The following is a 288358-nucleotide window of genomic DNA, read 5'->3' on the forward strand; positions in this document are numbered from 1 at the left end:
AAATCATTTTAAATTGTTTTGAATCATTTCAAATCATTTTTCTTAATCACGGAAATTATTACTGTTAACACATACGACATTTCACGGACGTGTGTCTTTTTGTCATGTTGTGATAAATTTATATCAAAATTCGTAAAGACTTCAAAAATAATTGTGATAATAATGTAAAAGACGGTAGTATATGAGAAATAAACTAATAATTCCAGTAAACAGAAGAAATTTTTCAGTAAATATCCTGTTTAAATATTCCAATAAAATCTTATAAAAGTTTTTCCACCAAAATTGATAAAAAATTTGGTACTTTTTAAAAGAATTTATAAGATATTTTCAGTGAAATTTCAGTAAAATAATTTGATTTACAATCATTTATTGGTCGAGATTATTTGCCTGGGTTTCACTAGTATAGGAGAAAGGGGGTAGGGTAGGCAAAACGAGGTACCCCAAAAATTTTATAAAAAAAAAAAAATTTTATATTTTAAATGGTTTTTAAATATTCCAAAATCACTTTTGTAAATATAATTGAGCGTTATTTTCAATTTTTTTTGTTAAACTTTTTCAAAAATCAATTGTCAGTTGAAAAATATTAATGAATTTTGTTTTATGATAAAAACTATTAAAAATTTGTTTTTCTTCTTTTGTATCCAATAATCATGCAAAATATAATTTTTCTTCATATAAATTATTTGCAAAAAAGTTTAACTCAATCAAATTCTTTTAAAATCCAAAAATTTTTTTTTTAACGGTAACTGAAAATTTTTTCTATTTACTTTGAATATCATTAAAAAAAAAAAAAGATTTTGTGTATTTGAGTCCTCGAAAACTTGGTATTTCCTTAATTACCCCATTTTGCCCCTCCCTCCCCTACTTCTATAACAATAAAAATTTTTTATTTTTTTTATTACAAAATGTATAACGACAAGCCCACTCTAGATATAGTTGATCTGTTAGACAACTTAAAGAGGTTCTACGACCCCTCAGGAAGAGATCCTTATCCTTTTAAAGTTGGACGTGCCGTCTGGCATGTTGTGTTAAGGGGAGGGATAGTTGGCGCGTGCCATTACGCATACACATATTATGGTCAATAATTTCTTTATTTTATTATAGTTAAAAATTTTTACTTAATTCATCATTTTTTATTTTTTATTTATCTCGATACATATTATTTGAATTATTATTATTAATTTAACTCGAAGCTATTTTTCAATTAACATTTCGTTACATAAGAGAAGCATAACAATTATTACAATAAAGATTTGATTAGACCTCGATCGTTATTGCAAATTTCCATCATTTACTTAGTCAAATTTTATGAGTGTGAATATAGCAGACATCAGACAAATTTAAAATTATTAATGAAGGGAGTAAATAATTAATAAAATGAAATTGCAAAAAAATGCGCATTTAAAAAAATTAGAAATTAATAAGTGCATTTTTTTTAAATATTATTTTTTTTAATTATTTGCTCCATTCATTAATAATTTTAAATTTGTCTGTCGGCTACATTCACACATCAAATTTTCCTATATTTTCAATAACATATTTTTTTAGTTGTATTTTTTTTTAAATTCCATTCTCATTCAAAATCTCGCTATTTAATTGATTATACTATTCGAACCCCTTATAAATCAATGATCTTTTTGCAGTATACGTCCTTGTGCGTGAAATTTTCCGTTTGTTATTATATCTAATCTGATATTGTCCTACATTAAATTCAAAATCTCTTTGTAAATATTGTGGATATAGATTATGTTTTATTTTATGAATAAATAAACATGAATTGTACAATAATTTTTGTCTAATGGACAAAATGGACAATTATTATTATATATTTTATAACTATTGTATTGTGATTAAATTTTATAGCATTGAAATCAAGTGGATTGATGCTGATCAGAGTGAAAAATAATTTTGTGGTCAAGATAACTTAACGGGCAGGACAAATGACCCGGAAAGACAGCTGCAAATTTTCATTTAGTTTCAAATAAAAGTACACTGTACTATTAGTCTGGCTATTTCTACTGCCACTGCTACTGCTATACACTCTTTTATTCTGATGTACACAATCCTGACAGTATATTTATATATATAATGCAGTAGATAAATCGACAAATAGACGGTCGATATATTTCCACAAATAAAAACTAATGGAACATTACTCACATAATTCAGTTACGGTCAAAATAAATAATAAGAAATTTATCAGTTTTTGTTAACTCATATTATATTACTTGGACTCTTATTCTCGTGTGTAGAAATATTTTTATATTCAAACGTCACGTAATGTTGCATTCAATAATAACAATAATGTAATGAATGACACTGTGACGTGTACGATAAAACTTATACAAGTTAATCGATGGAATATTTTAATTGTACCTACTGCTCGATGATTTATTACGTCCATTATATTTGTAATAAATATATGAAATGTATTTAAAGGTAAAGGTGTCAATTTATGGCTTTTACAAATAGAGATATTCAAGAACTATTAGTTTAAAAAATTTTACGTGGATAAAATACATATTTTCTTGATAATAAATTCGAGTTTTATTGTCGCTATGATATATTGACAAGTGAGATGTCAGTTGTCTATTACAAGTGGGCAGAGATATTAGTAATAGTATTTTTCTCTATTACCCACAATAGTAGACTATAAAAGTAATTCAAAAATAAAAAATTAGCGGAGTAAATTTGGAGTTAATGCGAAGCAGATGACTGTTCATTTACTTAATCCCCTCGAAGTGAAATTTACTCCAGAGGGGAGTTTATTTTAATATTGAAAATCTGTTTCGGAGTGAAATTCACTCCTAAAAGATGTTCATTATAATATGAAAACTCCGAATCGGAGTGAATGCAGATTGAAATAAAATCCGTAATCACTCCGAATTCACTCCCAGTTTTTTACCGTGTACACGAAGAGAATTTTATAGTAAAAGTTATCATCTAGTTATAGTAAAATTGTTAAACTGAATTCAATAGTAGTGAATATCATTTAAATTATTGAATAAACATCTGAATTATTGATGATAATCCGAAATTATAACTTTTATTATCTTAACTAATTATAACTATTATCAACATCGTAATTCTTAATAACAGTCTGAAGCTTGTCTACATGTAATTTTTTCTTTGTTTAACTGTGATGAATTTCACTTAATACTTGGATGATTGCTATTTTGATAATCATACTCAAACATTTAAAGTTATCAATAATAGCTCCAATATTTGGAAAGTTTTAGTATACTCGGACTTAAACGATTGTATTGTTACCTATTTTAATTATTTAAAGGACGAAATTTACATAGTTAAAATATGGATATAAATAAAGGATTTAAATTTATATACAGTGTCAACTCTATATAACGACACTCCATTTAACGTCAAACTCCGTATAACGTCAAAATTTCTCGACTTTGGTTGGTTTACATTGTTGTCTATACAATAATACACTCCATATAGCATCACGCTCACTCTAATTAACGACCACAATAAGGCATTACTAATAACTAGGAAGTACTGACTAAGTTGCCAAAATCAATGGAAATGTAGTTGTGTATGTTTTCTTTTACTGACATACCGAAAATTCTAAGAAATGCAGTCGTATGTTTGTTGTGTGAATGAACTTACACATGTTTACCTCAACTACTCGGCTTTCGTTAGTTACACGTTATCATAATCTCTCAGTTGCCTAAAAACCCTCAAACTACAAGAATGGCGAGTAAAAGAAAATCTTTGTGTGTTGACGAAAAAGTTTCATTAATACGTGCTATAGAAGCTGGTGAAACAATTAGTGATGTTGGGAGACGGTTTGGATTTAGTCGCTCCACCGTGTCTACCATATGGAAAAATAAAGAAAAAATTCTGCATGCCGAAGAAGATGGACGATCTGCCAAAAAATTGAAGAAACCTCAATATGAAGACCTTGATCAAGCAATGATAACATGGTTTCATAGGCAACGTCAAAATAATATTCCTATCTCGGGACCAATCATGAAAGTTAAAGCAGAACATTTTGCTGAAGAACTAGGATTAAGTGCTTTCAAAGCATTAAAAATTTATCTGAAAATTTACAAACCTACATAGAAGTTGACGACAGTCTGGTTACAACAGTTTCATTGAAAGATGAAGAAATTTTAAATTCTGTGAAAAACACCGAGGAACAGCAGGTGGATGAAGATGAAGATGAGAAAGACGACCCTGAGCCTCCACCAAGCATCAACGAAGCACTTAATGCAGCAAAATTGTTGGAAAAATATTTTTTATTCAATGAAGTTGATGTGACAGTATCTTATGATATGAGTAAAATTTATAATAAATTACAGTTAAAATATTGGTGCAACAAAAAATATCAGACTAAAATAACCGACTATACGCAATAAGCGTTGCTATTCGTATTGTATTGTTGTTATTTGTATAATATTATTTGTATAATACACTTGTACATGTTAGAACGTTAAAATAATGCATTTTTTTCTTTCTTTCCATTTAACGACCACTCTCTATAACGTCGAAAAATGCACGGTCCCTTAAGTGACGTTATATAGAGTTTACACTGTATATAAATTTATCCTATTTATTGTTTCAGAATTTTTACAAACGTGAATGGTAACAGTTACCATCTTCGATTGTAAAAATTATAATCTTTAATAGTTACAATTAGCATCTTCGATGTAGTTGTCACCACCATAAATTGTAACTGTTATCATTCTCAATAATAAAACTAATTATTTTACTACTGCACGCAGATAATTTTTGAGTAAAAATTATCCATAAAGTTTGGTACTGTAAGGACATCTAGCCAGTAACTAAATTTTTACTGTTGTTAGTAGAAATGCACTTCATTATCATGCTATCGACTAGTATATTTTACAATGTGCATGGGAAAAATTGACATATTAACCACATGTCCTCAGTATCAAACTTTTCGGGTAATTTTTACTAAAAACTTCTCTGCATGCGAAAAATTTTGCTACCATTTGAAATAGTTGAAATTAAAAATTTAGTATCGTAAAGAGCATAATAAGATTTTCTTCATATATTTTTTACATAGTAAAAAATATTGTGTAATTGTGTCGAAAACGGTTTGTGTTAAAAATTGTAGTGTGTTAAACTAACACAAAGTTTGTGTCACTTTCTTTTGTAACATAAAAAATGTGTTATACACTTTTTATTAACACATTTTGTGTGTTACTGTGGAATTCTTTGCGCCCTCTTGTGGCGATATTTCAACATAATCTTTTTGTTAAAAAGGGGTTACACAAAATTTGTGTCAAAATTTCAACACAAATTTCGTGTCAACCGTTTTTAACACACAAACTGTGTTGATTTTACACAATATTTTTTACTGTGTACTGTCGCTATGATATATTGACCAGTGAGATGTCAGATGTCTATTACAAGTGGGCAGAGATGTTAGTAATAGTAATATAATAGTAGAAGTATAAGCAAAAGTAGCAGCGGTTTAAAAAGGCCCACGCGGCTCGCGGGGACCCGCAACGACAACAAGTTGCAACCACCTGGCGGCGTTGATGACGGCCACCCAGTACCTCCAGGTGCTCTCGAAAACCCCCTGTTTGCCTGCTGTCTATTCACACGTCTAAGAGAAAGAGAGAGAAAGGAAAAAATAATAACCAGACAAAAAAATTGTTAGTGTAAGTACGATGGAGGAAGAAAGTAGTAAGTTCCACTTGGACGCATTACGTTGCCTGTTATTCTAGTATATTATTACTCTAAAAAATTTTTATACAAAAAGTTATCTCTTTATCTTTCAGGAAAATTTAAGGATATTGATGACTGTTGAATTTTTTGTGAAATGGTTTTTTTTTTCTATTTTTTCCATGATGATAAATTATCGGTAAAGTTATCGTATCATCTTATAAGTGAAAAAAGTATACGAAGAGTCGAGCAACTCAGTGAATATACTATACGAGTTTAAACATAAACTTTTAAACTTGCGAAAGTTGTTAACAATAAAAATTGAATTGCAGATAGTAAAGGTGTTCGGTTTTCTTTAAAAAGAAAAAAAATTTTTAACTCATGTGAATAAAAGAAGCAGATGATGATGATGATGATGATGATGATGATGATGAGAAAATGGAAAAAGAAAAAGAAGTAGAAGTAGAAGAGTTTATTATAAGAATGTATAAGAAATGGAGACAATAAAGTATAAGATGTAGTGGCCGAGTACGAATAAGAGGATGAGGAGCAGGGAGGAAGGGTTCTCGGCAGGTCGCAGAGCTTCAGACACAGAGCATCGATTCGCCAGGACGATGGCTTTAAGGGGAATCGCGGGGTGTCGCGTGAAGCCGCCGTCGCGACGCCGTTGTTGGCGCTGCTGTTGCTGCTACTCCACCACCAACCACCACCACCGCCACCACCACGATCATCACCACTATTACCACCAGCAACAGCAGCACCACCACCACACTACTGCTACTACTATTGCTACTACTCCTACTATTACTACTACTACTACTACTACTGCTACTACTTCTACTAGCACCTTGGCCGTTTCTGGTGGCACGAATGCGACGCGCGTGCGGCAAAAGGTCCGGCGCTGACGGCCGGCGCCCGTGTACGACGTGCGTGTGTGCCGCGCTGCTGGCGAGCCCTCAGCTCAGTAGTCAGAGCGCCGCGCCAGTCTTCAACGAACTCCCCGTCGACTATCAGCCAATGCCGCTTCGGGCCGCGTTAATTTCGAGCTACCGGGACACTAACGTGCCGACTCGTGTCGTCGGCTTTACCTACTTAAATTATTACTATTACTATTGTCAACTTTTGTGGAATATTATTATAATTTATACACAATTGTCATCCTCATTGCAACAACTAAACAATTATAATCATAATTACATTAACAATAACGATAAATTAAATAGCGATAGTTGTCAATCACTTACGAGATCCCGTCAAATAGTAAAGCAAAGACGTCTGCAAAAACTACTACTGCATTTAGCTTACGAAGAGTGGAAACGACGGAAGTGCAGTGCCACCGGCGTTAAATAGTCGGTGTTATTTAAACGTGAACTATATTTTAAACACGTTTTGTAATATAAATATATAATATTTACGCGCTATATATATATATTTATATTTTTCAGTTTTATTTTTTTTAAATTAAAAATGTTTTAATATTAAAACACATTACACTACTGTATGTACGTACCCTCTATCACACGTTTGACACAGTTGAGTCTGCGCTGTGAGAGGTTCGCGAGCGGGGGTTGAAAACTCCAGGTGACCGCGTGGACAGACACAAGGCAATCGGAGTGAATAGTAGTGATATTAATTCACAATAAATATGATAAATAATTTTCAATAAATATTTATTTTAATTTTAAACAGTGAAGTGAATTATTTAGTAAAATTAGTTTTTTTATTTTTTGAAATAAAGGAAAAAGTTTGCTACCAAGATATAAATATATTAAGTGACTTGGTTTTATTAATATTTTTTTTAAATTTTATTTTACCTTCATTGAGGTGGTTCGCAGTTCGTGGCCCGGTTAGAGGGTTTCTCTCGGTCGCGGCCTCCCTACTCTACGTCGGATCTCCTTCACGTCAACTAAGGGACGTCTGTCTTACTGTCGGTTCGCGACAGGGCTAATCACGCGCACAAGTGCATATTAATATATATATATATATATGCATAAATATTAAATATATATAAATTATATTAATTTAAAGTGATAATAATATAATTGAAAAATAAGTGATTGGAGTATTTCTGACTGGACTTCTGTCTTTTATCCAGCGATCGTTACGTGATCGCAGGGAGGAAAAGACAGGGATAAATAATAATAAAGGCACGTTAAAAGTGTGCCAGTTAGTCGTGGTGATGCCTCGTAGATCGGTACAGGAGCAGTTAGCTGGTAAGGAAGCAGGCGGTGTTGATCGGAAACGCTGACGAGACCAGTTCCCGCTGGGCCCGGTCCAGGCCATGATCGGCCCGCCTACCCAGAGGGCACGCACCCACCAGCGTCGAACTCGTCATCGTCAACCGGTAACGCCGGTTGACAATAAAGATCAACTATACGTTACGTCATTGTCGTCAATTACCACTCCATTGTCATTACCATCGACGACACCTTTGCTGTCTTCAACATCACCTTTTGAGTCGGGATTTTGTGGTGTTCAGCGAATTCGGTTTGATGCCACTGACCGAGATACTGTTTGGCGGCTACCAACCCCCGATGACGATCAACGAGACAAGGACGCTGCTGATGTGCAGTTTATTAATTCAAAATTAAATAAAACCAACAGTAGATTAAGAAAGTGCAGTAATAATAATAATAATAATAATAATAATTATAATAATAGTAATAATAGTAGTAATAGTAATAATATTAAAAGTAAAGATAAAAATTATAATATTGATAATAATACAAGAACTACAGTACTGCAACAAGCAAGACGACAACGCGGAAGGGCGCGGAATCACGGCATCGTCTTCCTTCTTTTTGCCATCGCCGTAACCTTCCTTGCACTTTTCTTCCCACCAGGTACCGTTATGTTTTTTTTAAATAATTATTATTTAAAATCTGATATCTATATCGCATTCAAAAATACTAAGGAGTGATAATAATAATAATTATTATTATTGTCTGGAGATTGATATAAATTTAGTAACTTTAACCAGCAGTACTGGTCTAATATAAAAAAGTATATATTGGCAATTGTACCGCCTGTGCGTGTCTTTTGCTCGGCTTGTTCTTTTATCGCACTTCTTCACTCTCAACATCCATATATTTAATATACATATATTTAGTGGTACGAGAAGTCGGTGTAACGGACGCAGTCTCGTCGCCGACAAAATATCGTAGCGTGTGTCTCGCAGACACTTTCGAGCCGCGCCCACGTAGTCAACGATGTTATTTATCCCTACGTCTGCCGATGCCGGGTGCCAAGAGTGTATTTTTTCGCGCGCTACCTATACTCGGATGGACCGTTTCACTCTTTTCACTCATGTCACTTACACACTATATCTCTATTTTATTTATTCTTATTCGCTTCTCTTATACTGCGTCTGGTCTCATCTGTGTTTTCTGATACTGAACTCACTGAGATGAGACAAGATCTACACGTCAGATAAACCAGCAGAGACATTGCTGAGAAAAAATATATACATATGCATATTTTACACAGCATCCAACCGGTATCTTGGTTACCGTATTGTTGTCCTTGTCATCAGCTCCTACACAGAAAAAAAAATTTCCACTGAACGTGAATATTCTTGATTAAAGAAATTTTTTTTTACAACTTCAATTTTCTCGAATAAAGTAGAAATCTCTGGCCAAGACAACTTCTCGGCAGAAGAAAATCTTCACTTGGTTCCCGAAAACGTTTGACTTCAAAAATATTTTCTTTTAATTATTAATTAATGAAATAAAACAAAAGTATGTTGCACCGAAATAAATAAAGTTGCAAAACACAATAGTCGAGATGATGATGATTAGAAAATTGGCCACCGCAAATCAGTTGAATGGATTCTGCCGAGTGTATCTTTAAGGTCAGGCCCGATTTATTGATCGAATTTATTGGGTCAATTGATCTGACAACTGATTCTTAGAACTATACCATCAGTAAGTTACTCAATAGAAGGTCTTTTTAATGCCGCTAACTGTCGCGAAAAAATGCAAATGTCTATTGTTATATTGTAACCTATGTCAAGGCTACTCTGTTGTTATTATTTATTTTTTATATCTATCTGCTATGAATTTTATTGATGATAAATCCAATGATTTTTTATTGGTAAAACTGAAACTCAGATAAGTTTTTTATAAAGTATTTATAATTTTATTTGTTAAAAGTGGTTGGCCATTACACACTCGCGATGCGATCAGAGGACGAGACACATAACATTAAAATGTATTTATAATTGTTTATTTCCCTGTCTGGTGTGAGAAATAAAAAGTAAGAGTCGTCGTAGAGCAAAAGATATTTTTTAGTCGCAAGCATCGTCATATATATACTGTTCGTATTCATATATTTAAGACCTCCCAACGCGAATGTATATCAACGCCGAATCTGTGTGATCAACGGGACGAAGAGCGGTGATGGCCGTAGCTCTCCCCAATTCTATGCTACTCTTAAATTTAGACATTATACTAAGTCTTCTCTTCACTTCTTATACTAAGATCCACTAAAATTCGTTTTTCATGGTTTACGTTACGTTCGTATTATTTTTTTCATCATTATAAATTTTATTATTTATTATTTTAACCAATTAATCTTTTCATCATTAGCTTTGAGGACTTTGTTTTTTTAAATATTTATCAATCACCGTTATTACTTTTTATATAAGTTTTTATTAACCCGGGTCAAAAATAAAACTTTATTTAGACTTGGTTTACCAAGCCGAAATTTCGAGCCGTTTTTCACGAGACAAACTCGACTTTTTTTAACGGAAGTATGAAATTCATTGAGTTTTCGCTGAGGTTTAGACTTAGCTGGCTTACTTAGTCAGGATTTAAGACGAAAAAGTCGAAATCAAGTCGAAATTGACTTGGTTTAGACTTATTTGACTTAAATTTCAAGACGGAAAAGTCAAAATCAAGTCAATTTTGACTTATTTGACTTAAATTAAAAGGCGAAAAAGTCAAAACTAAGATGAAACATGAAAAACACATTTTACACTAAAAAATACTGCTTGCTGTTGACTTGATTGATCAAGTCTAAAGTAAAGCGAATCAATTTTTTTTTCTATTTGGTTCAGCAAATCGAAACCCAGGTCAGAAATAAAACTTGATTTAGACTTTGGTTACCAAGTAGAAATTTCGAGCCGTTTTTCACAAGATAAATTCAACTCTTTTTTACGAAAATTTGAAATAGATTGAGTTTTCGCCTTGGTTTAGACTTAACTGACTTACTCGCACCTCAAATCGAAGTGTTTTAATTTAAAACACCTGAGTATTTAATTGCCATTTAAATACATTGCAGTCACTTTCTAAACTTCGCAAGTGTGTAGAAAGTGAGTACAATGTATCTGAATGGCAATGAAATACTTAGGTGTTTAAAATTTAAACACTTCGATTTAAAGTGTAGTGACAATTTAAGACAAAGAAATCAAGTCGAAATTGACTTGTTTTAAACTCATTCGACTCGAATTATAAGCCGAAAAAGTTAAAACTAAAGTGAAACATGAAAAACCATTTTACACTAAAAAATCCTGCTTGCTATTGACTTGAATGATCAAGTCTAAAGTAAGGCAAATCAATTTTTTTTCGAATTGGTTCAGCATCAAAAATAACGTGGATGACTGTCTTGCTCGAAGTGAAGACGAATTGAAACTAAGATGAAAAAAGTTCTAAAAATTGACAAAAATTTAATTTTAGTCAAAAAACTCAAGATCTTCTCGGAAAATCGATAACTTCTAAAAAAATAAGATGAAGCGAGCCTGAATCAAGTTTTATTTTTGATCCGGGAAGTGATCAAAGTCTTACATACTTTGGTATTTATATATTGTGGATAAAATTTTCCAGTCTTAATTTCAAATCGTTCAGTTACATTTCATACTTTTTTATTTTAACTTTTTTTATGTTAATAATATAAGAATATTTTAGCGTCTCTAGGGGTTACTTTAGCTTCGGCTGTTCAATGTCCGTCTTTTTAGGGAGGAATGACGTGTGCCCTGGTCTCCCTTTGGATTCATACTCCCCAAACTAGCACGCACCATCGAATGTATTTCCGTCACGGTCTTCGAATAATATATTTCGTGCAAACTACAATAATATCAATGTATACGTATTTGTAAATGTATATATTTATGGATGTATCAAGAAATATATATATACATACATTTGTATATATTCTTCATGCATATATGCTTTCTTAGATTTTTTTGTCGTTTTTTTTTATAAAAACCCCGTGAAATTTAACAGATTTTATCCTCAAGGGGATTACCGCACCCTTGTTATCCTTTGTTAAAAATTTATTCAGTTTTATTTTTTCTCACATTTTTCTTTTTCTAACTTATACTTTAAGTTTATTTGACAATAAAATTCGAAAAAAGGATCATTTGACCGTACTAAGAATGAATTTTATATTTTAATGCTAGAATAAATTAATTCTTATAAAAAAAATATTTAAGTATATATTTAACCTTGTAGTTGTGGTAAATGAATTGAGAGGCGCCGGGATAGAAGTGCATTTTTAAAATATTTATAAAAAAAAAAAAAAAAAAAAATTCTTTGTCTGCTGGCGCCTCTTCGAGATCATTCGATCAAAATGAATTTAAACCCTTCATTCTATCACAGCGGGGCTCTTTTTTAAATCCTTCGCGTTTGATTTTTTTTTTAATTCTAAGAAAGAAATCTAAAGCGAATAAAAAAAATGTATAAAAAATAAGTACGTATTCAAATGTGATTCAAAAAAAAACTGAGGGATTTTTTTTTTTATTTATACAAAGAATGTTAAATAGATTTTTCGAATGCGTCCTATTGAATTGTTTTATCAAAAGAAATATAAACCGTGTGCGTGAAAATTCAAATCAAGAATTTGTATCGCGACATGTGTGATGACACCAAAATACGGGTTAATAATGGTGTTAAAATTTACTGATATAAAACAATTAAATTTTACAATACTGAAATTTTTACACTTTTGCGTTTGAAAAATTTTTTATCACTCATATTGTAATTTTTAGTTTTGTTTTGTGCCCATAATTTTAAGAGGCTGCTTTGCTGTCTATTACATAACAAAAAAAAAATTAAGGTAAATTTACTATGAGGTAAAAGAAACTAGAAAAAGTCCAAAAATTTAGTGATTTCTCTTTTTACTTCAATTAAAAATTTATTCGATGGTAAAAATTACTGATTAACATAAATTTAATTATCGTGAGTTCATCCTGCAAAAAAATTTCAAAATGAACGCAGATTAAATCTGAAGTAGATGTGGATTGGATGGATTTTTTTTTTATTCAACTTCCGTAGAGTGAAATCCACTCCGAAAAGATTGACTTCGAGTGACGGAGACGAAGTAGATTTGGATTGAAATAAAATCCATATTTACTCCAAATTCACTCTCGATTTTTTATAGTACAGCACAAAAGAACGGATTATATTTTTCTTCTGGATATATATAGAGACACGAAATTATAAACGAGTAAATTGTATGCATATCATCAATTGTTTGTTGTAAATTTACTCGAAAAATTTTAGCGTATCTTGAAAAATATAACGTAGACCCTGAAACGTAAATCGTGACTCATAGAAGTAAAAGTCAATCTTCTGGCATGCCGAGGGTTAAACTTTATATTACGGTATCGACCACCTTTTTGTCAATGGAAAAGTTTATCATGGCGGTGAAAGACAAAAAGGAAATGAAGATAAGAGATGCTCATTCATATGGAAAAAGCAAAAGATATAAGTATATATACATATATGTACGATAATATAAATGGTTACATTGTATAATGTATACATACATGATAAGAAAAATTCAAATATTCAATCTGTGAATATTTATCCAAGATAAAGATATTGAATCAATGCGATGTGAAAAGACCAGTACGTTTTAAATTAATTAACGTGTGATATTTCATTTATTTATTTTAAATTTATTAGCCTATTAATTGTAACAAATTTATTGCAGATATAAATTTATATATATTTTACTCATTAACTGTAAATTCTCATAAATTAAATCTTGCGTCATCCGTTATTCTGGTTATTATAAGGCGGGAACACCATATATGTTATTGCATGATGTTAAATTATATCTTATGTTAATAGATATATTTTTAATTAAATGTAACTAACATTCAAATTTAAAAAAAATTATTTTTATTTTACGAATATAGAAAACTAGTTTTAAAAATTTTATTTTTTATCATAAGAATAAAAGTTCATTATATATATCTTTAATTTTTTATTCATTACCCGCGAAATCAGGAATTTTGAAAATTTATAAATAATTTCATTAAATTCAAAATATATATTTTGGATATTCAAAATAATTTTTTAAAATTACTATTGAGTTTTTAAATTTGATAACAATTTTATTTACAGTGGAGGCAATTATTTATTTTGTTTTTGAAATTTATGTTTCATTCAAAAACATTTTAATTAATATTAAATAAAAAAGTCTCCGTCAGTACGCTCCAAATTTTCAAAATAAAAAACTTAAAATTGTTCACTTAAAATATGAGTTTAATAATTTTTCATATCTGAAAAAATTTTCATATTGTTTTTCATAAATTTTAGATTTATCAATAATAAATTGACTAAAAATTGTATTAATGACCAATTTCATTTTTATCAAGAGTGCAAGTTCATCTTTTTCAAAATAATTTTATTTTTCCACAGAAAATTTTTATAACAGATTTAAACTTTGAAAATAAATATCTTTGTCTGAAAATACGATGTCACGCTTAAATAACCGCGACAAAATAACCAACGAAACACACTCAAAAACCATGATAAAAAGGCGGTTATTTTGTCTTTGGTTGAACTGTTACGCAACCGAAAATACATCCAAATACATGACTTAGAAATTGAAAGATCTTTCAAAAAGAGAGCATACATTTTTTTTTAAATTTAGAGCAAGTATTTGCCATCAATATTTTAACTCCATTTCTCATCAGAAAACTTTTCAAAAATGAGGAAAATTATTGTGACCCTAATTTCGAGTTACAAAAAATTCAAAACGACCTAAAATCTGACATACATTTCGTTACCTAATAGAGTCAACTAAAAATATTTCATCAAATAATAAATAAAAAATAAAATCCACACCTAAAAAGTACAACATTCACATCATTATTTCTTTATTTACCTAAGCTTCATCTTTAACAACTGACCATTATTAAGTATCTCATATTAGTAACACCCCATAAATCACGATACTTATTTTTCTATATATATATAATCATAAGAAAACCAGGTAGCGATTTTTTTATTTCTCTTTCTGAAAGATAAAAAATAAAAAATAAAAATATGTACCTGCGGTTATGTCTAGCAGTCTACTACATATATATCTATCTATCAGTCTACATCGTCTACAGTGGGTAGATTCTCAGACAAGAGTATTTTTCCAAGCCACTGAGGATATATGAATCGAGTGGAGTAGGTGAAGATATATAGTGTAGTAGAAAGAGCGAAAGTGAGTAGGGTATAAGGCTGTAGGCTGCAAGGTATGAGTAGGGAAGAAAACCCATAAGAATAGTATAGTGCACAGTGATGCTCGTGTATTAGGTATGACAGCTGCTGTCACGGCTGGTGCTTCGACCATGTGCTCGGCCGTGCGCGCACACGTCTCGGCTATTTTTTTTTTCTTTTTTTTCCTTTATTTTGTTATTTTGTTCACCAACACTACACCCTCATTTGGTGTATACTCAACATTCACCTTCCACTTACTCTCGTTCTTCATTATATTACTATACTTGTCTCATAAACCTCAACATGTAACATCTTGCGTTAGTTATTCCCTCTCTTTCTTTTCATTAGTCTTAAAGGTACTTGTTAGCGACCACTTGCGGCTCAAGTGCCTCTTCCTGTATTCCTTGGGGGTACCTTTGAGGCCTGCCTCAACCCTTGGCGCTAAATTACACGCGAAAAGCCTCAACATTTTTTTTTTTTTAATACTAAATATTATAGTCTGAAAATGTCTGTTGGTCTGTTTACTTTATATATAATTAGGGGTGAGGGACATTTTCATTTTACCAGATAAAATTGTTGCCATATTATTGAGAGTAAAAGTGTAACGAAAGATTTTAATTTTTATATTTTCTTTACGGAAAAAAAAGATTGACAACACGGAAAAAAAATAACTTTAAAAATGAGTATTTGAAATTATAACCCGAAACCCGGGTGTCAATATGGGGAATTTTAACATTCAAATATTAAATTTTTTAATACGTGTCGTCAATTTTCTAAGTATCAGTTACGATTTTTGAAGTTCAAATAGTAATTTTTCTTACATAGACAATAAATTTTCATACTTATCTTGTAATTATTCACGTTTGAATCATAAACGAAAAAATTTATATAGTTCATTTTTTTCCGTGAATAATTGTAGTTCAACTTCTAATTATTTATGTTATGTTCAATAACTAATGTCGTTTCAATCAGTAAAATTATGATTTGAATGTTTAAACTGCTATAATTAACAGTTAATCGTTGAAATATACTGCGACTATTTAAAATTACTACTTAAACCTTAAAAAACTACAAGACACTTGTCAAAAAAATGCATCTGTTATTAATTTCTTACGTTCTACTCCATAATATTTATTAAGATTCGGTCTAGGCGCACTGTTGATGAAAATCTGAGTATTATTTACTAATATTTTTTTTCCGTGTTGACACTCTTTTTTAAATAAAGAAAATGGTATTTTGTTTAAAAATATTTTATTACGATTTGTAAAAAATATTGGGGTAAGTTGGTCACCCCCGATAGTTTAGCTATTTTTTAATTTCTACTAAGAAAAATTTTTTCTTACAATAGTGGCCCATTTTACCTCAGAGTCGATTTTTTCTAGTTTCCAATAAAAAAATTTAAATAGTAAATATTTGAAAATAATTTTTTTCCATTGAAAATTTTAAAATAACCGCATGCTCAAGCTGATCAATTTTCCTCATACTGTAAAAAAATTTGTGGAGTAAATGCGGATTAAATCTGAAGTAAATATGGAGCAGATAATTTTTTAAATATTTAATCCTCGGAGTGAAATTTATTCCGAAGGGAAATTAATTTTAACATTAAAACTCCAATTCGGAGTTAATGCGAATGATTAAAATTTATATCACTCTGCTAAAAAAAATCCCTATTTACGAAATATGCGCAGTAATTTCCCTTAAACTCGGAATTCCGAGTGACAGAGTGAATTCGGATGAAAATAAAATCCATTTTCAATCCGAATTCTTGTTTACAAAAAAAAAATTTTTGTTGTTAAAAAAATGGTGTCTCATTTTGCCCCAGGTTCTACTACTATATATAAATATAAGTGTGTGAATATTTATATTTCGAGCCACGAATAGTGTGTTTAGATTGAAACATGATGGCAATTTGTATTCAATATGAATTACTTTTATACGAGAGATATTTGAGTCTTTACTTATGTCATTGCTAAGTAGGTTGGCTGTGTCTTAACACGAGTGACAATAATCCGTACCACGTGAATATATGTTTTACACTATATTGTACGTGCTTCATAATAATTTAACGAAAAACCTTTCATATTTATTTATTATTTATTATTACAAGTGAATTTATAAATATTTCATAAAGTTCAGATTTACTATTTTATTTTTCAAACATAATTTCGCAATAAACTTTTTGTTTCATCACCTAAAAGTATCATAAAATAAAATTGTTTAAATGATAAATAAATATCAATCAACACCCCGATCGTTAGCTTAAAAAAATATGTAATTTAATTACTAAAAAGCTTTTTTAACTCATAGTCATAATAAATGAATATCAAAGCAATTTATATAACAGCTGAGTATATTAAAGAGTGTCTTATCTACTTGACTTATTAAAGTGCCTAATAACTTATGCATTAAGTTATCCACCACCTCATCATCATCATTTTAGTTAAATTAGCTGTCAGTAAAAAAAAAAATTAAAAATTAATAAAAATATAAGCATTTAGTTTTTGAGCAATCGGCAGTCAGGGCATTTGAAATCGACCGTAGGTACAAAAAATCGGTGGTAAAATGGACTTATTTTAACACTGGTGCGGTGTTATAATAAACTCACACACAGTCAAAAATTTTCGTGTGAAAATGGCCTCTGAGAACTGCCCATACAAAGTCGCCGAGCTTCGAAATTTTCCCATAGATCGGCCGATGCCTGGTTTGCAATGATTGGCCAATAAATGGCTAACTATACTAGCCCATGCATGGTGAATCAATGGCAGCCGTCTGTTTGCTTATAAAAACGGCGCACAATTAACCGCCGTTCGTTGGCCAACGGTTTAATCGAGTGCTCTTGATACCAAGCTTTGGCCGATGATTGATTGCCACGATTGGCCAATGTTTGGCATACTGTTATCATTCGATATTTAGCCGATCTTCGGCCGATGCTTGAAAATTGGCAACCATTGACGACCCAGTAATGGGCCGATTCTTTTTTTTTTGTATGGGTTTACACGGCCGTGTAGTGTGAAATAACGGTTTAAAAAATCCTCGATGTAAATAATTCAACCGTGGAATTTTAACGCGGTGTGATCTACTTTTTTTTACACCATTCCGTGTCTCGTTATAATTTTGATTAATGAGCAGCAAATCTTTGAACGTTTTTAACATCTAAATTAACAACAGAATTGATTTTATTGAGATATTTAATAGTATTTTGAACATTTCCTTGTTTTTCTTAATGATTGACCGTGAAAAAATTTTTAATTTGCACCGCCTTCATTTGACAATATTTGGTGTAATTTTCATACCAAAATTTTTACAACGACTAATTTACACTACACCGAGTCAAAAAGTTTTTACAGTGCACCGGTGTAGTGATGCTATTTAGCAGTGTGTTATCTAACCGATGTTAAAATGGTGTATATGCGGAGTCCAGCTCCGATTGAAATATGAGGGTGTGAGCATAAATGTTTCAAGATCTACAAAATAATGTTCTGTGTAAAAATGGTCCCCGAGGACTTTGCATGGTGTCCTTAGTGTGAAACATCAAGTGTACTCTTAACAGGGTGTGAGTGTTGTCCTTTACACCGTTCGGTGTTATTAGCTTAGAATTCATATATTGTTTGATAGTCACTTTTATCAAACTAAACAAATTGCATGAATTTGTGGTTACTTATCAAATTAAATATGTAGGAACAATATTGTAATTATTTTTAATGTGGTAATAACTGACTTAAAGATGATAAATCAATCATGGATAATTTAATTTTATTTTTCTCGTTAATTTAGTTTGCAAAAAGACTCGAATCATAAAAATCTGTTCCCCAGATTTTATGCAATAACATTAACATGTAATTGTGGACAAATATTCTTTAGATTTCTCCGTAAATTAGTAAATCTGTCGTATCTTCAAGTTTTGAAACAACAAAATTTTTTCGTATTTGAAATCCAATTTGACTTCTGATACTTCAAAAATAAAACTACTTTCTTTTAACCCCGGGAAAATTATAACATCGCTACCGTTAATATTTTAACACCGTTTTCGGGGCCACATTTAACACCGATAACCTTATCACCGGGCTAGCGTGGACATACACCATTTTTTTTACAATATATATTTTTGAATGAATTCACAAGTCCATGTAGGTTGGCCATTCGTCAGACTGTCGTAAGCAAGGTAGCGGGTCGATTCACATCACAGATATCATCTCAATCTGAACTTCCTTATTGTGAACCCACCCCGAGTCAACTCTTATCGTCACTAATACTAATAAATCAGTACTTCAACTATAAACAGAAAAATATAACATAACTCAATATAGCTATATAGTATTTGTAGGTTTAGCCAGTATACGGCCCTGTCCCTCGTCCTTCGATTTGTCTTGTAACCGTGTGGTGGTTCAACTTAGAATAGTGCTCGTGCCAGTGCGCGAACATTCGTGCTGGTTATATATTTGTGTTTGTAGTATTCGCAATGGTAGTAGAATCGTATCAGTACAATATCAGTAGTAGTTGTAGCAGTTGTTGTTGTTATTGTAGTCGTAGTGAGTATGAGATGTCGGTGGTAGTTACATTGCGGCATAGTGGAGGTGGAGGGCACCCCGATTGGTTGCTCGGGGGTTGCATAATGCAGCGACCACCGAGTTCGTATAGTCAGGCTGCCTGCCAGGGCGTTGACTTTGCTTCGCTTCGCGCGATATACAACTAAACCGATGCGATTTGACTCTGCGCGAGTAGAGCAATACTACTGTTATTTTAAAGTTTCCTATATATACATACATATATATATATATATATATATATATATATATATATAGTAACTATTTTCTTAAACATTATAGTTTACAGTTAAGAATACTGCCGTGTATTACGTATTACATGTTACGTTATTCTACTGATAAATTTATCGATGACAATCAATAGTATATATTACTAAGTAGCTGTGACATTAGAAAAAGTTAAAGTCGATTGTTGAAGAATTGGTGACTTGTAAGCTAATCGATTGGACGGGATTATTGATGGGTGCTTTTTAATATGTTGAGCTGATAATAGGGCCGTCGTTAACCCCGTTGGAGAAAAGGAAGTTGGAGTAGAGTTTAAGAGGGCTGGTATTGTGAATTGAGAATGAATTTAAGGAAATTAGAGGAAGGGAAGGGAAAGAAATGTAATATAAGGGTCTGATATAGCGACATTGGAATAGGCACGTAGGCAAGGTAGACTTGGATGACCTCCTACTCTCTTGCCACCCCCTCGACGTCTCTCCGTTCCGGGGTCTTCTCGGGGGTTCATCGATCGCCCCCAATCACCCACCTCTGCCATCTTGCAACCCTGTCCTTTTAAAACTCTGACAATTCACATACACAAGTGGATGATAGTACACATGTTATTTTCGGTTGACTGGCTGCTGTTTATTGTTATGTTGTCGTTCTCTTTTATTTTGTAAGATTATATGTGTCATTGGAAAATAGGGAGAAATAAGTCAACGATTTATTTCACGATAATTATATATGACTGATGCTGATTAGATAAGATTTAATAGTCTGTTTAAATGAAAGGGTACATGCATTTTCTAGGTCGTATGACGCAGCAGGGAAGGTCAGGATTGGTTCAAGTCCAACCAACCGATTCTATAATTAGAAAATTTCCGTGGCAGCCACAGCACAACTGGGGTCTAGAGTCAGTGCCAAGTTTTGGATCTCTTCTCATTTCTTATTATGAGTGGTTGCTGTTGTGTCGTTGCATACAATACTCATTTTACTTTGCTCATATTGCTACTGTTACCATCTGGGGAAAATTTATCGAGAATATGTTGAAATTTTTATTATGAGTATCTGCTAAGTGAAAATGTATGATGGCTTTATTGAGATCAAGTATCGAGTTTAATATTTGCTTGGTTTTTTATATTTTAATATTGTCGTGGATTGTCGTGTTTTGCTGAAATTATAATTATTTTCTGTGTTATTAAATAGTTCATGCCACTGACGCTTTGTTTTAAATTTTTCGCAATCGTTTAATATGACACCGGAGAAGTTAAAATTTGTAACAGTTTGGCTTTCACTGTTAATAAAGGACGACTATGTATCTTGGTGCCAACTCGTACATTGGTCTCTTTTTACCCATAAATTATTCGCAAATTGTAATCTCTTTGTCACACAAAATTAAAATGAGACATTGACTAAGTTTGTGAATTAGATATTTATACACGTGTCATTATTGTTGCGTTTCACGAGTTCAACGACAAGTTTTATTAATAAATTTTTAACTTTGTATTCTCGTGAATTATTGTGTCCATTTTAAATGATTATTTAATATACTTTTTTTATATTTATTTATATTAATTTCGGTTGCTAAAAACTTAAATATTTGCCGACTAGTTTATCGACAGTCGAGTATTAGCTGATTTTTAAATTTTCGGTGGTAAACGCTAACGAATTAATACGCGAAACCGGAAATAGAAAAAATATATTTGTTCTATAAAAAATTAAAAATATATAAGAGTAGAAGATTATTTGGATTTACACAGAAATGAATTCTGTCCCAATGAAAAAAGATTTTATACAATTGTATAGAATTATATATCAATTATATATGGACTATATATAATTATATATAGACTATATATAATTGGATAGAAAAAATGGCCCGATCCAATTGTATACAATTTGTATAGAAATTGTATACAATTCTTTACAAATTGTATACAATTCTATATAATTATATACAATTCTATATATTGCAATTATATAGAATTGTATATAATTATATAGACTTGTATACAATTTGTATAGAATTGTATACAATTTCTATACAGTTGTATACAATTGGATCGGGCCATTTTTTGTATATAATTTTATACAATTGTATAAAATCTTTTTTCATCGGGGTATTTGACTTCGATCTCTATAAATCATATTTTTTCATTAATAATATATATTTAGACTTATATAGATCTAGCTAAATAAACTCTAAAAAAATGAGAAAATTAGAAAAATTCAAAATTTTAGATTTTAAAAAAAGATTTTGAAACCTAGCAATTTAAGATCTACATGAATCTGAGTAGATCGATAAAATAATTTATACACTGAAAAAATAGCTCATAGAAATATTGCATTTTCTACACGGAGAGAAATGTCATGTAAATATTCCTATGCAGCATATAGGGGTTAGATTACTCTATAGTTTGTGTCACGACACTCTTATGTGACTGCTTGTACAAACTATAGAGTGATGTAACCATTACTATGCTGCATAGGAATATTTACTATACACTTCTCTCTGTGTACTTACAAGAAATTATGCTTTTGGAAATTTTCAATCGAATATATTTTTAGTGCAATAATTTAAAGATTTCACTCAAAACCATTTTCTTAATCAAAGACCCGCACGGAAAAAGTACATATCCGTATATATTCGGGCAAATCTGAATATATACCGCATATATGAGACATATATTCAGTTTTCCCGTATATATCCCGGATATATACTTTTTTCGTACGGGGAAGTATTGGCTTACTTCGAAATGTGATGATCTTTTTTTTTTGACACAGCGTAAATAATTTAAATTTTCTTCTGTCAAATAAAATTATTCTCCAATTAGATATTAAGTCAATAATGTAATAATTTTTACTGATTAACTACCGAAGAAAATATTTATTTATCACAAGTAATTTTTTTTATCAGTAGAATTTCAAAATTTGAAAAAATTTAAATCTGCATTGACTACATCAGATCTCTTTACATCTAAATTATTTTTTTTGAGTATGAAACAACGCAATGAATTGAATAAATATTTCATTAATTAAAACACTCGCTCCTGAATTAATTCTTTAATTCAATAAATTATTTGCCATCTTGCTCCAAATTTTAAGAATTTTATTTTTAAATACAATAATATATATACTTTGTTTAGTCAGTAAACAAATTTTCAAATTATATATTATTGTTAGAATATTTATTATGTGAGTGACGCATGATTTTCTATTTTAATTTGATCTAATAGCCCGGTAAAAACATTTTCGTCATTGGTTAATACGTACATTATATTTTATGTTGTCACGTAAAACAGTGATTTGGCAAGTTTCCGAGCCAATAAGTCTACTCGTTGAAGTTCAAATACTCTGTTGTCAAAGGGGAATTGAATAAGAGAAAAAAATTTAAGTTGTAATCATTACTTTTTATTTTACGTTTCTTTGTTAATTCAATTTTATTTGAAAATCAGTTTAACTCAGCTTTCAATTTTACGCTTTACTTTTATTATTTTTCTTACTTTAGATCATTCCTTTTTTTCTTTTTTCAATTTACATTCAGCGATGTAATTGTTAAATTGCTTTGATTCATGTCACGAAAACATTTTCAGTGTTCGTGATTTAGAATGAAAGCAACAAATTTGATCATTGAGTTTAATGATATATTTGTTCATCAAATTGCAGTTATAATCTATTTTATACTCAATATATATATAGCTGTCGAGTATCCGATGAAACTATTAATATATTGCAGACACTTTATAATGTAATTGTGAAAGTTTTATAACTTGTCGTTATTACGGTTGTTGTTATTACATATACTTGTAAATCATCCTCTATATATTTCGTAGTGTGAACTGTAAAACTTTTGTATTTCATCAGAAGTGTTATCTCACGTTGAATTATTTCATAACTTGATGATACTAAAGTTCAATATTTGGTTGAAATATAGAAAAATATAACGCGGAAGTTTGATGTATATATTTTTATATCAATACTAATATTAATATTAGAGATCAGTAAACTTGCCCGAGTTAAAATTTAAGGCATAGTTTGAACCTAAATGAGAATTGAAAACCTACATTAGACTTTTTAGGACATATTCATTGTAAAAATTTGAAATAGACCTACTTACCCATACAAAAGAAAAGAATCGGCCCATTACTGGGTCGTGAATGGCTGACAATTTTCAAGCATCGGCCGAAGATCGGCTAAATATCGGATGATAACGGTATGCCAAGCATGGTAGTCGCAAGCATTGGCCAATCGTGGCAATCAATCATCGGCCAAAGCTTGGAATCAAGAGCACTCGATCAAACCGTTGGCCAACGAACGGCGGTTAATTGTGCGCCGTTTTTATAAGCAAAGATGCACGGGCCAGTACAGTTAGCCATTTATTAACCTATCATTGCAAACCAGGCATTGGCTGATCTATGGGAAAATTTCGAAGCTCGGCGACTTTGTATGGGTAGACTTACAAAGGCTTGAATTGAACCTACTTAGACTTATGGAGGCATGAATTAGACCTACACACACATCAATCGTGAAACGAACGATTATTTTTCGAAGTGTATTATAGTTTTTTTTTTATTAACCATAAATATGGATATATTTAAGTATTTCTGTACTTAGTATTTATATTTTATTTAAATTACTAAATCCATTTGTATTCAGACGAAAAAATGCATGATTATTCTAAGTTATTTGTATTATTTTTCATAATAAATTCTCCTTGCATTCATTTTAAGAAAATAAAAATAAATTTTAGTTGCCATTAAAAAAAAAAAAATATTGTTTTTTGCCAAAAATAAGGCATCTTTGAATAAATGCAAAAATTTTTTTTTACATAGTTTCAAGAAAGTTCACTATAATAATTTACATATTATTCGAAGTAGGTACTGTATCTGGACTAGAGTATAAGGGTGGAAATGAAAAGAAATTTTCAAAAAAAAATTGCCCGGAAACCTTAAATTTTACAATCATTTTCGGTCAATCCTTCGTCACAACCCCGATTGCTAGGCTCTCTCTTATTAGTAAATTTTATCTGTATTGAAACCCCTTCATAGAGACTAAATTTGCAAGTACAAAAGTACCAAGCATTCAAAAAAATTTTTGAACTTGTATCACAAGTTCCTAAAAGTAACTATTTAAAGTCTTTTCACTCGTTTTCACTTTGTATATAGGGGAGGGTGGGGCAGAGCGGCCCCCCTAAGCCAATTATTATTTTTTGTGGCTTTCAACCATATGATCACTTTACTTTTGTCCTATTTCGAACAAATTTATGGACATTTTGCCAAAATTCTGAAAAATTTTTTTTTTTTTGTGGGGCAGAGCGGCCCCCCTTCAAAAAGTGATAAAAAAATTTTTTTTTCGTTTTTTTTTTTTTAAATTGTTTTCATCATTAAGAATGTATTTCTTACTCTTGACAACTATTTTTGGTTTTATATTACTCGAAAAAAATTTTTTAAAGCGTAAAAAATCGTTCACTCTCGATTACCTTAATTACTAATTGTTATTTAATAAAAAAAAAAATAAATTCTATAATTTTATTTTATTTCAAAAATTTATCAACTAAAAAAAAAAATTTAATTTTTATAAATTTTTAGTGACCAAATTTGCCTCTTACATAAAGAAACGGCCGAAAAATGTGAAAAAATAATTTTTTCGGAAGTTTCGGCTGGTCCATTTTGCCCCAGGTGTTATGCGTAGGGCTAGAAATGTGGAATTATAATAATTTTTTTTTAATTTGACGATAAAAATACGAAAAAATCACTTTTTCAAAATTTTGGGCTTGTCCATTTTGCCCCAAATGTCATGCGTAGGGGTAAAAATGCGCAAACATATCGGATTTATAGTAATTAGTCGAAAAAAAAAAAATTTTTTTTTTGGTCAAAATTTCAGGGGGGTCGCTCTGCCCCACCCTCCCCTATTCAAATTTTTATATTAAATACCTAGTAGAAAAGATAATTTGAATATTATTGGAAAACATTTCTATAGCATACAGAATTTATTTAAATCACTCACTCATAAATTTAACTTTGCAGACTCTATTTGAAAATACAGAAAATGTTTTCCGGTTAATCTTTAGATTGACGTGAAAGCCACCCGTCAATTTAAATTAAAGTCAATTTTATTTATTCACACCTGCCTAGTAAGTCAATTATAATTAATCAATCACTCAAATATATATACATATATATGTATATCTCATAATTATTTATTTATTCCCTAATTACTATCGATTATACTGTAACTCAATGAAAAAAAATGAAATTAAATTGAAAAAAAAAAACTTTTATTTATCACACCGTAATTAATCATTTATAATTACATTTTAAGGACTTAGTAACATTGAAACGACTTTAAAATAAAAATATTACGAGTCTCATAAAAATCCAGAAGATAGTAAATAGTAAAATTGTTATCGGTGTAGATGTATTTTGGTTTTAAAATTTAAAACTATTGTATATACGTATACTTTTAACACTTACGGTACATTTAGTACTTACATAAGCCCTTAGTATACGATAGAAATTTCCGCCTCTCCCTCACTTCATGGATAACACCCACCGTAGAGTTTTACGATTGCATCGTAAACGTCACTACGGGTAAAATTGATAGTCCACTACGTTATATTTCTGTAAGCCAAAAGCTGTACTTTGGCAACTTTTCTATCGAGACTTAATATTTTTACCACACTATTCAACCCTTTACGTTTCTATGCACATTTTTTAAAATAATAGCTAGAGTTATACGTAAACGCGCTAAAAAATGTCATTTAATAATAGTTTTATGTCTAATCAAGTCTATAAATTTGAAAGATATAGTAGGGGAGAGGGGGGCAGAGTGGGCCCCTTAAGGAAAATAATTATAATATTATTCATTTTTTTTACGCGTTTACTTCTTTTTAGACCCTTGATACTTATTTTCACTTCATTATGCTGCGTCCATTAAAATTGAAAAATCAAAAATTAGGGGCAAAGTGGGCCCTCCAAAAAATTTGGGATTTGATATTTTTTATTCTTTACACGTGTGATATTTGCAAATAACTATAAAACAATTGTATTTTGATGACATAAGCCATTCTAATAGTCTTCTGTGATATAACTTTATAATAAATTATATTTAATGAACAGTTGATTCGTTTATTTGAGAAACCCCATAAGTCATGTTTTTTACGAAATTAGGTTTTTTGCATTTTTGGGTTCTTTGAATGTCCCTCCATAGAAATCAATCAAAATATGCATCAAATCAGCGTTTAAAAAAAAAATAAACGGGGTGACAGCAATTTCATTTAATTGAGAAACCCCATAAGTCAATGACTCAAATAAACATATGCAGTTTTAGTTTTACAGAAATCATTTTTTTTTTTTTTTTTATTTAAAATTCGCGCTTTTTTGGGAAATTAATTTCAAATGTTGTTTTATTGTTGACTGTTGTATGACTAATTAAAATGTTTAAATTAATTATAATTTTTTGTAATTTCTGAGTTTCAAAGTTCAAATACATATTTAATACTTCATTTTATCAGTCTAATAAATGATTTGAGTGGAAACATTTAAAAAAACAATAATTTTATAACTTTTTTTTCCGTTTGGTTGAGAAACCCCATAAGTCAATCAACTTTAAATAATTTTTTTAAGTAGTTTCTGTTAAAAAATTAAATTTTTCTTGTTGGAATCTTTTTCAGAGACGCTAACATTATTGTATTCAATTATTTATTTATTATTTTAATGTCAAGTTTCTCCAAAAAAATGTTTTTTGTGTTTCCTGAAAAATTTTGTTTTCTTGACTTAGGGGGTTTCTCAATAAACGATTCAATTATGGTGGTCGATTTTAGCCCTCATTATATAAGAAATTTCGATAAGCTTATTATCCGTCCGAATTTATTGGCGTATAGAAATTTTGAGGGGCCCACTTTGCCACCATATTTTTTGAAGTTTTGAAAATTTTAAGGGGCCTACTTTGCTCCCAGGGGCCCACTTTGCCCCCTCCTCCCCTACATATAAATGTTTTAGTAAGGAATTTTTAACAACTTTTCAAAAAATATGAATAATTGATAACGGGTAGTGATAAACATTTAAAACTATGATTCAAAAAATGTTTTTTGATAAAATTCGATTTTAAGCCTTGTAAATAATTAATTACCGTAGTATCGATTAACTAATTTATATTTACTAGTTTTTTCTACAAGCAATCACGTGATGCGATTAAAATAAAATATTCAACATTAGTAGTATTGAAGAAGTTTTCTAGTAGATTATTGATAGACTAATCATGAGTAAATAATTTTGTATTGAGATCGGATTGTTAATAAATAAAATTATGATCGATCGTTGGAAAGGCTAAGGACAAGTTATTGATTGTCATGGTCTAGATAACGCTGTCGATATTCAAATTATATGATATACAAATGTATATAGTATAATGTTTATATAAAATTTATAAACGAAAATGCATTTCTCTGAATCATAATAATTATATAATTCACGGTTTTAACTTTATTTTCTTCACTTCAGATTTATTTTTTGATTAATTTTTTTTTCACTAAATTATTTGAAAAATTTGAATAAACTTTCCTTTGGAGAGTTTATTTGTTTAATATTTGTTGACATTTAGAATAAATCCGCTACTTAATGTTTTCAACACTTGCTTCAATAATTTTCCCAGCAGGATACTGCTCTTATTAGTCATAAAAGCCGCCTGGCCAATAAAATTATCGTGATTGAATGATACGTTGGTATATAGATTTTATCATTTTTCAAAGCGGAGTGTAATGATAATCTATTTTTTATCATTTATAATCTATAAAATTTACTATTGACTTTTGTTATGTTTAAGAAGTATTTTTGTAATTTTTAATGTTACATAATACAGTCGGACCTCGTTATAAGACTGATTCGGGGCTGTAGGGGGAAAAATTCTTAAAATTGAAGTTCCCCCACTATTGTGCTTAATAATGTTTGCGCCCAAGCCTCGCTATAAGACTATCGTCGTTTTGCGTTTTGGTTATGCATTCGGTTAAACTCTGTTCTATTATACAGTAAATCTCTTTCATGTATAATTATAAATAAACAGAACTTTGTCGTTCTTTTCTCTTAATTAATTATGTGAAACCACGAATTTTTAAGTATTCGTTATGTAAATAAATTACTCAATCTACAATCTATATGTATGTACATTTTGTCTCAATTTTAGTCGTACTGTTCGTTAGTCTTATAGCGAGATTTCAGCGCGAAATTTTCATTTCTGTTAGCAGGGGAAGTGTTCCGAGCGAATTTTAACATTTTGAGGGGGAGAGTCTTATAACACGTCGTCTTATATAGGGGAGGGGGTGGGGGCAAAAAGGGCTACTTAAGGAAATAACAAGTTTTCGAGGACTAAAATACGCTAAATCTTTTTGTTTTTAATGGCATTCAAGGTAAATAGACAAAATTTTTAGCTGCCGTTGCCAAATCAAATTTTTATTTATGGCGGGCAAAACGGGGTACCCTTAAAAAAAGTTGAAATAAAAAAATTTCTGAAAGTTGATTAAATTTCATTAAATTAAATTTTTTATATGTTATATACATAAAGAAAAATCACATTTCACATCATTGGTGGATACGAAGGCAAAAAAAAAAATTTTTTTGTGGAGCAGAGAGGCCCCCCTTCAAAAAATTATAATTTTTTTTTTAAATTGTTTTCATCATTAAGAATGTATTTCTTTCTCTTGACAACTATTTTTGGTTTTATATTACTTAAAAAAATATTTTTTAGGTGTAATAAATCGTTTCCCCTCGATTAGCTTAATTACTAATTGTTATTTATTAAAAATAACAATTCTATATTTCTTATTTTTTATTATTTTGAACCCAAAAAACGTGTTTTTTGATTTTTTAGATTACAGATTATTTAGCATTATTTAAAAATTCTATCAATTAAAAAATAAAATATTATCTTCGAATATTTTTAGTGACTACATTTGCCCCGACTGTAGAAAATCAGCCGAAAAATGAATTAATACATTAAATTTTTTTTAATTTGACGATAAAAATTTGAAAAAATCAATTTTTCATAATTTTCGGCTGGCCCATTTTGCCTCAGGTGTCATGCGTAGGGCTAAAAATGCGCAAATGTATCGGATTTATAGTAATTAGACGAAAAAAAAATAAAAATTTTTTTTTATGAACTTTTGAGGGTACCCCGTTTTGCCTACCCTACCCCCTTTTGCCCCTCCCTCCCCTGTAACAAGGTCGATTGATAAAAAATGGGATAATTAGATTTTTTTTTTTATTCTAAATATGTGTACATTTTTGACATCAAAGATTTGCCGGAATTATTTTTTTATAATCCTTATCAATGGTAACATGTTCCCTGCAATAAGTAATGCGTACACATATGCCACTCACAGCATGGATAACCTTGTTGCGGATGACACTAAAAACAAAGAAAGTTATTATTGTACCAAATTAAAAGTTTTTATCAATTATTTGTCAATAATCTCATAATTTTTTTCAACAAAACCAAAAAAAATTCTGATGCGAGTCATGTCAAATATTTTTACTGGAAATTCAATATTAGAAAAATAAAAATAAAAAAATAAAGTTTAGAATTTTGAAATTTTAAAAAATAATGGTGTTTTGAAACTCGAGACAAATAAATCATATTTTCTAGTAATTTTCGGTTTTGATTTTCCAAGTTTTTGTCTCCAACCCGCTTACGAATGATGTTGATAGTGCATTTCTTAGATAGCCATCAATTTTTGATAAAAAATATATCTTTTGAAATTATTGAAAATAATTTTATGAATTTTATTGGTTTTACTGATTATACGATAAAAACTTACCCATTGGCCTTCGCATCCATAAGCAAAAGTTTCCGAAACTCCGATAATAAATAAAATTGATAGCAACAAAAATATTTTTGACATTTTGGTATTTTATCGATTTTATCTGGAAGAATAACATATTAATTACTTTACGCAAATTTTCTCATTATATTAGTATTCAGTTTACATAAAAGATGGTTCAAAAATTTTATCTACACACAGATAAATTTTTAGTAAAAATTATCAAAAAAGTTTGGTATTGTAAGGACATCTAGTAAACATCTGAATTTTTACCACTGACATTGTAAAATGTAATGCTCGATAGCATGTAGAGGAAGGGCGGGCAAAACGGGACCGCTAAGGAAATAATAGATTTTTGTGCATTCTAATATCTTGAATCTTCTTTTTTCGACTTCGATTCAAAGTAAATCAACTGAATTCCGGTTGCTTATAAAAAAAAATTTAATTCTATCTGGGCAAAACAAATCACTCCCATAAACAACATACTTATTGTTTTTATTTCAAGAAAATGAATATCATATATATGTTTACATTTACTCTATAAGTAAAAAAACGATTTGCAATACAGTTGGTAAATATAGACATAAAAAATAATTTTAAAAACAAAACTTGACGGAAAAAAATTTGGAAAAAAAAATTGTTTTTAATTTTGGGACACTTAGAATCGTGGAAAATGATAATAAGAGTCACAAATGATGGATAGAACATTTTTTGAAGAAAAATTTATTACCAAATTTTCGGGACGGTCTATTTTGTCCGCACTTCCCCTATATAAAGTACTATATCTACTTACAACATAATAGAAATTGAGTTACTGGCTAGATGTCCTTACAGTACTAAACTTCTTGGGTAATATTTGATAAAAATGATCCGAATGTACACACAAAAAAAAAAAAAAAACTCGACTGAAGGTAAATATTCTTGATTCAAGAAAATTTTTTTGGAGACCTAAACTTTCTCAGATAAACTAGAAATCTTCTCTAACCAAGACGAATTCTCTTGGCTCAAGAAAATCTTGACTTGGTTCCCGAAAACGTTTGTCTTCAAAAATATTTTCTTGACTCAAGATATCTGTTTTTTCTGTATAGAAAACTTAATTTGTTATAAATCTGCTTATATTTTATCTCTATAATTTATCTACTACACTGTAGCTAAAATTTAAATTTTAATCCTAAAATATTTAAGTATACGTAATTTGATCCAAATTCAAATAATTGTTAGTTGAAATAATAATTTCAATCAAACTATCAAGGATAATTTGACGAGATATAACTAGATCTGAGCTATAAGACCTTTTAATTACTTCGGTCTGATTAGATCTGAAAAAATATATACACGATTAAAAATAAAATTTTGATAATATTTGTTACTTACCGTTGGCGAATAATAGCAAACGATTGAAAGTATTTATCGAATAGTTTTTTATATTCACCGCGTATTTATACTCCTCGACATTTATCGTCTAAATTTAATTAATTATTAATTTTTCTTGTTATCGATAATTTATATACTGGAATGTTGAACAATTATACACATATTACCAAACAAATAACTCATCAAGCCCAATATGTAATCAGTATCACCAAGGCTAACAAAATAATAATCTTCAGTAATTTATTGCAAATAAATAATCATACCCGGAGTGATAAAGATTTTCTATTATTCAATACAAGTATATATGGGGCATTCTACGCAAAATCGACCACTTTTGACCCCGATCCCTTTCGATTTGGCAAATTTTGTAATTTTGGAAAAATTTGATAATTTTTTTCCTTTTCTACCCCATTAAAATTATTTTTCAGGAAATTTTCAAATTTTTTTACCCAACCCATAAAAAGTAATGAGTTTAAAAAAAAAAGGCTTTTATTTTTTCAAAAATCTACAACTTCTTCAAAATTTGACTAATTGGGACGTTTTTTTTTTCAAAATTTTTGTCTTTGAATGTACTTTCCAGAAAAAAATACAAAAAATTTTAAGATGATAAACTCCTCGAAATTTTTGCCTTTTTTTAGAAAAACCGTTGTTTTCTCAAAGTTCGCCATTTTTTATTTTTTTTTTATTTTCTCGAAAAAAACTTGATTTTTCAGTGGAATTTGATGATAATCTATTTTTTATCATTTAATTTTTTAAATTTACTATTCAGTTTTATTTGTGCATAATAAGTATTTTTATTATTTTTAATGTTATATAATAATGATATTACTTATATTAAAATTATTGCTGATGAATAATTATAAAAAATGGAATATTTAGTTATTATTATTATTTTGTTTTCATTCAAATTTTTGTACGAACGCATGTACCCTGACTGAAGTAAGAAGAACAGTCGTGCCACCCACAGCATCGGCATCCCGCGGAAGGATGACACTAAATACATAGAAAATTATTATTTTACCAATGTAGAAATTCTTATTAAGTATTTGACAAAAGTCTTATAATTTTTTTCAACAATACCAAAAAAAATTTGAATGAATCATGTCGAATGTTTTTACTGTAAATTAAATATTTGAAAAAAAAAAAAAAACTATAACAATAAAAGTTCGAATTTCGAAATTTAAAAAATTTTGGTATTATAAGGATATTTAGTGAACATCTAAATTTTTATCATTGACATTGTTAAATGTAATACTCAATAGTATGTAGAGGAAAGGCGGGTAAAACGGGACCGTTAAGGAAAATAATAGATTATATACGTAACAATTAACAGTACTTTTTTCGTGAGTTAAATAGTATATTGTGTGACAAGGGATGAAACAAGACGATTTCAGAACAGGGTCAAGTTGGCTGACATCACCCGCAGTCTGAAATCGTGTTTCATCCTGAGTCAAAAAGCATATGTTACATGATAACCTGCATCGGAACTTCAAGTTTCAGCGTCAGCAGCCAGTAAGAAACGAGTTAATTTCAAGCCGATGATGCAAAGAACTGATAGAGAATGTGGAATCCGTGATTTACAGTCACTTACTAAATAGTAAATAAGACAAAAATATTAATTTCACTCATTTTTTAGTAATTTTATATGGTTAATCAAAACTTTCACTAAAAAAATGAAATGAGTAAACTGAAGTGACGAGTAAACAAATGAAAGTAATTAGTCGTACTGTTTGTTAGTCTTATAGCGAGATTTCAGCGCAAAATTTTCATTGAGTTGTTAGTGGGGGAAGCGTTCTGAGCGAGTTTGAACAAATTGGTGAAAGAGTTTTATAACGCGTAGTCTTATAACGAGGTCCAGCTGTAATAATATTATATTAAAACCACTGGTGATTAATATTGATAACAAATGGGATAATGAGATTTTTTTTTTTTTTCTTTATTCAAAGTAAATGTACTCTTTTGACATTACATATTTGCTGGAATCATTTTTTTATGATCCTTATCAATAATAACATGTACCCTGAAAAAAATAACTCGTACACGTATGCCACTCACAGCAATAATGTTCTTGTTGCGGATGACACTAAAAGAAAAGAGAGTTATTATTGTACCAATTTAAAAGTTTTTATCAATTATTTGTCGATAATCTTATAATTTTTTTCTTGATCCCCGACCCGAAAGTACGGACTTTCTGGCTGCTTCTTGCTCCAGAAAGAACGACTTTTGTGGCTTACACGAATTACAGCGCGCTCTAGTGGACTACGTTTATTTTCTGGCTCAGTCTTGTAACTATATTCATATGCGCGCTTGTTCAGTATACTCACACTATGAGTTATACACTATAAAGTGTATAGTATACAGTGCCGGCGTACTGACAGCTCAACATAACCAACAACATAACCAACACTGATCATTTTAAATCGTGATAATTATTATAATTTTTAAGAGTTAATGGCTTTCAACGATTATAACCGTATGAAAATTTTATTAATTAATTAAAAAAAATTAAAACTTCAATTGAAAAGAGGAGAACGTAGTTGTAATTTCACCGAGGTATATAATTTAAAAAAAATTACTTGCAATTGATATCAATCAGAAGTTAAACGAAATTTGTTGAATAAATTTTAGCCTATAAAATTTGAAAATTGGAATTATAAAATTGACATGAAGATTATACTGAAATTTATTTTACAAATTTCGTTCAGCTTCCTATTGAAATCAACTGTAAATAATATTTTTTTAAATCTATATCTTAGCGAAATTACAACTACGTATTCCCTTTTTTACTTAAGGTTCTAATTTTTTTTAATTAATTAATATAATTTTGTTACGGTTATGACAATTGAAAATTTTTAAAAATTGGGGGACACTATCTGAGCTCCAGGATGGCCTGCAGGGTCAACTATTTTTCAGATTTTTTTTTTTTTAGCCCGCCCCGACCAGCAAAACCTCGGCTTCGCCTCGGCTTTGCAAAAGTCGGGCGGGCCGCCCCCTCCCCCCACCTTTGTCCAAATTTCCGTACTTTCGGTTGGAGATCAAGAAAAATAGTATACAACCCACACGGAAAAAAATAAATAGAACTGGTTACCATGTCAGATAGTAGTCAGTGCCATCTGTAGAAAAAAAAAATAGAGATAGCAGTGGGTCCTATCTACGTAGTACTGGCTACTCTCTACATTGTTCTCAGCGCTATGTCAGATGTTGCTCACTACTATCCTACATAGTACACTCTTACATATTGCTCAGTTCTATGTACATAGCAGCCAGTCGTATGTCAGATAGCATTGGTTACTTTTTAAACATATTACCCACTGCTATCTGCAGATAGCGCCTGCGTCTATGTCAAGATATTGCTGGTTACTGTGTAACATAGTAGAGAGTTCTATGTAAGATAGCAATGAGTACTATCTGAGATTTTTTTTCCGTAAGGACTTGAATAATTTTTTTTAGGGATGGCGCTGGTATTTATTATTGACAACGAACAAATAAAATTATTATCAAAACTAAATTAATTATGACTTATTCAACTACGTTTACGTATTTAAATATATAATTATTAATTATATATGATATTGTTTTTTATTTGTTTATATTTATTTATGTTACGTATTAAAAAATATAATTACATCATATGAGTTCGTTAATTGCTGAATACTTAAATTTTAAATTTTATTTTATAAAATAAGTTTTTTTCATTCATGATAATAAATTTATTATAACAACAATTATTATACAATTACAATTATTAATTATAATTAATAAACACTTGAATTTTGAATTTTATTTTATAAATTAAGGTTTTTTAATTTACGGTAGTAAATTTATAATAATAATAATTATTATTATAATTTATTTATTATTATAATTATTATAATAATTAATAATTATATATTTAAATACGTAAACGTAGTTGAATAAGTCATAATTAATTTAGTTTTGATAATAATTTTATTTGTTCGTTGTCAATAATAAATACCAGCGCCATCCCTAAAAAAAATTATTCAAGTCCTTACGGAAAAAAAATCTCAGATAGTACTCATTGCTATCTTACATAGAACTCTCTACTATGTTACACAGTAACCAGCAATATCTTGACATAGACGCAGGCGCTATCTGCAGATAGCAGTGGGTAATATGTTTAAAAAGTAACCAATGCTATCTGACATACGACTGGCTGCTATGTACATAGAACTGAGCAATATGTAAGAGTGTACTATGTAGGATAGTAGTGAGCAACATCTGACATAGCGCTGAGAACAATGTAGAGAGTAGCCAGTACTACGTAGATAGGACCCACTGCTATCTCTATTTTTTTTTTCTACAGATGGCACTGACTACTATCTGACATGGTAGCCAGTTCTATTTATTTTTTTCCGTGCACGGCCAAAAAGTTGGATGCTCTGACGCAAGGAATATAGATGCCTTGGCTTCGCCTCGGCATCTATATTCCATGCGCCAGGAAATCCAACTTTCTGGCCTAGGGTAGTAATATACTATTTCAACAAAACCAAGAAAATTTTGATTCAAATTAAGTCGAATATTTTTTACTAGAAATTAAATATTAGAAAAATAAAAATAAAAAAATGTAGTTTAGAATTTTAAAATTTAAAAAATGATGGTGTTTTGAAACTCAAAACGAAAAAATCATAATTTCTGGTAATTTTTGGTTTTAATTTTTCAAGTCTCGGTCTTCGACCCGCCTACGGATTACGTCTGTAGTGCATTTTTTAAATAGCTATCAAATTTCGATGAAAAATATATCTTTTGAAATTTTGAAAATAATTTTATAAATTTTATTGGTTTTACTAATTATACGATAAAAACTTACCCATGCGCCTACACATCCATAGGCAAAAGTTTCTGAAACTCCGATAAGAAATAAAATTGATAGCAACAAAAATATTTTTGACATTTTGGTATTTTATCGATTTTATCTGTAACAATAAAATAATAATTATAATACGCTTTCGCGCATGAACTGTACAAAAATTTATTAATTATTATGTGAAAATATTTCAAACTTACCAGTATACTGCAAGAGTTTTGTCTTGAAAATGATAATTTTAGTGTCATATTGACGGGTTTATATAGTCATTTCAAATTTTGTGGATGTGTGTGTGTAATATGTATATAACTAAAATAATTATTTTATTATAGATGTGTGGTAAAGTTTAAACGAATAAATTTTGTTCTGAACGTTATTATCTATGACTTCGTTGCTTTGACAAAAAAACAATCGTTAATCAACAATAACTTGATAAAAATGCCGTCGAAAACAAGGAGACCTTGTGGTTTAGCGTTAGAAATATTTATTGAAAGCTAAGTAAAATATTTTTTAAAGTGAAAAAAAATTTTATTGAATACCTAATTTCGAATTAATATTATTTCTATGATTATATAAATTAAATTTATATAGGGGAAGGGGGGGCAAAATGGGCCCCTTAAGAAAAAAATTTTCAAATCCTCAGTTTTTTTTACTTGTATTACTTTTTTACTCCCTCTCTAAGTATTTGACGTTAATTTGTTCTGTCCATTAAAAATAAAAAATTTAAAAATGTGGGGCAAAATGGGCCCCCTCAAAAAATTTTTATAATGCGAGTTTTTCAGCTTGTTTCACTTTTTTTCCCTTCGGCTGAGTTTTTGGTGTTATTTTGCTGTGTCTATGAAAATTAAAAAATCCTGAAAAGTTGGGAAAACGGGCCCCCAACAAAACTCAATGTATGTTTGTCGCTTGTTTTGTGTTTTGAAACTTTTTGCTGTGTGTTTAGTATAAAAAAGAGTTGATAGTGAAAATTTGGACCTAAAAATAACTTAATTTCATTACTTGATTGCTTATATTTTAATTATTTTCGATTATATAGAATAAATTGTTTTTGAAAAAAATAATAGTTAGTAATGCTGTTGAACTCGTGACCTAGTTTGCCTCTTATCATAATTCTTTAATCATATCTGTTAAAAAAATTTTAGGAACGCGTTTGGCTAAAAAATATTCGTAGGTTTTCAAAGTCTAGGCAGCCCATTTTACCCCCTCCCCCCAACACTTTTCATGTTAAAAATTTTGAGGGGACCATTTTGCCTCAGTGGCCCATTTTGCCTCAATGTCCCATTTTGCCCTTTTCCCGCCCCAAACACTTTTCATGTTAAAAACTTTGGGGGCCCATTTTGCCCCCGAATATTACGAGGCATCCAAAATTTTAGGGGGCCCATTTTGCCCCCCCCCCCTTCCCCTATTTAATTTTTCAATAGATGACTCATGTCTGCATGTCTAGTAAAATATATTTTTTGTTAGCTTATCTTCTATTTTATTTATCCAAACATCTTTGTTAGGATACGTTAGTGGGTTAGGAAATGTTAAAACACGTTAGTGGATATACACTGTAAAAAATCACCGGGGTAAGTCCAAGCGGTGTAGATGTTAAAATTATCGGTGTTAAATTTACCCCCGATAGCGGTGTAAAAATAACGCCGCCACCGGTGTAAATATTCTAGACCGGTGTTAAAATAACGCCACCACCGGTGTAGATATTCTTTTCCGGTGTTAAAATATTTAACTTTGTGAATATTTTTACTTACTCGATCACTATACTTGTTAAAAAATGATATTTTTTATTAATTTTCATAAAGAACTGACATTTTTTGTGTTTTACAATCTTTAAAGTTAATACTCCAAGCGGACGCAATTTACCCCGCTTTTACACCGGCATTACTCCGCTTTAACACCGGTATTTTTAACACCGGTGTATTACTCCTCTTACACCGGGCGGAGTTAAAACGAGTCCATTTTTAACACCGCTCTTTTTACAGTGTAGATTTTATTATTTTTCAACGTGGAATTTAATAATAATCTATTTTTTATCATTCAATCTTTCAAATTTACTAATAATTGCACAACTCGAATGCGAAGCGGAGAGGTAGTGCTCCATTGTCATCAAATAAAAAAATTTCGATCCGCTCACTTTAAATCACTTCCACCAGCTTCATATTACATTTATATAATAAAAAAAGTATATTAATAGCAAGAGAAGATTTCATTCGCAGTTTTCGTGAGTTAAATAGTATATTGTGTGACAAGAGATGAAACAAGACGATTTCAGAACAGGGTCAAGTTGGCTGACATCACCCGCAGTCTGAAATCGTGTTTCATCCTGAGTCACACACCGTATGTTACATGATATAGTCATCCCGACGAAAGTTTGGGATTTTTTCCCCACCACGGTTTCTTCCCCCACCCATTAAATGTTGGTTTTGGTGGCTTTGCACATGCGCACATTTGAATGGTACATGCGCTCATTTTGATATTATGGTGGTGGGGGAAAGAAGTGGTGGGAAAAAATCCCAAGCTTTTATCGGGACGACTATAAACTGCATCGAAACTGCAAGTTTCAGTCAGCAGCCAGTAAGAAACGAGTTAATTTTAAGCCGATGATGCAAAGAACTGTTAGAGATGAGGAATCTGTGATTTACAGTCACTTATTAGATAGTAAATAAGACAAAAATATTACTTCCACTCATTTCTTAGTAATTTTATTTGGTTAATTAAAACTGTCACTTAAAAAATGAAATGAGTAAACTGAAGTGACAAGTAAACAAATGAGAGTAAATAGTCGTACTGCTCGTTAGTCTTATGGCGAGATTTCGGCGAAAAATTTTGATTGAGTTGTTAGTGAGGGAAGCGTTCCGAGCGAATTTTAGCAAATTGAGGGGGAGAGTCTTATAACGCGTAGTCTTATAGCAAGGTCCAGCTGTAATGATATTAGATTAAAACCACTGGTGATTAATATTGATAAAAAATGGGATAATTAGATTGGTTTTTTTTTTATTCAAAGTACATTTTTTACATCAAATATTTGTCGGAATGGTTTCTTATATTCACGACCATTTATAAAAACATGAACCCTGAGTCCAGTAAGACGAACACTTATACGAATAACAGCAATAATGTCTGTTTAGCGGATGACACTAAAAGAAAAGAGAGTTATTATTGTACCAATTTAAAAGTTTTTATCAATTATTTGTCAATAATCTTATAATTTTTTTCAACGAATCCAAAAAAATTTTGATTCAAATTATGTCAAATATTTTTACTGGAAATTAAATATAAGAAAAATAAAAATAAAATTTTGAATTTTGAAATTTACAAAATGATGGTGTTTTGAAACTCGAGTCGAAAAGATCATAATTTCTAGTAATTTTTGGTTTTAATTTTCCAAGTCTCTGTCTTCAACCCGCTTACGGATTACGTCTGTAGTGAATTTTTTAGATAGCCATCAATTTTCGATGAAAATTATATCTTTTGAAATTTTTGAAAATAATTTTATGAATTTTATTGGTTTTACTGATGATACGATAAAAACTTACCCATTTGCCTTCGCATCCACCGGCAAAAGTTTCTGAAACTCCGATAAGAAACAAAATTGATAGCAACAAAAATATTTTTGACATTTTGGTATTTTATCGATTTTATCTGTAACAATAAAATAATAATTACTTTACTTAAAGTTTTTCGTTTTATTAATTTTCAGTTTACATCAAAGATGGATCAAAAATTTTTTCTTCACGCAGATAAAGTTTTAGTAAAAATTATCAAAAAAGTTTGGTATTGTAAGGACATTTAGTAAACATCTAAATTTTTACCACTGACATTGTAAAATGTAATGCTCGATAGCATGTAGTGGAAGGGCGGGCAAAACGGGACCGCTAAGGAAATAATAGATTTTTGCGCATCCTAATATGCTGAATCTTCTTTTTTGGACTTCTATTTAAAAGTAAATTAACTGAATTCCCGGTTGCTATAAAAAAAATTTAATTCTATGTGGGCAAAACAAACCACTCCCAAAAACAAAATTTTTTTTTTATTTCAAGAAAATGAATATCATATAGATGATTATATTTACTCTATAAGTAAAGAAACGATTTGCAATACAGTTGGTAAATATACACGGAAAAAAATTTACTGTTGCTGCCACAGGAGGCAGCTGCAGGACAATCCTGTTGCTGCAACAGGATTTTTTCCTGTTGCTGCAACATGACTGCCCCTTGTTGCAGCAACAGTAAATTTTTAACTTCCCGCTAAGAAAATTGTAAATTTTCAAAAATTCGGGAAGTTATTGGTTTCGGTCCGATTTACGAAAATCGAATTTCCATCAGATGTCGACGTTTCGAGGTCCTAGGAAGCTATCCTGACTAATTTCACGATGATGTCCGAGTGTATGTATGTGTGTACGTACGTACGTATGTATGTATGTAAATATTCATAACTCTTGAACGGATGAACCGATTTTGATCGTTAAGGTGTCATTCGACGCGGCTTGTTAATGTCTTGAAGCCGTAAAAATTTGAACTTAATCGGTAGGGTGCGTTCAGAGATATTTCAAAAATAAAATTTTTTCGAAAATGTTTTATTTGGATAACTTTTAATTTGCTCGATGGATTGATTCCAAAATCTAATCAGCTCTAAAACTCTATAAGCCGCGTCGAATGCCACCTCAACCATCAAAATCGGTTTATTCGTTCAAGAGAAACCGTTGACGAAATAATTCAAAAAAAATTTTTTCCTTGGTTTTTTTGAAATTTCTCAAAAACGGCTAAATAAATCAATTTCAAAATTTGATCAGCTTCAGAACTTGATAAAACGCGTCGATTGCCACCTCAACCATCAAAATCGGTTAATTCGTTCGCGAGATATCGTGGGAGAAGGAAATGCTAAAAAATGGTTTTTTACAAAACAATGGCATACAAAAGTATTTGCGAGCTCGAAGAGCTCGAAAATGTATTTACAATAATGTTTTCGAGCTCAACGAGCTCGAAAACAGCGGGAAGTTTTGGGGCTGGCCCGCAGGGTCAACTGACAGACCGATTTTTTTCCATGTAGACATAAAAAATAATTTTAAAAACAAAACTTGATGAAAAAAAATTTGAAAAAAAAAATTGTTTTCAATTTTGAGACACTTAGAATTGTGAAAAATGATAATAAGAGTCGCATATGATGGTTAGAACATTTTTGGAAAAAAAATTTTTCACCAAATTTCGAATCGGTCTATTTTGTCCGCACTTCCCTTATATAAAGTGCCATATCTACTTACAACATAAACGGAGAGAAATGTATCGTAAATATTCCTATTGCAATAAAAAAGTTTAGTAAATATTACATTGCTATCTAGTACTAAGTCCACGAAAAAAATAAGCATCTAAAATTTTACTATATTGTATGGTGAGATTTACGTTACGGATAGAAAGGACTCCTGTGTTGTCAAGAGATTGTTTTCAAGTAAAGTTTATTTTACTTTATGTAGATTTACCTTCCCTGTATGAGAGTAGTTTCCTAAACAGCACGGTAAGAATTACTGTGCTGAGTAGCTGCTATCTCTCTGCAGTGACGCCAGCGCTGCTAAGCAGTCATAAGTCGTAGCTATGGCAGTGAATTACTCAAGACAAATCTTCGACGATACCCCCCACTTTTTGAAAATTTTTAATGATCATGAATTTTTATAACTATTTTAGAAACTTCATTTATTAATTTAAAAAAAAATTCGAGCAATAATTAAAAAAATAAAAACGTAATTATAAATTCGCCGGGATATATATTTCGAAAAAATTACTTATAGTTTTTTTACGTTATCTGTTTAGCAAAATTCGTTAAATTAGTTTTGGTAAAATTATTTTTCATTTTTATTCCATCAAAAAATTTTTTTTTCAAATTTTGACGAGCACATTCTTGTAGATAATTTAATTTCCTATAAAAAGTATCTGATATTATATATACGTCAAATGAATGAGTAAAAAGTTACAGGGCTTGAAATGTCAACGAAAAGTTAAGTTTAAAAAATATTAAATTTTTTAACTTAACTGTCAACGAAAAAGTAAACTTCATTTTTCGTTGACATTTAAAGACCTGTAACTTTTTCTTATCCATTCAACGTCTATAAGATTTTAAATATTTTTTGTAGGAAATTAAATTTCCTACAAGAACTTGCTTCTCAAAATGTGAAAAAAAAAATTTTGATAGAACAAAAATGAAAAAAATTTGGCAAATCCAAAAGTGCACGACTCGTAATGCTCATTTATTATGAAATAATAAATAACAATAAAAAAAAATGGCGGGAAGTGCAAATAAATTTAAAATATATACAATTCTCTTTCATTAAAACTTGTTATGTTTTTTTTTTTTTTTTTTTCATTATATTAGTATTTTTTTATAATTATAAAATAACTTATTCAAAATATCTCGATTAATATAAAAAAAAAAATATATGTAAATAAAAATAAAAAAATAAAAAAAAATTGAATTGAAAAAATTCAGGCCTACCAATTAGCAAAAAAAACAGCTGTTTTAGGACGGTAATGCGCAAGCGCCCCTGGTGGAACAAATGTACGTACAATGTATAGATATATCACCATCCATGTTAATTTTACATAGATATATATAGATATAGTTATACAGCCTTTTTTGTTCTTTTATTAATTGTAATTAAACGACACTGAGTTACCTAGTCATTCGCAATAGGGGACCTACAATTATTTCAAAGAATTTTTTTAAAAAAAATTTGATTCAATTACTGCATTTTTTCGCAAGTTATCGTGTATACGGGATTCGTACTTGACGGACAGGAAATTTTTTAAAACTATTTTTGATGTTTTTTCCGTTTTTATTCAACTAAATAAATTTTTGAAAAGTATGGAATTAATCTCCATTAAATTTTCTTCAAAATAGTATGCAAACCATCTTAATTCCGTAAACTAACAAGGGTATAATAATTGATTAGTTACCGAAGTGAGGCAAAAAAAAATTTTTCGATCGTAAAGCACGAACGAGTCGTGCAATAATAAAAAATAATTTAACACTGATGAAACTGAATTTTTGTTGATCTTTGAAGCCCCGTCACTTTTTCCCAGTTTGTTTGACGTACATAATGTATAAGCACCTTTTGTAGAGAATTTAATTCCTTATGAAATTATACTAGGCGGAATTGAAAAAAAAAATTTTTTTTCATAGTCTTAATAACAAAAAACTAAAATGAAAAATTTTCGCGTGTAATTTAAATGGGAAAGGAGACCCCTCTTTGTGATAGCTCAATTTTAAAGATATATGGCTGAAACTCGGTGAGGATTTTTTTTATAATATAAAGTAACTTTTGAGCCTGTAAGACGTTAAAAAAAAAAATATTTGTTTTTTTTGGGACACCCTAATGCTTATACTTATCTCTATAATTTCTCTATTACACTGTAGCTAAAATTCAAATTTCAATGCTAAAATATTTTAGTCTACGTGATTTTTTTCAAATTCGAATAATTTGTAATTGAAATGATAATTTCAATCAAACTATCAAGGATGCGTTGAAAATCTACTCAAATAATTTTATAGGAAATTAAATTGCAATAGTATATTACACACGTAGGGCAGTGAAGTAAGAAATGTCTCAGATCACATGTTTTCTTATTTACTGCCCAATATAAAGGAGTGTATACTATTTTTCTCCTCGACGGAGGTGGAATGCGGCAACTTCGTTTTGCACAGCGGGACGAAAGTTGACGCTTTCCGCCCAGAGGCGAAAAAATGAATATAAAATATATCACTAACACCGGACAGAAACAATTGTGTTCCCAAGGGAAGAAACGCGCATGTTTCTGCTCGCTGTATGCAGGCATTTGCAAATTACGAATTCGCTATAGCAGTTGTTTGCAACATCGGATTGAAATTAGCTTGTTTCGACTCTCTGTAGAGACACTGAAACCTTAAGTTTCGATGCATCATAAAAATAATTATATTTTAAACTAATAAAATAACGAATCGACTTAATGTTAGGTTCAAATTGTTCGATAATGAATTCGCGTCCCTAATGCCAAAAAGGCATATGCTGTATATAGATCTACCATAAACCTAAAAAGGCATATCAATTTTTTTTTTGCTCAATCGCTTAGAAATGATTTGAAATGAATATTTTGATAATAAAAAAAATGAAAACCAAAAAGGCCTATAAATATCCATAAACCTTTTTGCTTTTAGGCACAATGATCATTAATGCCAAAAAGGCATATTAAAAAAAAGTATATTACCATGAAGTTAAACCCGTGAATTCAAATTTAAATATATTAAGGGAAAAAATTAAAGTAAAAAAAAATTTCGAAATTTTTCAGTGAGTTTTGAGTAGCTGTATTTATGTGGATAATGGTGGTATCGTGAATTTAAAAAAAAAAAAAAAACAATTTGAAGCTCGACGATTCTAATTTTCAGATTTTTCGGGGAAAACTTTTTAGGAGCCACTTATCGCTTTAGAATCACGAAATTGATCCAAAAACAAAATTTTAAATATTAATGCCAAAATGGCCTATAACAGCAAGCACATGCCTTTTTGGCATAAATTTTATCTTTCATTTTTTAGTTAATGCTAAGAAGGCGCATAAATAAAAAATCATTAAAATATTAAATTCATTTATTTTTTGTTGATGAATATTTAATTGAACCAATTCGTTGATTTTTTATTTATACGCCTTTTTAGCATTAGCTAAAAAATTAAAAATAAAATTTGGCATTCGAATGCCAAAAGGCATATAATATTTGTATGCCTTTTTGGTATGAGGGACGCGAATTCTCTACATGCTAGTATATAATTTGACCTATTTTGGTGTGATTAAAAGAGTGTAGTAATATTTTTGGGTGAGTGATATTTTCAAAAATAAAAATCGTTTGTAAAGCACCATCAGCGCTTTCGCGAATGAGCTGTACAAAAATTTATTAATTATTATGTGAAAATATTTCAAACTTACCAGTGTACTGCAAGAGTTTTGTCTTGAAAATGATAATTTTAGTGTCATGTCGACGGGTTTATATAGTCATTTCAAATTTTGTGTGTATGTGTGTGTGTAATGTGTATATAATTAAAATAATAATTTCATAGATGTGTGGTAAAGTTTAAACGTACCAATTTTTTCCTGGATGTAATTATTTATGACTTTGTGACGTTACTAAAATAATAATTGTAAGTAAAAAATAACTTGATAAACATTCCGTCGAAAACAAGTAGACCTTGCAATTTAACGTTACAAATATTTATTGCAAGCTAAATAAAATATTATTTAAAGTGAAATAAGAATTCTATTAAATACCTAATTTCGAATTAATAGTATTTCTATGATTACATTATGATACTGAAGTTAGCCGACATCTAATAATTTTTGGATTTTCTTTCAGATGGTAAATTGTAAAAAAAAAAATCTGAGCGTCGGTTGACCCTACGGGCCAGCCCCAAAACTTCCCGCTGTTTTCGAGCTCAAGGAGCTTGAAAACATCACAGAGAATACATTTTCAAGCTCTTCGAGCTCGAAAATGCTATTACATGGAATCATTTTTTTATGAGCTTTTCAAGCTCTAACAAGTTACGTTTTATGCTAGAATTTGAAAAGTTACGAATCGAGAATCATTAATGAAGAAGCGGCTTTTAAATTTTTATTATCGATTATGTTCTCTCAAATAAATGTGTTCAGGCAGAAATCAATGTCAGTCATCAAAATCAAGATTTGAATGAGTTTTGACTTAGGTCAGAGCAATAATATATGGAATATCCGAGAAAAACATTAAAGACTGTGTTTTTCAATTTTTTGCTGACAATATGTTTAAAACTAAGGAACAAGGTATATAACATTATCTGATGATCGAAAGAGACTATAAAGAGAAAGAGTTGGTATGATTTCAGACACATTTTAACACATTATATTTTGATTCATCTGGAAAAAATACCATAAAATGTTATTTTTTAACTTTTCAGCGCCGATATCTTTTGAACTAATCAACCGATTTTGACGTTTGAGGTGGCAATCGGCGCGTTTTTTTGAATTCTAGAGCTGATTAAATTTTAATATTGATCGGATGAGTCACTTCAAAGATAATCGAAAAAAACCGTTTTCTATCATTTCTTTCGCCATCGATATCTCTCGAACAAATAAACCGATTGAGATGGTTGAGGTGGCATTCGACGCGGCTTATAAAGTTCTAGAGCTGATTAGATTTTGAAATCGATCGTTCGAGTCGTTTTTGAGAAATCACTAAAAAACTAGAAAAAAAATTTTTTTTTTTTTCGTAATTCGCCAATATTTTCGAGTCTGCTTGATCAAATGATCTGAAATTTTCAGGAAAGTTGGGGGCCAACAAGCTCCTTCGATTGCCACCTCAACCATCCAAATCGATTCATTAGTTAAAAAGTTACAAAGAGTTTACACACACACACACACACACACACACACACATACATACATACACTCGGACATCATTCTGAAAATAGTCAGAATAGCTTCCTAGGACCTCAAAACGTCGACATCTGATGAAAACTCGACTTTCGAAAATCGGGGTGAAAACAATAACTTCCCAATTTTTCGAAATTCGTCGATTTTCTTAGCGGGAAGTTAAAAAAATTAAAAAACCTGCACCAGCAGTATTTTAAATTTTCTACATGTGCATATTTTTATTTTTTATTTTTTTGTAATTGATTTGTTGAAAAAAAAAATCCAAAAATTTTAAATTGTCTGCTAACTTCAGGATCATGATTACATTAATTAAATTTATATATTTAATTTTTCACTAGATGACTCATGTCTGCATGTCTAATAAAATATATTTTTTCTTAAAATATTTAAGTCTATGTAATTTTTTCCAAATTCGAATAATTGGTAATTGAAATAATAATTTCAATCAAAACATCAAGGATACGTTGAAAATATACTCGAATAATTTTATAGAAAATTAAATTGCCAAAAAAATTATTCCTAATTGCTTTCATTTTATCTTTAACTGTTCAGACGAAATTTTAATTTCAAACTTAAAAACTTTATTGACTAAACATATTGTTAAATTTTTCTCGATGATGGACCAAAGATGTACCGAAACAATTTTATAGAGCAAAAACTTTTCTACAAATGAAGATATTCACTAATTCTCAAATAAACTCAATAGTTTTTACGTTACTTCAAACGTAAATTTTATCGAAAGGAAACTAATGGAACAATTTGAGGAACCATTCCTATCAAATATATATACAATATTTATATATTACATGATGGGTCTTTATACTTATGAGAAAGTTTTTTATAATTATGAAAAAATTTTCTATAATGTAGAGAAACCATTATCGTGTGTCTGTAGAAACCATTTTTATATTATAGCAGGAAAGTCCTATAAGTGCATAGCAACTTTCCCTATAATTAGCTTACCGCACTGACTAAAATAAAATTATAAAAATTATTAAGCAAAATTAAAGCAAAAATTACTCACGATATAAATAATGGGATAAAGTACTCGTCAGTCGTCAGATGCAGAATCAATTATGAAATATTTAATAATTAATCATGATATTTATAATAATCTCATTCTTACGCTTATGCGAATACACAATTTTCGTTCATAAAAAATTTTATTTAATACCTAATTTCGAATTGATATCATTGCTATGATTATATAAATTTTATATATTTATTTAATTTTTCACTACACATGACTCATAAAATATATTTTTCGTTAGCTTATCTTCTATTTTATTAATCCAAATATTTCTGTCAGGATACGTTAGTGGGTTTGGAAACGTTAAAACACGTTAGTGGATATGGATTTTATCATTTTTCAAAGTGAAATTTATTAATAATCTATTTTTTATCATTTAATATTTCAAATTTACTAATAATTTTTATTTATGTTTAAGAAGTATTTTTATAATTTTTAATGTTACATAATTTGCAGTAATATTATATTAAAATCACTGGTGATTAATATTAATAAAAATGGGATAGGTAGATATTTTTTTTTTTAGATGTACATTTTTGACATCAAATATTTGCCGGAATCAGTTTATTGACTTCCTGATCCATAATAGCATGTACCCTGAAACAAGTAAGATGTTCACAAATACCCAGGGCAGCATGGGTAACCTGGATGAGGATGACACTGAACAAAACAAAGAAAGTAATTATTTTACCAATTCACAAGTTTTTATCAATTGTTTGACAAAAGTCTTATAATTTTTTTCAATAAAACCGAAGAAATTTTGAATAAATTTTGTCAAATATTTTTACTGGAAATTAAATATGTGAAAAAAAAAAACTATAACAATGAAGTTTAGAATTTCGAAATTTAAAAAATTTTGGTGTCTTAAAACTCGAGACACAAAAATTATTATTTTTGGTAAATTTTTGTTTTGTTTCAAAGTCTCTATCTTCAAACCGCTCATGGTTTACTTGCATAGTGCTTTTTTTAGATAGCAACCAATTTTCGATGAAAAAATATATCTTTTGAAATTGTTGAAAGCAATTTTTATGAATTTTATTGGTTTTACTAATCATACGATAAAAACTTACCCAATTCCCTTCGCATCCACCGGCAAAAATTCCTGAAATTCCGATATGAAATAAAATTGATAGTAATAAAAATATTTTTGACATTTTGGTATTTTATTGATTTTATCTGTAACAATAAAATAATAGCTACTTTGCTTGACTATTCCCGTTATACTAATATTCAGTATTTATGAGGAATAGTTTAAACATTTTTCGTACATGCAGATAATTTTTCAGTAAAAATTATCTTAAAAGTTTGGTACTGTAAGGACATCTAGTAAATATCTAAATATTTACCATTAACATTGTAGAATAAAATACTCGATAGCATGTAGAGAAAGAGCGGGCAAAATGGGTCTACTAAGGAAATAATAGTTTTTCGTTTTTGGACTTTTATTTAAAGTAAATAAATTTAATTCTCGGTTGCTATAAAAAAAATCGGTCTATAAGTTGACCCTGCGGGCCAGCCCCAAAACTTCCCGAGCTCAACGAGCTCGAAACCCGTGTAAAAAAATTTTTATTCATAATGAATTTAGATATAAATTTCATGACGAAACTCAGATCGTGACACAAACATGACTTTCATCATGAATTTGTATCAACAATTTTAATCACGACAAAATTATGACTCAGTCAAATTTTTATCCAAGTGATCCGAAGTTCATTCACTGAATTAATTTTACAATCGAAACTGATTTACGTTAATAGACTACTTGATAGAAGAAATTTATTGGTAATTTCTGAGTCGATTTTGCAGTGTTTAATACAGTAAAAATTCAGTCGTTTCTATCGAAGTCATTCTAAGTTCAATTCAAAGACGTAATAAATTTTGAGAAGTGATACGGATTTACTAGACGAAAAATTGTGGGAGCAAATTCGTAATGAAAGTCATATTTGTGTCACGATCTGAGTTTCGTAATGAAATTCAGATCTAAATTCATTAGGAACAAAATTTTTTTTTACACGGGAAACATTATTGTGAATACATTTTCGAGCTCTTCGAGCTCGCAAATACTTTTGTATGCCATTGTTTTGTAAAAAACCATTTTTTAGCATTTCTTTCTCCCACGATATCTCGCGAACGAATTAACCGATTTTGATGGTTGAGGCGGCAATCGACGTGTTTTATCAAGTTCTAAAGCTGATCAAATTTTGAAATCGATTTATCGAGTCGTTTTTGAGAAATTTCGAAAAAATCAATAAAAAATTTTTTTTGAATTCTTTCGTCAACGGTTTCTCTTGAACGAATGAACCGTTTTTGATGGTTGAGGTGGCATTCGACGCGGCTTAGAAAGTTTTAGAGCTGATTAGATTTTGGAATCAATCCATCGAGCAAATTAAAAGTTATCCAAATAAAACGTTTTCGAAAAAATTTTATTTTTGAAATATCTCTGAACGCACTCTACCGATTAAGTTCAAATTTTTACGGCTTCAAGATATTAACAAGCCGCGTCGAATGACACCTCAAAGATCAAAATCGGTTCATCCGTTAAAGAGTTATGAATATTTACATACATACATACATACGTACGTACGTACACACATACATACACTCGGACATCATCGTGAAATTAGTCAGGATAGCTTCCTAGAACCTCAAAACGTCAAAATCTGATAGAAATTCGGTTTTTGCAAATCAGACCGAAACCAATAACTTCCCGAATTTTTGAAAATTTTCAATTTTCTTAGCGGGAAGTTAAAAATCGGTCTATCGGTTGACCCTGCGGGCCAGCCTCAAAACTTCCCGCTATATTCGAGCTCCGTGAGCTTGAAAACATTGTTGTGACTACGTTTTCGAGCTCTACGAGCTCGAAAAAATTTTAGGATGCCGTTGTTTTCGAAAAAAAAAGGTTTTTACCATTTTTTCTCCAATGATATCTCTCAAACGAATTGACCGATTGAGACGGTTAAGGTGGCAATCGACACGTTTTATCAAGTTCTAAAGCTGATCAAGTTTTGACATTGATTTATCGAGTCGTTTTTGAGAAATTAAAAAAAAATTAAAAAAAATTTTTTTTTTTAATTCTTTCGTTACCGGTTTCTCTCAAACGAATTGACTGATTTTGATGGTTGAGTTGGCAATCGACGCGTTTTATCAAGTTCGAAAGCTGCTCAAATTTTGAAATTGATTTATCCAGTCGTTTTTGAGAAATTTCAAAAAAATTAAAAAAAAATTTTATTGTTCTTGGTGGGCAAAACAAACTACTCAAAAAAATGAACATTATGTAGATGTTCATAAATAATGACGGATAGAACAATTTTGGAAAAAAAAATTTTTACCAAATTTTCGGAGTGGTCTATTTTGTCCTCACTTCCCCTATATAAAGTGCCTTATATAGGTGAAGTTACTGGCTAGATGTCCTCATAGTACTAAACTTTTCGGCTAATTTTTGCTAAAAAGTTATCCAAGTGTAGAAAACTCAATTTGTTATAAAAATAGGAACTATTTTTATGTTATAGCAAGAAAGTCCCATAAGTGCATAGAAACTTTCCCTATAATTTTCTAATTACGCTGACTAAAATAAAATTGTAAATTTTATTGACCAAAATTAAAAAAAAAATTACTTACGGTATAAATATTGGGATAAAGTACTCGTCAGTCGTCGGATGCAGAATCAAATATGAAATATTTAATAATTAATCACGATATTTATCATAATCTCGTCCTAACGCTTCTGTGATTGCACAATTTTCGTTCATAGTGTAAGTTTAAATACATGAATAATAATGATATTTCAAATTACAATATTAGATAACAATTGATCTTATGAAATTTAAATATGAAAATATTTAAACAAAATACAGCATTCATTTTTTTAAGGGTGTATATAGTACACTCAAATATGTCTTTATTTTTAATATCAACGACCAATCATAATTTTGTCAATCACTATCAATAAATTTTGTATATTTATTTTTTTACGCTGCTCCATGCATTTGTGATATTACAATTGTAATATTCTTACTGTTAGAATAATATATGCTGATAAAAGCCGCCGCACTCTTAACCTTGTTGAGGATGACACTGATAACCATTCAATGTATTCACTTATTCTTATTGTATAATTATTTATGCGTACTTTATTCAGGGATATGTGAAGATAATTAAACAAGATTTTCCTCAAACCCGCTGATTTACAAACCTCCCTGAGTGACGAAAAATACTTTAAACCAATTAAGAAACTCCTATCAGAACTGAAAATAGACAAATTAATCTAATGCCTATATATAAATATGTACTTTAGTTATCAAAATGTAATTGTGTAATAGCTAAGGGCCTGAGTAGCCGATGTGACTTTAAATAAATAATTTAAAAAAAAAACGATTTTTCTCTTTTTTGATCGTTGATAATGATGACAAAATAATAATTTAATTAAATATTATTATTAATAATTGATAAGACTAGATAAGATATTATGTGTTTCACAAGGAGAAAAAAATTAACGGAACAGTTTCAATAAATTATTGGAATCATTCTTATAATAAATAGAAACCATTCCTAATATTTATTATGGAAAAAATATTTTTATAATTTTAGGAGTAGGTCTTAATGTATAAAAATTATTTCTCATGAACACCAAATTTATATTAGTATGGGATAGAAAACTGTTTTTTTTTCTCTCCGTGCATAAGCATTAAAGTCAAAAGTTTTTATTATTCCTTTATAATAGACATGTTTAATTTTGAATATTTTTTATCATCTTCAATTTTTAAAAAATAAATTTATTGGGAAATTTTGAAGATTTTTTTTGCCCGAAATTTTTTTTTAAATCTATTCTTAAAGAAAAATAAAATTTTTATTAAATACCTAATTTCGAATTGATATTATTTCTACAATTATATAAATTAAATATATATATATATATATTTAATTTTTCGCTAGATGACTCATGTCTGCATGCCTAGTAAAATATATTTTTTGTTAGCTTATCTCCTATTTTATTTATCCAAACATCTCTTTCCTTTATTTTCTTTCGTTAATTCATAGTCTCGGTACATCAACAAGATAGAATATGTTAGGGTACATAATATGTATGTTATATAGATATATTTACCGTATTATAACGCGATGAAGGTCGTAATTTTCAGACAATTTAAACGTAAATGAGATCTGATTGTCGACAGGTGTCCCCCCTGTTGTGCATGCATCATGTTGTACATTATACCCATATTTTATTTCATCCCTATGCTACGTAAATTTCTACATCTTGTTTCATCTTAAAAATCTATGGATGTTTCTCATAGAGAAGATTGCTCGAGTGATGACATGACCTCACATTATTCGGTTGACTTACGGTTACCAGATGAAAATATAAACTACACATGAAATGGTGAGAAATTTTTTTTTACCACTTTCAACTTACTACAAATCCACACTATAATTCTTAAGGTACTTATATAAAAAAATATTATTTATGTACAAAAAAATTTTATTTGTAAAAGTATAACATGTTAACACATGTTTTTTTAACCCATTTGTTTCATATATACTTCATATATTTGATAAAAAAAAAAATTCATAAATATATATATATATATAATAGCAGATCCCACCCGCTTCGCGGGGTAATAAAAAATTATACTTTATATTAATGGGAAAATTTTTTAAAAATAGTTGAATAATTTTTCCTAATTTTCTTCAAAAACTACATTTGAAAACGAAAATTTTGAAAAAAAGAAAAACGTCCTGATAAGTCACTTTTTGAAAAAGTTATAGCTTATTGAAAGAAAAAGCCTTTTTTTAAAATTCATAATTTTTTTTGGTTGGGTAAAAAAATTTGACAAAATTCTGAGAAATGTTTTTGATCGAGTAAAAAAGGAGACAAAATTTTCAGCCTAATCGAAAGGGGTCGGGTTCGAAAAGGGTCGATACAATGAAATTTGAAAAAATTTAGTTTTTATCATCAAAATGATAATGATAAATAGCTAAAAACCTTCTTTGAAATACGCAAAAGTTTATGGTGCAAATTTCGTGTCAAAATATTCAGTAGTTTCTGCGTGATAGGCGTTCGAAAAAAATACCTATAATTTTATAGAAATGGATATATATATATATTATAGTCGATCAAAAATAGTCAGAACAAGCTTTATTTTTCAAAATTCACGTTCAAATACAAATAACTACAAATAATTTTAGAATTTTTAACAATTCGAAGGCAATTCAAAGGAAATAAAATGATCTACAAAAAAAGTTATACGACATTTTGTGTTATGTTCCGTAGTTTTGCCTGAAAAGTAAAAAAGTATTGAAATTTACTATGAATTTAATTTTGACCTCGAATAACTTCTGAAAAGTCATAATTATCACGAAATTAGAAGAAACCTTTTTTGTAGAGCATTCAATATCTTATGAAATTATGTTACGTATTATCTAGTGAAATTCAATGTTATCGAGTTATAAAATTTCTAGCATGCTCAAATTTTTTTTACCATGTTATTCTCATGGAAAATAAAAAATTACGATGAGGAACATCTCAATAATAATAGGAGCTCAAATATTAACAGACGTTTTTTTCACCTAACTGAAATGTTTGAACCTGTGTGAAATTTTTTTTTTTTTTTAAACACCCTCATATGTCTATGTCGTTTTATGGATTTATTTTGTTATACGTAGTTTTTAATTCTTTTCATTTGATATTAGAAATGAAGAACCGGACAAAGTGTTAATGTATGAAAATAATGATATTGATCGAGTGTAAAAAAGTAGTCGATTGTAGAGAGTACCAAGTTTTTAAAATTAAAAAAAAATCTACTTAAATGAATTTTTCACTTTAAATCTGACAAACATAAATAAATCTTACTGGAGGAGATTACAATAGTTAAAAATCCATAAATGTAATAAATTATGAAAACATTTTAATTTCCGTAAGTTAAATAAGTGAAATAAATTATCGATGTGTCGACAGGGAAACGGAAAAGCATGAATTTAAGAACCCTGATTCGAAGCGTTGTTATCTCAGGGTAAAACCGTTATCGACTGGCTAGGAAATCCGAAATAAAAGTACTAGCGAAAAAGATAAAAAGAGACGGAAGAGAAGAATGAAAGATAAGACTTGTCTGAAGAAAATACACATTCACTTTGAATGGTATGACCTACTTAAATGCGCCTATTCTACCCTTTTCTCATCCCTTCTATTCTAAAGTTCAAAACCAATTTCTCACTTCTACCCCCAACTATTTTTATGTTCTTTGTCTTTTTGATCCTTGTCTTTTTTTTACTTCTCCACTTTCATTAATATTTTTTTTATATTTATACTCTTTTATGCATACATTTTTATTTTTTATATTTTTTTCCATTTAGTCTTTTAAAGTAAAAAAATAAAAATAAAAATTTACAGCAAAATATTAATATAAACTCTCGATTTCGTTTACATACGCCCTAAATAACGAGGATGCCATGACATAATTTGACCCCCTGGTTTATTGAAGCAGGTGGTACACGCAGGTAGATTTACAAATGATATAATTTACCACCTGGCGCAAGTTCGGTATTGTATGTAATAATGATAAAAAAGAGGACGTACTCGTGTGAACATCATTGAATATATAAATAATATTTGTTTAATATTTAACTATATTTATTCTTCAAATGTCATTCGACTTTAAAATATATCCTAAACGTTTTAATGAATTTGTTTCTTATATATATGTGATTATTTTATCATCTCAAGATTAACGTATGCACCCAATTCAATATTATTTGGAAATGGCAATTGATTATGCCAAAAAAAATTTTATTAAGTTATTCGAGTCAAATACGTATACTCTATTTAAACTTTGAGGATAAAATTTGTATCTCCCTTGTGATTTAAAATTTTTCAAATAATTCGGAAATTTACGATTAATTCAAATATTTGGATTTATTCGAAAATTCAAATAATTTGATTCGATACGAACGGTCCGTGTTAACATCCCATGAAAAAAAATTGTTAAAATAAGGTTGAAAAATGGTGACTATTTTGAACTTCAAAGCGTGACATAATGATGAACTTTTATGAAACTTTTGAAAATTCAAAAAAAAACAAATCAATGATTGACTCAATATTATTAAAATACGGTAGAAAAAAAGTTCAGAAATAGTTTAAAATCAGCTTTTTCTGACCGTATTTTGCACGAAAAAAAATGGAGAGTCGAAAAAAGTTTACAGAAGAGTCTAAAGTTGGTCATTTATACACAGTTAGAAATTTTGTGTTAAATTCAACACAAATCGTCTGTTGCAAACGGTCTACACATATTTTTGGTTAATTCAACACGTGTACATTGCGTTTGTGTTGATCTTTAACACAAATTTTATGTTAAATAAAATCGAACACATAAAGTCTGATCTTTTGACAGAAAATTTGTGTACATTTAACAGAACATTTGTGTAAATTTAACACATTTTTCGTGTTAAAATCAACTAATAAACACAAGCACATAACCTAACCAACTCAAGTATACTGATCTACCCTTAGTAGAACTTATGTCAATTTAGCGAACAATTGAACCATGTCTAAAAGATATGAAAGCTATCTAAATTTAATTGTAAAATGTATATATTTAATTGTAAATAAATTATAATCCACATTTCCCTGCAGACAATGCTGCTACAATTCTTTGCTTGGTTATAGTAATGAAAAATTGCGCGGAAACGTTTAGTCAAACGACACAAATTTTGTGTTAATTTTCGAATAACACAAGAAATGTGTTAAATTCTAGATTTTCTAATCATTTAACATAAGAAATCTGTTAAAGTAAAATAACACAAACGGTTTGTGTTGAATTAACAGATTTCTGTGTTAAAAATCAACACAAAATATCATTTTTACCTCCATACATGGAAAGAAATGTATGGCACTTATCACCGTACTCTTATACACTATCGAATTGAGTACCATAAGAATGGCGTATATCACCAAGGGTATGGTGATAAACGCAATACATTTATTTCCGTGTACCATGAGATGAAAATATGAAGTTCCAATTTACACTATCGTACAGTTTAAGAATCAACTTACAGTATTAATAATTAAATAAAGTACTTGTAAGTAATTAAACACAGAACTGAGTTGAAAATAATTAACAAAAAAATTTTTTATCAACTTCATATTGATGTATGCATAATATATCCCTTGGCAATGACAATTGATTATGCAAAAAAATCGATTGAGAAAAAAAACGATTTCAGAATAAATAGTCTTAGAAATGAAATCTCAAGTCCACGAGAGATCAATTGATCTCAGTTAAAGCTCAATAAAATGTAACTAGTAATTCCCAGTATACAGCCAGTCAGTGGCGGCTTTTCTCAGAAGATCTCGGAATTTGGCGAGTCGCCAATAAACGTTCGTTAGATCGGATATCCCGGTCTGGAAGCAATAATCATGCTCGAAAGCGTCGAGGTCAAAGGCGAATGCCGAAAAGAGAAGAGATGAAAAGAGAAGAGTAGACCAATATGACGGAGCAAGTCTATATATCCTATAGCCAAAACTTAGATTTTAACTATCCGTTATTTTACAACTCCTCAAAAAATTAACATCTGGGCAACGAGCCAGCTTTAACTATTCTCGAAAAAACCTCACATGGAGATTATAGATACGTCCCTTCCCTTTTAATTTTTAATCTTTCAATAAGCTCATTTTATATATAAGTTCATAAACTCATATAAAATATTACTTTCTTATTCATTGTAGAGCCTACTGTTTAGACTAAATAGTTTACACTTTTAATTATTACCATCGAGGATTATATAATTCAAGAATCTTTTTGAAGCTCTAGCACACACTGCAATCTTACAGCGTATTTTAAACCCAAGTCTTAAGTATAAGCTTTCAAATGATAGCTTGGATTGAAAAATTCAGTTGCCCTGAAGATGACTCGATACCAGAATTCGGCCTCGACTTTAAATCCCGATTAACAAACCACTCAACTGAGATTTTTAAAAAATTCAAAAGCAAATTTTTGGTTCTGACGTTTACTCAATGTTATCGTTTGTTACTGATTCAAAATCTATTGCATCCAGATGTAGATTTTACTTGACAAAATTGCACCTGACATTGACATTTGGTATGCGGTCAGTTGATCAATTGTCCAAAACACTCAAAATTTTTATAAATTTATTTCAACATAATCGAGTCCATTTGAAAGAAAAAAGGATATTTATGCATAACTAAAATATTTATTTTATTTTTCACAGTACTCTTATATCCCCGTAGAAAAAAAATTTTAAAGAAAAGTTTGATAAAGGGTTGATTATTCTAAACTTCGAAACAAAACACAACGATGAACTTTTTTTGAAGGTTTTTTAAACTTTTGAAAATTCAAAGGAAAAATCAATGATTGACTTGATACTATAGAAATATGCTAAAAAAAGGTGCCGCGACCGGTTACCCTCGGACAAAATAACCTCGACAAAATAACCCCGACAAAATAGCCTAGAACAAAATAACCTGGAACAAAATAACCTGGAACGAAATAACCTGGAACAAAATAACCTGAAAAAAAAATAACTTTGTTATAAAATAACCTAAACAACAATAACCTGAAAAATTCACATCAATCTATAACGATGAAATTCGTACTTGAAGGTTGTTGTTGTTCAGGTTATTTTATAACAAAGTTATTTTTTTTCAGGTTATTTTGTTCTAGGTTCTTTTGTCGAGGTTATTTTTTCCGAGGGCAATTTGTGACGGAACCCTAAAAAGAAGGTTCAAAAATAGTTAAAAATCAGTTTATTCTGACTCTATTTTGCACTGAAAAAAATGATAAAATTTATCATTTTTGATGGAATGTCAAACAAGTTTACAAAAAAGTATAAAAATATTCATTTATATTATTTAGTAAATTATTTCCTTCTTTGAATTTTCAGAAGTTTAAAAATCGTTTAAAAGAAGTTTGTCGTTGTGTCACATTTTGATGTTTAGAATAGTCATAGTTTATTTTTTACACGGGTCAAAAATAGACTTTTTGGACATTATAGTTATAGTCCGACCATCTGTCGCTAGCAATTAAACTACAAAGTTAAATAATTGACGTATTAATGAGAGCAAAAATTAAATAATAAATTTATTACTAAAAATTCTACACGTTTTATATTCCGCAAGTTGTTAATTTCCGTCAGTAGATTAAAATCTCTTTAAGTTTATCACCGAAAGTTTCATTTGTTTCCTAGCTTAGCGGTTTCAGGGTAACTTGTAAATTAGTTCTTTGATCGATCAGGCTATTTTCGACTCTGGGTCCTCAGATTGGAGTGTTTTTTATTTTACTTTATTATTTTTTTTTTTTTACTCAAGTCGTATAACGCCCAACAGTCTTGGTTGGGTGTCACGCGACGGCTAGACGCTCGACAATTTAAATCTAGCCCAAGTTACGAGCGTAAAAAAATAACTTGATACTAATAAATTTTTTTTTATTGTTTTAAATAAAATTTTTCATTCATGAAATTGGACACATTTTAATATGATGGCTACGGCTAAACTTTTATTATATATATATATTACATTTTCCACTTTATATAATTGATATAGATTTTTTAATGATATATCATTATCATGATGGCATAGGCTTGTCTCAGGGTCAATGAAGTACTTGAGAGTTTTAGTGATAAAAAAAAGTTTATAAAAAGTTCAAGAGTATAATCGTGATGATAAAGAATATTGAGAATGAGATTTTAATTAAATAATGAACTTGTGGAGCTCAGTGTTTCACACTTTTGTTAAATTCATCTTAGGCTTTCAGGTTTTTTATTTTTTTTTCTATCCTTCTTTTTTTGTCGCTTTAATACTTTCTGTAGGGTGCTTGTGATTTTTTTTCTCTTTTTCCACCTCCTCGTTTTTTTTCTACTCCTTGACACTTTTGCTCGTTCACGTTTTCTCATTCTCTGTGCCTCCTACTCTTTGCTTTCATAAAATTGATTTTTTCCGCTTAAAGGGGATCTTACCAAGTTCTGCTGGAGCATCAGTCGATTTCCACGGGGATCTTGTTGTATTACTGATAAAGATCTCAGTAAATAGAACGGAAAAAAAATAAGAATAAAATTTTAGTGATGAGAGGATGAAAAGAAAATAAGTAAAAAAAAATAAATAAAGAAAACATGGTCGAGGGTGATGTCCGAAGAATGTCACGAAGCAATCTAGGGTGATTCAAGTATGGTTGGATTCGTGATAAGTGGAGTAAGATTTACTGCGATTTTTTTTTTCTGATATTTTTTGTCATTAAATGATATCTAAGGGATTGAAAAAATATCTAATTGTTTTGCTGATAATAAATTATATTTATATCATATTACTTAACAATATTACACTGTAAAAAGAGCGGTGTTAAACATGGACAAAGGTGTAGGCGGTGTTAAAATACCGGTGTTATATCAGTGTAAAACAAAAATTCACGTATATAAATAAGAAAAAAAAATGTATTACACCAAATTTTACACCCACCATTTCAATCACCAATAACTTAATAAATTAATAAAAATATTGTTTATCTGCAGTGGTGCAGTGTTCGAATAAGTAAAAATATTCACAAAGTATTTATTTTAACACCACTTTCGATGTTGAAATTTAACACCAAAAATTTTAACACCTACACCGCCTGGACTTACCCCAGTTTTTTTTACAGTGTAATAATAATGATAAAATTAAAAATAAATATGTGACAAGAATATAAAAAAATAAAACTAAAAATATATCAGTAGTAAATAGTTGATATTTAGTTTGATCTACTTTTTTGTTCCTGATATGAAACTTTTGAACGAGTTACAAAAACACATTTATACATCATCGCATACTTGAAAATGCGACAAAAAGATAAAAGTTAAAAGTGTTGTCAGAATTGAATTGAAACAGTGAAAAAATGAGTAAAATAGAAGAAGGTATGGAATGTATTATGTAAGAGAATAAATAAAAGTTAAGTGAAAAGAGGCGTGTGTTGAAAAAAGATACTGAATATTTCTGATAGTATAAGTATAGAGTTGAAGTTGATCCAGTTGCTTTAGACTTAAAAGTTAAGAAAAGCATTACATTGTATTCTCGTACATTATCTGTCTATCTAGTCATAAAGTGTACTGAGGGAAAGAGGTAAAAGCTAAAGAGAGATAGACAATGAGGGTTTTAAGGGTATGTCTGTTTTATACATGTATGTAGATATATATATATATAGTAGGAGAGTGGTGGATATCCGGGTTTTCGCCGAGTTCACTGGCGCAATGCGGGGTAGCCAGACAACATGGCGCACCTCTTTCCCCTCACCTTCGATTTACTCACTCTTTCCCACTCACAACCCTCTTACTCTTTTCACCCTTATCTTCACCCTTCTCCTTATCCTGTCTCGCTTTTTTACTGACTCTCTTTTTCCCTCTAGAGTCAGGTTGCGCGAGGCCACGTGGGAATTATGCGTAACATTGCTGGCGTGCCACCGATAGTAAATTTTCACAAGGTTCTTTCTTTTACATTTTTACTAATTTTTTTTTTTATAGATATATATATAGTCTTTTCGACTTAATAATAAATTCAGATGTACTTCCGGTTTCGTGTCGGTAACGTTCATTCATTGCTGTAATATACTATAAATATATTGCTCTTAAAATATTTTTTTATGTTGGTCATACACAAATTGACTTGAAAAAAAGTACAAGTTTGGAAAAAAAAATATTTCAAGGTGATTACTGATATTTAATAACAGCAAAAGTAATACATTTTTGCTTGAAAAATTAGTTTTTGTAATTACAAAAATTAACTGATAAAAATAAAAAAGGTCGGTAATGAATTTAATTACCCAATAATAATCTGTATAAGCTATTAAATCGATAAGTATATTCTTCATTATATATAAGTATGAAAAAGTTGGTTGAATAATATATTCATACATTAATAAATATTCTAGAATGAATAAACTGATTAAATAATTAATTAATCGATAGAAATTAAAAATTCTCGGTCAAATAATCTCTTGATATCATGTTTTTTTTCTTTGTCGAAAATAATTATTTTTAATTATACATAGAGTTTTATTTTATATAAAACAAAATGACAATAAAAAATTTAGACAACGAATCCGATTTATTTTTACACGGAATTATATACGGGAAAAATTCGGCTAAAAAGTTGAAAATAATTAGAGAATGAATAAGTACACAGACATAAAGGATTTCTTAGCTCAAGAAAATTTTTTGTTGCCCCAAGAACCATTTTCTTTCTCAATTCATACATTGAAAAAAAAAATTTTTGGCACAAGAAAAATTTCACAGTACGAAATGAAAACAAAAATTTTCTTGGGACTAGAAAAAGTTTTTTGGTGGAAGAAATTTTTTCTCTGCTCAAGAAAATTTTCATTTTCAATTCATAATGCAAAAAATTTCTTGGGGCGAGTAAAAATTTTTTGTCCTAAGAAATATTTTTTTCTGTGTAATAAAAAAATTTTCTTGGGACGAGTAAATAAATACACAGTAAAAAATATTGTGTATCTGTGTTAAAAACGGTCCGTGTTAAAATTTTTGTGTTGATTATTTTGTGTCAAATCAACACAATTCTTTGTGTTACTTTAAAATTTTTAATCGATTTACTTTTCAACACTTTAAAAGTGTTACTCAGTATAAAAATCGATATTATCAACATTTATTAAGTGTTACTTTAACATCAACACAAAAAAAGTGTTGAAATTTTAACACAAATTTTGTGTTAAAATTCAACACAAATAGTCTGTGTTGAAAAATAACACAAAAATTGTGTGGACCGTTTCTAACACACAGATTGTGTTGATTTTAACACAATATTTTTTACTGTGTACTTGAAATTCAAAATGTATTTCAAGACTCGCGAATAAATAAATTTATAACTTATGAACGTGAATTTAAATAATTTCGTTCTTAAATATTTTCAAATGAAATATTGCTGCTTGATGAAACTTAATGGACGTGGCAAATTCCAATATAACTTCAATATAATTTTCGTCAATCGAAACCACCCAAGTAGAATGAAGATTTATACTGCTACGTCAGCTATCGAATTCTCTTATTATATTCTGATGGCTAAAAATAAACGATCGCGAATCATAAATAAAAAATTATATGAATAACAGTTTTATAATAATAATGTATTAATGTTCAAATTGAAAATAAGCAATTAATATTTATGAAATATAACGCATAGATAAAAGTTCTATCAAGAAAGTGGCCTCCGAAGTAAACGGATTGGGTGCAACAGGAAGCAGTAAATCCTTCGTCGAAGGTGTTCTATCTGTTCTTGACACTCTTGGTCTTGACTTTTACCAAAAATAGATCTTTAGACGCTTGTCGTTAAAATGTTAATTTAAATCCAGCAATTTTCGCACCCTTATAATTGTTTTTTATTATCGGAATAAAGTATAACTAATTATAATTAATATTCCCGTCGTATTTATAATCATACTCGTATACAATCCCCAATTAAAATCCATTTTACTCCGGCAATAATTTTTGCCGTCATTGCTATAAAGCATAGCCAATAAAATCCGCATAAAATTTATTATTTTTTTATTTTTCAATATTCTTTTATTAATAACCGTCTTTTTATATCGTTATTAATATTTACCGTACCGCCAAGTTCGAGGGCAATTGCAAATTCGCCGAAGTAGTTGGCCAGTGAACTGCGCGATTTGTCTCAGCTATTGAGCGTTAATGGCCGTGGTAATGGTATATATGACCACCGCGATGATGATGACAAAGACCACCAAGAATATTTTTTATATACATAACACTTTATCCAATCAGAAATATATATTGCCAATTGCGTTGCAAATTCATACATTAATATTGCCGCAGAAAAAATTGATATGTCATACGATACATTTATTTTTTATATCACTTTTAATACCTTTATAAATAGTATTTATAAAACTATAAAATCGTTTCTTTTATAAATTCATTTTGACTTTTAATTATTCATTTAAAATTTAATCTTTTCTTTTTTTTATGAAATTCAAGTCGAAAAAAAACAAGTTCACAAAAAAAAGAAATCTTCTGTATTTTATATAAAAATCTTTTAAATCTAAAATGAAATTTTTTTTTTTATGAGGTCACGAATTTTATTTCAAAATCAAAATTTTGAATTTTTATTATAATTTTATAATTTTCTTTTTTTTAGCTTTGATTTACATGGATCTCAAAAGATCTATATAGATCCAAGTAAAATGCCGGACTTAGATCTCCATAGATTGTAAATATTTTATCTCGAAGTGCATCAATATTCACTATCACTAATTATAGATAAAAGTTAATCCTGAGTAGATAATTTAATTCCGTAAATAAAGTTTTTCATTTATTTGATTTAAAAGTATAAATAAATTGAGTAATTGTGTTAGTATCAGAAATAGAACTCAAAATAATTGTTGTTCAAATACAAAAGACATGACTAAAAAATGATGTACATATTGTGGCATTTGATTGCCGATACGATCGAACATGGTTCATCCATTTAACTGATACTGACGATAGCAACTCAAGCGTTTGAATAATCTACAATTATCCAATTGAATTATTGAATCACGTTCCGAGCGACGAACAAACTTTTCCATCATTTATGTAACACAACAAAATTATTTTATTTTTTCAAGATCTTATACTCATAACAATTGTATTTAATAATCGTTATATTTTATAATCATTTATCATTAATTATTAAAATATGAATACCACGAATAGTTAATTGTCAATTTTCATTCACTAAAAAATATGATCGGAAATAAAACCGTCTGCGGAATAAAATTTTTTGAATCATTAATTATTTTTTTTTTGATTCATTTCTAATTTTGATATCGAAACATTTTTAAAATTACACGGAAAAAAATTTACTGTTGCTGCAACAGAAAAAAATCCTGTGCCTGCAACAGGATTTCCGCACAAAAAAATATATAAATAACATATGTCCCATATAGTCGATACATTGATGCATATATGTCACATATATAATTTTTCGTGTGGGTTTTATCACGTTGCTGCAACATGACCGATTTGTTGCAGCTGCAGGAGAATCCTGTTGCTGCAACTGGATTTTTTCCTGTTGCAGCAACAGTAAATTTTTTTCCGTGTACTTTCGTCGCTAAAATTAAATCTTTTTATGAATTACAAAAATAAAACAGGAAAATGAACTGAAGAAAATTTATTCAAATTGAAAGATTATAGGTCAGATGTAATAGAACAATAAAAAGTTTCTTTGTTGTTCAGTGATAGGCTATAAACCTACGGGTTACGGTGTACCATCTTGGCTCATAAATACTTTATTTACCATACAATGATGATAGTTTTGTGACTATATTTATCAAGTCATAATAGAAGCTGTATGTATAGAAAGGGCCAACTGTCCTCGATGGGACAGAGAATAGAATGTCGGGGGTGGTTTGTTCCCCTGGGATATTCTGGCACGCGGCCACAAAGGGCACAAAAGACTGGGAAATGGTGAGCGAATTGCTCATTATCGAATGCGGTACCCAAGTTCCTCGGGGATTCAAACACACCCGTTCGACGAATAGGGAAAGAAAAGAAACCGCCCTAAGATTTCGTTGAATTGCGAATTAAGGGTGACAGCCGTAGAATTACAGGAAAATTGTCTTTTCCTCTTTCATCTCTATTCACACTTTTCATCCATTTTTCATCGTTTTAATGGATTCACTATTCCGTACATTAATCGTGCGGATACTTAAGTAACCATAAAAGGATTTTTGAATTTAAATAGCCGTATTATACATTTTTTTCATAAAATATTACAATATTTATTATTTTTATTCTCAGTGTGATTATGAAAATAAGGATTCTTTAGCATTATAGATAAATAACGGATTGTTGAGGGGTAGGAAAATGTTGGGATCATCAAATGTGCATAGGGGCTTTATGTGTACTTTATTGTCCCTCGAGAACTTTCGGGTTTGCCGCCTTCTGACTGTTACATTCATCGTCACACACGGGGGTTATTTAAACCGGAGAAAATAAACATCAGGCAGAGCTTAGTTACGCAGCAGTGATTCGTAAGAAATTTGTTCGAAACATTTTGAGGGTTATCGTTAAAGGACTTACTTATCAGACCTTTTTATCTATTTGTTCTACATTGAAATACTTTTTTCATCTCATAATGATAGATTGATAGCTTTTATTTATTAAACACGATTAAAATGAAGGTGGGACTTTTTTTTCAGCGTTATACGAAACTATTATTATTAAATGTCAATTTTTTGACACATTATTTTTAGACAAGCATTGACGTTGTATTTTTTTTTTTGTTATAAATAAAATTGTAGTACAAAAATAAAAATTTATACTGAGACAACTCTCCCACACATGTGCCGCTTCTATTAGAAATATTTAAATCACATTTTCTTTCAGTGATTCTAGTCATAACTTTTTTTATATTAATGTATATTTATGGTATTATTATCTAAAAATAAGATTTCTTCAATCTATTTACTGTAATGTATGTTTTAATATGATGGATCAAAATTGAGTTCTTATTGTTAAATATTTTTGGAAGTGTCTCGCCCCCTTAAAAATACCAGAAGCAACATATGGTTTTTTTTCTGAATTTAAAAAAAGTTATTTTTTGTTAATATTTAAGAAACTAGAACAATATGTTCTAATACAAACAATAACAAAAGTTTACAATTTTTAGATAATTTTGAATTTTTTTATAAACAGGGGGGGGGGGAGCAAAAGGGGGTAGGATATGCAAAACGGTGTACCCCTGAAATTTTATTTTAAAAAAATTTTATATTTTAAATGGTTTTTAAATATTCCAAAATCACTTTTGTAAATATAATTGAGCGTTATTTTGAATATTTTTTGTTAAACTTTTTCAAAACTCAATTGTCAGTTGAAAAATATTAATGACGTTTATTTTATGATACAAACTATTAAAAATTTGTTTTTCTTCTTTTGTATCCAATAATCATGTAAAATATCATTTTTTCTCATGTAAATTACTTGCAAAAAAATTGAACTTAATGAAATTCATTTAAAATCCAGAATTTTTTTTTTTTGACTTTTTTTAGGGGGTACCTCATTTTGACCGCAGAAATGAAATATTTTTCAACGGTAACTGAAAATTTTTTTTCTATTTACTTTGAATTTCATTAAAACAGAAATAATATAGTGTATTTGAGTCCTCGAAAATTGGGTATTTTAAGTACCCCCTTTTGCCCCTCCCTCCCCTAAATATTTTAATAGAAAATTTTTGGATTTAATTTACGATTTTTGAATTTTCTTTCTATACTTAGAAAATTAAAAAAAAAATCGAAAATATTTACGCTTCTCGGTATGATTCAAATAATTTTGTATAAAAATTTTGAGCAACACAGTGTGCAAATTACACCAAGTAAAGAGTTTTTCTCCATTATCTTAACTTAAAAAAACTTCGCTCGATACTTACATCAGTTCACTGATAGAAATATTTCTTAGCATTTGAAGAGTTTTTAGTATTTAAGAAACGATTCCTTAATATTTATGAAATTATGTCTTAAGAAATCATTTCTTAAATACTAAGAAATCTTTTTAAATGCTACAAAATTCTTTTATCAATATTATTTTTTACATTTTACTTTACTATCAATGTATTGCAATAATAAATATATTTTTGTGATAAAAATATTTGAGTTTCTTACTCATTTTCAGTTCGTTGAGTATCAGTAGCTCTTTGTAATTCGTAAAAGCAGAAACAGTACTTTAATATACGTTTCAGGGGACAAAAAAATTCACCCTAACATCACTTTTGTCTGTCCCTAAAACGTTTGATTGTAAGTGGTGCGTTTAAAGAGCACTTGAACCCTCATATTTTCGAGTCTTAAACAAAGGAAGATAAATCAGTATTTAGACAAAACGTACAAAACTAAGAGAAACTTGTATTATATACTGATGTGACTTATTATCCAGATGAATAAATAATTCAGCAAAGTGTTAATTTGTTACAAACTTTAAGACTGTAGTGACTAAAAACATTATCAGACTTCTGTTTCTCTGAGCAATTATTCTTTGTGACATTTATTTAACCATCTGCAATAATATTAACGTCTCTTCCTTGAAGTAATGAGCTGAGATACGTTTTTCCCGTTAGTCTGTCATTCATTTCATTTTATCTATCGGATCATTACCACGACATTGTTGATATAAAATTTTTTACGGCTCTTTACTCTTTTTCATTTAACTATTTTTATCTTTCTTTTGTCAAGTATTTACGATTTGTACTTATTTACGTACTTTGAACTGGCGCCAAAGTGTCCAGACATTCATCCCCCGATCAAATCAATTTCACACTAAACTAGATTACGTTGACAATATATTTTTTATATTATTTATGAAACTTTTTCTTTAAAGTTAATAGTGAATTAATCAGCGGCTTTGAGAAGCATTCAAACGCGTCGATATTTCATCTTTGACTTACCTTTCATAATGTCAAAGTACTTTCGATTATCGATAAGTTATAAATAATTTTTGCTCTACTATCCATTTTAATTTTTTATTTAATAATCGTTTTATATCTTTTCGAATATTTTACATTTCCGTGTGAAAAGTAAAAAAATTCCGGAAATATTTAAAAATTTTTGCATGAAGAAATTTTGAATTCGAGACAATTTAGAAATTCGAGTTAAAGTTTTTTTAAATAAAATTACAAAAATAATTATTGATTCGGAATTTATTACTTTCTATCCTTTTCAAAAACGAATAAAAACTTTGAAAATTAATTTTTTAAGAATAAATTCAAAAATAGATCACACAAGAGTTTAAATACTAAATCAATAATTGTTATTTTTATCACTGAATTTTTCGAAGATCATAAAGTTCGAACTTATTGTTGAAATAGATCGTGAAATTTCAACTTAATGTCATAAATTTTTTGAAACGAATTTTTTTTTACACGAGTTATTTATAAATTTTAATTTTAAATATCCAAGTACTTTTATTTAGAATTTTTCTAATTATCTCAGTTAACAAATCATAAATTCAATAATTTCTGGTGGTAAGTTTGTGGCATGATGAATAGAATAGACTGCAAGAGACGGTATATGTATCATTAAGATTCGTCAATTGTATTTGATGGTGGGTAAAAGACTGTGTCCTGACAGGTCATGCATCCACTACAGACTACAGAACAACGACAGTACCATTCGAGTCAGTTGAGATTTAATTTGCATATTCATTGGATATTGTCCACTTGGAGGTAATTTCCGCGCCTGCCAGTGACATTAGCATTAGCTCGAGTAATAATATTTCCATATATTGTGCTGAGCCTTGTGTTGTTTTGATATGCAATGCCTGGGGTATATTGTTCAGAAACACTCGACCAATATTTGTCATGGTGCATTTTAACTCTTTCCATTCAGCCATTAATTAAATTTTTCTGAATTATTTTACACATATTTAAATTTCGCGCGAAAATACTAAATTTTTCATACCAACTTTTTGGATATTTTGAAATTAAATACTGATTTTTTTTATCAATTAAAGACAACAATTCTTTGATAAACTCAAAAAATTTAATTACATTAATTTCTTATTGATAAAAAAAAATTAAAATAAAACAAATTTGATAAAAAATTAAATTTTTGACTTCAAACCCTGATTGTCTGAATTAAAAATAATTAAAAAATTTTGAACGCCTATTTTATATACTGTAACAAATTGGGAGTGATTACGGATTTTAATTAAATCCGAATATACTCCGTCATTCGAAGTTTTAAACAAAATCACTCCGTATATAGAGTGAAAAGGGAGTTTGTTTTTTAAACGGAGTGATTTGAACTTCATTTCAATCTGCATTCACTCCAATTAAACTCTTTTAGGAGTGAATTTCACTTCGAACCGGAGTTTAAATATTTAAATAGACTCCCCTTCTAAGTGAATTTTACTCCGCGAAAATTAAATAAATAATCAATCATTCGCTCCGGATTTAATTCACATTCACTCCGCAAATTTTTCAGTGTAGAAATTTTAAAAATTATTAAATCTATTAATCTTCTAGTCGAAAATATAAATTAAGATATTAGTCCAATAAAAAATCAATATTTTCTAAGATTTGATTCGAGATTTTATGGGAATTCAATGCTACGTAAACTTCAATAATTAATATCTCAGAAAATATCAATCTTAGTGATTTGGTGCTCAGAACCTTTTTTGTAGGAAATTAAATTTCCTGCAAAATTGTCTTCTACATTTTTTCTGTAGTTCTTGTTGTTTATGAGAAAATGAGAGAAAACACGAGAATTCTATGAAAAAATTCGGTTTAGCGGTCCGTACTACCCCACCCGTATAAGTTACCACTTCGCGACAATGGGCTTTTTTGTAGAGCATTTAATTCTGAAAAAATCCCGACTTTGGGCGAGATGATATCATAAAATTCCGCGGAGTTATAGAAGTTTAAAAAAATAAAAACCCAAGTTTACGTGTATTTTAAATGGGAAATTTCACCTGCTCTGGGAAAGTACTTTATATTAATATTAAGGGCTCAAACTCTCAGGGAATTTTTTTCGGGGGTATTTCCAACAAAATTTCGGGATGGGAGTAAAAAAAAAAATTGTCGCAAAAAAAAGCAGTCTAATATATAACATACATATACTATTAAACTATTGTATTTTTATGTCGTTTGTTCAACCACTATATATATACTATTATGTAAAATTATGTATTTTGGGTGGCCGCATGGAGTTACGATTCTATGGCCAATTGTATAAAAAAATAATAATAATAATAATAAATTAACATAATAATTAACAATTACTATTTATTTTCGTTCTATTTTATACTCCAATAGATATAATTTAATTAGTGGATATATTTGTACATTAAATGGTAACCCGAATTAAAACCATTGGCATGGAAATTCCGAAATAACAATACTCGACTTGCATAGATACTATTAGTACGCTTTAGCAACAAACAATTTCGAATTTAGTGAAAAAAACAATAATAATAATAATTAAAGCTGCATATTCGTGTGTGAAATTGCTTGGTCATCATTGCGGAATAACAAGAAAATAAAAAAAAAGTATTTTATATGTACAGAGAATGTATGTAAAAATAAAAATAGTATAAAACTAAAATTACATTAGGGTCACACGTCACTCGTCACTCGATTTTACTCTTTGACCAATAAAAATTCATAGCGTGCTCAATGTCTCTTTAGGTCGTTGTGCGTTATTCAATATTTTTTTTATTTTTCTTACAAGTTGAATCACCTTTTATTTCAATGATTTCCACTATTCATATTTGTTATCGTGACTCTACCAACCGTACTTGCGTGTTATTGCATAATTATTATTGATCTGCGTAAATATTTTCATGTTACATTATTTTTAAAATAATCTAACAGACAGTAATAATAAAAAAATTTTTAAAATGACTCAGAGAATATAAATAATAAGTATCATTATTCAATGATTTGTTTAAATATTTATTTTCCCGATCTTTTGTATGTTTATTTTATTGATATTACAAAAAAAACCTTGAATTTTATAAAGAATTCTGGATATTTATTAAAAAAAAAAAATTCGTGACATAGACGGAATTATTTCACGTGTTCACAAAGTTCCCTGTTTCAATAATACGTTTTTTATCGTGAATTCCAATGAAGTAATGTACTTGAATTATAAAATAGTACTCGTACTAGTGAACGGAGATAAAGAGAGAAAGAAAAAAAAATTAAATGAGTTAAAAAAAAAAAAACTGGTGAATAAAGAATAAAGCACTGATAGTTTATTTATTATTCAAGTGTTTTTTTTTTAAACGATGACTTTTAAACGGCTGGTGAGAATGATAAAAGACTATCACGATCGCGTGATCACAAATTATATTTGTAAACCGATTGTTGAATATGATTTCTAGGAACGCAATTGTCTTTGATACATATTTTTGTAGCTATTTATATGAAAGTGATAAAAATCTACCTATATTGATATATTTTTATATTATGTTTATTTTAACCTGATTACTTAATGAACTTTTCATCCGGTAATAAATCGTTTAAAAAATTACTTTATTATTTTTTTATGAATTTTTTTAAATATTTACACTGGAAAAAATTCGCGGATCGAACGCGGATTAAAGCCGGAGTGAATGCGGAGCGGAAATAAAATCCAGACGACGGAAATCACCCCACTGACAAGACAAACTCCCTATTTATTACATGTGCAAAGTGATTTTTTTTTAAGAACTTCGAAACTTCGAGTGACGGAGTGAATTCGGATTTAAACAAAAGCTCAGATATGATCCTGAAGTGAGCAGACAATTGACAACTTTCGAATTTTGTTTTCAACCATTTAATTTAAAAAAAAACAACTAAAAATATGCACATGTAGAAAATTAAATAAACTATAGGTGCAATTTTAAAAAATATTTTTATTTTGTAATTTATCGTTTTTAAAAAAATCCAAAAATTTTTAGAAGTCGGCTAACTTCAGTATCATTATTCAGTTAAAAAATTATGTAAAAGATATGGATTTATTATTTTATTTTATTTTTTTTTTTATAACTCCGATAAGGATGTATTGAGAGAATAAAAGAAAGGGAAATGAGGTGAAAGCATGACGACGTGCGAAAAGCACCCTGTCGAGTAACATCTCGCGATTGCACATTGCGATACAAAAGCTCCATGATTGAGGAAGAGATTAGCCTTGAGGCAGCTTTTGTGGCCTTGCTACTCTTCACTCGTTAGAACGGTTTTTGTCTCATTTTACCAGCCAGTAGTATCCGATTGTACTGTAAAATTGTAGTGGAATTGCTTTTTCTCTCTACTGGAGCTCTTGATACATCTATAGGTATATATATATTCTTAACTTTCCCTTACATTACGAAAAGAATAAAAAGGAAAAGCCAACTGACAAGCAATTTACTGACGAACTGGCGTCGTGGCTGAACCATCAACAGTCATGATTTTTTATATGGATGTGATGCTTTAACAAGGACGCGAAACTCGTCTCAGACAACTATATATTGTTCCAATCAATCTCTTATTGTCGAAAATTATTACCATTTATTGTTACATATTGTATGCAATGTTAATGAGTAAACATAAACACATAGAGTACGTGAATATACAAAGTCAAAGTCGACGACCGGTCGATCGAGTTAGCTTCGACCTTGACCCTGACTACTCGACTCATACTGGTACACAACCGTCTATCATTATACCTACAGGAATCCAAGTAGTTCCCAGCGTTTACTTTTTCATAACTTTTACTCTACCTCTCATTTTATTTATTCAATTCAATAAATTTATTATGCAAAAATACTTAAGTCCCTAATTGCTTTTATTTATTAACCCGTCTTGAGAACCGAAACTCTGTTTAAGGAATAAAGAAAATTAATGAGTAATTGACGTAGAAAAATTTATGAGATTTACCCACGTGTTGAAAATTTTTTAAGTACTAAAGATTTTAATATCCGATCATTGTAATTAAAATAAATATTTAAATTAAAAAATTCTTTTTTTTCTGGGCAGTAGAAAATTTTTTTTAAATATCAGCATAAATATTTACTAATAAACTTTGACATTAAAATAACTTATTGCTTAATAATTCTATATGTATGTGAAAGTTTGTCAAAAACTTTTTTTAAAATCATGAAATATTTTTTATTTCAGAGAAAATAATTAAAATATTTAATAAATAATAATTTACTGGACACTAGGTAAAATATATAATTTTGTACTTGACGTAAAATTAAATACAAAATAATACGAATGCTGTATAATATTTTTTTGTCAGATAAGGTAAAAGTCCCTATATCCGCTCAGTACCATGAGTCGCTCACTTTAACTGTTTAAGGCGTTTTTCTATAATTTTTATTTTTAAAAATTACAACTAAAAATATTATTATTGATAAATAATTATTTGTGAATCTAAATATATTAACATATGACGTATCAAGTTATTTTATAATAGATTATAAATTTAAATTAAATGACTATTTCAAAATCGCGCTCAGCCGGGCATTTTTACTTTAACGTTCATTCGTTAGATTAAATTTAAGTTACGTCAAATTTTTTAAGAATTGTTATAAGTATATTTTATTAAATACATTTTCAAAATTCATGAAATTTTATATTATGAAAGAATAAAGTAGTATAATTTATAAATTATTTGTCCAAATCAATAATCTTATCATAGTTTAATTGATATTGTCTTTGAGCGACTATAGGGCCATGTGTTGGTCGAGTAATGGTACATCACAACTTTTAGTGAGCGACTATGGGTACACTCAAGGACCTTGTTTTAAAAATTAATAATAATGAATTATCAACATTATTCTTCAAACTTAAATTTTATTTTAATACTCGAAACTTCAAAAAATAACTATAAAAAAAATCTGGTTTTTCATTTTATTCATTAATTTATATTGAGTGATTTAATCTCACTCCAATGAAAAGTGAGCGGGTATAGGTGCTTTTATCTTATATATTTAATATTAGAACAATGTGAAAAAAAAAAAAAAAAAAAAATAGTATGTAATAAATAAAAATTTATACGATAGAGTGTTTGATTAAATGATGAAGAATAATAATATATTTCATGTATTATTTCGACAATATGATATATCTTTAAGACGCACTTTGCACGTGTCGAAACCGCAATTTGAGGTAGGGAGAAACATGGAAGCTTTGTCGTAGGGTATTGATCGATAGCATTCGGGTGTGAACCCTCGTACTACCTTTAACGAAAAGTGGAATAGAAACTTATTCTCATAATATTCGAGAGCGTTAAAGTTGAGGGTGAAAAATGCATTTGCGAGATATCTACTCTTCTTGATATGACAAATAGACGATGACACGTCAGACTACAGTGTACAAGTCCCCAAACTCATCGAGATACGCCAATTAAATTACACGAGAATAAAACCCATAACTATATATTTTTATTTCTTTGTCATCAGCTCTTTATCCTATTCAATTTTCAGATCATCATTATATATATAGTTAACTAATTATACATATTTGGTTACAGTTTATCTACTTATTACACTGTAAAAAATCGGAAGTGAATCCGGATTTTATTTCAATCCGAATTCACTCCGTCACTCGGAGTTCCAGAGTTTAAAAAAATAATCACTCCGCATAAGGAGTAAATAGGGATTTTTTTTTGGGCGCAGTGATTTCGGAGTGACGCGAATTTTATTTCAATCTGCATTCACTCCGGTCCGGAGTTTTAATACTTAAATAAATTAATATTTAATAGAAACAGCTGTTAATTAGAAACATAATTATTTAAATAAATAATTCATTCAGATGTTAATAATTAAACTTAAAATATTATGTTTTTAATTTATAAAATGTTTTAGTAACTCACTAAATTATAATTTCATATATACACTGTAAAAAGAACGGTGTTAAAATGAAATTACACCGCTGTAGGAGGCGTAATTCGGCGGTGTTAAAATACCGGTGTAAAAGCGGGGTAAACTGCGTCCGCTCAGAGTATTAACATTTGGAAGCTAATAAAATGCAAAAAATATTTTAATACACACACACGTACACACATATGCACACATTCTCAAAGTAAAATATTTCAACACCGGTAAAAAATATTTACACTGACGGCGGCGTTATTTTCACACCACTTTCGGGGTTAAAATTTAACACCGCCAATTTTAACACCTACACCGCTTGGACTTACCCCGATGATTTTTTACAGTGTATAATACATAGTGGAAATGTAAAATTATTGAATAGCTATAGTGACACAGTTTTTATGGGAATATTTTATATTTCGGTACAATATGAAATATTATCTCGTGGTACGATTGATGTAAATCATACGACAGTTTGTGACTCAGTGGAATTATATTTTTTCAAAATTTATGATCAGCTGCTTATAATTTTTAAAAATCATTTTGCGTGAATATATGGAAAGGGAGCTCGTAATTATTTCCGTACTCAATATAAATGTCAAAATATCATAAGCTCACTATTTATTAGTAATTTTTTTTATAATTAATATTTTCCGAAACTTCCCTTCGAAGTGAAATTCACTCCGAAGAAATTAAATAAATAAAAAATCATTCACTCCGCGTTCAGTCCGCAAATTTTTCACAGATTACTATTATTATTATTATTGTATTAAATAGTTAAAAGTAAGTAGTTATAATAAGTAATTTGAGAGTAGCATAAAAATGTTAAATTGTGCAATGAGCAATAAGTGGACAAGACCCACGTACACGGTTCGATAGCCCCGTCGTCGCGACGCCCGGCAGTCTGCCATCATCCTGTTCCTCTTCCGTTTCATCCCGCATCTTCTTCTCTATACTTTTCTCGTCGACGCCGGGCGCGACGTTGTGTAAGCACAGACGCATGACGTAACGCTGACGAAGGATGATACCGACTTAGAAAAAGAGTAGCATATCACTTGAAAGCATTAGTTGGAGTAGTAAGTAGTAGTAGTAGTAGTAGTAGTAGTAGTAGTAGTAGTAGTAGCAAAGCAGATGTAGTAAAGTATTGATAGCTGGCATAGTTGTGGTTGTAATAATTATAGCAGTTGTGGTGAATGTATATATAGTAAGCAGTAGTAGTATAGTAATCGTATCTACCCTGTCATTAATTTACCAGACGATTTACTTCAGTTACAACGCGTAGCTAAAGCTCGGCTTTGTCGCCCAACGAATGAGACATCCGTAAGGTACCGATGAAATACGAGGGCTCAAAAGGGCTTCTCTTTTCTCTTTTTCTATTCCCTTGTTCTTATTATTCTTATTCTGTTGTTGCTGCTACTGCTGTTTCCCTTTCGCTACACATGGTCTGAACTTAATTGGCACAAGAAAAATTTACAGAAAAGAAAACGTATGGAGTTGAAACTGCAATGTTGCTTTCAAGTATAATTTAATTAACAGAATTACGAATTTAATATTTTTATTTAGTTTAAACTTTAATGAGACATTTGATAGTTTTATTTTCATATATTTGGAAATCTATTTTATGGAGAATGAAGTAGATGCAAATAATGGATAATTTTTTTTTTAAACCTGAGAAATGAACTTATGCGCTTCTGTTTTTTAAATCAATACGAGAAATAGAGTATAGACACTAAAACTTTTTTTTCATGTCCTTCGGCGGGTGCACTTCGACACTTAAATGTAGTTGTAACTGCCTCGACTTCACGTGTACGACCTCGTGAACGGCCAATGCCACGGTAGAGTTCGCTGCTTCTTCCCGTGAACATCGTTTAAGTTGTCACTCATTTATTACAATATGTTATTTAAAAAAACATTGTTCAGATACTTTACAAGTGTCAAAAAAAGTAATAATTATATTGTTATACAATTAAAAATAATTCAACAGGAATAACAATTACCCTAATCTATTTTTTTTACTTCCAATAATATTTATATTAAATAAATATTGTATGATTGGACAATTATTTAAATTAACACTCAATAGTCACACTTCTGACATGAGAATCATAAAGGTCACAAGGGGTTTATAGGCCCCAGTCGAAATTTAGAGCCCATTTTGAACCTTCTAAAGTAGGGTCTATTTCGGACTTGGAGGTTCAAAATAGAGTCTGTTTTCATGTTAAATTAGGTCCGATTTTGGTCCCTGAAGTGCTACAAATTTCCGTTTTCCACACTTTAGGGTTCAATATAGGATCTGATGAAAATTAAAATTAGGTCCTATTTTGAACTTTGGGCCCTATTTTATGGTAATAATAATAATATTCATATTATTAATATCATTGGCATTATTAATATTATGATTAATAATAATCTATTGTTACTCTGGATTTTATTTGCATTTACAATGGTTAAAATAATTTCAATTAAAATTATCAAAATATATAGCAAATGCTGTTAATAGTTCAATTTTTTATAATAAATTAATAATAATATAGGAATAATCATAATAATAATAATTATTAATTTTATATAAATTTCGTTGCATGTCAAAAAAATAATGCTTGCAATAAATTTTAAAAAATCTTTAATTTTTTATATCATCATAAATAATTTAATTATAATGAATCGAAATTTATTACGGGACTAATATTGTCGGACTTGAAGGTTCAAAATCGGACCTCTCAGTGAATGTTCGGACCTCTGGGTTCAAAGTCGGAGCTAGAGGACTACAAGGCTCTCAATCGGATCTATTTCGGGCTAGAAGGGCCTATATAGGCTCTAAATTTCGACTCGGGCCGGACCCTAGAGTCTTTGTTCAGTTGTAGAAATTAAAGTTATGACAAAAAAAAGGAGTGAATTCAAAGTGATTACGGATTTTATTTCAATCCAAATTTACTCCGTTACTCGGAGTTCCGAAGTTTTTAAAAAAATCACCCTTCATACGGAGTAAATAGGGAGTTTTTTTTCAGCGAAGTGATTTCAGAGTGATCTTTTTAATTTTATCTAAGTCCGCATTCGCTCTGATTCGGAGTTTAATATTAAAATGAACTCTTTTTAGGAGTAAATTTCACTCCAAGGTGACTAAATAAACGTTTTTGGCAAATATCTCTATAAATATTGAGTTATCAAAAAAATTGCCAGAGATCTATTTTGCAGAACATAAAATTCTTTACAAAAAAGGTCTCTTATACTTTTTTTTACCACTAAATATTTACTGAGATATTTTGAGTTTAAACTTCCAAGGATTAGATCTAGTGAAGCATTGACTGGAATCTTGTGGATTCCATATGACTATTAAATATTAATATGAACATATATTTTAACGATTTGCAATAAAAAATTCAGCATTAATAATGAATATTTATTATTGCAGTTATGGGAGCGACGAGCGACAGTATAGAGGAGGAAACGACGAGTCCAGCATCCGCTGCAGTGACTGAAACGACGACAGTGACCGTAGTTAAAACGAGAATCGGAAATGATATAGGGGGTAGTATAGACCTTTTGGCAGCTTTGCAACTGCACAATACGACACGCCAAGGCGTGACACAAGTACCCGGCCTCGTTAGACTGAAACCTGCATATTATCTCGAGGGTAAGTGTACCATTTTTTACATATATTTACTATCCCTATTTTTATTTGCATTGGTCATCGCTATAATTTTTATTACCCTCAAAATATAGACCCCAAGACACTCAGGTGCTTAGAAACTAATAACTATTGTCTATAAATTCTAAAAACTTCCCCATTCACGCAACACATTTCGCAGAATATATAAAAAAACTCCGGAGGTTGTCTAATTATTTTTAACTCCGCCCAATTACTGGCTTACGATCATCAGGAGGATCGCGTGTTTCATTATGGGGTGTAATGTTCGACATGGGTATCAAAAAAATAATATCGTCTCAAGAGGGATTAGTAAAAAAAAGTCTCAAGGTCATTAGCCGTTACTTCAAAGGTTAATAAACTTTTGGCTGAACGTCGTATCGAGGCCTTTTTATTTAATATACTATTCATTAACTAATAATTCAAGGAAAGCTAAATTTGTATATTGTGTTATAAATATAGAAGAGACTGAACGCAAAATGTGATAGAAAAAAATGTATGGATGCTGCTGAACTCTATCTATTTTGACCTGTAAAGATTTTGTTGTGACTTCATAGTTCTGATTTATTTTTAATTAAAAATTTATAGACGAAGCCCCCACTTTAACATATGTACCCGGCTTTGATGATTTTGCCGTCTTATGAATGAAATTTGATATATTTTATGTATTAAAATACAGTAAATCATCAGAAAATAAATGAAAAAATAAATAAAATTTTTTTTTGAAAATTTTAATTGATAAAAGCTTTTAAAAAAGTTAAGACATTTCAAAATATTTAAATCTATTAAAAAACTTGATGTTATAAATAGAATTGATAGAAATTTAAATTTTTATTAATAGAAAGTTTAAATAAGAAAAATTCCCGAGTCAAAAAACGAATTCTAGTTTAGTCCTCAAAAGCCTCAATTCTTTTGATGTTTTATTTGCCGCCCAGAAAGTAACTCTACTTTAGTACTCAAAATCACCAATGAGAACTATGAGGTCTAAATGCGAATAATTTATTGATTTTAAATTATAATTAAGACCTGAAAATCCTCAATGAATGAAAAGTTACATTTCGAATTTTGAAAATTTTAGATAGAAGAAAAGAGGGGAGAGAATACTTCGAATGAGACTTTTGAGATTCATATGCGGATAAAATTATTCCTGTATGTTTTGAGTATTTTGAGGCTCTAATCCAGATCATGTTATTCCAGTTTAGTCCTCAAAGTGCACTGAGAAAAGAATTGATAAAATATTAATAAAATTTATCAATATTTGATAAACGGTTTACTACTTAGATTGTTTCCAAGTCGGTCATTATCAAATATTAATACACAGTTAATTAAATATTAATAAACAGTTTATCAATTATTGATCGGCGGTTTATCAAATATTAATAAATATGAACTGATCTATAGTTTACGATTCTACATATATATTATATACTATCATGATATGTAAGCAGTTTTTTTGTTTAATATAGGTTAGGTGGAATTTAGCAAGTCCCACTTCTTTAATAATTTTTCCATAATCTTTTTATTTTTTTTTTAATTATTTTAACAAGCATAAAAACAATTTGTTAGTTGTAACGCGTATATAAGGCAATATGTTAGGTTAGAGGGTACAACGCCACCACACTCATTAATACTATATACAAATCTCACATATCAATAGTTGATAAAAATTTATAAAATATTAATAAACTTCTATTAAATATTGATCAGCGACCTATCAAATGTTAATATCAATATATTAATATTTAGTCGATGGAAAAGTCGATATTTGATATGTGTAAGATAATATTTAATAAATACAATCGAATATTTGATATATATAATTTATCAAATATTAGTAAATTTTTCTCTCAGTGTGGTAAAATTGGTTGTAATTACTACTTTGAGGACTAAACTAAGATAACTTTCTATACTGTTGTCAATCTTCAAATTCTAAATTTATCCTAAAAAATCTCATTGAGAACTTTGAGACTTAAATTCGCATTTGTTTTCTGACTCAGGTTTAATTAAATTTTTTTTTCGAAAAATAACTAATTTAACTTCAGTTTTCAATATATTATTTTTTTCATTTTAAAGTTATTAAAAGGATTTTGTCAGCATTTCGAGTGGAAAGTTCGAGGGGTAGTATTCAGTGAACCGAAATTTCAATTGCCAGCTTTTGGGGATTTCGATGAAAATAAATGAAAGTATTATCGTAATACCCATCGTATATATATATACATATATATGTGTATAGATGGAAAAGGGTGTAAAAGCTCACACCATATCGTCGCCTTCTGCTGAAAATTGTAGGCTTTATGACCCTCCGAAATATTGTTTGAACGTGTGCTTCATTGTCCCATTGAAAACAATAAAATAAACCGCACATATAGATTGAAACATTTGGGAAGATTTATTGAACCTGTCACTTGTTTTCAATTACAGATTTAAAATATCATTTATCTTTTTTTTTTTTATATTTTACGTTCATTCGTATAATTATTATTATTTTTTCAATTTAGGTGTGTTCACTATCGTCGAATATAGTAAATATATGTATTTGAAACAATATAAATCATAGGATTATAGGGTTGAACGAGTAAAATGGGCACCTAAAAAATTCGTATACACCAGAGAAATTTTTGTAAAAATTACCCAAAAAGTTTGATACTGTGAGGACATGTGGAAAATATGTCAATTTTTCCCATGCACATCGTAAAATATACTACTCGATAGCTTGTAAATGAAGTGCAATTTTTACTAATAACTAGGGCCAGGATTTTTGAGTTAATTTAAAAATAATTAATAATTAGGGATGTGAAATTTTTTATATTACGGGGAAAATATTGGTCTTATGAAAAAAAGTTTTCAAACAAAAGGTGTAGGAAATTTAATTTTCTAAAAAAAATGTCTCTTATAATTTTTTCTTAAGACTAATAAGAAACCCGTAATTTCAAAATTAAAATTTTCATAATTAACAAAATTTTGAATCATTCATTATGAATCTTAATTTTTGAATTACGATGAAAATATTGATCGTATAAGAAAATCATAAGAGATATTTTTTTAATAAAATTAAATTTTCTACAACTTTTGTTCGAAAACTTTTTTACTAAGACCGATATTTTCCCCGTAATATCAAAAATTTGAACCATTCATTTAAAAAATAAGACAAAAATCTTGTCCCTATACTAATAACATGTATGTTATTTACTATAGTTACTATAGTAAAAGTTACTGGCTAGATGTCCTTACAGTACCAAACTTTATGGGTAATTTTTACTGAAGAAATCTCTGCGTGTAATTTTTTTCTTTTTAAAATCTGTCGTATATTATTTTTCAAATATTTGCTTGTTTGTCTCTACAAATTGTCGTTATTATTAAACTTAATTTAATGAAATAAGTCTGATAATTTATTAACATTTTCGTCGGTGATACTGCAATACCACGTAACTAAACTTTGCTACTGCAATATCGCCGACGATTTATTGATGCAGTAAGGATTTGCAGCTTTAAGTAACAATTCATGAATCGAAACTTGATTAATATAAAAATGTTCTTTGTACTCAAATATATCAATACATTTAGAAAAAAAATTTTCAAACGAAGATTTAATTTTTTTTAAACTTAATAAAATTTCCGTGCATAAATAATTTTGAAAGCTAAGGTAAATGCCCTAGTACCCGATCACTCCATGTATTTGTATATATATATATATATATATATGTTTACTGGATTTTCTAAACATAGATATCCAAATACATGAGTGATCGGGTACTAGGTCTCTTACTTTAGTCACAAAAATTAATTTGAAGAAATGGACAACAAAAAAATATTTATTTCACCTCTAGCTTCGCTGTAATAAAACTCAAAAAATAAAATTTTTAATAAATTATCGACGAAAATTGTAAATGCACATCAATAAAAATATAAATTTTCTCTCCTAAGTATTTAGTCTTAAGGAAAAGAAGACTTATAACAAAGGGTGACCATGTGAACTGAAGAGTAAAAATTTTTATTAACGCGTAACTTGACGTCTGGCACGCGTCATTTCTCCATAGAATAATGCCCATAGACCCAAGTAAAAGTAATTGAGTATAAAGCTTGGGTATCTTGTTCATCCTTTCTCTCTTAATTTATTTTTCTACCCTACAGTTACACTCGATTCCTTATTCATGCATCGATACAATTATAAAAAAAAAAGTAAAAGGAGTAAATGATAGTAAGAAATAAGGAGTCTCGACTTATCTTCAGCCGTCTATGAATGTTACAAGTTCGCAGTCGATAAAGAGAGTAGTTACCAGCAACGGTATTGAGTTACCATGATAGCGGCATGTGTGAAACGAGATACGTGCATCACATCATAAATGAGGGGTAGTTTAAAATTGACTTTCAAGAGAACCCGCGAAGCCAAACTACAACTGAGCATCAAATGGGCTATTACAACTTAAAATTTTTTTTTTTTTCATGCACTTTTACTCAATAGAATCCATTGGGTGTCAATGATACCCTTACTACAATTACAACTACTACTACAATTACTATCATTATTACTATTAGGCGTTATTGAGCAGTTGCAGGTGCTCATTGAATATACAGAGCGTGTCCCACTTGCGAAACATGAGACACGTCGTGTAACAAAGACGATATTACATATAAAATTATAGTAATGATATCACGCTGTTGATAATAATGGGGATAGTTTACATTATATGCTATCAAATTTCTTACCCAATGGGTTTATTTACATTTCATTTATTTCAACCCTTTTAATTCAGGAATTAGAGATAATTTATTTAGAGAATTAAAGTTTTTAAATTTTAAAAAACCGGGAGTGAATGTGGATTTTATTTTAATTTAAATTGACTCCGTTACTCGGAGTACTAGAGAATTAAAATAATCACCCCCATACGGAGTAAATACACTAAAAAATTTCGGTGTAAAAATGGACCCGGAGAACTTTACACGGCCGTGTAGAGTGAAATAACGGTGTAAAATTCTCTCGGTGTGAATTTTCCATCCGTGTAATTTCAAGACGGTGTAATTTACCTTTTTTACACCATTCCATGTTACTCGTTGTAATTTTGATTAATGAGCAACTTAATCAATAACTACATTAATTTTATTTGGATATTAAACAGTATTTTGAAAATTTAAATATTTTTATGATTCATTTTCTTAACGCAAAATTATCATTGTTTATACATTTACACGTTTGGCGGTGTAAAAATTTTAAATTCACACCGCCTAAATTTAACACCGACTGTGGAGTAATTTTCACACCAAAATTTTTACACAGAAACATTTACACTACACCGGGTGCAAAAAATTTTTTACAGTGTAGAGATTTTTTTTAGCGTAGTGATTTCAGAGTGATTTGGATTTTAAGTCCGTATTCACTCCGATTCGTAGTTTAAATATTGAAATAAACTCTCCTTCGGAGTAAATTTTACTCCAGGAGGATTAAATAAGTATGCAGTCATCTGCTCTGCATTCACTCCGGATTTAATCCACGTTCACTGCGCAAATTTTTTACAGTGTAGTAACTACTGATTAGTAGTAATGGAAATTATTATAGCGATGTATGAAAATAAATATATAGTTTTTAATGTGGAATTTTGAATATTTTACCAGGTGAGGAGAGAGATCTTCAAGTAAGTCAATCAAGTTTTGAAAGAGCGGCATCTTTACTCCGGCGGGTTCCGGAGTTTACTGTTGCCGCGTCTTTGAAACAAGAAGAGGCTAATTCGGGAACAATAATAGCCTTTTCTCATGGTAATAATAGGTATGTTAATTTTAATAATAAATTTTTTAAATTAAATGATCAAACTCGCAATCGAAAAATTGAATTACTTTTAAAAAATTCGATAAATAATATTTCTTATATAAAAAAAATAAATTTAATTGTCGATTTAAATAAAACTAAAAATTGCAGATACTTGGAGCTGCAAAGCAGTGGAAGAAAAGATGAATTGCGTCTTCATTACGTGTCCCGTCGTGACGGTGCCGTGCATGTTGAGGCCTTTCCCTTCCGTCTGGCCGACGGAGTGTGGCACAGGGTCGCCTTGAGTATTAGCGGCTCGCAGGTCGAGCTTTTGGTTGACTGTCATCCCCTTTACAGGCGTCTACTGAGGCCTGGGCCACCTGACACTAATTTTACCCTGCCACAGCTTCAACTTTGGGTCGGTCAGCGTAACGCCAAGCACTTTTTATTCAAAGTACGTCTACTAATTACTTGTAACGTCTATCAATCATTACATATTTTGCATATCCATATATTCATATGTTGAGTCCTCAGTTATTGTCATTTCATAAAGTGTACCCGCATTTCCGTTCACTGGCATATCTTGATACATAAATCTCTCCACTAGTTAATATCACAATTAGTAATGAACATGATAATTAAAACGGTTTTTTATCTATTACATTTTTTGTGTCATTGAACTGCATTGTAAAATGTAAATAAAAATTTTTTAACACAGGGCGCTCTTCAAGATGTTAAGCTTATTCCAGGTGCACATGGATATTTATCACAGTGTCCTCAACTCGATACTTCATGTCCTACTTGTGGTCAATTTTCTATTCTACAAAACACAGTAGAACAGTTAATGCATAATCTCAATGAATTAACACACAGGGTAAATATATTTAAATAATATTTGTTTACAACTTTTTTTTTATTGCAATAATTAATAAGTATAATTTTGAATCGTAATAGAAAGATTCAATTTTCATTTTTTTAAATTTTTTATTCATATTTGGAAATGTACTAAAAAAAATTTGTATTTTAATCCTCCACGGAGAGAAATTTATGGTAACGGTTCCTAGTACGCTTATGAAATATCATCCCATACCGTTATGATAATGATTACTTAAAATTATGGAATATAGGCCCACACTTTCTGGGAAAAGTTCCCATAAGTATGGAAGCAATTCCCATCATTATGGAAACAGTTCCCATATCGCATGTGAAAGAATTATGGTAATGATTACCATTATACTATGGTAACCATTGCCATAATATATGGTGACTATTACCATAACACATGGTAACGATTACCATAGTATATGGTGACCATTACCATAATATATGGTAACCATTACCGTAATACATGGTTACGATTACTATAATATATGGTGACCATTAGCATGGTAATGGTCACCATAATATTATAGGAACCATTACTGTAACATTATGGTAACCATTGCTATAATATATGGTGATCATTACCATAATACATGGTAACCATTACCATAATACATGGTAACCATTACTATAGTATATGGTAACGATTACTATAATCTTATGGTAACGATTACTATGATATTATAGTAATGATAAATATAATATATATGGGTGCCGTTCCTGTCACCAATATTTCAAAAAAACCGGTTATCATACATTATGAGAATCAATCCCATAATATATTGTAATTGTTACCATAAATTTCTCTCCGTATAATGAAACACAGCCTCTAATATTTCGATAAGGGATAATACAAAAACCAAAAAAATAAAACATTAAAATTATAAATGATCGCTTTTCAAAATTAAGTTAAATATCTAAAAGAAAAATTTAGTAATAAATCTAAAATCCATTAAAGAAAAAATCACATTTACTTTTATTGCTCTCTCTCTCTCTGTGTTGCTAATTTTTTTTTTAAACGTCAAGTAAAGACACACAAGAGCTTTCTAATTTAAAAATTTATATTTTAAATTTCAATTTATGTCTCTCTGAATTTTTCTCCTTCGCGCTCAATGGTTACTTTTTTTTTCCTTTTTGGCTATCATCCCAAGCGGGCCATGTGCCAGATACTTTTTTAAAGGATTACGGGCCAAAAATAAATTCTTTCAATTATTTTTTTTTACCTGTAACTTTTGTGTCCTAAATAAATAAATCTCAACATCCGCTTTTATTTTAAGTCATACTTGATTCGTAATTTGTAATAAATAAGCATTTATAAGCTCCAAAAATTTTTTAATCTAGTTTAATTATTTACTGGTAGTTAATTGATCTAGCCATTCTCATGTACATCCTTCTTTTCAGCTAGCTGCTGCAGAGGGTAGAATAAGCAAAGTGGAAGAATGCGAGTGCCAAAAATCCTGCAGATCGAATGGCACAATTCACGAGGACGGTTCAACTTGGGAAGAAGGTTGCCAACAATGTGTGTGCGTTCACGGTGAAATTGAATGTCGACCTACACCTTGTGCTCCAGTAAATTGCAAACATCCAGTCATACCTCAAGGAAAATGTTGTCCTGTTTGTCTAAGTAATTTTTTTTAAATTTTATCTACGAAATATCTAAACAATAAAACAAATAAAAAAAATCTGAAAAACAGTTGGCCCTGTCCGCCAACTTCAAAATTTCCCGCTGTTTTCAAACTCAGAAAGCTCGAACGTTATTATTTGCAAATTTTTGAGCTTTTCGAAGACAAAAATGTTTATTTTATTGTTCAACTAAAAAAAAATTAATTTTTGTCGTACAGTATTTTTGGAAGGAACCAACTGATTTAAACGTGCTTGGCGACAATCAAAAGGGATCATCAAGACTTAGAACTCAATACATTTTGAGGTAAATCGGACAAGTAGTTTATAAGTTATACGAAAAAAGCCTTAAAAAAAAAAAGTTTATTTTTTATTTTTCGTATTACTCGTAAATTACTAGCCCGTTCGACTTCAAAATCTATCCAGATCTAAGTTTTGATGAACCCTTTCGATTGCCGCTAAGTACGTCCAAATCAGTTGATTCGTTCCTGATATCGTACGACAAAAATTATTTTACACACATCCACACACACACTCACACGCACACACCCACATAGAAAAGAAGAATTTCTTGGCGCAAGAAAAATTTTGCATTATGAAAAAAAAAAAAAAATTTTCTTGACACAAGAATTTTTTCCTCTCTCCAAAAGATTTTTTTCTTCACTTAAGAAAATTTTCTCTTACCCCAAGAAAATTTTCGTTTTCAATTTATAATGCAAAAATTTTTTTTGGGCGAGTAAAAATTTTTCGCGCCAAGAAATCCTTTTTTTTTGTGCACACACGGACAGACGTCCATCCGAAAATAGTCAGAACAGCTTCGTAGGATCTCAAAACGTAAAGATCTGATGAAAACTCAATTTTCAAAAATCGGACTAAAACCAATAACTTCCTTTTTTTGAAAATTTTCAATTTTTATAGCGGGAACTTTAAAAAAATAATTATTGTTTATTACAGAGGAATGTTTTTTGAAAGACACTATTTACGATCATGGAGTAAAAATATTCCCAAGACCGTGTTTCGAGTGTGAGTGTTTCGACGGTAGTTTTACTTGTCAAAGTATTGACACTAAAACTCGATGTCCACCGTTACCTTGTCCACCAAGTGAACAAATAACTGTAGCTGAAGAATGTTGCAAATTTTGTCCAGGTATGATTTTTTTATATTAAAAAATAATTACAATAATAACCACAACAATAACAGTAAAACTTAATGGAAATAATAAATTATCTATCTATGCTATAATATACACACACATTAACGATAACAAATTAACCAATAATAATAAATCTAATTAAATACTCTCGCAATAATGGTTATCAATGAATCATTGTCATTCAATACATAAAACAATAAAATACAATAACCGGATCATTTAACGTAAATTAACAATATCTAATTGCATGGCTTAATACATAATCTAACCAGGAGTGGATTACTGCGCTAAAGGTCATAATTGTCATACAAATGCATCCTGCCTAAATCTTCAGACAACTTATGCCTGCCACTGCAATATTGGTTTTCAAGGAGATGGCCAAAATTGTCACGGTACTAAATTATATTTAATGCATAATAATAATAACAATAATTAAAATATTATTTTTTTAAAAATAATACTTTTGCTTTATATTTTTAAGTCAAAATTTTATATATTTATTATCTTTACTTTAATATTTTTACTTTAATTTAATATTAACGAGTAATTTCTGGCGGGTCAAATTTTTGATTTTTTTTCAAAGTTACAGAAAATTTTTAAAATTTTTTAAAAAAATTTTTAAATATTGAATATTTTAATTTTTTTTAAACCGTAATTTTTTTGACTCGTCGAAATGACATTTTTAATTAATGAAAAATATACACTGTAAAAAATAAGGAGTGATTACGAATTTTATTTGAATCCAAATTCACTCTGTCACAGAGTTTCGGAGTTTTTTCAAAAAATCACTCCACATACGAAGTAAATAGAGAGTTTGTCTTTCCAGCGGAGTAATTTCGGAGTGATCTGGATTTTATTTAAATCCGCATTTACTCCGATTCGGATTTTTAATATTGAAATAAACTGTGTGTGAATGTTGCAGACATCAGACAAAAATTATTATAAATAGAGTAAATAATTAATAAAATAAATTTTTTTAAAAATGCGCATTCAAAAAATTAAAAAATTAATAAGTGCATTTTTTATAAATATTATTTTTTTAATTATTTACTCTATTTATTTATAATTTTAAACTTCTCTGACGTCTGCTCCATTCAAACTCATAAATAAACTCCGCTTCGGAGTAAATTTTACTCCGAAAGGATTTAATAAATAATCAGTCATTCACTCCGCAAATTTTTTACAGTGTATTTAGCTGTTAGAGATAAAAATTATTACTGATGGTAAATTAAAAATATTTAGACGTTGACGAGTGCAAACAGCAAGGCGGCCTCGAGGGTCACCATTGCAATAAAAATACCCGATGTGTCAACGTTGTTGGTTCATACACGTGCGAGTGTCTTCCCGGGTATCAGAGGGTAGACAAATTCAACTGCGCTGAGCTGGATGAGTGTACGACCGGTCGTCATTTGTGTTCCGAACACGCGACTTGTGTCAATACGCCTGGCAGTTATTATTGCATCTGCAAAGACGGATATACTGGAGACGGCTACACTTGCAAACGTAAAATCCATCACTTATTACCATTATATACCTCCTATATAAATATTTTATCTGTACTACGATATCCTCCCTCACAATCAAAATTAATTTTGTGTATTCTCACTCAATATTTATTTTTTAGCGGTATGCAATCAAACTTGTCAGAACGGTGGTGAGTGTATCGCACCAGGTAAATGCTCATGTCGTCGTGGATATATTGGCAACAGCTGTGAGCTGGATCTCGACGAATGCGCGAGTGATTTGCACAGATGTCATCACTCGTCAACGTGCTTCAATATGCCTGGATGGTATTATTGCCGGTGCAAACCTGGTTACCGTAGTGCTCTTCACGATAGTACCCAAGGGACACACTGTCTGGACATTGATGAGTGTAATGATCAGACACTCGAGAGGAGACACACCTGTCATCCGAGTGCCAGATGTGTTAATACTGATGGTGGATACGAGTGTGCTTGTCCACGTGAGGACACGTCGCTTGATCAATGCAGCCTAAGTAATATACTTTTTTTACAAAGCTTTAGCAAAAAATATACTTAATCACTAACCCTCGAGGGTCACATGGGGTGCAAAAGACCCAGACAATTTTAAACTCCAAATTTCTGTATCTAATGCTCCGAGTTTTAAACTCCAAATATTTCAATAGCTATTCAGTTTTATAAAAAAATACAGAATACCTTTTTTGTAGAGAATTTAAAGCGCTACAAAAAAGTTCTCGTGCAATTTTTTGAAAAACTCAATATTTATAGAGATATTTTTAAAAAACCAATCACACTTTTTTTTAATGACTGAAATTTTTTATAGAAATTTTTTCAGTTTATTAATTAAAATAAATATACTTTTTAAAAGTTAAACTTTTTCGTCGATTCTATATCTGAGTGCATTTATTCTCTTATAATTTGCCGTAAGATTCAGTTGAAAATAAAAAAATTAGCAAAGTTATTTTTATTTTTAAGCAAAAAGTCATTTTTCCAAATTCTTTTGTCATAACTTTAAAGTCGACTGCTGCTCAAAGACCAGCGTCAGATTTTTATAATTCGTAGGAAGTGTGACCTTTGAGAGTTAAATTAATAATTGATGGATTGATTGATTGATTTATTAATATTAATATTAATAATTATCAGATTGCTGGTACGAGGATCGTGAAATTGGAAACAGCGAGACCTTTGCTCCAGCTGGTAATCCCTGTAGACAGTGCACCTGCAAGGATGGTGTTGTCACATGCAGAGATCCCATATGTGACTGCAGTGCACCAAGTAGTAGACGAGACAAATGTTGTCCACAATGTGATCCCGCAGCGTCCTGTCGGCATCAAGAGCTACATCATCTTGTCTTCAGAAGTGGAGAACGCTGGATTTATCAATGCCAGACTTGCGAGTGCTTGGTATTATTTTTTAGTTTAATAGGATATTGTGTGACAAGGGATGAAACAAGACGATTTCAGACTAGGGTGAAGACTGACATCACCCGCAGTCTGAAATCGTGTTTCATCCTGAGTCACACACCATATTTTTCATGGCAACCTGCATCGGAACTTCAAGATTCAGTGTCAGTAGCCAGTAAAAAAAGAGTTAATTTCAAGCCGATGATGCGGGAATTGTTAGAGATGAGAAATCTGTGATTTACAGTCACTTATTAAATAGTAAATAAGACAAAAATATTATTTTCATTCATTTTCAGTAATTTTATTTGGTTTATTAAAACTGTCACTTAAAAAATGAAATGAGTAAATTGAAGTTACAAGCAGATGAATAAGAGTAATAAAGCTGCAAATGAACATTAAATATAACAGGGTGGCCACGAACCGGGAAAACCGGGAATATCGGGAATTATCAGGGAAATGTCAGAGAATTTCGAAAAATATCCGGGAATTAAATTGTAACAGTTCAAAATTAAAAAAATTTTAAATTATACACTAGTTATAAAAATTAAGAGATGTCAAAAAAATTTCAAATTTTAAAGTGATTTTCAACAGGTTGTAACTCGAAAGAAAATGGTCAAACGACAAAAACAAAAAAGGCAAATTGTAGCTTCAAATGTCTAGTTTTCTGATCTGGTCTTTAAATTTTTTAATTATGTGCGATTCCGGAGTAATCCTAAGAAAACTATCGAAAAAGAAATTTACCAAATTTTTGGTCGTCTTAAAATTGGTCTTCGAGCTTCAATAAATTTTTTTCGATAATTATGATTGATTTTTGAATGCTCCGGAACCATACATAATAAAAAAATTTTAAGACCCAGATCAGAAAACTGGACACATGAACCTACAGTTTGACTTTTTGTTTTTATTGTACGAACATTTTCCTTCGAGTTACAAACTGTTGAAAATTACTAAAAAATTTGTAATTTTTGTAATATCCCTTAATTTTTGTAACCAGTGTATTTTGAATTTATTTAAATCATAAAATTTCTTATTAAATATTTCAACTTATACATTTTTAACATCGAATAATCAAAAGTAGGCAATATTCATTTATTTTATTGCCATTTTTTCTGATTTCTCGCATGATTTAATTATCAAATTTAATTATTAAAAATGAAAATATAATAAAAACTTTGAATATCTAAATGATACAAAATAAAATTTCTAAATCAGGGAAAAATGTGAAAAACTTTACTGGAAATTATCAGGAAATTTTGAAATCATTTCTTTGTGACCACCCTGAATATAACTGACACCGGACAGAAACAATTGTGTTTCTTCCCTTGGGAAGAAATATCTGAGAGATACCTGAGAAATACCTGCCCTCTGTATGCAGGTATTTTTGAATTACGAGTTCGCTAGCAGTTGTTTGCAGCATTGGCTTTTAATTATCTTGTTTCGACTGACTGTAGAGACACTGAAACTTCAAGTTTCGATGCTGGTATCATGAAAAAATATATTCAACTAATTATTAACATAAACTGTTATTTTAAATAACTAAATTCTTAAATTTATCAGTACGGTGAAATAGACTGCTGGCAAATGGAATGCCCACCAGTGACTTGTAGCAACCCAGTAACTGAAGACGGCGACTGTTGTCCGCGTTGCGAGGACGATCCCTGTGCTCGAGAAAATCACATTAACAGTACATCGTATTCATCGTCATCGGGTCATCCTCAGCCTTGCAGTTACGCCGGTATCATTCATGAAAGTGGCAGTGCCTGGCAGGACCCGCACGACAAGTGTACCACGTGCGAGTGCAAGGTAAGCGGCCACTAATGAACCAAGACTTCATCAGAGACTGGCAGTCACATCTTGGTTCTGTAAAGATACCTCAAGTATAATTACAAAATTAAATTACCAAGATACATTTTTTTTAAGTTATGACAATTAAATATCTTCTGCCAGATATTTTATTTAGTTTATTCAACAACATAAAACATTATCTTGGGTTTTTTAAAAAATAATATATATATATATAGATGTATGTATCCATATACATAAAAAAATAAGGTCAGTAAACGAAGTATGTTGCCTTCGCTTGACCTAAATGTCTAGTCGCTGATACGCGCCATTATTTTATTATTTAGATTTGTAAAAAGAAAATCAAAAAAGTTTATTGTTAAATGCATTTTATTGTTAAATTTATAATGAATTTATTATTAATATTATTATTATTATTATTATTGTTATTTTTATTATTATTATTATTATTTAAGTGTTAACACGTAGCTGAACGGCAAGCAGCCTCAATGCTTCTCAATAATATATACAAATAAACAGAAACATTAAATTAACGTACATACACACGACTATTACGACTTTAATCATTAATTTATTTTGTTTATTTAAAATATCGCATGATTAAAATAATAATTTTAATTTAAAAAATTTGAAAAATTTGAAAAATGAGTCAATAAGAAATAAAATTGATAGCAAATAATTTTAATAATGCGATATAAATTATTATTATTTGTAAAAATTTGTAAACAGAAGTAGGTAATCCTCGTTCGTATGCAATTAAAGTTTATAATTTATTTAACATAGTATAAATAATAAATAAATTAATTAACATATTTATATACTTTTAAAACTCGATTATTTGGATCGAGGCTGTGGCTGTGCGCTGACATATAATTATTAAATTAACGCTAGTGCATTTACATTTATACATATTAATTGTTTTTATCATTACTAATAATCTAAGCAATTTCAATAGTTTATCCGTACAGGGACGTTCCCAAGCTCGTCAGATTATTATTATTTTATTTTCAAAGTTCAAAAAAAAATTTTTTTTAATTACATTCGGACCTCGTTATAAGACCGCAGTAAAAGACTCTTACACCATTTTGTTAAAACTCGCTCGGAACGCTCACCCCACTAAGAACTCAATGAAAATTTTGCGCCGAAACTTCGCTATAGGACTAACGAACAGTACGACTAAAATGGAGATCAAATGTACATACATATAGGGAGGTCGTTAAAAATTATACTTTCTCAGGCGGACCATAAAAAGCTTCTTTTTAGTGAAAAAATACCTGGGGAATTTGTTTGTTTTTTTTTTCAGTAAAAAGAACACGTGCCTCAGGACGATCAAAGTTCATTTTTCGATACAATCGCGGTTTTTTTTAAATATCTCATGAAATATGCAGATAAAAAGAAAAAATCATAGGGACAATTTTGTAGGAAATTAAATTTTCTACATAAAAAGTCATGGTCATTTTTTCTATAAAATGTGTATTTACGAAGATATTTAAAAAAAACTTTTTTAGATCTTATCAATCGAGCGTTTTAAGGATTACAAATTTTGAAAACAACATTTTTCTAAGTATATAGAAGCTATAACGAGCAGATTTATATGTTACGAGTTACGAAGTTGTCTATATTTAAGAAAAAATATTATTTTTAATATTCGTAATTCTTTGAATGCTCAATTGATAAGATCTAAAAAAGTTTTTTTTAAATATCTTCGTAAATACACATTTTATAGAAAAAATGACCATGACTTTTTATGTAGAAAATTTAATTTCCTACAAAATTGTCCCTATGATTTTTTCTTTTTATCTGCATATTTCATGAGATATTTAAAAAAAACCGCGATTGTATCGAAAAATGAACTTTGATCGTCCTGAGGCACGTGTTCTTTTTACTGAAAAAAAAAACAAACAAATTCCCCAGGTATTTTTTCACTAAAAAGAAGCTTTTTATGGTCCGCCTGAGAAAGTATAATTTTTAACGACCACCCTAATACATATAGGGTAGAGGTACCATTTGTGGTCATTGCTCCTCCGTTTTTGGACATTTAATCCTTTATTTAAATTAATGAAAAAGTGTAAAATAAAATTTTCATTTTAATAGTGGAATAGAAGTATCTTTAAATATATTTAAAAAATTCACTATATTATCGAGTCTTTTACAAACTATTTTATTTAAATTTTTCAAGTGTCTAACTGGCCCTAACGTGGCCAAAAACGGTACCTCCACCCTAGATTGTAGATTAAGTAATTTATTTTCTCAAAGAATACTTAAAATTTCGTGGTCTCACATAACTAATTAACAGAAAAGGACGACGGAATTCTGTTTATTTATAATTATACATAAAATAGATTCACTGTATAACAGAGCAGAGTTTAACCGAATACATAAATAAAACGCAAAACGGGTATAGTCTTATAGCGAGGCTTGGGCGCAATCACTGTTAAGCACAATAGTGGAAGAACTTCAATTCTAATAATTTTTTCCCCTACAGCCCTAAACTAGTCTTATAACGAGGTCCGACTGTATAACTATAAATTATTTAAAATATTTTAAAATGCTGGCTTGCTGCTCAAAGCTTTTTTTTTATTATTGTTACTATTTTTATTTACAATAATAATATATTACGATCGAGTATCACGATCGCACGTGCTTTGGGTCGGCCCTGCATGGATCAATCAGTGCTACATAAATTAATTTTAATACTTAAACCCGATCGAACTATTTTAAATCAATCAATTTATTATTTTTAGTAGACCATTTGAAATTTTTTTAGCCAGTAATCAAATTAACTTACCGTTGATTAAATTTACAAGAGATGTTTAATTTAATAGAGAATAGATTTTTTTTTTGTACCACAGTTAAAATAGTTCGAGCGGGTTGGTAACATATGAATAATCCCACACATGCTAATAATACATATATTTAACCCAATGACCATATTGCCCGTGAATAACTAACTAACCGACTAATTAGCCTAACGATGGGTATCCTTGCAGGTGCCGTACTGCGCCCAATTGGTGAGCAATAGCGCGTGTTGTGTGCATCGGTAATCACATCACTTCTATCTCACCTATATCTTCTCTCTTCTATAAATCTAATCTGCCTACTACTATATTACTATTACTATTTAATTTAATTATATATAGACGCTAAAATATATCGAGCTCGAGTTTTTTTATCACTCTGCCGATTGCTTGCTTACTGCTGTCGCTATCGTCTCACTTTATTTATCTACAATTAATAACTAATATTCAAATCACTCAATTATCATTTATATTTTTTTATTAATCGATAAACTCAATGATTAACAAACTAAAAAAAATTACGTAGTGTTTGAATGCCAATACTTGATAATCTTATGATTTAAATTTTATTGGAAAGTAAAAAAATAATTAAATGTCCCTCGTAATAACGCATGTTTTTGTATAATTAATTAAAAGTTATAAATTAAATAATTTTTATACTTCACTGCACAAGTAAATTTTTATTATTATATATTTTTTTAATGACCTCTGGTCAAACGCACGAGGAGACACCTACACACTCAATATTTAAATGCACTATTACACTGTTTTCTTTTTGTTTTTAATTGATATTTTATATATAAAAAAATGAAATAAAAAAAATTTTTGTTTTGTTTTATTATTTCACACTCGAGCCTGTTCTGCACACTCCTTTCGTCTGCATACACTAAATAGAAGCACCAGGGCTCTTAATGTTTATGGTGACAACATTATCAGCAAAAAATAATTAAAAAAATTCAAATAATTTATTGATGCTAAATTCAAATATATATTGAACTACAGTTATATTAATTTATATATTTTTGCTGTAATATTGTCGCCAAAAAGTAGTTTTAGTTTAGTATTTCACAGTAAGATCAAAAACATACTATGGGAATTCATTGTTTTGTTCCCCAATTATTATTATTGTTATTATTATTATTGTTATTATTGTTATTATTATTATCATTATTACTATTATTATTATAATTATAATTATTATATCGAGCATGTCATTGTGATTTGACGAATTTTGTGATTGTGATTACGTGATTAACGAGAGTATTTCACGGTGGAATTTAATGCAAAAGGAGTCAGCGGGACTGGAATCATCAAGTCAATGGGATTTTTTGAAGGTCGGTCTTTTATAAAATGGCTATGTCTCTACATATCGAGATTAACATTCAACAATTATTCTTAACGAAACAATGAATCACATAATATGTAAATACATACTTACCAGTAATACACTATTTTTTCTGACCAAAGTGAATTTTTTATTTTTTATTGTTTATTATTTTTGGTTGTGGTTCTTTTCTTTTTCATACTCTTCTTTTATAAATTTATTAAGAATGTTTCTTTATTTTCAATAAAATTTATTTACAACTTTTTGTTTTTCCTCAAATTTTTATGTCAATAATTTTATTCAATAAAAGTTTTTCTAAAAAGAAAAAAAAGCAGTTGAAAAATTACAGTTTCTAACGTAAAAAAGGCCTTCGGGGCAAAAATTTTTAATTGTTAAAGCTTAAACTGTAATTTTAGAAAATTGTTGTTGTAATAAAATTAATACATTTTAAGCAGCAAATTTTACAGTTTAAAAAGTAATTTTAGTTAAATCTTTAAAGCATTTTGAATCGAGTTTGAAATTGTAGTGCCGTACTTAGAAGAAGGCAGTAACTTCATCTTACTGCCTTTCTATCTTCCCAATGTTAATTTAACATCAAGAAGATAGAAAGGCAGTAAGTGAAGTTACTGCCTTCTTCCTAAGCACGGCAGTGTAATATTTGTTATGCCTGGGATAAAAATGTAATTTTTATAGTTTCAGAATCGCAACGCTTTACTACTATACGAAACTGTAATAAATACCCAGATATGAGCAATTTTTCAACTGCTCTTTTTTCCGTGTACGATAAAAATGCATAAGAGGACTCTCTATTTTTACTTGACAAAAATTTTCTTATTAAAAAATTTCATTCTTTTTTTGATATATTATTTGACTCAGTCGATTGGCAAATAATTTTATAGTTACAATTTAATTTCTGAGTAAGTTGGGAATTTTCAAAATAAAAAATACGTAAAATTGAAGCCAAATTTCTATTTAACTCGATAAATTTGAAAAAAAAAATGATCGCTTTTGCCCGTATAAAAAAATTCGTTCCAAAAAGATTCTGAAAAAGTTTACATTAGAAACCAATAGTCCCATAAGAATCAAAAAACGTTCATGAAAAATTTTAAATTAGAGGTTTTTGAACTTTTTCGGAATGAGGTAAAATGTAGTAAAAATACGTTTTAAAAACTTTCTAGTTTGATTCCAAATTCGCTTATTAAAGTCCTAGATAACTAAGAACTTTTTTTTTTTTACTTTCAAAATTATGAAAATTCCACTCGAAGTTCTAATCTGTTTCAAGTTTAGTAGTTTCACATATCGAACTTTTTTGGAATTTTTTTGGAACGATTTTTTTTTACACGGGTGTACTAGGACGCATTTTAGAAACAAGAGTTTTTCAGTTTTGAAATCGATAATCACAAAAATTTTAATTTTGACGTAATTATTTTTTCATGATACTAGCATCGAAACTTGAAGTTTCAATGTCTCTACAGCCCGCCGAAACAAGCTAATTTCGAGCCGATGCTGCAAACAGCTGCTAACGAATTCGTAATTCAAAAATACCTTCATACAGCGGGCAGAAACATGCGTGTTCCTTCCCAAGGGAAGAAACACAATTGTTTCTGCCCGGTGTCAGTTATATTTAATGTTCATTTGCAGCCTTATTACTCTCATTTGTTTACTTGTCACTTCAGTTTACTCACTTCATTTTTGTAAGTGACAGTTTTAATTAACCAAATAAAATTAATAAAAAATGAGTGAAAATCATGCATCGTCGGCTTAAAATTAACTCGTTTCTTACTGGCTGCTGACATGAAACTTCCGATGCAGGTAACCATGAAAAATATAGTGTGTGACTCAGGATGAATCACGATTTCAGACTGCGGGTGATGTCAGCCAACTTAATCCTAGTCTGAAATCGTCTTGTTTCATCTCTAGTCAGACAATGTACTATAATTTTAATCAAGAGTAAAATTAATGATTGAATAATAAAAACAAATTATTTTTACAAACAAAAGAGAGAAAAACTATGCATTATAACTTCACATTTTCGTTTTATTAATTAACAAATTTATCTCAAAAATTAACAAACGATTGATTCAAATTAAAAAAAAAATTTTATTAAAATAAACAAACATTCTTAATAACTTTTCATCAAGTGGGTAAGGTATCTAAAAATTCACGTCGGAGCAGAAAAATAAAAAAAAAACGTTAAAACCAAATATTGTTTACTAATAATATAAATATTATTATCCAAACAGGACGGGCAGTTATGCTGCAGCTACGATTACGGCTGCGCTGGCGATAATGGGCTCGAGCAGCACACAGTCACTATTAGCCAGCCTGATCCTGTCTTTGTTCCAAGCGATCCGAGCGCTTCGAGCAAAAGTATCTCTTCACCGGAAACAGCAGTACCAACGATTGGATCTTCAACAAATATCGAAGCACCAGCATCCTCCTCCAGCAGCATCACAATCGATAAGTCCGTCGATTATTATTCCACATTGGATCCGCGGGTTGATAAACTCTTGTATTACGAAGCTCCGAACCCGTCGTCATCATCATCATTATCATCATCAGAAACAGTCACATCATCATCATCATCATCAGTTACCACTAGCTCAGTGGTATCTTCAATTAAAACGTCACTACCACCACGAAAACGCAGCGATCCCGAGATGGACATCAATATCGAACAGCAGTCACGTGGTATCGCTAAAAATATCATTTCTTTCCCAAAGCCACCGTCAGTTCGACGCAATCAGATTGGTAACAGTCGCACCTTGGTGGCGATATCCGCGAATAATAATAATTACGATAATAATAATAATAACAATAATAACAATAATGATCCACAAAAAAATACACGTGGTAGTATTAGTAGACCATCATATCTATCAGCTTCTTCACGTCTCGTCGGTAGCAATGACGCCACTTGAAGAGTTTTATTACTATCAGGTCGATGTGCCGACGAGTTAGATGACGATTTATGTTAATAAAAGGACGCGGTTTAATAAGGCATTTATTAACGCTAATGATGAGTTAAGGACCAATCAAGTGCCGTCATTTTACCGACAAGCGGCCTTGCGAATATTAACGAGAGGAAATTTTAAAAGTTATTAAATAATCAAAGGTATCAAGTGATTTTTCGATGACACAGAGAATCGTTATATTATTTTTTTTTATTCATAAGTCATACGGAAATATATATACGTTATTTATTCAAATAATGTCTTAATGGTAACGGCTTGACGATGGTGATGATGATAATTTATGATTAATTAAGTGTATGATTTTTAAAAAATTATATTTTTTAACAAGTAATATTGAGTGATCATGTTCACATTGTCGTGTACTGAACAAAGTTTGGCATCAGGTATTACCCACTTCCGTGTCCCGCGATTATTTAAAATCGCAGGACTTTTATTCTCCGAATCGAACGGATTAAAATGATTAATGCAATTAATTAATTACCCGTAAAAAATATTTTTTAAAGGGTAAAAAGTCTCACTGTGGACTCTAAGCAATTTACGGTCCATGATACGAAAAAAAAAACATTGTCAATTACAGTGTCAATGTAATTAATAAATAACTTTTTTTTTCTTTGTAAAAACTCTTTGAAAAAGTTTTACCCGCTACTTTATAATTCCCTCGTTGCTGTCTAAAATTTATTTTATAAAATATAAAAATAAATTTTTTTTTAATTAAAAAAATATATAAAATTGTTTATATAGACATTAAAAATGTAATTATTAATTAAAGTTATTAAATAAAATTATTAATAATTTTAATCACATCACCGAATAACTACAATATTAAAAAATTAATGAATAAATTTAATTACTTTAATTACAATAACGATTCCGTATAATATTTGTAATTTAAAAAAAAATAGTTACTCATTGAATGAAAATAAATAAAAAGCTCATCGATATTGCTTTGTATGTAAAAAAAAAAAGTTGTAATAATAAATTTAGAAATATTTGTGCCGGGCGATGAACGTGCCGAGCTTGTTCGATTGGTTCCTTGATTACATAATATAGTCCCGCTCAACCCCCATCGCGACTACTTACGACTACATTCCTCTTTAATTAACAATTAAGTAGGCACTAATGAAAAAAAAAAAAAAAATACATATGAGTATAGGAAAAAAAAAGAAAAAAAACTAATAAAAGCTAAGAATAAATAAAAAATATACAGAGATTATTACATACGTTCGTTTAACGAGCAATGGCGGATGTTAAATAACTAGTAGTGAAATAAAATAATAATTATAATTGCGATAATTAATGGCAATGCGACTCGGAATTAATAGTAGAAGTACGATTACGAGATTTGAAAATAAAAAAAAAATAAAGAAACATAATTTATAATAAATAATATAATGAAAACTAAAGAGGCAAATATCTTGCAATATTCATTAAATAATTAACAGTAATTGTGTTGTTCAATGTGCAATAATTTTAAATGGTACACAGATTGATTTATTATTTATTTGATAAATAACTATAATATTTAAAATTAATAAAATGCATCGAGTTTTAATTAGTGATTAAATTATTAATATTATTATTATTATTATTATATTGAAAAAAGAATAAATAAATTTTAATGAAAAATAAAATAATAAGACAGCTGAACTTGTAGTTAACGTCGTTTTTGATGTCAGTAATTGTTTAATTAATGGGTCTCAGGGTCGATCTTCAATGATTTTAATCTATTACATCGATTCAAATATATTATTAATATAGAGATTAAAGTCTTCTTCTAGAGGTATATTTCTAGTCATTCTTAACATTTAAAAAATTTTTAAAAATATTAAAAGATTAATTGGGAGTCGGTAAGTGGGTGTCACGGCTGACAAAATTGAATATTATATCGGTAATACTCATTATTAATTAGTTATTATTTGTTCTTTTTTTAAAAACAAAAATTTTTAATTTTATTGCAATTAAACTGCGACAATATTCGTACATGATATTTAATAAGAGAGTGAATTATAGATCGAATGAATTAATTATAGTTGATAAAAAAAATTAATTAATTATAATTATAACGAAAAAAAAAATTTGATTTACTAATACCTGAAATTTCAGTAATCACCGAGCAATTAAATGTTTCTTCCCGGGTCAAAAAAATAACTTGATTTTGACTGCTATAATTTTTTTGATTTCGGCTATTATAACTACTTATTTTAACTTCAATATGACTTTTTTAACTTAAAATTTTAAATTAACTAAGTCGAATCCAAGTCAAGTTTGAAAAATTTAAGTCAACTTTCAAATTTAAGTCAACTTTCAAATTCAAGTCAAGTTTGACTTGGATTTGACTTAAAATATTAAGTTAACTAAGTCAAATCCAAGACGTGACTTGAATTTGACTTACTTGGCGTAAATCGGTACTAAGTAAGACAACTTAGTCAAAAGTAAGTCAAAACGAAACGTGTTTCATCCCTAGTGGAAATTTTTCGGACTTTTCTCTGAAAAACTCTGAAAAAGTCTTTAGAAGTTTGAAAAAATCTTTAGAACTTTAGAACTGAGTTTTTCAGAGAAAATTCCGGAAAATTTCCACCAGGAATATCTTAAAATGTGTTTTTCATTTATTTAAAAGACAACTTGAGCTTGACTTGCATTCTATTCAATTTTAAAATTACGCCAAAATTAAGTTATTTTTTTACCCGGGTTCATTGTACGCTGGAATTAATTATATAAAAAAAATATAATAATAATCATTATTATTGTAACAATAATAATTATATTAATATTAAGATTAAATGTAATAATACTTAATGATAATAATTAGTAATAATGATGATAATTATAAATATTAACGATAAACCATAAATAATAATAATAATAATAATAATAATAATAATAATAATAATAATAATAATAATAATAATAATAATAATTGTAATATTTTGATACAGTGTACAAAATATTTGTTCTTTAGCATAAATGTCGCAGATCAAAAGCCAAAGAAAAAAAAATTATTCTTAGCTTTTCATACATTGCAATAAGCGATTGTTATGCATCGATCCCGTCTGTCGACAATTAAACATTACTATTAATTATAATTAATACTTTTAAAAAAAAATTTAAGAGCTGGATTAAAAAGTTTGAAACGTTTTCGAAAATGATCTGTATTAAAAACAAAATTCAATAAAACTTTAAATTATTTAACTAAACCAAATAATCAGTAGTTAAAGTAAAAAAAAGAAGTGAATAATTACATTGCGTAAAAATAAAAAAAGTTAATTACTAAACTTGTACTTTTTGCAAATATGCCATATTGAAATGATAATAAAAAATAAAAATGCTGTTGCTATAATGTATATAGTTATATGTTATTAGTTTATCATATAATATATAAATAATAAAATAGATAATTAATTAATTAAATAAACATAAATGCGGATATCGAATAAAATTAATAAGAACATTACTACAGTTTAAAATTATAAAAAAGACTTCAAAAGTCTTAAATTTGTCTTATTCTCACATGAGATCGTAAATAAAAAAAAATAATAATTAAAAGTAAATATCAAGTCGCAGGCGTCCTGTTATTAAAAAAAAACATACGTTATTACTTGGCACAAAAAATAATAAATGTTAAAAATAAAATCGTCAATAAATGAGTTACTATAATTAATAAATATGTAAATTAGATTTAAATTGCCTAATGCGTGTTTATTATTAAATAAAAGTCCGCCGATACAACGCATACAGGATTTAACTTTATTAGTAAACAATAATTGTGTACGATGGATGTCAAGTTTTATTTTAATGCAAATAAAAGCTAACGTTGGCCGTAATCAATTTTTTCATGACACCATTTTTAAATATATTGTCTGATTAATTTATCTTAACGAGTAGGGGAAGGGGCAAAACGAGCTCTCCGAAAAAAAATGTCAATAGTATTTACGGAGCTCAAATTGCCCCGACCCTTACATGTAATGCTACAATTCTAATTCGTTTTTATTGAAGAACAATATATACGTGTACTTAGCGCGAGACACTACCGTGTTTTCTGATGAAAGCGTTGATTTAATTGTTCCGAAGTTCTTAAGACGGTTATTATTTCATTCATTTGTATATATAGGCCCAGATGATAATTAAAAAACAATAAAATATATATGATAGGCGGGGTAGATAGATAGGTAGATAGGTAGGTACGTTATAATGGGACAATGAAATGTCGGGTCACTTACCCGTGTAAAAAAAATTGTTGAAAAAGCGTCGACTATTCTAAGCTTCAAAACGTGACGGAATGAGGAACTTTTGTTAAACGATTTTTAAACTTTTGTAAATACAAAGAAGAAAACAAGTGACTTAATACTATAAATAGTATATTACACACCAAGGGAGAAAAGTAGGACATTCCAACTCGGGTGTAGAATGCGCAATTGGGCAAACACGCGGATTAGGACGTCCTACCTTCTTTTATGCTGTGTATACGATTTTTTACCAGACTTGCACCTGAAAGTTTAAATTTTTACCTCTGTTTGTGGGAGGAATGACGCATGCGCTAATTTTTATCATTTGGTTTCTCATAAAAGAAAATAACGACTTTCTTCTATCTGAAAATGAATCAGTGAAATTCACTTCGAATTAGTGAATATTCACTGGGAACCAGCTATAAGTATACCACTGGTTGAATTAGTACACGGAAAGAAAATTATGAAAACGGTTCCCATAATTCTATAAAATTTTTTCCTATACCAACATAGGAATTACCATAAATTATGGGAGAAGTTCCTATAATTATAGGAATGTTTCCCATAATTATAGGAACAGTTCCTATAATTATGGGAACCATTCCTATAATAGTATGGGTACAACTCCTATACCATTAAGGGAACTATTCCCATAATGCATAGCAAAAGTTCCCATAATTTTCTTTTCGTGTAGTAGAAATCCTTATAGCTGTAGAAATAGTGACTACCCACTGATTCGTAGTGAATTTCACTAATTCATTTTGAAAAAGTTCTCTCTAAACAGGGCAGGAATTTGAACTTTTGGTGCGGGTATAGTGAAATAAATATTTTTAGAATCTTTTAAAACTTTTTTTGACTTTCCATTAAAAGTGATAAATTTTTTCGTTTTTTTATGTGCAAAATACAGTCAGAAATAACTGATTTTTAACTAATTCTGAAATTTTTATCAAAGCATATTTTAATAGTATCGTCTATCATTAATTTTTCATTTAAATTTTCAAAAGTTTGAAAAACGTTCGACAAAAGTTCATCGTTGCCATGTATTGAAAGTTAGAACAGTCAACGCTTTTTTCAACAATTATTTTTTTCACGGGTAATAATTATATATATATATATATTATTAATTCCAAAATTATTATTTTTTCTTTGTATACTATTATCTATTTATATTTTCTTACAGAAAATTATATTAATAAATATATATAGTATTTTATTTTTATAATTAATAATTTATTTAAAAATTCTGTATTTCTTTTTTAAATAAAAAAACTATTATTTAGAAATATATATTTTTCTGGATTATATTGATAAAGAAAAGGTAAATTAATAAGTGTCTTTATTGTGTCCCGGCAATTCATTAAAACTTGAGTTATTAATAAAAAGATAACGATAATAGTATAAATAAATAATTATACTAATAAGTAGAAGAGAAATGAAATAAAAATTTCAAATTAAGATTTAAAGATGACAACAATAATAAATATATTGACGAATGAAAAAAAAAAAAACTAATACTATACGATAATAAATAAACGAATGATGAATAAAAAGCTTATTAAGTTGAATTGAAAGTGAGGTTATAAGCTTACTGCGTTCTCACCCTTATTGGCGTACGATCGAATGTTTCTATATAAATATATGTAATGTGTATATTATTTACCTTAATTGTTAGCTTACGAATTATCAATAAATAAATAAATATTTGTAAAAGGGTCAAGTGAGTCAAGTTGAGACGGGACAATTTAATTCTAGTCAGAAGATTAAGAATAAAATGATTAAGAAAGAGATAAATTATCAGTAGAAAAAAAAAAAGAAAGAAAAAAGAGAAAGATTATTTAAAATATAATGTTTTATTAAATATCATGAACTCGGCTGGCTTGCGATTTCATCGTTAATAAATAAATTAATAAAATATTTAAATGATATAAATTTGTCATTAAATTTATTAACACTACGGAGCAATTGAGTATGGCTAAAAAAAAATTACATAATAAAAAATGCTATTCATGTCAGCTATCAGAAATATATAAAAGTTTATGGTGACATATTAAAATTTTAAATAATAAATTATTGTACTGTAATATTAAAAAAAAAATAATGACGAATAAGAGTTTACGTCTAATTTTGAACACAACCAATATTAATAATTAGATTTATTGATTAATTATTAGAAATTCATTATATTATCATTATTATAATTATTATTCTTAATATTATTATTATTTTCATTGATTTATTATTATTGCTAAAGCCATATAATACCTTTGTAAATGAGAATCAAGACACTGATGACGGCTAGGAAAACTTAATAAATTGAAATTCTATTAACCAAAATGTGTTAATTGATTATTCAATGTAATGTACTAGTTTATTTATTCCTTTTCCAACTTTTAATTTTAATTTTTGTTTTATCTATAAAAATTATAATACTGGAGTATGTGTTCTTTTGGTACTTCAATAATATAATTACACATGTAAGAATTTTTCATTTTTAGCGTAAGCCAGCAAATCCAACTTTTCTGTGCTATTTCGATGTATTTTTTTTAAAGAAAATTTTTATGAGAATTAACAGCTGATATAGTTATTTTTCGTTTTTGGTGATGTCAGACAAGTTGTTTGAAAATATAGTGAGTCTCGATTTTATCTGGAAGTAATCGGCTGCCTAATTTTAAAATACAGTAAAGGACAAATTTTTCAAAATCGATTTTTTAGTATTTTTAGTTCCAGTGGAGTCTTGTGGACATGATTCATATTTCAAAAATTTGATTTTTATCGGTTACTGTATTGCACGACTCATAATGCGAAGCATTAGGGAGTGCTTTACGATCGAAAATTTTTTTGAAATTGAGCAGCCGTAATCCTGACCAAAAATGAAGCTTCGATTGAATGTTTTTAACATTCCGGGGTAACAGACAGATCGTTTAAGGAAATACTATCACTCGAAAATATAAAAAATTGTATTTTTTTTTGCACAAGCCAGTGAGTCTCGATTTTCGATCGGATTTCTATAAAATTTCTCTAAAGACGATCCTGACTAAAAATGAAGCCTCGCTTGGATGTTTTTGCCTTCAAGGATATCAGACAAGTTGTTTGTAGTAATAATATCTCTCAAAAGTACGGGAAAAAATATTTTTTAATTTTTCAGTAATATCCAGTGTCCCGATTTTTTACGGATTTTCTATGAATTTTCTAAGGAGACTTAGTTTGGGAGAATCGGAAGCTGAGATAATTATTGTTATCTCAGTATTTTAAGGATATTTGTTTCGATACACTTATCCAAAAAATTAAAGGAACAAAAAAATTTTATAAATTTTCTAGTGATTTTTGGAAGGCTGTATTTTTGTGAAAAATGATCGTACCGAAAAAACAAAAAAAGCAAATTGAAGCTTGAAATCTCTAGTATGAAGATTTTTCAGCAAAATATTTTTTCGAGCCACGGTTTTTACGGAATCATAAGAAAAAGGCCGAGACAAAATTTTTTGGTTTTGTTTTTAAGGTCTACGGGGCCGGGAAAAATTAAAAAAAAAAAAAACGAATTCATGGCTTGCTTAGGAAATTTATTCAGCTACAATTTGCTTTTTTTGTTTCTCTGTGCGACAATTTGCTGCTGAGATATCAGCCTTCAAATGAGAAAGGATCCTTTTGTCTTTAATTATTGATATCTCAGCAAATAATGGCCGCACAGTAATTTAAAGGGCAGTTTAAAAAACTTGAATAAATTCTCTACTAGCTCCATTTTCGATTTTTTCGTAAAAAAATTTTTTTTCATACTTGATATCCATTTGAAAAACCCTTAAAAAATGGCGATTTTCTGGTCTTTCAGTCGACTCATCGCTACTCTGCAAATATTGATAAAAAAAATAATGTTGCCAGGTAATTTTACAGCTTAATGTACCCTTAAAAACCCTGGAAATTTTTAGATTCATCCCTTGAACCGTTTGTCCGGGCCGATTGCTCAAAGTTTTACAAAACAATGAAAGGAACAAGTTTTGTTCATTAATTTGTGTAATCATTACCAAAATGAAAAAATCAATTTTTTTCGGATTTTCTTTCATTTTTGCGTTAGTTATTCAGTCAATGTAAGGTAAAGAGAAAAAAAAAAAATTTCCGAAAACCGAGATAAAACTAGAATTTTTTTACTTTTTTTTTTACGTTTTATTCAGTTTTTTTTTTTTTTTTTTTTTTCGTTTTTACGGGTTTCATATTTGACGGACAGGAAATTTTTTTAAACTATTTTGATGTTTTTTCCGTTTTTATTGAACTAAATAAATGTTTTAAAAGTATGGAATTAATCTCCATCAAATTATCTCCAAAATAGTATGCAAAATATCTTGATTCCGTAAACTAACAAGGGTATAATAATTGAAATAGTTGCCGACGTGAGGCATTTGTCTCGACCTTTTTCTTATGATTCGGCAAAAACCGTGTGTCGAAAAAATATTTTGCTGAAAAATCTTCAAACTAGAGATTTCAAGCTTCAATTTGCTTTTTTTGTTTTTTCGGTACGATCATTTTTCACAAAAATACAGCCTTCCAAAAATCACTAAAATATTTATAAAATTTTTTTGTTCCTTTAATTTTTTGGATAAGTGTATAAATAACTATTTTTCTAGACTATGAGTTTTTTTTTGTATCAGTATTTATTATTATATCATAACGTGTATAAATAATAAAAAAAATAAAGAGAACTTCAAGATAGTTTATCTGCAAAAAAAGGCGATAAGAACAAAATGAGTCCTCACTAACATATATATATTTAAAAGTCTTGACATATAATTTTAGACTTATTATTCGTCATTCTTAGTCATTGATAATTAAATTCAAAGTTATTTCATAGTAAAAAGGTGTTGCTCAAACCATCTGTTGCTTATTTCACACATATTATTACTTAGTTAGAGATAATAATAGTGCAAGTTATTTCAAAAAGTTCACAAAAGGTTAAATCGATAAGAAAGTATGTAACAAAGAGTGAAAAAAATAAAAAAGTGTCATTCAATGTCTAAATTTGGTACTTCAGTCAATGGAAACATCAGACTTAGGCTCTCTTATTAACATGTTTTCCGTCAAACTGCGGTATTAGTTGTTCAGTACTGGTTACCTAGTGCAGATTGTTATTCTCAACTGGTTTTAATGTGACAGCATTAGCATAACGAGTTATTTAATATTTCTTTCATTTAACAATAACACTTATTATCTTAACGAATACTGTAGTGCAAATCATTATTAAATAATTAAGTGATTGAGTACCAAGAGGAGTGTTTTCGTAAACGACAAAAAAATTTCTTGTGTAAAATACAAGCAAATAGCAAAATGGAAGCAAAAAATATTAGAGATATGTCATCTGAAGAATTTAAAACATTTTTGGATTCTTTTGACACCATTCTGACTGACTGCGATGGTAATTAATTTTTTTTCAAAGAAGTTATAATTTTAAAAAATTAATTGATTTATTACTCACTGAGGAAAATATTATTTTCTATTCTAATTCGTTATAGGTGTATTGTGGCTTAATGATACACCGATCACTGGCGCATTGCAAACATTACAAATGCTCGAGAGTTATGGTAAGAAAGTCATTTTTGTTTCAAATCATAGCGCTCGTTCGGTAGATGATTATGTTATAAAATTTCGAAGGATGGGTTATGAAGCGACTGCAGTAAGTATTCAATTTTATTTACATACTGATATCAAAAATAAATATGATAATAATTTATTAAAATTATAATCAGGACCAAATAATTTTACCATCTCAAGCAGTCGTTTGGTATTTGAAAAAAATAGGATTTCAAGGCAAAGCTTATGTACTTGGAACTGAGCCATTCAAACAAGTATTAGCAGATAATGATATTGAAATAGTTACTGGGGTAATGCAAAATAATAGTATATTACACACCTAGGAGGAAAAGTAGGATATTCCAAGCCATGTGGCAAACACGGGGATTGGGATTCCTATCTTCTTCCATGGTGTGTATACTGTGTATCACCAGATCTGTACACGGAAAAAAAGAAACTATAAAAATTAGTGTTTGAAATTATGACCCGGAACCTGGATGTCAAAATAAAGAATTTTAACATTTCAACCTATAAATCATATAATACGTGTCATAAATTTTTAATGTTTAAATTACGATTTTGAAAGTTCAAATATCAATTTTTCCAGCACAGACAATAAATTTTAATATTTATCCTATAATTATTTACGTTTTAATTATAACTAGGGCCAGGATTTTGGCGTTAATTTAAGAATAATTAATAATTAGTCATGTGAAATTTTTTATATTACGGGGAAAATATTGATCTTATGAAAAAAGTTTTCAAACAAAAGTTGTAGGAAATTTAATTTTCTAAAAAAAATATCTCTTATTATTTTTTTTTTCAGGACTAATAAGAAGATAAGAAAGCCGTAATTTTAAAATTAAGATTTTCATAATTAACAAAATTTTGAATCACTCATTATGAATCTTAATTTTTGAATTACGTCGAAAACATTGATCGTATAAGAAAATCATAAGAGACATTTTTTAAATAAAATTAAATTTCCTACAACTTTTGTTCAAAAACTTTTTTGCTAAGACCGATATTTTCCCCGTAAGATCAAAAATTTGAACTATTCATTTTAAAAATAAGGCAAAAATCTTGTCCCTAATTATAACTTAAAGAATTACTATTTAGATAACATTTACTGATCACTTTATCATTATATTACTTGTCGTTTCTCAATTTATATAGTTTATTTTCTTCCGTATACCTGAAAGTTTAAATTTTAGCCTCTGTTTGTGGGAAGAATAGCGCATGCACTAATTTTTACCATTCGTTTTCTCATAAAACACAAGAACGACTTTCTTCCCACTGAGCAGGGCAGAAATTTAAACTTTCAGATGCTGATCTAGAGAAAAATAAGATATTTCAATCCGCATGTTAGTGACCCTCGCCTACGAGTAGGGTCGCAATTACACACGAAGGTGGGAATGTCCTACTATTTTCCCTTGGTATATAATATACTAATTATTTTATGTTCATGGTTTTTTTCCAGCCAAATAGTATAGAAGAAAATATGATGGCTATAATAAATGTTTTAAAACCTCAACCGGACGTAAAAGCTGTAATTGTTGATTTCGACCTTAATTTAAATTGGGCTAAATTGTTACAAACTGCATCGATACTTAAACGTAAAGATGTATTATTTTTAATAGGTCCACGTGATAAAAATCTACCTATATCCGAATCGCAATCATTGATTGGTAAAAAAGAAGTTGAAAACTAATTATACAGTCCAGTCGCGTTATAAGTCCGCCGACTTATATTTCTTGGAAGACATTCCCCCTCTATAACTACGAAAATAATCATGTACACACTCACACGCTTGCAAAGTAGGGGAAGTGAGTTACGGCGTTCAACTGCTGAGCAGAAGTGGGGGTACAGGAATTCTTAGAATTATATTCCCCTACACCCCTGTAGGCGGACTTATAACGCGATTTGACTGTAGTTGTTCTTAATAAATATGCAGATATAAGATTGCTATTGTTAAACTACTTATTGTTTTAGGTCCAGGTTATTTTATTGACATACTTATAAATCACACGGGTAGAACGCCAGTTGAATTTGCAAAACCGTGTGAGAATTTAAAAAATTATCTTATTGAAAGATTCAAAATAACTAATCCAGCGAGATGTATTTTTATTGGCGATTCGTAAGTATCATTGTCATCTAATTTATAATTAGAAATTTAAAGCAGACTGGAATTATGTCATCCAGAAATTGAATTGTATATTAGAATAATTTTAAAATCGGCCTTTAAGTTTTTGTTTTTAAAATAGATAAAAATTCCGATAAAAAAGATTAGAAAAGATAAAAAAACCGGTTCTGCCTTCAAGTTAAAATTCAAATTCAAATTTTACCCTCGTCTGTAATGATCTTTTTTCAACCCTTGTCTCACAATATACTATTTTATTTCATGATCAAAATTTATCAAGTAGATGAAAAAACAATTAATAGAGCAAATAGTTCATTAGCGACAAAATTTAATTAAAAAAAAATATATATATGAACGGTAGTTATAAATTAAACAGGATAAAAAATAATCTAAGTTCATAATTATTGCGCGGAAAAGTCCCAGACCCGTAACAAAATAATTAAATTTTAAAATTAACAAAAAAAAATTATATTTCATTTTAGTTTGGCGGCAGATATAAAATTTGCAGATCTCTGCGGTTTTTTGAAACTATGGGTGAGCTCAGGTGTGGATTCAGTGGAGGCTCTTAAGAACAATTGCGAAGTAATTCCAGACTATTATCTTCCTAATTTAGGAATAATGAGAACCCTAAACCAAGAACCCAGTGGTAGTAAAATGAAAAAATAAATTGTAAAATATTTAAAAAAAAAAAAAAAACTAATAGTAATAAAAAATATGTATTTTTCTAAAAATATTTAAGAATTTCAAATAAAAGCATTTAAAATTCAATGTTAAAGTTCACGCTAAACTCATTTGAATAATAAATTTATTTATAGATAACAATGCCTCGATTTTATGTTACCATATTTTTTTTTTATTTTTAAGAAGTAGAAATAGATACGCCTTTAAATAATTTTATTATGTATAAATTTAATTATAGTGATTTAAGTCAAATTATTGTTGATAGATAACTGATAGTGTGTCAGTGTCATCTGATGGCACAGATAAGGTGAGAAAAGAAAAATAATACAGCAGACTAGTAGTAGTTTAGCTATGTATTGTATATGAAGCCAGTGAAGATTTAATGTGATTGTCTGTCTCTGTATAGGTCAGGTTTCAATGAAATACTTAACGTTATAAGTTTACCCGTTATAAAAAAATAAAGATAACAGTGCAAAGTAGTTTTGTAAATTTTGAATTATACACTGCGTAGTTAATTAAAATATTATTGAAAATAAAATAAAAAATGAGGTGATTTTAAAACAGTTTTTAAAAATTATTAATTAATAATTCATAAGTTTCTTTATGTTTAATTGTTCCAAAAATTACAACCGACATGAAAGATTTATTGGTAAGTAAATAATTCATTAAATTTTTAATTACTTGTAAGAAAATTTAATTCCACTACAGTTAATATTTTAATTAATGATTCTGAAGTTAGCCGACGTCTTATAATTTTTGGAATTTTATCAAAACGATAAATTATAAAAAAAAAATATTTTAAAAAATTGCACTTATAATTTTTTTAATTTTCTACACGTGCATATTTTTAGATTTTTTTTTTTAATTGTCTGTTAACTTCAAGATCGTTTTAATTTTTCATTAATAAGTCTAGTATTTTTATGGTTGAAAATAAATTTTCATTTATCAACATAAAATTAATAACAATTTAAAAACTTTCAGACATGGAAATTCGGTATAATTGTGAGTTGCAGTCTGACAGTGGGTGCGATTTTATTTTGGGATCGATTTAAAAATAATAGTATTAAAAAAAGTATTAAAAAGCGTGAAGATAAAGATGAAAATGATATCGATAACTTGACAAATCGAACAGAAAAAAAACGTCTGGTGACGAGTACAGAAATTGAACAATTGCCTTGTCCCAGATGGATAAAAGCAGGTAAAATTAAAGAATTGTTTTATTATCCATTGAAATCAGGTCGTGGAAAAGAAATTTTTGAATGTAAATTCACTGAGTATGGAATCGCAGTAATTGACGATAAATGTATTACGCTAAGAGACAGGTAAATTATATTTTGAGAAAAAGTAATAGGGTAGAAGTACCGTTTTTGACCACTTTAGCGCCAGTTTTGGACACTTGAAGAACTACACGGTAAGAACAAGATTATACTGGCTACCATCTCAGATTATACTCAGTTTCATCCCAGATGTTACTCACTAACATCTCAGATTACACAGAGCTAGATCATAGTGGTTTTCATCCTAGATTATACTCAGTACTATCTGAGATTTAACTCAGTTACATGTCAGCCATTTTTTTTCTAGCGCATGCGCGTGTAGTATACTAGATACGCATGCGCTACAAAAAAATGGCTGAAAAGTAAGTGAGTTAAATCTCAGATAGTACTGAGTATAATCTGAGATGGTACTGAGTATAATCCAGACGTATGTGGTTACCATCTAGGATTAAAACCAGTATAATCTAGCTGTATAATCTGAGATGTTACTGAGTAACATCTGGGATGAAACTGAGTATAATCTAGATGCAACTCAGTATAATCTAAATTATACTGGGTACTATCTGAAATTTTTTTTTACCTCAGATGTAACTGAGTATAATCTGAGATGGTAGCTAGTATGATCTTGTTCTATCCGTGTAGAATAAAATCATTTGTAAAAGACGCAATGACATAATTTTTAAAATGTGTTCAAAGATATCTTTTATATATAAATATATTTATTCCACTAATAAAATGGAAATTTTATTTTATACTTTTTGATTAATTAAAATAATGAATTAAATGTCCAAAAATGGAGCAGTGACCACATATGGTACTTCTGCCCTATACTCTGTTATTAGTTAAATAAAAATACTAATTATATTATTATTTAATGCAGAATGTTTCTTGTTTATAATGAAGAAAACGGTAAATTTATAACCGGTAGAAATTATCCTACACTGTTATTAGTAAGTCTTTGTGCTGTTGATAAATTTAAAGTTAAACTTGAAGCGATTGGTATGCCGCCGTTAATTTTTGAACTGCCTCAAAATTCTGATAGTGTCGATTGTTCAATGTGGTGGGGTGAACCTTTAAAATGTACCGATTGCGGAAATGCACCTGCTGAATGGATTTCAAAGTATTCAAAAATTAATTTATTAAATAAATGAGCTAATTCTGACTCCGCTAACCGATTTGTTATATATATATCAAGACATTTTGAGAATTTTTATGGACAGATCCGACAGAAATTACGATCGCATTACAGCCACAACTATTTTCAAAGATTTAAAATTTGAAAATTGCAATTAATTATGTGATATACAAGAATTTGGATAAAGTGCAAGTAATTAATGAGGATTGTCGTTATACTTTTTGTAATACTGAATGATTAATATTTTTATTCACTGAAAATAGTTGTATATGCAAACAAAATCTCTGTAAGATTTGTCTTTTACCTTTGCTTAAAAGTTCTCTAAATTTGCTTCTTACTTTGTATGAAGAGAGTAGAAAATTTGAAAGTATACCCAATAAATTATCAATTTTTGAATAATTAATAGAATGATTTTTTTTAAATTTCTTTAATAGATTTTTAACTGGAACAGATTCTGGACTGAGAATAGGTATGGCGATTTCAGATAATAGAAATATTTTAAAAGGTCCATGGGAAAAATTTACCAAAGTCTATGATACGTTAACAAATGATGATGTTGTAAGTAAATATTCTCTTAAGTAGATTTTGAGCCGAGTTAACGCAGATGCTGAGAAAATAAATAAATATATAATATGGACAATATAAACTATTGTCCAAATACATGTTTTCTTTTTTGTTATGATACCATCAAAGATAAATCCCAAAAGTGAATTTTTTTACAAGTTTTAAGCTTTTAAAAAATTTGTTTTAAAATCTGTCTTCAGTGGCAGTGTTACAATTCTACTCACAAGATCTTTACTCAAGGGAAGTAACTACAATTCTACTCACTCACAACTTAACTCAGCCTCAACTCTACTCACAGTTTTTTTTACTCAGGTTTAATTCTACTCAGTTATATCTTCACTCAGCTTCAACTAGACTCAGCGACAACTCTACTTACAAAGAATTTTTATTTTATCGATAGGCTAAAATACGTGAGCAGAATTGTAGCTGAGTAAAGATATAACTGAGTAGAGTTAAACCTGAGTAAAAAAAACTGTAAGTAGAGTTGAGGCTGAGTAAAGGTGTAAGTGAGTAGAATTGTAGTTACTTCCCTTAAGTAAAGATCTTGTGAGTAGAATTGTAACACTGCCACTGAAGACAGATTTTAAAACAAATTTTTTAAAAGCTTAAAACTTGTAAAAAAATTTACTTTTGGGATTTATCTTTGATGGTATCATAACAAAAAAGAAAACATGTATTTGGACAATAGTTTATGAATTTTTATTATTTTAGAGAACTTTTATAACCAAATAAAAATTTTAAACTGATTTTGTTTATTCGGTAATGATTTGAAAAAGAGATTAGAAACTTTCAAAACCAAATTTTTCAAAAGTTCCTATTTTACACAATTGTCTACATATATATTAGTATTTCTGTTAATAAATTTTTAATTATTAAAGGGTTTGTTCGCTGATTTAGCAAGCTACATGCTCATGACCGAGTCCTCTTTGGAAGAACTGAATAAAAAGTTAGATAATAAAATTTCTTCCCTTCAATTTAGACCAAATATTGTAGTTTCTGGTACAGACGCTTTTGCTGAAGATGACTGGGAGTGGATCAAAATTGGCGAAAGTGTTATTTTGCGGAATGTAAAACCCTGTCCCAGGTAATATATATAATCCAATATCTAATTTTATAGAATCAAGTAAGATAAAAAAAAATTTTCTTTTTAATTATAGATGCACAATGACTCGTGTAAACCCAGAAACTGGAGAGGCTGATAAACAAGAACCTTTGAAGACATTAAAAACATTCCGCGAACAAACGGATCCTCAGCGAGTTTTAGTCGATGGGAAAGCTCCGGTTTTAGGAATTTATTGCGGTCTTTATGCAATGGGAGATGTCAAAGTTGGGGACGATGTTTTTTTACATGTACCGAAATCTGCACGCACAACAAAACTATAATAAAAATTTTGAAAAAAAGTTTATAAATTTTCATTTTCTTCATATTGTTTAGAACGTATTGTGAAAAATTGAGATCAAAAGACGGTTACTTTTTTCTGGCACCAAAACGATAATAAATTCAATGATTAAAATAAATTTTTTCGTACGATATTAATGAATTAATTGACCAATGAGCACGTGATTAGGAGCAATTAGAAGACTTAGGTCTGATTAAATTTGACATCAAATTTATTCAGTAGTTTTTTAACTAAGGTACCCGCGGATAATAAGGCCAAAGTGACAAAAATGATATTTAAAATAACCGCCTCCGCTAAAGGCTACTCTAGTAGAAGGTTCTTGCATAGAGATGTTACGACAAGTTTATAGAGTCCCGACACCACGTTCCCTGTCTTCTATATTTCATCATCCGTCATATGATGTCGTAGCGCAAAAGAAATTATAAAAAACAATCTAGTCTTCTAACTCTTAAAAAGGATACTAATAGTTTTAAGTACTGTTGAACAAAGCAATCTAGTCTTCTGTCTTTAAAAAAGTATTGTTGGTAAATTTAAGTGATGATTAATCTCTAATACCAATTTTATTAAGTATAATTAAACTATTCCAATTTGTTTAACCCGTAGGCCTTATTACTCTACCGTAGTAAAATAAGGCCTATTCGTATGGTTTTTGTAAAAGTTTAATTTTTTGTTTGTTTGTAGTATAAATTACCATTACTTCATTATATTTCATGGCTGATGTATTGAAATAAAGATTAATGATACATTTCGATAATTAAATGCAGTATTTTCGATTCTATTCAAAATCTTCCTTAGCTAGGCCTTATTACCCGCCAGAACCTTACAACACCTCGAAGAGTTACTGAAATTACAGATCCAGCAGTTTTGGATGAGTAAAAATGAATCAGGTGGTAACGATTAAAAACATTCTTACAATTAGGAGTTCTTTCAAATATTTCAAAATATTTATTCTTTCAAGATATAAAATCACTTAGACGATTTTTTTGACGTTTATTCCTACTTTTTATAGAATTATCTCTAGATAATTCATTCCTTTCCTTACCAGCCTCCTTATTAATTTTCCTTTTTTCAAGATTTGATAACTTGGTACTCAAACTACTTTTACTTGTGCTAGCATCAGTTGCTTCATCAGTTATTCTACCAGAAATAGTTTTTTCCTCATCCTTACATTTAATTTCATCGGTTGTAATTTGAATTTGTTCGGACTGATCAATCCTATCATTCTCACAACTTTTATCATGCAATTCATTTGTCTCTTTTTCTCTAAAAATTAGAAAATTTATGATAAATATATAATATTCAATTGACTTAATAATATATTTATCGACCAGAAAATTAAAATTTTTTTTTGATAATAAATAGCCAAAGTTTTATCAAAGATAAGTCGATGTATGAAGTAAAAATAAAAAATTTCTTCACGAAAACGAGGAAAAGAAAAAGTGATAATTCAATTTCCGGGAATAATTTACTATCAATTGATTCAACAAATATGACTGAGAAAAAATATCGCTCTATAACCCTATGTATATAAATATGATCAGATAAGTACAAATATGATCATGTTTGACTAAAATAAACACCCACGTGTAATCATATAATGTACGATTATAAAATGTCACATCGGTCTGTTTTCTACATTTGATCGAATATGATCATAATTTTTTTTTTTTCTTTTCAAATTGCATTGACTTATTCGAACTTTAGGCAGTGCTACCAATTCTACTCACAACATCTTTACTCAGCCTCAACTCTAGTCACAGTTTTGCACACCTCGAGCGCGAAGCGGAGAGGTAGTGCTCTACTGTCGTCAAATGTCAAAGCAGGGTTGTCGTTAATTTTTTATTCAAGTTTAACTCTACTCAGTTATATCTTTACTCAGCTACAACTCTACTCACAAAGAATTTCTATTTTATTGATAGGCTAAAATACATGAGTAGAGTTGTAGCTGAGTAAAGATATAACTGAGTAGAGTTAAACCTGAGTAAAAAAAACTGTGAGTAGAGTTGAGACTGAGTAAAGTTGTGAGTGAGTAGAATTGTAACATTGCCGAACTTTAGATGAATAAAAAAAAATTGGATAGTGAATAAACACGACCAGTAAATAAACTTTATTTGATTTTAACTTACAGTCAGATCTCGTTATAAGACTAGGCGTTATAAGACTCTTCGAGGTTTGACTGTATTTTATTGCTGTTTGATTGACAGCTTTCAGAACTTGAATTCTAATTTTGTTGCATCCTTCCACATTAAATTATTAACAAATATGACCGTTCATTCACTGGTTAAATGTTTATTTATTGGCTCATTCACTCTTTTGATTATCAACCGATTGAGAAGAATAAGAAATAAAGGAAAGAAAAAAAATTACTCGAAACCCCGACCAAAGTAATTTTCTCATTAGAAACTTACACAATATTTTTAGTATTTCCAATATAACTGTCAGTAAATAGTTCTTCATTTTCCTCGAATACATGGCTAAAAATTTTTAAAACTGAATTTTTATTGACTTTAATAGTCGAATCGCTGAAAAATGTATCATAGATAAATCGCTTCGTTGCAATATGGCCTACAAGAAAAACCCAATTAAATATTTGAAATTATAATAAATAATTAGAACCAATTTAATTTCAAATAAATATATAATCTTACCACGGACCACATGATCCGTATTCAATTTATAGTCCATTATTTCTTCGTCTTTATTAACTATTTCATCAATTAATAAATTATTTTGTCGTTTATATTCAGCAAGTGCTGAACACAAAGGCACAGTTATTACTTCGAAAAATTCAGTGCTGTCATTGCACTCATTTAAATCGATAGTATATTTGAAAATACCTCCTTCGATTATTTTTTTGAGTTCTATCGAGCTCGTGGATGACTCGTTTACTATATACTTTGGTATGTTTTTTAATAAATCGTTTATTATTGAATTGATATCTAGATCCTCTAGGCTTAGCAATGGATTCAATTCCTTTAATTTAATGTAAGTTATTATTAAAAAAAAAAAAATGTAATCACTTTATAATTATGAAAATTGTAGCAGTAAAAATTATTTCAAAACGTATGGAATTATGAAGACCATTTTTGCGGCAGTGTTTGAATCGAAACAATTGATACATTATTAGTAGTATCTAAGATCCAATTCTCAAATAATAAAGGGATGACAGGAGGTAACTAGGATCATAAAAAAAAAAATAAATAATTGTGCTAATCAACTAACATTAAATTTCGCTGTTTATTTTTCAGCTTCTTCAGACTCTGTACATAAACATATATCAGAAATTAGGATACATCATTAATATAAAATAAAATTAATCACTATGAGTGTGAATATAGCAGACATTAGACAAATTCAAAATTATAAATGAATAGAGTAAATAAATAAAAAAATAATATTTACAAAAATTGCACTTATTAATTTTTGAATTTTTTAAATGCGCACTTTTTAAAAATTGTATTTATTAATCATTTACTCTATTTATTGATAATTTTAAATGTGTCTGATTTCTACTACATTCACACTCATTAATAAATCAACTTACTGATTTAACAATTACACATTCAATAATATAATAAATTAAAGTATAAATTATACCTTGAACTGTAGCTTAGGTATAATATTATTGAATTTATTGTAATTCTTAAATCGGTAAGGTAATCGATTAATTTTATTTTATATTAATGATGTATCGTAATTTCTGATGTACCTGAAGATCAAAACGTTTTTCGATCTTCAAGTACATAATTTCTGATAGATGTTTATGTATAAAGCCTGAAGAAGCTGAAAAATAAACAGCGAAACGTCGCGAATTTGAATTTTAGCTGATTAGCACATTTTTTTTTTTTTTTTTATGATCCTAGTAAAGGTAAAAGACCTAGTACCCGATCAGGGAACTAGTAACCGATCACTTCATGTATTTGTATAGATATATTTAGTAAAATTCAGTAACTATAGATATACAAATACATGAGTGATCGGGTACTAGGTTTCTTACCTTACCTCGTATCATCCCTTTATTAACGATTGATACCTAATTTTTTTTTTTAGAAAATTAAAAGCTCTATCACATTAATTCCATGATACTAACGTTAGCCGACGTCTAATAATTTTTGGATTCTTTTCAAAACAATAAACAATCAAAAAAAAAAAATTGCACCTGTAGTTTATTAAATTTTCTACATGTGCATATTTTTAGTTTTTTTTTTTTTGTAGTTGATTTGTTGAAAATAAAATCAGAATATTGTTAATCGTATGTTAACTTCTGGATCAAATGAATACCAACATCGCACACTTGTTAATAATAATCGAGAAGATGATCATATAAATTCATTTATGTAAAATATAACAAATGAATGTCTTTTGGATCATTACAAAAAAATATATCATGTAGATACTCATTTAAAAGGAAATCAAGTTTTCTAGTAATCGACAAGCGCAAGAAAAATTATTTTCGAAATTTTTGTAAAAAAAATATATAAAAATGATTATTTATTTAAATTATAAAAAATATTATTACGAGCAAACAATTAATGTTCTGTCAATGAATATAAAGTGATTTATTTACATTAATTTAAATAATAACTTACTTGACATTTGTCAATTATTTTGTCAATTGTCAATAATTCAATAAATAATTGACGTAAATTTGTTAGCATAATTTTCCATTGATTGTTAATATTAATACTTGCAATTAAAAATTCTTTATTATTTATCATTATCTCTTCCCATTGATTCATGTTTACTAGTAAATTAATTATTTACAAATAAAAATAATAGAAAAACGTGTATGGTTTGTTTACAGAAGCGCCATATTGTATGTATTGTATAAAGCGCCACTGTTTAAAAAACGCGGGAAAATTTTAAATTTAGTTCCTTAAATAAGGTGCATTCCGGAATGCACCCTTATTAATTATTCTCATTACTAACGCGGTAAATTTAAATATTTGAAAACTGAATTATTAAAAATAGGAAAAAACTAAAAATTGTACGTCAAAATAAAATGGCGGCAGAATATGATAGAAAAATATTTAAAAAAAATAAAAAAAAAAATACGTAAGTGTTTGAACAAACCTTGGTGGGGAAATAATATGCAGAAGGGTGTCCTAATACACTTGGAGATTTAAATTAAATTGCTCCAAGTGTACTGCAGCTAAAAAAACGTCACTTAACTGCTATTTCCCACCAGACGATGCCAGATGATTTTGATCAGGAACTTGGAAGTTATCAGCATCAGCAACTCACAAAACTTTACACTAGCACTGAACACTCAACACTTAACTACACCATAGACACTTTGCACAATTTAAATTAACAAAAGATAAATTTTACAATCACTGCACAATTTTACACGACTTAACTGCAATACTGTGTTTCAATTTAAATGTAAAAAAGAATCTGGACTACTACTGCCATTGTCGATGATACTGACTGACGCTATTGGACCGCCAGTTGATACAAAACAATCGAATTTGCGATTCTCTCGCCCCCCACTTTAGCAAAAACAATTGAACGTTGAAAACAGTGACACGCAATAGCGCCATCTTGGCGCGAAATTTCAAATCAATGCATGATCAAATATCAACTCTTCTGTATCAACGCACGGTTTCTTACTTGCAAATCGTTCAAACTGTTTTCTACAAAGAAAAAAAATGTTAACATAAAATATATTACTTTAATAAACATATACTAATTAAATATAAATTTTTTTGTTATTTGTATTTATAAAAAAAGTATGTCATCTACTAAAACATTATCATCAAATATTTCGCTATATTTTTGAATAGTAAAACAATCAAAATTGTTTTTTAAGACTACGCTTAAGTTAGCGGTAATTTTAAAATTCATAAAAAAAAAATTCAAACAGAGACAGGTAATGTAAGCAACGTAAAATCGTTTAATAGTGATCAGGTCGCTTGAGACCAATGTCACATGAGTCATCGTCTCAGAATCGGAGATCAGACGAAGACAAAAGATTTAACTAGTCTCTAACAGTCTGTACTCGGAGTAAGTCAAGTCTTAGTAATCCGCAGTCAGTGAGTTGAAAACATTCTCGTTTTAATTGTCGAAGGATTCGGATCAAAAAATAATTATTAAATATGGTGTCTAAAATTTTATTTATTATTTTATTTACCTTTTTAACTTTTACAACTAGTAAGTACTTTTCTCAAGTTTTTTTTTACAATTAATACACTTGTTTTTAAATTTTATAATTTTTTTCTATTGTAAAATTTCCAATTTAAATAAATTCAGTAATTTATCGTTCAGTTTCTCTTATATCTACATATATATATAATCGTAAAAATACACTTTCACTTGTGTAAAAAAAAAAAAAAATTACTATTAAATCGTTTTTTTTTCAAATTCAATTTTTTTGTTTAAAGAACTCAATTTATTTTTTATATATTTAGTATATATATTAAATTAAATTTAATACACTTTCAATATATAAAATATAATTTTCATATTTATTATCCATTAAAAAATATAAAATTTACGATACTAAAGTTAGCCGACTAATAATTTTTGAATTTTTTTCAAAACGATAAATTATACGAAAAAATATTTTTTAAAAATTACATTAGTAGTTTTTTTAATTTTCTACGTGTATTTTTAGTTTTTTTTAGTCATTAATTTAATGAATAAAAAATCAGAAAATTGTTAATTGTCTGTCAGCTCCAGGATCATATAAAATTTAATGAGTGTAAATGTATCAGACATCAGACAAATTTAAAATTATAAATATATAGTAAATAATTTAAAAAATAATATTTATAAAAAATACACTTATTAATTTCAAAATTTTTTAAATGCGCATTTTTAAAAAATTAAATTTTATTAATTATTTACTCTTTTTATTAATAATTTAAAAATTGTCTGATGTCCGCTTCATTCACACTCATTAAAATTTATATAATTTTAAAACAATTAATTGTCTAAGTGATTCTCGAAGTTTTATAAACTCGAGATGCTCAGAAAACATCGTCATTGACATTATAATTCATGGTCATTAGAGAAAATTCCCACAATGTATTTTTAATTGAGTTGTAAATATTTTCTTTTTTTTTTAATTTTAAATTTGCATAAATCTACTGTACATTAATACTTGTAACTGGGTCACCGAGTCCTTGAGAATACAAAATAACTTTATAGATAATTTAAAAGGTCATAAGGTCAATTTGATAGCCCCTAAAAATGTCAATTTTTATCAATTATCGACACTATTACTCATCATGATCTATCAACATGAGATTAGAAATCTAAACAACGAAGAAATTCTTCGAAAATTACGATAACATTTGAAAACTTTCCTCTTAAAAGATGATGTAGAAGCAGACGGATGGAAGTTTTGGAAAAAAGAATCTACAACAACGACTACTACAACAACTGTATCCCCACCTATAATCGCAGTGAATCCAAATTCTGGCGTAGGCCAAGCGATAGCTAATGCCGGTAATCCGAGCCTCGCTGTAGGCGCCAATAATGCAGGAACTATTCGAGTTTCAACCACGGCGAGACCGCGTCACCCAAATCCCGGAACGGAAGTTGGTTTAGATGTACCGAATTCCAGACCTAAACTTAATAATCAAGATTACAGAAACTTAGCGATTGATCTAACGGGTGCTGGAGAACCAGCACGACAACCTCCGAAATCGGGATCAGCTGCTAATCCTGCATCTCCACTTCCATCAATTCCAGCAGGTGGTTTTCTATCATAGACCAATAATTATTTATTAATGCAATATCTTCTAGGTAGTATTCATTTATATATTTTTTTTACCAATCAGCTGGGGCACCACGACCGAATTCTAATCCAACTCCGGTTCAAAATAAACCCATATCATCTACAACCAGGCCTTTAGTAACATCAACTACACCACGACCAGTAATAAATAATCCAGGATCTCCACAAACCGGGCCAAAACTTTCTGGTTTACCATCTGGAGGATCATTACCAGGACCATCATGGGCTGAAGTTGCTGGTGGTTCTAGTAGATCTGGTTCACCAACACCAGCATCTAGATCTGGTTCACCAACACCAGTATCTAGACCTGATTCACCAGCACCAGCATCGAGACCTGATTCACCAGCACCAGCACCAGCATCGAGACCTGGTTCACCAGCACCAGCATCAAGACCTGGTTCACCAACACCAGTATCTAGACCTGGTTCACCAGCTCCAGCATCTAGACCTAATTCAGGAACAGATCAATCTTCTTTAACACGTCCAGCTGTTGGAGGAGCTGTTGTTGGCGCTGGAGCAGCTGCAATTGCTGGTGGTTCTAAAGTAGTTTATTCAAGTAATCCGACTTACAGTAAAGGAAATGTTGTAACTGATGAAGATTTGGAAAAATTATCAGAAGCGTTATTCATTAAAGATAACAACAATGCCTTTAAACATATTACAATTAATCTACAAAAACAAACTAATCCAAGTAGTCCAAAAGACGAAGCCCCACAGCCGTAAGCACTTGTCATATTTATTCTCACTAATATACATTAGTTATTACCGGTTTAATATAATATTTTTTATTATTATTATTTGATCAGATTGTTGACAGTAAATCCGGCAGCATTACAAATTCCAACAATTTCAAAAGTCCTTACAATTTATGATAATTATCAATTAGACTCGAGAGTTAATGAACACATAAGTCCCCTTCAACGAACTGAAGAGAGTCTTCTTGTTGACACATTCCTCAGTACCAATGTTATGTCAGCGGCAATGAAATTTTTAGCAGATAAAGGGTTTATTAAAAAAGATTATTATGAATATAAAGATACTTTGAGAAGGTTGTGGTTCAACTTATACTCAAGGGGAGAAGGTAAAATTGGATCATCTGGATTTGAACATGTTTTTCTGACGGAACTCAAGTCAGGGACGGAAGTTAGTGGTCTACATAATTGGATTTATTTCAATGCTGAGGAAGGTAAAAACAGAGTTAATTATCTTGGATACATGAAGAAATTAGATCTTGGTGACGTAAGTACAGATTCATTTTCTTTAATAATATTTCGAAAAAATTTCATTACCAATAAAGTAAAAATATACAGTCGGATCTCGTTATAAGACTAGTTCGGGATTGCACTGAAAAAAATAATCGGTAGCCGCTACCGATTATTTTGGTAACAGTTACCGAAATAATCAGTAGCTGCCACCGATTTTTTTTCGGTAATAGCTACCGATTTCAATCGGTAACGGCTACCGAAATAATCGGTAGCTGTTACCGTAATAATCGGTAGCCGTTACCGACTAATTTTCGGTAGCCGTTACCGATTAATTCGGTAGCTATTACCGATTTTTTTGGTATCAGTTACGTACCAACACACACACACACACACACTCGCACTCACACACACGCGTACACAGGGGAACACACGCGCACTCGTACATACATCCCGTGTAACATCCCTCAGAAATAATGCTTTTATGTCCACTGAAATTCGTCAGTAAAACCGAAATAATCGGTTGCAGTTATCAAGATAATCGGTAACAGCTACCGATTATTTTGGTTGCCGTTACCGATTGAAATCGGTACTAGCTACTGATTGGTAACCGGTAGCAGCTACCGATTATTTTTTTCAGTGTGTAGGGGAAAAAATTATTAGTATTGAGGTTCCCCCACTATCGTGCTTAACAGTGTTTACGCCCAAGTCTCGCTATAAGACTATCGCCGTTTTGCGTTTTATTTAACTTAATTAATTATGTGAAACCATGAAATTTTAAGTATTCTTTATGAAAATAAATGACTTGATCTACAATCCATATGTCTGTACATTTTATCTCGATTTTAGTCATACTGTTTGTTAGTCTTATAGCGAGGTTTTGGCGCAAAATTTTCATTGAGTTGCGGGGGTATCGTCTTGTAACGAGGTCTGCCTGTACTTGGGCATCATTTAATTTACGATTTTATTTTTTTTTTATTTACAGAAAGGTGTAATTGTAAAGTTACATGCTAAGTTTAATGACATTGATAAACCAGTGACGACAATGTTTGTTGGAACATCACCGGAATTGGAAATGGCTCTCTATACTGTTTGTTTCTTCACAAGATCTGAAAGCTCGTGCCCTGTGTCACTGGGTGGTTCCAAATTCAATATTATCACTCACAAGTTTAAGTATCGTGGCAATGATTTAATTGGGTCTGCGTATCCTGATCTGTAAATTTATTATAAGTATCAATTGTTATTGTTGATATTAATATTATTATTATTAACATTGATTTTAAGTTCGTAAGCCAATTGTTTTAATAAATAAATTATCACATTTATCTTATTCATATTTAATCCTCTGTATCCATTTAAAACGATAGTGTCATATGTCATATTAATCATTTGCAGTTTTGATAGCGTTAAAATAATATTGACGATCATGGAGTGAAGCATATAAATTTATTTAGGTATATGAAATACAGCTTTCAAATAATATGTTTTAATTACAAGGCATAAATAAATTCTTATAAAATTTGAAAATAAATAATATAGTTTTTTTATTTAAAAAATAACAGTATAAAATTGCATAGCATCGGATAAATCCGGAGTAAATTCGAAGTGAATGTGGAGCGGGTGACTGTTTTTTTATTTAATCTCCTCAAAAGGAAATAAACTCCCTATTTACGCCGCATTCAGAATGATATTGAAAACTCCGGAACTCCAAGTGACGGGTGAATTTAGATTTAAATAAAATCCGTAATATGTAATATGTGTCAGTGTATATGTAAAAATATATAGTAATTTTTGCCCAAGCTTTTCTCTCAAACAAAACCTTTGAACGCAAAAGTAAGAACGAGGCTCGATGCATTACTCTACAATCTAGCAGTCTAGGTTTTCATTTTTCAAAAATATTCATTTGTTTAAGAGAAAAACGTGGACAAAGTTTCTGCTTACTGCGCAAGTGCAACAAGGATAGTACCGTTCGTCCACTTGAATGTGATAGAGAAAAAAGCTCAGACCCCTGTAAAGAGAAAAAATGTTAGATGACTCAACCCTATAGTCAATTTTTAAGTATTTTTAAATAGATTTCACTTTTAGAAAGCTAGATTTCATTCGCCTGACTACCCTTGAGTACGAGGAAAACTCTCTAACTCTAACGTTTACCCGGACTTTCTAAATTGTAGTTGCACCCTATTTTCGAAACGAAGTTACTCAGATTTACCCCTTCCAAAAGGATAGTTTGGACCCTTTAAAAACTTAGTGAATGACAATAATAAGTGAGTAGAAGGTAAAAGGTATGAGTAGATAGAACTGCTGCTCTTGTATCGACTCAACAAGTCTTTTTGTATTAAGTTAAATTTTATAATAAACCTCCGTGAGAAACCCAACAAAGATTCAAAATGATTTGCAATATTAAATGCCCATAAGAAGAGCGATTCAAAAATATTCAGAAGCATTAAAAAGTGTTTAAAATTTTTTTGTTCTAATCGTTTGTTTTAATAACACATATACATTTTTTTTATAATAGTTTAATAGATATTGAAAAATTTTATGCTTCTTTTTTGGTATGTATTTTTTTATTGCATATTTATTGTTTTATTTTTTTTTATATACTTATTAAAAGACGTTTTTTTTAGACATTTTTTTTTTTTTCGAGGAAATGACACTGATATACGCCAATAAAAAGCTATTGTTGTTTAATATTTAGTGCGATATTATTGAGGTGTAGGCAACATGAGCTGTGTATCAATGATTAATTTACAAAATGATTTCTTAAGTCCGCCTTGACAGTAACAAATAAGACGAGTTATATTCGATAGTTAAAATAAAGAAAACTACCCTGATTAAACAACTGAATTCGATCTAATTAAACAGAATTAAATTTTTAATTCTATTTAATTCAGATAAATTCTGTTAATTCGGTACCTAACTTAAAAATGACTTCTGACTAATTCGGCAGGAAAACCAGAATTTGTCTAAATTAAAACGAATTTAAATAATTCTATTCGGTTTAATTCTGATTAATTCAAATATAATTCTCCAATTTCTGGTTCTGAATCCGAATTAAACTGAATTAAAACGAATTTGAAATTTTTAAATCGGTTTTATTCTGTTTAATTCAAATTCAAATTTTCAATTCAGTTGAATTCTGTTTTGCAGAATTCGACAGAATATAACAGAATTAAAATTTTTAATTCGGTCGAATTCAGTTATTTAATCAGAGTATAACTACTGAATATAAAGAAATTTAAAATAACTAAAAGTAAATATTCGATTTGAAAAACTTTCTTATTATTTAATCAAAAATTATCTTCTATTATAAATTATCTTTCGTAATCTTTCAATGAATATTTAGTTAGTAACTTTTGTGATATTTTACAATATTTTTTATCTCACATTCGAAAGTGTAAATAAAAATAATCTTCTCAATGTCAAAGTTTATGATCTGTTTGTAAAAGTGGTTCGTAGTTCAAATAATATAACGTTTGTTGTGATTGAGCAGTGGGATGAGTTGAAATGAACTTTTAAAAGGGGAATGGAATAATATACCCGATAAAATATTTTCATACGAGCGAAGAATAGTAGAGAGGATTAAATGCGGACATAAACGTTTAGACGTCCAATTTAAGAACAGTTATCCATATACATATATATAGTCATATAATAGTGATAGTGATATAAATGTAGATTCAATTTAACAATTATGACGGTCAATGTTGCATTATATTTCATCGTTATTTCAATTTTATATTCAAAAACTACTGGACATTATAATAACCCCGATCGTAAGTGAATCACTTATATAATAACAATAATGTACAATAAAATAACATTTGTCAAAAAAAATAATAATACAAATTATTCTTATAAAATTATACGCTTTCAGATTTTCAAAGTACTCTCGGTCATTTAAAACCACAAAGTTCACCAGATTTACAAGCGGAAGCAGCTAGAAAATTGATTGAAAGAATTATTGGAGAAAATTCGACACATTTTAGTGTTTATGTTGATCCAAATTTAGGCCCTATAGGAAAAGATACATTCGAGGTAACGTAAATTGTTGAAAATGATTAGTTCATGCTCTCATTAGCAAAACTCTTAGCTCCTTATTTTTTACAAGATGACTTTTTAAAATTTTCTGCTACTCATTTATTTAAAATTTTTAAATTATGAAAGTTATTGCACGGAAATCGTCTATCGCTAACACAAACTTCAAGGAGACTGACACTAAAAAATTAAAACAAAAGGTTTATTCAAAATTTTTATTTTTATTAAATTTTTTTTTCTAAATTCCCGGGTCGAAAATAAATCTTGATTCAGGCTCGCTTACCTTATTTTCTTTTAAGGTTGTTGATTTGCCGACGATTTTCCGATAAGATCTCGACTAAAACGATTTTCCGATAAGATTTTCGACTTAAATTAATTTTTTTTCCTTTTAGAGCTTTTTTTATCTTAGTCTGAACTTATTCGTCTTTACTTCAAGCACGACAGTCATTCACCTTATTTTTGACGCTGAACCTAGTCGAAAATAGTATATTACACTACAAGGGAAGAAAGTTGAAATTCCTGCCCTGTGTGATAAGATGCCCGAGGCGAAGCCGAGGGCATCATGATACACAGGGCAGGGCTTTCAATTATCTTCCCGTGTGGTGTATACGATTTTTCTTTATACCTGGTCGAAAGTACGTTTATTAATTACATTTTTGAATACTATAAACAATACAACCACGTTCTGCCTTCAGCTGACAGGTCGGTCATGTTTTTTTTATTTGCTCCCTATTGACGCGCCTCTTTCGGACATACATAAAACTTTAATTTTTTTCCGTCTCTCTTTTTTTTTTGTTGCGTTTTTGCTGCCTGCCCCGCGACATTTGAAAGCACGAGCGAAGCGAGTGCGTCTGGTCGGCGGGGGCAGGCATCAAAAACAAAACAAAAAAAAAGACATAATTATACTTATAAAAAATAAAAAATAACTATTTTTTTTCGAAAGAAATAAATTTATGCCTATAAACAAGATTTTTTTCCTGCCAATAAATAATATATAAATAAATACATAAACTTTCAATAATTAACTTCGTCTCTGCATCAAAATCTTTTATCACCTCATTCTCGTTCATAGATTCATCCGATGAAACTTTTTCATTCATCTTATCATTGTTATTACACTGTTTAATTAAAATATTACATACAACGAGACACAAAAATACTGACGCATATATAAAGCAACGATCTACGACGTTATCGTGAAAAATTTTATTTATAAAGTGGTAGACGATCACTAGATGGCAGCAACCGGCTGTTACTGTAGGCACGAAAAAATTTTTTTCTCCCGACGATATAAGTGAGGCGCGTGTAACTCCACCAGGAGAGGGAAATAAGACTTTAGGCCTCAAAATTAGGGAGGGAAGTGCGTACTTTCGACTAAGGTATAAAGAAAAATACATTTCATATTGCCATAAAAAAAGACGAGTTTATCTTGTGAAAAACGGCTCTAAATTTCTACTTGGTAAACCAAATCTAAATCAAGTTTTATTTTTGACCCGGGTTACGATAATTGTCATCTTCTTATAAAAATTGATCAAATTGTCTCATTCGCTGTCTATCAGAATTTTGTCACAATAAAAAAACTCATCAAAATATAATCTTATAAACACTAGTAAAATATTTAATTAAAAATGAGAAAAAAAATTCATATTATAAACTGGAACGATCATATTAATAAATTATTAAAAAACATTAGTTTTTTTTTTGTTTGTTTTTCTATAAACGAACAGAATATCTCCTAAGCTCTTGAAATAATCTGATTATGCTTTCTTTAAAAGCATACATATTTATATACTTTTTATACGGGTAGATTCTTATTGTTAAAAAATAGAGGTGAATATATAAACATTGATAAAACTTTGCCGTATATTTAAAACATACTAAACATCAAATTTTATTATTTACTACGATTTATGCTTATCAAGGTGATTTATCTATCCCGCCAAATATCATTGATACATTTATAATCCATTCTGTGTTATACCATCACAGCGAAATATATTAATAATTCTATCAATATATAACTGAATAATACTTGAACATGCAACTCAATAGTCTGAAAGGCCTAACACAACAATAAATCATTAAAGAAGAAATTAATAAACTGGTTTAAATATATATACTGAAGCCTAATCTGTCTTATCATTAGTTTTATATTCCAATACGTCAGTTTTTCTTCTTCAATATATATGTGCCTCTATATATATAATATATGCAAAGATGTGCACAAATTAATTTCGAAAAAGTAACTGATATATCTTCGATAATACTTTACCTATTTCTGATTTATTTACATATTTAGATAAAATCCATATCCCCTGAACTTATAAAAATAGTCGGCTCATCAGGTGTTGCAGTAGCATGGGGTTTTTACTATTATTTGAAAAATTATTGCAACTGCCATATCGCTTGGGAAGGACAACAAATCGAATTGCCGATTATATTACCTGATGTAAATGAAAAAATAATTTCAAATGATAGGTAATAACTTAATTATTTTTCAAGAAAGTATATGAAGATTCATAAAATTATTTTATTTAAATTGCGTAGGGTAAAATTTTAAATAAACTTATTAAATAATTCCATAGGTTTCGTTATTACCAAAATGTTTGCACAGCTGGGTACAGTTCAACCTGGTGGGATTGGGGTCAATGGGAGAAAAATATTGACTGGATGGCTTTGAATGGTATCAATCTTGCTTTGGCTTTCCATGGTCAAGAGGCAATTTGGAAGAGAGTATATCTGCAAATGAATCTCACTAATGAAGAGATCGATCAACATTTTGGAGGACCAGCTTTTTTACCTTGGTAACGATATTTATCTTATTTTTTTTTTTACAGTCGAATTCCATTAACTCGGACAGTTAGTCTATGAAGGAGCGGAAATTTCTTGGAAATCCCGACTTATCGAATGCCACCTCCTTTAAAGAGTAAATTACACGCATGCGCTCTTGCATCACATGAATGATGCAGACATTAATATACACAGACACATACAAATGTATAGCATCGGGTGGGAGACAGCGTAGCTCGTAGTGGGGGTCAAGATTAAGGGGAAGTTCCGAGTTAATGGAATCCGACTGTACACAGTAAAAAATATTGTGTAAAATCAGCACAGTTTGTGTGTTAAAAACGGTTGACATGAAATTTGTGTTGAAATTTCAATACAAACTTTGTGTAACCCCTTTTTAACACAAAGATTATGTTGAAATATTGCCACAAGAGGGCGCAAAGAATTCCACAGTAACACACAAAATGTGTTAATAAAGAGTGTATAACACATTTTTTTCTCGCCTCCGGACGGAAAGCGTCAGCTTTCGTCCCGTTGTGCAAAACGAAGTTGCCGCTTTCCGCCTCCGTCGAGGAGAAAAATAGTATACACTCCTCGGGAAGTAAATAAGAAAGCCTCAGATCACATGTTTGTTGAAAGCCTCAGATTACATGTGATCTGAGACATTTCTTACTTTACTTCCCTCGGTGTGTAATATACTATTTATGTTACAAAATAAAGTGACACAAACTTTGTGTTAGTTTAACACACTACTATTTTTAACACAAACCGTTTTCGACACAAATACACAATATTATTTACTGTGTATACCTATCACTGTATATATATAATTTAAAAGTTATAAATTTATATTTTTAACTGATAATAAAATATAATGCAAAACTTAACTATTATTGTACTCATTATATTCATTAATTAGGTCACGAATGGGTAATATCAGAGGATGGGGTGGTCCATTGTCTTTTTCGTGGCACAATCATACTATTGTACTTCAACATAAAATACTTAATAGAATGCGAGAACTTGGAATAATTCCAGTTCTTCCTGCATTTGCGGGTCACGTTCCACGTCCTTTTTCTCGTATTTATCCTGCTGCGAATGTGTCTAAAATAGGTGTTTGGAATGATTTTGATGACATTTATTGCTGGTAATTTTATGTTTATCTATAAAATACTTATTTACGTTAGTAAGAGTAATGTCTTTTAAATTAAAATGAAACATTGTTTCAGTCCATTTTTATTGTCGCCGACAGATCCGCTTTTTAAAGTTATTGGTAAAAAATTTTTGCAAGAGGTAATAAAAACAATTTTTTTTTTTTAACTTGTGGTTGTAAATAATATACTAATTTATTTATTTAGTATACTAATGAATTTGGTACAGACCACATTTATAATTGTGATACTTTCAACGAGAATGAGCCCTTGGACAGTGATATTGAGTCATTGAAAAATATTGGACAAGCTATTTATTCTGCCATGACGGAAGTTGATCCACAAGCCATATGGTAATTAAAAAATAATAATTACATACATAAATTAATTATTTTTAGTACATTATTGCTTATAATTTAAGGATGATGCAAGGCTGGTTATTCGTTCATGAATCAGATTTTTGGACAGAAGCACGAGTAGAAGCTTTTATTACATCAGTTCCAGTGGTCAGTTTTATAAAATATAATTATTAAGGGTGTGCGAATCGGGTTCGATTTGAATTTCGAATTTTTTTGAATTATTCGTAACTTTTCAAATTGTTCGTCACTTTTAGAATTATCCGAAAGTTTTTGAATTACTTGTAACTTTTCAAATTGCCCGGCTCGAATGGAGAAAATTTTGGTCTGCTTTCAGATATTCAATTTTTGGTGCCCCGACTATTAAACCGCGAACAGTTCAACTGGCGACACTTCAACCCTACGACAGTTCAACCTAGCGACATTTCAACCGACTAAAAATCCCTGATAAAAGAGACCTAAATAAGGGGGTCCAGGGGCAAAGCTCCGGTTGGGGTTGAAGGGTGAAGCCCCCCAGATGAAAAAAATAAGTTTATCAAGTTCCAAAAACGAATGTAAATTCAAAAAAAAAATTAATTATTATTATTGTTTTTATATTATAATATCATTCTGTACATGTTGAAATTTATAAGTTTATGTTCAAAGGTTGGAATATTGTTGGTTTCATTGTTTTCAGTTGAAATGTTGCTAGGTTGAAGTGTCCTCGGTAGAAGTGACGTTCGATTGAAGTGTCGTCGGTTGAACTGTCGCAGTTGAACTGTCTTCGGTTTAACTGTTACAGAACCCAATTTTTAGTTTTTAAAGTAACAAAAAGTAATTTTTGCGTAGATTCGTGTCTAAGCTTTATTTACCTCTGACAAAAATTTGAATTATCACAAAAACTATTACAATGTTAAGTTGTTCCAAAGAAAATTTTTGAATTATTTGTAAATTTTCAAGTAATTCGAGAATTTACGAATAATTCGGAGTTTCGAATTATTCGCACACCCCTAATACAATAATTATTATAAAATTAAAGCTGATATATATTTTTTACTATTTAGGGGAAAATGATTGTACTTGATCTCCAATCAGAACAATTTCCGCAGTACAATAGATTTAAATCTTACTATGGCCAGCCATTCATTTGGTGTATGCTTCATAATTTCGGCGGTACACTTGGAATGTTCGGATCAGCCGAAATTATAAATCAAGTAATTTTTTTAAATTGCTTATATTATAAATCTTTTACTAAATACTATACTAATAATTTAATTTTGAAATCAATAACTTATTTTAGCGCGTTATTGAAGCAAGAAATATGAACGGCAGTACGATGATTGGGACAGGCTTAACACCCGAGGGAATCAATCAAAATTATGTGATTTATGAATTAATGAATGAAATGGCTTATCGGCGTAAGCCCGCTGATCTTGATAAATGGTAAAATATTAATCGCTATTAATTATTCGTTGCAGTCTGCCTGCAGTCATTATTCGCCTTCTTGATAACTATTAAAGTAACATCAACGATCGTTTAATTAGAAATTAATTTAAATTAACACTTACCAAATAATTATATTATTAATTATTTAAAAAAAATGTTGATGCCCTGTAAAAAAAACCGGGGTAAGTCCAGGCGGTGTGGGTATTAAAATTTTTGGTGTTAAAACAACACCGCCGCCGGTGTAAATATTTTTTGGCGGTATTAAAAAAATTTCCCGGTGTTAAAATATTTTTCGGTGTTGAAAATATTTTACTGTGTGAATATTTTTACTTATTCGATCACTACAGTTAATTAGTGTTTTTATTAATTGATTAAATTATTAGTGATTGAAATGATGGGTGTAAAATTGTGTAATAATTTTTAAATAAATTACGTACAGCATAAATGATTATTACATAAGTACATAGCAAAATTGTAATTTCTTCCCGATAATATTCATTAAATTTTTATATATAAAATATATTTTTTTATATGTAATAAATTTTTTTTTCTAATTTCTATACGTGAAATTTTTTTTTTACACCGATTTAACATCAGTATTTTAACACCGCCAAACTACACCGGTGTTATTTCACTTTAACACGCCGTGATGTTATATTGAGTCCATTTTTAACACCTCTCTTTTCACAGCGTAATAATTCTCCATCTTGATCACGTCCAGAATATAAATATATAATTTTATTTCCACTAATTGTGGACATTCATACTGTTGTATACATCATAATTTTCTAAACTCAGTTGATTGTCTAATTAGTTTATGAATTAATTAGAATAATTGACTAGTATAGAAAAATCGCAATGTTGCAAGTAATTTTGTATTGTGAGAGGCTAAAGTTTTTAGGTGATGTTCATAAATTTTTATTTTAATTTGACTAATGATCAACACATTTTGAGAATTTGAAAAAGTCACAAGAATTAAGTGACGAAATTACGGTGGAAAATTAATGTTTTGATTAATTAGTCAGCTTATTGTCCATAATACTCGTGAAATAAAATTATATTTTGACATTAATATTCGACTGCATGATAAAAACTCGTAGATTATTTACTAACTTTTTTTTTTTTTGAAAATTTATTTATTGTTTTCAGCGTTTAAAACAATTAAAAATTATTGCTTATTAATTTACAACAGTCAGAATCTCGAGTAAAAAAAATTAAAAATATAATTTTTAATTACAAGTTGTCGAATTGTACCCGACTAGAAATTATTTTAGGACCGCTCAATGCATGTATCTGGAACTCATTGGGTCCCAATGGGGCATTCCCAGTAGAGAAATCCTTATGGGGGTCCAAACAAAACCCAATCGGGAAATCTCAAACAAAAATAAAATAATTCAGGGTCAGTATTTCCCAACTGGGTCCTAAGTGGGGCCTAAGTGGGAAAACCCAACGTGGAAATAAAAAAAAAATATATAGTATTCAATTATTTAAAAAAAATTTTATTACAAACATACGTCGGCAACATTTTTTTTTTTCTTCTGGATAACATTAAATATTTTTATTTATCATCAAACTTACATAGTAAAAAGATAAATAAATAACAGGGGATACATGTTTCTACATTTGTGTATTTATACTGTCATATGAAATGCTTGAATGTAAATATTTGTTTAAGGTTTGAAAATTATTCAATACGGAGGTATGGCGAATGGAATGAATATGCAGCAGAAACATGGAATATTCTGGGCAAAACAATTTACAATTTTATTGGTCTCGAGAGGATCCGTGGACACTATGTAATCACAATGCGACCAAAAGAGAATATTAAACCATGGGTAATTTGTCTAGTTTATGCAGTCGAGTCATTTAAAGAGAGAAAAAGTTTTTTTTTTCTTTTTTATTTAATTGAAAGATTTTTTAGTCATGGTATGATCCAGAGTCACTTCTTACCGCGTGGAATATTTTCCTTCGGGCTAAACCTGGTAGAGCTGATAACAAATTATACAGGCATGATCTGGTTGATATTTCACGACAAGCTCTACAGTTGATTGCTGATGAGATTTATCTCAGTATTAAAAATGCGTATGCCAACAAAAATTCAACTTTATTGAGGTATTTTAAAAATAAACTTTACTTTAGTTAAAATATTAATAATTAAAAATTACATTTTAAGTTGAAATTGTAAGAAAAATCTGAACACAGTTGACCCTACGCGGCCAGGTCCAAAACTTTCCGCTATTTTCGAGTTCGAGGAGCCAGAATACATTATTGTGAATACACTTTTGAACTCTTTTCTTTCTCGAACGATATCTTTTGAACAAATCGACCAATTGAAATGATTCTTCGGTTATCGGCGTGTTTTGAGTTCTAAAGCTGATTTAATTAAGAAACTGATCTATAGAGTCGTTTTATAGATATTCGAAATAAACCGTTTTTACTATTACTTTCTCCTGCGATATCTCTCGAACGAATCATCATGTTAAGACAGCTTGCGCGGCAATCGACACGTTTTGTTAAGTTTTCCCAAGTGAAAATATTTGGCTGAAATCACGCCGAAACTGTTAAATTTTATCGAAAGCTGCCGAAAGTTGGCCGAAAACACGCCGAAAAATTTTTAATGTTATTAAATAGGCCAAAAATCGGCCGAAAAATTTTCATTCTTCTCATAGAGGCCGAAAATTGCTCGACAAATGAATCGACCTTTTTCAGCCTATTTTCGGCCAGAATATATTTTTTTCTCAATAAAATTATCGCAAGTAAAAATCTTTGGCCGAAAACAGGCCTAAATTTGGCCGACAGTTGAATCAGCCTGTTTTCGGCCATAGTATTTTTTTTTTAATTAAAATTATGGTACTTAAAAAAATTTCATGAAACTCAAAATAGAACATAAAAAATTTCCAAGTTGTGGAACTTAAAAATGTATTTCAAAATTTTGAGAAAAATTATGTTTTTAATTTATAAAATGTATTAGTAACTCACTAAGTTATAATTTTATATAAGACATAGTGAAAACATTTAATTATTTAATAGTTAGAGTGACATCATTTTTATGGAAATAGTTTATATTAGTGCTAATTAGACTTTTGAATTGATTGATGGAGTCGTTTTTTCAAAATTTCGAAAAAACAAATTTTTTTTTTTTTTTTCTATATATCTCAGTCAATTTAATCGATTAATATAAAATTTACGCGAAAAATTATGACTGAAAAACCTTTTCGATTGCCGCCGAAACAATCCAAATCGGTTGATTAGTTACAAGTTATAGAGAGCTTACACACACACGCACACATACATACGCACATATGCGGACATAATTACAGGGTGAAAACAATAACTTTCCGAATTTTTTGAAAATCTTCGATTTTCTTATCAGGAAATTAATAATTTTTTTCTTTTTTTTTTTTTTTTTAATAATAGACAACAATCTGCATTGTTGATTGAACTTTTTGATGACTTGGAAAAAATTCTTGATTCGAGTGAAAATTTCCGTCTGGGTAAATGGATAGAGGATGCTAAATTATTGGGAACAAATAAACAGGAAGAAAATTTATATGAGTATAATGCACGCAACCAAATAACATTGTGGGGCCCAAATGGCGAGATACGTGATTATGCAAATAAACAGTGGGCTGGGGTTATTGTTGATTATTTTAAACCACGGTGGGTTATATTTCTTGAAGCTTTACATGAATCAATTGAAACAGAACGAAAGTTAAATCAAACTGAAATCAATCAAAAATTTTTTGAGCAAGTCGAAAAACCATTTACTTTATCAAATAAATATTATCCTGTTGATCCTCAAGGTAACTTATTATTTATTTTTTTTTTTTTTTTGTTAAAATTAGTAATTTATATTACAATAAATATTATTTTTATTTTACAGGTGAGACTATAGATATTGCTGTTGAATTAAATAATAAATGGCAAAATTATAGAACTCGTTTTATTGAAAAAAAATTTCGTAGATATGAACGTAAAAGAAAGGAGACGAAGAAAAAAAAACTTAAGCAATAACATACTTTTATTATTAAAGTTTTTTATGACGCCCACTACTAGCTATTTTTTAAAGCTTTTGCCGTTTTTACATAAATTTTTTTCAGTGATCTATTATAAGAAAACTTTTTATAGTGATCGCTGAGGAGTTTTTTTATATTAATCACTACTATTGTATTTTCTATGACGTCATTACTTTTAAAATACAATTAAGAAATAGTTAATCAATAAAAAATACACATTGTATCCATAAGAATAAAATAATTTTTATAATAATTTTATATAAATAACTGTTTTTTTTCTTTTCAAAGAAAAATAATTATTTTTATTAGACACAAGAAAATCTGAAAAGCAAATAGGATATTTTGACTTGTTGAGTTTTCGAAGCGTACTGACGGAAAGTGCATCTTTTCTTCTTTGGAGTTATAAAAATAATGGTGTTGTTGATTTAACCTAATTTTATAGAACTTTTCTTAACGGATGAAGACAGTTCAAAAAAGAACTAAGTACAGCTTTCACAAGAGATCTCCCTATCCAAAAAAATCCATATGGGAGTCCAGCCTAAATTTTTGTGTGGGTTCCCACGTGGCTTTTTCGGATGGATTCCGATATGGTTTCCTATATCGGAATCCAGGTACTCACGGTTTCTTATGTGTATTTCCCATATGGAAATTCAGATACACATGGTTTCCTACATGGATTCCCATATAGTTTCCTATAGGAACCCAGCATAGATTTCGATATAGATTCTCACATGGGTTCCTATGGGAATCTACACCATTCCGAATCCATATGGGAATCCAGCGTTAATTCCTATATGGGTTCCCACGTCGCCTTTTCGTATAGATTCCCATATGGTTTCTTATAGGAATATTAATCTGTTTTTTCATTCTTGTACGCGTATCAATAGACAATAGACAGAAATCCAGACATCCTGGATTCTGTAGAAATTACTTTCATAGAAACCCAGATTTTTATATGAATTACCCATAAAGAAATCCATATATCCATGTTCCTATATGGAAATCTAGGTACTCACTTCTCATGTGGATTTTTCATATGGAAATCCAGATACACATGGTTTCCTACATGGATTCCCATATAGTTTCCTATAGGAACCCAGCATAGATCCCGATATAGATTCTCACATGGGTTCCTGTGGGAATTCACACCATGTCAAATCCATATGGGAATCTAGTATGGATTCCCATATGGATTTCTACCTCGATTTCCCATGGGAGTGCGCCATATTAAAATGGGAATTCAGATACCCGTAGTTTCCTACATGGATTTTTACACAAATTCATACTTTTCTATATGGATTCCTATGGGTTCCCATGCAATCCCACATGGATTTTTTTGATAGGGCTGAAAATTATTATTTATCATCGGTTCAATTAAGCAAACCCTAGCAAAGTGTTAAAATAGGAAAAATCGAAATAACAAAAAATGATTTATGATTTCATAAGTAGCTTTTATTTTTTAATAGATGAAAATAAATTTATTAATATTATTTAAATGGAATAAATTTTATCTAGTTGTTTAGGTTTTTCTTCACAAATATGTTTACAATATTTACAATAAATTAATTATGATTAAAAATTTTGAATAAATTTATAATAAGAGTTTGAAAGTTTTTAGTGCATTAGTCATTAGATCTATCTATTATGTACAAATTTATTTGTGCATTTCGAAGAGTATAAACATGTACAGCTAATTAATAGATATTTATAAAGATTTATTATTTTATTTGATAGTTGTGATTTAATCTATTTAAATAATTAAAAAAAAATATATATTTTTACAAGTTGAAGATACCATCAGAATTAATTGAAGAAATAGTTAAAATTATTACATATTTTTAAATGCTTAATTATTAATTTCACATATTGATAAATAAAATTTGAAATAATTGCTTTTGCTTCATGATACAGAACTGGTTAACACATAAAATACAATCAAATATATTAAATAGTATCTTGTGTAGCAAGAGAAGAAACAAGACAATTTCAAACGAGGGTGAAGTCGATTGTCCAAGCCGAAGGCAAGGGCTGCCATTACTTGAAATATAAAATCGTGTTCGACACAAAATTCCACAAAATTCGACATTTTCACTTTTTTTGAAAAATGGAATCACTGTAACAATGTGCAGCTTATGTCAAAATTTTAGAGGTCAAATTGTTTATTTAGTATTTTTAAATAAATATTCTAATATGTCGTATCCCCCACGCAGACTTTCGCGCCATTCTAATATGTCGTATCCCACATTCGTATAGGTTTAGTCACGCTTAACATTTTCAATTTTAAGTTAATTTTAAGGAAGCAATTAATGACATCAGTAAGAAGGTAATTATGCATTATTTTTGACTCTTCTCACAGCATATAATTCAAAATTATTTATTCACTACAAATGCCTGTATTTTATGAAAAACATGAAAATAAATTTGTAGGTTATACCGATGTAAATATATTACAAATAATTTTCTTTGTCGACCGTGAAATGTTTTTATCGTCTCCTGAAAAATTTCCCAAATGTGGGATACGACGTATTAGAATGGCAGTATCGATATACAAATTTAAGTTACTTGATAAGGAAACCAATGACTTTATATTAATTTAACTTTAATTCTAATAAATTATCTTTCAAATGGTATGAATTTTGTTCTAGCTGAGCATATTAGGATAAGTATAAATATAATTTTTACGTGAGTGAATCAACTGGGATCGTGTAAGCGTACGCAGAATACATCTTACTGCTTCGCAATTGAGTTGCGCAATTTTTGTCTTTGTTTGTGGAAAGAATGGCGCATGCGCTAATTGTTATCATTTGTTTTTTCATGTAAGTAAAGAACGACTTTTTCTCACCTCCGGGCGGAAAGCGTCAACTTTTGTCCCGCTGTGCAAAACGAAGTTGCAGCTTTCCGCCTCCGTCGAGGAGAAATAGTATATTACACACCTAGGAAAGTAAATTAAGAAATGTCTCAGATCACATGTAATCGTTGGCCGAGGCTAAGCCGAGGTAATATACTATTTCTCCTCTAAACAGGGTAAGAATTTAAACTTTCGGAGCAGGTATGGTGAAAAACTCTTCTCTAGAGAAGAAACTAATCAGTTTCCACCCGTTAAATCACATTGGTCTGAAATTGGCTTGTTTCAACCAGAAGAACAGGCATTGAAACTCGAATTTTCATTGCAAGAGACATAAAAAATTAGGATCAGACGTTTTGATCCCCGGACAAAATATACCGGAAAAATATTATTTTGTCGGGGATCAAAATGCATGGAACCGAAAAATTTATTTATTTACAATAACTATTTTTATAATATCACATAACTACGTATACTAGTAATTAAATTTTGAATAATTATTATCAATGATGATTAATTAATCAAATTGCAAATCAATAATAATAATCATATTAAGTAATAAGTATTTGATAATTGATATTTATCATAAATTTCGTACAATTCGTGGTCCCGCTAAATGAAAATATGTTCAAGTATTGATATTAATTATTTATGAGTTTAACTAGTTAAGTATTTTATTTATTTAATATCAAGTATATATATTATTTAATTGAATGACATGGACCACTTATGACGATAGTCGTTGTTTTTTATCATAATATAAATTCATTTAATTTTATATACCCTATTAATTTTATTATCTACCAATATTATATTATTACTATCATACATATATATTATTATTTCTTCGTTATACATTTTACTATCAATTCATTAAAACAATTCCATTTTAGCACCTCCACAATTATTAATTTTGTACGAATAAAATTATATCATTTACGTCATGGAGTGACGCATGTCCACAGGACATGACATTTATATTTTATTTTTTTTTTTTTTTACTATCAGTCATCATCAATGTTGCTATTAAAATAACACAATAATTACTTTCACACAAACTAAGTCACGTACCTTTGAAGAAATCGATTATTAATGTAGTAAAAAAAAAATATTATCTTATACAAAATAACAATTTTTAATTTCATTCACTTAAATATTATAGCGAACTATATTAATCCATAAGTATTTTCATATTCGTTATGTCAATACTTAATTACTTTAATTAATCTATTGAAGATTTTTTTTTTTTTTATAGTAAAAGATGGAAATAGTTTTGTTAAATAATATCAGGTACGTTTTATATATAGTACATAATAAAGAGCAAAATGAAAAATGAACATTCACTTGATACTGATTAATTCCTTATGAAAAAAATTTATAAAAACAATATATTAAAAATACATAATAAATATATAAATATATATATAATAGGGTGATCCAAACAATAACAATTTTTTTTTTTTCTCGGAAACAGGTTCAAAAGTTTCATTTAGATAAAAGAAGACGCCTGTGAAAATTAGAGCTCTTAATATTAACATTAAGAGGTTCTTCATCGCATTTTAATGTCAAGCTCTTGAAATCGATTAGAAGACTATTTTTTTTATGAGCTTGACATTAAAATGAAGATAACTAGAAAACAATGCGGAATTAAAAAAAACTTTATTGGAAATAACTTGTAGGGAATAAAATTGTCTACAAAAAAGGTCCCACGATATTTTGTGATAGGTCTGATAGTTTCGCCGGAAAAGTAAAAAGATCTCAAAATTTAATATGAGTTCGACTTCAACCTCAAATAACTTTTGAACAAATAGATTCCTTAAAAAATGATAAGAATCTTTTTTTGTAGAGCATTCAATTACCTACAAAAATATGCCTGTCAATTATTCCTATGACGCATCATTAGCTACTTATAAAAATCAGAAGACGTAGAAAAATTTTTTCCATGTTATTCTTATGGGAAATAGAAAAGTGCAATGCGGATAATGTTAATATTAATATTAAGAGCTCTAATTTTCACAGGCGTCTTTTTTTATCTAAATAAAACTTTTGAACCTGTTTCCGAGAAAAAAACAAAAATTTGTTATTTTTTGGATACCCTAATTATATATAATATGTGTAAAAAGTGTATTTTTAATAATTAACTTTTGGCCGATTTTCGTATATATTTTATAAATTAAAAATATATCTTAGAATATATAAAAATATATGAATGACAATATTAAAAAAATATATAATTTCAATATATTTTTTTTCTTATGTTGTTGGTTAAATTAAAAACATATTTTTTATATTTTCATACATGTCTTTTTTATATTTTAAATATCTAAAATATATACGAAAATCGGCCAGAAGATAGCAATTAAAAATATATTTTTATACATATTTTATATATACTTATACATTTTCTATGGATTTTTAATACATTTTTTAATACTAAAAATACATATTTTTTATGTTTTAACATATATTTTTTTTATAAATTTTTTTCATGGGTGATGATGATAAAAAAAAAAAAATTAACATAATTAATAAACGATAAATTAAGATGATAACAATTTTATTGGTCCTCTAAAAATATCTAATGTAAAATAAAAAAAAATAAAAAAATAATGCTTAAGTTATTTAGTTACAGACTAACGTGACAATAAATCAATGTCGTGTTAACTCTTAAAAGAATAGCATGTCATATCGCAGGATCTCATTATTAAATAATTATTTTTTAAATAAATGTAATTTTTTACTTGATATAATTATAGTACACGAACAGTGCACACAATACTGACGACAGATGATTGATAATAATTTTTAAATAAATATATATAAGATTGGAAGATTTATTTCGTTGATTAATATTTGAGCGATTCTCAATCATTGATCGGCAAAGAAATTATTTTATTTCCTAATTATCATAATCATCGTCAGCCATCTATTTTTTTTTTGGTCCCTACTATTTTTTTAGCTTCATACGCAATCTAGGCCTGTTTACTTCCATTTATTACTGAGAGCTCTCCACAGTGTGAGTTTTATCGTTCATTGATTTAATGCTGTGTCACCGTTTAATGATTTCTGTTTCCTGAATCGAGGCTTCCGTGACTGGTGACAAAGGAGTATCGATTGATACTTGTCTGTAGCAAAAAAAAGCATACCGCCAATGATATTTTAATAATAAATCATTAGCTATATTTTCTTTTTATTCAAATTTTTTATATTTTTATTACTTTATATGCTTGAAAAAAAATATTAATTCATAATTAATCGAAGTGAATTAAAATTACTTATTGAAGAATTACATAAATAAAATATACTACTGATAATTTTGACTTGGCTCTCCCCACTACTACTGGCACATTTTTCAATATTTTTTTATAAAAATTTAGCAAAATATTCTTGAAATGTTACTTAATAATGTCTCAATTTTTAAGATTGTTAATAAAGAAGATACTCTGAACTAAAAAAACACGAAAATATCTTTTTTTTTTTGTATCTCAGAAACTTCTCCCCCCTCAACCCAGATAGCAAAATGACGTCTTGATGAGTTCTGAATGAGTTCGTATTTATGATTTGGATGTCTCATTCGAAATTTTAAAGAAGTCTTTAAGAAGTTCTCAAGATTTCGAATGAGCCATCTAGCGAACTCAGTAAGACGTCTTTAAAAAGAATTCTTTTTTCTGACTTCGCAAATAAGACTTCAGTTTGAACTTACCTCGACGTCTGAAGGAGCTCCTTATGTTGACTTCAAAGAAATTAAAAAAAAGAATACATTTAGACGTCACAAAACTGACGTCTTATTTATGGAGTCTTCAAGAACTCTTAATAAAAGAGTTCTTAAAAATGACACCTTTAAGAAGTCATCATAAGACTTCCCTGATTAAGAATACTCATTGAAAAGTATTGAAAAAGATGAGAATTAAATACTTTTGAATACTTCCTGTACTACAAGGTTTTCATCTGGACATAAAATTAATACTTTTCAATTATATCGAAATTAAAAATAATATAAAAATTTCTAAATTTTCAAAGAATTGAAAAAGATTCGAATAAATTGATATTTTAAATAGTTCTATATTTTGGATCGAGTGTAGGATTGAAAAGAATTGAAAAAAATTGAGAATTTTCAATGTTTCGGAATCTTTTTCAATACTAAAATGGTTTCATATTTCGAGTTATGACTTGAATTTAAATAAATGAAAATGAATTCACATTTTCGAATCTTACTGAATCTTTTTCAATAGCACAATAGTTTGGAATTGGAAGGTATTGGAATGATGAAAGATTGAATTCTTTTCAATACTTTTGAATTCCATTATAAGAATTATAAAGTATTCAAATGATCGAAATTTCAATTCCATTTAATATTTTTCAAAATCTCCATATGGATTGAAAAGAATTGAAATAATTTTCAATACTTTTCAATGAGTATTTTTAATCCGGGTTCCTGAGGAGGTCTTCAAAAAGACGTCGTAAAGTAGTTATTCCGACTTGAATGCTGTCTGGGAAGAGTTAATATTAAAAATTTTTTCATAAAAAATTAGACACCGTTTGCTTTTTTATTATTTAAATTTACTTTTCATTTCCAAAAAGATATAGATTTCGCGTTCTCCAATATTTAATCCGAGAAACTCTTCTACATTTTTTAGTTATTTATATATATCTTCTATTATTATATATCTTCTACAAATTTTTTGCTTCGTAACTTACAATATAACAATATGATAATTATTCTTCTCAACATTTACATAGACAAAAGAAACGTGCATAGTTTTTATCAAACTTTTAACAACGACCGTTTTTTCTATATTTTTTATCACGAGTCTGAAAGTCTCTTCTATACTGATGAAGGCAAAGTATAATTTATAATTATCTATTTAAATTTTAGACAATACATTTATCATTACTAATAAAATCTTTAAATAAGTCATTGAATTAACTTTTACATCTATTAATATAATACTTCAAGCACAAGGCTATAAAATAATAAATATATATATAAAAGTGATCCATTATTTTAGTATCTGAATTTATTTTAGAAAGCACAGAGTAAATGGAGCTAAAAAAAATATATCTTACCTTCCACTTGTCTGCCACTCGAACGAATCCGGAGCAGAATTGCTCCTTCCGGCTCTGTGAAATTGCTGAGTTTTGCTCTTGGCCACTTCTCGAGATGTAGTAACGTCACTATCATCACCAGTTGAGGCGAGCTTGAGGTTGCCAGACATTGGATCACTATCTCGACAAGCCGGTCTTACAACTCGCTTTGGTAAAAATGGATTCTGTGTGCAAGATTAATAATAAATTTTGTATATTAAATATATACAGACATGAATATAAATCAGTGGGAGATATAAATAAATATTATTATTAAATGTACTATAAATAATAATGCATGGTCTTCCTGTCTAATGGACTGCAAGACGTTCTTCCTTGAACTCGTTCGATAATGACTAGTTCAATTTATCAAATGACAAGGACGCGGGCGTCGATCATAGGGTCACTGACTATTGCCTTTCTCGTCGTTCAATCTACGATCACAGGGGAATATACAAGTCGTTAATCAACACGATGAAGGCATGTAGTCGCCACTTGGTCCTTGGGCATCAGTCATCAACATCAATACGGTATCAACAATCGTATAATCGAGGCCAAATTTCATTTTTATCTAGACTTATGTTTTTTTTTGTCACCTTTCGCGAGGTCACACTAACGGTATTTTATTAATTAAGTCATTTTAAAAATCATTAATTATTATTCATAGATATCAGTCTGTCATTAATCATAAACATTTGAACTTCCCGCTAAAAAAATTGAAAATTTTTAAATAAAAGAGAAGTTATTGTTTTCGGTCCGATTTTCGAAACCGAGTTTTGAACAGATCTCGATGTTTTGAGATCCTCGAAAGCTATTCTGAGTATTTTCAAGATGATTTCCGCGTGTATGTACGTATGTTTGTAAATATTCTGGAACTTTTGAACGAATGAACATATTTGGCTTTTTGAGATGGCGTTTGAAGCGGCTCATTAATTCCAACAATTAGTAAGAAATTGATCATAATCGGTACAGTGTATTCGAAGATACTCCAAAAATAAAATTTTTTCAAAAATGTTTTTTTCGGATAACTTGTAATGTACTCGATGGATTGATTCTAAAATCTAATCAGCTCTAAAACTTTATAAGCTGCATAGAATGCCACCTTAATTATCAAAATTGGTTCATTCGTTCAAAAAAATTGTTGTCGAAAGAATTTCGGAAAAGTGTTTTTTTCTAATAAATTCTAAATCGTTGAACTAATTGATGACAGTTTTTTTTAACGTTAGTAGTTAGAAACTGTGTCGAACGTCAAAATCGGTTCATTGTTTCAAAAGATATTGGTGATTAAATATACAACAAATAACGATTTACTTCATTTTTCCCAAATAACTTACAATATTATTTATCAAATGTTTCAAAAAAATTTTTTGAGTTAGAGGTCAAAACACTGCGTCAAATGCCTTTTTGAACGTCAAAATCGGTTTATTATTTCCAAAGATATTGCTGATATAAAATTAAAAAAAAAAGGTTTACTTCGTTATTTTTTTTTCTTATTGTTTATTACTTGAATTTTCGCAATAGAAGGTGTGAAATTACTATTTCCCAGCTTGAAGAGCTCAAAAACGTATTAACAATAGTATTTTCGAGCTCAAGAGTTCCGTCCGAAAATAGCGGGAAGTTTTAGGGTTGGCCAGGGTCAGGCGGTTTTCAGATTTTTTTTCTATCAGGACTGTAACTAAAATACGGGCTTCAAAACGAGTGGAAAAATCCTTAATTAATTTATTAAAAAAATTTGATATTTTATCTTTAATTAATATTATAATTGGGTTATAATTGAATCCTTTTAAAAATGAATAAAAACACACATACGCGGAAATCTATCTAAAAATGATCAATAATGATTCTTCGGACTTAAAACGTTGACATCTACTGAAAATTCGCGTCCCCAAAAATCGGATCAAAAGTACTAATTTTTGTATTTCTTTAAACTTGAATTTTTTGACGGCAAGTCAAAACTATTGTGCAATAAAAAAGATAGAAAAAAAACTAGCGAATTTGTTTCTGTAGTAATTAATCGTAATTAAAAGACAATTACAACTAGGCGATACAAATTGGGTAGCTATTATTGTGTGCGAGTACAATAATACGTTCATTTGATTGTCATTTCCCATTCTATTACCGGCATCGCTGCGCTTCTCTGTAGTAATACAATAGAAATACCTCGATGTATTATAAACTCAATAGCACAACCATCTGAAGCTGTATTTTCATCATCAAAATTGCATTCTATAAGTCTCTATACATATATTCGCATATGTGTACTGACATTTATACATATATCCGCAAACGTACTTGTATTACTATGGTATCCGGTTTCCACAGTTAATTGAAACTTTCATTAAAATAAATTTCATAGTTAATAAAAGCTAAATATAAATAAATTATTTAATAAAATATTCCAGACTCATATAAAATAAATAATTGAATTAAAAAAACAATACAAATTTTTATTAATTCTCACGTTAATAACTTAGTTAATGATTTAAGTCGATAAATTTTTTTACCTGAAAACTGTGTTGCTTGAGCATCGTTTTGATAAGAATAAGTGTGTCAAGTTTAGGTACTCTTGTGACAACTCGTGCAACTTCCTCGTCGGTAACGGTGACCGGAAGTCGACAGTTATCAGCCTCACTTGGTAGTGGTTCCTTTCCGTAGTTGGTTAACCAGCGATGAGTCTTTATCTCTTGCAAACTAGCTCTCATTGCTGGATCCTTAGTCAGCATTCTAATTATCAGATCACGTAAATCATCAGTAAGTACAGGAGAATCGGGAAAACGTAATGGTTCTGTTCTAACGGCTGCTTGAACACCTATTATACTTCCGGAACCATCCCAAGGTACTCTTCCTATTACCAAAGTGTACAAAGTCACGCCCATCGACCAAACATCACATAACTGTAAATAATTTTTTTTTTGTTAGTTAATTTTTTTTAATATTGCGATTGAAATAATTACTGCGCTATTAAAATTTGTTCGATTTTTAAGGATTAATTGTCATGACAATTTAATTAAGTTTGTTAATTTTACTTGAATATCGATTTTTTCACATAATTAAAACAATGAATGCATAATTTTTAGTGGGAATACAATGTAACTATTTTAAAATGCGATTATTTAAAATATTGAGTTCGAGTTTAATTCAAAAAATTTTAAAACTACAGTAATAACTTTGTTTTTTTTTAATCATTAGTTTTTGATAATTGACTTATTGAAGGCTTGCTATGAAATTTCAAGTATTTAAAAACTAATTCTACACAAAAAAATGTAATTTTCAATAAAAGCGATGGTTTTTCAAATAACTATCAGCTTTAAAACTAATTGACTTTTGGAGACTAAAGAAATAATTATTGAAATTAAATAAAATAGAATACATTATGATTTTAATTTTTATGACATTTTTTACTTAGAAATTTGAAGTAAAGTAAAAATAAAACATATAAATGAGTTAATTTATATTATATATTTCTAATTGATTTGAACTTATTAGTAACTTCAAGTAATTTGTTTTATATTTGAAATAAGATTCTTAACAGTGTGTACCCATCCTAGTGGGTCTGAAGCACCGCAAATTACCGTATTTTACTGCAAATTTGCCGCATTTTAAGGCAATTTGCGGCAAGTTACGGTACAATGCCGTAATTTACGGCAAAAATACGATGATTTAGGATAGAACACGGTAAATTACCGCAATTTGCAGCATTTTTGCCGTAACACAGTGAAATACTTCACTTTACATTAAAATGCCATAATTTAGCAGTAACTCTGCACGCTTACTGTGAAATACCGCGATTTTACCACAAATTTGCAGTAAAATACCACACTTTGACCGAACGATACCGCAGTTTTAACGTAAAATACCTTAGGATTGCCCCTAATTTACGGCGAATTAACGAAAAATACCGTAAGTTGCCGTATAATCCCGTAATTTACCATAATTTGGATCCACTGGGTCATTAATAATTCAATTAAATCAAGTAATTTACAAGTAATCAATGAACAAGTATTCATTTGATTATTAACTTGTAATAAATACATTTTTTTTATATTATTTAAGATAGTGAAAGAAATATTAATTTTCATCAATAATGTAATTTGATAACTCAGTTGTTATTATTACGCTATCGCGTTATCAGTCACCCTTATACATGTGTGTGTATATATATTGTGTATAATTATATATAAAGGGTGTATACTCGAGAGACACACACGCATGGGCCATCTATTTAGTGATGTATTAAAAAAAGGAAAAAAAAATAAATAAAAACTTGGGTTGAGCACTTTTTTTTAATTCTATTGTATACACGTTATCCCGATGGGAGTTAACTCGTTAAAACTTTTTCATTTCCCATTAGCCAATACTTGCTTTGTTTTATAACTATTTTAACTTTTGTACTTGATTCGTTTGCTAATTGTATAGTGAAGTGAAAAAAAAAAAAAAAAGAAGAAAATGTTAACGGAGAATAGAAAACTACATTAATGAAATTGCAAGTAAGGTTGAAGGAAACTGATCATCGTGAATAGAGGATTAAGGTGCAATTGGATTAGAGTGTCGTTTAAAATTAAATTAAATGCACGAGAAATCTTAATTAAACTTTTATATTCTTGACTCATGTAATGATTTAAAAAAAAAAATATATAGAACAAGAATAAAGAAAAGAAGATTTCTTTTATAATGCAAATTTAAATGGCTGCTAAATTGATCATGAGAAAGTAATTTAATTAGGAAAATTAGTTATTATAATTGTTTTTTTTGTATCTGTTGGTTCAGCGATTGCATTAATTATATTTTGATTAATTGGATTTATAATAAATAGGGTATTAGTGAGAAAGTTATTAATAGCGCTTATAAAATATATATATGATTACTAGAAATATGAATTGTTGTATAAATTATAATATATGGATAAAAGATATTTCCGTGTAGAGTTTAATTAAAAGTCATAATTAATATAGTAAATTATATAGAGGAAAAGAAAATATATCTTTCAAATCGAGTTCAACATTACTGGGTCATACGATGAGAGAATAAGTTATCAAATCTTGATGTAAATTGAACGTCAAATATCTTACCACAAATTATTCGAAAATTTATCGAAAATTAATCTTGAATATGGGGTCGCTTCAGATATTTTCTACCCTTATGCTTGTATTTTTATTATTGTATTATAAGGCGATAAAGAATTTTTATGAGTTAAAAAAAATTGATTTATAGAGCTTATAAATAATTCACGGAATTTGTTTAATATAAAAATGATGGGTATCCTAAAAAAAAAGAAATAGCGATATTACCGTGAGATTAATTACATATTTTAAAAATACTGTGAAGTATTAGGGAGTTTACTGGTCTTTACAAAGTGATATGTGACGGAGCGATTTTATTTCGTCATCACGAAAGATTATTTATCGTAAGGTATCGTGAGAATTAGTCCTTATAATTTATGAGTAATAAATTAAAAAAATTTATATAATAATAGTGAATTATTATAATTTTTTTTTTTTTTGAAATTATTTATTTTCATATTACCTGCATTGAAACTGCGGGTTGCAATGTTTGGTTGGAAAAAAGCCAATTTCAGAACAATGTAATTTAGAGGATAGAAACAGAGGAGTTTCTTCCCTAGAGACAAAACTGTCTTGTTTCTATCCGCTGCATTAGTTTCTGACTTCACTTCAGTCCCGCTAGAATTCCATTTATTTTTTCTAAGCTTTAGAGTCACCATATATTATTCTAACCTACCGAGTTGGCAGTTGAATTAGTACAGTCGCTGTGGATTTTAAATTGTTTTGTTTCGTCTGACTTTAGGAATTTAAATCGAAAGTTTTAATGCGGGTAGTTATAAAAAGACGAACAAAGTGTGTGGCGCGAAATAAAACATAATTTTAGACGTTCTGTAATGTATGATATCATTTTGTTTCATTTCTTGCCACATAATGTACTATTATTTGGTTAGTTTTTAAATACTGAGCTCACTGGAAACTATAAATCGACTACCGATTATTTGAGATCGTTCACGGAAAAAAAATTGTAGTTCGTCTAACCACAATATTGTAGTAAAACATTTGTAGTTGCCAGTACTCCAATATGCAGTAAAGGATGAGGATAATCATGAATTTTCCTATCCATTTCCACGATTATTCCTCACTTTCCGACGTCGGAAATCGCAAATTGTAAATCTCAAACTTGACTCCACCGTACATCTTACGGCATTAAATAAATTAATATTCGAAACAATGAATGAGAAATTTACTACTTTTAAGTACGAAACTTGAACCATTTACTGAGAATGTATGAGGATAAATTGGGATTAATCAGGATGGATAAAGATGGGTGGAGATACTATATAAATAGTACTGACTTTATTACACGTGTGGTTGAGGTTATTCCAAATTGAAGTTGTCATTTTTTTACTCCAACTTGTAGTAACCTCAACTACAGCTGCTGTTGTAGCGACTCAAATTTTTTTTCCGTGTTTAATAGAACCTTTGAAGTACGTTCAAGAATTCAATGACTTTTAAACTTCCCGCTAAAAAAATCGAAGATTTTCAAAAAATTCGGAATTTATTGTTTTCACCCCGATTTTCAAAAATCGAGTTTTCATTAGATTTCGACGTTTTGAGATCTTAGGAAGCTAATCCATTTTCAAAATTTTCCTCGAGTTCGAAAACAACTGGAAGTTTCGGGGCTGCCCCGTTCGAGTCAACTGTTTTCCAGACTTATTTTTATTGTAAAAAATTAATTTTTTGTAGATTATAAAAAAAAAATCATTATTTCGTTTTTCCAATAAAATTTTTTGAATGCATTAAATATTCTATTCTATTAAATAGAATTAATTTCGAACGTAACGTTTTGAAAATGCATACGATATAAATATGAAAAAAATGTATACATGGAAAAAAAAATTGTTTGAAAATGGATCGTTTGAAAGTAATATAAAAAGGAAAAAGGCATTTTTAATATTTTTTGACTGATTAATAAAAAAAAAAAAAAAATCTTTAAATTTATATTGAACGATAGACAAAGAGATGAAAGTTTAGCAGAGAATGTCATTGAAAAGCTTTCATTGAATATCAGGAGCATGAGCACTCAGCGGTATCACACTCGAAAGGTGTGAATAGACAAAAAGAATAAAATATCTATCTATCCGAAGTTATTGACAAACTGATGCTCACCGTTCCAGAATACTGAGCACCAGGGACTGTTGTTTCCGGCGCGGCGAACGCCGGTGTACCCGCAGATCCAGATAGAAGCTCACCAGAAGCTCGTAGCTCTGCACTAACACCCAAGTCAGCAATCTTCACCCGACCCTCACTGTCCACCAATAAATTACTAGGCTTTATATCTCGGTGGACTATTTTCTGGTAGTGTACTGAAATATATTTATAGATGATTAATATAGATTTTTAAATATTTAACTATAATTAAATTCAGCGAAGATAAAATAAATTTTATTAAGCCCAGCAGAATCTCAGTTTTTACGAAAAAAATTTATTTATAATTTATGTTCGCATTTCATTCAAATAAAAAATTACTTTTTTCATAAATTTCATGTTGGGTATAAAATTAAAGCTTATGATCGATAATTTCTGGTAATGTTTTTTAAAATGTATTTGCATTGATTGTTGCTTGAAAAATTAATGAATGAAAGGTCAAATTAAAGGCTAATTAAAGACGCTAGTGTGTCCCGTATCTTCGTATAAAAAGAATTTATTTAAAATTATCCATAATATTTACTGACGAAAATTTTATCGATTAATGCGGACATTTTAATATTCACTGAAAATTTTTTTTCTTTTTTAGATTATTAACGTGGAATTAAGAACAGAGCTCAACTATTGAAAAAAAAAATTAATCTATCAAAGGAAAGATAAAACACAACGTGATCTATTATATGGTAAATAATAATATAATTAAAATATATAAAACATAATTGATTTAGTCATTGATTGATTAGAAAGCTAAAAATATTTTTTAAATGCATCTTTTACATTAATAAGACAGAAATTGTTGAACTTCATTGATAGATTAATATTTTCTTAAACTACGATATTGAAGTACATACTGTAAGAAATCGGGAGTTAATCCGGAGTGATTACAGATTTTATTGAAATCTGAATTTACTCCGATCGGAGCTTCGGAATTGGTATCACGAATGTTTGCCCGCGGACATTAAATCGGCGACTTTATAATAATTTATTTACTTCATTTACGCATTTAATTTTTTCAGTACCATTGCAAGCGTGAGTATGTTAACATATTATTGTAACTATACACACATAAAACTTTTGAAAAAAAAACACATTACCGATTTACAACGTCGCGGATTTAACGTCTGCGAATGAAACGTTAGGGAACCCCGGAATTTAATAACAAATTACTCCGTATAAGGAGTAAATGGGGAGTTTATTTTTCAGCGGAGTGATTTTGGAGTGACGTGGATTTTATTTAAATTCGCATTCACTCCAATTCGGAGTTTTAATATTAAAATAAACTCCCCTTCAGAGTAAATTTTACTTCAAACCGGAGTTTCGATACTAAAAGAAAACTTCCCTTCTGAGTGAATTTCACTTCAAGGGCATTAATTAAATACAATGTCATCAGCTCCACATTCACTCCGGATTTAGTCCGCGTTTACTCCGCAAATTTTTTACAGTGCAGGTTTTATATTATATGACTGAAAGTATACGGTTTTATTACCATTGTTATCATTAAAATATTAGTTATTATTCAAATATTAAATATTGCAATTAATAAAAAAAGTAAAAAAAACTTACAGTACTCAACACCTAAAACGACATCTCGAAAATGAATTCTCGCAGTTTCCTCATCAAGAGGTTTGTCTGTCGGCAATTCAAGTACCTCGCCCCTTTCTACCAATTCAAAGACTAAGTACAGGTTGTCCTCATCCGGGTCATCAAGTACCTCAACCAGTTTTACGACATTCGGATGGTCTAACTTTTTAAGTAGCGCTATTTCACGATAAACTTTAGCAAGCGGATTCGAAACTCCTTTTCTACCAGGCGCCATCCTTCCAAATATTCCGGCCTTTTTCATTAATTTTTTTTTACTTAAAATTTTCATTGCATAGTGAGTATCGTCCTCTTCATTAAATGCCAATTTAACGATACCAAATGATCCCTGAAATAAATTTATCAAGTGAAAAAATTTATAATCATACTTTGCATCACTTTTTCTTTTTAATGATACGACACATAATAATTATCCCTGATTGCGTATATTGAAATATTTTAATTAAACTGAATTTTAATTTCTTAATTGATACTTTAATTGATCCTCAATTATTTTAAATGATTATTTTATACAATTAAATTATGGTTGCAATATTTATTGCAAGTGATTTCAAGTTTTAATTAGTGTCCGCAAAGTTTTTATTTTTAAATTGTATTTGGTATAAAAATCATCCATCATTTATAATAAAATTAATGACTTCGGGAACAAACTAAAAATAAATTATAATTCTACACGAAAAAAAACTAGATAGTACTGGTTACTATTCTGCACAGTAATCGATGAACAATATAGGGAAAAATACATTTCAACATGACTGATTCATATTAGAACAGGAGTGAGTCATAGCTTCACTCTAAAACTAAGTGTGTAGTCAAAATTAACACACTTGCAAAATAACATTGAAACGCCATAAGCAATCTATAGATTTTTAATACACCGTGAAAAGTGTTTTAAGTGACTACAAAAAACTATAGTTTTGTTTATGGCCATTAGATATAGAACACATTTAATGTGTGTTAAAATAATACACTTGTAACACACTTGGTTTTAGAGTGTTGACACGTACTATCTATATTTTTCTCAATTTATCTATAAATTGTCTTATTGAGAAGGTTAATTGTAAGTTTAGGTTTCACTATATTTTAAAATTGGTTTTTAAACAGTAACCAGTGCTGTGCTACACAATACATGAAACATATGACTGGTTACTGTCAAAATAGTCGCCATTAACATCCAGAACAGTACTTAGTCCTCTTCTGACATGAACGGTTACTAAATTCGTATGTGTCTTTACTATTCTTGACTGTAGAGGTCTACAATTCAAATCTGTCAAGTGTAGATCATTAAAATTTCATTTAAATCCCTATAATTTATTTTTAACTTTTTTTATAACAAATTATTAGTTTAACAGGGGTTATCAGATATTTTCGGCTGAGTTTTTTTCGGAAACAAAATCTCTAAATACAAAATACAGACCGCATATTGATGCACTACTGTCTAATCTAACAAAGTCCGCTTTAATTGATTGATAATGTTCGTTTGTTTAAGAGAAAAACTCGGCCAAAGTTTCCATTTACTGCACAAGTGCAACAATGACAGTACCGTTCATGGACTTGAGTGTAATAGAGAGAAAAGTGCGAACCCCTCTTTTAATTATCAGTTTATAAAACGCATCTAAGCCCACTGACAGAAAACTATTCAACTATAGAGAGAGGTTAGAATAGACCTCTACTGTCAAGAATAGTAAAGACACATACGAATTTAGTAAACGTTCATGTCAGAACAGGACTGAGTACTGTTCTGGATGTTAATGGCGACTATTTTGACAGTAACCAGTCATATGTTTCATGTACTGTGTAGCACAGCACTGGTTACTGTTTAAAAAGTAATAGTAAGTGTTAAGCTATGACTCACTTCTGTTCTAATATGAATCAGTCATTCTAAAATGTATTTTTCCCACTACTGTTCGTCGATTACTGTGTAGAACAGTAACCAGTACTATCTAGTTTTTTTCGTGTAGCGATTTTAAAATTATTTTTAAATAACAAAATACTTTATCTTGTCGGTTGAAAAATTTTCCTATAAAATAAAATAAATTCTCTAGAATTTTATTTTCTTATAGTTCAGAGACACTGTATTCAAATTACAATAATCCATACAACGGTGATAAGAAAAAAAAAATCTTATAAGTATCGTGGGATAAAAAGATCCGTTGAAACTTGATGCGAAGTACTCTCAATTCGATAACAAAAAAAAAAGTATGGAAAGAAAGAAGCAAGAAAAAGAGCTAAAGTAATGACAAAGAATGATGAAGAATACTAGAAGAAGAAGAAGAAAGGAAAAAAAATAAGCTTATATAACTCTTATCAAATGTGTGTGTGCTCTATCCAATATCTTTTTATGCATTCTTTGTGACCTCAGTCTACCATAACACAGATCGTTCCCACTTGAAAAAAATATCTATATCTATACCACAATACATCTATAAAGTTTCATGATTTTATCTCAGCTTCAATGTAATTTCATAATTCACCGCTATAACCTTAGAAGCTTCCCCTGAGACATTGAAGTAAAAAAAAAATCATGGGAAATATTTGCTTCCTTTTTAGAAAAAATAAAATAACTGCCCCCAGGGACAAATCTCCATGAACTCGTTTAGATTACGATTAATTTTCATTCGCAAACAGTTTTACCTTTTTTTTTTATTGCTCATAAATCACTTTTGATATATTTACTTCATCATAATTTTTTTTATAGAAAAAAAAAATAAAGCAGGGTGGCCACAAGGAAATGATTTCAAAATTTCCTGATATTTCCCGGTTTTCCAGTAAAGTTTTTCACATTTTTCTCTGATTTAGAAATTTTATTTGTATCATCTAGATATTCAAAGTTTTTATTATATTTTCATTTTTAATAATTAATTTTGATAGTTAAATCATGCGAGAAACCATAAAAAATGGCAATAAAATAAATTAATGTTGCCTACTTTTGATTATTCGATGTTAAAAATGTATAACTTAAAATATTTAATAAGAAATTTTATGATTTAAATAAATTCAAAATACAGTGGTTACAAAAATTAAGAGATATTGAAAAAATTTCAAATTTTTTAGTAATTTTCAACAGTTTGTGACTCGAAAGAAAATGGTCGTACAATAAAAACAAAAAGTCAAACTGTAGCTTCAAGTGTCTAGTTTTCTGATCTGGGTCTTAAAATTTTTTTATTATGCTCGGTTCCGGAGCAATCAAAAATCAATCATAATTATCGAAAAAAATTTATTGAAGCTCGAAGACCGTCTTTAAGACGAGTAAAAATTTGGTAAATTTATTTTTCGATAGTTTTCTTAGGATTACTCCGGAACCGCACATAATTAAAAAATTTAAAGACCAGATCAGAAAACTAGACACTTGAAGCTACAATTTGCCTTTTTTGTTTTTGTCGCATGACCATTTTCCTTCGAGTTACAACCTGTTGAAAATCCCGGTTTTCCCGGTTCGTGGCCACCCTGTAAAGTGAGATAAATTTTAAATGATATCATAAAATAGATCTTACCTGGCCAATATTATCTAACAACTTGTATTGATTGAGCTGCAACGCGCCTTGTTTATTATCGATGCTGACTCTTCTACTTTCCCTAAGTGGTCGTCTCCGTATTCTCGGGGATCCCTGCGGGCTACCGTAAGGCGAATAAGGACAATAAGGATAAATAGGTCTTATCCCAACGGCTCCACTGTCCCCTGGTTTTTGATTAACATTAACCGCAGTAGAAGATAGTTTACCAACTGGCGATAATCTTCCGATCTTTAGTGAATCATTTTCCACACAAGTTTCTTCAACTGGTCCAGGAATTTTAATCAGCGGTACACTTTCAGCATGCAAAAGTTTTTTATCATCTGGAATACACAAAGCTGTACGTGGAATAGTTTCTTCTTCGACATCTTGTCGATTTATTTGAAGAGATGTTCTTCTGTCCATAAATCTCGGCTCTCCGTCCTCGCGATCCTCCGATTGCGTTGACAAAAGCTGATAAACTTTAACTGATCTTGGGAATAATTTTTTAGTATCTAATTGTTCAGTCTCATTTAGTTTTTTAATTCTATTGGCACGTCTTCTAGCAACGAAAACATCACGATCGTCGTCGTCGCAAATGTTATCACCTTCATCATCATCATCATCATCATCATCATCGTCGTCATTGTCAACGACGACTGTTAAATTTTTACCAGCATAACTGTCATCCTGAGGTTTTTCAGAAATACTTTCCAGCTCCATTGTTGAGGACAAAGGCGAACTATACTGATGGATTATCCGACTACGGTGTCTCGACGATTTCGGACTAGAGTTTGGAGATGATGTCAATCCTTTAAGAGGTTTACGAAGACTTTCATCAACAATATTGCAGCTTTGTGATCGTGAACTCACTTTGCTGATTGAGCCCACTTTATCGTTCATCTTTTCATTCAACTTCAAAGCCGGTGAATTTCCGGGAACTGGATTTTCAAATTCTGAGTTACGTTTTTCCTCTCTTTTTTGACAACATGTTTCTTGATAGTTTTTTATTAACTTATCATTACGTGTCCCAGATAAAACGTTAAGAGAATCATCGCTAATGCTACTTTGACATATATCCTTTGACATTGCTGTAGAAATTTCTTTGTAAGAATCAGTGCTCAAACTCGTTTGTCCAAGTATACCGTGAATCTCTTGAATGTTCCTTTTATCTGACCTCTCAGTGACAATAGCAGAAGCATTAACACAATCTCGTGTATCATTTACTAGCACATCTTTAGTAGCATCAGTTTCATGATCTTTGTTATAAATTGAAGTTTTCTGAGTGAACTTCAACGATTCTTTATCCTCGGGCTTTTTAGCCGTAAGAATATCAAGGCCTGACGTCGACAAACATACAAGTTCATCGTCCGGTGATGAACATTTAACATCTTCAGATATTTCTTTGAGCTCTTTGATATCCGGCATCTCAATCAGCCCAGCTGTTGATACCTTACGATAAATAACTTCTGAAGTTGGCATTCTTTCAGATTCTTCTTCTTTTGTTGATGCAAATCTGTTGAGATTAAATCGTTTAGCTGTTGATGATCTGCGTCTTTCACGTTGTGCTCCACTATTGAAACCCTGAAATGCTTCAATGGTTGTAGAGTTTCTACGATCTTCATCAAAGGTACTGAGATTACTAGAGTAGCCACTGCTTTCACGTCTAGGTCGGTAGTATTTTGCTAACGACGGATTATTAATACAGTCCTTTTGCACTTCACTTAATTCTTCGCTATTTTTACAGGTCGCATAAACAGCCGGAATACGTTGATTACTCAGAAATGATAAAGATAATCTACTGCAAGACGTGGTTGTATTATCCGGAGATAAATTTCGTGATGGTGAATCAGATCTGATAACTTTTTGAACAAGTAGTCTTTCTTTAAGTTGATCTAATTCGTCGGTATCATCAAGACATACCGCACTATCTTTTCGTGTGTCCCAATTAATTTCATCAAATTCTTCAGCTGTATCTGCTGACAATGAACTTTTTGATTGTTGGCGATAATTGTCTCGCAATTGATAACATTTTTCTTCTTGCTGATTTTTTTCACTAATATTGACGTTAGTTATTCTTTCTGATACATCATTATCGTTATCGTTATCGTTATCATTATTATCTATAACTATTTTGTTGGGCTCAAGAGATCCAATTGTGCTTGACAATTTTTCCTTCACTGACAGTAATGTCGAGTTTACTGTACCGTGACCTGGCTTCGTCACTTCTAATGGCGTTACCAGTAAGTGAGACGACGAGCTTGGCGATTCCTCGTCAATTGCGACGTGTCTAAAGAAAGCAAGAAAAAATAACAAAAAAATTATTGACTTTAATTCAATACCTTATTACTGTTATTTTTGTTAATTTGATTGGAAATAAAAATATTATTGTTTGTCGAGTTATCAATTGATACAACGGATTTATTTTTATTATAATTAAATTTAGAATTTGTTTTATTGATATTTAAGAAATGAAAATGTTTTATCAGTGGGTAAATAGAATCGATAATTATTTTAAAAAATCCAATGGGTAATTTATGTTCTTGAGAGTTGAGAAAATCAATTGCAGTTTCCGATAATTACGCTGCATTTGCGAACGTTTCTTATAGAAGACAGTAAAAATCAATCATTTGAGAATAAAGAAGTATTCGAATTAATAAAAAAGACGGTACAGAAATTCTTACGACCAAAAAATATTTTAACGTGTGTTAAAATATTACTTTTTTTAAAAATTAATTTATCTCACTAATTTTAGTTTAAATAATTTAAATAAAATGATGAATTTTATTGATTTCGTGTCTTGTTCACATTATGCTGATATTATAATTTAGTGTCTCATGATTTTGGCACGAAAATGGACTTTGCGATAATTTTACGGTAGATTTAACAAATCCTTGAACAATCTATTGATTTCATGAAAGAGTGATAGAAAATAAAAAAAAAAGATAAATTTATCTTTTTAATTATAAATCTCATGAGATCACTATGTGTATTCATATATATTTATATGTGACGATGTATTTATAGTTGCTTTTTAGATAATTCTTTTGAAACTAAATAGACACATCAATAATCTTGATAAATTTCCGCTTCAGGCATATTCGATTTATTTTTTGAACATATATTATACATTATATTTACAGTTCGCTAAATAAAAGAGCCACAAAAAATTAGTGGAAAAAATAGTCTATCTACAGAGAGGAATGGTCTAGACGATAGTATTCTCAGTGATCATATTTAAAGGAATATGTTACGCCTCAACAAACTTGCAATTTAAATCAGGTCGCCAAGTGACTGTTAAAATATGAAATTCAAATTTATATGGGATAAGAAGCAAACATGTCAGCTACCGAGAATCTAGATTAAATCAGGCTAGTATATTGTTATGGAAAAAAATATTGTGCAAAAAATAATAATATATTGGTGGGAAAGTTTTATTGCAGAATATATTATTTTTGGCAAATATGCAGAAGGTTACATTTTTTTTTGGCCTTTAAAAAATTCTGTTGCGGTTTTAGAGGTTTTATTTTTTATTTTTTTTCACTAGCTTACTTGACAACTACAACATTGAGCTCAATAATACCCGTATGAAAATAACATATATGGTCAAAAATATGTAAAAATATATAATAAATATCAGAAAATATATGTGGCCAATTTAACTATATTTTCTGATGTATTTTTTTTTTTATAAAAAAATATAATATTCATCATATACGAGTTCGTATATGTTTAGCATATATAAAATACACATGTCAATCATATACAAAAAATATATTTTTATAATATATAAAAATATATGTCCTTGTTATATACGAAAGCTATATTTTTATTATACATAAATTAGTTAATTTGATGCGAATATAGGGGAGGAAGGGGCAAAAGGGGGTACTTAAGGAAATACCAAGTTTTCGAGGACTCAAATACGCTAAATCTTTTTTTTTTTTTAATGATATTCAAAGTAAATAGAAGAAATTTTCAGTTACCGTTGAAAAAAAAAATTTTTCATTTCTGCGGGCAAAGTGGGGTACCCCCTAAAAAAGGTAAAAAAAAAAATTTCTAGATTTTAAACGAATTTGATTAAGTTAAATTTTTTAAAAAGTAATTTACATGAAGAAAAATTATATTTTACATATTTATTGAATACAAAAAAAGAAAAAAAATTTTTAATAGTTTTTATCATAAAACAAACGTCATTAATATTTTTCAACTGACGATTGATTTTTGAAAAAGTTTATCAAAAAAAATTTTAAGTAACGCTTAATTATATTTACAGAAGTGATTTTGGAATGTTTAAAAACCATTTAAAATATGAAATTTTTTTTATCAAATTTTGGGGTTACCCCGTTTTGCCTACCCTACCCCCTTCCCCTATATACATATACATATACATACACCGAATAGAATATATGCTCAAATATAACAAAGAAAATGTATGGTGCCGTATATAATATAAATTAAATGCTACCATATATTTCATTTCGTATGAAAAGTTTATATTTTTTTAATATAAAAGGAAATATATCAATACCATAAATTATAAGGTAAATGTAAATGTATATATAGCTTAATATAAAAAACATATAAGTTACAAATAAGGAATATAATATATCATGTATTTTTTTGTTACAAACATATATGATTTTATATAATTTAACCATATAATGTTTTTTCATACGGGTAATTAATCAATAATTTAAATTTAACAAAATAGATATAAAATATCAAAATACTATAGTCTAAATTCCATATTTACTAACAAAAAAAAAAGACAATAAAGTTGTATTTAAAATAACTTGCCCGATAATAAATAAAGATTGAATACTTAAACCTAATAGAATTCAGTGATCTTGTAGAAGAAAATTATTACATTAAACGGTAATGAATTTAAGTTTTATTTCTTATTAACAAATCGACGATGTGGAAAAATTCTAGGAATGTAATTACACAAATATTTTAAAATTAACTATCAATATTGACAGAGTTAAACGACGGCTAAGTAAACGAAAGGGCATAGAGAAATTAGATTAGCTCACTGATAACAAAATACTGCCAGTGATTAAGAAAATCATCAATTTTAAGTAATTATTGGATGTCTAAATAAAATAACGACGATAATTATTTATCTGAAGTGCCAAATTTTTTTTTTTGTTATAACATCTATTAATTAAACTAATAATATTTTTTAATAATAATAATAATAATAATAATAATAGTAATAAAGATTAAAAAATGTAATGCGCATAAAAAAAATTTTTATTAATTAAATAGAAACTATTAGCAAAACTTATCACGATGAATTTGGATTATTATGCGGGTAATATGAGCCGAAACAATGGAAAAGGTATAAATTACACGTTGTAGTTACGTGGAAGAGAGTAACTTTAATAATCCCTGAGGCCTCGTAAGTTAATAGAACATAGTATCGTATAATTATTAACATGACAAGATCTACGAGTGTGATTACTGATCAATCTTCAGAGCTTCTTTTAATGAGCTCCGGTTTTTTATTTTAACATCGCGTTGACTACTTTGGTTCACTTGGGAATTCCGTTCCTTGAGTAATTTTTTACTTTCACCTCGAGTCTATCAGAAGTTATGAGCAAGACAGGCTAATGGTCCTGTAATTCCGTATTAAAATATTCCGCTAAATTCATAAAAAAAATTCTTTAGTGATTAAATATTATTTTTTAATTAATATGGGACTGAAAAAATGATGAGCGTAATAAAAAATAAATACAAGCATTGATAAAAAAATTTTTTCTTACTGCATATATTGACATTAATTAAATCGAAAAAACTTTTTAACATGCATTGAAACGCAGTGTATATATAAAAAGAATACTTTCAATTTTTTGTGGTCGAAAAGACTTCACGATATTGATTTTAATACTCGCGAAATATTCAATAAAAAAAAAAAAAAAAAAAAAAAAACAGCTGAGCAAAGAATCAATTGAACGAAAGGACTGCGACAAGACCTTGTATGTTCCTATTGAATTTTTTAAGTATCCAATGCAACACGAAATTGTTATCTCCCATCGAGTAGTCCCGTGAGTCTTGACCCACCTATCGCCCCCACATTTTTTATGCTCAGCAAAAGAAAAGGTCAAGCTTTAACATATAATTCTTGTCACGTTGCCATCAACTATAAAACCATTACGCAATATCCAAAAAGATGGACAAGATTAATTCTCGATCGAATTGATACTTAATTTTATTTCAGCTCTCAGAGTAATTATTTTTTTTTCTTTTTCTTTTTAAATTTTATATATTCATGTAATATATTATGCTAACGTCATTCCCACTGCAAAAAGTATGAAATGACTGTATGATAAATATATGTTATGTACAATGATATTTATGGATTTCAATAGCAAGAATCTCGGGATATTAAATAGGACATAAAACGACTCCAATATCAAAAGTTGATGGAGCAAATATTGGAAATTTATGACAATCGAGCCATATATTAATACGAAATATAAAGATACAATTACATATATATCTAAAATATGAAACGAAGGAAGCAGTTGAATTGCCGTGAAGATTTACTTACTTATGCAATTGATAATAAGACGTATTAATATTTTTTGATAGGTAGGTAAGACATAAATATAGAATTATATATGTAATACATTATCAAATAATAATTCATCATGTTCTATATATAAATACATATACGAACATATGTTATAAATGACGCAAGTGATACAAAAACCCATGCCACAAAGAAGCCACAGTAATGTAGTAACATCAGTTGTTATATTATATACTTTCCGTCGGATTTTGTGGGAATCGACATGGCATCGGAATTTCAATGCATCAGATCACATATAAAAAGAGAACGTGAATAAAATTCAAGATAACGGGAGTTACTCTCAAGAAGTAACACAATTTTCGTATCTTAAAATTCGATGGACATCTTTTAGTTTTTTTCACGGTCTCTATTTCACGGTTCAAATAATCAAGCCGATATTTTTATACTATTCTATATTTGCGTTAATATATATGTATATATAAATACATCAAGTAATGTTTATATGTGAAGAATTTAATTACACTGACAGTCGGTTTTGCGAAAATGGAGGAAAAAATTCCACGTGAATCCAGTGGTTTTTTTTATGGTAAACTATGAAACAGTTGTCAGATCGTTCATCTTCTTTATTTCACATTAATATACATATACATATATAATATACATATACTTAATGTGCAATTACAGTAAATGTAAAATGAGTTAACTGCAATAATGAATGTGTCATTCTTTATTTTTTTACATAACTTATGCATGTAAATTATTCTATCGTGTAAATATATATATTTTTTTTTGTATAATTATTTTTAATGAATTTTTTTTTTACTTTTAGAATAACAAATAAAATATTGTGTTTATTATGAAGTGTTATTATGAGTATAGAGCATTATTATTATACATTGCGTTTATCAATTATTAAATGGAATATGATATCCATTACTTTTTCAATTATAACATATACTAATTACGTAATAACATAAAATAATTGTTAGTTTTTTTATTAAAAAGTTAAAAAGAAATCCAAATATACTGACTTTTATATAAATTTAAAAAAAAAACTATAACACAGAAAATAATGGACCATATAAATTGAGAAATGACAAGTAATATGATAAAGTGATCAGTAAATGTTGGCATTCTAAATAGTAATTCTTTAATTTATAATTAAAACGTAAATAATTAGAGGATAAATGTAGAGAAAGGGGGGGGGGGGCAAAGCGGGATACTTAAGGAAATACTAAGGCTTCGAGGACTTAAATACGCTAATTTTTTTTGTTTTGAATGATATTCAAAGTCAATAAACAAAAATTTCAGTTGCCGTTAAACAAAAAGTTTTTACTTTTGCGGGCAAAATGGGGTACCCCCTAAAAATGGTAAAAAAAAAAAATTTCTGCATAATAAATAAAATTGATTAAATTAAATTTTTTTGTAAGTAATTTACATAAAGAAAAATTACATTTTACACAATTATTCGATGCAAAGGAGGAAAAAAAAATTTTTATTGGTTTTTATCATTAAACAAAAGCCATTAAAATTTTTTGACTGTCATTCGATTTTCGAAAAAGTTCAACAAAAAATATTCAAAATAATGCTCAATTATATTTACAAAAGTGATTTTGGAATGTTTAATAAACATATAAAAAATAACAATTTTTTTTATAAAATTTTGGGGGTACCCCCTTTTGCCCCTCTTCCCCTATATATTTATTGTCTATGGAAAATGAGTGTGAATGTAGCAGACATCAGACAAATTTAAAATTGTTAATAAATAGAGCAAAAAATTAATAAAATAAAATTTAAAAACATGCGCATTTAAAGAATTTTGAAATTAACAAGTGCATTTCTTGTATATATTATTTTTTAAATCATTTATTATAATTATTTATAATTTTAAATTTGTCTAATGTCTGGTACATTCACACTCGTTATGGAAAAATTGATATTTGAACTTTAAAAATCGTAACAAACATTAAAAATTTATGACACGTATTATAAAATTTATTGTTTGAAATGTTAAACCTCTATATTGACGCCCATGTTCCAGGTTGTAATTTCAAACACTAATTTTTAAAATTTATTTTTTTCCGCATCAGATTAAATTAGTAATTGCATTATTATTCTTCGGAAATAAAAAAAAAAAAAATATATTATTACCGCCGGTTTCAAACAGACATAATATTTGTAGTAAACATAAATCATAATTAGTGTAACGAGTTATGAAATATATAATTTCTGTATCCGTTTGATGAATAAATATAATGAATTGTTTATATTTGTTAATACTAATGAGTATATTTAAAACCAACGAATATTTTTAAAAAAATTGTATTACCAACTCGAGAGAATGAAATATTTTATTAAATGATATATTGAAATGGTATTTATAATTTATGAATTTAAAAGTCATTTAGATGAAAGAAATGTCAACGCGTGCTTGCGTGTCTATATATGAATATATTTATGTACTCTCTACTAACATTATTTTTACTTATTTATCCTTATCAGTATCTATCATTGTCATTATTATTATTCATCACTTATCGATTGACTTGATTCTTACTATTTACGATACCTAAATTTTTATTTATTTGAGTTGACTTTAAATATACAGCCCCCGCAAGGGTAAATAAATTTATTATTATAATTATGCTTTGTAAATAAATTTTTATAAAAAAAAGTTTAATAATAACGAACGTATACTTTTATCATCCCACATAATGAAAATAGCTCTAAATAAATATTAATAAAATGTGGGCGTTAGTATAATAATCATCTACAATTTTAAATAACTTGATATATTAAATAAATTTATAGAATGAAAGCATAATGAGAAGTTTTTTTATATTTTTTCTTTTAAATGAAACTTTTTGATGCATTATTTTATACTGGATTACTATCATATATTATTATTATTATTATTATTATTATTATTATTATTATTTTTTGTCTTGTATCTTTTCCAAAAGTTTGTTTTATTTTAATTTTTTTTGGCATGCATTAAATGCACGGCCATAAAAAAAACATTACGACTAAAAAGAAACAAAATTTATGAATTTTTTTTTAAATCAATTTTCCTTTCGTTAATAAATTTTCAAGTCAAGTAAATTTAAAAGTTTTTCTGTGAACGAATAATTAAGAAGTACATCGCGATCGAACAAAAAAAATCCACTTTTAATATTTTTTTTTTAGCGCAAAAAAAAAAAAATGAGAAACAATAGTAAAGTCTAATTAAATAAATAACTAAAAAGCAAACAAACTTTTTCAAAGTACAGAAGGGCATTAAAAAATTAACATCAGTTTGATATAAACCTCGAAAAAACTTTCCCAACACTCGGCAAGAAGTTTTAACACCTCAACATTCCCAAATTATGACAAAGTTTACGATATACTTTCGTCATACTTTTACTTACCGTGAAAAAATAAATAAATGGAAAATCCGGTCCACAAAATAAGTGATAGTGACGAATTAAATTATAAAATTTCACATAAACACAATAACACAAAATTCACGTTCACAAATTTCACAACATTCAAATTTATAGACTCCAAAAAATATAAAGAAACTCGTAAATTTAAAGTGCGTCTGAAGGAATTCTACGGGCCAAAGAAAAAGAATATTGTTTCTAAAATGTAGTCTATTTCTTAGATCTATATAAAATAAATTTTATTGCGTGGTAGACCGTCAATAAAAATACATTAATAATATACAAATCATTAAATTACTGACACGTGTGTACACAAACAGAACGTATACACTTTTTTTATTAACATTTCTGGCACCGAGACTCTCTTCCGACCTGCGCTAGATCCGAAGGCAGACTCTGACCGTCGTGGTCTCAACCGGCTATTCGAACCCGCGGAGTTCGGACCGCGTGTTTCCCACCACCGATCGCGGTGTAACCAACGACCCCGGCGTCGCAACACCGATATGTCCTCGACATATCATATATAATCACTGTTTATAGTTATGGATTATGTATATCAAGTACAGTAAAACAGTATAAATATATTATCATATTATTAATAATAATAATAATAATAATAATAATAATAATAATAATAATAATAATAATAATAATAATAATAATAATAATAATAATAATAATAATAATAATAATAATAATAATAATAATAATAATAATAATAATAATACTGGAAATTTATAATTTATAATTGAATGCAACTATACGATATTGTTAAATTTAAATTTAATTACTATCGATTATTATAAGTCATTCTATATGTAATAAAATTGAATTCAAATTTAAATTAAAAGTCACCAATTTAAAAAAATATATTTTTTAAATAATAAATATATCATAGCTTTAATTTCTTGCAAAAGTTAAATTGGAGTACTTGCAAACAGCTTTTTTTTTTAAACTTAAAACTTTGATTTTGAAGTTCTATACTTTTTACTATATTTGTAAAATAAAATTTAAGTATGAACTATATATACTTATATTAATTATAAATTTAAATAAAGTTTTGTTAAATTTTTTTCAGAGATTACTATTTTTTATTTTTGAATATAAATTAAAATAATATGTAAATGCACTAATTAATAATGTATAATTACGTTTTAAGATATGTTTAGTATATGAGTTGGTTGATACTGAAATTTAGATGAATTTATGCAGTTTAATTGAAACCTAGTGAATGTTAACGTGTTGTTGTGTCAGTATAGAGTAAAACAAACAGCAAGTAGTCTAAATTCAAAATATAAGGTCTCTATTTTAATGTAATGATGGTTGTAACTTTTTAGACATTCGTATATATATTTATAGTTGAACACGTAAATGTCTGTAGGAAAAGAACCAGAATTGACTTTTTGTTTAAAAATTTATAGGTGACTTTACTAACAACATTCTCTTTGACTGTGGGTAAATATTTCTTTATTTTTGGTTGTCAACATTTATATTGAAATGTTATTTTTTCAGATAACGTTTTGCGTTTTAATTCCTATAATACAAAATAGTTTTATTTTCTTGCTATGTTATGACTCATATAAACAAAAGTAATATACTTATAATATATTATAAGGATTTTGTATGTATTAGTACGAGTTATTTTTTTTTACAACTGTAAAAATCTTTATCATACTATATATATAATAATTGTTCAAGTTTATTTTATTATTGTGAGAAGGTTATCGGAAGTTTATCGGTTATCAGGGTTACAATAATTTAATGCAGTACTTTATTTACTACTGTAAGTTTTAATAAACTTTTCAAATTTATCAGAATAATTGAATTCATAAACCCCAAAGGACGTGTTTTATATAAATTGTACTACTTACGTTGACACAATAAACATAGTTTATATTAGTAAATTATAATGATGATAATAATCGTCAACAAAGTTCTTACGTATCACTCATTAATAATTTCTCTATATATAAATTATTAAATAAATCAATTTTCCTACTACATACTAAAATAATTATACTACTATATAGATAATGATGACATTAGAATTACTTTAATAATAATAATAATAATAATAATAATAATAATAATAATAATAATAATAATAATAATAATAATAATAATAATTTTTGTTGTTAAAGGAATCACGGCTTTCCTGGTCTGCTTAATTGACAAAATATTATTTAGATTCTATTCATCGCATGAGTGATTACATGCATTGATAGAAGGATTTCTTAGCATTTGAAAAGATTTCTTAGTATTTAAGAAATCATTTCTTAAACATCAGTTTTTTGTACTTAATAAATGATGTTTATCATTTTATCTATCAGTGTGTGGACTAATAATTTTAGTGCGCACTGCAATACACGCAGATAATTTTACGGTATTTTTTGCATAAAAAAATTATAGAAAAATTACTATAGTCATAGTAACATGAGGACAGTATGGAATTATTGTACAAATTACCGATACTGTAAAAATTTTTAAAATACATCGAACAGAATTTACAAGGTGCATTGTAATTTTGACAAAACAACATATAAAATTTATACCAACTGTATAGTCAAATTTATTAAGTTTAATCAGAATATTTAGTATGCAGTTAGTATAAATTTAATCTGTTGCTTTGTCAAAATTACAATGCACCTTGTAAATTCTGTTTGATGTATTTTAAAAATTTCTACAGTATCGGTAATTTGTACAATAATTCCATACTGTCCTCAAGTTACTATGACTATAGTAATTTTTCTATAAATTTTTGATGCAAAAAATACCGTAAAATTCTCTGCGTGTGCTATACATTAATCGAATAGAATCCAAGCCTTCGGGACGAAACCGTTTAAATAATAACATTTTTAAGACTTGGATTCTATTCGATTGATGTATGGCGTTGCAGTGCGCACTAGACTTATTAATCCACATCCTGGGTCAAAAATAAAACTTGATTTAGACTTGGTTTACCAAGTCTAAATTTGGAGCCGTTTTTTACAAGACGAACTCGACTTTTTTTTACGGAGATATGAAATACATTGAGTTTTCGCCTTGGTTTAGACTTAACTGGCTTACTTAGACACGATTTAAGACGAAAAAGTTGAAATCAAGTCGAAATTGACTTGGTTTAGACTTATTCGACTTAGATTTTAAGATGAAAAATTCAAAATAAAAGGTGAAATAATTTTTATATATTAAGGCAGAAGTAAGGCGTAAAAATAACTTTTTTTCGACTTGATTCAGCAAGTCAAAAGTAAGGTGAATGACTATCGTGTTCGAAGTAAAGACGAATAAGTTCAAACTAAGATCAAAAAGTACGAATAAGTTGAAACTAAGATGAAAAAAGTTCGAAAAGTTGAAAAAAATTTAATTTAAGTCGAAAAAGTCGAGATCTTATCGAAAAATCGTCGGCAAATCGATAACTTCAAAAGAAAGTAAGGTGAAGCAAGCCTGAATCAAGTTTCATTTTTGACCCGGGATGTAATCACTTATGCGATGAATAGAATCTAAATAATATTTTGTCAATTAAGTAGACCAGGAAAGCCGTGATTCCTTTAACAACAAATATAGACAAAACTGGTCGTTGAGTAAATTCACCATCAAATAATAATAATAATAATAATAATCGTTCTTACTCATATAACAGTAATAATACCATATCTCACTTGTAAAATGATCTCTCACATTATTTTGGAAATAATAATGATATCCTATAGAGTTTCCCTCAATATCGTATTACCGTAATCAATACCGAATGTAATGTAACTAAAATATGTAAATATGATCCTTTGAATTTTGATATATTTCATATGTATATGATGTAATTGACATTATGAACTATGTTATATTAAATATTTAAAGATTTTTATTTTCTTGAATTCTTATGATAAGTTGATTGATCACTCCATTGTGAAATAAGATATATCTTTTAATTATCCCGATAAATATACATATATCTAGATACTAAAATCCTTCAGGCGGTTCGTTAATAAGGGGCACTAAAGTAAATTAATGTGAACGCGTATGAACACGTCATGGAAATAAAACGATACACCTGAGTTACTATACAACAATTGGCTGGAGAACCTTGACCAAGAACTAAACAAACATAAACTAAAGTAAAGTCTGCTGTTCAAGTACTCAATAACCTTGTATTGCTGCACAAAAGCACCATTTGAATCTTATAAGTTAACGTACGAACTATTAAAGCATTCTGCATAAGCACGCGACAATTTAAGCTCGATTGAGTTAATTTTCTATTTTTAACTTATTTTTATCTTGGTAATTTTAAGTATCACTGAAATATGTTAATTTTAATTATACGTAAAATCATATTTTTAATTAATCATGTATTTTTTTTTGTAAAAATAAATTTTTTGTTTACTTTAGTAAACTTTATTAGTATACAAGTAAGTTAGTTTTTAATTTTATCGGTTAAAAGTTGATATTTTTTTTTTCAAGTGATAATAAAAAATAAATTAATTTGTAATTATAACGTTCGTTTACTTAACAGTATATTATCTTAATGTTTTTCGTTATCATTAGTAATGACGTATTAGTTTTACTTTTATGTTTTTTTTCCTCTTTTACTACCAGGAAGTATTAGACAAATATACATGATTGTGCTTAATTATCAAAACACTATTTTGGTAAACAGCAGGTGATAAATTTTAAACGCGTATTTTTTTTAAGAAAAAAATAATTCCTTTTATGCTTTAAATATTTTCAAGTCAGTCAATAAAATTACAGACTTTATCTAGATTGATGTAATATTAATCTACACTGTAAAAAAAATTTTTAGACCCGGTGTAGTGTGAATGTCTCGGTGTAACAATTTTGGTGTGAATATTACACCAACTTCGGTGTTAAATTGAAGCGGCGTGAATTTAAAATTTTTACACCGCCAAAATCTGTAAATGTACACTGTAAAAAGAGCGGTGTTAAAAAATGGACCCATTTTAACTCCGCCCGGTGTAAAAATGAAATTACACCGGTGTAGGAGGAGTAATTCACTGGTGTTAAAACAACCGGTGTAAAAGTGGAGTAAAACCGGTGTAAAAGCGGGGTAAATAACGTCCGCTTGGAGTATTAACTTTAAGGATTATAAAACAAAAAAAAAGGTCAGTTCTTAATGAAAATTAATAAAAAATATCATTTATTAACAAGAATAGTGATCGAGTAAGTAAAAATATTCACAACGTATAATATTTTAGCACCGTTAATGAATATCTACACCGGTGGCGGCGTTATTTTAACACCGCTAATTTTAACACCTACACCGCTTGGACACCCCGATGATTTTTTACAGTGTATAATTTATGATAATTTTGCGTTAAAAAAATGAATCATGAAAATATTTAGATGTTTAAAATACTATTTAATATCTAAATAAAATTAAGGTAGTTATTGATTAAGTAGTTAAAAATATTCGATGATCGTTTATTGCTCGTTAATAAAAAGTTACAACGAGTAACACCATTGTAAAAAATCACCGGGGTAAGTCCAAGCAGTGTAGGTGTTAAAATCCGCGGTGTTAAATTTCAACACCGAAAGCGGTGTGAAAATAACGCTGCCGCCAGTGTAAATATTCTGTAAAGGTGTTAAAAAAAATTCCCCGGTGTTAAAATAACGCCGCCACCGGTGTAAATATTCTAGATCGGTGTTAAAATATTTTACTTTGTGAATATTTTTACTTACTCGATCACTATACTTGTTAATAAATGATATTTTATATTAATTTTCATAAAGAACTGACATTTTTTGTGTTTTATAATCTTTAAATTTAATACTCCAAGCGGACGCAGTTTACACCGCTTTTGCACCGGTTACCCAGATTTTACACCGGTATTTAAAGCCGCCGAATTACGCCTCCTACACCAGTGTAATTTCATTTTAACACCAGGCGGAGTTAAAATGAGTCCATTTTTAACACCACTCTTTTTACAGTGACGGAATGGTGTAAAAAAAGTAGATTACACCGTGTTAAAATTACCCGGATGGAAAATTTACACCGAAAGAATTTCATACTACACGGCCGTGTAAAGTTCTCCGGGTCCATTTCTACACCGAAATTTTTTACAGTGTATCTACAGTTAATTTTTATATCTCATTTATAATTTATATGACACGTCAATTAAATCTATACAAAGATAAAATAATAGTTATTTATTGTCTTTGTATTTTGTAAAAAATCAGGAGTAAATTCGGAGTGATTACGAATTTTATTTCAATCTGATTTCACTCAGAGTTCCGGAGTTTTTGAGAAAAATTACTCCGTATACGGGGTAAATAGGGAGTTCGTTTTTCCAGCGGAGTGATTTCGGAGTGATGTGAATTTAATTTAAGTCCATATTCACTCCAACCGAAGTTTCAATATTGAAAGAAAATCCCTTTCCCTCCACATTCATTCCCGATTTAATCCGCAAATTTTTTGCAGTGTAAGTAATTATATTAAAATACTTTTCGCTCTACTTGAAGTTATTAACTTTTGAAGAGTTTAAAATTTTTTGCTTAAAACTTTTGATTAATTTCAAAATTAACAAGTTTTTAAAAAAAAAATTGTCTGGTGTATATCAGACACGCGATTCTACCTTGAATATTATCAAGTTATTTATTTTTAGTTATACTACTAGATAAAAAAAAATAAAAAAAGCTGAACGAAAATCGTGACTCTTCGCTAAAGTCAAGACAATGTTAAATACCGTGAGAAAATAAAAATCATACAATATCTATATAAATGATCTGTCATATTTTTTGTTTTATCTTGATATTCTTTATTCATATTCTATTCTATTATATTTTTCATGTGTAAATAATTGAATTTATTAATACTTTTAAATATAATAAGTAAATTACGAAAGTTACGTAATTGATAAATCGAGAAATTGTCTCAGCTGAATGAACATATGTATTATTGGACAGTACTTTCAGATAAGGGTATGAGAATCAGGAAAAAGTTTATAGACGACCTTCAATAAACAAAAATAGATATTTACGATGATCGAGCTTTGATGTGCTCTATTGAACTTAATAAACGTGTTCCTGCAAAAAGCTTGATGAGGCAACAGTTTTCCTTTACTAAACATCGATTAACGTACGCTGCTTTTCACTTAAACCAATTTATATATAATATTACTTATATATACCTAACACATATGTATACATATTAGACCGATTAAAAAAAAACCTACTATTTTTATTTTAATTATTTCTTATCAAGTTTTTTAAAATTACGCATCACTTTCTAGTTATTTTCATTTTAATGCAAAGCCCTAGAAAAAAAAAAAATGTTCTGATTAATTTCCAGAGCTTGACATTAACCCGTCAGCACTCCCGTTATGAGCATTTTGCTAACAAGACACTATTCAACTTATAGGATGTCGCTGTAGTGCAAGCGAGACACTAAAAACCACGGGAGTGCTGACGGGTTAAAGCCGAAATAACTAGAAAATTATGCAGAATTTGAAAATCTTTATGGAAGATAATTTGTAGGAAATAAAATTGTCTAAAAAAAAGATTCTGTAACATTTTGTGATAAGTCTGACAGTTCCGCTGGAAAAGTAAAAAGATCTCAAAATTAACTATAAATTTGGCGTCAAGCTTCAGTAACTTTTGAACAGATGAATTTATCAAAAAATCGTAAGATACTTTTTTTGTATGGCATTAAATTACCTACAAAAATGTATTCTGGGTTTAGTTAACAATTGTACAATACGCCATTACCGAGGTATAAAATTCCAAACTTAAAATTTTTTTTTCCATGTTATTTAAATGGGAAATAAAAAATCGCAATCAGAGAGTACTTAATATTAATATTCAAAATTTGACAGGCGTCTTCTTTTATCCTACTGAAACTTCTGAGTGTGTCCTTGAAAAACAAAAATAGTCGAATTTTTATAATCGGTCTAATATGTCTATAATGTCGCATACTCAATTCTGTTAATAATTTATATTATACTGTGATGCAGTAGAAATAATCCTTTAGTATTTAAAAAGTATTTTCAAAGAAGCTTAAATGAAGCAAATGGAACTTCCTGTTAGTCGATGTACTTACTAATTAACTAGTAAAGGATTATATAATTAATAATTGTTATTAAATTATAAAGTATAATTAAACATTTACACGGGAAGTAAATTATTGGAACTTTTACTATGCATTATAGGAATAGTTCCCATCATAGTATGGGAATAGTTTCCATACCATTATGGGAACCATTCTCATAATAGTATGGGAATAGATCTTACACCAATATGGGAACGGTTCCTATAATAGTATGGGAACTATTCCCATAATATTATGGGAATGATTCCCAGAATAGTATACGAACTATTCCAATAGCATTATGGGAACCATTTTTCTTATAATATTATGGGAATAGTTCCCATACTATTATAGGAACCATTCCTATAATATTATGGGAATGGTTCCTGTAATTTATGGGAATGATTCCTATAAAATATAGGGTTCATTCCCATATATTATGGGAATGATTCCCATAATATTATAGAAACAATTCCTATAAATTATAGGAACCATTCCTGTAGTTATAAGAATCATTTCTATAATGTAATGGGTAGCATTCCCATAATTATAGGAACTGTTCTTATAATTATGGGAAATATTCCTATAATTATAGGAACTACTCTCATAATTTATGGCCATATTTCCTATGTTGGTATAGGAAAAAATTTTATAGAATTATGGGAACCGTTTCCATAATTTTCTTTCCATGTAGTTTTATTTATTATTCAATAAAAAGTTCAATAATGTTTTGATCTTTTTGCGGTCAATGTATTATCGATTCGGCAGACATAAGCTGGTGGAGTAATACAGAAATATCTATTCGCAAGTCAATACACACGGGTACATCGTGCAAAAAGAGGAATATATGCCTAAGTGAAGAAAGAGGAAAAAATAGAAATAAATCAGATAAAAACAAAGACTTGTTATCGTAATAGGTATCCTTGAAGAATTTATATAAATATATGCAGCTTTTAATGATAACAGTTAATGCTAAAATTAAATCTACTTGAAAATGTAAGTGCATTGAAAACTGTGAAAAGCTTTCAAAAATTTATACATTTATAGTTATTACCAATCTCAGGATGTATCGAAAAAAGTCCGATATTTTTTTACTTTCCCGCTAAGAAAATTGCAAATTTTCAAAAAAGGGAAGTTATTGGTTTCGGTCCGATTTTCGAAAATCGAGTTTTCATCAGATGTCGACGTTTTGAGGTCCTAGGAAACTATTCTGACTATTCCCGGGTGGACGTCCGTGTGTGTGTGTGTGTGTGTGTGTGAACTTTTTTTTGTCCGACGATATCTTTGGAACGGATGAACCGATTTGAACGTACTTAGTGGCGATCGAAAGAGCTCACCAAAACTTAGTCTTGATTAGATTTTGGGGTAAATCGGTCATGCAGTTTACAAGTTATACAAAGAATAAGAATTAAAAATTTTTTTTTATTTTAGTTTTTTATTGATTTCTCAGAAACGACTTATACGATCAACTTCAAAATCTAATCAGCTCTAGAACTCAATAAAACACGTCGATTGCCGCCTCAATCATCAAAATCAGATAATTCGTTCGAGAGTTATCGCGGGAGAAAGAAATGGTAAAAAACAGTTTTTTGCGAATATCTTCGAAACAACTGAACCAAACAATTTCAAAATTTTATCAGCTCTAGAACTCAATAAAATACGCCGATTGCCGCGGCAACCATAAAAATCGGTCAATTCATTCCTGAGATATCGTGGGAGAAAGAAATGCTAAAATCGGTTTTTTTTTAAAACAATGGCACACTAAAGTATTTTTTTTAAAACAATGGTACACTAAAGTATTTTCGAGCTCGAAGAGCTCGAAAATGTATCCACAACAATGTTTTCGAGCTCGAGGAGCTCGAAAACAGCGGGAAGTTTTGGGGCTGGCCCGCAGGGTCAACCGATAGACAGATTTTTTGTACTTTTTTGGGGATTCTAAGGTTTCCGTGGCACCGCTAAATGACCCTGAATTCTTGTAGAACTCGATGAAATAAGACTTTCTTAAACAATAAAATTTTTCGATATCTCGCTTACTTTTTGAGAAAAATGAATTTCGAGAAAAATGCGACTTTTTCAAAAAAGTTAAATATTTCATAGATTTTAATATCTTTAATTTTGATGTATTTTTTTCCGGAAAGTGCATTTGAAGACGAAAATTTTGAAAAAAAAAAAAACGTCTGAATTAGTCCATTTTTGAAGAAGTTATAGCTATTTGAAAAAAAGTCTTATTTCGTCGAGTTCTACAAGAATTCGCGATCATTTGGTGGCGCCACGGAAACTGTAGACTTCCCAGTTTTTTAAAAAAATTATGTGAAATTCGTAAGCTCTTGCATGTCAACATTTTTATAGTCTAATATGAGACATATATTTTTGTATGAGTCGCATATATGCAGATTTTCCCGGATACATATTTTTTTTGTATGGGTATTCTAAATAAATAAAGTTATTTAATGAGCTTCCTTATTTGTTTGTTAATATTTCGCGTTTTATAAGTCGAATATATATAAATATATATATTTATTCGCAAATACTAAAATTTTTTTACTTAATTCTCACATGAATTATTTCATTCCCACGAGAGAACTATTGATTTTTTCGTTCCACGTGTCTGAATAATAAAAAAAAATTGAAATAAAAAAAAAAAAAAAGACTTTTTAACTATTGATATAAAATCTATATTAAATTAAAACTTACTTTGGGATATCACCAATTCTCGGAGGTCGAGTTTTACGTGGACAAACGTCACTCCAAATTTTGCATCCTTAAACAAAATAAAAAAAAATATTTATCAGCCATAAAAATTTTTGAACATTATTAATTAATTTATATGTTCAAGTAACATATATTCTGTCTATGTACGAATGATATTAAGATGAAAAAGATAATTTCAGAAGAAAAAGAGATTGTAAAATAAATAATGACAAAGCAGAGCATTTGACAATAATAAAAACGAGAGAAAGAAATGTGCATCGGAGTGCAAATAAGTGGTTCTGCTGGCTCCCGTGTCTATTCTCTTGAATTCTATCTCTACTACTCTCAGTGCAACCGAAGCTATTCTGTATGCAGAATGAGTATATGAGCATAGGGTTCGAGGGAGCCTTGGCATTTGCCCGAGTGCACGTAATGGCTTTAGGGATGTTAATGAGGTTTCGAAATTTTGCGGCAGCCCACCGATATCGTCGTATAACGTTGCGCAACTTTGCAGATACATGGCTATATACTTTAATGATCCAGTCAGAAACAGATAAATATTGTTAAAACTATTTAAAAAAAAAATTTTTTATAATTTGAACTGTCTCAGCTGTGATGTCGAACTTTATTTTCAAAGCAACGAAACAAAACTTTTTTAATAAAAATAAATACAATAAACCAACTTGATCGGATGGAGTAGAAAGTGCCATAGGTAAAAAAAAAAATTGTTGATTGAATTTCACTCAAAAAAATAGATTGAAATAACTAAATATAGATTGTAGAAAAGTTATTGAAATTGAATTCATATATAATTATTGTTATAGTCAGAATAAAATGTTTATATATGTCTAGTAGTTTTTAATTTGTTTATATTTATATTTATTAGTTAAATATTCTTAACATCTTATAAGGTAGAGAGACCTAGTACCCGATCAGGGAATTAGTACCCGATAACTCATGTATTTGTATATCTATATTTAGTAAAATTTAGTGAATATACAAATTCAGAGAGTGATCGAGTACTAGTTCCCTAATCGGGTATTTGGTCTCTTCCCTTACTTATTTTTTTTTGCATGAACAGAATTTTGAACCCTAATCTACGCGCGAGTTCTATCGCATATCAAATGTGATGGTCCGATGTCTCCTACGTTTATATCCGGCTAAACGTTATATATATTTTTATGCTCTATCTCCAAAGGGTAGACCGATTTTTTGAATAACATGGAATCCCTAAAACATTAAAATAACTTCTTTTTTTATTTATAATATCAGAAAAAAATCTTTTTATGATTGTAATCTTTGCTAAAAAATCACATAAACAAAAAAAAACTACTTGTCAGTAATATACTAACAAATTTACGGATTAAATCCGGAGTGAATGCGGAGCGGATGACTATTTATTTATTTAACCTTCTTGGAGTAAAATTCACTTCGAAGGGGAGTTTATTTTAACTTTGAAGTTCCAACTTGGAGAGAAATTCGCTCCTATTTAAATATTAAAACTACGAATCGGAGTGAATGTGGATTTAAATAAAATCTAGATCACGCCGCCGGAAAAATAAACTCCCTATTTACACCGTATGCAAAGTAATTTTTTTCTGAAACCCCGGATCTCCAAGTGGCGGAGTGAATTCAGATTTAAGTGAAATTCTCAATCAATCCGAATTCACTCCCTAATTTTTACAGTGTAAAAACATAATTCAATTGATATAGGGTAGAGGTACCGTTTTTGGCCACTTCAGGAACAGTTTTGGACACTTAAAAAATTCAAATAAAATAATCTGTAAAAGACCCAATAAAATAATCAATTTTTTAAATACGTCTAAAGATACTTCTCGGCTGCGCAATTTCAAAACACCGTAACTGACAAAAATAAAATTTTTGAAATATGCATCGAATCATCTTCGCAAGACTCCACTGGAACTAAAAATACTAAAAAATCAATTTCGAAAAATTTGTCACTTACTGTGTTTTGAAATTAGGCAGCCGTTCTATCCCACTACTAGAATGAAAATTTTATTTTCCACTTTTTCATTAATTAAAATAAGGGATTAAATGCCCAAAAATGGAACAGTGGCCAAAAATGGTACCTCTACCCTATATCTAATATTTCTATACAAAAAAAATTTTTACTAATTATTCTTAACAAATTTAAGGTAAAAGACCTAGTACCCGATCACTCATATATTTGTATATCTATATTTACTGGTTTTTACTAAATATAGATATACCAATACATGGAGTAATCGGGTACTAGGCCTTTTACCTTGATTTAAAAAAAAAAAAGTTGAAGTTTTGAAGTGACCTATTCAATTGATGTCATAAGTTTTTATGACATCTATTGAATAAATTTTATTTCAATAACTTGGTAAATGAAGAAAGATCATATACGTGTCACTAAAATATAACTATGTATTATATAAATTACGCTGTGAACTTTATGGTCATGAGTTTAATAGCTAAACGTGGGCGAAAATTTTGTAATGACACCATTACAAAATGTCTTTCAGTTAATATTTAGTGTATAATGTGATCATCTGCATCGTGAGAGATGATATAAATATTATCTAAGCTACATTAAATTATTTATAAATTATTTTTTTTAATTATTCAAATATTCATCAGCCATTACTGCAAAATAAAAAAGCATAAGAATTTTCTTTATGAATAATACTTTTGCTGAAAGTTATATTGAATAGGTTTGATTATGTATTTATTTGTATGATAATAAATTACTTTTAAGTGGGGATGTAGCTAAAGTTCGAAAGTCAACAGTTGAATTAACAAGGAATCGACACCCCACGATGATAGAAATGAAAAAAAATTTCTAATTCTATGTCATTGTTAGTAAAACATTCGTATTATTTTCTGTCTTCAAATGTATTTAAATTAGAAAATTTACTGACTTAAATTATTATTCAAAATTCGTGATCAAATTTTTAAGTATTAGCAAATTATTAAACTTAAATTTATTAACCGATCAGAAGAAATCAATTATTTCTAATTAAATTCAGCTGTGACCTTTAAAAAAGGTGTTAATTAATATCACAGTTCAAGATTAAATTTTCATTTGTAGATGTTATAAAAAAATCTAAAAACTGCCGGACTCTGCGGGCCAGCTCCAATACTTCCCGTTGTTTTCGAGCTCAGGGAGCTCGGAAACATTATTACTTGTAAATTGTTGAGCTCTTCAAGCTCAAAAATTTTTTAGGCCAGTATAACATACCTTCACTGAAAAATTATAATTTTTGTCCGACGATATCTTTGGATGGAATGAACCGATTTGAACGTTCTTGGTGGCAATCGAAAGAGCTCAACAAGACTTAAAACTGAATACATTTTGAGGCGATCGGGCAAGTGGTTTATAAGTTATACGCAAGAAAACCAAAAACAAAAAAAATTTTTAATTTTTTTTCTTCGTATAACTCGAAAACTACGTGACCGATTTACCCCAAAATCTAATAAATTCTAAGTTTTGGTGAGCCCTTTCGATTGCCACCAAGTACGTTCAGATCGGTTGATTCGTTCCAAAGATATCGTCGGACAGAAAAAGTTTACACACACACACACACACACACACACACACACACACACACATACACACGGACGTCCATCCGGGAATAATTAGAATAGCTTCCTAGGACTTCAAAACGTCGACATCTAATGAAAATTCAATTTTCGAAAATCGGACTGAATCCAATAACTTCCCTTTTTTAAAAAATTTGCAATTTTTTTAGCGGGAAATTAAAAAAAAACGCAAGTTGAGAATGTAATCAAAAATTAAATAAATATTCAAAGGCAATAATAAACATGTACGTGAAATAACTTGAATAAATCTTAGAATCAAGCTCGAAGATCTTGTAGAAAAAAGTAACAAAACATTTCCCGTGAGATTTCACACTCAGATAAGACTTTTTATTTTCCACTATGCAAATTAAACTTTAATGTAATGAGACCTTGAGGAATCCTTCGTTTTTAAGTTACTTTATTTTCTCAGACTATATGACTACTCCAAGACTTTGTGAAAGATCAAAGAAGTAGAATAAAAAAGTCTGAAATCATGCATAATAAATAATTGCTCTGACTGTCCTCTTATATTTGAGCACTACTACCAATTGAAATAAATTAAATTCCCTTCACAAGTATATAACTTTTTTCTACTTTCCTTCAAGATAAATGATTTTTATTTTAAAATAATTGCGAAAACAATATATTTCAATATTATTATTTTTTTTCATATACTTCAATACAAAGAAAATTATTTTATAATAGAAGTGGGTTTATAATAATTTTATTCATTATAATTTTTTTTATAAAATCCTCTTAACTATAAATATAAATGTAAGAAGATGTTTACGGGAGAGTCAGCAATTTAAATTCAATGAGATAAATGTAATTCTGAAATTCTTACAGCAAAGAGAGATTCAATTTATCGCAGAGGCTTTCTGTTCTATTTCGTTTTGTATAACTTTTTTTTATGACAGGGGTTTATTGCAAATAGATAATTATACACTGTAAAAAAAAACCGGGGTAAGTCCAAGCGGTATAGGTGTTAAAATTTTTGGTGTTCAATTTCAACATCGAAAGCGGTGTTAAAATAACACAGCCGCCGGTGTAAATATTCTTTACTGGTGTTAAAATATTATACTTTGTGAATATTTTTACTTACTCGATTATTACAGTTAAAGTGTTTTTATTAATTAGTTAAATTATTGATGATTGAAATTGTGGGTGGAAAATTGTGTAATTTTTAAATAAAATACGTATAACATAAATTGAAATTTCCTCCAGATAAAATTCATTAAATTTTTATATTTTTTTATAAGTAGAGGATGGAAGGGCAAAATGGACCCTGGGGAAAAATGCCCCCCCCCCCCCAAATTTTTAACATGAAAGGGTAACATCGGCTGCCTAGACTTTGAAAACCTACGAATATTTTTTAGCCAAACGGGTTCCTAAAATTTTTTTAACAGAAATGATTAAAGAATTATGATAAGAGGCAAACTAGGTCACGAGTTCAACAGCATTACTAACTAAAATTCAATTTTTCGAATTAATCGAATAGTAATCCAACAGAAAACTTTGAATTAAGGTATTTTGAGGTCCAAATCTTCACTATCAACTCTTTTTTATACTAAATACATAGCAAAAAGTTTCAAAACATAAAACAAGCGAGAAACATACATTGAGTTTTGTTGGGGGCCCGTTTTACCCAACTTTTTAGGATTTTTTAATTTTGATAGACACAGCAAATTAACACCAAAAACTCAGTAGAAGGAAAAAAAAGTGAAACAAGCTGGAAAACTCACATCATAAAATTTTTTGAGAGGGCCCATTTTGCCCCACATTTTTTAATTTTTTATTTTTAATGAACAGAACAAATCAAGGTCAAATACTTGGCAAGGGAGTCAAAAAAAGTAAAACAACTTAAAAAATCTGAGGATTTGAAAATTTTTTTCTTAAGGGGCCCATTTTGCCCCCCCCCCCCCCCCCCCCCCCTTCCCCTATTACATTTTTTTTTTCTAATTTCTATTCGTGGAATTTTTTTTCACACTGATCTAACACTGTCAAATTACACCATCTACACCGGTGTTATTACATTTTAACACCGCGTAGTGTTAAATTGCGTCCATTTTTAACACCGTTCTCTTTACAGTGTATGAGCATATATATAATATTGCATGTTTAATTCTGTTAATAATTTATGGTATATTTTGACACAGTAAAGGATAATCCTTTAGTGGTTACAAAGTGTCTTCAAAGGCGCTTAAATAAAGCAAATGGAAGTTCTGTTACTTGTACATTTAGTATCTATACTAAACTCCTTAACCTACGGTACATATAGTATCAATGTTATCTATATGACTCTAGGGGGTGTGCGGGGTCTGACAAGGGCCAATGGTTAGGTATCTTTGTGTACTACTATTCACATGAACAAGCGAGTTCGCACGAATTGTAGGTGGAAACCGGTCATGAACATAGAGAACACAGACCATAAATCGACTACCGTAATTAGCAATACGACAAATAAAAATAATGATAATAATAATAGTAATGACAAAAAAAAACAATAGGAAAAAAATAGCCAATTGAATAGAGGGATATAAAAATATAGAAAAAAAATATTTTTTTTCAAATATCACAGGCTTATAACGGATGACTGTTATCTATAGACTTTCAAAGTGAATTGTACGATTGATCTTCATGTATTGTCTCTACGATCCGGAGTGTAATTTCCTGAGGCCTCTCAACATTGTGTCAATTCATCTGTATGTTTTCAACATCGATTGGTTATCAACTGTATTCATATATTTATAGATAGTTATTTTTCATTTTTAAATTGACGGATTTTTATGTCAAAAAAATGCTTCATGTTCTTTTTTAATAAATAAAAATTTCCTCTCTTTGCTAAATAAATAATATAAATTAAAAAAAAAAGAATCGATTCATAAAAATATATGATATTGAATTGAACTGTTATTATGATTTAATCTCTAAAAAACGAGTGTATCATTTTATGGGTTTATCAATATTTATTTTTTACGTTATAGAACAGTTTTTATTGTAATTGACGGCTGTACTAGAGTATAAAAATTCAATAAATAAAAGAAATTAATTAATTGACCAAAATGATTTTATTCTTTTTTGGCCGAACCCGTTCAAATGATTCACACGTAATTTCATATTTTAAGTATCAAAAATGTTGGAATTTTGAAATTTAAATTTTCTTTGGAGTATTTTTAATTTTGTTTTTGTAAATATTAAAATAAAGTAATAGATTTATTGATAAATCAGAAATATTACAATGTAATATAATAACAATAGTTATTTTTTCGAGTAGATTTTAATAAAATTTTTTTAGAAATTATTGAAACGAATAGTATAATTTTCAAGAATATCGAGCTACCTCACGGTTACCTACAATTTTTAAGTTATTTTTACTATAGAATTCTCTGTCTGCATAACATTCAATAAAAATAATTCAAATTATTTGGCCATATCTTCCCGCAATGAAAATTAAAAATGTCAAAGTATAGAGACTTACACTGTAAAAAATTTGCGGAGTGAACGCGGATTAAATCCGGAGTGACTGCGTAGCGGATAACTGTTTATTTATTTAATCTCCTTGATGGAGTGAAATTGACTCCAAAAGGAAGTTTACTTTAATATTAAAACTCTGGATCGGAGTGAGTTCAGATTGAAAGAAAATCTACATCGTTCCAGAAATCACTCCTCTGAAAAGGCAAGCTTCCTATTTATTATGTGGAGTGATTTTTTTAACTCTGGCCCGGGTCAAAAAAATAACTTGATTTTGACCTTCTTGACTTAATTAACTTGATTTTGACTGCTATAATTTTTTTGACTTGAATATCACTTTTTTAACTTAGAAATTTAAGTCATCTAAGTAAAATTCAAGACAACGAATCTTTAATTTGACTTGGTTGGCGTAAATGGGTACTAAGTAAGACAACTTACACGGAAAGAATTTTTCTTTAAAAAATACCGTTAAATTCACTGTAATCGTGGGACATAATGCGACGCTTTTATTTATTACCATTTTTGAAATAAAAATTACGAAAAAATTTATTTATTTTGTGGTAGACTTCATAAAATTCACCGAAAACCGATTAAAATTTACAGTAGACTACGGTAAAATTTGTTGAAAAAAGTTAAAAGAAAAACCGTCTATAAAGCACACCTGCGCTTTCGCGCTTGAGGTGTGCAATTATCTCACTTACCGACAAATGATTAGGTCGTGCCATTCGTCCCACGATTACCGTGAATATAACGGTAATATTTAAAGAAAAATTCTTTCAGTGTAGTCAAAAGCAAGTCAAAACCAAATGTGTTTTCATATTTTAAGATACGAAAATTCATTCGGTTTTGACTTGCTTTTGACTGAGTTGTCTTACTTAGTACCCATTTACGCCAATTAAGTCAAATTAAAGTCACCTTGTCTTGAATTTTACTTAGTTGGCTTAAATTTTTAAGTTAAAAAAGTTATATTCAAGTCAAACGAATTATAGCAGTCAAAATTAAGTTAATTAAGTCAAAAACAAGTCAAATAAGTCAGTCAAGTTAAAGTCAAGTTATTTTTTTGACTCGGGGGAACTCCGTCACTCGGACGGAGTGAATTCAGATTTAAATGAAATCCGAATCACTTCGAATTCACTTCCGATGTATTGACTTTAGTCGGTCTTTTAATACTTGACATTTCATCAGATGTCAACGTTTTGAAGTTTTAAGAAGCCATTCCAACAATTTTTAAGATTATTTCGTAGTATCTGTATGTTAATATTCCATATTTCTCGAACGGATTGACCGATTGAGACTGGATTAGTTCCATTTGAAAGAATTCATCGAAGCAAGATGACCCGTTTTATAGATTTTTCCGGATTTATTATCCAAAAACAGTCAAATTTAATTTTACAGATAATTAGAACTAATCATAAAGGCCAATTTAAATAAATTCTATTTAATTAGCCATGATTGCATTATGTTCATAATTAAAAAAAAAAGTTATCGAAATAAATGAACTCTCGAATTTGTGTAATGAAAATAGTTATAGACTGTAAAGAAATAAATTTTAATAGTTAAAATCTTTTTCATTATTTTTCAGCCCAACTAAAGTTATATCGTTTCTGAAAACATCGAAAAAGTTTCAAACTCATTTTTCTTTGAAAATGGATAAAAATGGCTAAAAAGAAATGGGGGCTAAAAACTTTATACTATTGATATATTACACTTTCAGTGTACAATTATCGATAAAAATATAAATATAGTAGAAAGGTCAGAGAAAATAAAATAATAATAATGTTTAAAAAAAGTAATGAAAGTATATTAAATTTTCTTTTTATTTTTATATATTTTTCAACTCACCTTCTACGGTCGTCATGTTATCTCCAAGTTTCATCTTGCCGTTGGAATAACTCGTATTACCGATCCAATTTAAATCTCTTCGGTTTCCAATGTGCACCGATATATATACGTAATATGTATAGTTACGAAACTAGTTCACACTTTACTTGACTCCACCACGTACTAGTGAATGGTCAATTTTCACATTCAGTGTTTTCTTCTGATTTACGATCAGTTTTTTTTTTCTTTATCGTGCGAGAATTATTAAATTTTTAAATTTAGTAACATTGATCGTGTCACATAACAGTATGGAAAAGTTATATTTTTAAAATTAACTTTGCTACATATTTTTAGTATTAATAATTAAATTTAAGAGGAACATAAAATAATAAACGAATTTTTGTAGATAATAAATTGAATGTAATTCGTTGCTGATGATGTAATAAGCTCTTTGATGTATAAATTTATTTTTATTATTTACCATGGGTATTAATATAAATTTATTCAAATTTCACAAGTCGATATTCTATGACCCAGTATTCTCTTTGTCTTTTTACAGCAAAACTAGTTATTAATTTTATTAAGCCCGAGTGCTGTACTGTCGATTTTTTATATTTAAAATTTTATTTTTCCTCTTTTTTATCTGACAACACTTTGTGGCAATGGTTTAAATTATTTAATTAATCAATTTTTCACGTTCAATTAGTGAAATATTTATGAAAAATCAATATCGTTCTGTGTAATTTTTATTTTTTATAAATCAATTGAACTATTTTTTTCTTCTTTTTCTTCCATCGTCACCCACTCGCTGTTCTTTTGTCACGTCTTTTTCCGATCTCACGGTACCTTCAATAAATTTCGCAGCTGGATAATCTTTGAACTGTAAAATAAAAAAAATTCATAAATCTTACAATTCATTATAAAAAATTTGCGCCTTCAATTAGTTTAATAGTATATTTATTAATGAATCAAAAGTTGTCAATGAGTATTGGTATATAAAAATCCTATAAGAATATTAATACAAAATACAAATGAAACCGAGAGTGGAATTGAAATTAATTAATTATTTGGTATTCAAGTGGTATTTCATTTAATTGTGAGCTTAAAAAAACTACACCTGTAAGCATGAATTGTAGTTAAATTTTGCAAACTCACGTTAAAACATACATGTTCAACAAATGTTTGATGTATTAAAGCATCTGGGTAAACGACGTGCCCTACATACGGTGTAGTATCATGTTATATTTATGCAACTATTCATATTTATGTCCGTATGCATTATTCTCATAAACGACCATAATTAATCATAACAATTGTCAGAAGAGTTTATTAAATCATTAATGTGATTGTTTCGAAAATGTGATATATAATGTATACAAGTATACATTGTGCAAAGAATATGCCGTACTTAACAAACAATTTTAGTTATATTTATTCAAACGCATGTAAAAATTAAAGATTTGCAGAAAAGATAAATTATTGGTTTCAACTACATCAGAAAAGTTCTCAGAATATAAATCTGATGATGTCTTGAGATCAAACTACAGTTAAATTATTTCAAAAGTTGTTCGAAAAATAAGATTTCGACAAAAAATTATTTCATTTGATATTTATAACTTGCAAACTGCCAATCAAAACGATTACAAAAATTGATTTGACTTTTTTTACTAAATCCTAGAAGTTGTACAAGACAGATCTGATTAGATTTTGGAGTCGATCGGTCGAGTAGTTTACAAGGTATACGAAAAATAAAAATAAAAAAAATTTTTATGATATTATCGGAACCATCCCTATGATAGTATGGGTACAATTCCTATACCATTATGGGAACTGTTCTCATAATGCATAGCAAAAGTTCCCATAATTTTCGTTCTGTGTATGAGAGAAAGGTTCAAAAAAACTTTTTTTTAACAATTATAATTTTTGATATCCTCCAATACATATTCAATAGTTAAATTTTCAGGACTAGCTCGCAATATCAACCGTTCGTTAAAGTTTTTAGTTGCATTTTATAATTAAATTTGCAGTTGATACATTATATAGATAAACGAAGTATATAGTTTTGTAATGACTTTAATCGATAATGTAAAAAGTGAGAGCACGAGCTAAAATAAAAATAGACATTGTGCTTATTCTACTATGCATTTGTTGTCAATATTTTTTTTTTTTTTATTTTAGATCTGCCTACGCATTACATGCATAGTACTATTAACAATGACAAAAAGAACTCTGCGCGCTCAAGTTTGCGCAGCAATTTAATATCGACCATTTAGATGGATAAATTTTAAGTTTAATTGTTAGAAATGTTTGAGAATTTTAATTTTAGTACGTCGACTATAAATAAACGATATATATCTTCGCGTTTGAAGGTTTTATTTTTATTGACTATCGGCATATATATATGCGATGTAAAAGCATAAAAAATATTATTTGTTAATACTAGTATATACTGTAACTTAAATCAAATTCTCGTACCGTAAATTAAATTATGTAGTGCAATACTAAAGTTTATAAATATGTTATAAACACATGTGCTCTGAGGGTACTCCGAGTACGTAACTTAATTTAAATAATCTCTCGATACAAAATTTATATCATGATAAAATAAAAATTTTTTAGCTGATAAATTTTATAACTTAATATTAAAAATGAATAAGTAAAGAATATTAAATATAGTGGAGTAATTGATTTTATGAACAAAAAAAGTAAATAACAATAATTTTATTTTTAAAAATATTTGTTTTTATAAAAAAATTCGTGTATATTAAATTTTATTTTATACTTGAAAAACGGAAGCTTTACAAAGTCAAAGGAAAATGAATTTTACTTTTTTATTAATATCATTTTTTTTATTTTTTATTTGAAAGACCATTAATATTAAATTGTTTTATTATTTTTATGAATAAAATGTATAATTAAATTCAAGTACTTGATACTGACATAATTTTGATTATCTCATTAACGATTTTCGAAGTAATTTTAAAAAAATTTATCAACAAAAATAATATTAAAGCTGAAAGAAAAAAAAAGCGGAGGTACTCAAGGTTTCATCCACCAGCGTATAAATATGCTAAGCTTCACGAATCGTTTAGACACTTTGTGTAAACTTTTTTCATATTCTGGATGACTGGAGATAAGTCAAAAAATTTTGATGGGCTGTAACCAACTCAAGAAACTAAAAAGACAATAAGAAAAGATGATCGATCAACTATCATATTAAAAAAAATAATAATCATGACATTATATCTAAAAAAACTGGAAAACGGTTGACGCTGTAGACCAGCCCTAAAACTTCCCGCTATTTTCAAGCTCGGAGAGTTTGAAAACATTATTATGAATACATTTTTGAGCTCTTCGAGCTTCTATACTTATTAATGCTCCGGGTTTTTTGACTTGTTCGATAATTTTTATAACGAGAAGTTAAAAAAAAAGTAATTTACATTTTTGTTTACGATTATTGTTGATGAAACGCATAGATTCGGGCATACATAAATAAATAAAAGGAGTTTTGGATTGGATCATAACGTCGAAACGTGAAATATCCAAGGAAAGTTCAGAAAACAATATTTTTTTCAACGTTTTGTTGACGAAATTCCCTAAACAATGAATTATAAGGTGATTACATAAGCCTAGTTAGAATAATTTTTGAAACGTTTGGTCAATTACATTATGTGCTATCCAGGAAAAATAAAGTGAATTATTGTATTTGTAATTTTTTCGTAAACGATATCTTTCGGGCGGATTAACTATACACAGAGAAAAATAGAGACAAAAAACGTACGAATTTTTATTAGGCTGTTGACCAAACTTGAAACAGGAAGTTGAGTCGCCAAAAAATTATAATTGAGATGGTTCTTCTTCAACGATATATTTCGAATAAATCTACTGATTGAGATGGTTCTTGCGGTAATCAATGCGTGTTGTTAAGTTCTAAATTTAATAAGATTTTGAAATCGATTCATCGAATCGTTTCTGAGAAATTTCAAAAAACCTAAAAAAAAAAATTTAATTTTTTGCTAATTTTCTGAGTGTCTATTTGATCGAATGATTTGAAATTTCCAGGAAAGTTGATGACTGACAAGATCTTACGATTGCCGCAAAAACCACTGAAATCGGGTTATTCATTAAAAAGTTATAGAAAGCTTACAGACACCCACACGGGCAGACCGACGGACGCCCACCCGGAAGTACTCAGAATAGGTTCCTGGGACTTCAAAACGTCGAGATCTGATGAAAACTCATTTTAAAAAACCCAGGTAAAAACAAGAACTTGCCGAATTTTTTTAAAATCGTCGAATTTCACGGAGTGAAATGTCAAGAAAATATGCCTATGCAGCATAGTAATAATGACATTACTCTATGGTTTGTGTCACGCCGCTCTTATGTGACTGCTTATACAAACTTTAGAGTAATGTAGTTATTACTATGCTGCATAGGCATATTTACTTGACATTTCTCTCCGTGTTCTTTGCGGGAAGTTAAAAAAAAAAAAAAAACAATAAAATCAATTTCAAACTATGATTGATATGCAGACCTACAAATGATAAATTATTAAATAATCAAACGTGCATATCGAGCGTAACGTTTTGTCTTTGTCACTGATTGATTAATTTCTCTTCAGGTATACCAAAGTGTTCTTGACAGTCATCTATATATATATATATATATATATATATACCTTAATAAAAGCAGATTCAATTTCCTATTCGAGTTCGCTCGGTCTTATATCGACATAGCAAATAATTTCCGAGTATTAATTATCATCCATCTCCATATTTCCGTTACCAAAAAAGTTTTCATTTCTTATAATTATTACTTTTATCATAAAAAAATTTTATTTGCATAAATGCAAATTCTTTGAGTGTGTAATGAAATGCAAAATATATTGTATGCAAATGTGTATAGCGTGAGCATAAGTAGAAGTATTGCACACAATACAGTAGAGTGTATAGAAAAAATTGATTTATTTTCTTAGAGTGTATAAGTACTGAAACCACAATACTATAAATATAAATAAAACGTGAGTGTTGATTTCAAGCTCACTACAATTATCAATGAAATTACATTATGTGTCAGTTTATTGTACTCAAATAACGTAAACAACCCTTTAACACGAAACAGTATTTGAACCATAGTGATACATGCAACAACGATTGAAAATTAACATGGGTAAATATACATTAGGGTGAAGTGAAAAAGAAAAAAAAACAATGTTTTTTCTTCGTCTTGAGGTATATTTTATAGTGAATAAAAAATTTTAAAATTTACCTCAGAATATTGAAATGTACCAATAATTTAAAAATTTAAAAATTGGCGCCATTTATCGGACAGTTTTAAAATAATTAATTAAAACAAGCAACCTGCAGTCACTATGTAATTGCCCAAATATCACTACTAAATATATAAAATACGCAGAAAAAAAGGATTTCTTACCGCAAAAAATTTTAATTTGCACCAAGAAATTTTATGCATTATGAATTAAATACAAAAATTGTCTCGGGGCGAGAAAAGATTTTTTTGATCAAGAAATAATTCCTTGCACCAAGTAATTTTTTCTAGTTCTAAATAGATTTTTGTTTTCAATTCACAATGCAAAAAATTTCTTGGGGTAAGTAAAAATTTTCTTTAAGCGAGAAAAGATTTTTCGTGTCAATGAATCCTTTTTTTTTCTATGTTCACTTTTTTGGCTGAGAAGCTTCCAAAAACCAAAAGGGAGTATAAAAATCTGTCATTTTGGAATAAGTAACGCGATATAAATAAATAGCTATATATTCAGTGACATTCAGTCGTATTTAGTGACAGAATAATTGAAGTATTAATTTATTTAAAGAAAATAAATACGATCGTCTTTTTTCTCGCGTAATTTAAATGTAATTCGAATGATATAGATAAATATTTATCTCAATACTTAGCAATTAAAAAGAGTTTAAACTATGAAAAGGCACAAATTCAAGTCAAGACCTATTTAATGATACCACTTCAATAACATTAACTAATTCTATCATATAAATATGGCGGGAACAAAATTTTCCTTATTCTCTTAATAATATAGATTTTGTAAATATGGCAATGTTCATTTTAAAATTACTCCAGGGTAACATTAAATTGATAAATATTCCGTCTTTTTCTATAACTGGTATTTTTCTTTCTCTATTGGTTTTTTTACGATAAGTACAATATGAACAATGATAATTAATGAATAAGAATCTTGTTTCATTAATTAACTGCAATCGTTCATTATTTTTAGGCAAGATATGATTTGTATTTTTTAAAATTAGTCAAGACAAAAAAAATTTTGTTTTTTTTTTACACTACCCTAATACAAATATATATGAATAAATAAATATCAATAAATTATTAATATAAAATAAAATTCATAACTCAATGATAAAAAAAAACCCCGCTTATTATAATAATTAAAATGCGCATGCTTGAACTAAATACTCCCTCTACTTTTATCTCTTATAAAAGCTGCCGGCTCTGTTCTCAAGGCCAGTAAAATCAACCCTCTGCTCGTATTAAGAGAACCCGTGAGCCCCTCACCCAATTCGCACGTCGTTGTCGTAATCTCAAGATCACATCTTACCACATATGTTTTAACTATACCATAACATATAATTATCTTATTGTAAACAATATTATTAATAATTAATAATATATTAATAAATTATTGACAATATCTTATTATAATAATCTATACGTTATTAGACTATCACGTATAATTATGGTTCAAATTTCCCACCTGTAATTAATCACTCGACCGGCTAAAATAGCTTATCAACCAAAATTAATTGCCGATTAATTCACTTTATCATGATTATCGATACTCTAATTAAATTATCAAACGAACCAGCAGATCGTTATATTGTTCAAATATAAATATCAAAATTTTATTATCACATCGCGCATTAGCAGCATATAATTAATAAATAAAATGATTAAAAATTAATAAATAAATATAAAATTAAAAATAAAATACATTTGACACATTAACATATATATTTATACCGTGTCTTTGGATGGCACCGGGACTCCACGTTGACCCAACATTTTTTTCTCGCCATTATTTATTTATTGTTGTTGTTTTTTTTTTATTTTTATTTTTTTTATCTAAGACAACATTCAACTCAACCGTTACCGGTAAACTCCCACGGTCGACTAGTTCCTTACTGACACGGTGATTTCGTTTCATCCCCACCTACACCGATATTACTCGTCATTTTCCCCTTCTGTATATACCAACCTCCTCCACCGTCAACGCGACGTCGCTATGCCATTCTGACGGATTTACTTCCGTTTTATATATAATATATATACACTCCACTTTTTACTTTAGCGATGTATATATGTGTTATTATAATACCACTTCCGGATGATAATTTCTCATCTTAATCCCCGGCTTTATTAATTTTTTTTTTTTTTTTTTCATTCAGTTAATTCTTCAATCGACAAATAAATTATTCAAAGTTTAAATATAAATATATCTTTCCGATCGTCATAAAGTTATTTATGGCAAAAATTTTTCATGACGACAGAAAACATTTTTATTTGCTCTCGATTTATTAAAAAGAATTTCATGTTCGCTGTCAATACTACAAATAGAATTAAAATAAATATTTTTTTTATTTTAGCTTTCAAATATTAATGTCACCTATTTATATAAATATCAAGTGGTTATTAATTTATTTAATGGTATTTTGGTACAGATAAATTGATTGTATTTATTTGTACACTGTACAAAAAAAAACGGGGTAAGTCCAGGCGGTCACTACAGATAAACAGAGTTTTTATTAATTAATTGAATGATTGGTGATTGAAATGGTGGGCGTAAAATTGTGTAATTATGAAATCAATTACCTATACCGTAAATAATTATTTAAATATGTACATAGCAAAATTGAAATTTCCTCCAGATAGTATTCATTAAATTTCTGTATTTTTTTTATTTGTAATAGATTTTTTTTCTAATTTCTAAACGTAGAATTTTTTTGACATTAATTAAACACCGCCTACAACGGTGTTATTTCATTTTAACACCCGTCTTTTTACAGTGTAATTTCTCTGCGTGGAATTTTTTACACCAGTTTAACACCGGTATTTTAACATCGCCTACACCGATGTGTCATTTTAACACGGCGCAGTGTTAAATTAGTCCATCATTAACAACACTCTGTTTGCAGTGTAATTTCTGTAAGTGGATTTTTCTTACACCATTTTCACACCGTAAAATAACACCTACACCGGTGTTATTTCATTTTAACACCATGCGGTGTTAAATTAGTCCATTTTTAACACCACTCTTTTTGCAGTGTAATTTCACTACGTGGAATTTTTTGACACTGGGTTAAACCATAAAATTACACCAACTACACCGGTGTTATTTCATTTTAACATTACGCAATATTAAATTAGTCCATTTTTAAGAACACTCTGTTTGCAGTATAATTTCTATAAGTGGAATTTTTCACACCAATTTTACACCGTCAACTTACACCAACTACACTGGTGTAATTACATTTTAATACCACGTGGTGTTAAAATGAGTCCATTTTTAACTCTGCTCTTTTTACAGTGTAATTTCTCTACGTGGAATTTTTTTGACACTGGTTTAACACCGTCAAATTACACTGACGACACCGGTGTTATTTTATTTTAATACTGCGTGGTGTTAAATTGAGTCAATTTTTAACACCGCTCTTTTTACAGTGTAATAAAAACTTACCCCCAAATTTTATTACCATTTGTAATTCATGTAAATCTTTTTATTATTTTTTATCATTTAAATTATTTCTACAATTATCACATATATAATTTTTTCAATAAAAAACTTCATTTTTTTTATTTTTAATGTCATTCTAATGTTAGTATAATGGGAGTTTAAACAAACAACGCTTGAGAATCATAGCTCGCAATTAAAAGCTTCATCGCAAGAGATATTTCTCATTTTATTATTACATTAATTTTTAATAGAGAGAAATTTAATTTTCACTTCATTTTTCAAATATTTTTATGCGATAATATTTTTTTATTTTTATAAGTACATTCCATAATAAATGTTAATAGTCAATAAAATATCTTTATTTTTTTATTTAAATTTATGATGTATTTAATGAACTAAATTCTATATTATATAACATTTTATGTTCGCAATGTTATAAAAAAAAATTTATATTAAAACCATAAAAACTGTTTATACACGGAAAAAAGAGCAGTTGAAAAATTACAGTTTCTACAGTAAAGAAGGCTTTCGGGGCAAAAATCTTTAAACATTAAAGATTCAACTGTAATTTTAGAAATTTGTTATAATAGTAATAAAATTAATACAATTTTAAGCAGCAAATTTTACAGTTTAAATCGACAATATCGAGTTTGAAACTGTAATATTTGTTATTTCTGTCAAATTTACTGGTAAAAAATGTAATTTTTACAGTTTCAGACTCGGAGCGCTTTACTACTCTACGAAACTGTAATTTTTCAACTGCTCTTTTTTCCGTGTATAATAAATTGTATTTAATTAATTTCAAAAAGACTTGTATTATTTATAAAATCGAAGTATCAAAAATTATTAAAGGCGAGAAGATAGAATATAAATTTGAAACATAATATATTGGTGATTATTAATAGCTTATTTATATCATAAATAATTTTATTGTAAAAAATTTTCGGAGTCCAAGGGAATGAAATCTGAAATAATAAGAAGTGGATGATTTTTTAATTATTTAATCCACTTGCAGTGAAATTCACTTTAGAAGGAAGTTTACGTTAACATTAAAACTCTAGATCTGAGTATATGCGGATAGAAATGAAATCTACATTACTCCGAAATCACTCCCGTTTTTTTACGGAGTACAAGCACTTAGTATTTCTTTGAAAAAAGGAAATAAAACAACTTTTTTTTTTTGTTTTTAATTAAAAGCACTTAAAAATTTCTTATTATTTTAAGGATAATTGTCATCGAAATTTAATTAAATTCTACGCCTACATAAATTTTTCATATAGTTACAAAAATTCACATATAATCTTCAATTAAAATACAATATCACTAAATAAAATTGTAAAAATACAATACCAACTTATTTTAAAAAATTTTAATTAGTTGTAGCATGTTGAGGTTGTAAGTTTATACACACGTTCAACATTAAATTTTCTACACAGAAAAAAAAGAACTAACTTATATAAATTGAGAACGACAAGTAGTATAATGATAAAGTGATCAGTAATTACTATCATTCTAAATAGTAATTTTTTCATTTATGATTAAAACGTTAATAATTACAGAATAAGTATGAAAATTTATTGTTTATGCAAGAAAAATTACTATTTGAACTTTAAAAATTGTAGCTGATACTTAGAAAATTGACGATACGTATTATAAAATTTATTATTTGGAATTTAAAAATTCCCCATATTGACACCCGGGTTGTGAGTTATAATTTCATACACTAATTTTTAAAGTTTTTTTTCCGTGTATAATTGTAAATAATAAAATAAAATTTTAAATTAATATTGATAATTTTTTAAATAACTATCGCTCGTATAATTGATTTTATGGAAAGTTAATTATAGGCAATAAATGAACAACAATTGAAATTAAAAAAAAACAATAAATAAATTGTGATTCATACTCTCATTCATTTATTATTCGGAAATTTGAAGTACTATAAAATAAATGTATGTAAATAAATTAATTTATAATCATTTTTATATTTTATATTCATGACAGATTTCAACTAGTGCATAATTTCAAGGAATTTCCCTTAAATATAAAGTCAAATTTTTAACTTGAAAAAAAAATTACCTTTTAAACTTTCGAAACAAGATGATTAAAGGTAATAATCAATATTTATTAGTTATTTTTTTTTATATGGCGTTGGATAGTCCGTCAGAATGGGTCCCGTAGATAAAATAGCACCTGGACCCCCTAATAATCCACCCTTATTAGCAAACCAACCATTGCCACCAAGAAGACCAGCGGGTTCAAGTCTGTCTGTATAAAATCCATTATCATCGAGCCCAATAAAGTTGGCTAGTCCGTTCATGTTAGAAAATTGTCTTGCTTTAGTACTATCAGCTGGAAATATAGAGCTCAATTTTGTAAAAGTGTCTTTTAAAAATCCAAAACTGTCTTGGAAAAATTCTTGGGGCGAAAATTGAAATCGTGATAACAGTGGAATTAAAAAAGTCGTAAGTAAATTATTTGATGCAGGTGATGAATTTTCATCATTAAATAGCGGCTGAAAATTTGTCGTTGTATTTGTTGATGTGTCTGCCTGATTTCTTGGCTGTACTAATTTATAAATCGATGATAATTGCCGAAGAAAATTATTTTCAATACTATTCGACTGAGACATTTTGTAATCTTTATCATTCTTCTGGTTCATCTCGATCGAACGCTTCAGTGGTTTAGATTCAACTTCAATGTACTGTAAGATGGAAAAATAAACATGAAAAAAGTAAATGAACTCGCAGAACAACTGAATCATAATGAATGATTGTTTTTTTTTTTTTTTTTTTTTTTTATTAATACACATTATTAAATTACACATGACATCACGACTTACCGTCAATAGTGTACTTAGAATAGCAATGAATATTATTTTTTTCATTATTGAATCAAAATAGTTATCAATTTTCGAAATTTAAAAAAATATACGTATTGTATACGACACTTTAGAAGTTTTTATGTCAAACCTCAATTGAATAGAATTTATATTAATAAACTGTTACTAAGTATCTCGATGGAATATATATAAGTTTTTTCTACGGTGATCTTTCTTTAAGCTTATACGGAAATATTATCTTATGAGGGTGCCCGTATTGAACAAAATCATATTATGAAATATCTTTTACATTATATTCGTAAAGGAAATGATGATAAAAAAAAACAATACAAATATATTAATATACTAATAAGATATTTCAAAATTTTTGCGTAATTGGTGATATTATATTTTAAAAATAGAAATATGTAAATATATTACATTTAAATATTTAATATTTTAGATTAGAGGAAAGAGGAGGGGGGTGGTACGCCATATTTTTCATAAGTATGCGGTGTAAAATGAGACACTACACGGAGAGAAAAATATCGCCAGATTAAGTATACGTATCGCTATTCTGGCTATACGCTGTATAGTCATTTTACTTAACGATACGCCGTATAGCCAATTCAGCTATACAGAGTATCCTCACAGTGGATCGTCAAAATGACGATCTGTATCCTTATTTTAGGCATTTTATGAATCGCTGACATGACTATTGCGCAAACTCTGTATTTAGGCATCCGGCAACCGAGAACAACGATACGTATAGCCAATTTAGCTATACGGATCCTTACGCTGGCTATACAGATACTTATATCAACGAAACTACATATCGTTACAAAGGCTATTCGTCGTATTGTTAAATTAAATAAACGAATACTTAACCTAACTCAAATACGTATCTTTATTTTAACGATACTATAGATTATTAAATTAATATGAGAGTATGCCTATATTAGGTATACGAATCGTTATTCTGACGATACGTCATTTGAGGATACATTGGATAGTCATTCTGGCGATATTTTTCTCTCCGTGTAGTTTTTAACAAAAAGAAATTGTTATTCTTTGTAAGTGTTGATGTATATTCTCTCGTAAAAATATTGGGTGAGTTGGTCACCCCAAAAAGTATGACCATTTCAAAATTTTGACTAAAAAAAATTTTCTAATGCTAATTATTCAAGTTGTCATTATTACAAATCGGTAAAAAAATAACTTGAAGATAGAATGAACTTAAAAAAAAATAGTTCTTTTTTATTTAATTTTTTCGTGAACTAAAAAAAAATTTTTTCTTCTTTAAAGTTAATTTTATCTTCAAGTTATTTTTTTTACCGATTTGTAATAATGATAACTTAGATAATTAGCACAAGATAATTTTTTTAGTCAAAATTTCGAAATGGTCATACTATTTGGAGTGACCAATTAACTCAGTATTTTTACGAGAGAATATATATGAATATTTGCGAAAATCATATCTTTGAGTGTTAAAAAACGGTGTCCCATTTTACCCTTCCCTTTCTCTTAAAATGAACCAATGACAAGTACTGCAAATCAGTTAATATTATTACTGCGAATCAGTTCCAAGTATATCACTGATTAAATCAGTGATATACTTAGGACTATTTTTGCAGTGAACATTCACTGATTGGAGTACTAATCACTGATTCATTTTAAGAGAGCTCTCTTGCGCTGAAAAAAAGAAATATTTGTCCCAAATGAATCAATTTATTTGTGGCTTTTTTTTAAATATTTTTTAATGACAAATAAATATACTTGGTACAACAAAATATGACAGTTGATTCAAATAATTTTATAATTTGACCGAAATATATAATTTATTTGTGGTAAATAATTGATATATTTGTGGTAAAGATATTAGATTTCTGACAAATAACCTAAACTTTGGCGATACTATACATATATTTGAAGCCCTTATTTATTTGTAGCAATTGGATCATTTCTTTACCACAAATAAATCACTTATTTTACGCAATAAAAAACTACTCAAATATATTATATCTTTCTCACAATTAAATATTTATTTGGCCATATCCAAATATACGATATCTTTGGCTCAAATGAATCTTTTTTTCAGTGTGTAAACAGAAAATTTTATCCCTAATTACTAAATTCTGAATCTTATTTATAAATATTTTTTTTTAATGGATGTGCGTTTTAAAATTTTCAAATTATATTATATATTTTTTTTTTAATAAATGAATAAATAAATTGGTCTGATTAATTTCATAATTCAATCGGATCTAATTTGTAATAAACTCAGTTGATTGCAGAGAGAAAATTCAAGATCAATAATATCGTATGATAAACATATTTTGTTCGTTCTGTAAAATCACGTATAAAAAAAAAAATCTTCGACCTCGGAGAACTTATAGACATATATCTCATTACATATTTTGGATTGTCGAGCGAGAAAACAGCGGAAAGTTTTAGGGCTGACCCTCGGGGTCAACTATTTTTCATATATTTTGTAGAGCACCAGAACTTTTAACTAAAATACAATAATAAAAATCATAAAATAATAAAAAAAAAATAATGGGAACAAAAAATTTGAAACCGGTCAGGCGTAATCACTTGAAATCCTGTAGTGACTTACCTTGAAAACAACTGGCGGCAATATACTTCATGGAATTTAACTTTTATTTGTAACCATTTAAAAAATAAATAAATAAAAAAAAACCATTTACTTGTTTATTTTTATTTAAAACATTCGTACAATACCTATCATGTTTTTCTATATATTTTATTGTCTAACGATTAATTTCTTTGACTCAAAAGCACTCAGCTTACAGTTCAAATTTTTTTATCGAACTTTTTTTTACTTTTTACTATTCGGATTACTACCGAAGTACAGGAAAATTGAGACTTAGAGGTCAGGTTTACCCTTGAGAATTTTCCTTCCCCCATGAAAAAAATTTATAAAAAAAATATATATATATATATATATATATATATATATATATATATATATATATATATATATATATATATATATATATATATATATATATATATATATATATATAATATGTATAAAAAGTATATTTTTAATAGCTAATTTTTGGCCGATTTTCATATATATTTTAAAAGTAATTTAAATATATATTAAAAATATATTTGGGAATATATATAAAATACATAGGAAAATATACAAACATCTATATTAAATATATATAAAATTATAAAAAAAATATCGGTATGAACATATGTATTTAATATATTTTTTTTATATTTTCCTATATATATTTTTTATATATTTAAAATATATAAAATACCTATGAAAATCGGCCAAAAGTTAGCTACTAAAAATAGATTTTTTATACATATTTTATATATTTTTTTCATGTGGGTTTTTCTTAAACACTTTCATATATATATAAATATATATAACATAATAAATATTATTTTTATCAATACAGTGATTCAGTAAAAATCCTGCTTTCAAATTCCCGAATTAAATAAACAAAAGTAAAAAATCACAACTTTGATTATATTATTGTTATTGTCATCACATCAAATAAATATAAAGACATTTTTTAAACGATGAAATGCAGTTTAAAACTACTATACCTCGTTCACCGAGAACTTGAACTTGAAATGCAAAGTCGTTTCTAGAGTTGAATCAGATCTTACATTAATAAAGAAGTGAAGTGAGGCTTAACAGTCAACAGACTAGAAGGAATGTTCAAAGAATTAAATAGAGGATATAATATTAAATGTATGAATATATACAAGCAAGTGTATATGACGTGCAGCGATTAAAAGATGCGAATATTTAAATACACAAATGAATAAATAAATGTACATGTGTACATACATGAATGTGTTTTCTTGAATAAATCCATGTGTTTGTGAGATACCGGCGGCAATGCCGAAGACCTTAAACCGTTACTGACTCTTCGATACTCTTCAGTCTGAGTCTACCGATCGTCCGGCCAAGTTTACTGTTTATTCACTTGAATTTTAAATTTAAATTATATTTTATTTATATTATTGCCAAAAAAAAAAAAATCAAAATCATGAAAATTTACTTGGTATTTATTTTACTCTTCTTTCGGGAGGTAAGCGACCGCATAATTATTATAATAATAAAATAACTAATACTCTTAATAGTACTTTTAATAATAACAGTAAACTTATTCATGTGGTTAATTGTATTACGTACTTGGAAACATAATAAGAAAGTTAAGTTTAATTGTTAAACTCGTAACAACATTTTCCAGAGTATAATTAAAAATTAAATTTTCTTAGCTCTCAGTAATTTGTTACATAAAACCACGTCAATTAGTTTCAATAGTATAATTAAAGTGCATTTTAACAGTTTAATGAAATAGACAGCTCGTTAATTGATTTTCTTGTTTTGATAACCATATAAATTGACGTATACGAAACTCAATACATTATTAATTATAAATATATATAATAATTATGTAATAAATATTTCACGAGATATTTGTAAATAATTAACTTTATTTATTAAAATATATATTGTGAATTTTAAATAGACAGTGATTTATTTAAAAAAAAAAAAGAAGTTTAGTTTTTTAGCGAGAAAAGTGATTCTATAAATTTTTATGATTTCCCAAGGGCGTCCTGTCAAATGCAATTAGCATCCTCGGTAATGACACGCTCGTAACTAAACGAGGTTCATATTCGAGAAACTGGGTCACCGATTTATTTTAACATGTTCTGCACTCCCGGTTTTTGGACTAACCAACGCCCGATAAATTATCGTTAATGTTAATATTTCTAATAAACTGATAATCATTTATGGACGTTGAGTTCAGAGGCTAAAATCTTAGTTGACACAGGACTTAATATAAAAGATTTCAATATTTTATGTATTATTATTTTTTCGGTATAACAAAATACTTTAAATTGCGGTGTCATTTTATAATAAAAATAATTATACATGACAATCTTCATAGAGGGTAGAGGTACCATTTTAGGCCACTTTAGGGCTAGTTTCGGACGCTAAAAATTTAAATAAAGTAACTTGTAGAAAGCAAAATGACATAATTAATTTTTAAAATGTGTACAGATACTTTTATCACACAGTTACAATGGAAATTTTATTTTATACTTTTTCATTAACTAAAATAAAGTATTACACTGTAAAAAATTTGGAGTTAATTCGGAGTGATTACGCATTTTATTTAAATCTGAATTGCGGAGTCACTCGGAGTTGCGGAGTTTAAAAAAAAATCACTCTGCATACGGAATAAATCGGGAGTTTGTCTTTTCAGCTGAGTGATTTCGAAGTGATATAGATTTTATTTAAATCTGAATTCACTCCGATTCGGAGATTTAATGGGAAGGCATCAGTTGCCTACAATTTTTTTGCCGACAGTTCTATTGCCTACAGAAATAAAAAATATGAACATATAAATGAATATATTTTCAATCATTAACAATTTAATTAATTTTTAATCTGATAGAAAACAATGAAGTTTCCAGTTAATATTGTGGAAACTACCGTGGTTCCGATATTTTTCAGATCATCTGAGTTTTTTTTTTTTTTTTAAATGATCGGTCCTGAACATTTATTATTTCTCATCAATAAGTTCTTGATTTTCTTAGCAAATAAATCAGAAGCTTCTCTACATTAATCAGGTATTTCTCTGATGGGTACACAGTTGAATTGTAATCAATTGGACATCATAAAATATTTTTTTAGTAGGCAATAGAACTGTAGGCAATAAAGTTTGGTAGGCAACTAAGCAGTATGCATTTATTATGTACGAAAAAATATTGTAGGCATTTGATATAATCGGCAAAAAAATTGCAGGTAACTGATGCCTTCCCAGTTTTAATATTAAAATAAACACTTTTTAGGAGTGAGTTTCACTCCGACCCGGAGTTTCAATATTAAGTTAAACTCCCCTTCGGAGTGAATTTAACTCCGAGGGGATTAAATAAATAAACAGTCATCATCTCAGCATTTACTCCGAATTTACTCCGCTAATTTTTTTCAGTGTAAATGCTCTAAAATAAAACAATGTCCACAAATGGTATTTCTATTTTACATCATATACATTGAGAGACAAAATAACTTCTATTAAAAAATCCATTCTTGATCTAAGAAATTAGTCTATTATAAATTTGCAATAAAACTCTTTTTTATGTGAAGAACTTACAATTTTTTTCGTAGTTATTCTTTTTGAAAAAAAAAGTTTACTTACTACAAACATGTAAAATAAAAAAAAAAGATCAAATTCTTCTATAAAAATTTTAAATGCATATTGATTGAAATTTTTCATGCATCTGAATATTTTATTAATTTCAATAAAATAAATTTTGATAGGAGAAAATTTATTTATTTTTTATTTTGTAATTAAATCTTTTTTTCACAAATACTTACTGCTCAAATGAATTAATTGTTTAAATCAAAATAAAACTTTATTGCAAATTTTCAAAAAATTAATTTCTTGGGTCAAAAAAGAATTTTTTTTATAAAAGTTATTTATTCTCCTAGTGTATACTTTTTGTCACTAAAATCAAGTGACGTCTGCATAAAAATAAAAAAAAATTTATTAATTATATGTAAATTTTTTATTTTTATAAATGATGGAATAAAAAAATATTTTCTTAATTTAACAATAAACATTTAACAAAAATAAAGTAAACTAATTCGATAAAAAAATTTTACAGGCTAGTACTGGCCCAGCAAAAAAAGGTCCTGCATTTTCAACTCCTGTTTATTCTGACTCATTTTTACCAGCTGCAATGCAGGTGAATATAAAAGAAAATAATTTATTATGATGGATAAAATAAAATGAGTTAAAAAGTAAATATAGTTTACAAAAAATAATTTAATATATTTAATGTATTTACTCAAGGTTATTTTTTACGCCGTTGAGCAACTTAAATCTCTTCAAGTAGAAGAAACAGAGCAAACAACGACAATAATGTCAACGACGTTCACAACGACAGTATCAACGACAATGTCTCATGAGCCTGGACAGCAGCAACCAGAAGCAACAGCTCCATCTAATCAATTGTCAACAGAAAAACCTGGATTGAGTCAAGAGGCATCAATTGTCGAGATGGAAAATTCAAATGATAATCCCAGTACTCCGTCAAGTGACAAAGAGATGCCAGAAATGGGTGAAGAAACGCCCGAAATAAATTATGGAACTCCTGAGACAAATCACGAAATCCCTGAAGAAAGTCATGAGACACAAGAAGTTAATCAAGAGACTCCTCAGCCAGAAAAAGACATTACATTAGTAGATTACTCAAAGGATAAACTCACTGACTCAGTCTCTACTACTTCAATTAGCGTTGAAAGTCAGCAAAGTAATAAGTCCAATTCGTCGTCATCCTCGTCGTCGTCGTCTTCAGAAGAAGCCTCGTCGGAGGAAGATAAAGATGAAAAGATTAAGAATAAAAAAGAACCTACAGTTGATAGCGTTGTTCAAGAAATTTATGGTATCATGAAACCACAAAATAAAACAAAGAATTCGTCTGAGGAATCTGAATCAAATGAGTCTCGAGAGTCTAACGATGAAAGCGACGAAGAGGATAATGATGAAAATAGGTGAGTTTGTTTATTAATCATAATGTTTTAGATCATTTTAGCAAAATTAAATACAAACAGTCTCAATAATTGAGTGCTAATAGACATTAATTATAATGTTCAATAAAACATTAGAAAAATAATTTATTTTAAAAAATATTAAAGGATTTAGATTCTTCATTTGTTTAAATTAAAACAATTAACATTATTTTTGTTCAACGGTAATTAAAAAGTAATATCATTAATGATGTTTCAAAATCACGTAATTATTTTGAAAATAATATTAATGTGGATATTGTAGATTTTATGTACATTTAATATGACCAAATTAATTATAGCAAATTACGGCAGACGATCTATGCCCTGTATTCCCCTTGTTCACGACCGGTTTCCACACGACTCGTACGAGATTAATCGAAATATCATAATTAATAAACTAATCAATTATTTATTTATTCATTTATTTATTTATTAACGCCACTCGGCAATTATACAAAAATTCACACAAATGTGTGTCTATAGAACATTAGTATACAATATAATATAATTAAGTATAATCTCATAAACTAACTAATGCATTGCACAGATTTCCATCATAATCTATACAAAATCTAATATATAAATTATAGCAGAAAAATAAATATAACAGAAAATTATCTTGTTCATTCTGCGACGATTACAAATAAAATAGATTTTATGGAATTAATTGAAAGACGTGAATATGGAGGGTAGAGATTAGACTGATTAAAAAAAATCGACTATTTTTGAGTTTTCAAGAATACGCTTCCAAAAGTTTTAGCAGAGTAAAAAAAAACCCTGTGAAAATTAGAGCTCTTAAGGGGTAACGGTAACCGATTTTCAATTCAATTCAATTCTTGGACAAACAATGGAAACCTAAAATAGAGCCTTTAGCGTTTTTTAAAAACTTACCAGAGGGCTAGAAATTTCGTATTTTCAAATATTATAATTCGTCTCCGAGAAAAATTGTTTTAAAATTCTCGTTTACTCTACACGCAAAAAAATAAATGATAAATTTTATTCGAATTTTCAATTGATTTTTATTGTTCGAACCATAAACCCGCATCAAAGAAGGTTCATAAATAATATAATATTGAAAGCGAAAAAGTATAAGAATGATTTTCTAAAATACATTGATATGAAAAAAAAAATAGTCACTTTTGGTCTTTAAATTTTATCGCTTAAAATGATAAAACACGTCATCTTGCCATATAGATATAGCCGCGCATCAGTAATACTTTAGGTTAATTCTTTCCCATACATTAAAAGCTTACAAACACAAGTAAAATTTTATTGTTTCAAACTATAAAAACTGATGCGCTTAAGATATACTTTTTGACAATTTGAAGAATAATAATTATATACCGTTGTACATAAAATCAATTGTTCGACATTGAAAATTTTATTTATCATACTGAATGTTTTTTTACTTTTTTACTATCAACTTTAATGTTCCAAACAGCGAGTGTTGAAGCTGAAACGTTAAATTATTATAATTTAATTTTTTTGTCTACCAAACTATAATTTCTATTACTTGTAACATGATTTATTTACATATAAACTTTAAATTTAAATAAGTAAATTAAGATTATTATAATTTATTCTATAAAACCGCGAAATTACTGTTTGAAATGATATTAAATTGTGACCACATTCTAAATTTTTAGTTATCAATTACTAATTTTTATAATTCATTTTTTTGCGTGTACGAGTGCAACAAAGATAGTCCTGTTTATTTTTCTGAGTGTGAGAAAGAGGTCCGGTGGCGTATCCTCTTAATATCAACATAAGTACTTCTTGATTGCAATTTTCCATTTCCCTTCTAAATGGCATGGGAAAGTGTTTTTTTTTTTAATTATGGAATTTTATAACTAATCAACAAATAAGTTTAGTTGTTAGTTGATAACTTAATTTTCCATATTAACTTTTTTTTTGTTTTTGTAAATTAATCAGCAATAAATTTTGGTTATTCAGATTTACTTTGCTGGGGGAAAAAGTAACGCAAGTCCCACGACCAAGTTTATCAACTTATCTAAGGCGTTCAAAGATACCACCAAAATGTTCCGTTCAACAGTTAGCCCTTTTGTACGACGCGCTGAGCAAAGACGCGAGAAAGCAAGGCTTCGCTAAATTTTCCGGCTACTCTGATGAAGTTCTAAAGACCCTCGAAACTTCTGCCGAAGGTGGAATTGGTCCACAGCTTCAGAAACTCTTAGAAAAAATTTTAGAGCGTAACGAGGTCACAAGAGATGACGCTAAGGTTAAAATCACAGGAATGCTCAAAGAACTTAAGGAACCAGGCAGTGAAATCAATAAGGACCTCAGACCTTTGTTGCCACTACGCTTTAATCCTTGATCAATATCATAAGTTTTACTATAAATTCATACTCATTTATATTATTGTTCATCTTCAAACTTTTCATTATCTTTTTTATAACAAACAATACTTTAAGTAATCAATAAACTTTGATAAATAATATTCATTATTATTCCTCTTTAAATATTTTTATGAGACAAACTAGCAACTACTTCAAACATATATTCAAACTAATTATAGCAAATAACGGCAGACGATCTATGTCCTGTATTAAGTACGTACAGACTCACTCGTGCATGTGAGTAGGACTAAACATAGATTTCTAGCCATTGGCCCTTGTTAGACCCCACACATCCCCTCGAGTAACATAGATACTATGTATACCCTCGGTACAATGTGAGCATCCCCAGCAGATTTCTGCACCCAGACCTTCCGCACTCTGCTTTTGGTATACATAAACTATATCGCGCCACTAATTCCAAAAGGACATATTTTTATACGCCCTTTTGGCTTTAGTCCCTAAGTTTAAAACCAAAAGGGCGTATAATTTATTTTTAATTGCTACTCTTATTGTAGACTTATTCTAAAGCTGAAAATTGGAAAAAAAATTTTTAGCTACAAAATCCCGAGTCAAAACCCAAATTCCAGTTTAGTCCTCAAAAGCCTCGATTTCTTTGATGTTTCATTTGCCGTCTAGAAAGTAAGTCTACTTTAGTACTAAAAATCCTCAATGAGAACTATGAGGTCTAAATCGCATAATTTATCGATTTGAAATTATAACTAAGGCCTCAAAATCCTCAATGAATGAAAAGTTATACTGCGGACTTTGAAAAATTTTAGATAGAAAAGGGAGGGGAGATAATACATTGAATGAGACTTTTGAGGCTCAAATGTGGATAAAATTATTCCTGAATGTTTTGAGTATTTTGAGGCTCTAATCCAGATTATGTTATTCCAGTTTAGTCCTCAAAGTGATAAAATTGGTCGTAACTACTACTTTGAAGACTAAACTAGGATAACTTTCTATACTGTTGTCAATCTTCAAATTCTAAATTGATCCTCAAAAACCTCATTGAGAACTTTGAGACTTAAATCCGAATTTGTTTTTGACTCGGGATAAATATGCAAAACGATCGGCGTATAAAAATACGTCTTTTTGGAATTAGTAACGCGATATACAGAAAGCTCTATGAGAAGGCCTGTCAGGCCCAGCCAGTCCTTATACGTTTAAATGTATAAACAAATTTACACATATACAGGCATAGGTACGTGATTTTGATCACAGTTAACAAATTATGACATAAAATTATTAGTTTATATGGTACAATTCGTATGCACTGTAAAAAATTTTGAGCCTGCGGTGTGGTGTGAATGATTTGGTGTTAAAATTTTTAACACGGCCGGTGTGAAAGTTACACGACGCACGGTGTTAAATTTTACACCGTGTGAACTAGAACGTTCACACCGCCAATAGTGTAAATGTATAAGTTATTAATTTAAAACTCGATTACTTCAAGACTAAGTATTCAATTTTTATTTGAAAATAATCTACATTAATAATAATAATGATATACTAGCTCTGCAACCTATATATGATTTGAAAATTTCGAACTACAGATTATACTATCGGAAATCTTTCAGCTAATAACACCGAGCGGTGTTAAAAAAAACTCTCATACAGAGTTAAAAGTGCACCACTTAATATTTCACACTAAGAAAATTTCACACCGAGCAGACCGTGTAAAACCCTCGGGGACCATTTTCACACCAAAAATTTTTGACAGTGTCAGTTACTATACTACAATCTGTCTAATGACAATAAATAATTGGGATGAAAGAGTAAAACGTGGAGATTAGAGCTTTACCCAATAGCAAAATACTCTAGTGCGAATAGAATCTATAAATATTAAAATATAATTTTTAAAATCATTATTATTAATAATAGGAATAATTTAAAAAATAATTGCTCCCAAGTTCAGCTGTTTCACGTTTCAACGAACAAGGTACACCTATTATAAAAGACGTTGGTGTGCTAAAAACTTCAACAAGAGCGGCAGGTAATAATGAAATGTGTACGTGAGTACATCGAAATGGATAATGCAGTAAGCGCTCGATAACTTTCAGTATAGAATAACTACCAGAATTAAATAGAATTTTGTATCCGGCCATTATCGCGCAAAATAACACTAATACATCATAAGTTCCCATAAATAAATAAAAAAATTTCTCTCCTCCTAAATAAAAAAAAGTATTTTAATTTTATAAAAATTTTTAAAATTACGCTCTTGACTTTAAATGAAAAGTAAATATTTACCGTTTAGTTTATAACTTGAATCTTTGAAACTTTGTTTTCACAGTGCACTTCTTACCTAATGAATAATAAACATCTCACAACGTTACTTGTAAAGATAAAATAAATAAAATAAAAAACAAAAAAAAAAAAAGTAAAGTCACTACACTAAATGGAGGGAAATGAAATATTTATGAACGTTCCAAAGCTTTATTGTCCCTGATCCCTCGGGAATTAATCAATGAATCAGTGTGGGGAAATATATGTATATATATATTTACGTCAATATATACTCGGCAGAACCACAAGTGATATGATATACCTGTATATAAATTCTATACCATCCAATTAAAATAGTTTTCATTGTCCACTTTGACAGAGCAATTGGTTTTATTCTATTGTACTAAAATATGTACACTATAAAGAATATAAGCAAGTGACCCTACGTGACAGGAATAAAAAATATATTAGGCAATCCTGCACTGAAGATTTGGGCCGAAGACATTGGCGCAGAATTATTAAATAAAATTACACAAGTTAAGTGTCAATTGTTATATTCATTGTATGAAAAATAAAAACAACAATCGACGCCTTTGGAAATTTTCTTGATATAAAAATGTCTTGCGGTCAATAAGTCCTTCAGTTATATTGCAAATGCAATCATCGATGTTTCATTTTAAAAATTAAAAAAAAAGTCATTTATTATTTTTTTTTAAAATGAATTATATAACAAGTTTGTGTATAATATTTTTCGTAAGTTATTTTTTTTTCAATTATTAAGGCCATTCTCAGACACATGGCGACCACAGATTTTTGAAACTAAAATTCCCTGACTTTTCGAGGTATCCCAGTCAAATAATTAAAAAATTTCCTGACCATATGTAGTTATATTAAATCATTGGAAATATCTATTTAATTTAAAATAAAACGGTATAAGTCAGTTTGATAAATAATCAATCAAATCATGTCAAATTTTTTGGCCTAAAGTTTATTTACCAAATTTCGTTCAACTCCTAATTGATAGCAACTGTGAGTTATTTTTTAAAAATCTATACTCCGGTGAAATTGTAACTGCATCGTTTTTTTTCAATCAATGCTTTAATTTTTTTTAATTAATTAATAAAATTTTAATACTCTTATGACAGTTTAAGGTCATTAAATATTTTTCAAAATGGGGGGGGGGGTCTAAGAATGGCCTTAATTAAAGTTTACAAATAATAAAAAAAAATAAAAGTTATTCAAATTTAATTAAATAGATAAATTTATCAAAAATAAACGGTTCGCCTCAAATAACGAAGCTAGTGCCGTTGGATGACTGGATTGCCTTCAAAGAACGTTCAAGTCAAGTTAAACCGTTGGATAAATTATTTGGAAAATTGCGAGCGACTTATGATTTTATATTTCACAGACCTGATAATGTCAGCAATGTCGAAAAAATAATTGCTGATGACAAGTCATGGAATAGCGAAGAAAATTTAAATAACAAAAATAATGATAAATTTATTGCTCCAATGTTGCCATTATTCAATCACATTGCGTTTAAAAATAATAATAATAATAAAAATGAAGATGATGTAAATAAAAATTTATATATTCAATTATATCCAAAAGAAAATGTAATAATGTCAACACATGAGAGTTCAATATCTCGTATATCCAAAGATAATGAATGGCCGGATGATATAGAGACTATAGAACCATTGAGTCAAGTAGAAATTGATAATGAGAATATTGATAGATCAGTTGAAGCAGTGACACCATCACAATCAGGATTTCAATTTCCCATTGCTGTAGTTCGTGCTTTTGCCAAGTGGCTTGAATCCATTCTCGGTTACACACATCAAGCTTATTCAATAATTACTCAAAAAAATAACTCATTCGTTCATTAATTATTATTACTTTTTTTTCTCACAACTACACAAAAAAAAAAATATTTTTAATCAAGAAAATATTTTGGAAGACAAATGTTTTCAGGAACCAAGTCAAGATTTTCTTGAGCCAAGAGAATTTGTCGGTCAGAGAAAATTTCTACTTTATCCGAGAAAATTTAGGTTTTCAAAAAAATTTTCTTGAATCACAAAATTTACTTTCAGTCGAGAACTTTTTTTTTCTGTGTAAAGATGTGCGAATAGTTTGAATTTACGAACTATTCGATTCGAAATCAGAATCGATTATTTCGAAATTTTGGATACTTCGAATTATTCGTAATGGTCTGTTCGGACCCCCCGTCCGGCGCAATGGGGCGCCCCCGTATACCCGGGAAAATTAAAATTCATAATTAAATTATTAGAAAAAAAGTTAATTACCAATAAAAAACAATGTATAAATTATCAAATGTTTCGATTAAAGTGAAATTCAAGTAAGCGAATCTGAATGTATGATTATGAATCATCTTTATAACTAGTATCAAAATGAATAAAGAAAAATGACAATTGTTAATTAATAAGAAACATTAATAAAAATCAATTTTATTATGCTACATGCACACACAATTTACACACGCACATTTACTGCAGACAGATAGTATGATAAAATCGATTTTCATTTATATATTTTTCAAGGCTATTCTCAGACAGTGCCCCCAATTAGCACACTTGATAATTCATACATTTTTTTTTTTTTATTGGTAATTAACTTTTTTTCTAATAATTTAATTATGAATTTTATTTTTCCCGGGTAAATGGCGAGCGCCCCAGTTCGCCGGGCGGAGGTCCAAACACACCATAAGTTTTCGAATTATTCAAAAATTTACGGATAATTCAAAAATTTTCTTTAGGAAAACTTAAAATTGTAATAGTTTTTGTAATAATTCAAATTTTTGTCAGAGGTAAATAGAACCCAGACATGAATCTACAAAAAAATTGTTTGTGGTTAATTTAAAAACTTAGCTCACCATTAAATAAAAATTGAATATTTGAAAGCTGACCAAAATTTCCTCGATTAAAATCGAACAATTTGAAAAGTTACAAATCGACGTTCTAATTAGTGAGTTGTTATTCTTAATATTTTTTAGTAGGTGATTATGTGCAATTTTCAGATAGTAATAGTAAGAAAAAATATTATTTGAGTAACCTAGACTAAAATATTATGTATATACTAGATATGGAACTGATTTTTAGATGAAAAAATTTTTAAATTACTTTCTTTTTTACATAAATGGAGGATTTTCTGAAATGGAGTTCGACAATTTGCTAATTGAAACGTCGAAATAATTCGAAAACTTTCAAATAATTTAAAAATTGACACATAATTTGAAAAGTTATGAATTATTTTAAAAGATTCAAGCAATACGAGAAGATTTGAAGTATTTGAATATTTCAAACTATTCGAAGTTTCGAATTATTTGAAAATTTGAATTCTTCAATTCAAACCCAATTCGCACATCCGTACTCACAACATAATCGATACTAAAAATGTATTTACATATCTATGACTTAATATGTGTAATCACTGTACTTTCATTTTAAATAAAATTAAATATATACTATTTTCTATATAAATAATTTATATTTACATTACGACATATTAATATTTACACAATTGAATTTGTGTGCTATCAAACTCTTATGACGAAATAAAATTTAAAATTAAATAGGTAGAGACAATATATAAATATATTTATATATTTATCAATCTTTTTATTTATTTATTTTATTCAAAAATATTTCGGTTTGAAAAATACATGTTATTTTTATATTCATTTATAATTACTAGTGTAATTAATTATTATTTATCTTATTTTCATTTTTATTTTATTTTTGGCAATTAATATCTTTTATACTCAACAGTTTATTTTATCGCGTTAAATTTAATCATTCTTCCTTTTATTTTATTTTAAGTGTCTTAATAAAAAAAAAAAAATATTTTTTGGTTGTAATTAATTAACCATTTGTTAGTATGTTATTTTAAATAAATTATAAATATAATTAATAAAACTGTTTTTTAAAAATGTGAACAAAATAATAGTCAGCCCGGGTCAAAAAATAACTTGATCTTAACTTTTTTGACTTGATATTGACTACACTTACTTTTTTTAACTTCAATATCACTTTTGTAACTTAAAAATTTAAGTCAACTGTCAAATTAAAGTCCCGTTGACTTGAATTTAACTTAAATGACTTAAATTTAAGTGAAATCCAAGGCAACGTGATTTCAATTTGACTTAGTTGGCGTAAATGGGTATTAAGTAAGACAACTTATTCAAAAGCAAGTCAAAACCAAATGTGTTTTCATATCTTAAAATATGTTTTTAATTTATTAAAAATAGTGCCCGTGTAAAAAAAATTGTTAAAAAAAGGTCAAAAAAGTGTTGACTATTCTAAACTTCAAACGTGACACGACGAACTTTTTTTAAACATTTTTTAAACTTTTGAAAATTCAAGAGTGAAATCAATAAATGTCTTAATATTATTAAGATATGCTAAAACGAAAAATGGCCAGAAATAGTTCGAAATCCGTTTTTTCTGAACGTATTTTGCACTGAAAAATGTTAATTTGTAGTATCGAGTCAATTGTTTTTTTCTGTGCATTTTTAGAAGTTTGTAAATCGTATAAAAAAAGTTCGTCATTGTGTCAAGTTTTGAAGTTTAGAATAGTCGACACTTTTTTAACCTTTCTTCAACAATTTTTTTTTACACGGGTATATTCTGTGACAAGGGATGAAACAAGACGATTTTCAACTAGGGCAAAGTTGGCTGACATCACCCGCAGTCTAAAATCGTGTTTCATCCTGAGTCACACCATATTTTTCATGATTACCTGCATCGGAACTTCAAGTTTCAGTGTCTGCAGCCAGTAAGAAACGAGTTAATTTCAGCTGATGATAAGGAGAACTGTTAGAGAACGAGAAATCTGAGATTTACAGTCACTTATTAGACAGTAAATAAGACAAAATAGTATATTACACACCTAGGGCAGTAAAGTAAGAAATGTCTTAGATCACATGTAATTGTTGGCCGATGCTGACAAACATGTGATCTGAGGCTATCTTATTTGCTGCCTAAGGAGTGTATACTATTTTGCTGCTTGACGGAGCCGGAAAGTGGCAGCTTCGTTTAGCACAGAGGAACGAAAGTTGACGTTTTCCTCCCAGAGATGAGAAAATGAACATTAAATATAACTAACGTCGGGCAGAAACAATTGTGTTCCCAAGGGAAGAATCACGCATGTTCCTGCCCGCTGTATGCAGGTATTTGTAAATTACGAATTCTAGCAGTTTGTTTGCAGCATCGGCTTGAAATTATCTTGTTTATACTGACTGTAGAGACACTGAAACTTTAAGTTTCAATGCTGGTATCATAAAAAAGAACTTAAACTTCACTTCCTTTATTTAAAAATTTTTAAATTACGCCAAAATCAAGTTATTTTTTTTACCTGGAAAGTTTAACATATCGACAATTAACTATATGCAAATCTTTGGTTTTTTTAAATTTAATTATTTTTTTTTTCACAATATTTATATGGAAGATTATCAACTGTATTATTATTAATACTACATATTACTTATCGATGATTTATATTGATATGGAAGAAGATACAATTGTCGCGAAGAAATTGTCATCATTATTATTATTGCAGTCGTATTAATACTAATTGTGAGATTTAATAATTTATTAATTAATTATTTAAAATACTGTAATTGATATGGAAAAAATTTCAATTTTCAACAGGAAGATCAATTGAGTTTTATTTCATTTTAATTTTTTTTTTTGCCATTTTAATTATTAACCAAATGAATATTGGGCGAAATTTAAATCTATTAATTACTAATATCTATACTATCCTAAATAGTAAGTATATACATATACAAATAAATGTAATTATTTATTAAATTTTCGTTACGTAAAATTGGATAATTTTTAAAAATAATAATTTTTTATTATCAATAATAAAGACACCGTACTAATTATTAAAAATTATAATTTAATTTAAAAATTTAACAATCGATTATTTCGAATTAGGCAAATTTATTTTATTTAGAAGCTCAATAAAATAAACATCCATTCTCTCTTATGGCAATTCAAGTTATTAGATAATATTTATTTTTATGATTTATTTATAAACATTAAGACTGTAGACTAGATTACGGTTAATAAAAAAAAACCTATAAAAATTAACTAGTCTTACAGTACTATATATCCATTAAATTGATTGCTTGGTTTATTATTTAACTTTACTGCAGTACAGAATTAATAATATTCGAATAAAAATTTAAATACTAACATTTAAAAAAATTTGATATTTTAAATCGTTTTTTATTTAAATAAGTCGTGATAAATTAAATAAAAAATAAAATAAATATATTAAAATAAATGATAAATAATGTTAGTATTATTTATTGTAAAAATACTCATTTAAATCAAATGTGAGAACAAGTTTTCAATTATTTAAATATTATATAAACCAAAATAGTAAATTGCGTGACAGGAGATTGAATAAGACAATTTTAGACGAGGGTGAAGTTGACTGACATCACACGAAATTTGAAATCGTCTTTTATTCCATGTCACGCAGTATTTTTTTCATATTATCTGCATTGATACTGAGAATTTTTATGTCTGGTGCCAGTCGTTGACATTTTTAAATTAACGGCAACTTGCCGACATACTACTGCCCCAACTTGTCAAGTTTAATTCAATAAGTAGATGGAAAATAGCGGGAAACTTTCTGTTAAATTTGTCTTAGCGGCAGTAAATTGTCGCCAACTTTATGGGAAAGTTGAAGGCATACATCAGTTGCAAAGTGTTAATTTACTGACAAGTTGACATCAAGTTAATCGCAACTTCTCGGAATGCCAGACTTTCTGATCGGAAAGTTGGTGTACATTAGTTGCAAACAACTTGACGACAACTTCCAGCTTTTGTAACTGTTGACAATAAGTTGTTACCAACTTTCTCAGAAAAATGGCGACATTTTACTGCCGCAACCTGCCGACAACTTTCTGAAAAATTTGAAGGCAACAGCGTCAACTAATGGAATGTCAACTTTTGCGGCCAATTTTCTCAGAAAGTTAACATCAACTAATGGAAATGACAAATTGCTGCAATAGCTTACTGCCTACTTGGCTATCAGGATCACTGATGAAAAACGATTGCTAACAGGGCGAAACATGATAAATTCTGAACGATAGGGAAAAACTGATCTGCTTTTTCCCGCTCAATTACATTGATCTGAAATTGGCTTTTTTCGACTGACAAAACAGGCATTGAAACTCAGTTTTAATGCAGGTGATATGAAAATAATCTCGTTACAAATAAACAATAAAAATTATGATATAAAAATAAAAAAAGTTTCTTTTCATTAAATTCTAAAAAAAAATCCAAAATTTCATAATCTATAAAATTCTAATCTAAAATATCCGAATACTTTTAATTTTTTTTTTTTTCATAAAAATTAATTAGTTTATAAAAATAATAAAAAAATACTCAATAAATTTGACAGATTATGGAAATAAATAATTAAAACTCAATTTGTTTGATAAAAAATATCGAATAGGATCACACCGATACGTATGTAACTTAGTGGCACATAAAATGTTCTAAGTGAACAATCGGCAAAGCAACCTACAATGAAGCTGGTCACAGCCAATAGTGCAGTCATTTTCGTTTTTATAACGAACTATAGACAATTGTCTCCTAATGTTAAAACATCAATTGTAAAGCCCACTCTACCTTAAATCGTTACTCTCTTACTTAATTTAATTACTCTAAATTTACATATAAAATAAAAAAAAATACATATCTCATTGACGATTTTATAAATAAAGTTATTTTGTAAACTGTTATTTATATAAAGTAATCGACGTAAACGCGTTAATTGTCATCGAAAAATCAAGCATAAAATAGCTATGACTTTTAAATATTTAAATGTAAATATTAGGGGTGTGCGAATTATTCGTATCGTCGAACTATTTAAGTCGAACTGCGAATCAAATAATTCGAATTATTCATAAATTTTCGAATGATTTCAAAATTTTCTTCGAAACGATTTAAAATTTGAATATTTTTCTCCATAATTCAAATTTTCGTCAGAGGAAAAAAGAACTCAGACACGAATCTACGAAAAAATTATTCTTAGTTAAAGTAAAAGACCCAGTACCCGATCAGGAAACTAGTACTCAATCACTCCATGTATTTGTATATCTATATTTACTAAATTTTACTAAATATATCTATACAAATACATGAGTGATCGAGTACTAGATCTTACCTCAGACGAAAAATAAAAAAGAGATTAAGATACGAGACCTAGTACCCGATCACTCATGTATTTGTATATTTATATTTAGTAAAATTTAGTACAAATACCTGAGTGATCAGGTTTTAGTTCCCTTATTGGGTACTGGGTCTCTTAACTTACTCTAAAAACTAAACGATCCCTTAAATAAAAATTGAATATTTGAAAACTGAATGAGTGTCAATGTAGCAGACATCAGACAAATTTAAAATTACAAATAAGTATAGTAAATAATTAAAAAAATAAAAATAAAAAAAATGCGCATATAAAAAATTTTAAAATTAATAAGTGCATTTTTTTTAAATATTATTTTTTTAATCATTTTCTATACTTATTTATAATTTTAAATTTGTCTGATGTCTGCTACATTGACACTCATGAAAACTGATCAGAATTTTCTCGATTCGAATCGAGTAATTTGAAAAGTTATACATAATTCGAACAAGATTCGCACACCCCTAATAAATATAAATGACAATGAAAATTACAATTATTGCTTTGAGAGCATATTTAAAATTTTTTTTACCATTAAACACTAAGATGGCATTAAATACCTTGTATTTTGGGGTAAAATTTCATTCATATTGACAGCTGGTTGTTGATGAATTCCATTTTCCTTTAAAGCTTGTTCTTTGAAAACGGAAAAAGTTTGACTCAATTGTTGATCTTTATGTAAATTTTGTATATGTTGTAGGAATGAATTTTGCTCTTGTTTAATAAATGTTCCATCTTTCAATAGATAATTCAAATCATGTTTTGAAATATCACCCATTGATTCAATGGTTTCTTTTATTTCAATCGGTACTGAATCTTTTTTACTTTTTCCGCGTCTGATACCCAAATGTGTTTGTGTGTGTTTGTTTAAATGATCTTTACGTGAAAATGCTTTCTGGCAAATGTTACACGTAAAATTTTTATCGCCCGAATGGATTACAAAGTGCCTCGTTAAATGTTCGTTTCGTTTAAAAGCTTTTTGACACACAAGACATTTGAATGGTCTTTCGTCTGAGTGACCTCGCATGTGCTGGTCCAGATGCTCTTTTCTCTTCAGCATTGCACCACACTCTTTGCACTGGTACTTACGTTCCTGCAATTCAGACAATATTTATCCCAATTAATTATTTGTTATTTTTTTTTTTAATTTATTTTTAAAAATGACTACTTTCTTATTTACTAAATCATTCGACACATATTTGCAGCTTTGTTTTTTTTATCTTTGTAGACATTTGTACAGTTAAAGTAGATGATAAAAATAAATTTTAAATATTTATTATCATTTTAATTTAAAAAAAACATAATTTCAATTTATCTTTATAATATTTATTTTATAAAATCTGTGTCAAATAATTAATATGAAGACAAAAGAAAATTTTTTTACTATTTTTAAATATTTTATGAAAAAGAAATTTATGGCGGGTTCAAAATCTCTAGTTTAGATTAATAATTTACTTGAATGTTTAATTGCAAAATGATTCCTTACAACTTTTTTTTTTTTTTTTTGAATGATTATTTAACTCAGTAAATTAAATAAATAAAAAAATGGCACAGCGAAATCTTAAATTTTATGAGTGTGAATGCAGCAGACGATTATAAATTTTTTAAATTTTATAATAAATGAATAAAATGTAAGTAGAGTAAAAATTAAAAAATGCATATTTAAATAAAAGCAAAATCCGTACGCGCATTTTTTTAAATTTCATTATTTCAATTAATTTATTTATTTATTTCAAATTTATAAATTATCTCATGTCTGCTACATTCACACTCATTAAATTTGGAGAAAGTAGTAGGTATTTCAAATTTGAAAATCGCTACAAAAAAATTAATTATCAAAAAGAAAATTTTTGCAACCCAAAATAGGTCGAGACGTGTCTGGCCCATTATCAACTTGATCTGCATCATTTTTGTAATAAGAATTATATGTTTGCTAATTAAGGGTATTCTTAGTCAGTGTCTCCTACTTTTTAAAAATATTCAATGACCTTGAACTGTCAGAAGAGTACTAAAATTTTATTGCTTAATTAAAAAAAAATTGTAAATTTACAAAAAATTTACTCAGTTGTTATCAATTAGGAGTTGAACGAAATTTGGTAAATAAACTTTAGCCCACAAAATTTGACATTCAAAATTATAATTGACATGAAGATTCTACTGAAATTTATGTGACGAATTTCGTTTAAATCTCAATACATGTGCATATTTTTATTTATTTTTTTTTTTAAATTAAATTGTTGAAAAAAAATTCGAAAATTATTAATTGTCTGCTAACTTCAGAATCATTTGACAGTGGCCTTAATATTTAAAAAAAAAATTTTTAACTGTACCTGAAGATGTATCTGAATATGTTGATCAATGTCAGATTTTTCTTGAAAAACCATACTACATTCAGGACAACAATAAAGAAGTGAACCGTCAATACACGTAGTGATTTTAATCTCACCCAATTTAGCACGAAATTTAACTTTGCGTTCCGTCTTAGGTGAGTCTGTTTGTATTTGCTGTTCAACTTTTATTGGCTGTTGTATAGATGCAGCAGTACTACTACTGCTATTCAATGGATCAGTCTCAATATGAATATTCAAATCAATCGGATTAATATTTGTCGGTAATTGATCTGAGTTTAAATACTGATTACCATTTTGTAGATTATTTCTAAAACCCGGTACACTTGGAATATTAAGAATGTTATTTATCGGTTGATCGTTTCTCTCATCATCGTTATCAGCTTTGTCTTTTTTCATCGGCTCGGTTTGAAATTTAATCAACTGCTGCAACGTAGCCAGGGGTAATTTCGTTGCTTGTAACTTTTGCAAATACTCAGCCATACTTGCGCTCTGCAACTGCAGACTGTGTGATTGATCATTATTGCTGATATTACTGTTGCTTAAATCACTATTAACTTCCTCGGATTTTATTGTTGATGTCGTATCAGCTTGCGAGGTTGTAGGCAAATACACATTTGATAGTAATCTAACAGGTAAACTATTTGATGGCATACCACCAAGTAGTGAATTATTTTGACTGTAATTTGGAATGCTTATTGTTTGGATTGCTTGTTTTTCACACAATTGCATCAGAGCATTTGAATTTGACCAGGCTAGTAATGATCCTGGATATTTATTCGCATTGTTGGCCTATTAGAAAAATAAATTGTTATAGATATAGTTCATTTTTATTAAACGTTGTTATAAATTTCATTTTTAAAAAATTTAAAACAATTATTTGCTGGTTTTACTAATTTTTGTAATGAAAAATAATTAGGGTCAGAATTAAAAATTTTTTAAAATATTTATGATCTTGGAGTTAGCAGACAATTGACGATTTTTGAATTATTTTTCGACTATTTAATTACAAAAAAAAAAAAAATAAAAATATGCAGGTGTAGAAAATTTAAAAAACTCTGGGTGCAGTTTTTTAAAATAATTTATCGTTGTTAAAAAAATTCAAACAATTAGCAATTTTTGGATTATTTTTTTCAACGATTCAATTTAAAAAAAAAGCAAACGAAAAAATGCACATGTAGAAAATTTAAAAAAATATAAGTGCAAGTTTTTGAAATGTTTTTTTTTTATAATTTATGGTTTCCAAAAAAGTCCAAAAATTATTAGACGTCAGCTAACTTCAGTATCATTAATAATAATGATCCTGAAGTTAACAGACAATTAACAATTTTTTAATTTTTTTCAACTATTTAATTACCAAAAAAAACTAAAAATATGCACATGCAGAAAATTAAAATAATTATAAGTGCAATTTTTTTTAAATATAGTTTTTTATGAGTGTGAATGTAGCAGACATCAGACAAATTTAAAATTATAAATAAATAGAGTAAATAACTAAATTAATAATATTTTTAAAAAATACACTTATTAATTTTCAAATTTTTGAACGCGCATTTTTAAAAATTGTATTTTATTAATTATTTACTCTATTTATTTGTAATTTTAAATTTGTCTGATGTCTGCTACATTTACACTCATATTTTTTTTTATAATTTATCATTTCTAAAAAAATTCAAAAATTATTAGACGTCGACTAACTTCAGTATCAGTTTGATTATAGATTTCACTTTTTAAAAAATTTAAAATAATTATTTGCTGGTTTTAATAATTCGTGTAATGAAAAATCCTTGAGCTCAGAATTAAAAATTTAAAAAAATATCCGAATGATTATCAAACTTTGTATATATTATGATTAAATATCAAACTATGAACAAAACTTACCAAAACTGATTGTTTTCCTGGATCACTTGTAGTGTAAACAGAATTTTGTCCACCAAGTAATTGAGCCGATGTTGAAGTAAAATTTGAATTTGATAAAAAATTTGATCGTGGATTTAATTCCGAAAACTGTGGCAGTCCTTGAATGCCACTTTGTTCCGAAAAATTCATTTTAAATAACTTAGAAAATGAATTATTATTTTATAAAATTAGTTTTCGTATTAACCTTAAATGTTAATCACAACGTTTATTTTTTAGTTTAATTTTATTCACAGAACTGTGATATGTATTGTAATTTTTAATTTCATTTTAATTGAGGAGATTACGGTGAGTTAAATTAAAACCAGGTAAGTATTAAAACAAATAGTTATCATTATTCTTAAAAATAACAACTATTTGTTTTAATATTTTAGTGTATTATATCACAGAGCATGTACAGCAATAATTGCTTGGTGCTTGTTGTATATTTTATAATGCAGATCGCGTCATTACAATATGGCTGCAGCCACAATTTAAATTATTTTTCAATAAAGTATCTCGTGTGATTGAGGTTAGACAGACTACCAACACTCGACCAATCAAATTCGAGCTACAAGAGAATCACTTGTTGTTCTTTACTACCATTCGCTTCATATTTTTTTAATCTAATGAGTTTTTTTAAATATTTTTACTTACAAATTATTATATTACGTTTTTATTAATAATTGGGGAATATATATATAATTATTCACAAGTGTTTTAATATATGTTTAAGTTTTTTTTATTATGATTTGTGTGTGACCACCTTTAGCATTAATAGTTGGTACTGTTTTTGATAAATGAATAGCGGGAAAAATTTAAATTATTATTTAAAGTTTTATGAGTGTGAGAGGGTGGAGAAATGCGCTGCGAGCAGCTGTAGCGTAGCGTATTTTGGAATGCACCCTTATTAATTATTCTCATTATTTGCGCGGTAAATTTAAATGTTTGAAAAATAAATTATTAAAAATTGGAGAAAAACTAAAAATCGTACAGCAAAATAAAATGCCGGCAGAATATGATAGAAAAATATTTAAAAAATTAAAAAAAAAAACACGCAAGTGTTTAAACAAACCTTAGTGGGGAAATAATATGCAGTAGGGTGTCTAATACACTTGGAGATTTAATTTAAATTGCTCCAAGTGCATTGCAGCTAAAAAAACGTCACTTAACTGCTATTTCCCACCAGACGATGCCAGATGATTTTGATCAGGAACTTGGAAGTTATCAGCATCAGCAACTCACAACACTTTACACTAGCACTGAACACTCAACACTTAACTACACCATAGACACTTTGCACACTTTAAATTAACAAAAGATAAATTTTACAATCGCTGCACAATTTTACACGACAACTGCAATACTGTGTTTCATTTCAAACGTAAAAAAGGATCTGGACTACTACTGCCATTGTCGATGATACTGGCTATCGCTATTAGACCGCCAGTTGACACAAAACAATCGACAGCAATTCTCTCACCCCCCACTTTAGCAAAAACAATTGAACATTGAATACAATGACGCGCAGAAGCGCTGTCTTGGCGCGAAATTTCAAAATTGAACTTTAATAATTTTATGAAAATTCGTTTGTGTCGATAATTATACTAATTAGATTAAAAAATAAACCCGAAATTTTTTATTTTCATCAATAATTTACTAATTATTCTTATTACTTGCGCGGTAAATTTAAATATTTAAAAAATAAATGATTAGAAATAGGAGAATAATTAAAAATCGTACGTTAAAATAAAATGATGGCAGAATATGTTAGAAAAGAATTTTAATATTAAAAAAACAACACGCAAGTGTTTGAACAAACCTTGGCGGGGAAATAATATGCAGAAGGGTGTCCTTATACACCTGGAGATTTAAATTAAATTGCTCCAAGTGTATTGCAGCTAAAGAAACGTCACTTAACTGCTATTTCCCACCAGACGATGCCAGATGATTTTGCTCAGGAACTAGGAAGATATCAGCATCAGCATCAGCATCAGCAATCAGCAACACTTGACACTAACACTGTACACTTGACACTTTACACTAGCATTGAACACTTAACACTTTTTACCAGCACTGAACACTTAACACTTCACTACACCACAGATACTTTGCACAATTAATATTAATAAAAGATAAATTTTACAATCACTGCACAATTTTACATGACGCCATTGCAATGCTGTGTTTCAATTCAAACGTAAAGAACAAAGAAGGATCTGGACTACTGCTGCCATTGTCGATGATACTGACTGCCGCTATCGAACCGTCAGTTGATACAAAGCAATCGATTTTTTGATTCGTCGACCATCTCCACACTCAGGAATTTGAACGTTGAAAATACAGTGACGCGCAGCAGCGCCATCTTGGCGCGATATTTCAAAATTGAAATTTAATAATTTTCTTAAAATTTATTCGTGTCAATAATTAAATTAATTAGACTAAAATGTGTACTCGAAATTTTTTATTTTCATCTATTATTTATAAATTATTCTTATTACTTGCGCGGTAAATTTAAATATTTGAAAAATAATTTATTAGGAATGGGAGAAAAATTAAAAATCGTAAATCAAAATAAAATGGCGGCAGAATATCATAGAAATGTTTAAAGTATTAAAAAAAATAAAAACACGCAAGGGTTTCGCGCAAAAATCGTGCTGCTGCTACTACTCATCATTTTTTCAAGTAACCAATTAAATTCGTGATTTCTAAATTTTTTTAGAAGAAAGAAAAATAATATATCTATTTACAAATACTTTTTAAATGTATTTTTTATTCATATTTAAATTTGATTTATCAGTATGTGAAGCTATCGTACAAGATAAGAAATGAATGTACTTTTGCATACATAATCTATTAATGCATGTATAGTTAATCTTTATTGCTGATATTCATAAATCTTAATTATATACATATATAAGGGTAATTCGTTTCAAACGACATTGTTTTTTTACTCCCTCGGTAAAATATTGATGTACATATCAAAAAAAAAAAATTCCCTAAAATTTAAACACATGAGAAATCTGACTATTTTTTTCAAATTCTCTAATTTTTAATCGCATTTTGTAGGCGATCTAATGCTCTTCAAAACTTCCGATCGTAATTTTACTAATTGTTAATTTGGAAAAAACGAATTAAAGGAAAAAACGAAATTTACAGTAAAATTTCAAATAACAATTGTGCAAAAAATTTGATTCTCTACAAAAAAAGATTCTTTCATTTAAGTCGCTCAAGATCTTCGTTTTCGTATAATAGAAAGATTTTATTAATTTCAAAAAGAAATTCTTTGTCCGAAATTCAACCAAATTCCTTTTAATTTTAATCTTAAATCAGTTAATAATTTTTTTTTCATTCATTGAACCCATTTATGAAAATAAGAGGAATTAAATTTGATAAGCTTTGGAAAATTTTTGAACGAATATATATACATATACATATATATATATATATATATATATATATATATATATATATATATATATATATATATATATATATATATATATATATATGCAGTTTGATTATTCTTATCCTCCGAAAGCAATTATTTTTTTATTTTAATCATACTGCACAATCATATAAATATTTACATATTCATATAATAATAATAAAAACATGTTGTCTATGATTATTATTATTCTATTTTATATCATGTAATATGCATATTTTATCTATGTACTAAAGAATTATATGAGTTGGCCAATCAACATCAATTTACTTATGTATGCACTCAGTATTGGGATAAATTTTCCTGTCATTTATGACTGCTCTATATATATCTATATAAATGTGCACATAAGCTTCGCCGCAAACATTTGTGCATCAGTCGCAGTTGGGAGTGCGCGATAATACCAAGTACAAACGCATATAAATATAAAATAAAAAACTATGGAAATGGAATATTTGAGTTTCGATCCAAAAAGAAAACAATTAACTCTAGAAACCTGTGTTATTCCAAGAGCAAAGGGCAATGAAATTTTAATCAGAGTTGCTTACTCAGGAATATGTGGTACTGATCTTCATATATTGGATGTAAGGTTCATATTATTATTAAATCTAATCACTTTCATAATATAATACCTGTCAAGTTATCAGTATTGACCCAGTCAATAATCTACTTAAATTTAATTTTTTCAGGGATCATTTCCCGCTAAAAATGATGGGCCACTGACTCTTGGGCATGAATTCTCCGGGACTGTTGAAAGCATAGGCAAAGAAGTCTCGGGATTTAAAATTGGCCAGCGAGTAGCAGTGGACCCTAACAGTGGCTGCAATAAGTGCAATAATTGTCGTATTGGGCGATACCATTTTTGTGAAAATGGTGGAATTAATAACACAATTGGAATTTTTCGAGACGGTGGATGGGCAACTCATGTACTTGTACCAGATAATCAGGTAAGTTATCAATATCATCATTATCTACATTAATAAGAGAATAAGGAAAATTTTGTTCCAGCCATATATTTATGATAAAATTAGTTAATGTTATTAAATTTGGTATCGTTAAAAAGTTCTTGGCCTTTTCATGCTTTCAATTCTATTTTATTTCAAAGTATTGAGATAAATCAATTCATCAAATCATTCGAATTGAAATTTAAATTACGCAGAAAAAAGACCATCGTGTTTATTTTATTTAAATAAATTAATATTTAAATTATTATATATAATCTAGAGAGAATAAGAAAAATTTAATCTATGCCATGTCTTCTATGATAATAAAAATTAAACAAATTTAATTTGGTATCAGTGAAAAAACAAAAATATATTAGCCCTGGTGGAAATTTTTCGGAATTTTCTCTGAAAAACTCAGTTCTAAAGTTCTAAAGACTTTTTCAGAGTTATTCAGAGAAAAATCCGAAAAATTTCCACCAGGGAGATGATTAATAAAAAAAAAATTTGACCGTGTAGATTTTATTTCAAGGACCCCATGATTATACAATCATCGAAATCAATAAGTTTGCCAGTTAGTGATAAGATTTATCTTATTCAATGTCAATGATAATAAAAATAAATAAAAGATTTTAGAATAGAGATTTTAATAGACAATTAAATTCAAATCATATTAAATAAATTTGACAGTAAAACTCAGGCAGTCACGTAATAACTGTAGATTGCTCGTAATTGCTATTATTAAATTAATAATGTGATAATAAATTATTGTTATTTACAAAGGTGTACTTAGTGCCAGAAGGAGTAGAAATGCCTCAGGCTGCTCTTACTGAGCCATTGTCATGTATAGCTCACGGCTGGGATTTAATAAGCCCTGTAAATATTGGGAAAAAAGTAATCGTCATTGGAGCGGGAATCATCGGATTACTTTGGGCCTGCGTTTTGCATATAAACGGTCTGAGGAAGACTGTTACCGTTGCTGAGCGGCTAATAAAAAGACAACAAATGTTTGAAAAACTTAGTAAGCATTAGTAAAAATTTTTAAAATTTATATTCTTTCCTAACATTATATCATATATATCAATATTTAGATCTGGGCTACCATGTTAATGATTTGGAGGGTTTGAAAAACGAAAATTTCGATCTGGCAATCGACTGCAGTGGCTCCGCAGCTGCTATGGAAGCCGCCGTACCACTTCTGCGTCGCGGTGGATGTCTTTGTGTTTTCGGAGTAGCGAATCCTGATGCAACGATGTCTATCAATCCATTCAAAGTTTGTAAAATTATTATTTGTTAAATATAAGTATAGCTAATAAATATATACGCATATAAATATTTGAATTACACTCTAGGTTTATATGAATGAGTTAACTATCAAAGGAGTAATGATTAATCCGTTCACTTTTACCAAAGGATTGGCACTAGTCCAAGCAATGGCCAGTAATTATCTCGATTACAATAAACTAGGAATTAAGATTTACAAATTATCCGAGTACAAAGAAGCTCTTGACGCACTTCGTAAAGGTGAAGTCAGTAAAGCTGTATTTAAATGTCAATAATTAGAAAAAAATATATATATTAATTAATATTACATCAAAGAATTTATTTTTAATTAAGGTACAAAAATGTTATACAAAATAAAATAAAAAATTACTAGTATATTTCTATAAAAGTTTGTCAATAATTTATTGTCGTGATTTTTTTTTATCTTCCTGTTTTTTTATTAAAAATCCCAACAATTGTAGAAAAAAATTAAGTAAAATCGTAATAAAATTATAAATATCTAATGATAGATATTAATTTTTTTTTTTATTTAATTATTAAAATTGTGCTGCCGATATGTTTCAAACGTGCCTGGATATAATTAGCACGTGTAAATAATAATAATAATAATCTAATAATATATTTCTAAAAATCGTTACTACATTGTGAGTGGTACAGGTATCTGTGCACGGCAAACGATAAAAGACGTAATAAATTAATATATAAATTTTAAATAAAACATTTAATCACGTCTGTAATCGATTCCGTTAATTATAGTACATAAGTTCATTCTACTGCACGATAAATTAATGACCCCTTGACACGATAAATAAATGATTGTTTGTTAATCTCAGTCTTATCGCTTTTATTTATTTATTAAAAACGATAAGATACAAAAAAAAAATAATGAATACTGAATAGTTTTAAAAAAAAGTTTTTAGTAACAATTTATCATACTTGTGGCAGTGATTATTATTATTATTATTATTATTTCTTATCATTATTAGTTGTAATAATGATACTATATATTATCATCAGTATTAAAAGTACAAAATTTATATAAAAATCTATAGAAATTTGTTGCGCTGTCTTCGGAGCCATTTATAATTATTAACATTTCTTATTTATCTTAGTATTTCTTAGGTAATTTAAGACTACTATTACTTATTGAGCTAAGTATTTTTTTTTGTTCCTCATGATAAATCACTAGTTTTATAGTAATAATCCCATATAACAATCTCTTTAAATTCTTGAGCAAGTCTGCTCTCAAGATCGATAGGTGCTAGTGTCTTTTTCTACGTATGTGTCTTGCTGCAGATACTCGTGACCAAATTTAAACTTCAAGCCTTACACAAGAACTTCGTGCCAGATTATAAATTCTGGAGGGAGACTATAGTTGAAAATAGTTGCGCATGACTTTATCAAGATCTGCTCAAGGCTGGAAATTGACTTTGAGCCTTGAGCAGATCTTGAGCAAGCCATGCGTAAGTCCCTACGGTTACCTGACAGTTGATCCGAGGACAATTGATCTACGACAATTGATCCACGACAATTGATCCTAGTGACAATTAATCCGCCGACAACCGATCTGAGCGATAATTGATCCAAGCGGTAGTTGATCCGCTGACCATTGATCCAAACGATAATGTAAACAATACTTTTAGTTACACAAGTTAATATCCCCGAATAGAATATCTTACTTACAATAGTATGTTAACACACCCATGCTTGCAATGGTATTGAAAAAATTATCTAGTAAAATTAATTCACACCAGAATCAAGTACTCTAAGGATAAACCATCACCAAATTTTATATCATTCGGTCATTTGTTACTCAGATCTATTGCGTCTCAAATCAATTATCGCTCGGAAGAATTGTCGGCGGATCAATTATCGCTTGGATAAATTGTTGCTAGGATCAATTATCCGTGGATCAATTGTCGCGGATAAATTGTCTTCGGTTCAACGGTCGTGTCACCGTCCCTACTGTAAGTTACTGGTGCAAGAAATGCATCAGACACTTTTTCATTGCGACGTATTCAAGATATCTTTAATATTCTTGCGTACGATACCATGAGTAAGACATACACAAATCTTGACATAGGTTTCTTGGTACACGAACTTGCGAAAGACGCATACGTAGAAAAAGACACTAGCAGCTAGGGGTCTTGCTCAAGATAATTACTCCAGAATCTTGCTCAAACACGTGTTACTAGGGAAAATATCATTGTCTAGTGCAAACATATTAACGTTACATGATTGTTTTCACTAAACTAGATCTCTCAAAAATTTATAATTTATGAGATCAGATCACAACTTCCTACATTTTTTAATTACTTGTCATTATAATTATTGTTATTAGAGAGAAAATCTTCAGATCTATTTAAATTAAAATAATTTTTAAAAAAACTTTCGATGTCGTCGAGTATTTAAATATCTAAATCGTCAGGGAAAATATTTTTTTATATAAAAACCTCGAGAAAACTCGTTAAACTTTTAAACTTTTTTCAATATTGTTATTCCGAAAATTATTAGAAGCCACTTGGATAAAAAATTTCTAGTTCCCGTCGACGAAAGTAAACCGGGAAAATTAATATTTGGCATTGATGTTTCTGAAACAGAATTAAATAAAATTTATTTGTTATTATTATTATTTTTTTTTATTATTTAGCTAGAAATTAATATGTAATTAAATTTTGGGAGTATGCAAAAACATGTAACTGGAAATTAATCAGCCCAAAAAAATTTCGCTTCATAGTAAAAATGCTTGATAGCAAAAAAAAAACAAATAAATAATAATACTTACTTGTACAAGGCAGCGATTATCAACACAAAAGCTATGAGAGGTCCAGATGAAACTGGAATAGCACCAGCTCCGTATTTGGCTTGGCCACAAGCAGGTGGACATACCGGAATAATTGTTTCTGTGGAGATAAATTAACAAAAATCTAATAACATGCTAACTACTAAATTAATTAAAAAATTAACATAAAGCCAGCACCAATATAAACTACAGTTATTGATAAAATATACTTGTGAATAATATATAAACGAATACAGGCAAGTATAATTTGAAATAATAATATAATTATTCCATAGTAAAAATAATAATTATAAAATCTTACCATAAAGATTTATTTTACTTTCGGCAGTACCAAGTTTATTGAAAGCACGACAAATATAATCTCCATACTGTCTCTTTTCAACAGTAATTATACGAAGTGTCGAATCAGTATACTCATCGGCAGTAGCAAAATGGGATATAGTGTAGTGCTGATTATTTGACAATTCTGCATCATTGTATATCCAAGTTATTGCAGGAACTGGATATCCTTCAACATGACATTCCAAATCTATGTCAAACTGCAATGCTTGACCCAAACGTGGTCGAGGTGCTGTTATTACTGGAGCAAATTCAACTTCGACATTGATGTTTCGTCTTGCTCCACGTCCAACTGAGTTATCGGCAACGCAATAATATGTTCCACGGTCTTCTTTACGTACTGATGCTATTTTTAATATATTTCCTCTGTACAGACAATCAAATATTTTAAGTTTATTAGTCTTGTTTGATACTTAATACTTAGAATAATAATGATAATTTAGTCAAATCTGTTTATAATTTTTAAAATAAACAAAATTAAATATTTCAATTCAATACTATAAAAAACAATGTATAAAATATCAATTTTATTTAAACTATAGTATATTACACACCAAGGAAGGAAAGTAGGATATTCCAATACGCGGATTGGGACATCCTATCTTCCTCCGTGGGGTGTATACGATTTTTCACTAGATCTATACCTGAAAGTTTAAATTTTTGGCTTTCTTTGTGGGAAGAACGGCACATGCGATATATTATATATATAGTATATAAGTACTTAGGGCAGTAAAACAAGAAAAGTCTCGGATCACATGTAATTGTTGACCCAGGCGAAGCCGAAGCTGACAAACATGTGATCTGAGACTTTCTTTTTTACTGGCCTAGGTGTGTATACTATTTTTCTGCTTGACGGAGCCGGAAAGTGGCAACTTCGTTTAGCGCAGCGGTTAGAAAGTTGCCACTTTCCAGCCGAAGGGCAGAAAAAGAGGATTTTTAAAAAATCGATTGTATTCGCAATGGCCACTTTGACAGCAAATCGTCGTCAACTTGAAAATTAAAATGACTGAAATCTGTGGATGGAATTGGGCGGCAAATTGCCAGTAAAATTGAAGAGCTAAATTTGCAGTGAACTTTCTGTCATTTTTCAGTGTATGTTGCACTCATATTGTAGTCATAAAACTGAACAACAAAAGTTGATGTATATTTGCTGTCAATTTGAAAGGAAATCGGCTCGGCAAATATTTTCCTGAAATCTACGACTAATATTAGACGGCAAAATGAAAGCAAACTTCATTCAAAAATTTAAATAATAGAAACTATTATCTAGTTATGGTAAAATTTCTACCATAAATCCGATAGTAGTGAATATTATCTAGATTATTGTATAAATCATCTAGATTGTAATGTTCGCCATATTTATAACAATTGTTACAATCCTGTATGTTAACTAGAGTTAATTATTATTATTATTATTATTATAAATAGTTATATTTATAATCCAGATGGTAACAGTTACCATCATAGATTATAATTTTTACCATCCTGATAGTAACTGTTAAGAAATTTATTGCAGAAGTAAATATTATCATCCTGATAGTAAATATTACCATCCTGATAGTAACTGCTATCATCCTGATAGTAACTGTTACGAAATTTATTGCAGAAGTTATCATACAATAATTATTAATTCTATTAAAAAAAATTATAACACTAACTATTGTTGCATTGAAAAGCGTTCCAATCATTCTAGATGATTGGAATTAAAAATTTAGCATAATAAACACAATTACTTAATTTTCTAAGTGTTGTGCTGATCAATCCTGGCTATCTAGGATATTGTAAATATCTACATATTTTTTGAAGTGATGTTTGTTTCACTTAAAAATTTATAAATTTTATTACCGTTGACTGTAAATTTTTTCATAAGTTAAGAAAATAAAGTTATAAATAAAAACTTTTTTTTATAATTATACCAATTAATACTCGACATTGAAAGTTAATAGTTTTTATTTGTTTGTAAGCCGGCAAGTTCTCTATGCTGAAAATAATAGTTACCGAATTAAAAGATACTATTTTTAAATTGAAGTTTGTCATTCAGTTTTTTTCGTACTGACATTAATATCACGTCGATGTATCAATACGTATTCGGCTGACTTTCAAAATCCAGTAAAAGTCAATTCTTTATTTTTAATTTGTCATAATTATAAAACAAAAATATTGTTAGAAAAAAACTAGTTTTTTAATTAAAACAATATGTTAATTTGATATTTTAATAAAAAAAACAAAATATGGAATGATGTGTAAGACGTCAGAGTTTAGAAATGACTTTTAAAGATTTAGCTCTTGCTGAGTTGTGAAATTGGGCAGTCGTATTGCCCTGGCAACCATCTATTTACATAATATAAAACTAGACTACCTGTCCTGACTGATAAATCAATTGACAAAAATTATTTATGCATTAAAATAAATTATAAGTTAATTAATATTAATTATATACTTGATAGATTTAAAAAATAAGTATTATAAAATCGTACTGTCTTCAGAGGAGTTTTCCATCATTTTTCCCGGTTTTCTCCTAAATAAAATCTCTTATCACCAGACATATGTCTACTGTATAATCAAGCGATTCTCCGTCTAATTTATTAAAAGTATTCATTGGATTGCTAGAAAAATTTGGACAAAGCCTCCATTTAATGTACAAGTGCAACAAGGACAGTTCCATTTGTTAACTCGAGGGTGAAAGAGAAAAATTTTTTAAAGAAAACGAAATTTTCAGCCTATCGCTATGTTCCCAAAAAACTAAAAATTTTCCATTCGATAATTTAAGCATTTATCAGTGAGTTAAATTAAATAAAAAATAGTTTGCACCCTAATAGCCAAACTGGCGACAACCTACTGCAGCAACTTGTCACCAAGTTGGCCGCAAAAGTGACATTTCCATAAGTTGATGGGAACTTTCTGAGAAAGATGGTGCAAAAGTTGGCATTACATTAGTTGACGAAAAGATGCCTTCAATTTTTTCAGAAAGTTGTCGACAGGTTGCGGCAGTAAATTGTCGCCAATTTTTTGGGAAAGTAGTCGACAAGTTGGTCGCAACTAATGTATACCAACTTCCTGATCAGAAAGTCTGGCTATCAGGACAGCTACTCTGATAGCCAAGTTGGCTGCAAAAGTTGGCATTTCCATAAGTTGACAGCAACTTTCCGAGAAACCTGTTGACAACTTTCAGCTCGTGTAACTTTTGCCGACAACTTGTCTACAAGTTGCTCAGAAACTTGGTGACAGGTTGCGGCAGTAGATTGTCGCCAAGTTTCTGAGCAACTTATAGTCAATAGTTACACAAGCTGAAAGTTGTCGACAACTTGTCATCAAGTTGGTCGCAACTCAGGTACATCAACTTTCTGATCAGAAACTCTGGCTATCAGGGTATCTCTCAATTAAAAATATTTTTTAATAAAATTGACAAGTATCAAGAAAAAAAATATGATAACCATACCGATAAATAGAACCGCCCGTAGGTAAAATGGCATTATTTTCTCTTCGCCATGAAATTCTGGGAGTAGGAAAACCACCGGCATAGCACTCAAGTTGAACAGGTTCACCCTCACTGACAACTACAGCACGTGTTGAATTATCACTGATAAATGGAGCACGACGAACTTGAAGCTCGACATCTGCACGAATTCGATTGTTTAGAGATATAAGTACTTGGCATTCATAATGCCCAGCATCAGTCTCTTGAATGTCTTTCACCTGAAAAAAACAAATATATATATGTATATATTTACTTATAAAGAAATGAATTGTTAAATATTTAAAATTTAAATAGAATTGCTTAATTTACTACATACTTGAAGAGTATATGTAGAAGTTGCTGTGTCGTATCTGAGAGCAAATCTACTGTCACGAATGATAAGTGACGTCTTAGAAGAAAGTGGAGTTTGGTCGTTCGACTGTTTATCAATTTTAACCCACAAAACAGGATAATCTTGACCGTATTGGACCGAACATTGCAATTCTGCAGTACCACCAATATCTTTTACTTGTTCCTGTGATATATATGATATCGTCGGAGCTCTTTGACAAGTTACTAAAAAAATTTCAATATTATACAATTACTTGTCTTTTGAATGTCAACTTAAACTTATTTATGAAATAAAATCTCCATATATCAAATAAATGAAATAAAATAAAATAATAATTCAAATACTTACTCGTTTGTATAAATACAGTAGCAATTAATATTATAAACTTCATCGTGACACGCCCTGGAAATATATCAGAGTAAATTTTAAATAACATGTATACAATAACAATTTTTAAATATAACTTATAGAAACGAATTGTTTTTTAGGAAATTTAAGTTTGTAAACAAGACTCAAGTATTGATCACCACAATATAGACAAAACTTATAATGCTAGCTTGATTTAAATTTAAATTTTATTATTACCTTGTTAATTTAAAAAAATATAGTTTAAATAATTGTTCACAGTCACTCACAGGTGTCCGACGACAACTCAGTTGTACTCACGCTTACTCACTTTTACAAATCTTTAGTGTATATGTATAAATGTATATATATATAGGAGTTGATGTAGTGAGAGTTTCAATTTATGTTGATGTGGCCAAGAGTAATCGCTTGCTTACAACAAATATGGCGACTCATCGAGTAGTTATGACGCCACCGGTTGCCACTACTACTATCAAGCCCTAAACACACACTCAATATTATGCACACTCACATGTCACATGTACTTTTGTAAACCATGCAGCAGTTTAGTCAAATGAGTGACTAAAAAAGTTTAAGCGTTTTTTTTTATTGCTACATATTGTTTTTGAAGTTCTTTAATATATCGATTTAAAATTTACTTTCTGCTTGTTATGGCGCATCCGATAACCGGTTGATTATTATTTCAAACTGATGAAAAATATAAATTATTTGAGTACGCAAAACCAGTGGGAAAAAATTTTGTTTGAATGTTTGAAATAAAATACAAATATACAGCCCTTGACCCTATTCAAAAATTCCCATAGAATCCACTCAACTGCGACAAAAACCGCATAGAATCCTATAGACTGCACTGGATTCTATGCGGTTTTTGTCGCAGTTGAGTAGATTCTATGGGAATTTTTGGATAGGGGAGAAAATATTTATCTTATAGGACTGAAAATATTCTTTTGAAATTAAGAATGACTTTAAAAATCTTATTTTCGCTGAAAAATTCAGAACACATGATTTAAAGTCAAAAGAACTCTAGATTAGTATTGAAAGCCAAATATTTTGTCGTTTGAGAATCTTCTATAGAAGAACAATACAGAGTTTTTAAAACTTTAAACAGGAACTGGAATAGTATCGAAAAAAATTTTTCAGTTACTTATAGTTTCAAAAACTTGTAGGCAAAAATTGAGATAATAATTTAAAAAATTTTTAGTTTTTAGTAGAAAAAGCTATATTTTCCTTTATTTATTTTGTGTTTTACGATAATTGTTCCATTTTTAGTAAGGTTCAAAGTCACATAATTGACTCATGTGTTGTGGTGATAATGCCATTCCCTGATCAAACAACTGGATTCGATGGAATTAAACAGAATTAAATTTTTAATTCTATTTAATTCAGATAAATTCTGTTAATTCGATACCTAACTTAAAAATGAATGCTGTCTAATTCGGCAGGAAAACCAGAATTTGTCTAAATTAAAACGAATGTAAACAATTCTATTCGGTTTAATTCTGATTAATTCTAAAATAATTCTCCAATCTCTGGTTCTGAATCCGAATTAAACTGAATTAAAACGAATTTGAAATTTTTAAATCGGTTTTATTCTGTTTAATTCAAATTCAAATTTTCAATTCAGTTTAATTCTGTTTTGCAGAATTCGACAGAATATAACAGAATTAAAATTTTTAATTCGGTCGAATTAAGTTGTTTAATCAGGGTTGTTTATATCTTTGAAAATTTTTGATGGGTGATTATTAAATTATATATATATATATATATATATACTTATTAAAAGTGGAACAATTATCGTAAGAAATCTACTTCCATTTCGGATGCCGAATGGCCTTTTTTTTAATCTTATAGCAAAAAATTGACGTAATCGATAAACACATTTTTCAGAATAATTTCGAGAAATGTAATAAAATTATAATCATAACTGTATTAGATGAGATAAACTTATAGTTTATCTGAAAAAAATTATAATGTATTAAATATTAAATTATGCTAACGCCACAAATTTCTATAAATTTTATATTTTCAATATTGATAATAATCATATAATATTATTACTACTAATAATAATAATACAAGTATTATTAATTGCTATTATAAACATTTTTTTAAACCATTCAATATTTATTTTTTTATATTTTATCGTTTTTATTGAATAAATAAAAACGATAAGGCTGAGATAGGTAAATAATCATTTTTTGGCCATGTCAAGGGGTCATTAACTTATTGTGCAATAGAATAAACATTCACGAAAAATTGAAACACGACTGATTCGTGTGCTGCATAGTAACCACCCAGACAGCATTCAAGTCAGAATGACTGCTTTACTTGGTCTTTTTGAAGGCGTCCTCAAGAAGTCTTATAATGACTTCTTAAAGGCGCCATTTTTAAGAAATCTTAAGAGTTCTTGAAGACTTCTTAAATAAGACGTCAGTCTTGTGACGTCTAAATTTATTTTTTTTTAAACTTCTATTTGAAATCAAAATTAGGAGCTCCTTAAAGACGTCATGGTAAATTCATACTGAAGTCTTATTTGCGAAGTCAGACAAAAGAACTCTTTTTAAAGACTCTCACTGAGTTCACTAGGTGGCTCATTCGACATCTTGAGGACTTCTTAAAGACTTCTTTAAGATGTTGATGAGACGTCCAAATCATAAATAGGAATTCATTCAGAACTCATCAAGACGTCATTTTGCTATCTGGGCAGTAGTATTTCAATTTTTCCGATTACACAGAGAACTATAAAGATTACTCTGACAACTGAAATGTTTACTTTTCTCAAAGCAATGAGTACTATCTCTTAACACTATAGTGAGTTATGTTAAGCACACTACGGTAAAAGCAGCAGTAGTTATAGTCGAAAAACTCGTAACTCAAGTCAAAAACTCGCAAAGTAGTTCCTTTATTATTTATTTGTTCAATATAAATTACCTATATATTAATCAAATAATAATTTTACAAACTTTGAATGGATTGATAGACATCGTTGCATTAGGATTCGCTACTCCGAAAACACAAAGACATCCACCGCGACGCAGAAGTGGTACGATAGCTTCCATAGCAGCTGCGGAGCCACTGCAGTCGATTGCCAGATCGAAATTTTCATTTTTCAAACCCTCCAAATCGTTAACATGGTAGCCCAGATCTAAGTATTGATATATATGATATAATGTTAGGAAAGAATCTAAATTTTAAAAATTTTTACTAATGCTTACTAAGTTTTTCAAACATTTGTTGTCTTTTTATTTGCCGCTCAGCAACGGTAACAGTCTTCCTCAGACCATTTATATGCAAAACGCAGGCCCAAAGTAATCCGATGATTCCCGCTCCAATGACGATTACTTTTTTCCCAATATTTACAGGGATTATTAAATCCCAGCCATGACAATGGCTCAGTAAGTGCAGCCTGAGCCATTTCTACTTCTTCGAGGAAATATTGCTTGCGTCAACAAATCCTTTTGTGCATTATATATATATATATATATATATATATATATATATATATATATATATATATATATATATATTTAACAATCTCAAATAAAAGCAGTCAAGTCGATCAGGGTGAATAATCTATTACACGTTTCACAGGTTACAAAATAATAAATTGTTGGGCCTGTATAACAGAATGACTTTATTTTCTATTTCATTAGTGTACACAACATATATATGAATATATTTATCTCTAGCACCGTTACTCTATCTGACAGTTATAATCTGAGTAATTATATTATTCTTTGTCGGAGAACAACAAATGTTAATAACGTAATTACATTTAACAATTCTTAATAACTAATTAGTTATTAAGATCAATAGCATCTCCGACATCAAGTTTAAATTCATGAATGTAATTGTAGACATATCGAGTCTAATGAAATTGTAAGCTCTCAGTACTTAAATCATCTTTAAAACTACAATTTATCATTGTCAGTGTTGTTGCAGTGGAATCACGCAAATTAATGAACAGAACATAGAAAAATAAAAAACTATTTATTATTCATATTCGCGTTGAAACTCATACATTAACTAGTTTATTAATAAATTAATAATCTTGATATTAAAAATAAGATAGCTAATGAACATTTTTATTATGTTTCCATTCATGTAACCATAGCAATTTCATCAAATATCCTTTATTCTTATCACAGAAAAAAAAGTTGTCTCGAGTCAAAAAAATATTTTGGAAAACGTTTTTGGGAATCATCTCTCTTAAAATGAATCAGTGAAATTTTATTGGTTCAATCAGTGAACTTTAAGTCAGTGAAATTTCACTGATTAATTTTAAGAAAGAAGTCAAGATTTTCTTAAGTCAAGAGAATTTGTCTTGGTCAGAGATTTTTACTTTTTCCGAGGAAATTTGAGTTTTTAAAGAAATTTTCTTGAACCCAAAAAATTTACTTTCAGTCGAGAATTTTTTTTTTCTGTATAGGTATTCCAAATTTTGGAGTACAGCCACAGAGCAAATTAATAACACTACTGCACAGAAAAAAAGGATTTCTCGATGCAAGAAATATTTTGCACCATGATATGAAAATAAAAATTTTTACTCGCCTCAAGAAATTTTTAACTTCCCGCTAAGAAAATTGGAAATTTTCAAAAATTCGAGAAGTTAATAATTTCGGTACGATTTTCGAAAATCGAATTTCTAAGAGATCTTGACGTTTTGAGGTTCTGGGAAGCTATTCTGACTAATTTCAAGATGATGTCCGAGTGTATGTATGTATGTATGTACGTACATATGTAAATATTCTATAACTTTTGAACGGATCAACCGATTTTGATCTCCAAGGTGACATTCGACGCGGCTTATTAATTCCTACAAACTGTAAAAAATTGAGCTTGATCGGTAGGGCTCGTTCAGAGATATTCCAAAAATAAAATTTTTTCAAAAATGTTTTTTTTGATAGCTTGTAATGTGCTCGATGGATTGATTCCAAAATCAACTGGACTCTGAAACTTTATAAGCTGCGTCGAATGCCACCTCAACCATCAAAATCGCTTCATTCGTTCAAAAGAAACCGTTGTCGAAAGAATTAAAAAAAAAATTTTTTTTTTAGTTTTTTTGAAATTTCTCAAAAACGACTCGATAAATTAGTTTAGAAATTTGATCAGCTTTAGAACGTGATAAAACACGTCGATTGCCACCTCAACCGTCTTAATCGGTCAATTCGTTTGAGAGATATCGTTGGATAAAAAATGGTAAAAACCGTTTTTTTCGAAAAGAACGACATACAAAAGTAAAACAGCGGGAAGTTTTGGAGCTGGCCCGCAGGGTCAACTGATAGACCGATTTTTTAATTTTAATTCTAATGCAAAAAATTTTTTGTGCCAAGAAATTTTTTTTTTCTGTGTGGGTAAAAAAAGTGATAAATAAAATAAAATAATTTAATAATTGAAAGCAGGGTAATGCAGAATTCCATGGACGGGTCACGATCAGTCGCGTGTCCCAGTGTCCCCAGTCTACCCGGCTAACAAGCACAGAGCTGTATTGTATGTTGAAGTTATTGTCTATTCTATTGTAGGCAGTATATGCTCGTATGTGGAAGTAATGAATCGAATCACTAGTAGTGTTTGCAAGGGCCAGTCCAACCAGTAGTCTAGTCGTTAAATATCGACGAGAACGCACGTGGACGCATGAACAACCGGGACAACCCCCGTTGACTTATGTCTTCTTGCTAATAGTTTGCTTGGTGCGTTATAGTTAGTCGTCGGTTTACTTGCCGTTTAGTTTATACCGTTTCTAAATAACGTCAATTGGTATTTCATTTGCTATAAAAATGTCTTTACCCGTTAATTTATCTATCCACCCACTATCTTCAATATCGATTTGTTATTTTTAATCATTATAAATAAAATACGAAAGTATCTCGTGAGTTTAAAAATAAAATTTAATTATAAAATTTTTTATTCTTTACTTTAAATTAAATTGACTTCAAGTGATTTACGATAACGCTAAAATACGAATATTAATTATGTTTAATTTTTTATCATTGAGTTCAAGGTAAAAATTTAGTGTCAATAAAATAATTATTTGCTCTTCTTTACTGCTTTAGATCTCATTTTATTTTTTATGTTACCGGTGTGAAAAACTGCCAGTGATTAATTAAGCAAATTTATTGTTATAAATTAAATAAAAAAAAAAAAAAATGATTAAATTGAGAATAAATATTTTAGAAAAAATAATAAAGTGTAATAACAGTAATAGCATTAAAGTCAGTGGTGCCAAGGCCGTGGAAAACAGTTTTCCCAGCGGTCATACATATCGATCTCAGTATTAATAATCTAATCGAGGAAACAGAACCGTACAGACATTTACCATTAGTTTATTATTATTTTTTTTATTCTGTTTAAATATCATTGATCGATGTCGATTAATACCCGCGACGAGGACGAGGGCTTGGATGACGAGAACGATGTAGTGAGTAGGGAGGACAACGTCCGACAAATGCAGCTTGTCGTGGCAAGTAAAGCTCTCCTACCATTTCCGCCTCCACTCAGTGATCTTGCTGGGTGCAGTCCGAGCTACCTCACATGCAACTCGTCAACTACTTTTACGTTTCCGGAGGTTGCCAATCCGATGGCTGACAACGTCATCCTCCAAGACGAAACTCTGGTATTTTAAATTTTATTTTTTTATTTTTTCTTCAAGTAAAGTAAGAGACCCAGTACCCAATCAGGGAACTCAGGGTCTTTTACCTGTCAAAAAAAATTATTAATGTAATTTTATTTTTTTCCAGGACACTCATAGTCGCAGACCAAGTCGTAACAACTCATTGGCAGCTCAAATTGGTGAACCGAGTCCGTCGAAATCACAGCTCAGTGATCTTGTTCGTTCGATTGGTACTCCGGACGTATCTCTCACCTCAACGCCGCAAAACTCACCGGTATTTCGAAGACACTCGTCAATAAGTGAAAGTATTCTTAAGCATTTGAAAAATATAACGATGCCGGAAGCTGACACAACAGTTATAACAGACGATGGTGATGGAGAAAAGTGTTCTTTCAGAGGAAGAAATATTTTTTACAAGCCCGAGAAAAATGAAGATCACAGAATAAATGTTGATATAAAAGTTACCAGTCCGAGAAGTAAAAGAGCCTCTGCAGCTGCTGTCTATCCGATGTCTTCTGACCTCACTGTTCGTGATGCTTTTGGTGAGTTTTTTATTTTTTACTAAAAATTTTATTTATATAAATATTTTGTCACGTTAATTGTACGAAAATATTTAATATTCCGTAAAAAAATTTTAAAAAATTGAAAATTTTAAAAAGATTAGATATTTTTTTTTTCTAATCGTGATAAAGCGGAAAAATTTCATTAAACCACGTGCTGTTATAAAAACAAGCGGTCAGCATTTTTATTTAGTGACAATAAAAAGTTATATCTTGTTGTGTATATTTATGTGTAGTACACACACATTATTAATATTCTTTTCTATCTGTATATCATTATTGTGACATCATTTTTTGCACATAATTCCAGTAATGGATAACTGTCACGCGATCTTTTACTTTATTGCTACTATTTCCTCCCTAAATTATTTTTTTTTTCCACCTTACTTGCTTGCTTTTATTTTTTATTTATGAATAGATCAATCAGTTTCAATTTAATCGACGGTTTAATACTAAAAGATACGTCCAGTAATTTTTAAATATTTATTGATTAAAAAATTAATAAAAGAAAAAAGATATTTTTAAAATTACATCTTTTCCGGAATTTATAAATATAGATTTTGTAGTAATCGATTACTTCCAACTTTAGCTGATATTACTTATTTGAGAGTTATATGTCCACTTCTATATATTATTATTATATAATAATAACTATCTATAAATGTCAGTGTGTCAGAAATTATATTTGGTTCGATACAAGTTTAGTCGGTCTTGTGAACTTGAATAGAACCATGGAGATCGGGGATGCTAATAAAAACATTAATGTAAAAAATAAATCAATGAAATAAAAAAAAATATATAGAAGTGTAGTTTTTATTAATTTGAATTAAAAAAATTTTTTTTTATTTCTCGACATCAAAATAATAAATTTTTTACCGCAAATAAAGTTGCTGACATGGTTTTAATCCGACTGTTAAAAATCACTTTCAAGCGGTGGATATTTCGATCTGAGAAATTAAATTTGACTTTTTTTGAAATTATGTCAAAGTGTACGTGATGTGTGTAAACAATATCTAGTTATACGATACTTTTTAAATTAATTAATTTCTTAAAGGAACTTTTAAAAAAATTTTTTAATTCAAGCAATAAAATTTTTTAAAAAATCATGATACTGAACTAAGCCGACGTCTAATAATTTTTGGAATAGATTTAAAATTATGAATAAAAAAAAAAAATTATATAATAAAATTGCACTTGTAGTTTTTAAAATTTTCTACATGTGCATATTTAAAAATTTTTTTTTTTGTAATTTATCTGATGAAAAAAAAAATCAGAAAATTTTTAATTGTCTGCTAACTTCAGGATCATTAAAAAATCTTGTTTTTTCTTTTGTATATTAATAGAAATTAATTAAGTACTCTGTAAAAAATTTGCGGAGTAAACGCGAATTAAACCCGGAGTGAATGCGAAGTGGATGACTTTGTTTATTTAATTCCCTTGGAGTGAAATTCACCCGAAGGGAAGTTTATTTTAATATTAACACTCCGAATTGGTGTGAATGCAATTTAAATAAAATCCTTATTTACTCCGTATGCGAAGTGATTTTTTATCCTATTTCGCAACTCCTAGTGACGGAGTGAATTTAAATTTAAATAAAGTCCGTAATGACTCCGAGTTTACTCCCGATTTGTTACAGTGCATTAATTTTTTTAACATGTTGATGAGTTAAGACAAGAATAGATAGATAAACATATTTATTTGACCCTAGAGCTAACCCTGATGAAAATTTTTCGGAATTTTCTCTGAAAAACTCAGTTCTAAAGTTCTAAAGATTTTTTCAAAGTTCTAAAGACTTTTTCTGAGAAAAGTCCGAAAAATTTCCACCAGGGAAAGCTCCCTCAAGGTCATCAATAAGTAACACATCATTTTTCAAAAGTATACAGTATAAAAATAAAATTATAACAGTAATTAATGTTAATGATAAACAAACAAAAATATATATTTTTGATAATTATCAAAAATTAACTTCTTTAATAAATAAATATTTTTTAGTAAAATCATTATTTTCTCTTAGTATAAATTACTGAATTGATTCATTTTGGAATTAAAATAAATTCAAGTTTTAACTCTTGGAATGACGATCGTGGCAACCTGAGAAGAGATAATTTTTTTTTATTTTTATAATTTATTTATTTATTTATTTAACGACAATCAGCAATGTCCATTAACAATTTACATAAGGATTAAAAGAAGAGTAATAGGCGAAATAACGCTTTAAGCGATGGATTGTAACATAGATTTATAAGTAATGAAGACAAAAGATTGCACATGGTGGGGTTCGTGGTTAGTCATTGTAGTCCAGTACCAGCTTTTTGACAGAAATAGTGTTGTAATTCTCACACCCACCCTTCCATATACACAACTCTACAAACTATAACATATTTATTAAACAGTTAGGGCTACAGTAGAAAAAATATTCTGTCTAAGTTTCAAGGTATGAGGTGGCTAGTTTGTTGACCACCGTGGCGAAAAGAGTTAATAAACATCTTTAACTACTGATCAAAAAATTTTTTCAAAATTTAATTCCAATGAAATTAAGAATAACTAAAAATTGAACTTTTTTGTATTCATTTAATTGACTGAAGAAATCACTGATTAATTTGAAATACTTATAAAATATTAACCGAACAAATTCTGCTGATGGCGTCAAAACACTTCAATTAGTTCAAGAGAAACCATTAATAAAAAATGACTAGTTTTTATTTTCTATTTTTTTACACGATTATTTGATTGACGATTTTATTAATAAAATTACAGGACCAAAATTAACACCAGCAATGTCCGAAGTAAACTCATTAGCCGTTACACCGACTCTCGAAGATGGTCCATTTGATGACGAGCAAGCAGCAAAACATTCAAATTTACAAAACGGCGCCGCTGGAGGATCCAATGACAATGAACCCGATCCAGAAACTCTTTTTTTCCGGTAAGTTATTAAGTTCTTCTCAATTTATTGTCAGAAAGATTATAAATTAGTCAACAAATTAAAATTTTTTTGTAAATAAAACCAAGTGTTTCCTTGACAGGGGTTCGCACTTATCTCTCGGTTACACTAGTCCACGAACGAATATCTTTGTTGCACTTGTGCAGTAAATGAAAACTTTGGCCGAGTTTTTCTCTTAAACAACCGAAGATGATTAAATAATTGAAGCGCACTTTGCTAGATTAGACAGCAGTGTATCGATATACAGTCTGTATTTTGTAATTAGAGATTATGTTTGCGAAAAAAACTCAGCCAAAAATATCTGATCCCTGTTAAAATATCACGAATTCATACATTGTAAAAAAAAACTGGTGTAAGTCCAGGCGGTGTAGGTGTTAAAATTTTCGGTGTTAAATTTCAACACTGAAAGCTGTGTTAAAATAACACCGCCGCCAGTGTAAATATTCTTTACCGGTATTAAAACAATTTTCCTGTGTTAAAATATTGTTCGGTGTTGAAAATATTTTACTGTGTGAATATTTTTACTTACTCTATCACTACTATTAAAATGTTTTTATTAATTAATTAAATTATTGGTGATTGAAATGGTGGGCCTGAAATTTTGTATTTTTTTAAATAAATTACGTATAACATAGGGGAGGAGGGGGCAAAGTGGGCCTCTCAAAATTTTCTATACGCTAATAAATTCGGACGGATAATAAGCTTATCGAAATTTTTTATATAATGAGGGCTAAAATAGACCACCAAAATTGTTCATTAAATATAATTTATTAAGAAAGTGAAAGATAATAAAATTACGTTTTAAAGTTATATCGCAGCAGACTATTAAAATGACTTTTAAATTATTAAAATACAATTGTTTTATAGTTATTTGCAAATATCATACGTGTAAAGAATGAAAGATATCAAATCCGAAAATTTTTGGAGGGCCCACTTTGCCCCTAATTTTCGATTTTTCAATTTTAATGGACGCAGCATAATGAAGTAAAAATAAGTATCCAGGGTCTAAAAAGAAGTAAATGCGTAAAAAAAATTAATGATATTATAATTATTTTCCTTAAGGGGCCCACTCTGCCCCCTCTCCCCTAAATAATTATTCAAATAAGTACACAGCAAAATTGAAATTTCCTCCAGATAATATTCATTAAATTTTTTTATTATTTTGTATGGAACACATTTTTTTTCTAATTTTTATACGTGGAATGTTTTTTTACACCGATTTACCATCGGTATTTTAACACCACCTACACCAGTGCTATTTAATTTTGACACCGCGCGGTATTAAATTGAATCGACTTTAAACACCGCTTTTTTTACAGTGTATTAGTACCACATTAATAAATAATTAACATTTTTTGCGTGTCATCAAATAATTTAACGTTCACTCACCCTGATAATGTTTATTTTTATAACAACTATAATATAATTATGATTCTTGATAGTACATGTTTAAATAGACGACAATGAAATCTTTTTAAAGAACATTTAAATATAACGGCAAAAAAAAAAGAAAACTAAACAAATACGATTTGTTTCAAACTTACTTTATGTAATCATATAACAATAAAAACAATGTATATGTATAGATAAAATATATATGACGTATGATATTGTTACAATATAGAGTTATAGACGTAGGTAAAGTTATTCATTCTCAACGAATAATAAAAACAAGGACATAATAATGAAGGTAATCTAAAAAAAAAACAGGAATATGTTGCATGTAGTCTTTTAAATATTAATCGCAATATGATTATTGACTTTACACGTATGATATAACATTGTAAGTAGTGTATATCAGTGTTAAAACCCACATATGAATATATCTGATTATAGATATATATATATTATATATAAATAAAACAATGACGTAGTTGTGTAAACTGACTCAATTATACGGAAATACGTTTCTGCTCACAGGGATGGCCGAAGGCGTATTGATATGGTATTGGTATATCAGGAAGAAACTGAGGGTGTAATCACAGAAATAGAAGCGAGGAAACGAGAACAACGTCGAGTTTTTCAGGAAAATTTATTAAAAGAAGGTTTACAAATGGAATTAGAACCTAAAGAAAATTCATTTGATGGAAAAACATTTTTTCTTAAACTTCATATTCCGTGGAAAATTAAAATTCAATATGCTGAGGTCATGAATCTAAAACTTATCACAAAAAGATTAATTACTATTTCAGTAAAAGCATGGGTAATTTATGATGATAATTATTTTAATAGCACCATATACTGCACTGTAAAAAATCGGGAGTGATTACGGATTTTATTTAAATCCAAATTCATTTGGAGCTTCGGAGTTTTTTTTTTAAATCACTCCGCAAATGGAGTGAATACACTGAAAAAAAGATTTATTTTAGCCGACTAAGATTTATTTGAGCCAAAGATATCGTATATTTGGATATGGCCAAATAAATACTTAATTGTGAGAAAGTAATAATATAATTGAGCAATTTAATTGAGTGAAATAAGTGATTAATTTGGGGTAAAGAAATGATCCAATTGCTGCAAATAAAGGTTAATTGGGCCATGTGTTCAAGTATCGCCAAATTTCCCGTTATTCGTCACAAATTTAATATCTTTACCACAAATATATCATTTACTTACCACAAATAAATAATATATTACAGTCAAATTATAAAATTGTTTGAATCAACTGCCATATTTAGTTGTACCAAATATATTTATTTGTCATTAAGAAATATTCAAAAAAAGCCACAAATAAATTGATTTATTTGGGACAAATGTTTTTTTTTTTAGTGTAGGGAGTTTGTCTTTTCAGCGGAGGGATTTCGGAGTGGTCTGGATTTTATTTCAATTCACATTTACTCCGATTCGGATTTTTAATATTAAATTGAACTTCCCTTCGGAGTAAATTTCACTCCGAGAGGGAGTTTTATTAAATAAATAAACAGTCATCCGTTCCACAATTACTCCGTATTCACTTCAGATTTAATCCGCATTTACTTCGCAAATTTTTTTACTGTGAAAAAAAAAATTCGTTAAAAAAGAAAAAAAAATTTACTAGATCAATAAATTGTTTCTCAATTCAAAGAAATTAATTTTTTTTTAAGGGTGACGATGGTAAAAAAAGTAAAAAAAAGTTTTGGGAAAAAATGGGAAATTGTTTGAATTTATTTAAAAGAATTCACTCATGGGATACTAAACTTTATCCAGAGGAGCCAAGTTTTTATACTGGTCAAGATTCGGATTCACGTGAAGAAAGGTATGGAAAAAAATAAATCATTAATTTTATTTTTTTTTTTTCTGTCCACTCAATAAATGCTGAGTACCTCACAAGTGTTTTCACATTGACCTTTACGCCCTCTCAATATATATGTATCTAAAATAATTATGTTTTACTCGATCAATTCACCTCGGATTATTAAATTATAACTCTATATGAGACTAACAAGCTCGTATATAAGACACAATTACTACGTCTTATTTTTAGCTTTAACTTTCATTGATTTATTGTTAATAATTAAGTTTTAAATTAACTTAAATAAATTATAAAAAATATAAGATTTCTAGTGAAAGATCGAGAATCATCATATACACCAGCGCAAAGATCTTTAATAGTAATGCAAATATTGTCTCGGACGAGATACGATGACGTACACGAAAAAGCCGGTATAAAAAGGATAATTGCTGATGGAACTTATTTGGATTGTTTTTGTCTTCACGAAGGACCTTACGATAGTCCTGGACCTGACGGTGTACCTCTTGATCGTCATCTTCTGTATCTTATTTGGGCCAGACCCTCCCAATGGTAAGATTATATATATACTAGACTGGGCCAAAAAAATCGACTATTTTTTTTTTTTAACGATACTGTGGAAATATTATTTGGGATGACAAAAAAAAATTATTGTGAAAATTTGAGCCCTTAATTTTGATATTAAGAGGTGTATCATCGCAATTTTTTATTTTTTTTTAATGAGCGGGTTTTTGTCTCATAACTCTCAAACCATCGAGATAAACGAAATCGACTCATATACATTTTTTGAAGGAAATTTAATGCTCTACAAAAAAGATCTGATTGAAATTTTTCGTCAGATGAACCGTTTCCTTATAATCATGCTTTGAACATTGGTATGATTTCAAAATTTGATTGTTCAACTTTGGAATTTTGTAATTCATGTAAAACTAAGTTTCCAGAAAAAGATAATGAATGTTCTTGAAGGAAATTGAATGCTCTACGAAAAAAGTCTCTTAACAATTTTCGCTAAATTCACTCCTTCAAAAGTTATTCAAGATTATTGAAGTCGTTTTACATATCTTCAACCTTGAATAACTTTTGAAGGAGTGAATTTAGCGAAAATTGTTAAGAGACTTTTTTTGTAGAGCATTCAATTTTCTTCAAGAATATTCATTGTCTTTTTCCGGAAACTTATTTTTACATGAATCACAAAATTCCAAAGTTGAACAATCAAATTTTAAAATCATACCAACGTTCAAAGCACGATTATAAGGAAACGGTTCATCTGACGAAAAATTTCAATCAGACCTTTTTTGTAGAGCATCAAATTTCCTTAAAAAAATGTATCCGAGTCGATTTCGTTTATCTCGATGGATTGAGAGTTATGAGACAAAAACCCGCTCATTTAAAAAAAATCGAAAATTGCGATGATACACCTCTTAATATCAAAATTAAGGGCTCAAATTTTCACGATAATTTTTTTTGTCATCCCAAATAATATTTCCACAGTATCGTTAAAAAAAAAAAATAGTCGATTTTTTTGGCCCAGTCTAATATATACATATAATTTAATTTTATGTTATTAATAATTAAAAACAAATAGTACAATAGTATATGACAAGGGATGAAAAAAGACGATTTCAGACTAGGACTGGTATCAGATGAAGTTTGAACTCGTGATTTATCCCGTGCCATACAGTAGGTTTATCAAAATTTACCTGCATTGAAACTTTGAATTTAAATGCCTGAAGTCACTCGAATCGAAATTTAAATCGTAGATTAAACGTACAAGGCGTTGAAAACGTAAATAACACTTGCGTAATCGTAAATTGAAGACACAACCTTTCAAGACTGGCAGCAGAACAATTAAACTATATCGGAAACATTTTTGTCTATAAGCTTCTACACTGTAAAAAATCACCGGGGTAAGTCCAAGCGGTGTAGGTGTTAAAATTTTCGGTGTTAAATTTACCCCCGAAAGCGGTGTGAAAATAACACCGCCACCGGTGTAAATATTCTAGACCGGTGTTAAAATAACGCCGCCGCTGGTGTAGATATTCTTTACCAGTGTTAAAATATTTTACTTTGTGAATATTTTTACTTACTCGATCACTGTACTTGTTAATAAATGATATTTTTTATTAATTTTCATAAAGAACTGACATTTTTTGTGTTTTATAATCTTTAAAGTTAATACTCCAAGCGGACGCAATTTACCCCGCTTTTACACCGGTATTACTCCGTTTTTACACCGGTTACCCCGCTTTTACACCGGTTTCACTCCGCTTTTACACCGGTTACCCCGCTTTAACACCGGTATTTTTAACACCGGTGTATTACTCCTCCTACACCGGTGTAATTTCATTGTAACACCGGGCGGAGTTAAAACGAGTCCATTTTTAACACCGCTCTTTTTACAGTGTAGGTAGTCTGTAAGACCCAAAAAAGCTCGAGAAACTAAGCATCAGTAGAGTTATCTCCTGCAAGGCCCAAAATATTTTTCTACAGCTGCTAAGAATTTTTATTTCTTGTCTTCCAGCTGCTAGACATGTCTTTTGGCAATGAAATGTTTCCAACATAGTTTAATTGTTTTATTGCAAGTTTTGAAAGGTTGTATATCTACGATTCACGATTACGCAAGTTTTATTTACGTTTTCGTACGTCAACTATGTTTAAAATATGTTTTACGGTCTAAAAATCGACTTTACCGGTATTTAATCGGTGTAAAGGCGGAGTAATACCGGTGTAAACTGCGTCCGTTCAGAGTATTAATTTTGGAAAGCTTATAAAACACAAAAAATGTCAGTTTTTAATGAAAATCAGTAAAAATAATTATTCTCATCGTAGCTGCTATTTCAGCTCGGGAAGGGGTAAAAATATCGCACGATCTGGCAGCACAGGTCGTAGCCCTGATGTTTTTAATAACATAAATCATGTTTCAAAGATAATAAATTAACAATTTGATAACTAAATTCTTTACTTTTGACAATTTCGTTTGCACACAGACTCGATTTTTAACACCGAAAAATATTTAAACACCGGTAAATAATATTTACTCCGACGGCGGTGTTATTTTAACACCGCTTTCGATGTTGAAATTTAACACCGAAAATTTTAACACCTACACCACCTCGACTTACCCCGATTTTTTTTACAGTGTAGTGATTTTAAATTATTTACAACTTATCTATAATATATTTTGACATATAAAATAATGCTTTGCGAATTATGAACACGTGGAATCAATATATCCATCGACGCGTTAAGAAATATCAAACAAGTTCAAGGCAGACAATTATCTCACTAAACAATTCAATAGTCGAATAAAAATTATTTTAAATGTCAAAAACAAATAAGTAAATATTATAATTATAATAATATAACAGGTATAAGAAGCAACCTTTGTGGCTTATTCGACGATATTTTGGCGAAAAAGTCGCACTATACTTCGCCTGGCTGGGTTTTTATACACGTGCTCTATATTTACCAGCAATTGTCGGATTACTTTGTTTTATTTATGGACTTCTAAGTATGCAGGGACCTGATAATGTACCTAGCAACGAAATATGTGATCCTAATATAGCTGGAAATATAACATTATGTCCGTTATGTGATAGAGCTTGTGCCTATCGAAGATTAGGCGACTCTTGTAAATTCTCTAAACTTACGTATCTATTCGATAATCCTTCTACTGTTTTCTTCGCTATATTTATGTCATTTTGGGGTAATTATTATTATTATTACATATATTTATTATAGAAATTATTTTTTTTCTACACAAATATTTATAATTAATATAAACATTATTATAAATTTATTTTTTATACAGCAACGAGTTTTCTCGAGCTTTGGAAACGTCGGCAGGCAGTTATTGTTTGGGAATGGGATTTGCAAAATGCCGATGGTGATGAAGATCCAAGGCCTGAATTTGAAACAACCGTTAAAACGTTCAGAATAAATCCAGTTACCCGAGAACGTGAACCTTATATGCCTCTTTTATCTCGAGTCTGGAAAAATATGGTTACTGGATCGCTTGTATTTTTTATGGTAATAAAAATAATTATTTCATCATTAAATCTACACCCTAATAATAGCAATGATATTATGCAACGTGCTTGAGCAGAGTATTTTACCGAATACTTGAAGCAAAAAAAATTAAATCTTGTTCAAGAATAATAGTTTAAAGTTTTTTACGCAGAATTCTAATAGACTTTAACAGTTATCTTGTACAAAAAATTTAGCAATACTTTTCAAAGTCTGGTATAGTGTATAATGCAGTAAATGTTGCACAAAATATTGATTAACAATCGCTTAAAAATAGATACGAGCATAATTAGTACGTCCTAATCGAAGTAACGAAATAGCTAATTTCAGTTGCGTGTTCTACTCATTATTCACGATAGTAAATTCAGTTATAATTTAGACTTTAAATAAAAATTTAAAAAAAACAGTTCCAATTTAAAGGTAATTCAATACAGAATTGAATAAGGCATGATCGTTCGATCGATTTCGAGTTGGATTTGAACCCAAGTTCTTAAAAAACCGATACCTTAACGGTACATAAAGTACTGTATCTGGTACCTTATGAACTGGATGACCCTAAACAACCACCACCGTCTATTTTTCAAGTTTCTATAAATTTACTCTTCTCTGTTTTTTCACAAAGCACTGGAATGTAAGGTACCGGTGGGTAATAAGGCCTAGTTAAGGGAGATTTTGAATAGAATCGAAAATATTGCATTTAATTATCGAAATGTATCATTAATCTTTATTTCAATATATTAGCCATAAAATATAATGAAGTAACGGTAATTTATACCACAAACAAACAAAAAATTAAACTTTTACAAAAACCATACGAATAGGCCTTATTTTACTACGATAGGGTAATAAGGCATACGGGTTAAACAAACTGGAATAGTTTAATTATACTCAATAAAATTGGTATTAGAGATAAATCATCACTTAAATTTAGCAACAATACTTTTTAAGAGTCAGAAGACTAAATTGTTTTTTATAATTTCTTCCACGCTACGACAGCATATGACGGATGATGACATACAGAAGACAGGAAACGTGGTATCGGGACTCTATAAACTTGTCGTAACATCTCTATGCAAGACCCTTCTACTAGAGTAGCCTTTAGCAGAGGCAATTATTTTAAATATCATTTCTGTCACTTAGGCCTTATTACCCGACAGGCCTTATTACCCGTGGGTACCTTACACACCGAAAAAAAAGGATTTCTTGGCGCAAGAAATATTTAACATTATGAATTGAGGACAAAAATTTCTTGAGGCGAGTAAAAATTGTTTGCGTCAAAAAATTCCTTTTTCCTGTTAGTACTCAAGAAGTTCTCAAGACCTTTATCCATAAAACTGGAATTTAAAAAAGTGCTAGGCTTGTAATTCAAAATGAGAACCTCTGAAATCGCTTTACCCTTTACGTTGTAACATAAAAAAATATAAGAAAGAACCTTAAGAATTCTTGCCATACTCTGGCGCAAATTTCTGGAGCGATATTTGTTCAATTTTACCGTAAAAAATATTTTTTAAGTCTCCCGCGCAAAATTACAATCAATAATTTAAACAATATTGAGAAGATATCTTACTTAAGCATGATAGATGATGACTGCTTTATTATTAATGGATAAATTTCAGATTTGCGTGGTTCTCGGTGCTGTTCTTGGTACAATAATTTATCGAGTGTCATTAGTTGCGGTATTTTATGGCGGGGGTGATTCATTTATCAGTAAACATGCTAAAATTTTTTCATCAACAACTGCTGCAGTTCTTAACTTGATAATGATTATGCTTTTAACCCGAGTTTATCAACGTTTAGCTAAATGGATGGTTAATATGGAAAATCCAAGAACCCAAACCGAGTATGAGGACAGTTTTACTTTCAAAATATTTATATTTGAATTTGTTAACTTTTATTCATCACTTATCTACATTGCTTTCTTCAAGGTAATTTTCTTTATTATTAAACTTTTTTTTGTTATAAATAAATAAAAATAATATTTATTTATCAATAGGGAAGATTTTACGTCCATCCAGGCGATGCAGATGCACGTTCTTCGGCATTTTTCCGTATTAAAACGGATGTTTGTGATCCGGCTGGCTGTCTTTCTGAGTTGTGTATTCAATTAGCAATAATAATGATTGGAAAACAATTGTTTAACAATTTTATGGAAATATTATCACCTAAATTGGTTAATTGGTGGCGTAAACGAACTCACGTTGCTAGAACGAAGGATCACGAAAGGCCATATACATCTTGGGAACAAGATTATCAGCTTCAGGATCCTGGAAAATTGGCACTATTCGACGAATATCTTGAAATGAGTAAGTTACTTTTAAGGGCATTCTCAGACAGTGTCACCCCACTTTTTAAAAATGTTCAATGACTTTGAATTTAAATGACCGCATTTAATTTTTATTACCCGGGAAAAAATGCTCAGATATAATCATGTATGAATACTCAGATCTGATCAGATCCAAAAAATGGCCCTGCATGATCATACCTGCTCATACATGATCATGCATGATCATGCAGGATAATGTCTGAACATTTTTCTCCTATTCGAGTGCAGATATGACCATACATGATCATACATGACCTCATATATCAGCTCATATATAATCATTCATGAACAGGTATGGTCATGCATGAACATACATGACGACATGCATGATCATATAGGATCATACATGAACAGATATGATCATATCTAAGCATTTTTTCTCGGGTAATTAATTGAAAAAAAGTTAAAGCATCAATTGAAAAAAAGACAACACAGTTACAATTTCGCTGAGATGTAGATTTTTAAGAATTGCTTACAATGGCTATCAATTAGAAGTTAAACGAAATTTGGTAAAGAAATTTCAGCCTACGAAATTTGAAAATTCGAATTATAAAATTGACATTAAGATTTTACTGGAATTTATTTACTAAGTTTCCTTTAACTTCTAATTGATAACAGTTGTAAGTATTTTTTTTAAATCTATATCTCGGCAAAATTATAACTGTGTTGTCTTTTTTTAAATTGATGTTTTAACTTTTTTCTCAGACTGTGCCCCCCCGCCCCCGCCCAATCACTTTTTTAAAATTTTCAATGACTTAACTGTCAGGCATATCAAAATGTTATCAATTAATTAGAAAAAAATTAAAACATTAATTGCAAAAAAGACCATTTCGCTGAGATATAGATTTTTAAAAAAATTGCTTACAGTTGTTATTAATCAGGAGTTGAAGGAGATTTGTTAAATACATTTCAGTGATATTTACATCTCAATTTTATACTTCGAATTTTCAAATTCTGTAGGCTAAAATTTTCTTACCAAATTTCGTTCACTCTTAATTGATATCAACTGTAAATAATTTTTTTTAAATTCTATATCTCAGCTTTATATTCTACATTAATTTTTAATTAAGTCATAAAATTTTATTACGTTTATAACAGTTCAAGGTCATTAAACATTTTTTTTAAATGGGGGGGGGGGGTATTGTCTGAGAATATCCTTAAATATATATTCAAATTTTTCTATTTTTAATATAACAAAGAAATATAACAAAATATTTGTACTGGTAACAGTTATTCAGTATGGCTTTGTAACACTATTTGTTGCGGCTTTTCCATTGGCACCATTATTCGCCTTACTAAATAATATCGGAGAAATAAGATTAGATGCTTATAAAATGGTCAAAGAAGCTCGAAGACCTCTTGCTGAAAGGGTCGAAGATATCGGTGCTTGGTATGGAATTCTCAAAGGTTTAACATACGCGGCAGTTGTTTCAAATGCTTTCGTTATTGCTTACACATCAGATTTTATTCCAAGAAGTGTTTATGCATTTGTTTACTCACCAACAAATGATCTTGTTGGTTACATTGACAGTTCATTATCGGAATTTAATACCTCAGACTTTCGTGAAGATATGATAAATCCTTCAATAAAATCACCGCCTCTTAAATGCCAATACCGAGGATACAGAAATGGTCCAGATCATAAGACAGATCCATATGGTCTTAGTCCACAATATTGGCATGTATTTGCCGCACGACTTGCATTTGTTGTTGTCTTCGAGCATTTTGTAAGTATAATTATTTACTAATACTAGCAAACATGACAATATTTACTTGAATTTAATTATAAAAAAGGTGTTTTCATTGACGGGTGTTATGAGCTATATTATACCAGAGACACCAAGTGCTGTAACGACACAATTGTCTCGTGAAAGATTGTTAGCTCAAGAAGCTAAGTACGAAAAAGGGGTGAAGGGTAAGGAAGATGAAGATGATTTACTAAATGTACTGAGAGATGCTGGTGCTGTTGGCCGACATGGCGTTAAATACGGTCCTTGGACACGAAGATTTAGTAAACTCAGTGATAATTTTGATGCACATATAGATGTAACAAATAATAATATTAATAACAATAATAATAATAACAATAACAGTGATGATAATGAGCATCAGAGAAGGAGTGATGCTTCAAGTGCTTGGGAAAGGACATAATCAAATTTTTGTTGAATATTCTCTATCTCTTTCTATCTCTATCTCTCTTTCTCTGAGCTGCCAAAGTTGTTATTATTGTTACTTTAGATTATTTATATATTTAAAGACTGTTAAATGAAAAAGACAATACACTGTAAAAAATCCGGGGGTGGATATGGATTTTATTTAAATCTGAGTTCACTCCGTCACTCAGAGTTACGGAGTTTTTAAAATAGTCACTTCGCTTACGGAGTAAATAGAGAGTTTGTCTTTTCAGCGGAATGATCTGAAGTTTATTATTTCAATCTGCATTCACTCTGATTCGGAGTTTCAAAATTAAATTAAACTTCCCTTCGAAGTGAATGTCACTCCGAGGGGAAAGTTGGAAACTCAAAACGTGCACATTAATAATAACGAGCAACCTGCAGTCACTACGTGACTGCCCAAATATCACTACTAAATTTATAAAATACGCAAAAAAAATGATTTTTTGCCGCAAAAAAATTTAATTTGCACCAAGAAATTTTATGCATTATCAATTAAATATAAAAATTGTCTTGGGGCGAGAAAAGATTTTTTTTGTCAAGAAATAATTCCTTGCACCAAGTAATTTTTTCTAGTTCTAAATAAATTTTTGTTTTCAATTCACAATGCAAAAAATTTATTGGGGTAAGTTAAAATTTTCTTTAGGCGAGTAAAGATTTTTTGTGTCAATGAATCCTTTTTTTTTCTATGTTCACTTTTTTGGCTTTGAGAAGCTTCCTAAAACCAAAAGGGAGTATAAAAATCTGTCATTTTGGAATAAGTAACGCTATATAAATAATATAGCTATATATCCAGTGACATTCAGTCATATTTAGTGACAGAATAATTAAAATATTAATGTATTTAAAAAGAATAAATACGATTGTCTTTTTTCTTGCGTAATTTAAATGTAATTCGAATGATATAGATAAATATTTATCTCAATACTTGGCAATTAAAAAGAGTTTAAACTATGATTAAGTCAAGACCTATCTAATGATACCAATTTCAATAACATTAACTAATTTCATCATATAGATATGGCGGGAACAAAATTTTCCTTATTCTCTTGATAATATTGATGAGGAAAAAAAATGGCAGATAAATTTTTTCATGAATTGCCAGTTTCGTTTTTATTAATTATAATGAAACCAAAAGAATTTGGATAGTGATTTTCAAAAGGGTTATTCTCCATAAGAATTCAAGTGTAATAAAAAATAAAATAGATCAATCGGTTGTGTATTTTGTAACCCATACGAAAAAAATATATATCCGGATATATCCGGGCCAATCTGCATATATGAGACATATATTTTTATAAAAGTCGTTTATATGCAGATTGGCCCGGACATATATTTTTTTCGTATAGGAAGTTATTGTGCTTACCAACATCCGTACATACTGACGGATATCACAGGTTTTTTTACATTTTGTTTTTTTCAATAATTATTTTTTTAAAAAGTGACTCAAAATTGTGATATTTCATTCATTAATAAATCTTTTAAATGATACGAATTTTCTTCTAGTATAAAATATTTGAATAAGTGTGAATATGATTTTTACGTGAGTAAATCAGCTGGACCGAGTAAGCGGTAGCAGAACATCTCATTGCTTCGCAATTGAGATGTGCAAAATAGTCATGCACTACGCATTCACTCTGGACTTAATTCGCGTTCACTCCGCAAATTTTTTACAGTGTATTATACTAGTCATAATAAGAATATGTATATTAGAGTGATTCGAAACACCAACCTATGGAAGTTATGGCTTAAAAATGATTTTATTATTTTTTTAGTAAAATTCTGTCTTCGAAAAATGTTGATAAAAGAGTTAAAATTTTAACTACTTTGTGGATTTAGTATAAAATTGCACCTTTTTGTATAAAAATGTATTTCAGATTTTCACGACCTGTGAGTACAAAAATTATTAGGCATAAAAATACCACTCAAAAAAATTTTTCTCAGAGAATTGACTGTCCTAAAAAAACATGATAAAATAGAATTTTTATCTCAAGTGGTTCAAAATTTTTACGCGTGTCATTTAAATGGGAAAATTCAAATGGCCACTGACCTTTTAAAATTGAGCTAAGAAATTTTCCTCCCAGAAGAATTTTTTTCTCGCCAAATAGGTCATTTTTAAGCCATATAGAATCACCCTAATATATATCACGTCACTAATTCCAAAAGAACTTATATGTTTATATGCCCTCCTTTTGACTTTAGTCACTAAATTTAAAGCCAAAAGGACGTATAAAAATATGTCTTTTTGGAATTAGTGAAGCGATATATTGTATAGTAGGGAAGTTGCTTCCTAAATATTTGTATTTTTGTTAACACGTCATATGTAAAAATTGTAAATTTTATTATCTGTTAAGCGAAAGGAGATTATATTTATAATTAATTTACGAAAGAAAAAAAAAATATGTGTTTCAAATATATCATTGCAATACATATGTGTATATTTAAATTAGAACTATAGTTTGTATCATATCTGAGACATATATTTTTTTTTAATTTTATACAAAGTAAAAGCCCCAATTATTGACACTGATAATTACATAAGATAATCATTAATTTATTATATTTAGTATTAATGATTAATCATAGATACATTTTTAAACGTATTCTTTTATTTTATGCTTCTACTAATTAAATCAATTGTTTGTAATATTATTAAATTTATTTTATAATAAATATAGAGCATTTTATACGACCACTCAAACGTATTGACATACTATATATGTATTATTTTATCTGTACGTGTTCTTGTACCAAAGACTTTATAATAATATTTTTTCATGATAACAGCATTGAAACTTAAAGTTTCAGCGTCTCTACAGTCAGTCGAAACAAGATAATTTTAAGCCGATGCTGCAAACAACTACTAGCGAATTCGTAATTCACGAATACCTTCATACAGCGGGCAGAAACATGCGTGTTTCTTCCCTTGAGAAGAAACACAATTATTTCTGCCCGGTGTTAGTTATGCTTAATGTTCCCCAGATAGCAAAATGACGTCTTGATGAGTTCTGAATGAGTTCCTATTTATGATTTGGACGCCTCATCAACATCTTAAAGAGGTCTTTAAGAAGTTCTCAAGATGTCGAATGAGCCACCTAGCGAACTCAGTAAGACGTCTTTAAAAAGAGTTCTCAAAGAGTTATTTTTTCTGACTTCGCAAATAAGACTTCAGTATGAATTTACCATGACGTCTTTAAGGAGCTCCTAATTTTGACTTCATAAAGAAGTTTAAAAAAGAATACATTTCGACGTCAAAAAACTGACGTCTTATTTATGGAGTCTTCAAGAACTCTTAATTAAGAGTTCTGAAAAATTACAACTTTAAGAAGTCATTGTAAGACTTCTTGAGGACGCCTTCAAAAAGACAAAGTAAAGCAGTCATTCCAACTTTAATGCTGTCTGGGTCATTTGCAGCATTATTATTCTCATTCGTCTGCTTGTCACCTCAGTTTACTCAATTCATTTTTTAAGTGACAGTTTTAATTAATCAAATAAAATTACTAAAAAATGAGGGAAAATAATATTTTTGTCTTATTTACTGTCTAATAAGTGACTGTAAATCACATATTTCTCATTCTCTAACAGTTCTTTGCATCATCGGCTTGATATTAACTCGTTTCTTACTGGCTGCTGACACTGAATCTTAAAGTTCCGATGGAGGTAATCATGAAAAATATAGTGTGTGATTCAGAATGAAACACGATTTCAGACTGCGGGTGATGTCAGTCAACTTCACTCTAGTCTGAAATCGTCTTGTTTCATCCCTTGTCACACAATATACTATCAATTTTTAGAAGATTTGAATGAAGTTTAGTAAATAATAAAATAAAATAAAGTGTTAATAATTGGGCCTTTTATCTTACTGACAAAGTATTTATATACAATAAGGACAGACGACTGAAGCTTATGTATGTACACTACAGATTTGTGTTTCAATGATTTACATAAAATGGTGCATTTATTATTTATATTATTTAATTATTAATCACAGTTGAGACAATCATATCTGTTATGGAATAATTGATAATTATTGTTACTACAAATTATATTATTATAAGGTAAAAATGTAAATATAACTTTGAATAATTATTAGAAGTGAAAGTTTTGTGTATAATATATATAATAATAATAATAATAATACAAACGAAAACTATACATAATTTTTATTCTTACCATTACTATAACTAATGTATTGGGTGACAAGGAATGAAATAAGACCATTTCAGACCAGAGTGAAGTAATTTACGTTATGTGTTGGAGTTTGAAAATTTAAGAATCGAAAATAATAAATGAGTAAGAGTTTTTTAAATTTTTATTCACGATTAAGTTCAATAAAATAAATGTATTTTTTATCATTCATGCGATATAAGTGCTATCTTGGCGCACGCTCTTTTGTTCGCCAAATAGCTGTTTGCCCATTCAACTGTTTCCACGACATTTTTGTGCGTTATACGATTATCTGCGTGCGACAAGTAAATTTGAGTGCGACAAGTAAACTTGTCGCACTCAAATTTACTTGCCATATGCAGATTATCGTATAACCCACAAAAATGTCGCGGCAACAGTTGAATGAGCAAACAGCTACTTGGGGAACAAAACAGCGAGCACTAAAATAGTACTCATATCGCATTAATAATAAAAAAATGTATGTTCAATTCGTGCGGTGTTGCCGATTACCCACTCGAGCAAATGAGCGCACTCACTTCGTTCGTGCGCTCAACTTTGCTCTCGTGGGCAATCGACAACTTACCGCACTAGTTGTACAATATACTATAGTCAAAAATCAATGAATTTCTGTCAAAAAAGATTGAATTTATCATGCGTAATTGTTAGCAAAACTAAAACGATGCTTATTGATCATTTTCAATTTCTCGAACTCTCGAAAAATAATCGAAAATACCACTGTATTTAAAGATATTCTCGAGCTCAATGAGCTTGAACATGTATTGACAATGATGTTTTTGAGCTCCTGGAGCTTAAAAGTAGCGGGAAGTTTCAGGGCTAGTCCGCAGGGTCAACCGTTTTCCGTATATTTTTGATAGAATTGTTTCAAGTAGGCAATACTACAGATTTATTTAAGATATTGCTTACACAGACTTGTCCAAGACTGAAGATACTGATTCACCCCTCGCGGATTCGGAATTACTATGATATCACAGTGAATTCACTTTCACCGTAAGTTTACGGTGTGTTTATGGTGATTTCATAGTGAATTCACAGTCATTTTGTGCCATTTTGTCATTGTGATTTAGTAGTGATTTCACTGTGAGTTTACAGTAATTTTACAGTTGATTTATCGTAGTGTTTTGGGGTGGTCTCACCGTCTATTTACCACAGGTTTATGGTGATCTGACAGTAATAACACTGTAGGTTCATAATGGGTTCACAATAAATTCATATTAGTTTCACCATGATTATATTGCAATTCTATGGTTATCTGATAGTGGTACACTGTAAAAAGAGCGGTGTTAAAAATGGACTCATTTTAACTCCGGCCGGTGTTAAAATAAAATTACACCGGTGGAGGAGGAGTAATTCGCCCGGTTTAAACCGGTGTAAAAGCGGAGTAAACTGCGTCCGTTCAGAGTATTAGCTTTGGAAAGCTTATAAAACGCAAAAAATATCTTGACACACACACACACACACACACACACACACACACGCGCGCGCGCGCACTCAAACACGAAAGCGCACAGATGCATACGCACTCACACAAACGCACACATATGTGCACACATTTCCAAAGTGAAATATTTTAACACCGGAAAATTTCATTTACACGGGCGGCGGCGTTATTTTCACACTGCTTTCGGGGGTAAATTTAACACCGAAAATTTTAACACCTACACCGCTTGGACTTACCCCGGTGATTTTTTACAGTGTAACAGAGTGAGTTCGAAACCATTCCACAGTAAATTAATGGTGATTTCACCATAATTTTATCATGGTCTCACAATGTTTTTACTATGATCTCACCGGAATTTCACCATAATTTCATAGTGATTCCGAAACTGCGAGCGACCTAAGACTCATATTTGTTGAGTTTACAATCTGCCATTTTTAATAAATAAAGTTTATAGTCCAAGTAAACAATGCACTTTATGTTCAAACTTACATAATTCATTTAATTGCACTAATCATATATTTTTCGATAACGCATACTTTTTACTAAAAAATTATCTAACATTTTGTCCGAGTTTTTGTAACATGAATAATATTTTTCATGATTGTGCTTATTGATAAATATTGTTTTAATTAAAAAAAAAATAATAATAAGTAGATAATGCTACCAAGGACAGTAGGCGACCGAAAACAATATAAAATAAATAAACAAATTACAGATATTCATGGTGGGAATTATTTTTATTCAGATGATAACCATTACAATATTAATAAATATTATAATACTGAAATAAAAAAATTAAAAGGTAGACATAGTAACCACCGAATATGTCACCTCCAAAATCCTGTAGTTTATGAGCGTCTTCCACATGTCATGCGGCCAAAATAGTTTGCTCTGCAATGATCGCCATCACAACATACATCACCTGAATTACACTGCAATATTACAATGATACATTAAATATATTTGTATTTATATTTATATATTTATTAAACTATTGGTTAAGTTCGATTATATATATTTACATCGTCTCCATGTGCAACGCATGCAAACGAGCCAATCGCCATCAATGTAAGCAAAAATAAAACAATAGTGAACTTGGACATTGTTATAGAAATCATTTTTTTAACAATAAGTTGGTCTCTAAAAAAAATATATGTATTACAAATATATTTATTCGATTACTCTGGTAGTTTTCTTTTATATTCAAAAAATATAAAATTATTACATGAAATGAAATATAAAGTAGCATATAATTTATATCATATATGGCACCATATATTTTCTTTGTTATATTTAAGCATATATTTTATTCGATGTATGTATATGTGTATGGGTATATCGATTCGCATGGAACTGACCAATTTTGAAAATTTTAACTGCATATTAAAGAGTATATCAAAATTTAGATCTAATTCAATTTGAGTTGCCCATACAAATAAAAAATTGTTTTTATCATGTAGAGTTGATTAGATTTTGAAGTCGATCGTTCAAGCCGTTTCTGAGAAATAAAAAAAAACTAAAAAAAAAATCGGTCTATCGGTTGACCCTGCGGGCCAGCCCTAAAACTTCCCGCTCCTTAAGCTCGAAAACATCGCTGTGAATACGTTTTCGAGCTCTTTGAGATATTGAAATCAATCCATTGAATAAATTAAAAGTTATCCGGAAACAACATTTTTGAAAAAATTTAATTTTTGAAATATCCCCGAACGCACTCTACTGATTGAGCCTAAATTTTTACAGCTTCTAGATATTAACAAGCCGCGTCGAATGACATCCCAACGATCAAAATTGGTCGATCCGTTCAAGAGTAACAGATATTTACATACATGCGTACATTACATACGTACATACGTACGCACGTACGTACACATACATACACTCGTACATCATCTTGAAATCAGTCAGAATAGCTTCCTAGAACCTCAAAACGTCAAGATCTGATAGAAATTCGATTTTCGAAAATCCGATCGAAACCAATAACTTTCCGAATTTTTGAAAATTTTCAATTTTTTTAGCGGGAAGTTAAAAAAAAACTTAATAACTACAAAATATTATAGCGAACAATAAGTTATTACGAAATACTTTCCCTATAAATCAAAAACAGTTAATGAACCAATTGAAAACGATTCAAAAATGTTTAGTAACATAGATTCTGGAAAATCACGCAGATATTTTTTATAAAGATACTTCTACTTAATTAGTAATGACAAGATAAGCCGATGTCTGAATTAGTAAAAATTCCCCTCAATTATTTTTAAAGGACACAGTATTTGATATTTGATACGATGAAAATGTGTTTGTATATTTTATTGTAAGATTAAATTTCTTATAGAAAAATGCGATAGCGATTTTTGAATAAATTATGAAAATTTGAAGTATTGGAGACTGGAAGTTTTGAATTAATGAAATTACAATTCATTAAAATTAATTTTAAAAATTATTTACCTACGTATGAAATAACGATGCGAGGACTTGCTAGTAAGACCGATTACTGAGTATTAAATTTATTGTCAATAATCGCGATATTTATATTCATAGTGTTGTTACGTATTTTATCAGGTTTGCACAATTGTTACATTGATCTTCAACTCAATACTTAAAAAACATAAATGACGTTAGATAGTCCTTGACAATAACTCTTGATCTTGTGACTTTTAGAAATCTAGTGTGAAATAACTACAGGAAATTTTCCAGTATAATTTTATTTAGTGATCGGAGATTGTTCTCCTAAACAGCAAATTCGTTTGTACCGAAAGAATATCTAAAACATACCTGGTACTTAATTGTCCCGCTTAAGGAAAAAAAAACAATGGATTCTTATAGATGTATGCATAAAGCCCATGGCTATAGTTTTATACTAGCCTGAAATATGTATTAATCATGATAAAATCTAAATGATTATATCTGTAAAGTCGTATGTATACTGAACAAAAGGTTATCACGGTTCAAAGAGAATTATCATCAGCCAAAATTTTTTTCCGTGTATTAGGTGCTGCTATTGACTGCCTAATTATCTGTCCAGTCCTATGCTCTGGCAACAGCAGATTACTTAATAGACTCATTTTTTTTATTTAAATTCCCATCCTATTCAACGCAGAATTTTCTAATAGAGACGTAATTACGTAATTAAAAAAAAATTTTATAGGAGAGTGAAAAATAAAATCATTTTTGCCGTACTTTCTGTGGTAACTATGTATTCATTAACTACAAATCCAAAATACAATTATATACTTTTATTTATACAAGTATATATTTTTAATAGTTAATATTAACAAAAATTTATTGCAACAATAATTGATAACTATAATATTGATAATAATTATTATTATCGTCTTTAATAGAAGTCCTTTTATATTTTTCCGTATTAATTATGTCATCAAAAATATTACTATTGATATCTACAATTTTTTTTTACAAGTAAGTTCATTAAATCCGCATTCCGAGGGGATTAAATAAATATACATTCATCCACTCCGCATTCATTACGGTAATTTTTTACTGTGTAGTTAAAGTATTTCTCAATACTTTATTGTTCACTAAAATATTTTGTTGTTATTAGATTTCTTAATGAAAAATTCAACTATAAATTATTTTTTACGCATCGAATTTATAAGTCATTTTAATTGAGAGTAAAGATATCATTAAATTTTTAAATCATTTTTTCAGTTTCAGTGTAATATATAATTTAAGTATAATTTAATATTTTTGTAGAAAAAAAACTAAAATAACCAAATTTACTTTATTGTTATTAATTATTTTATTCACTGGCTTCTATACTATCGCAGATGGACAATGTTGGGGACATTGGGTAAATAATAATTATTTTGCAGTAAAAAAGAGGGTAATAAACTTTAAGCTACGACATATTATTTAAATTTAACTGTTGAATTTAAATTTGATAAATAAAAAAAAATTATTTTTTTTAACATATTTAAAAATATAAACATCTAAAAAGCTGCAGAGTTTTTATTTTACACTCAAGAAAATAACGTGAAATTAAATTTTCCTGATTTTTCAGTTTGAAGGCCCATAACTTTTCAAATTTTGAATTTACGAATTCGCGGTATAGGGACTTTTTTGTAGACGATTCAAAACATTACAAAAAAGTCTCATGGCGCGAGCGCGTAAATTTGAAATTTAAAAAGTTACAGCGGTTTATTAAAAATGCTCTAAATTGATTTTTAATGTAAGCTCCGTAACTTTTTAAATTTTCGTAGCTCTTGTCTGTTTTTGTTGTGGTTTTATCAGAGTAAAATATAAACAAAAAAATATTTTATCAACAAGTAATAAAATTAATCAAATAATTGATTTTTATGTTCTCTTTAGTGTCATCCTTTGAAAGGCTATGAGTGCGGTTGTGAAGATTTCGGTTGTAGTTCATCCGTTCTTCAAGGCGTTTGCATACTCAAATCGCAAGTAAATAAGTTTGGTTAAATAAACTACTGTTTGAAAAATTGTAAAATCAAATCTTTACACCTCGCATCTTAAACTCGATCGCACTCAATATATAAACTACTATAATTACCTATAAAATAAGAAATGTCACTTTTGTTAAACTGAATAAATCGCTGAAATTTTATGTCATTTACTAAATAAAATATTTAGAAACAATATAATAATTATTTTTATTTCCTCTGATGTTTTTCATAAGGTAATGACTGATTTGAAGATGATAAATTAATCATTGATAATTATATTCTACTTTTTTCGCTGATTTGGATTACAAAAAGACTTGAATCATAAAAAACTGTTCCCCATATTTATTACCATAACATTAACATGTAATTTTTGAAAAATGTTTTTTTGAATTTTTCTATAAATTGGTAAATCCTTAATTTTTGGAACAATAAAAAATTAATTTTTATATTTAAAATAAACTACGAAGACTTCTGAAACTTCAACAATGAAAAAACTTTTCTTCATAGCATCCTTTATTGATTCAAAAACTATTTACTTTTTCAATAAATTTTCTTTTTGAATTAAATCAGTATATTTTTAAGTCAAAACTTTAACCCACTTAGGTTGTAAAAATGACGTTTTGAATTAAAACATCCAATATTAAGGTAAAATTTACTAATCGATATATGCCGTTTTTATAAAAATTCTCTTAATAACCCAAAATAATTATCTTTGAATCCTACGAGATTCCTAAAAGTCACAAGTTCAAGAATTATTGTCAAGGATTATGTAACGTAGTTAATGTTTTTTAAGTATTGAGTTGGAGATCAATGTAACAATTTTGCAACTTCGATAAAATAAGTATCAACACTATGAATATAAATATTGCGATTATTCATAATTAATTTAATACTCACCCGGGAAAAAATGTTTTTATAAAATTTTATAAAATAATATAAAATTTTATACAATTTTGTAAGATTTTACAGCAAAATTTTATAAAAATTCATACAATCTTATAAAATTTTATCATATTTTAAACAATTTTATAAAATCTTATAAAGTTTTATAAAATAAGATCTGAGTAAGGAACTCAATAAATAAATGTAATTTTATAAAATTGTATGACATTTTATAAAATTGTATAAAATATAATAAAATTTTATAAAGTTTTACACAATTGTATAAAATTTTCTAATATTTTATATGGTAAGATTTTAAAAGGGAAGTAATAATTAGATAAAATTTTATATAATTGTACGGAATTTTATAAGATTTTATAAAATTGTATAAATTTTTATACAATCTTATACAATTTTATAAAGTAAGATTTTAGTGAGGGATGTAATAATTAAATGAATTTTGATATAATTGTATGAAATTTTATAAAGTTTTATACCTTTTCATAAAATTACATAAAATTTTATACAATTTTATAGTCATTCCTTAGAAGGGAAGTAATATATAGATGAAATTTTATAAAGTTTTATACGATTTTATAAAATTATATAAAATTTTATACAATCTTATACAATTTTATATAATTTTATGAAGTAAGTCCTTAGAAGAGAAGTAATATTTAGATGAAATTTTATAAAATTTTATAATGTTTCATACAACTTTAGAGAATTCGATGTCACTATGGCATCTAGTGTGGGGTAGCATTTTGTAATAATTTTATAAAATTTCACACAATTTTATAAAGTTTATTACAAATTATTATAAAAATTGTTAGAAATTCAAAGTAAATAGACAAAATTTTCAGTGGCCATAAAAAAAAATTTCATTTTTGCGGGCAAAATATGGTGATAAACAAATATGAAAATTATATTATAAAAAATATAATTGATTACCTAAATATATACAGGGTACTATTAAAAATAAAATTTTGATAATATTTGTTACTTACCGTTGACGAATAATAGCAAACGATTGAAAGTATTTATTGAAGAGTTTTCTGTATTCACCGCGTATTTATACTCCTCGAAATTCATCGTCTAAATTTAATTAATTATTAATTTTTCTTGTTATCGCTAATTTAAATGCTGGAATGTTGAACAATTAATTATACATTTATTACCAAATAAATAACTCATCAAGCCCAATAAATAATCAGTATCACCAAGGCTAACAAAATAATAATCTTCAGTTATTTTTTACAAATAAATAATCATACCCGGAGTGATAAAGATTTTCTATTATTCAATACAAGTATTATAATTTACATAAAATTATATATAGCCTGTATATTAGACTGTGTCAGAAAAAAAAATTTAATTTTTATTTTAATGAAATACATCTTAAAAGTTACTTTATTAAAAAAAAAAAAATTCTCCTAAAATTTCAGCTCTATATCTCAAAAATTGAGCTGGCGCACGAGGGGGTCCCCTTTCCCATTTAAAATACATTGAAAAAAATTTGTTTTTTCTATTTTATCAATAACTATGTCAAAAAAAATTTTTTGTTGACTTTTCAATTCAGCAGTCTTGTAGGAAATTAAATTCTCTACAAAAAAGGTCTCTTATGTCATACGGTCAAAGTTGATAGGAAAAGAGTTATAGAGGTTGAAACATAGGAGGAAAAAATCGAATTCTTAAGATGAATACAATTTTTTTGTTTTTTATTCGTGAATTAGCAAGATTTCATTTTTTTATTATTCTGCAATTAAAGTCCTTGTAAGAAATGTAATTATCTACAAAAATTGTGCTCAGAGTCGTTTTAATAAAGCTCATAGAAAGAAAGTTACAGAGCTCTAAAGTTGTGAAAAATTAAATTAATGAGAAAAAAATTTTTTTTTTTTTTTTTTATTTCTACAAATTTAAATTGTAATTGAAATTAAAAATTCAGGTTCACTGTATCTACGTTCTCTGGACTTATAATCCTTCAAAATAATATTTGACTACAAAATTTTTTTTCTCAATAATTCAATGTTAATTCAAATGTAATTTGAATGATATAGATAATAAGCGTAATGAGTCCGTCGCTTATATTTCTATTGAAGACAATCTCCCTCTATGACTGTGAAAAAAATCATGTACACACTTACACACTTACACACTTGTAAAGTAGGGAAAGTGCGTACATGAATTGGGTACAGGAATTTTTAGAATTATATTTCCCTACACCCCTGTAGATGGATTCATTACAAAACTCGACTGTACAAATATACAAATACATGAGTAATCAGGTACTTGGCAATTAAAAAGAGTTTAAACTGTGAAAAGTCACAAATTCAAGTCAAGACCTTTTTAATGATACCAAATTCAATAACATTAATTAATTCCATCATATAGATATGGCGGGAACAAAATTTTCCTTATTCTCTTAATAATATAGATGAGAAAAAAAATGGCAGATAAATTTTTTCATGAATTGCCAGTTTCGTTTTTATTAATTATAAGGAAACCAAAAGAATTTGGATAGTGATTTTCAAAAGGGTTCTTCTACATAAGAATTCAAGTGTAATAAAAAATAAAATAGATCAATCGGTTGTGTATTTTGTAACCCATACGAAAAAAATATATATCCGGATATATCCGGGCCAATCTGCATATATGATACATATCTTTTAATATATGTCGTTTATATGCAGATTGGCCCGAATATATATTTTTTTCGTATAGGAAGTTATTGTGCTTACCAACATCCGTACTGACGGACATCACAGGTTTTTTTACATTTTTTTTTTTTCAATAATTATTTTTTTACAAGTGACTTAAAATTGTGATATTTCATTCATTAGTAAATCTCTTAAATAATACGAATTTTGTTCTAGTATAAAATATTTGAATAAGTGTGAATATGATTTTTACGTGAGTGAATCAGCTGGACCGAGTAAGCGGTAGCAGAACATATCATTGCTTCGCAATTGAGATGTGCAAAATAGTCATCCACTACGCGTTCACTCCGCAAATTTTTTACAGTGTATTATACTAGTCATGATAAGAATATGTATATTAGAGTGATTCGAAAAACCAATCTATGGAAGTTATGGCTTAAAAATGATTTTATTATATTTTTAATAAAATTCTGTCTTCGAATGTTGATAAAAGAGTTAAAATTTTAACTATTTTGTGGATTTAGTATAAAATTGCACCTTTTTGTATAAAAATGTATCCCAGATTTCCATGACCTGTGAGTACAAAAATTATTACGCATAAAAATACTACTCAAAGCACTTTTTCTTAGAGAATTGAATATCCTAAAAAAACATGATAAAATAAAATTTTTATCTCAAGTGGTTCAAACGTTATCGCATTTTTAATAAAAAATTTTTTCGCGTGTTTTTTAAATGGGAAAATTCAAATGGCCACTGACCTTTTAAAATTGAGCTAAGAAATTTTCCTTTCAGGAAAATTTTTTTCTCGCCAAATAGGTCATTTTTAAGCCATATAGAATCACCCTAATATATATCACGTCACTAATTCCAAAAGCACATATTTTTATATGCCCTTTTGGCTTCAGTCACTAAATTTAAAGCCAAAAGGACGTATAAAAATATGTCTTTTTGGAATTAGTGAAGCGATATATTGTATAGTAGGGAAGTTGCTTCCTAAATATTTGTATTTTTGTTAACACGTCATATGTAAAAATTGTAAATTTTATTATCTGTTAAGCGAAAGGAGATTATATTTATAATTAATTTACGAAAGAAAAAAAAAAATATGTGTTTCAAATATATCATTGCAATACATATGTGTATATTTAAAATAGAACTATAGTTTGTATCATATCTGAGATATATATATTTTTTTTAATTTTATACAAAGTAAAAGCCCCAATTATTGACACTGATAATTACATAAGACAATCATTAATTAGATAGATACATTTTTTAAACGCATTCTTTTATTTTATGTTTCTACTAATTAAATCAATTGTTTGTAATATTATTAAATTTATTTTATAATAAATATAGAGCATTTTATACGACCACCCAACGTACCTATTATTGACATACTATATATGTATTATTTTATCTGTACGTGTTCTTGTACCAAAGACTTTATAAAAATATTTTTTCATGATAGCAGCATTGAAACTTAAAGTTTCAGTGTCTCTACAGTCAGTATAAACAAGATAATTTCAATCCGATGCTGCAAACAACTGCTAGCGAATTCGTAATTCAAAAATACCTGCCCCGAGTCAAAAAAAAAATTCAGATTTAAGTCTCAAAGTTCTCAATAAGGTTTTTGAGGATCAATGTAGAATTTGAAGATTGACAAAAGTATAGAAAGTTATCCTAGTTTAGTCCACAAAGTAGTAGTTACGACTAATTTTACCACTTTGAGGGCTAAACTGGAATAACATAATCTGAATTTGAGCCTCAAATTACTCAAAACATAAAGGAATAATTTTAGCCGCATTTGAGCCTCAAAAGTCTCATTCGACGTATTCTCTCTCCTCCCTTTTTCTATCTAAAATTTTTCAAAGCCCGAAGTATAACTTTTCATTCGTTGAGGATTTTGAGGTCTTAGTTATAATTTAAAATCGATAAATTATTCGCATTTAGACCTCATAGTTCTCATTGTGGATTTTGAGTACTAAAGTAGAGTTACTTTCTGGGCAGCAAATAAAACATCTAAGGAATTGAGGCTTTTGAGGACTAAACTAGAATTTGTTTTTTGACTCGGGTGCACACAGCGGGCAAAAACACGCATGTTTCTGCCCGATGTTAGTTATATATAATCTTCATTTGCATCCTTATTACTCTCATTTGTCTGCTTGTCTCAGTTTACTCATTTCATTTTTTAAGTGACAGTTTAAATTTACCAAATAAAATTACTAAAAAATTAGTGAAAATAATATTTTTGTCTTATTCACTGTCTAATAAGTGACTGTAAATCACATATTTCTCATTCTCTAACAGTTCTCCGCATCATCGGCTTGAAATTAAGTCGTTTCTTACTGGCTGCTGACACTGAAACTTGAAGTTCCGATGCAGGTAATCATGAAAAATATAGTGTGTGATTCAGGATAAAACACGATTTCAGACTGCGGGTGATGTCAGCCAACTTCACCCTAGTCTGAAATCGTCTTGTTTCATCCCTTGTCACACAATATACCATCAATTTTTAAAAGATTTGAATGAAGTTTAGTAAATAATAAAATAAAATAAAGTGTTAATAATTGGGTCTTTTATCTTACTGACAAAGTATTTATATACAATAAGGACAGACGACTGAAGCTTATGTATGTACACTACAGATTTGTGTTTCAATGATTTACATAAAATGGTGCATTTATTATTTATATTATTTAATTATTAATCACAGTTGAGACAATCATATCTGTTATGGAATAATTGATAATTATTATTACTACAAATTATATTATTATAAGGTAAAAATGTAAATATAACTTTGAATAATTATTAGAAGTGAAAGTTTTGTGTATAATATATATAATAATAATAATAATATAATACAAACGAAAACTACACATAATTTTTATTTTTACCATTACTATAACTAGTCTATTGTGTGACAAGGAATGAAATAAGACCATTTCAGACCAGAGTGAAGTAATTTACGTTATATGTTGGAGTTTGAAAATTTAAGGATCGAAAATAATAGATGAGTAAGTAAAACGCGGCTGAGGCAGTCGTTCGGCACGCGCGTGGCTCGGGCGATCACCGAAGTTAAGTAGCATCGAGCATGGCCACTACTTGGCTGGGTGACCGTTTAGCCACACGTCGGTTCGAAAGAAGGTCTCTGACCGTTAGGCGCGGGATGAAGATCCAGTGATCGGAAAAATGGGAATTTTATCGACCACTGGAGCCTCACCTAAACCGAACTGGTACTGGCTAGGTTTTCTCTGTGGTTTCCCTACGCCACTACACCTTCATTGCACAAGGGAGGTTGTAGGGCATCACCGTAATGATGCAGTACAGTATAAGCACAAGTCGGGCCACAGCCGCACAATGAAGGCAGAGAGAGAAGTAAAGCAGTTGCGATAAAAAGGCAAAAAGTGTAAAAGGCCGTTACTACGGCTATATACTAGAAAACAATTAAAAAACAAAATTATAAATAAAAAAAAAATAATAAATGAGTATACGGTTTTTAAATTTTTATTCACGATTAAGTTCAATAAAATAAATGTCTTCAGTCAAAAATCAATGAATTTCTATCAATTTTTATTAAAAAAGATTGAATTTATCAAGCGTAATTGTTAGCAAAACTAAAACGATGCTTATTGATCATTTTCAATTTCTCGAACTCTCGGAAAATAATCGAAAATACCACTGTATTTAAAGACATTCTCGAGCTCAATGAGCTTGAACATGTATTGACAATGATGTTTTTGAGCTCCTGGAGCTTAAAAGTAGCGGGAAGTTTCAGGGCTAGCCCGCAGGGTCAACCGTTTTTCGTATATTTTTGATAGAGTTGTTTCAAGTAGGCAATACTACACTGTAAAAAATCACCGGGGTAAGTCCAAGCGGTGTAGGTGTTAAAATCGGCGGTGTTAAATTTCAACACCGAAAGTGGTATGAAAATAACGCCGCGACCGGTGTAAATATTCTGTACCGGTGTTAAAAAAAATTCCCCGGTGTTAAAATAACGCCACCGCCGGTGTAGATATTCTTTACCGGTGTTAAAATATTTTACTTTGTGAATATTTTTACTTACTCGATCACTATACTTGTTAATAAATAATATTTTTTATTAATTTTTATAAAAAACTGGTATTTTTTTAGTTTTATAATCTTTAAAGGTAATACTTCTAGCGGACGCAGTTTACCCCGCTTTTACACCGGTTTAACATCGGTATTTTAACACCGCCGAATTACGCCTCCTACACCGGTGTAATTTCATTTCAACAACGGGCGGAGTTAAAATGAGTCCATTTTTAACACTGCTCTTTTTACATTGTACAGATTTATTTAAGATATTGCCTACACAGACTTGTCCAAGACTGATGATGACTGAAGATACTGATTTACCCCTCGCGGATTTGGAATTACTATAAAATCACAGTGAATTCACTTTCACCGTAAGTTTACGGTATGTTTATGATGATTCATAGTGAATTCACATTCATTTTGTGCCATTTTGTCATTGTGATTTAGTAGTGATTTCACTGTGAGTTTGCAGTAATTTTACAGTTGATTTATCGTAGTGTTTTGGGGTGGTCTCACCGTCTATTTACCACAGGTTTATGGTGATCTGACAGTGATAACACTGTAGGTTCATAATGGGTTCACAATAAATTCATATTAGTTTCACCATGATTATGTTGCAATTCTATAGTTATCTGATAGTGGTAACAGAGTGAGGTCGAACCCATTCCACAGTAAATTAATGGTGATTTCACCATAATTTTATCATGGTCTCACAATGTTTTTACTATGATCTCACCGGAATTTCACCATAATTTCATAGTGATTCCGAATCTGCGAGGGACCTAAGACTCATATTTGTTGAGTTTACAATCTGCCATTGTTAAAAAATGAAGTTTATAGTCCAAGTAAAAAATGCACTTTATGTTCAAACTTACATAATTCATTTAATTGCACTAATCATATATTTTTCGATAACGCATACTTTTTACTAAAAAATTATCTAACATTTTGTCCAAGTTTTTGTAACATGAATAATATTCTTCATGATTGTGTTTATTGATAAATATTATTTTAATTAAAAAAAAAATAATAATAAGTAGATAATGCTACCAAGGACAGTACACTGTAAAAAATCCGGAGTGAATTCGGATTTAAATTAAATCCGAATTCACTCCGGATTCACTCCGCCACTCGGAGTTCCGGAGTTTTAAAAAAAATCACTCCGCATGCGGAGTGAATTGGGAGTTTTTTTTCAGCGGAGTGATCTTGGAGTGATGCGGATTTTATTTCACTCAGAATTCACTCCGGTCCAGAGTTTTAACATTTAAATTAATTGTTAAACAGCGTGTGTGTGCGAGTGCGAGTGTCTGTGTGTGCGCGTGTCTGTGGATGTGTGTGCGTGCGTGAGTGCGCGTGCGAGTGTGCAAATGTGTGCGTGTGTGTATTCGAGTGTGCGCGTTTGTGCGAATGTGTTCAGGTGTGTGCGTATGTGTGTTTGGGTGTGTGCGAATATGTGCGTGTGTGTGTTCGGGTGTGTGTGCGTATCGGTTGATCAGTACTGTAATACGCAAATTTTTATTTCGATTTTACTTAGTGGAGTTATATTTTATTAATAATAGTTTTAAAACTTCCCTCCGGAGCGAATTTCACTCCGGAGCAATTAAGTTACTATAAAATTATTCACTCCGCATTCACTCCGGATTTAATCCGCATTCACTCCGCGAATTTTTTACAGTGTAGGCGACCGAAAACAATATAAAAAAAAATCGGTCTATCGGTTAACCCTGCGAGCCAGCCCTAAAAACTTCCCGGTGTTTTCGAGCTCGTTGAGCTCGAAAACATTATTGTGGATACATTTTCGAGCCCGAAGAGCTTGATTAGATTTTGAAATCGAATGATTCAATTTTTTTCTAAATATCCGAAAAAAAACGTTTTTCACTATTTTTTTAATCAACGATATCTCGTAAACGAATGGACCGATTAAGACGGTTGAGGCAGCAATCGACGTGTTTTATCAAGTTCTGAAGCTGATTAGATTTTGGAATCAATCCATCTAGCAAATTAAAAGTTATCCAAATAAAACATTTTTGAAAATATTTTATTTTTGAAAGATCTCCGAACGCACTTTACCGATTAAGCTCAAATTTTTACAGCTTCAAGATATTAACAAGCCGCGTCAAATGACACCTCATCCCGAGTCGAAAAATAATTCCGGTTTTAGACCTCAAATGAGAGATTTTGAGGTTTGTCTCAGTTTGTCCTCACCATTTAAAATTCACATAAATCTGAGATGAGGTTAGTCTCATTTTGTGCGACTTTTGTCCCATTTAGGCGTACATGAGGTTAACCTCATGTCTATATTTCTTATCGATGAGACCAGTATGAGGTTTGTCTCACGTATAGTTCTTGTAGATGAGACCCAGATGAGGTTAACCTCACGTATATATTGCTGATGGGTGAGACCAAACTGAGGTTTATCTCACGTATAGTTATTGTGGATGAGACCCAGATGAAGTTAACCTCACGTATATATTTTTTATGGACGAGACCAAAATTAACGTTTTTTTAATTTAAATTAATTTATTTATTATTAAATTACTAATCATTCATTAGAGTCGAAATATAAAAACATGTTTAATAAACCTATTTTCCAAAAGTCAATTAGTGAAAATTAGTAAATATTCGCTTATTCAAAAAGCCAATCGTACTATAAATTCCAAAAGGAAATACAGTTGGCACTCTGAATTAGCGAATATTTACTATCTACTCTCAAGTATTTACCTCAAGGGTACTTGTACTGTTCTACTAGGATATCGTCCTAGCGAGTAGTTGACAGAGTGACCTTTTCACTCCTTTGAACGGAACTTATTACTTCTATTCTAACTGTCCAACTAGGAAAATGTTGCAGCGCTCTTCTGCGCCTAGCGGTGACTCCTGGTACTAATTTTTTCTTTCGCACTCTGCGTCTGCACACTTTGTTATTTTCACTCGCCTTATTTTTTCTCTATCTCTTTATTCATTTAAATTTATTTATTTTTATTTATTTTTTTTTTACACGCATTATATTTTTTTGCGTTTATATTGCGTAATATATTACTAGATCGAAGCAATAGTTGCTAAAAATAAGAAATATTATACTTCAATTTAGGAAAAATTTCTTGTTTAAAGTATTCACAGAAATAAGTAAAAAAAATACTTAAAAAAATTTTTTTTTTCTCTCAGTGTATAGAGAATACTTCAAGATCAATTACACATAACTTTCAAGATATATAAATTTAATTAAAACATATAACAACATAAAATTTTACTAAGTTCTAAATTTTTATTAAGTTCATTTTTATTAAAAAAATGAAACATGATTTTTTATAAGTCCCAATTATGAACGGATTTTGTCCTCAATAATAAATGAAACTAAAGTATTCTTTTTAAGTCCAAATTATGAACGGATTTTGTCCTCAATAATAAAAGAAACTGAAATATTGTTTTTAAGTCGCAATTTTGAACGGATTTTGGCCTCATATAATCATATTCACGTTGAGGGCAGAATGAGACTTAACCAATTAGTTAAGCTGTTGAGGCTTGATTGAGACTTATCCGACAAAAACTGCCGAATGAGACCTGAATGAGTCCAAAATCCACTGTTGAGGCCAAAATCCGGAATTATTTTTCGACTCGGGCAAAGATCAAAATCGGGTCATCCGTTCAAGAGTTATGAATATTTACATACATACGTACGTACACACATCCATACACTCGGACATCATCGTGAAATTAGTCAGAATAGCTTCCTAGAACCTCAAAACGTCAAAATCTGATAGAAATTCGGTTTTTGCAAGTCGGACCGAAACCAATAACTTCCCGAATTATTGAAAATTTTCAATTTTCTTAGCGGAAAATTAATAAATAAACAAATGACAGATATTCATGGTGGGAATTATTTTTATTCAGATGATAACCATTACAATATTAATAAATATTATAATACTGAAATAAAAAAATTAAAAGGTAGACATAGTAACCACCGAATATGTCACCTCCAAAATCCTGTAGTTTATGAGCGTCTTCCACATGTCATGCGGCCAAAATAGTTTGCTCTGCAATGATCGCCATCACAACATACATCACCTGAATTACACTGCAATATTACAATGATACATTAAATATATTTGTATTTATATTTATATATTTATTAAACTATTGGTTAAGTTCGATTATATATATTTACATCGTCTCCATGTGCAACGCATGCAAACGAGCCAATCGCCATCAATGTAAGCAAAAATAAAACAATAGTGAACTTGGACATTGTTATAGAAATCATTTTTTTAACAATAAGTTGGTCTCTAAAAAAAATATATGTATTACAAATATATTTATTCGATTACTCTGGTAGTTTTCTTTTATATTCAAAAAATATAAAATTATTACATGAAATGAAATATAAAGTAGCATATAATTTATATCATATATGGCACCATATATTTTCTTTGTTATATTTAAGCATATATTTTATTCGATGTATGTATATGTGTATGGGTATATCGATTCGCATGGAACTGACCAATTTTGAAAATTTTAACTGCATATTAAAGAGTATATCAAAATTTAGATCTAATTCAATTTGAGTTGCCCATACAAATAAAAAATTGTTTTTATCATGTAGAGTTGATTAGATTTTGAAGTCGATCGTTCAAGCCGTTTCTGAGAAATAAAAAAAAACTAAAAAAAAAATCGGTCTATCGGTTGACCCTGCGGGCCAGCCCTAAAACTTCCCGCTCCTTAAGCTCGAAAACATCGCTGTGAATACGTTTTCGAGCTCTTTGAGATATTGAAATCAATCCATTGAATAAATTAAAAGTTATCCGGAAACAACATTTTTGAAAAAATTTAATTTTTGAAATATCCCCGAACGCACTCTACTGATTGAGCCTAAATTTTTACAGCTTCTAGATATTAACAAGCCGCGTCGAATGACATCCCAACGATCAAAATTGGTCGATCCGTTCAAGAGTAACAGATATTTACATACATGCGTACATTACATACGTACATACGTACGCACGTACGTACACATACATACACTCGTACATCATCTTGAAATCAGTCAGAATAGCTTCCTAGAACCTCAAAACGTCAAGATCTGATAGAAATTCGATTTTCGAAAATCCGATCGAAACCAATAACTTTCCGAATTTTTGAAAATTTTCAATTTTTTTAGCGGGAAGTTAAAAAAAAACTTAATAACTACAAAATATTATAGCGAACAATAAGTTATTACGAAATACTTTCCCTATAAATCAAAAACAGTTAATGAACCAATTGAAAACGATTCAAAAATGTTTAGTAACATAGATTCTGGAAAATCACGCAGATATTTTTTATAAAGATACTTCTACTTAATTAGTAATGACAAGATAAGCCGATGTCTGAATTAGTAAAAATTCCCCTCAATTATTTTTAAAGGACACAGTATTTGATATTTGATACGATGAAAATGTGTTTGTATATTTTATTGTAAGATTAAATTTCTTATAGAAAAATGCGATAGCGATTTTTGAATAAATTATGAAAATTTGAAGTATTGGAGACTGGAAGTTTTGAATTAATGAAATTACAATTCATTAAAATTAATTTTAAAAATTATTTACCTACGTATGAAATAACGATGCGAGGACTTGCTAGTAAGACCGATTACTGAGTATTAAATTTATTGTCAATAATCGCGATATTTATATTCATAGTGTTGTTACGTATTTTATCAGGTTTGCACAATTGTTACATTGATCTTCAACTCAATACTTAAAAAACATAAATGACGTTAGATAGTCCTTGACAATAACTCTTGATCTTGTGACTTTTAGAAATCTAGTGTGAAATAACTACAGGAAATTTTCCAGTATAATTTTATTTAGTGATCGGAGATTGTTCTCCTAAACAGCAAATTCGTTTGTACCGAAAGAATATCTAAAACATACCTGGTACTTAATTGTCCCGCTTAAGGAAAAAAAAACAATGGATTCTTATAGATGTATGCATAAAGCCCATGGCTATAGTTTTATACTAGCCTGAAATATGTATTAATCATGATAATATCTAAATGATTATATCTGTAAAGTCGTATGTTTACTGAACAAAAGGTTATCACGGTTCAAAGAGAATTATCATCAGCCAAAATTTTTTCCCGTGTATTAGGTGCTGCTATTGGCTGCCTAATTATCTGTCCAGTCCTATGCTCTGGCAACAGCAGATTACTTAATAGACTCATTTTTTTTATTTGAATTCCCATCCTATTCAACGCAGAATTTTCTAATAGAGACGTAATTACGTAATTAAAAAAAAATTTTATAGGAGAGTGAAAAATAAAATCATTTTTGCCGTACTTTCTGTGGTAACTATGTATTCATTAACTACAAATCCAAAATACAATTATATACTTTTATTTATACAAGTATATATTTTTAATAGTTAATATTATCAAAAATTTATTGCAACAATAATTGATAACTATAATATTGATAATAATTATTATTATCGTCTTTAATAGAAGTCCTTTTATATTTTTCCGTATTAATTATGTCATCAAAAATATTACTATTGATATCTACAATTTTTTTTTACAAGTAAGTTCATTAAATCCGCATTCATTCCAATTCGGAGTTTTTATATTAAACTGAACTCTTTTTATGAGTAAATTTCACTTCGATCCAGAGTTTTAATATTAAATTAAACTTTCTTTCAGAGTAAATTTTACTCCGAGGGGATTAAATAAATATACAGTCATCCACTCCGCATTCATTCCGGTAATTTTTTACTGTGTAGTTAAAGTATTTCTCAATACTTTATTGTTCACTAAAATATTTTGTTGTTATTAGATTTCTTAATGAAAAATTTAACTATAAATTATTTTTTACGCATCGAATTTATAAGTCATTTTAATTGAGAGTAAAGATATCATTAAATTTTTAAATCATTTTTTCAGTTTCAGTGTAATATATAATTTAAGTATATTTTAATATTTTTGTAGAAAAAAAACTAAAATAACCAAATTTACTTTATTGTTATTAATTATTTTATTCACTGGCTTCTATACTATCGCAGATGGACAATGTTGGGGACATTGAGTAAATAATAATTATTTTGCAGTAAAAAAGAGGGTAATAAACTTTAAGCTACGACATATTATTTAAATTTAACTGTTGAATTTAAATTTGATAAATAAAAAAAAATTATTTTTTTTAACATATTTAAAAATATAAACATCTAAAAAGTTGCAGAGTTTTTATTTTACACTCAAGAAAATAACGTGAAATTAAATTTTCCTGATTTTTCAGTTTGAAGGCCCATAACTTTTCAAATTTTGAATTTACGAATTCGCGGCATAGGGACTTTTTTGTAGACGATTCAAAACTTTACAAAAAAGTCCTAAGGCGCGAGCGCGTAAATTTGAAATTTAAAAAGTTACAGCGGTTTATTAAAAATGCTCAAAATTAATTTTTAATGTAAGCTCCGTAACTTTTTAAATTTTCGTAGCTCTTGTCTGTTTTTGTTGTGGTTTTATCAGAGTAAAATATAAACAAAAAAATATTTTTTCAACAAGTAATAAAATTAATCAAATAATTGATTTTTATGTTCTCTTTAGTGTCATCCTTTAAAAGGCTATGAGTGCGGTTGTGAAGATTTCGGTTGTAGTTCATCCATTCTTCAAGGCGTTTGCATACTCAAATCGCAAGTAAATAAGTTTGGTTAAATAAACTACTGTTTGAAAAATTGTAAAATCAAATCTTTACACCTCGCATCTTAAACTCGATCGCACTCAATATATAAACTACTATAATTACCTATAAAATAAGAAATGTCACTTTTGTTAAACTGAACAAATCGCTGAAATTTTATGTCATTTACTAAATAAAATATTTAGAAACAATATAATAATTATTTTTATTTCCTCTGATGTTTTTCATAAGGTAATGACTGATTTGAAGATGATAAATTAATCATTGATAATTATATTCTACTTTTTTCGCTGATTTGGATTACAAATAGACTTGAATCATAAAAAACTGTTCCTCATATTTATTACCATAACATTAACATGTAATTTTTGAAAAATGTTTTTTTGAATTTTTCTATAAATTGGTAAATCCTTAATTTTTGGAACAATAAAAAATTAATTTTTATATTTAAAATAAACTACGAAGACTTCTGAAACTTCAACAATGAAAAAACTTTTCTTCATAGCATCCTTTATTGATTCAAAAACTATTTACTTTTTCAATAAATTTTCTTTTTGAATTAAATCAGTATATTTTTAAGTCAAAACTTTAACCCACTTAGGTTGTAAAAATGACGTTTTGAATTAAAACATCCAATATTAAGGTAAACTTTACTTATCGATATATGCCGTTTTTATAAAAATTCTCTTAATAACCCAAAATAATTATCTTTGAATCCTACGAGATTCCTAAAAGTCACAAGTTCAAGAATTATTGTCAAGGATTATGTAACGTAGTTAATGTTTTTTAAGTATTGAGTTGGAGATCAATGTAACGATTTTGCAACTTCGATAAAATAAGTATCAACACTATGAATATAAATATTGCGATTATTCATAATAAATTTAATACTCACCCGGGAAAAAATGTTTTTATAAAATTTTATAAAATAATATAAAATTTTATACTATTTTGTAAGATTTTATAAGATTTTACAGCAAAATTTTATAAAAATTCATACAATCTTATAAAATTTTATCATATTTTAAACAATTTTATAAAATCTTATAAAGTTTTATAAAATAAGATCTGAGTAAGGAACTTAATAAATAAATGTAATTTTATAAAATTGTATGACATTTTATAAAATTGTATAAAATATAATAAAATTTTATAAAGTTTTACACAATTGTATAAAATTTTATAAAATTTTATACAATCTTATACAATTTTATATAATTTTATGAAGTAAGTCCTTAGAAGAGAAGTAATATTTAGATGAAATTTTATAAAATTTTATAATATTTCATACAACTTTAGAGAATTCGATGTCACTATTGCATCTAGTGTGGGGTAGCATTTTGTAATAATTTTATAAAATTTCACACAATTTTATAAAGTTTATTACAAATTATTATAAAAATTGTTAGAAATTCAAAGTAAATAGACAAAATTTTCAGTGGCCATAAAAAAAAATTTCATTTTTGCGGGCAAAATATGGTGATAAACAAATATGAAAATTATATTATAAAAAATATAATTGATTACCTAAATATATACAGGTTACTATTAAAAATAAAATTTTGATAATATTTGTTACTTACCGTTGACGAATAATAGCAAACGATTGAAAGTATTTATTGAAGAGTTTTCTGTATTCACCGCGTATTTATACTCCTCGAAATTCATCGTCTAAATTTAATTAATTATTAATTTTTCTTGTTATCGCTAATTTAAATGCTGGAATGTTGAACAATTAATTATACATTTATTACCAAATAAATAACTCATCAAGCCCAATAAATAATCAGTATCACCAAGGCTAACAAAATAATAATCTTCAGTTATTTTTTACAAATAAATAATCATACCCGGAGTGATAAAGATTTTCTATTATTCAATACAAGTATTATAATTTACATAAAATTGTATATAGCCTGTATATTAGACTGTGTCAGAAAAAAAAATTTAATTTTTATTTTAATGAAATACATCTTAAAAGTTACTTTATTAAAAAAAAAAAAATTCTCCTAAAATTTCAGCTCTATATCTCAAAAATTGAGCTGGCGCACGAGGGGGTCCCCTTTCCCATTTAAAATACATTGAAAAAAATTTGTTTTTTCTATTTTATCAA

At 28.9% G+C, this 288358-nt stretch overlaps 13 protein-coding genes and 7 long non-coding RNA genes across 26 annotated transcripts; 9 read left to right on the plus strand and 11 right to left on the minus strand.

Moving 5' to 3' along the window:
• The first annotated feature begins 6447 nt into the window (after positions 1 to 6447).
• Positions 6448 to 106755, plus strand: LOC130678420 (protein kinase C-binding protein NELL1-like). Of its 6 annotated transcripts, none has more exons than XM_057485597.1 (15): positions 6449 to 8498; positions 79022 to 79243; positions 84866 to 85016; positions 85167 to 85449; positions 85714 to 85869; positions 87279 to 87501; positions 88452 to 88643; positions 88923 to 89042; positions 89893 to 90153; positions 90275 to 90646; positions 91275 to 91534; positions 93092 to 93337; positions 96328 to 96348; positions 97425 to 97469; positions 99703 to 106755. In XM_057485597.1, exons 1-15 carry the CDS (start codon positions 7937 to 7939, stop codon positions 100378 to 100380), a joined length of 3792 nt encoding a protein of 1263 aa, XP_057341580.1. In that variant the 5' UTR covers positions 6449 to 7936; the 3' UTR covers positions 100381 to 106755. The 6 variants fall into 6 exon arrangements, 5 of the variants coding, with proteins under 5 accessions (XP_057341583.1, XP_057341580.1, XP_057341579.1 ...); XR_008991819.1 differs by having other exon boundaries at positions 6450 to 8498; positions 97425 to 97557; positions 99703 to 99816; XM_057485596.1 differs by lacking the exon at positions 97425 to 97469 and having other exon boundaries at positions 96328 to 96377.
• Positions 30078 to 32081, minus strand: LOC130678421 (uncharacterized). Its single transcript, XR_008991820.1, has 3 exons — positions 32028 to 32081; positions 30651 to 30756; positions 30078 to 30241 (listed from the first exon to the last, which is right to left on the minus strand). It is a non-coding gene; the product is annotated as an uncharacterized LOC130678421 (long non-coding RNA).
• On the minus strand, positions 33926 to 37203 carry LOC130678424 (uncharacterized). Its single transcript, XR_008991823.1, has 3 exons — positions 37053 to 37203; positions 36856 to 36961; positions 33926 to 34110 (listed from the first exon to the last, which is right to left on the minus strand). It is a non-coding gene; the product is annotated as an uncharacterized LOC130678424 (long non-coding RNA).
• Positions 39887 to 45833, minus strand: LOC130678422 (uncharacterized). The gene is made up of 3 exons (XR_008991821.1): positions 45792 to 45833; positions 40386 to 40491; positions 39887 to 39986 (listed from the first exon to the last, which is right to left on the minus strand). It is a non-coding gene; the product is annotated as an uncharacterized LOC130678422 (long non-coding RNA).
• Positions 48521 to 52282, minus strand: LOC130678423 (uncharacterized). The gene is made up of 3 exons (XR_008991822.1): positions 51913 to 52282; positions 49365 to 49470; positions 48521 to 48954 (listed from the first exon to the last, which is right to left on the minus strand). It is a non-coding gene; the product is annotated as an uncharacterized LOC130678423 (long non-coding RNA).
• A 2664-nt stretch (positions 106756 to 109419) lies between the features above and the next one.
• On the plus strand, positions 109420 to 113046 carry LOC130663453 (uncharacterized). Its single transcript, XM_057462690.1, has 6 exons — positions 109420 to 110055; positions 110153 to 110313; positions 110387 to 110521; positions 111691 to 111898; positions 112203 to 112347; positions 112833 to 113046. Exons 1-6 carry the CDS (start codon positions 109968 to 109970, stop codon positions 113014 to 113016), a joined length of 921 nt encoding a protein of 306 aa, XP_057318673.1. The 5' UTR covers positions 109420 to 109967; the 3' UTR covers positions 113017 to 113046.
• Positions 113047 to 113319: 273 nt separating this feature from the next.
• LOC130663449 (mitochondrial amidoxime-reducing component 1-like) lies at positions 113320 to 117525 on the plus strand. The gene is made up of 7 exons (XM_057462685.1): positions 113320 to 113338; positions 113438 to 113680; positions 114013 to 114353; positions 115189 to 115428; positions 115878 to 116001; positions 116886 to 117091; positions 117165 to 117525. Exons 2-7 carry the CDS (start codon positions 113666 to 113668, stop codon positions 117388 to 117390), a joined length of 1152 nt encoding a protein of 383 aa, XP_057318668.1. The 5' UTR covers positions 113320 to 113338; positions 113438 to 113665; the 3' UTR covers positions 117391 to 117525.
• A 780-nt stretch (positions 117526 to 118305) lies between these two features.
• On the minus strand, positions 118306 to 122221 carry LOC130663452 (uncharacterized). Its single transcript, XM_057462689.1, has 4 exons — positions 121997 to 122221; positions 120056 to 120380; positions 119816 to 119972; positions 118306 to 118670 (listed from the first exon to the last, which is right to left on the minus strand). Exons 1-4 carry the CDS (start codon positions 122144 to 122146, stop codon positions 118361 to 118363), a joined length of 942 nt encoding a protein of 313 aa, XP_057318672.1. The 5' UTR covers positions 122147 to 122221; the 3' UTR covers positions 118306 to 118360.
• Positions 122222 to 123367: 1146 nt separating this feature from the next.
• On the plus strand, positions 123368 to 127678 carry LOC130663446 (endoribonuclease CG2145). Its single transcript, XM_057462682.1, has 5 exons — positions 123368 to 123560; positions 124728 to 125108; positions 125195 to 125870; positions 125958 to 126390; positions 127339 to 127678. The coding sequence occupies exons 1-5, from the start codon at positions 123506 to 123508 to the stop codon at positions 127570 to 127572; spliced, it is 1779 nt and encodes a 592-aa protein (XP_057318665.1). The 5' UTR covers positions 123368 to 123505; the 3' UTR covers positions 127573 to 127678.
• Positions 127607 to 131106, minus strand: LOC130663455 (uncharacterized). The gene is made up of 3 exons (XR_008989195.1): positions 131014 to 131106; positions 130672 to 130859; positions 127607 to 128361 (listed from the first exon to the last, which is right to left on the minus strand). It is a non-coding gene; the product is annotated as an uncharacterized LOC130663455 (long non-coding RNA).
• LOC130663445 (alpha-N-acetylglucosaminidase) lies at positions 129753 to 140366 on the plus strand. The gene is made up of 14 exons (XM_057462681.1): positions 129753 to 130126; positions 130228 to 130388; positions 132688 to 132866; positions 132974 to 133192; positions 134095 to 134322; positions 134405 to 134468; positions 134534 to 134679; positions 134748 to 134832; positions 135726 to 135875; positions 135962 to 136104; positions 137783 to 137942; positions 138029 to 138219; positions 139525 to 139910; positions 139991 to 140366. Exons 1-14 carry the CDS (start codon positions 130045 to 130047, stop codon positions 140119 to 140121), a joined length of 2325 nt encoding a protein of 774 aa, XP_057318664.1. The 5' UTR covers positions 129753 to 130044; the 3' UTR covers positions 140122 to 140366.
• Positions 140367 to 145428: 5062 nt separating this feature from the next.
• Positions 145429 to 197051, minus strand: LOC130663444 (probable myosin light chain kinase DDB_G0279831). The gene is made up of 9 exons (XM_057462680.1): positions 196902 to 197051; positions 189915 to 190773; positions 181038 to 181104; positions 160355 to 162641; positions 156825 to 157188; positions 155223 to 155419; positions 150558 to 150947; positions 148036 to 148238; positions 145429 to 146093 (listed from the first exon to the last, which is right to left on the minus strand). The coding sequence occupies exons 2-9, from the start codon at positions 189946 to 189948 to the stop codon at positions 146018 to 146020; spliced, it is 3618 nt and encodes a 1205-aa protein (XP_057318663.1). The 5' UTR covers positions 189949 to 190773; positions 196902 to 197051; the 3' UTR covers positions 145429 to 146017.
• Positions 197052 to 201162: 4111 nt separating this feature from the next.
• Positions 201163 to 226557, minus strand: LOC130663447 (zinc finger protein 468-like). Its single transcript, XM_057462683.1, has 4 exons — positions 226057 to 226557; positions 224158 to 224967; positions 222388 to 222920; positions 201163 to 201316 (listed from the first exon to the last, which is right to left on the minus strand). The coding sequence occupies exons 1-4, from the start codon at positions 226222 to 226224 to the stop codon at positions 201289 to 201291; spliced, it is 1539 nt and encodes a 512-aa protein (XP_057318666.1). The 5' UTR covers positions 226225 to 226557; the 3' UTR covers positions 201163 to 201288.
• On the plus strand, positions 205348 to 211470 carry LOC130663448 (dentin matrix acidic phosphoprotein 1). Its single transcript, XM_057462684.1, has 4 exons — positions 205348 to 205515; positions 208106 to 208186; positions 208294 to 208994; positions 210966 to 211470. Exons 1-4 carry the CDS (start codon positions 205474 to 205476, stop codon positions 211345 to 211347), a joined length of 1206 nt encoding a protein of 401 aa, XP_057318667.1. The 5' UTR covers positions 205348 to 205473; the 3' UTR covers positions 211348 to 211470.
• Positions 214233 to 217100, plus strand: LOC130663454 (uncharacterized). The gene is made up of 2 exons (XM_057462691.1): positions 214233 to 214351; positions 214855 to 217100. Exons 1-2 carry the CDS (start codon positions 214316 to 214318, stop codon positions 215485 to 215487), a joined length of 669 nt encoding a protein of 222 aa, XP_057318674.1. The 5' UTR covers positions 214233 to 214315; the 3' UTR covers positions 215488 to 217100.
• A 3304-nt stretch (positions 226558 to 229861) lies between the features above and the next one.
• Positions 229862 to 232051, plus strand: LOC130663451 (uncharacterized). The gene is made up of 5 exons (XM_057462688.1): positions 229862 to 230103; positions 230209 to 230466; positions 231244 to 231481; positions 231552 to 231733; positions 231813 to 232051. The coding sequence occupies exons 1-5, from the start codon at positions 229960 to 229962 to the stop codon at positions 232017 to 232019; spliced, it is 1029 nt and encodes a 342-aa protein (XP_057318671.1). The 5' UTR covers positions 229862 to 229959; the 3' UTR covers positions 232020 to 232051.
• A 106-nt stretch (positions 232052 to 232157) lies between these two features.
• On the minus strand, positions 232158 to 239493 carry LOC130663450 (lachesin). Of its 2 annotated transcripts, XM_057462686.1 has the most exons (7): positions 239281 to 239490; positions 239044 to 239097; positions 238681 to 238919; positions 238326 to 238582; positions 234849 to 235252; positions 234530 to 234647; positions 232158 to 234335 (listed from the first exon to the last, which is right to left on the minus strand). In XM_057462686.1, exons 2-7 carry the CDS (start codon positions 239084 to 239086, stop codon positions 234314 to 234316), a joined length of 1083 nt encoding a protein of 360 aa, XP_057318669.1. In that variant the 5' UTR covers positions 239087 to 239097; positions 239281 to 239490; the 3' UTR covers positions 232158 to 234313. The 2 variants fall into 2 exon arrangements, with proteins under 2 accessions (XP_057318669.1, XP_057318670.1); XM_057462687.1 differs by lacking the exon at positions 234530 to 234647 and having other exon boundaries at positions 239281 to 239493.
• A 5621-nt stretch (positions 239494 to 245114) lies between these two features.
• LOC130663430 (anoctamin-4) lies at positions 245115 to 265080 on the plus strand. Its single transcript, XM_057462653.1, has 12 exons — positions 245115 to 245674; positions 245799 to 246213; positions 248989 to 249157; positions 251096 to 251378; positions 252259 to 252410; positions 252711 to 252956; positions 255773 to 256110; positions 256216 to 256433; positions 258047 to 258355; positions 258424 to 258733; positions 259984 to 260480; positions 260548 to 265080. Exons 1-12 carry the CDS (start codon positions 245426 to 245428, stop codon positions 260902 to 260904), a joined length of 3543 nt encoding a protein of 1180 aa, XP_057318636.1. The 5' UTR covers positions 245115 to 245425; the 3' UTR covers positions 260905 to 265080.
• A 2191-nt stretch (positions 265081 to 267271) lies between these two features.
• LOC130663751 (uncharacterized) lies at positions 267272 to 269158 on the minus strand. Its single transcript, XR_008989245.1, has 3 exons — positions 268999 to 269158; positions 267576 to 267693; positions 267272 to 267485 (listed from the first exon to the last, which is right to left on the minus strand). It is a non-coding gene; the product is annotated as an uncharacterized LOC130663751 (long non-coding RNA).
• A 13275-nt stretch (positions 269159 to 282433) lies between these two features.
• Positions 282434 to 284320, minus strand: LOC130663723 (uncharacterized). The gene is made up of 3 exons (XR_008989243.1): positions 284161 to 284320; positions 282738 to 282855; positions 282434 to 282647 (listed from the first exon to the last, which is right to left on the minus strand). It is a non-coding gene; the product is annotated as an uncharacterized LOC130663723 (long non-coding RNA).
• Positions 284321 to 288358: the final 4038 nt, after the last annotated feature.

Source organism: Microplitis mediator, chromosome 2 (assembly GCF_029852145.1).
Source record: "Microplitis mediator isolate UGA2020A chromosome 2, iyMicMedi2.1, whole genome shotgun sequence".
NCBI classification, from domain to species: domain Eukaryota; kingdom Metazoa; phylum Arthropoda; class Insecta; order Hymenoptera; family Braconidae; genus Microplitis; species Microplitis mediator.

Coding starts and splice junctions, on each gene's coding strand:
- LOC130663447 (XM_057462683.1), bottom strand. CDS start 226,224: ATGAATTTTTCGGAACAAAGTGGCATTCAAGGACTGCCACAGTTTTCG. Junction 224,968..226,056: donor CAGGAAAACAATCAGTTTTG/GTAAGTTTTGTT, acceptor TTTTTCTAATAG/GCCAACAATGCGAATAAATA. Junction 201,317..222,387: donor ATTTTACCCCAAAATACAAG/GTATTTAATGCC, acceptor TCCATCTTACAG/TACATTGAAGTTGAATCTAA.
- LOC130663450 (XM_057462686.1), bottom strand. CDS start 239,086: ATGAAGTTTATAATATTAATTGCTACTGTATTTATACAAACGA. Junction 238,920..239,043: donor TACTGTATTTATACAAACGA/GTAAGTATTTGA, acceptor AAATTTTTTTAG/TAACTTGTCAAAGAGCTCCG. Junction 238,583..238,680: donor CTTCTACATATACTCTTCAA/GTATGTAGTAAA, acceptor TGTTTTTTTCAG/GTGAAAGACATTCAAGAGAC.
- LOC130663448 (XM_057462684.1), top strand. CDS start 205,474: ATGAAAATTTACTTGGTATTTATTTTACTCTTCTTTCGGGAG. Junction 208,187..208,293: donor TTTTACCAGCTGCAATGCAG/GTGAATATAAAA, acceptor TATTTACTCAAG/GTTATTTTTTACGCCGTTGA. Junction 208,995..210,965: donor GAGGATAATGATGAAAATAG/GTGAGTTTGTTT, acceptor TTGGTTATTCAG/ATTTACTTTGCTGGGGGAAA.
- LOC130663452 (XM_057462689.1), bottom strand. CDS start 122,146: ATGAATCAATGGGAAGAGATAATGATAAATAATAAAGAATTTTTAATT. Junction 119,973..120,055: donor TACGGATCATGTGGTCCGTG/GTAAGATTATAT, acceptor TTTTTCTTGTAG/GCCATATTGCAACGAAGCGA. Junction 118,671..119,815: donor GGAAATACTAAAAATATTGT/GTAAGTTTCTAA, acceptor TCTAATTTTTAG/AGAAAAAGAGACAAATGAAT.
- LOC130663444 (XM_057462680.1), bottom strand. CDS start 189,948: ATGAAACTTGGAGATAACATGACGACCGTAGAAG. Junction 150,948..155,222: donor GTGCTCAGTATTCTGGAACG/GTGAGCATCAGT, acceptor AATTATTTACAG/TTATGTGATGTTTGGTCGAT. Junction 148,239..150,557: donor TCAAGCAACACAGTTTTCAG/GTAAAAAAATTT, acceptor TCTTGCACACAG/AATCCATTTTTACCAAAGCG.
- LOC130678420 (XM_057485596.1), top strand. CDS start 7,937: ATGATCGGCCCGCCTACCCAGAGGGCACGCACCCACCAGCGTCGAACT. Junction 8,499..79,021: donor TGCACTTTTCTTCCCACCAG/GTACCGTTATGT, acceptor TTATTATTGCAG/TTATGGGAGCGACGAGCGAC. Junction 93,338..96,327: donor GTACCACGTGCGAGTGCAAG/GTAAGCGGCCAC, acceptor GTATCCTTGCAG/GTGCCGTACTGCGCCCAATT.
- LOC130663430 (XM_057462653.1), top strand. CDS start 245,426: ATGTCGATTAATACCCGCGACGAGGACGAGGGCTTGGATGACGAGAAC. Junction 252,411..252,710: donor TCGGATTCACGTGAAGAAAG/GTATGGAAAAAA, acceptor AAAAAATATAAG/ATTTCTAGTGAAAGATCGAG. Junction 256,111..256,215: donor TATATTTATGTCATTTTGGG/GTAATTATTATT, acceptor TTTTTTATACAG/CAACGAGTTTTCTCGAGCTT.
- LOC130663453 (XM_057462690.1), top strand. CDS start 109,968: ATGGAAGCAAAAAATATTAGAGATATGTCATCTGAAGAATTTAAAACA. Junction 110,522..111,690: donor ATATTGAAATAGTTACTGGG/GTAATGCAAAAT, acceptor GTTTTTTTCCAG/CCAAATAGTATAGAAGAAAA. Junction 111,899..112,202: donor CGAATCGCAATCATTGATTG/GTAAAAAAGAAG, acceptor TTATTGTTTTAG/GTCCAGGTTATTTTATTGAC.
- LOC130663449 (XM_057462685.1), top strand. Junction 114,354..115,188: donor TGTATTACGCTAAGAGACAG/GTAAATTATATT, acceptor TATTTAATGCAG/AATGTTTCTTGTTTATAATG. Junction 117,092..117,164: donor AATGTAAAACCCTGTCCCAG/GTAATATATATA, acceptor TTTTAATTATAG/ATGCACAATGACTCGTGTAA.
- LOC130663446 (XM_057462682.1), top strand. CDS start 123,506: ATGGTGTCTAAAATTTTATTTATTATTTTATTTACCTTTTTAACTTTT. Junction 125,109..125,194: donor ACTTCCATCAATTCCAGCAG/GTGGTTTTCTAT, acceptor TTTACCAATCAG/CTGGGGCACCACGACCGAAT. Junction 125,871..125,957: donor AAAGACGAAGCCCCACAGCC/GTAAGCACTTGT, acceptor TTATTTGATCAG/ATTGTTGACAGTAAATCCGG.
- LOC130663445 (XM_057462681.1), top strand. CDS start 130,045: ATGACGGTCAATGTTGCATTATATTTCATCGTTATTTCAATTTTATAT. Junction 134,469..134,533: donor GTAAAAAATTTTTGCAAGAG/GTAATAAAAACA, acceptor TTATTTATTTAG/TATACTAATGAATTTGGTAC. Junction 139,911..139,990: donor TTATCCTGTTGATCCTCAAG/GTAACTTATTAT, acceptor TTTATTTTACAG/GTGAGACTATAGATATTGCT.
- LOC130663454 (XM_057462691.1), top strand. CDS start 214,316: ATGAATTATATAACAAGTTTGTGTATAATATTTTTC. Junction 214,352..214,854: donor GTTTGTGTATAATATTTTTC/GTAAGTTATTTT, acceptor TTAATTAAATAG/ATAAATTTATCAAAAATAAA.
- LOC130663451 (XM_057462688.1), top strand. CDS start 229,960: ATGGAAATGGAATATTTGAGTTTCGATCCAAAAAGAAAACAATTAACT. Junction 230,467..231,243: donor TACTTGTACCAGATAATCAG/GTAAGTTATCAA, acceptor TTATTTACAAAG/GTGTACTTAGTGCCAGAAGG. Junction 231,734..231,812: donor TGTCTATCAATCCATTCAAA/GTTTGTAAAATT, acceptor ATTACACTCTAG/GTTTATATGAATGAGTTAAC.